Source organism: Cryptomeria japonica, chromosome 4 (genome assembly GCF_030272615.1).
Source record: "Cryptomeria japonica chromosome 4, Sugi_1.0, whole genome shotgun sequence".
Classification (NCBI taxonomy): Eukaryota; Viridiplantae; Streptophyta; class Pinopsida; order Cupressales; family Cupressaceae; genus Cryptomeria; species Cryptomeria japonica.
This window is the reverse complement of record NC_081408.1, coordinates 678,112,223-678,353,171: the sequence shown is the minus strand read 5'-3', so window position 1 is coordinate 678,353,171 and position 240,949 is coordinate 678,112,223. Positions and strand designations below refer to the sequence as shown.

At 37.4% G+C, this 240,949-nt stretch overlaps 3 protein-coding genes across 9 annotated transcripts; 2 read left to right on the top strand and 1 right to left on the bottom strand.

The window, feature by feature from the left end:
• Positions 1 to 20,151: 20,151 nt before the first annotated feature.
• LOC131046872 (agamous-like MADS-box protein AGL29) lies at positions 20,152 to 21,106 on the bottom strand. The gene has a single exon (XM_057980683.2). The coding sequence runs from the start codon at positions 20,940 to 20,942 to the stop codon at positions 20,214 to 20,216; it is 729 nt and encodes a 242-aa protein (XP_057836666.2). The 5' UTR covers positions 20,943 to 21,106; the 3' UTR covers positions 20,152 to 20,213.
• A 23,830-nt stretch (positions 21,107 to 44,936) lies between these two features.
• On the top strand, positions 44,937 to 211,631 carry LOC131046840 (CBL-interacting protein kinase 23). 7 transcript variants are annotated; one of them, XR_009106075.2, is made up of 14 exons: positions 44,939 to 45,488; positions 108,693 to 108,755; positions 109,154 to 109,225; positions 109,439 to 109,546; positions 109,729 to 109,809; positions 156,581 to 156,634; positions 156,773 to 156,898; positions 157,127 to 157,216; positions 157,362 to 157,484; positions 157,613 to 157,723; positions 210,236 to 210,352; positions 210,698 to 210,818; positions 210,922 to 210,996; positions 211,141 to 211,214. XR_009106075.2 is itself a non-coding variant. In XM_057980625.2 (14 exons), exons 1-14 carry the CDS (start codon positions 45,324 to 45,326, stop codon positions 211,213 to 211,215), a joined length of 1,311 nt encoding a protein of 436 aa, XP_057836608.2. In that variant the 5' UTR covers positions 44,939 to 45,323; the 3' UTR covers positions 211,216 to 211,631. The 7 variants fall into 7 exon arrangements, 6 of the variants coding, with proteins under 6 accessions (XP_057836612.2, XP_057836608.2, XP_057836609.2 ...); XM_057980625.2 differs by having other exon boundaries at positions 109,729 to 109,803; positions 210,698 to 210,754; positions 211,141 to 211,631; XM_057980626.2 differs by having other exon boundaries at positions 157,362 to 157,442; positions 210,698 to 210,754; positions 211,141 to 211,631.
• LOC131046842 (uncharacterized) lies at positions 132,963 to 134,547 on the top strand. The gene is made up of 4 exons (XM_057980630.2): positions 132,963 to 133,293; positions 133,393 to 133,545; positions 133,638 to 134,037; positions 134,147 to 134,547. Exons 1-3 carry the CDS (start codon positions 133,059 to 133,061, stop codon positions 133,826 to 133,828), a joined length of 579 nt encoding a protein of 192 aa, XP_057836613.2. The 5' UTR covers positions 132,963 to 133,058; the 3' UTR covers positions 133,829 to 134,037; positions 134,147 to 134,547.
• Positions 211,632 to 240,949: the final 29,318 nt, after the last annotated feature.

The window sequence follows — 240,949 nt, the reverse complement described above, 5'->3', positions numbered from 1 at the left end:
ACAAAATTTGAAGTGTTAAATCCACTTGTACTTGTTCTAAATTTATTTCTCTTTTACATTTTCTTGAGTAACCATAGTCTTTTCCATTTGTTAGAATCATTTCTTGCTTTAGAATATGCTGCTTGGTATGTCTTTCTAACATTGAAATAGGCTTAAAATAACTATTTTGGGATATAAATGGATCATTTTCTTTTAATCCCAAAGGTCTACTCGTGTATGCTCTCCTCTCACATTTAAAGATGATCTCGAGGATAAAAAATAAGTAATCTTAATTTTCTTGTTTTAGAGGTCTATTTGGAGAAGTAATCACTCCAGGGGATGACCTCAACTCCCATGTTCCAAAAAAGTATAAAGAGTGGGGGGTGGGGGGAATCAAAATATATGCCTATTGAAAGAAGAATGTTATCAATCTAGGTTAAGATTGTGAAATTTATACCTTAAAAAAGTGAAGATGGAAGGCGGGTTACCCTTTCCTCCCAAATTTTTTTCAATGTTCCCTTTCATCTACAAAATATAGCCTCAATGTAGCCTTTTGGTATATTGAGGATGACCCTAGTTGAGTTTGTGACATGCCTAGTTGAATTTTTTTTGGCTATCTTTTCTTGTGGTACCTTATGCCTATAAGGATTTATACACCCACTTAAGTAGGCTTATCCACATATTTTGTATGTTTGAGTGTTTAAATAACCCTCTCCACTCAAAACCAAAAGAGGACATTTATCCAAGTTGCACCATAGGGAAATTATGTTGTTTGTGTTTATTTATTTGGCATGCTTGCATATTTAATCTAAAATTCATAAATTCATAAACAAACCAAAAATAAATAAAAATTTCTTTGCTTAATTCAATCTAAAATTATGCATACATTCAACATTTTATGTTCATGTGTTGAAACATAGTCATTTCTAGATTGCCTCTCTTTCCACATAAAAAACTCATGTTAAAAATTGAAAACATTGAGTAAAACTGCATTTCCATTATTTGTAACTTCTTGTTGTGATTTTATCAAATCATTTTGTGCATCTATAGCTTTCTCCAACACTTTTGTCAAATCCTATTGCACATATATAACCTAAAATACACTTTTATAAAATTATGTTTAACATCTATAGCTTGGAGTTATGCTTTTGCAATTTATTTATGCATTTCAATATAATCATGCTATGATTTTTGTTTATTATCATTATAAACATCCAAATCAAACATATGATCAAATATTCAAACAACCAAAACAATATACTTTTAGATAATCAAACTTGAAATAAAATTTTGAAACATACTTTTAAAGTTGAAAACTTTAAAATTTGTGAACTTGAAACTTGAGGCTAATATATACATAAGATTTGGAGTACAAAATAAGTATATAAAAATCTTTCCATACCATTGCTTAAATTCATTAATGTATAAGTTGGATCTCCTTTCTTTTTCATTTTTAATTTTCTTTCTTCTTGGTCTCACAAGACTATTCCAAGTTGAAAAATTGAGCTATCTTTTAGCATTGGTGAGTATATTGGGTTGGTGTATTTCATTTCCTGGCACTCATGATTCTAGTTCAAGTAAAATTTTATCTTTGTCATTTTGGATATCTGATTAAACTTTCATCAATATTAGCTTTGAAGTAACAAGTATCTTTTATCTAAATCAAAGTATCTCATCTTATTCAATATGTCACATTTATGCATGACAAACACAAGGTCAAAACATAAGAAAAAATTAGAAGCAAGTCAAGAGGAATTGGAGTATGGAATGCCTTCACATTCACCCTCTCTAGAGCAATGCCAACATATTTCATCTTCATCTTTAGAGGTGTTAATAAAAGATCTTTGTCAAGCTCCTACATTGGAAGAACTAAGAGAATTTGAATGAGATTCTAAAGCAATTAGAGTTGTAGGTCTCCTACATTGGAAGAACTAGGATAAGTTAAGTGATAAGCTAAGCAAAGATACTTCCACGAATAAATCATGATGGGAAGATCATAGCTAAAATAGATGAGGTTTTTAGAACCATGTAATGACAATTATCAGAGGATGTGATTTTTTTTAGTTTTAGAAGAGTAGAAAAAAGTAGAGATGAAGCTAAAATGAAGAATTAACAGGATGTAAATGATAAAAGAGGAAGAGGAAGACCTAGAAAATGATTTTTTAGAGGAACTTGTTTTTAGTGTGGAGAAAAGGGCATCAAGCATACAAGTATCCACATCACCAAGGAAGGATGAATAGAAAAATTGAATGATATGCACATGTTATACACATAGATAATGATGTTTAGTTTGATAATTCAAAAGGAGGAAAATAAGGAGAAAATATTACCTCTAAGAAAACTTTGGTGAATGAGAAGGATGAATTAGTTCAGAGGAAATTTTTATTTCGCACAAGGTTCAAAGTTGGAGGTCACTATTGTAATGTTATTATTGATAGTGGTAGCAATGATGACCTTGTTGTAGAGGAAATGGTTACCAAAACAAAATTTGAGAGGAGGAGACATCCAACTCGATATCAAATTGCATGGCTACAAAAGGATCATAAAACCTTGGTCATTGAATAAAGTTTGGTCCAATACAAGAATATAAATTACTATGATGAAGTTTTATGTGACATCATACCTATGGAAGCATGTAACAAGTTACAAGGGAAATCATGGAAACATGATAGGTGTGCTATCCACGATGACCATGAGAATAGCTATTCTATAAAAAAGATGGAGTTCGATACGCGTTGATTACCTTGGAGGAAATCCTCATAAATGTGGATAAAGAGAAAGATGAAGCATTTGATATGTTAGACATTGATGGTCCTATGCTAGAAGAGATAGCTGATGATATCCTATTGAGAAACGGGATGAGTATTTAAAATAAACTTAAGAAATTGATGGATGAGATGTAGATGGATTTTTCTAATGTTAGTGAATTTGCAAGACAAGTGAAAGAAAAGGGAAATATACTAGATGCTACAAAAGAACAAAGTGAAGATGAAAATGTTGTAGTTGAGAATAAAGAAGGAAAATTTATAGTAGTAGTGAAGAAACTAGAGAAAATATCTAGGTTAAAGTGGAAGAATACATGGATTAAAAGGTGGTAGTGAAGGCTGAAGAAAAGAATGCTAAGGAGAAGACATTTTTTTTTTCCAATATTGTTAGTATAGAATTATATAAAGGTGTCGCATTAGGTAGTGCAAGTATATTTTGGTGAAGGTGGTTGAATTATGATGGGATGAATCCATTTAATAAGAGGTAAAGATAAAATTTGAGTGGAGGTAGAGTTGAATAAGTTCAATGTGGGATGAGGAAGAAAAATTGAACGGACAAGGAAGACGAGTGGATTAAAAACGAGCATACAATCTTCAAAAATTCACGAGTTTTGACTTACATTTCATTCATCTTAGGTGCTTGATGCAAGATCATCTTGGGGTGCAAGGGAAATCCTGAATCACCCAAAAAGTATTTTAATATTTTTGTTAGCGTTGTTTAGTTTTGGTGTTTGCAAGTTTAGTTTTGGTGTTTGCAAATCTAGTGAATAAATTTTATAGTTATTGAGGAGTCAAGAGTCACTACTATAGTAAGTACTTGGAGGTGAGAATCATACAAAGATAATATTTCAATTAAAATTGGTTAAATTTTTTAATGCCCACATGGTGGTTATTGTTAGTATATTTGCAGTATATATAAAATTAATAAATGATGGGAGTTACAAAAGTGGGGACATGAGGTTATTATTGGAGAGCTATTTTTAGGAATTTTGATTCAAAATTGAGGAGGAAGTCCCAAAATCTTTTTGAATGAACAAGAGGGGGTTTATAAGTTTCGTGTTGAAGAGGACAAGTTTCTACATTTTAAAAAGAAGATCACCCAATTCGAATACTTTGGTTGGAGATTACAATGAAGTTGAATAGTTTGATGATATTTTGTTGTCCCAATTTGAATGTATCTTGTATAATATAGTCCAAGTTGTTGTAGATGAGATATTGAGACTCTTATTTGATTCTTATTCTAGATTTGGACTTGTTTGGTTAATATAAAATTGAAGAAAAGTTAAGTTTCCTAAAGTTTAGATGCATAATAGTTTTGCGATTTAAATGGTGAGTGGTTTGAGTATGTTGTTTTATATTATTTTCTGCTCCATGAGTGTCATTTGGATTCAAATATTCTCATAATAACAAACTTTTATGGGTTGGTTGAAATAAAATAAGAATAAGCTTATTTGAATCAAAGAACGTTTGGTTGCAAACTTGTGTAAAGTAGATGGAAAAGGTGAAAAATTGAAGTTGCAGAGAGATTTTTGAGCATTCATAATATCCAAGTTGAGGTTTTACAAGGTTTTAAGTATGAAAGAAATTAGGTGTTTTTTGGTTTTAAGAAATTTCTAAAGGTTTTTTCTTGTAGATGAATGGTAGATCTTTGATTTTGCAACTTTTTATAATAGGAGTCCTTCATTTGCAAGTTCAAATTTCTATGCAAAAAGTTTCCTATCAAAATTTTTGAGCATACTAAATAGGGGCTGCAAATATCAATACTCCTTTTTGGAGACTTGGTCCATGATTTGCATCACTTTCTCACCTAAAGCCTATTGTGTGTGTGTGTGTTTGCTTGTTTATGCAATTTATTATATGTATTGGTATAAAAGATTCATTTTCGTTCATTTTAGATAACACACACAAACACATTCAATTATCTCTCACTCTACGATGATTTAGAAGGTCAATGAATAGTAATGAGTCTGGATTTGGTGCTAAAAAAGGAGTGACACGTCTAATTTATAGGAAAATTATCTATTGTATGTCATTAAACTTATATCTTTACTTGGCTTGATATAAGAAAACATTATGAGATTCCATTGATTTGGAGATTTTTTTAAAGAGATAAATGGTTAAAAATGAAAATTAGAACTATATAGAAATGCATATGAAAAACAAACTTGTAAACAAATTTGTAAAAGATTTCTTAGATGTAAATTTTACATGATTTTTTATTAATGAATCTATTCTCTTGTATCAAATTAAAATTCAACAATTTTAAAATATGATTAAAAGGTATATTTTTCCTATGTATTTAGATGTCTATTAACATGTATACATTTCTATATCCTTTTTTATAAGTTCACATTTTTTATTTTTTACATATCTTCTTTATATAAACATAATTTGAGTGTGATCTCTAATTTTTTCTAATATATTTTTAATAAACTCAAAGTCATGTATATATACTTCTTTAGTTAACATTATTCATCAAGTTCACTATTCTTCAATGCTTTGCATGGTTAAATTATTAAAATAAATTAATCATATACATTACTAATATTCAATTTAAAAATCCCACAAATTCCACACATTAAAACTATAAGGTTATTTGTTAGTAAAGAGATAAAAGTGCATACTTTAGAATTTACATCTTTTTAATACCATTTTTCACAAACATCACAAGTATTTAGTCCTAAATGAAATTTAACCCATTTAGTGCACAACACACATTAGTAATATACCATTACAAACAACCTAGCGATTTTTCATTACAAAATCCAAGAAATTTAGCCACCTTGGACTAGATTGTTTTGAGACATTGTCTACCAAATTTAAATTCACCTTTTTTGTGCCCAAAACTCAAACTTTTTACAAAATATTCATTATCACATTGGATCTCATGCCATATATTTACGATTAATAACCATCGACATGCATTTATAGAAATTTCCTATGACATTTGAATCCATATACCAACCAATTGATCACAAAAGTTAAATTTAATTTGAATTTTTTCTTCAAAAGTCAATTATTTATGCTACATTAGTTCAATAGTCCACTAGCACATCATATTTGCATTTGTATACCTTGTTTGGCATGTTTGTGAGACATTATTATTATTTTCCTTGAATTTCATCAATGATGGCCAAGGAATAATCTTGAAATAATTCCTACCATAATTCTCAACATGACAAGAAATCAAAAAGCATAAAAGATAGAGGTTAGGTCAGAGAGAATGGAAACCTTTTATACAAAGTCTCCTCTTCTTGCTAATTATTTTTCTTCTGCATAATAATTGACAATATCTAGCAAATCTATGTTGAATCTGTTATTCGATAGAAAATGAAATCCCCTTTTATGATCTCTTCCTTTATTTTCATGTCTCATTATTTTATTATTTTATTTTTTGTCCATGTCTTAACATTGTCTCCCCTATCATCTAGCCTTCTCTTTTTTGTGATTATCACCTAGGTGCCTATATTACTTATTGAATTCCTAATCTCTCAACTATGTAACTACCTTTGTATTATCTCTTATTTAATGTGAACCCTCTCTTTCTTCTAGATTATTTTTCCTCTTAAATTGTTCCAAAAAATATTGCTCAAGATCTCTATGGACACCGATATTAGTATATTAATTGTTGGGAGTTATGAAGAACCAAGTTTTTTTTTTATCGGTATGAAGAACCAAGTTGAATTGTTATAAATCTATTCAATTCCTTTTCCCTATGTTGAATATCCATTAAATGTTCTTAGAGGTGAAGGTGAACAACTTTTAAAAGAAACTATCAACAAATTTTTCAAACTTGAAACTTTTACGATTACACAAAATATATGAAATTTTTATTTTTGACCATGAAACCCCAATACCTATTGTGTTTGGTTGGGTAAAAGTTAGGCTTCCATTTTATGTAACCTTAATTAATTATAGGGAACTCTCGTTTAAAATTAAGGGGACTATACATCAAGATGAAGTTGCTTGTAGCTTAAATATTTAAATTATGAAATCAATTGTATACTTAAGTACTTCTAAAATAAAAAAGCATTCCCTACTTTTAGTGCCTAATATATTTTATTGCAAAATTATATGATAATATAATTGAATAATTAGGGAATTTATTCTTCTCTTGAAAGGTTTTTGTTTTTAAATCTTGACATGGTTTTATAGTTTACAATTATTGGCTTTACAAGAATCACATAGCGTCGACATATGAGATGATATAAATAAGGGGATAGGCGATATTCCAAGTCTATCTAATTAAAATCATTTATGAAACTAACTCTTAGGGAGAAACAATATAATCCCACCTTATCCAACCTACAAAGAAAACCCAAAAGACTAATGAGAAAAGAGAAAATGTAGAGAGTAAAAAAGGAACAAGGAAAGTTTTTATCTACAAGAAAAAAATTTACTTTAAACTTTAAAATTTCCCTATGAACATAATATGACCAACTTATCCCATTGTGAGTTTTACCACAACATATGAGATAACTAGTTTGAGATTTTGAGGAAAATGATATATTTCATTATCATAATTACAATATGGACAATAAAAGGAATCATCATCAATCATATTCCATTTGTAGACAATAGACCATGGAATTTGTAAATACATTAACTAAGGTCAAATGTAATTTGTTAACAAAGAACATTAATACACAATATATTTTTCTACGCTAATAAAATTTAGGTATCTTAGATTCAACTACGAATTCTATCCTAGCATTTACTTATGTGGGGAAAGAAGTTTCCCTCCATTTCTCATTGATATTTTTACATTTATATTATCTCTTTTATTTTATGTACATTCTTCATTACATGCATATCTAATCCCTTGAATTTGACAAAGATTTATCTCTTGAAAAGAATCTCCAAAGCAATGGAATCTCACTATTTTTTTTTTATCAAGTCAAGTGTGTTAGTTAAATGACTTGTACAATAGATAATTTGCCTAGAAATTAGACTTGTCATTCTTTTTCTAGCACCAAATTCAAATATATTAGTATTCACTACCCTTCTAAATAATCCTAGAATGAGATATAATTGATTGTGCATGTTTTATCTAAAATGAATGGAAATGAATCTTTTATACCAATATATAGTAAATCACTCTCTCTCTCTCTCACACACACAGAGAAGGCTTTAGATGATAAAGGCACAAGGGGTTAACAAGTCAAATTTGAATTTAGATGAGTTGAGTTCATAGTCATGAGAATGAACCTACAATTATGGACTCAAAATAGATCATGATTAGCATAGAGTTTAATAATAAATGCATACATTATTATGGATAATCAAATAGATAGATCAAATATATGGGAACACATGTAAATAGTTCAGTGAGGTGTTAATAAGCATATGATCTTAAGAAGATAAAGGTGAGTTAAAATATATGTAGATGTGTTTGAATTTATACTAGAGTAACATTTATCATCGTGCACATGTATCAAGACATTGCCCAAAAATAAACAATTATTTTTTTAAAAATCATCATATTACATAATTTTCAAACGATGATAAATTCAACAAATATTTTACAACTCAATTTTCAACCTTATAAATTATATAGAAATTAAAATCAACCAATATGTCTATGCACTTACTCAAGTCAATTAAAATTTGAACTTTACAATTATATCTATTAAAAATGAAATTACTTCAAACATGTTACAAATCACTTAATTTAGACTTGGAGCTTATAATCATGTTTTCAATTTTTGCATATAAACAAAATTATTATTTTTAAATAGGTATATTTAAAATATTTTTTTGTTCTAAACTATCATAAGATTGTCAACTTTATTATGTTCGTATTGAAATGTTTCATATTAATTAAAATAAGAAATATCTTACTACTATATATCTATCTATATATTTTATATTTTAAAATTTACTAAACATATGAGATAAATTTATTTTCTTAAAGTATCAAGCATAAAATTGTCTAATTTAATTTATCAATGTTAATATACTTTATAATAATTTAAATTATAAAATTGCTAACCACTATTTAATATATATCTATATAAATGAGATAACTATAGCATAATAAATAATGTGAATAAAATAGAATAATTCTTAAAGTAAAAAACATTTTTAAATTAAAAAACTCCTGAAATATAATTAAGCATAAAATTAAAAGATTTTTATTTAAAATATTATTTCTACCCTTGTAATTATATAAATAGAACTTATCAATAGTTTTCAAATTAATTTTTATCCTTATAATTATATAAAATAAAAAAAATTCAAATTTATTAAATCTCACACACACACATATTGATAACCATTATATTATAGTAAGATATTAAAAAATTTAAAGGAAATACATATTGTCAATACAAAATAAGGGATTAACCCCTATTCAAGTTTCAGTGAGCAAAGAAGAGCAATCACCTAACAGAGATATACTACCAACAACATATTTACCACCAATCCTGAGAATTCCCATTACCGGCTACACCGCCACCCATCAAAAAACAAAATGTGGTGTGAAATCACAATTACAAGGCATCCAAATACAAAGCACAACAAAAAACGAATACTACCCACCCCCAAACACAAAAAGGCAATGCACATTAAACTTTTTTCTTCTTCTTGCCTGGTCTATTCACCCAGAAATCCTCACGGCAAAATGCCTGCTTCTGCTTTGAGCTCCTTTTTCTGGCCTCTCTAGAAATTTGCAGCTCCACTTCACACTCTAAGATGAAGTCTTTGAGTGCTTCCCACTTGAAGTGAGCTTCCTCTGTACACGCTTCTCTATCGGCCCCATCATTCCATAAAACGAATGGCGCCGAAATGAAACACCAGCTTCTCCTCCCTCTAGCATAATGCCCTCTCCAAAGGGTCGACGTAGGCCATTCCCCACCATAGCCCTTGCCATGAGAGACATCAGACCACACAAAGAATGGTCAGGAACGCATGCCTTCACCATCCACACCACCTCCTCCCTCGACCCAAAAACCAAACCCCACACCACCATTAGAGAGATGGTGTCCACATTTGTTCTATAGTGGAACTCTAATTGCAAGCAATCCTCCTCGAGCAAGAGCTCCATTATCTACAAAAAAGAGGGGTCATTGAATTTGAAAATCCCCTCGATTCGCTTCTCCAAAATCTTATCAAAAAGGGAAGTTGTTGTTTGAATCGCTTACATCTTGCTTGTCTATTAAACTCTCAAGCTGCCTCATGTTTTAGACCTTCACTCTTCCACCACACGCCAACACCTGGAGAGTGTTAAAACCTACCACCCACCATCACATTTAAACCAGCTCACACTCTTGCAAGGACATCATTAAATGATAATGAAGTTTGCACAAAATACACCATACACATCAGTCCTCAGCATAAAAGCCTTCCCACACTTCAACCCCTCCAACTTCACATAATGATGTGGCTTTCTTCAAAAGTACACCCGCCACATCATTACCCTCCCTCAAAACATGTGGTATTTTAAAGGATTCAAAACCTTCTAAATCCTCTCGAATAATTTGAATAAATTTATTAATTTTCTATGCATTCGCCTTCCCTTTCAAAAGGGCATTTAGCACAATATGGGAATCACCTTCAAGATGCAGACGAGAAACTAACAACCATTGAGCCATCCTTACACCCCATATGGCCGCCTTCACCTCTGTCTCATTATTCATCCCATCAATTAAACACGTAGCTCCGATAGTCAAAATGTTACCAAGCCAGTCTTGGGCAACAAATCTTGCCTCAGATGGACTCAGATTACCCTTTGATGCACCATCAAAATTCACCTTAATCCAGTCAACTTTTGGCTTATGCCAAACCATAGTAGACTTGAACCCTTCACTGCCCCTCACATAAAGTGAATCCACCCAGGAAGACCCATTTATGGGTTGATAATAGTATATATATTAAAGATAAATGAATATAATAATTCATTACTTCAAATTTTATATTTGATAATTACATTATTCACAATTACATAATCCATTAATTCAAGTTTTATAGTTCACAATTACATAGTTCGCTATTAATGTAATTGATAATTGATAATTTTATATTTTACAATTTCATAATATATTAATTTAAATTTTATAGTCTAAATCACATATATATTCTTATATAATGTTACAACATGCATGTCTTAAGCATATACTTATAATCCTCTCTCCCTTGGTTTTAGTCACCTAGCACATGGGATAAAGAACAACGAAAACAAAAAAATAAAAATGGTTTGAAATAGTGGATGCAAAAAAGAACATTAATGACAAAGACAAATGAATAAAAGGAAAGGAAAAGGTATAGTTTAAGGGGTTGTGGGCCTGATCACCTAAGCAGTCAATTCTTAGAGTGTGCCAGTTAAGCTTGACTCTATTTTACCAACTTAGATCGCTATAAGAAATCTTTCAAGGAAGAAAATGAAAAATCTTTTTGGTATCTAAGACTCTTTAAATTACTAGGTTCAACATTTGAAACCATCAATGAAAAAAATGGAAAAGGTCTACAAGTAAACAAATATAGAATTTTTGGAAAATAAATGAAAAATCAGTTTCGTTCAAGTTTTAGGGGAGTGAGAAAATGGTGAGACCTTAATTTTTCTAGCCAAGCTTTTTTTTTCCATTAAGTCAAAAATAAGGTTTGATAGTTATTTTGCTACGGTTTTGAAAACCTTGTAAACCAATCACACATGCAAATAGAGAGATTCTATCCAAATTAGATTAGATTGCAAGAGTCACTAGAAGAGAACAAAATCAAATGAAGTGATTTTGTAGGTTGCCAAGGTTGGAGAATGAAATCAAATTAAGTGATTTTGCTAACTTTTTTATTGCATGGATTTCTTTAGTGTGCATGGTCATGTGTGGAAAGTCCACTGTTCTTTTAAAAATGGAGATCTTTTGATATATTTTACATAATTTTTTTAGAATATATATACACTAGTTTCATTTTTATCATGTAATTTACAATTTATAAGTCATGTTCAAGAAGACGCAACAAATTTTTCCAATGATAGGTTATGGTCATTGAGTTTGCATGTGTAGTTTGTTGGGTGCTATGCATGGGGTAGTTATGATAGACAAATATAGTAGGAAAACCATCAAAGAGAACAATGACTAGTAGAATGTGGAGAGCCAATAATGGGGCAATGCAAGGATTATTGTTGCCACCAGTGCTATTGGAAGGGAGGTTGTCAGGAGTGAATCAACTGGTAGAGGTTATCACCTATTATATTGGTACAAAGTCCACCACCACCATTTGGAGTGTGGTAAGAGTCATCAATCCACCAAAATTTTAAACTTTCCAAATGAACCTTAGCTCACACACAACACTTCAATGCACATACCTTAAATTTTTCAGGATTAAAACCACAAACCAACAAATTTTTGCAAAGGAGAATACACCATATTTTTTCACATACCATGCATAAATTATATGATAAATTTTAACCCACCTTCCAGACAACTTGCTTCAAAATATTCAAGATTATAACCTGTATTAGGGTTTTCTATACTATTGAGCATAATGGCACAATAAGATTTATGCAAGGACTCCTCAAAATTTGGGTAATCTACAAAAATTAATTAAATAAATGAAGCAGCCACCGGTGAGGAGGGACCTCAAGGAGATCAGTCTGGACTGGTCAACAAGAGTAAACATAACAGAAACATAGAGATATGATGGAGGCAATGCATAACAGATAGTTTTATTGCATGAAATTTGATTATGTATCCAACCAGTAACAACCGAGCTACAACATACTGGCACACAGGCCTGGTAGAATAGGTCACAACCGAGACCTTGAATTGAAAGATCTATCTTCTAGGCATAGTCTATCTATCTAATACTTTGATTGATTCTAATTGATTACATTCTAAAGCATGATTACAAATATATATATCAATCCAAAGGATCCAGTCAGCCCAAAAGGGATCAAAACCCGAAGAACAAGACCTAACGTGCAAAATGAACAAGGTCGGCCTCCGCCAAGAGATTCCTCCAAAAAATCCAAAGGATGAAATGTAGAAGGTCGACCACACACAAAGAAACATCAAGATCAACGCTCAAGGCTCCACAAGCTTCAAAATGGGTTCCTGTAGATCACCAGAATAGGTCTTAGGCAATCGGTAACAAAGCAACTAGTAACAAGAAATGGTCATGGAAACCGATAGCGATATCTTGCCGGGAAGTGATCCAAATGAGATGCGGTCTGAAAGAAAGAAAGATAATCAAGTCTTCAAGTAGAATCCAACTCCACAGGATCCGGTGAGCCAAAACCGGGACACACAGAAAGAAAACTGAAACTACAAACAAAACATAAAGGAAAATGTTTTTGGTTGATGCAAGATTGTTGTGAACCGGGGATGCTCCTGCATCAATAAACATAAACAGATCTAGATGGAGATTGCTTTTTTGAATCTGTTATTGATGAAATGAAAGTTTGTCAGTTTCCAAAGCCTCTTCAATACAATGGTGTAGCCAACGAACAAAATAAAATATAAAATATCAAAATCTCTTAGAATTTATTCTTTTTTAAAAAAAAAGTTTACCAAGAGAAATCAATAGCCTAGTGACCTAGAGCATAGCTCTTTATAGGATGAGATCAATTTATAACCTATTGAGCGATGTACAATGCACCCTCATCCACACTATGAGAAAATTAGGAGTTTAATCCATGACCTAGAACTACCTAAAGCAACAACAAGATTGAGTGAGCTAACCCTAGGGGCCTCTCTTAAAAATTAAAAACAAAAGTTTACTATCCTAAATACCATGGTTCTAATAACATGCTATCAATTCTTTAAAAATTAAGAAACTATCAAGACCTACAATGAGAATAATCACATAAACACTAGTTGATGGAAGATCTAAAGATATAAATAATAGAAAATATTATTTAAAAAATGAAAGAACACACAAATACTCATGAGAGAAAAATGACTCAAAGCAAGAATATTCATAGTCCAAAGTCTCACAATACATGATAATGCGTGCAAAATAAGTGAATACATATATAAAAGAGATGGGATAAATACAACTAATAACATTCAAGTAACTCCAAATACCAAATCATAGATAATTTCATTTGCCCTCATAATGACCCACTTATAATAGCTTAAGTAAGTGAAACAAACATTTAGGAAAATAATACTAATGAAATAAAAAAAATACGTTAATAATTATACAAAGTATTTGGTGACAAATCTTTGAGGTATCTCCATGTACAAAGTACAAGTAAGCCATGCGATTGATATTTTTATTTCTTTGATTATCACATAAAATCTTTGCACGAACAACCTCTTTGGTCTTGTAGAGATAGAAGTGTAGAAAAATTGGTCACTCTTGTCAACTAGCTCAATTACTCATGGTTTAATTATTTAGTCCAATATATATATCTTTAGGTTAAGCTAATTGAACAAAGATAATCATTAATAGTTAAATAAAAGAAAATTTTAAAATTGTTCAAATGCAAAGATGTGGAAACATCTTACATAGAAAGAATGATACTAAAGAAAATAATGATCAATTTAACAAAATATTGTGTATTACATAGATGCAAGATTTTTTAATCATAGAATCAAATCTAAAATATACAAGTGTGAAAGATAATCATACATTTTATCTTTGCTTCAAAGACCTTCTCTTGGTATATTTTAAAGTGAAAAATGTTTAAAGTAAATTTTCCTTCATTTTATTCATATTATCTACCAAACATAACAAACTTAGAAATTGCAATTTGGTTAAATACAAGGAAGTAAAATGGTTGAGATGGCATTTTACAATCTACATAAGCCCTAGGCCTATTATAATAGAGGGATTAGTGAGCAAGAAGAACTCGCCACAAAAATGCAACATAATGTTTCTGACTTGCATAATGTTCTTCACTAGAAAAGACATAGATGAATTATGCTTTCCATTGACATGATTTTATTTTAAAATAAAATAACATGAATTTCTCTTGACTATAACTCAAATCTAGTAAAAGGATGAAGTTTGTTCAAAGAATTAGAAACACCTATAGAGAATAAAAGATACAAAAGGATTTGTAGATAAAGAAAATGAACAATGAACAATGAACAATGAACAATGAACAATGAACAATGAACAATGAATAATGAAAAATGAAAAATGAAAAATGAACAATAAATGATTTTAGGCATTTGAGGAAAACATTAACAATATTTTTTCATTTTTAAAAAAATCTCATTTTTTTTCCTTTCTTTCTTAAAGCTGATTAGGATTGTTGATAATACTATTTAGAGTCGCAACTCAATATAGTTTATATATAATAATGCATTAGAATAGTCTATGTAAATTAGACATTCAATTTAGCTTTTAGCTATGGAATATGTTATGAATAATATTAGAAAATTGAGGAGCATTTATGTTTGTACAATAATAATATTAATTTATATGGATTTTATAATGAAATTGTGTAAAAGTTTATAAAAATAGGTGATTATGTGCAACAAATTCTTTTGAAAAATCTCTAGTTGTTTGCCATTGTTGCTTTAAATTAGGTCATACTAATGCTATTTACCAAAGCTACAAGAAATACTTTTCAATTTGATGAAAAAAGAAACATGTGGATACCATTGTGACACCAATATTGTGGTTGTATAGGAGGGAAGTAGGGGGATGCTCTTGAAGATAGAGTAGTGATGGAGATCCCTTAAATGCGGTTCAAATAGGGCTTTGGATTCAAGAGTTGGGATGACTTGTAGCCCTCTAGATCTTCTTGGTTCTTTTTAAAAAATGAGACTCATTCAGAAGGCTCCTAGCATTAAAAGTAAGGTGGTTTCCTTAATCAAAGTTCTTTGAAAGAATTTGACTTGAAACCACCTTGACTTTGGCTTGGTCGTTTATTGAGTATTGTTTTACTTTTTGTTAGCTGATTTTTGTTGTTTTGAATTTTTATTGGCTGCTTGCATGTGGTGGTTGTCATTTGTTATTTTAATGAGCTTTATTGCTTTATCTTTCTTCTTGTACAAAAGGTTTGGAAACCTTTCAAAATCCTACATCACTTTCATAAAAAACATACAAATAACTTATATTAACCTAACAATAAGCATGGGGAGCTCATGAGTTAAAAACAGCTAGAGGATTAACTATAATATTTTCTTAATAAATAGGAGCCCCTACTTTTTTAGTTTGTAATTTTGAGGGGTGCATTTAGGGTGATGCTAGAAATATCCCCCACCAAGCTAGAAAAAGCTTTCCACCACTCATCACTCATTTGGAGTTTTTATAGTCCCTCCAATTAATTAGAAAAAAAATAATCTTATTTTTTAATCTCTTTGTTTGCATTTTAATGAGACAACGTAGAGGAAATAATAACAATAACATAGATACTTTAAATCATCATCTAAATATTTCAATGATAAAATTTATTTTATTGATTTATAATTTTTTGACATATATTTTGGAAGAAACATAATAAATCTTAAATATCAAAGTTTAGGGCCATTCAGTTGATGTTATTTGCACTTTGAATAGTGGTTATCTAGGCATGAGTTGAACTCTCCCTTACACAAATTTAAACTTACTGTATATCAGTTTTTTTATCATTTTATATTTATATATTATGTTGATTGAACATGTAAAGTAATAAAATTCATGAGATTATGAACATTGGTAAATTTCAAAGCTTAAAAACTCACGAGTCTGTTTAATTTAAAAAATATCAACATCCACTAAAACAAATTTAAGCTTGCAATACAAAATTCATAAGACCGTCAAATTTAAAAAATTCTTAAAAAATCTCAACAACATCCATTGAAACCTTCCTCATAAAACCCTTACGAAACATAGTTTTAGCATAACATATGATTGTTCCATGGTAAGTTGGGGACAATATGCATATACTAAATTCTTCCCAGGTCCATTACCCATAACTCCTATTGTATTTAAACCTTTGAATATTTTCTTTGACTGCACATGCATAGGCCACATAGGATGCAATGTAGAAATTTGTAGCTGGCTTTGCTACAATTCTGTGAATTGAATCACTGATGAATTGTGCCTAGTCCAAAAGACCTTTATTTCCTCTAATAACTTGGATGAATCAAAACATCCAACCTTCAAATTGTCCACTCACTTTCAATCCAGTCACTCGACTCAAAAAAGTTATTGCTCCATATATATTTGGGTGAAAATCCATTCTAAGTAGAAGCTTGGGCAATTTAGATATCAACTTGCCCTTCTTTCTCTTAGCTCAATCTTCTTTGATGATTCTTTCACATCCGCCTTTGGACTTCAAGAAGCCTTCAGCAGATTTGTCTTTAGTCATGACAGTGACCATCCTGGGTCTGTCGACCCCAAACACTTCTACAATATTTATTGGGGGTGAGGTCAACCATCTTTAATCACAACTTGCTGCTCTGGGTCATAATTCCACAGATATTACTGCACTGGTTCTTGCATTTCAACTACTATAGGAAACCCTATTGCTCTCAATAACCCACTCTTTCCAAGATTTTTCATATATTCAGTGGCAATCGACTCATTAATTCTATCTATAAGATCTTCTAGCTTGTAGTCTCTGAGATATTGGTCATCTAATATGAAATATCCTCTGGGGTCTAATTGCAGCAATTTACACTCAAACTCCCTCTTGAAATCTGCTTTCCTCAAACCCATGTGTTCTTTCGCTATCGTTTTTTTAATAAGAGTAATCAATCACCATTTCATTAAAACTATTGAATTTACCATACCCATTACATTCGTACAGTATATTACGTAAGATTATTACCTGTAAAAATGCTTAAATTGAAATTGGGGATTCTGGGTACATACTTGTGTAGAGTGAAGAATCACCTTCAGGTTGGGATAAAAAGGCGGTCGATGGGTGTGAAGATTCATCTTCCTTCATATATTTGAAATTTTAGCTCCAACGTTTTAAAATCTTCACTTCTTTGGTTTTTTGTCGTTGCAATTTTTCTATTTACAGTGCATGAAGAATGCATAATTTGTGACTTAAGACTGAGAAAATCATGGAGTATGACTTGCAATATCATTAATGACAGGTGAGAAACTCAGGACGCGTCTATTCTGGTTTCAAAACAGCAGTATGGATTGAATAACACGCGTGTTAGTTGCGCGTTTTACACCGTCGATTTTGCAATAAACGGCTGCGATTGACTAACCTGTCGCTAACACGCTGTACGAAAGGTCTGTTTTGGAGCCAGAATAGCTTCAGCCAGAAACTCAAACACATCTTTAATCCAGTTTGTACTCTATGTCAGATTGTATCTTTTCTTGAGACGCGACTATTCTGGTTCCAAAAAGTGGTACGGCACGATTAACACGCGATGTTAGTCGTAAATGTCAATCAGAGATTTTAGAGTTTTTTTTGGAGCCAGAATAGACACAACCCTTTTCTTGCGTGGTTGATGCTTGTACATTCACAATCTTTAGCTTCACGTCTTAATCGTTTTAAATTATTGCTTCATTTGATCAAGTTTTGCAAGAAAATATTGCCTTTATTTCCCAAGATGGGCTCAGAGATGCTTACACTTTGCAAGACCGCTTCGATTCATTGATTTTTCAAGGTTCAGGTTAATATGTGCTTTTGTTGTTATTTAATTCATAATACAATCAATTTTTATTGTTCCAAGCTTAAGTTATAACCAAATCTTGTTTCATTCTCAAGCTCGCAAATGTCTGTTACACGAAAAATCGTTTCTACAATGTTAAGTGAGCCATTTTACAAAAACTTTCTGCTATCTGCGATACTTAACCTTAATTAGATTGATATCTCGGTGCATTTTGCATAGTTTTTTCAAAATATGAGTATACTAGTTTAAATGGATTTTATAATGAATGTATGTAAATGTTTATAAAAATTGGTGATTAGGTGCAACAAATTCTTTTCAAAACTCTCTAGTTCTTTGCAATTGCTGCTTTAAAATAGGCCATATTGATGCTAGTTACCAAAGCAACAAGAAATACTTTTCAATTTGATAAAAAAGGGAACATGTAGATACAATTGTGACACCAATATTGTGGTTCTATAAGACGGAAGTAGGGGGATGCTCTTGAAGATAGAGTAGTGATGGAGATCCCTTCAATGCGGTTCAAAGAGGGGCTTTTGTGTCAAGAGTTGGGATGACTTGTAGCCCTCTAGATCTTCTTGGTTCTTTAAAAAAAAAGAGACTTGTTTAGAAGGCTCCTACCATTAAAAGAAAGATGGTTTTCTTAATCAAAGTTCTTTGTAAAAATTTGGCTTGAAACAACGTTGACTCTGGGCTGGTTGTTTATTGAGTATTGTTTTACCTTTTGTTAGCTGATTTTTGTTGTTTTGAATTTTTATTGGCTGCTTGCATGTGGTTGTTGTCATTTGTTGTTTTATTGAGCTTTTTTACCTTATCTTTCTTCTTGTACAAAGATTTGGAAATCTTTCAAAATCCTACATTACTTCCATAAAAAACATACAAAGAACTTATATTAATTGAAATCTAAGTAATAACTTACCTAACAATAAGCATGGGGAGCTCACTAGTTTAAAAAAAGCTAGAGGATTGATTAGAATAATTTCTTAATAGACAAGAGCCCCTACTTTTTTAGTTTGTAATTTTGAGGGGTGCATTTAAGGTGATGCTAGAAATTCCCCCTCCAAGCTCGAAAATGCTTTTGCCACTAATCAATCATTTGAAGTTTTCAAAGTCCCTTCAAAGAAGAAAAATAATCTTACTTTTTAATCTCTTTGTTTGCATATTAATGAGACAACATAAAGGAAATAACAACATAGATACTTTAGATCATCATCTAAATATTTCAATGATAAAATTTATTTTATTGATTTATATTTTCTGACATATATATTGGAAAAAACATAATAAATCTTAAATATCAAAGTTTAAAGCCATTCAGTTGATGCACTTTGAATAGTGGGTATTTGGCATTGAGTTGAACTCTCACCTACAAAATATTTATTTATACTTTCTATATATCAATTTTTTTATCAATTAATATTTGTATATTTTGTTAAATTGAACATTTAAAATAATAACATTCATAAGATTATGAATTTTGGTAAATTTCAAAGCTTAAAAAATTCATAACTTTGTCTAATTTAAAAAATTCTTAAAAAAATCTCCACATCTACTAAAACAAAATAATACCTGATCCTTCTGTTCATTTAAAAATAATACCTGAAACCGCTCCAAAATACTGCAGCCTGATAATTTAAATGCTTCCTTCTGTTCATTTATTCAATCAGTCCTTAAAACTATGAAAATGAATTACTTGATTCCATGCGGTTCCTCTGATATTAGGATTCAGTCACTAAATTTAAAGCTAAATGCATTTTGGCCGCCATAAATACAAAGCAATTTGATTATATATAATAAAAAATATATTTTATACAGCCAAAAGACTGCCATAACTCTTTCATCAGGAATTGTTTTAACCCAACAAATTAAAATTAAAGTCTTACAAGAAATGAATTTTTTTTGAGTACATAAAAATCTAGAAATCTCCTTCATTGTCATCAGACTGTAAGTGTTGCAGAATCTAGAAATCTCCTTCATTGTGATCAGACTGTAAGTGTTGGTTGTCTGCAGGCATGACTACCCTTTGCAACTCAGACATCTCAAGACAACCCTCATGTGGAATAAGCAAATGAGAGGGCATGCCTTCATTATTGGAACAAGAGCCCATTATAGACTGAGTACTAAAATCTAGTTGCTCACCCCAAATAGCTGGTTGATAGGATTGTCTTTGAACCATTTGTTCAGCCTCTATTTCATCTAGGACCTTGTTACTAAGTTTCATTGGCTGCTTCTCTTGTAAAACCTGAATGATCCTTTCCTTGAATCTGTTTAGTGAGTCACTAAACTCTCTCACTTGGTGCAGTTGTAAACATTCAATATCTCTTCTGCACCATGAATCTGCCTTGTTATTTGTTTCTAGCCTTTTGAGATTCTCATTGCGTTTCTTTTCTGCATCTAGCTCCCTCAGTAGGAAGTTATATTCTTGTTCTAATCTCCAAGATTTTTGAAGTTTCTTATCATTTACATGAGCTGGAATGTTCTGATATTTATCAACCACAAAATCAGTGTCAGGATTCCCAAATGTGAAGGCCTTCCCTGCTGGAGAAAAGACTATGATTGCAATCTGTGCCCCACACAATACAGATACTTCACTGGCCTTTTTAAACACACCCATTCTCCTCTTGGAAAAGCATACCTGCCTGGAATTTGGGTTCTCTATTCTTTTCATTGGAATTTTTACCCTGCCCATCCCTGCACAACCCTAAACATAAAAACCAGCAATAGTATATATAATATCAAAAGAGCTATATATAATGCATGGATATAAGGATCTCTGGTTCACACTAATATATTATTTTAGTTACCAAGGAAACATTAGGACTGTAAATACATCCTTCAATAAAACTTAGTTATGCATTCAAATCTGATAAATGATTAAATATTCAAATTCTTTTTTATTGGATAAAGCAGGATACAAGTTTAATAAAATAATAATGAACAGTTCAAACTGAAATGAAAGAAAAGAATTCAGACTAGCATAACTACAGTATCCACACAAACATTTACAACAGTTGTTTAAAACCTACTCAAATAACCAGTCAAAAGAATTACAACACAGCATAAACAGTGAGCCAACTAAAACCTTTACCATATACATAATAAGTCAGCTACCCCAAAATGACATGAGAATAGACTAAACATAAGATGCTCATGATTCAAATCCTTACTTTTGATGTTGAAATATTTTGTGCCTGAGAGTTCAATTCTGTGCTCAGAAATAATTTCAGTTGAATCTAAATTTTCTCCAACTTTCAAAATACATTAAACATGCATGTCCTTTAAATAAAAATTTGAAAAAACAAAAAACAAAAATATGATAAACCGTAATAAAAAACAAAGCAAATTGAAACGGCAACATGCTATAACAACTAAAATCTTGCTAAATGGGAGTACCAAAAAGGCAGATCGAAGGTAAGTAAATTAAGAAGCCATTAAAATTAGGAGACAATAATAAGTCGCTGGGGTTTTTTAAATCTATTCATAATATTGTTTGGGGTAGATAAGATTACAGAGCCAGATAGAACTGCTATGGTTTTAAATAATCACATCCATCAATAAAACTTGTTTATACATGCAAACGCAATCTTTAACTTATGATGAATTATTCTTACCTTGGATGCTGAAATATTTTGAACTCTATGAGATAATGGTGAAAGTCATTAAGCATGCATGTTCATTATATAGGAATTTGATAAAAAAAAAACTAAAGACAGATTTTAGTGGTGGATCTTATCTCTGATACCTAAAATCTTTGTGACTGAGAATTAAAAAATAATATTAGAAGGCATTTTAAGATTTTAAACAATCACGTCTTTCAATAAAAATATTTGTGTATCTTAAACAATCACTGTAGCAGAACTGTTATAGTCTCAATGCTTTGATGAATGATTAGAATTTCGAATCCTTACCTTCCAAATATATTGTGCCTGAGAGATCAAATTTGTTCTGAGAAATAAGTTCAATAAATTCTATGAAATAACAAGAAAGTCAGTAAGCATTCATGATCTTTAATAAGAATTTGATTTAAAAAAAAATAAAAAAATATAACATCATTGGAAACAAAGCAAATTGAAATAGCAACAATCATGCTGGATCTTATTTTTTATTTACCTCTGATTTTTACACCTAAAATCTTGGTAAATGAGAATAGCAAAAACGCAGATTAGAAGACAAGTAACTTTATGTTCCCATGCGATTTAAAATCGTGAAAAAATAGAATAATTTAGAATCTTTTCTATTTTGGAAATAAGCAAACTGTTTATTAATAAAAATGTCACGTGACTCCACAATTTGCTCTTCCTCTTTTTTTAAGTTTTTTTTTGTTTTTTGTTTTTCCAAATTTTAAGTGCACAAATAAGATATTAATACTATTAATACAAAATTAAAATATTTTGTTTGAAAATAAGCACAAAGATAAATATTCATGGGCGAGTTGCTCCACAAATAATTCCCCAAAATATTAAGCAGCGTCTACTAGCCAAAATAAGCTAAACAACCACATGAGAACATGCCCTAAGTTAAGGGAAACTACTATCTAACCCTAGAACGCACCAAGACATCATTATCCTTTGTACATTATAATAGATGTTTGTTGCATTCTAAAAGTTGGATTAAGGTGGAGGATGATAATAGTTGTTGGGAATGTGAAGCCCAATGGTCATATGACCATTTGCCTTCTTCAACTCTTGGTTTCTTCAACTCTTGGTTTCATGGCTGAATATGATTATATAAATGACTGTGTGTAGTCCATGTATGTATTAGATTGGATATGGATAGTGGATGTAGCCAATTGGTCAACCACTATAAATTATTTGTTATTGTTATTCTTTTTATGTTATTTTGTGTTTTCTTTAGTTTAAATTAACAATAGCTACTTAATTTTATTAATATATTTTGACAAATATAAAATTTAAAAAAAAATTGTCCAAGGGGTGGAGCTTAATTGGTTAAAACACTGGGTTCTCATTGTGGAGACCCAAGTTCAACTCCCAATAGGGACATTAAAGAGGAATTATAAGTTGTGACTCTTGGCCTTCCATAGGATGGGGAAGGTCTTGGGGTCAATCTAATCAAACATAATAATAATATAATAATAATAATAATAATTCAAAGAAAATGTAATGGGGATGGGGCCCCCTACTGTCCCCACTGGTTCATAAATGACAATAAAGCTACTTTATTTTATTTTAGAACTAACTTATGATGGGAGAAATAGAAAAAATGATATATTTTTATAATTTATGTTCTTCTTTTACTATTGAAAGTAAACATATAAAAGTTTTAGTGGCAATAAAGAAAATAAACATGCTAAAATTGCAAAATGATTATTTGACTTTCATTTTAATATTCATTTTGTTGATTTGGGTTTTTAGCTTAAATCAACCATCTAGTATAGAGGTAAGTTAGTTTTCTTCATTTTTTTTAGTTTTATCGAAATTTATTCAAAGTTCTTTAGTTTGTTTGTATATGAAATTATGTGAACAACAACATGTAGGTGATCTAGACCCATCATCAAGATGAAAGAAATGTTGATGTTTAAATATTTTTGTACACAATGAAATCGAGAAGCATAGAATAGATATTTGCATTGACTGTGGAAATCTATTAGCACTTAAAGATTTAGGTTTTCATTTTTAAATTTTAAGAATTAGTTAAAAATGTTTAATTTTTAAGTTTTAAATTTCAAATAGGTTTAAATGGTAGAGGAGGGTCAAACCTAAGCCCTCCCCCATCAAACCCTCCAATTCAGAGCAAAATTTCAATCTAGAATTATTATTGAATTAAATAAAATTATAGAAGTATATCCTTGGTACCCTCAATTGTCTACAATGAAACCCACCTTTTGATGCAATCCATGAGCTAGGGTCCCTTACTAGGTAGCCCGACCACATAGCCAAAAAACATAATGAAAAACAAAAATTAGAGACAACTTATGTTTATTTAAATATATTCAATTCTTAAATGAAAAAGATTCATAGTCACATCTTCTCCATCTCATTCTTCCACATCTTCTCCTTTAGGAAATCTGTAGGTGATTCTACCTTACCTAGGAACCAATCTGCACACTACTAACCTTCACACACAAGAGGGAAGCAACCTTATATGTTTTTCCACCAAAAAGGAAAAAGTGTTGATGTGAGAAATAACGTATATGAGCCTTGCTTATAAAGGAAAAGGTGAGAGGAGAGCACTAATGAGGTGCGAGAGTAGGTAGAGGATAGGTGCAACAACCCAGCTACAATTGCCAATGCACTTAGGAAATATATAAATGCTACCTAAGTGGAACTTAAGGAAGAGTAAATAACAATTTACTCCAACACCCCCCCTTAAGTGCAACTTAGGGAGTAAAACTATGTAATATTAGATGTAGTATGGGTCCTGGCCACATCGCCATATTTGGTACACCCATGTACAAGTACAATGCAATGCAATCAAATCTCTAAAAAATACAAATAATTGATAAGTAGCAGTAACTTTTTTAAGCTCTTCGGAGAACTTTTTAGCCCCATGCTAATTCTCCTACTTAAATCACAAACCAAAATGTTGTAACAATTGTCCCTTGATTGCAACTATTTTTTTATTCAATTTGCACCGACTCCCAACTTGACCAACCACTCTCATGGTGATGACTCCATGCCACCACTGAAGAGATTACACTTGAAAGTGGAAAGATCTTGATGTTAGGGTCATCCCTTGACCTAGACCTAAGCCTCAAGGGTTCATTCATGGTGACCCTACCCATTTTTGTAAATATTTGTAAATCCCTTAATGTATGGCGTTAGTAAACCTTGGATGCATGTACCTATTTTTGCATAAAAAATTGGTTGTGGTTGGGAGTTTGTTAATAGCATCTACTTGTCTATTTTTATTAACTCTTTCATAACCATATTATACCAGTTTTGGACTCAAACTGAAGCCCGTGTAAGAGGGAATTCCAAACCAATTAGGAAAAATCCCCAAACTTAGTAGTTATCCTTCCTTATACCCTCCCCCTATAGACTTGAGGCCATAGGGGCATCCTTCACCCAAGGAATTCCTACATACTCACTTCCAAATGGGATCAAATTTGCATGCTCTCCTCACACAATCTCTCTCAAGGAACTATGCACTTAGGTTTCTATAACCAAGATTTCATTAATTATTCTCATTAATTAATGAAGTCAAACTATAGGTAGGAGAATATTTAACTAAGCTACTTATATAGTAAACCTATACTAGGAAACTTCCAACAAGGACATCCAGATCTCAACTTTGAGCTCCCATTAATACTAATCCTAAATCAACCGTCAAGGATATCATGCAACATTTGGTACCCTAATGATAATTTCATATAGTTTGAAACATAAGATTCTCTACGTATTAAAATTCTCTTATTTGGGGGAATACAAGTTAACTTGGTTTTGTTAGTAATAATGTTATCCAAGATATAACTCTCCATACATGGAGATTCAAGCATACCTAAGTACAAGGTTTCTTGACAATCTTAAATCCATCTAAGAATAAGAAATTAATAAATTATATACATTCCTATAAAGTAGTAGTCAAATGTTGTTATGCTGCAACAACAATATAAAAGTCTTGATAAATCTCCCAAGGAGGTACCACTGCAACATGTCTAAATGATACCAAAAATCACAATACTGTTTGACATCCTCCTAGATGTAACACAACATGCATCAACGAGACCACCTATGGGACCTAGAAACTTTAAAGAACCTACAATAGAATATAGATGAATGATCCTCATGATTTAGTACCCAATTTCAATATTAATCTTAGTGTAAGCATTTCAAATGGATATATATTAGAAGGGAGTTAGGACTCAAATTCCCCAATAATTCATGATAATTTGTATCTATTACCTACCACCTAGATTAAGAAGGAATCTCCTTGGAGTTAATCTTGACATACATATTCATTTGCACATAACAAATTGTATATCATGTGTTCTACAACTTAACCATATAATAATAATATGTTTAGAGAGATGGTTATTAACCAATTTTTTGTAGAAAATAGGATAATTTTATATCCCTAAATGGCTTAATGGAAATAAGTACCATAAGCATGTTGTATTATGCCATCTTTTATCATTCAACCATTATACCCAACCAAGTTAATGATTATAGTGCAAGCACAAAGGATAATGTATTCATACTTACCATTTATAATAAATATGATCTTAATGGTCAACAATAGGGTATCAAGAGAAGAGCTAAAACATATGATTACATAAGATTTATCTCTTAAATCAATCTTAACAACATTGAATTCATGAAGTTTCCAGAGTCCATAGCGATTGGTTTGTTATTCTTCTGGATTCGACCGTGTAGATTTTTATGTTGCCAAATCTACACAGTTGAATCTAGAAGAATAACAAACTTAACAACATTATCAAATTAAATAGTAGTCATTTTTAATTATGGTTCATTACTGCTATTTGCATGATAATCCCAATATCCCAATATCAAGGTTCTCACATATAAGAGGTCAATAGACATCATGTAGTCATATTAAGCCTTTACCCCTAAATCTAAAAGAAATTATAAAAAGTATCAACTAACAACATTAAAATATTGATGTGCTTCTAATGTCATTAGAAGAATTTATTATAATTTACATTATCATACCATCAAATGTCAAACCCATACTAAGTATATCTTATTCCTAGTTTATAGTAAGGGGGATATGTTTACAAGTAGAGGTTCAATCTATCCCTCCATGCCATCCTTTTCCATATAGCAACTCAAGAATATATATAACCTCCCCCTCTAGTCTACGAGGAAGTCCAAATTTTCAAAAGCAGAAATAATTTAACCTTGAAAGGGTTAATCCATAATCATGGAAAGATGACATAGTTTTAACAGCTAGTTAGCCAAAATTCTTAGTTCTATCTATTCTTTCTTTCCATCATTTGTAGAATTATTATTTTATTAAAATCCTATATGCTTTGCAACAACTTTTAGCTAACGAGATTAACGGTTTCCAACAACAGATGGTAGCCTCAAAACCAATCTTGAATCATACAAAAAACCAATCTTGAATCATACAATTATAAATAGGAGTATAGCTAAAATATAGATCCAACATGTGTTAAGGTTATTGATACATGCTTTCCTTATTTTGAACTAAATTTTTATGTCAAATATTATTGTGAGAAACCAATAAATGCAAAGCATTATAACCTTTACCACACACCAACCATTAGTCATAACATAGAGCAGTTCCATGTTCTTGATATATTACCAACATGTTTGATAGATTTATTATCACACAACAATATTTATAAAAATAAACTTGATACAATAGACAATTTAAGACACCACATAACATAATACTTTCATTTGACACATATCTATGCATAGATCTAGAGCTTCCATCATTAGAAGAGTTCATGTTTGACTAAATTTTACATTGGGATCGAGTATTCCCAGAAATAGGTAGCAGCCTTAATGTTGCTCCTATCCATGATCATAATTGGCTAAAGTTGCACTAGTAGGATTGCAAGCAGACATTTTGTCCCTTTGAGAAATACATTTATGGAGTCTAGTTCTTATAAATGAGATTAAAATTGTGACTGGGGTCTATTGTTTGTTTCAAATTCATTAGAGGTGTTAAAGTTTTATCTTCTGTGAAAACTGAAGATGAGTAAGAATAAAATAAATGTGCAAATTATATTCCAGATACGTGTAAAAGATGGAACAAGCCCATTCATTGTTATCATAATGCAAAGCTCTGCATCTTCTCTTTGCTGATAAGTTTTTAGCAATTCCAAAAATGTAAATGTTACATCAAAAGATGTTTTGATGGTCCTCAGATTCTAATACTTGAATTATAATGTATGGTGTATTCAGTTGGTTGGTAGACAAATTAGAATCAGACTGCTCTGCTAAGTATATAATGTAGGCACTTTGTAAATTTTTTTAATCTTTTCTCTGCTATGCAGACCTAGATACATATATTTGTAATTTCCAAGTAGGATAAAAAAATAAAATCATGGCAAATACTTCATCTACTCTCTTTCCAAGTTTCATTTCACTCCATTAATATACCAAAAAAATGATTTTACATATGATCTAGGAGGGGCAGAATAAAAATATATTACATTACATATAAAAAAATACCTACAGAGAGACCCATTAGGTTTTTTATTTAACAAAAACTTTATTTGAGTACATACAGATCAACAATCCTTTCCTTGAATTTGTTAAGTAAGATAAGATGGAGGATAACAAGCCATTAGATTATACGTATAATAAGCCACTACACTTTGTTAAATCTAGTCATATTCATTTTCTTTGGTGTCGATAAGATTACAGAGCCAGCTGATCTAAAATAATTCTTATCATCTTTGTGAAGGATGCCAAATTGTCCGTCTCCATATGAATTGTGAGGTAATATGGAAAGCTGAGCAAGAAGAACTATAAGGTTTCCTTATAGATGGGTAGTGTATTTATATTTAAAAATCTTTTGTATATATAATTTTAAAAACCTTTTAATATTTTTAATCTTAAAGGTATATTTTAAATATATTTATTAATGTCAAATGGGTTGTAATTAAGATTAATACAATATCTAGATAACTTTGGATGATAAAAGATGGCATAATACAATATGCTTATGGTCAATAACTACTTTGCATAATACAATTTCATGCACTTTTTTCTAGTTTCAGTCTCAAGTACATTTTATTTCAATTTTTTCCCCATGGGTATCTTGAAGTATTACTTGGACATTCTGCCACTTGGGAATGTGTCTTTTTGGTCTTTGCACTTCATTTCAGATCTAAATCATTTGTCAATTAACTATTGCTTCATTAGATTCTAGGGTTATGCTAGTTTGAGAGTTTTTAGACTTCGTTCCTTCGTAGAAAGACTTATTCCATTTGCTTATTATGGTTCTTGTGAAACTTCCTAATCAATAGTTTCCAATGTTTTTGCACAAATGTATGTAGTCAGTTTTGATTTCTTAGATTGAGTGTTCCCAAGTTTAATCCATAGAGAGCTTTCAACGCTTGTTTGTGTAGCAAGTTAGCTCTCATTATGGGACAATGTATGGTCTATTTTTTCATTCTTCATATGGATGGAGATTGATTGGATTTGTGAGGATCTTTTTACATGTTGGATGTAGTTATGTTGGTTATCATTGAATCCTCCATGTCATCCTTGATTGTATATTTTTCTCTCTTTTGATGAGGAGTTTCATCTCATTGTTTTTTCTCCTTTCTCTATTTATGAGAGATTATTTGTGCACAGGTAACTAACATGGCCTAGTAACCGAGACTCATCTTGCATCTCACATCATTTACATAATAATTTCTTCTCACTAAGTTGCACTTAATGGGGGGTGTTAGTGTGAATGAGGTTATCACCTAACTAGACATTAGTGGGAACCTATAATTCACATGTTAAGTTTACTTATGTCATAGGTGCTATTCTAGAAGTTAATTACAATGAGGTTGAATGTTCACCTCATTTACTTCTAATTATCTAGGCATTTAATATTTGCATCATAAATTTAATGTTTGTATCAAGGATAGTTATCATCTTGCATAGGATCAAGACACATGCCAACATCTTGTGTGATCCTACCTCTCACCTTGTCTTTATAAGAAAGTCATCTCAATGTCCATTATTATATTCAATCAATCCTGCATTGTTGAAGCAAGGTATTATTTTCATTTTCATAAATTCTCTCTTTATGTGACTCATGTGTATCAATTTAAAAAGAAAAAAAATAGTTTCTAAGAATTAAAAAATAATTCAATCAAAATTATTTCCTTAGACTATAAGTTTTCAAGTTATCACCTTGAAATATAATGTAACACATTCTCAATGTTAACCTATAAAATGAAAACTTAATTTGATGCTTGGGGTCATCAAATCTTAATTATAGTACAAAGACATACTCCATGTTAGAATTTTATGGATGACACCTACTTCTAAGTCTAGATGAAACATTCATAGGACCCAAAAACTTTGATAATCACCCCATCATAGATTATGTAATATTTTAAATAGGAGTCTTGGCCTAGGAATACAAGCTAAGATCTTATTCATTCACTATTTCCACCCTTTATTGATCCTTCATTGGGAAACAATAAACAAGGCTCAACTTTAGTCCAAAGGAGAGTTTAATGCTTTGATTAATTGTTCCCTTTTTAAGGTTTGTATGTTTTGATATGGTTTGATATGACAACGTGAGATCTAGGTAAAATAATAGGAAGTTGACAGTATTGTGGCTAAAAGTGTCAATCTGTGGAGATAGACATTGTAGACCTGAGTGTATGTTCATTAGCTAAGGCTTCTAGTTTTGGATCAAGATGCTTTGTAGATTTCTCCCTTCAAAATTTATAGTAAAATTGTCGGTCAAGTGAGCTAATCAACATAGTCCAGGGGTTTTCACCTATTCAAAGTTTGGGACTGTGCATCTCAGTCTACTTTGCATAATTCTACAACTTGTTGGATTTATACCTGCACATGTAAGAAGAGTGAAAATAGTTGTGTTGTATAGAGGCTTTCCTAAGTTTGGGATTGTGTGTCTCAATCTTCTCTACACAATTATACCACTTTCAATTGTCAGAACTATACTTGCACACACAAGAAGAGGGAAAACGGTTTTTTTTTTTGTATAGGGGCTTGCCTAAGTCAAACCACATGTTAATGTTCCCACCTCCACAATAATAATGATGATGAAAAGAGAGCTTAACCTTGGTAGGGAAAATGCTAAATAATAAATGAAATTTTGAATTGACAAGATTATACCTTAGAATTGATAATGGTGGTGATGTATGCTCTTTAGAAAAGTCCTCCAAGTGTTGATGCAATAACATGACAAATCATAACAAAATCCATCATGAAAACATACTTGAAGATAAGTTGTTGTATCATGATCTGCTCCTTGTACTCTTGGTGAAGGAATTGAGAATGTTTTAATTGTAACTTGTAACTTGTGAATTAAAATTTATGAATGATAAATGATAGTTTAATATAAGGCTCTCAAGGTATTTCTCAATTTAGGAAAAATTTCAATGGTCAAATGAAAATATCAAAGATCGGATCACAAATGGTAGGAACCAACACTTGAACACATTCAAATTTAGATTCCTTTTGGAGGGAATATGGCTCTAGGCACCATAGGCCACTCAAAAAAGGGACTAAAAAAGGCAATGACAAAGTACCAGAGTCTAGGACATAGGATCATGTCTCAATCTTGACATATGAAAGCAATGGGATGTAATAAGGTCAAAAGAGGCTTGAAATAACCCAAGACAAGGCACACTAAAGAAAGGGCCCAAAATAGAGTATGAAATTTTAGGGGAATACAATTTAAAACACTAAATTTAGCCTCCACTTAAGTGGGAGTATGAACATACAGTCATACTCACGGTAAAGTAGAGATGAAGAGATATGGCAACCAATAGCAAGACAAACTAGGGATAGGATTATGCTCAAATGAGGGATGATCAAGCCCCTAAGCTTTAGATCCTATCAATCTACACAAAATATCCAAATATACACATAGCAAAAAATGTTAGTACTAAAGAAAACAAAAAGGCTCCGCTTCACTAGTTGAAGGTACCTCGATGTTAGAAATATCTCAACTACTAGTACCATTCTTAGAATGTTATTGCAAGAGCATAGGCGGACTTATAGAAATAACTAGAACATACACCAACTGATGAGATAAGAATCCATGGTCCAATAAGTAGCAAGATATATTATGCTAGGGGTCCATGAGAAAAACCATGAAACATACTAGCCAATAAGGTGTGTTATGTTGGGTGATTCATATTAAAGGCATGGATTCTATTGGCTAGGAATTTGTGTTATGCTAGGTGATCCACGGAAAGAGGCACAAATTCCTCTAGGAAACGAGGTGTGTTATGTTGTGTTTTCGTGTAGTATCACAAACGATTACACTAGAAAGATTTGTTATGTTAGGTAACCAACAACAATGATCATACTAAAAAGTTGTGTTATGTTAGATGACCAATTCTTAGGGAGCACAAAAGATAACAACTATCAAACTAGTAAGCATCATTAAACTAGTTGACCAATGCTTGAGAAAGAATAAAATATTCATGTCAAGGGGGTCAAACTAGTAATTCATGCTATGCTAGATGATCAAAACAAAAGTTTGTGTTATGCAAGTTGTTGGACATATCTATTGATAACCACACCTTGGCGGGTTATGTAACACAACACCACCACTTTGGGGGTACATCAATGAATGAATACAAATAAAAAGGAGTCCTTATATGCCCCCCTTAAGATGTCAACCTTTTGTCATGTTAATATCCTAAGGAAAATAGATATCCACATCAAGGATAAACACCAAGGAGATATCCTCAAAAAACATGCATGCACCCCAAGCTAGGAAGAAGATTGTTATATGTAATGTCCCCACTTTGAAATAGAATTTAATAATAAATGATAATAATAAAATTAAAACATTAAAAATTAAATTAAAATATAAAATAATATAATTAAATATGATTAATTAAAAATTAATTAAGTTAATGAAAAGTCAAAAGTCATGAAAGGAAAAGTTGTGACTCCCTCAACATTGAGATATAAAAGGGAGAAGAGAACCTCATTTGAGGGGGGATAATTTGGAAATGAGAAGTGCAGATCTGATTTAAATAATAAGTGCACATCTGATTATGAAAGGCTGTGTCCCTTTCAAAGGGTAGAAATAATGAAGAGTTGCACTCTTTCCAAAGGGCATACATGATGAAGAGGTGTGACCTCTCCCTCAAATTGAGAGATATAAAGGGGAGGAAATCGCTGAGGAAAAATCACGTCTGGACTTCAGTCTGAATATACGGTGCTCTAATCACTAGCCATTGGTTGACATCCACTGCATACGAACAACCATAGCCACGTTGGAAGCAAAATCGTGGAAGGAGGGAAGCGTACCCAGCATATCCAGGATACACCACTAGCAAGTAATCGGTTCACCCTAAACCATAGTAAATACTTCATGAATAATGTCGTAGAATTCGAATCATACCGCAAGATAAATTTAAATATAATAGCCAGTAAATAACAGAGATACATTCTAAATTAACAGAGATGCATTTATAATCAAAGTTGCAGAGATACATTCAGAATTAGCATAATAGAGATGCACCCAGAATTGTAATGATACTTCTAGAGACAGAGATACATTCAGGATTATATTATAATAGCGATATATTAGTGATGTTAAATAACAAATTACCATAAGATTGTAGAGATACACTTAGAATTAAAACAGAGGAAATAGAGATTGCTTTAGAGGAAATTTACAGAGCTAGGGATCATTGAGGCATTTCAGAGCAGAGTTGAATGCCAAGATTCCAAGAGGAATCCAGAGAGAGATTCACAGGGAATCTCTTAGAGACAATATATATATTGTAGAGATTAACCATATGCATATGTTAGAGCTAGAGAGGCTTGAGCAGGGGTGGGATCTCTGCCAAGCTTTGAGAGCATTAATGATTTCACTCATTAATAGAGATCCCAAATAGAGACCTTAGGAGGACGACATCTTGGATTGCTCCTAACTGAGAAGTGTTTCTCAATAGAGGGTTGGGTCAATCCAGGTAAGGTCCAACTAAGTATTGTATCCTTTTATAGATAACAATAAATTAGTTCAACATTATTTGTTAAGTATGTAGAATAACGTATCGTATTCTTTCTTGTATAATTGCACAAATAAATATATATGTTTAATTACCTTTCATATTGTTTGTATACTAACGTTTGTTTGCGGGACTTGGACGCCAAATAATCCAATCCCCAACTGGGAACATTATATTATAAAGGATGTAAATCTTCAAGCAAGAAAGAGATAATTGTAAAATAAATATCTTGCAACAAGTGTAAAGGGATCCTTATGAAGGATATATGGATATCAAAGGGATATAAAGATATCTTTGTGTATAGATATCTAGCTCCATAAACAAAGGATGTCTCCAAACAAATATAAAATCTTCAACACTAAAAGGGGAAGGAGATCAACAATACATACCTTCCCAATTTCTAGGAGAGGGTATTCTTGATAATGATCACACACTTCAACAATAAGGAGAGATCATTTTTAAAAGATATATGTTTTCAAGCAAGGAAGAGGTCCTATTCAAGGATACACACCTCCAGTGAGGATAAGATCCTCATTAAGGATGAATAGTTCTATGTGAGAAAGGAGAATAGTTATAAAAGATACAACTCAATAAAGGGAAAGTGGATCCTAATGAAGGTTGAATGTTTGAAAATTATTCTTGCCCCCAGTATAGAGACACAAATAATTAGGCTATTATGTTTCTACTCAAGTATGATTGAACATGAAATTGTACCACCATGAATGAAAATGAGCCCCCAAAGGGTAAGCTACAAGTGTCACATAGGGAGGAGAAACATAATGTGAACAAGTGTTATTTACAAGGGATAAGACAAAGGTGCACCTCATTGTCACTAGTCATTTGAATGCTACTAGACATGATAAGTTGTTGAATTTTACACTCAACAACTTATCATATTGAGCTTCCAAAGGTGGTAACTCATGTTGTGAGAATACATTATCTATCTTTTCCATGTGTCTAAACACCTAATATTATCCTAGCCTAATTAAATAAATATTTCATTTATTTATTTTATCTTAAGCCTGAGCTATTAATTAAAAAGATTTTATTTTTCTAATTAATTCACTAAGCCTTTTCTAGCCTTTCCTTATTTAAATAAGTATTTTTATTTATTTAAAATATCCTTTCCCTAATTTATTTTTTTTACCTAGCAAAAAAAAAATCCTTTCCCTAAATTAAATAAATACTTTATTTATTTAATTGGTCCCACATCCTCTATTAATTAAATAATTATTTATTGATTTAATTAATTCATTAGCTTTTTCCCTCCATAACTTGTCATTTATCTCTTGATTTTCCTCTAGCTACCCTCTCATTATTTTATCATTTTCCCTACCTACCCTTTAATCCTAGCCGACCATTTATCCTTTCACCTCTTAATCCCATCCCTTCATTTTCTAAGGTGTTCTCTATATAAGAGGATCCTTTCATCCTTATCAACCCTAATGACGTATGCAATCAGTCTCCAAGCGATCAAGCGACTTCACAACCACAATATGTTCTTTATTGAGCTCTTGTGCACACATAAAATCTGAGAGCAATCATATCAAACAAGATCAACGGAGATAGGAAACGATGTAGATCAAACCCTACTAAGCATGTGAATGGTATAATCTTTCTATTTTATTGTGATTTGCATGTTTTAGGTTCTTCATTGTGTATGGTGGATTCTTGATTGTAGAACTAGGGTTTACGTGGTTGGATATTTGTTGGTTTTAGAATAGTTTAATATTCAAAATTTCACCGTATATTGTGTTCATACAATCAGACAAGATTGCTACATAATTTGGTCTAGCATAAGGTGAGATAAATACCTTGTATAAGGCTTCTTGGAGCATCCCATGGTATGTAGGTAAAGTTTGAATCTTGAATCCCAAAGGGATATCTTAGATGGAGGAGCATGAAGTTTCTCATGCCATGAAAGATGAGGGGGTGCAGGAAGAAATGACTGGGCAGTAGGAAGAAACGACTGGGCATGATAATAAGGTCGGTGTGACACTGGTTTCATCTTATTGCTTTGAGTGAGTTATTTTGTAAAGCTCAAATAGTAATTGGAAGGTCTAGTTGGATTCTTATGATCTTTAACAATAATCACTAGTTTATTTTGAGGTTGAGGGGCATATCGATGAATATGGACAACAATTTGAGGTTTCAAATGATTGGAAAAATAGATTGCATTGTTTTGAATTTAATTGGGCTCTTTATTTAGTAAAACTTCATCTTTATGAGAGAGAGCATTGGAAACATTGCTAGTAATATCCTCCTCTTGCACCAAATATCCTCATTATTAATTAATCATTTATCCCTAGAAGGTAGAGCTTTTAAAATGGTGATAGTGTTGTCATCCTCTTGCCTTAAAATGTGCTTATGGATAGGAGGATCAGACTACAGTTATAAACATATAAAAATGACTTCATCACTACTCAACTGCACTTGCAAACCTTCGTACAACTTCTCATTCAACACACACCATCTCATATTATCCTCCAAGATATCTCTTCCTTTGTATATCATCCACACACATAAAATACACCAATTAGGTCAGCCTAATTAGATGTAACATGTAAAGTCTAAACAGTCAGCCCAAAAATATTTTCTAAAGCAACGTGGAAGGGAAAATGAAATGTGTGAGGGATCACACCATGTTGACACATCATCCTATAAGTCCCAAATCAATGCCTTCAACTCGACACACTACCACATTAATCAAAAACTGCTCATGTCAGCTTCAAATGATAGAACTATTATTGCACACTAACCGAACATACTCAAAACATGACGCAAACCACTAAAACTCTTACGGATGCACAAAATAGCATCACCTAAAACCAAAATAGCTAATTCATTGAGCCACACCACCAAAGCAATGAAATTTGGAGGAATGCAATGCATTCTCGCAAACTATCACATCGTCCTTGTATAAGCCAACACTCAAACCATCACAGCTTCAACTATAGATCAAATGAGAACATACAAATTGGGATATATCAAGAATTTTCATCCACCAAAATCATAATACAACCACAAGAAATGATGAAAAAATGTGCCATAATGCAGACCATAAAACTATACCTAGTCTGAGAAACTATTCATTAGGATAATTACATTTAGCCAACTTCAATTGCGGACCACAAAATACACCTCCAAAGTTATGGAAAAGTCATAATACAGCTATATATACCATATAAAGAAAACACAATCAATCTCCACACATCCACATGAACTAACAACCAATCCTCTGAAAATGCATTACCCTGAAACATAACTAATCAACCTTCTGGACCAAATTTATCATCAATGACAACAAGTTTTACATCAATGACAACGCAAACTCATATTTGTAACAATTGGAATGGTTTTTTCTACCCCATGAGGCATGCATATAATTTGAAAAATATGATTCTTATCACCTTTACATTACTCCCAAATTATGCATTTTGCAAAAATACATTTGATCTTTCCATGGTCGAGTAGTGTCTAGTTAATAAAAAATGAGAGATTATTATGGAGGGACCTAATATTTACTTGTGATCTAGATAGAAAATTCATAGGCCCCACAAACTCTCAAAATTTATCTATTGCAGATTAGAAGTTTTATGCTCTCATGGCTCTTAAGAGGCTTTGGCAGAACCTTGTAGCCTAAAGGGATTGACACAAACAATGAATGATAAAAGCCTTTGCTATAATTTTCTTACCCTCCCTAATGTGTTGGTACATTTAGTTTGGAATCATGAGGTGTACAATGAAGAATATGGCTCTTGGCCTCTTTACTTGTTATTAAATGACACTTTAATAAGAATGCATTCAATCTTGTCATAGTAAAACAATGCCAAGTTGAGAAAAAAAATGAAAGGCTATTTTGGAGGGACCCTAAATCCACATGTAGGCTAGATAGAAAGATTATAATCCTCGTAAACTTTGAGAACTACTCTATTATATATTGATATTTTTTTGGTCTTATGGATTTTAAGACATCTTGAGGGAACCTTTTAGCCCAAAGGGATTGAAACATTTGAGAGAAAAAATAGGGCCTCCCATATTATTTAGCCACCCACCTCAATACTTTAGCATAGTTTGTTTGGTTCCATGATATGTAGAATAAATAATATGGCTATTGGCATTTGAACTACTCTCATATGATACACATTTTACATGAATGTGTTTGATCTTTAAATGATCAAACAATATTGCTTTGATGATTTTTGAGAGAATCTATTGTGGAGAGATCCCATATCCACTTTTATGTCTAGAAATAGCATTCATGGGCTACATAAAGTTCAATAATTTCTCTATCATATATTGGTAGTTTTTTTCTCTTCATGCTCTTAAGAGACATATTAGAACCTTGTATCCTCGAGAGATTGACACACACACATAAAATGAATTGAGACCTCCCTTAGAATTTTCCATCTACCTTAATATGTTGGTACATTCATTTTGGCCCCACAAGGTGTAGAATGTAAATACGACTCTGACACCTTTACATTTATTTAAAACGATTCCTTTTGCAAGAATGGATTGATCATGCCATGGCCAAATAGTGTTGAGTTGAGAAAAAAATGAGAAGGGTTATTTTGGATGGAGCCCACATTCGTTTGTAGGCTTAGAAAGATTTTTTTTAGCCCTCATGAACTTAGAGAGATGCTCTATCATATATTGGCAATTTTTTGCTCTTAGGACTCCTAAAGGACATTGTATCTAACTTTGTATCTTTGAGGTGTCAAAATAGCTAGGAAATAAAATGGAGTCTCCCCTAGAATTCAACGACTAATTATAACTTGTTGCCATAATTGGTTATGCCTCACTCTAGGGGCACCTAGAACAAAAAATATGGCTCTTGACACCTTTACACCCTTCTAAATGACACATTTTACAATAATGCATTCAATCTTTAGCACAATAAGTTTTTTTTAATTAATCAAAACTAAGCTATATTATTGTGGAGGGATCTTTAATCCTCTTGTAGGTCTAGATATAATGTTCTTAAGTGCCACAAATCGCTCCATTAAATAGATTGACAACCTTTTGCTTCTAGGGATCTTAAGAGACCCTTCTATAAACTTGTAGTCAAGAAGAATCAATACAGAAATGGAATGAAATGGGGTCTCCCCTAGCATTCACTATCCCACCCTAGCATGTTTATGAAATCAATTAGGTCCCATGAGGTGTAGAGTTGGAAATATTGCTCTTGGCAATTTTACACTACTCTTAAATGATGTATTTAAAAAGAATGTATTTGTTCTTGCTAGAATCAAATGGTGTTAAGTTAATGAAAATTGATAAAGGCTATTTTGGAGGGACACCACATATACCTATGGTTATAAAAGGACTATTCAAAAAACCCATAACTTTTGAGAATTGGTCCATCATATATTGATTATTTTTTATTCTTAGGGTTCTTAAGAGACCTTGTTGATACCTTGTATCCTGGTAGGATTTGCAAATCTAGGGAATAAAATAGGGCCTACCCTAGCATTTACTCACCCACCCTAACAAGTTAACTCCATCAATCTGGGCCCATATTATGTAGAATAGAAAATACACCTATTAGCACCTTCAAACTACTATCAAATGACACATTTTATAATAGTGCATTCAATATTTTCCATGGTAAAATGGTGTTGAGTTTAAAGATATTGAAAATAAATTATTATGTGGATTTTGATAGTGAAAACCCCCCTTTTGGAAAAGATCTTTGGTTTTAATGCCTTGCTTATCTCTCCAAACTCCCTGAAACAACTTCCAATCTCTCTATTCATCAAGATTTCATGACCTATGCTCTCTCAAATGCCCTAACAATAGTCCAAGATTGTTGTCACATTCATGGACTTCTTTAAACCTTTTTTTGAGCTTTTCTCTACATTCTTGTATGGCTTTGAATCCCTATGGTATTCAATAGGATTATATTTGGGACAAATGTATGTCTTGTAAGAATTAACTTTCATAATGCATTGAAACTTTAACAATGACATACCTAGTGGGATAGATGGATAAAGCATATATACAAGATATAAAATACAAGAGTATTGTATGACAAATTAAGATCATTTGCAAGTAATTAAGGTCAAAAGATGAACTATAAGCTATAATGTCCCTTTTGGTCCATTCCAACATCCTTGTAAAGCTCCATCTTTCTTGGAGAGCACCGACATTATGGGGAAGGTTTTTTAATAGTGAAAAAAGAGTTCCTAGAGTCCAAATGAGTATAATGATATTGTCTATGTGCAATTCCAATATTCTAGGAGCACTCTACACTTCTTGGGGAGGTCTGTCATTTTGAGAAAGTGCCAACGTGTACATGAATCAATCTCATATTCTTAGGTTATTGATGGCAGGTTAGAATTCCTATTTAAGGCTATTTATTATTTTCATAACTTTGATGATTGTGAAAAAAAATTTAATTAAGTTGTTTAAGTTCAACTAACTTTATTTAATTAATTATTTTATAATTTAATAAATTTTGAGGTTTTAAATATAAAGTTAAATTAATAAATTCATCTAAGAAAAAAAGTAAAAAAATGTGTTTTTGAAAAAGCAACAAAAAAGTAGAAAGATCCTTTTCAAAAAAGCAATGACAAAGAAAAAGTGTTATCTTTTTTTAAAGTAACAAAAATAATATAAAAAGACATGAATGAGGAGGAATTTAGGCATTCTTAGATCTTTTATTTACAAAATCCCAAATTGAAGAGGTTGAACTTGGTTCACTCCTCAATCAAGGGATGAAAACTCTTTGAGTAATTAATTTCATAGATGAAAATGTACTTAGATGATCGAGTGATTTCATCCAAAGATCATCATTGAGATGAACCATTTATGCCCTATATTGTTTGTGTGAAGTTTCATTTAATGTTAAAAGCTATATTATCATGCTTATACATCTTCAAGGCGTTGGAGGTAATATATTTATTGAAGTTTATAGGAAAATAATGAATTTGTAAGATAAATAATCTTTGTGTCGAAAAAATTCAAAATTAAAGATTTTAGTTTTTAGAATATATTTTATAAATATATTTGTGACATTTTGAAGTGATAAAAATAATTTAAAATGCAATTGCTAAGAGGCCAAAGCCTAGTTGTACCAATTGGAAGAGCCTTATAGGTGATCATGTCATGCAAGAAAGATATCATAGACAAGTTAGAGGAGGTGGTTCTTGACATACATACTTATTAGCCTTCCTCATACTCAACTACATCCCTTGTAATAACTAGGAGTTAGGCACAATGTTTGGTGAAACACTTTGGATTGTTGTACACTTGTTTGGGAATGAATTCCCTCTTCATTATTGACGACAACCTTTAATTGGCTTCTTGGTGTGCCATACATGTCTTGAGGGTTGCCATGAATATCAAGAGTTGTCATTAATATTGAATCAATAATTATTTCTAATTTTTGAGAATTTTCTAGTATCTTAGTCTGAGGTTAGGATTTTATTTTTAGTCTATATATACATTTTTAATATTCACCCTAACATTTTATGTTGCACTAACAATGAGAATTTAATATATATATATATATATATATATATATATATATATATATATATATATATATATATATATATATATATATATATATATATATATATATATATATATAAACTTGGTGATATATTTTTAAGTTTATTATTTGAGAATTAAGTAACCAATTTTAGTGTAAGGAATAGATGACCATTGCTTGTCAAAATTTCTATGATTAAAATAAGTAGATGTGACTGTTATTACTTAGAATTTTTATTTTTCTTAATATACACCAATTGTTTGATGAAAAATTCGTGTGAAAAAATTGAAAACAATTACAAGAGTGTTGAAATATTTGGGGTAAGGCCATTGCATAAGCATCAATTAAATTATGACCATTCAAGCTTCCTTATGGAGATTTGTAGTTTTAAGAGGTGGGTACTTAACGACCAGTTGATATATTGAAATTTGTGTCAATTGGACATAGGTGAAGGAGATAATTTTTTATTGATGTTTTTTGAATAGGAGGCCAAAATTGTCTTCAAACTTATCCCATGCTTCTTTTCACATATAGATGAGATAGGAGAAGATCAAAATAAACTCAGTATACCAATTAGAAAACCCAAGATATCTAGTGGTCCACTCAATCAATCAAATTAAAAGCTTCTATTTGGTTCAAGAATATAATTTTTTTACTAATAATACCAACCATGAGAAGGTGAAAGCTTATTTAGAACCATGAACCTTCATTTAAATAAGTTAATAACATGCTCAAATGGAAGTTCTAGATTAAGAAGTATATAACATACTTAAAGAAATTAAGAAGTGCCCACCATAGTCACATCAAAGAACTAGATTAAAAAGTTCTAGATTAAGAAGTATATAACATACTTAAAGAAATTAAGAAGTGCCCACCATAGTCACATCAAAGAACTAGATTAAAAAGTATATAACATATTGAAATCAATTGAATTAAAATGTACAAAACATACTTACGAAGTAAATACAACCCTTTTTTCATTCCATCAATTCATTTTAGTGAGCCATGAGATTTTTTCTCTACTCTTTATGGTGTCAAGAATTGAGTTTTTGTTAGGGTCACAATTTTTTGACAAGTTTTTACTCAATACTATATCCCCATATTTGATTATTAAACATTTGTGCCACAACAAGGTTATATTAATGATTAATTTTTTTATGTGTTAAAGTCATCAAACAACCACACATAAAACTTCTTTCTTGAATACCTTCTAAGCTATGTTTTAGTAATAACCATTGATCATATAAGATACTTAATGTCTTCTGCATCTATGATAGGGGCTCCCAATTTCTTTGTTTCCTCAATAAAATGACACATAATATGATCTATTCTTTCTTCATTATCCTCATCTGCAACAATTACATAAACATGTTTTTGATTGAATTACGTATTTAATAATATATTAATTCAATAAATGATATAAATAAACTATAAAATAAGATAACATATTGATTTTTAAATAATATATCTATAATACCTAGTTGAACTAGATTTGAAACATGGTCGAAGTCAAGTGATGATTTCGTCTCCATAAGTTGTAATATCCTTGGAAATTAACATGTCGTAAGTGGATTTAAAATTTTAGTACACCATTCATCAATGATTTCATCTCCATAAGTTGTAATATCCTTGGAAATTAACATGTCGTAAGTGGATTTAAAATTTTAGTACACCATTCATCAACCAAATCTTTTGAATCACTCTTTCCAAATAAAACATATACAAAGAATAAAAGCATGCCATCTTCCTCATATGAATATTTCGTAAACCTAGAATGCACATTATCTTTATATTGTGCAATATTAGCTTCATCTACCAACTGGAATTGCTTAATGAGATTCGTTATACATGGTTGATTGAAATCTCTGCAACATGTACCAAATTGAAGACAATTCATTGATTTGCACAAGATAATGTGCCAATTTTTTATATTTTTGGCAAGAAAGATGGCCAGTTAGGATTTAAACTGATGAAATCTATAGTAGAAATTGAACGAGATTACTTTCTAAAGATGAAGGAGAAAATGAAGGGTTTGGATTTAATTTGTTTAAGACGAATGACTAAGACTATATTTATGAAAAATAGTAATTTGTGACAACAAAAATAGTAGATCTCACTTGATCATATTAATGTACACCAACCTTCATATGGTGCAATGTTAGCTTCATCTATCTAGTGGATTTTCTTAACGAGATTCATTATGTGGTTGATTGAAATCTTTGCAACATTTACCAAGTTGAAGATACCTTATTGATTTACATAAGTTAATGTACCAAATAGATTTTTGGCAAGGAAGATGAACAAGATTGAAAATGAAATCTATGATGAATATTAAAAGAAATTACCTTTTTAGGATAAAAGTGAAAATGAAGGGTTTGGATTTAATTTGTTTAAGATGAATGACTAAGATTGCATTTATTAAAAATAGTAATTTGTGGTAACAAAAAATGGGAGGGAAAGGAAATTTGTTGGTCATTTATTTTTAGAAATGGTGGACATCAAAATAAGATGTGAGATAGAAACTGATGTAACTATTATTTAACTAGATGTTACATTGGATTCGACTTATTATAGAACATTAATATAATTAATTGGTGATGAAACAAATTAATTATTTAATTAATTAATAGTGATAAAATGTTAATATGACGCTAGGATGATTTCACATGTCTACAAATAAAATAATTACATATGTCCCCACCCACATGTACGTCATATTCTTTCACACCTAATCCTAACAATGACTTGATTTATCTTGAAAAAATAAATTAAAATAAATTCATATCTTCTCTCTTACGTCGAATCATCTTAAATAAATCTATATCTTATATCAAATCATCTCAATACACTTGTATTTCATGCCATTATTTATTTTTAATATAACTTATTATTAATAATTAATAATTTAATTTAACATCCCTTTTTAAAATCATATCTAATTATTTCCTTTTCAATTGCAATCACGTAATATCAACTCTTTTCCTTACATCACATCTCATCTCTCTAATCCATCGATACCTACTTTCTCTACTACAAGAATCTTCAAATTATATTTATTTAACTTCAATGATAAATAGTACTATCCTTCTAAATTAATTAAATAGAAATTAATGCTTAACAAACATATAAAGCCAACAAAACAACATTCCTTTTCAATTACAATCATGATGTAATTTCAACTCTTTTCCTTACATCACATCTCATCTCTTGATCCATCACTATCTACTTTTTCTACTACAAGAAACTTCAAATTATATTTATTTAACTTTAATAATAAATAAAACTATCCTTCTAAATTAATAAAATAGAAATTAATACTTAAAACACATATAAAGCCAGCAGAATAACATCATACCTCAAAAATCCATGCTAAAATCAGAAAACGTTAAAAAGAGAAGAAAAAGTAGCGACACTGAAGTAAACTGCAATACTTGACTAGGGTTAACTATATTTGACTGGGGTTAACTATATTAATATTGACATAGGAAAAGGGTGAAAAGGAATGTACTTGTGTCAATTATATATTCCACAATAATTGAAGACAAACTATATATAGGCCTCAGTACAATTCTGGCCGGCCTACACAGTGTTATGTAAGCAGCCTACAAACACCAATCAATGTGTTTTTTCTTGACGTTAGTAACCAGGCCAGACTCTGGATTCTTATAATACAGACCGTAAATGTGAAGGATTAGTAAGAAATTGAATAAAACAAAAAATGGCAGGCTTCGGAGTGTTGAGAGTAATATGCGATGGAAGTATTCCGTTCATTGGAGTTGGAAGGTTGAGCAACTGAGAGACAAGGCACAATTTACAGGGGCGGATCTAAATTTCAACCAGCAGTAAAGATGAATGTTGTTAAGTCTCAGGTATGGCAGCCTTGTAACCGTAAGCGCGGTATATAACAGACTGTAATAAAGCGCAAATATATATATTGGAGAAAAATGAGCAGGCAAAGAATTCGTGTGGGGAAGTATGAGTTGGGACGCCTGGTGGGAGAGGGCAAATTTTCCAAGGTGAAATTTGCCAGGAATATGGAGACCGGAGAGGGTGTCGCCATCAAGATCATGGAGAGGGACACATTGCTGAAACAAAAGATGGTCAAACAGGTATTACAACTCATAATTTGATTTAATTTTCATTTTTTCTTTACACAACTTTATCACTAGATTCCTGTTCTGTGGACTCAACCTGCAACATAAAGCATTCCATACATTGGAAAAGAAAACATAAATCTTGATATAGGAAAGTTGCACGGGTAAAAACAACATAGGTTGTGTTGATGAGTAGTACGTTTCTGGAAATATCTATGTAATTTATTTTGCAATGTTTCAGGTCACACTGATCCATTATCAGGATACGCAGTGCAAATAAAAGTACGCAGTTATTTCCAGAAACATGCTACTCATTTACATGTAACTGCTGAAAAAATCATGTCTACAAGAGATTCTGTTGATTTACTATTTAGTTAAAATCATACCAGAAGTTAACCGTGTTTTCATGAAATCGTAATTGCAATGTAGAGATTTTATCAAATCATTATATAGTAATATCCTATTAAAAAAATACTCTTTATGTTCCTCACCATTGTAATATACTGTCCAAAATTTTTAAACCAAAATGATGCAATTTTCTACAGTTTTAGCATACAGACATTTCATCAAACACTTTGCATTTAACAGGAAGGAAGTAATACTGAGGGCAAACACTGGGAGTTGCTGCTACTAGAATTTTAAACTATAAATTTAATATTAAACCATGACATTGCTGGTAGATTTTATATATAGACAATTCATCAAAAAGTTTATGTTCCAGTGATATAGACATTTTCATTTTTTTTAACTAAAATTTCAAGACAATATGAGAGATTGTCGAGCATGACAATATGTGTATTTGACTGTATGCTTTGTATCTGCATATATTAACGTGTATGCTTCGTGTTTTTATGTATATGTTTTGTGTTTGGATTCATACCTGATGTATTTCCAGCATGTCTACTCCATGTATGCCTGTGATTAGTTTATACTTAACAATGATGAAGATGCTCAGAATAAGATTTCTGGATGATTATATTGTCAAACAGAAAAAGTAGCAAGGCACTGGTTGTAAAACAATAGTCTTGAATTCATGTAAAGAGTAGCCTGTGATAACTTCCTGTAAGGCACACTGGTGACAAGACATGTTTCATAGTATCATAAGGAAAGAAAAATAAATTGTGAAGCCATGATGAAACATTACAAGTGCATTCGTGATGATTTCTAATACCCATAGTCAACTTTCGATTTGGGATGTCTTGTCAAATATTACATCAATAAAACACAACAGCAAGAGTAAACACAAAGGTCCACTACCTCAGATACCCACATCTTCACATCTGTGATTCATCTAAGTTAAACCACAGTGAGCGGATATAATTTATAATTTCCATTACATACTCAATTAACTAAGTTAATGGATGACTTACTTTGGGTAAAGTCTGCCCAGATAAAGACACTGATAATCAGACATTAAGTTCATTAGGAATACATGCAAGTTTCAAGAGGCACACACAACAAGTTTACATTGCCTAGTAGTCCATTCAGCTTAAATGCCAAAGCATGCAGCATATTCAGATTGAACCTATCACCTTCGCAGAACATATTGTTTTGAGAAGGAACTGCATGCTATGTTCCACGGAGTTTTGGGGATGGGGATGGCAAGGGACGCTAGGACGTGTTTCCGGTACAGGGGTACTTTTGGGTCATTTTCGGGGGGATGGCAGGGGATGACTGTTAATTTTACTTTCAGATTAACAATAAACTCAGAAAATAGATTTTTGTTGTTAGGGTTTTCAACTTAGTAAGTGGTAGAGAGCAAACAACCAACCATATGGAATGAGACAAGACAACATTACCCTGAAAAAACCTCCTAGGAGGAAAAACCCAGCAAGAAGAGATCCTCAGATCTGATTATGAATTATACAATATTCTGATTACAACACTTATCTCTGATTGCTGTCCAAACGGCAAGTTGTCAAGGTGATGAAGGATGATGCCCTAGCTGTAGATGACCAAGAAACAAATCAGCAGAAGATGCCTTCAACAGGCTGAAGCAGAATTATCACCAAATGTCCTTGGAGTTCGCCAAAGAGCAGATTCGCCAAGTGTAGGAGAGCAGATCACTAAAGTAGAAGAGCATATCCCATTTGCTGGTAAAGTGTAAAATGAATGTCTTACTTCATCTTGGAGTTGTCATATATATATCTTCCTCTTTTGGCGGTAGACATCTAGGTCGGCTTGCAAGAAAATAATTTAATATTATTTTCTTAATTACTTTTCCCACGTTTGGTATATGGGTCCAGCCCTATGCCTTAGAACGTTTCATTTGGGTGTTGAGACACACAATGTGGCGTGAGAGAGGACCCAACCCTAAAGGGTACACGTTACCCTTTGAAGAGATAAAAGGGCCCAGCCCTTAAGGGTGGATTCCAATGTTGCCTTAGGCAATTGGAATCCGCTCTTCACCCTAATTAAAAATAACACTCCCTCTTAATTAGGGAGAAGAGAATATAATCAGAATATCACTATCTTCCATCTTGCACACAAGCAAAGAATGGATTACATAATCAGAACATAGTAGACTTCCATCTTGCACACAAGCATAGAATGAAATTACATAACAAAAATTTTCCATCTTGCACACAAGCATAGAATGGAATTACATGACAAAAATCTTCCATCTTGCACACAAGCATAGATTGGAGCCACCTTACATTTCTCGTAGAGGGTGGTGAGGATATTTTCTACCATCTTACATTGCCCGTAGAGGGTGGTGAGAATCTTTTCTACCATCTTACGTTGCTCGCAGAGGATGGTAACAATTACTCTTTTCCCTGAGAAGACTACCACCTTACATTGCCCGCAGAGGGTGGTTGATGCAACACAATGCATCACTGAGGTTGAGACTCCCTCTCAACCAAGGTTTCATTTTCCGAAATGCCAAGCCTGTCTCTGAAGTACACAAACTTCACCTTGGATAGAGGCTTGGTAAGGATATCTGCAATCTGATCATCAGTATTGACATACTTCTGCTGAATAGCGCCTCTTTGCACCATATCCCAAATGAAGTGATAATGAGTTTCCACATGTTTTGACTTTTCATGGAACACTGGATTGACAAACATCTTTATGCAACTCTGATTATCACAATGAATGACTGTGGGTTTCCAAGGTTGTCCAAACAACCTAGCGAGAAGCTTACGAAGCCATATTGCTTCCCTAGAAGCAACACTTGCTGCAATGTACTCAGCTTCAGCTGTACTTAGTGCCACAGAGGACTGTTTTCTGCAAGCCCAAGAAATCACTGCAGATCCTAAGTTGAAGCAGATGCCTGAAGTACTTTTCCTATCTTTTACACTTCATACCCAATCTGCATCTGAGTTACCTTCCAGGGTTATTGGAGTTTTCATTGGATACTTCAGCCCAAAGCCAACTGTGCCTCGCAAGTATCTCAGGATGTGTTTGGCTGCAACAAGGTGAACATGTTTAGGCATGCTCATGAACTGGCTAAGAGCATTCACTGCATAGCATATGTCTAATCTAGTGTTAACTAGATACATCAATGATCCAATCAACTGCCTGTACTCAGATGGATCTGCAAAATCAAAGTTAGCTGCAGAAACACTCAACTTCTTTAAGTTAGATTCCATAGGAGTAGACATAGGTTTACAATCCATCATTCTAAACCTTTTCAAAATATCAATAGTATACTTTCCTTGACTCAAGAAAATTTCGTTAGGTCTTTGCCATACTTCTAGACCTAGAAAATAATGCATTAGACCTAAATCCTTCATTTCAAATTTTGAAGCTAATTCTTTCTTACATCTAATAATGAGTTTATCTTTACTAGTAAGAAATAAATCATCCACATATAGAACCAAAATTAGCATTTCATCATTAGATACTTTAAGGTAAATGTTAGAATCAACATCATTCTTACAAAACCCTAAGCTTACCAAGTACTTATCAATTATTTCATACCAAGCTCGAGGGGCCTGTTTGAGGCCATATAGAGCTTTCTTTAATCCGCAAACATGAGTTTCTCTTTCATGAATCTCATAACCCTCAGGTTGTTCAATATAGACTTCTTCCTCAATGACACTATTAAGGAAGACAGTCTTAACATCCATTCGATGTAGCTTCCAATCTTCTATTATAGTTCTAATAGAAGTATATCTAGCAACAGGAGCAAATGTTTCTTCATAATCTATGCCTTCCTTTTGAGAAAAATCATGAGCTACAAATCTAGCTTTATATTTCTCAATACTACCATCAACATTATGTTTAATTTTAAATAACCATTTAGAGGAAACAACAGACTTACCTTTAGGTCTAGGCACAATATCCCAGACATCATTCTTGATGATTGACTGATATTCTTCATCCATGGCTAACTTCCAGGCATGTTGGTTCAAGGCTTCTTCAACATTGCATGGCTCAGACTCAATGAGATTGCTCATCAATGCAACGTAGTTGGAGAATACTTGAGGTCTCTTGCTTTCTTTGAAGGTACCACTGGGGGCTGCAAATCTTTCAGCTTCTTGAATGGTGTTTCTCACCCAAAGTGGCCTCTTTTTGCTAACAACAATGTCACCAGGTACATCTGTGGGATTCATAGGCTCAGGTGGATCATCATGCACTTCTTGAGTTGGAGACACAACAGACTCCCTTTGAATCTCAAGGTTAGTATCAACATTCACATCTTGATTATCATTAGCCTCATCAATAACAGGAGAACCTTTTGATTTCTTAAATGTAATATCTTCTTCAAAAGTAACATCCCTACTTACCTCAACATACCTTTGACCTGGAATGTAGATCTTGAAGGCTTTGGAGGATTCACTGTATCCAACTAGCATTCCTTTCTTTTCGAAAGGCTCCAACTTAGTTCGTTTTTCTTGAGGCACATGAACATATACAAGACTTCCAAAAATTCTCAAGTGGCTGATGTCAGGTTTGGATCCTGAGAAGGCTTCTTCAGGAGTCATATTCTTTAGAACACAGTGGGGACATTTATTCTAAATATAGACTATTGTTCTAGAAGCCTCAGCCCAAAGAAAAGTCTGCAAGTCTTGATCATGGATCATGGCCTTTGTAGCCTCAACAATAGTCCTATTCTTTCTTTCAGCAACTCCATTTTGCTGAGGATTGTAGGGAACACAAAACTCCCTCTTAATTCCTGACTCAATACAGAAGTCATAAAAACTGCCAGAGGTATACTCACCTCCATTGTCAGACCTTAAGCATTTAATTCTTTTACCAGAGATGTTTTCAACCAATGCCTTAAATTCTTTAAATCTACTTAAGACTTCATCAGATTCTTTAGTTTTTAAGAAATAGATCCAAGTTTTCCTAGAGAAATCATCTATGAATATTACATAATAAAGAAATCCACTAGGGGATGCTATAGACATAGGGCCACATATATCAAAATGAACAAGTTCTACTTTTTCTTTAGCTCTACTTTCACTTTTATGAAAATGATTTTAACATTTTTACCCATAGCACAACCTTTACATGAATCATCATGAAATTTCCTGAGTTAAGGCATACCTTTAACTATTTTTCGAAGAGAGGGAAGAGCTTGAAAGTGTAAGTGTCCAAGCCTTCTATGCCATAGCTCACAAGATTCAGGGGTCTCATTAATGAGGGCTTGAACAGGGTTAGAGGAAAGCTTATACAAACTATCATATCTGTTTCCAATAACACGAGCAGATTTAAAACTAGATTTCTTAGGCCAAGCACTTTACCCTTAGAAAATGCCACTTGATAACCTTTATCTTCTAGAGCAGAAATAGAAATTAAGTTTCTTTTAATTCCAGGAACAAATAAGATATCACTAAGGTGAAGTGAAATACCAGAGTATAAATTTAAAGTAGTGCCAAAACCTTTTACCGAATATCGAGCATCATCACCAATTACCACATGTAGACTGGTATCCTTTTCTACTAAGTCTGAGAGATGTTCACGATGGCCTGTGATGTGTCTGGAAGCACCACTATCAATCAGCCATGTGTTACTATCTGAAGATATGTTGCTTGATAAGGCAGAGATGAATAAGAAGTTTTCATTTTGTTCTGAGACTTCATTTAGGTTGACTTCTTTTTGCATGGGTTCATTCTGACATTCTTTAGCATAGTGACCATATTTGTCACATCTGAAACATCGAACACGAGAGAGATTTCTTGGCTTCTTCCAAGAATACTGAGAGCTAGGTTGTCTGAAATCTCTATTCCTCTTGGGATTATTCTTTTTCCGATTACCACCTTTCTTGCATTGGGCTGCAAGCATATGTTGATCATCCACTTGAGGACTTTTGAGTTTTCCTCTTGTGGCAAGGCAAGATTCCTCATGGAGGCAATCGTTTTGAAGACGATCAAAAGTTGAGAATTCAGATCTCCCACTTATGGATTGAATGAAGGAATCCCATGAGTCTGGAAGACCGTTTAATGATATCATGACAATCTTTGTCTTCTATGTCATGACCAATTGTGCCTAGTTGATCCTTTAGTTCTGAGATCTTCATGAAGTAAGACATAACTGAATCTTCCTTTGCCATTTTAATATGAAATTTTGTTGCCTTAATGTAATTGCTCTACTGAGGTTATTGATCTCATAAATACCTTCTAGATGTTTGAATATCTCTCTAGCTGTAGTGAACTTGGAGATGGAGGTGACAAGGTGATCTCTAATTGAGTCAATGATGAGCTTTCTGGCTTTGAGGGCATTCCTTTTGAATTGCTTTAATTCTTCTTGATTTGTGGGTGCAATCAACTCTTTGTCTTGCACAAACTGAAGGAGATCATCTTCCTCAAGAGCAAGTAGGATGCGAACCTTCCAGGCAGCAAAGTTAAGTGCCCCTTCGAGCCTATCTTCAACTTTCAGTCCTGTCATTGTCCTGACTGAAAATGAAACAACAAACTGGAAATAGAAGACTACTGAAATCTGAAAGTTAATATATATATGTATGTAACCTAGAGCTCTGATACCATGTTAATTTTACTTTCAGATTAACAATAAACTCAGAAAATAGATGTTTGTTGTTAGGGTTTTCAACTTAGTAAGTGGTAGATAGCAAACAACCAACCATATGGAATGAGACAAGACAACATTACCTTGGGAAAACCTCCTAGGAGGAAAAACCCAGCAAGAAGAGATCCTCAGATCTGATTATGAATTATACAATATTTTGATTACAACACTTATCTCTGATTGCTGTCCAAACAACAAGTTGTCAAGGTGATGAAGGATGATGCCCTAGTTGTAGATGACCAAGAAACAAATCAGCAGAAGATGCCTTCAATAGGCTGAAGCAGAATTATCACCAAATGTCCTAGGAGTTCGCCAAAGAGCAGATTCGTCAAGCATAGATGGCACACTCGCCGAAAACTCGGCGAGTGACAAAAACTCGCCGAGTTTTTGGACCTGGCGAGTAGTAATGACTTCTACTCGCCAGGAAAACTCGCCGAGTTTTTGCCAAAAACTCGCCGAGTTTTTGGCGAGTTTTTGTCAAAAACTCGGCGAGTTTTAAAGAAAAACTCGCCTGGGTTAGCATAACAACAAAAAACGGCCAAAAATACATGCATTTTTTGTTTTTCTATATGGTTTTGGGCTGAGAAGGGGGAAACTCACTTGGAAGGGCCACCCTGAGATGCCACTATGCCCTCAAGTAATCGCCGAGTTTTTTGGTCTGTCCGTCAGGATTCATATATGGAATATAACATTTAAGTATAAGAAATGTCACTTATACTTTAAGTTATATTCCATATATACTGTCAGGATGTTTGAGAGTGGTTTCGGACCTCCAGGAGTTATAATGCAAAATCTAGTTTTTGGAGGATTCTTCAATTTTCCAGACTTAGTCAAATTTCAGTCAAATTTCAAGATCCTTCGGCGATGCCCCTTGACCCCAACTTTGAGTTGAAAGTTTGAAACTATGAGTATGAATGATGAAATTTCAAATATGATGAAAGTTTGAAAGTAGTTTTAGCTAGAGCTGGGGAGAGGAAGTTGTATTTACTTTTGGTTTTACAAAAACTATTTACTATTTTGCTTCCAGCCATCAGCATTTCTCATGAGGATGTGATTTTGTAGACACTTTGCAATCAAATATATCTAGAATCAGCTTGTTTCTTTTGTGTTATCATTTATTGACTCATTGGATGCATCTTCTCATTAAATTTTGCAAAAAAAATGCATTTTTTATTAAAATTAAGCGTGTTTTTACGTTGCCGAGTTTTTCGCCGAGTTTTTCCGAGTTTTTCCCGAGTTTTCGCCGAGTTTTTTTCTCAGGGGCTTGGCGAGTCGAGCCGAGTCGCGAGTAGTTCAACTATGTCGTCAAGTGTAGGAGAGCAGATCACTAAAGTAGAAGAGCATATTGCATTTGCTGGTAAAGTGTAAAATGGATGTCTTACTTTATCTTGGAGTTGTCATATATATATCTTCCTCTTTTGGCGGTAGACATCTAGGTCGGCTTGCAAGAAAATAATTTAATATTATTTTCTTAATTACTTTTCCCACGTTTGGTATATGGGTCCAGCCCTATGCCTTAGAACGTTTCATTTGGGTGTTGAGACACACAATGTGGTGTGAGAGAGGACCCAACCCTAAAGGGTACACGTTACCCTTTGAAGAGATAAAAGGGCCCAGCCCTTAAGGGCAGATTCCAATGTTGCCTTAGGCAATTGGAATCCGCTTTTCACCCTAATTAAAACTAACAACGACTGTTACAAAAATAGGGTTTTTTTTACAAATATAGAGAAATTTAAAATATGCATATCATAACAATGGTAAAGCATTCATCATAGATATTAATACATTGCATTAGACTTGAATTGAGATTTCACAAGAGAATTGACAAACATTTTACCAAAATTCAAATGCTTTTATCAATTACTGCCAACAAACATATGTCATAAACATCCATAATAGACATAAAATGATAAATATTAAATATTAAACATCCATAATTATGAGATGACATAAACTGTAAATAGAAAAGAAAAAAACCATAGAAGTCCATAATCAGTTGTCTATCATAATGTCAAGATAAACTAAGAAAATATATGGCTGTCCATAATCAGCACATGGTAGGTCTAAGACTAAGAGTCTAAATCAAGATCAAAGCTAGAGTCTCTGTCTGATTCACTATCAATATGAGGGGTTGCCTCCTCAACCAATGGAACCCCAAGCAGTCTTGGAGGTGTCTCGTCCTCTTCAACCTCTAGCGGAGTAGATTTGATGGCCTAAGCTTCTCTTTCACCTACTGTTCACTCCTTAACCAGCTGCTTTGTCTCTTCTTGCTGCTCTTTTCCTATTTTGCAAATGTCAAAATGAGTGTCTTTTTCTTCCCTTTGTTCGTTTCATGCATTAGATTAAGGTTTGTTATATTTTAATGTTTATTTGGGGTCTTGGTGGGGCCAGCCGAACGTCTATTGTAAATTAAAAATGCGTTTTTTATTTTATTTTGGACCTAAAAAATTCTGGGCCATAGGGGACAGCCAGCTGTCCCAGGGATGGTCAGGGGACACCTTGGCTGTCCCGGGGATAGCTGGCTGTCCCCGGTCGTTCCCTATTGCCCAACACCCGTCCTCGAAACATCCTCTGTGTTTTTGCCAAAAAAGGGACGCTTAGGAAGCGGCAAATTCGTGTCCCCGCGTCCCCATTTCGTCCCCGGTATGGGTACGAGGGAAAAAAGGCAAGGGATGCGTCCCCGTGGAACATAGACTGTGTGTGTATCTTAAGAAAAAATAATATAAACTTACTAAAATATTTATGCTAAATAATTATGAAAATTCCAAATTGTTCAAGACTCCATAAGAGCTTTCAATGCTGCCCTAAAACCTGACTTTATCAAGAAAGTAAATAGATGTCCTTGGACTGATATTTCGTGGTTTTGGGGAAAAGAGAGAAGCATTAAACAAAAACATTACCAATTAAGGTCATAGATGTGTGTCATGTTTCTAATCCTCATCTTAATATATGGAAAGCTCACCCTTGCTTCAAATCAAAGAGATAATCATACGTTGGACCAAGAGAAAAGTCAGTTTTCAGTTTATAATCTTTTGTTTTTCGTTCTAAGATGAGAGAAAACTGGTCTTAATCTATTAAGATACTTCTTTTATTTGGGTTTTGTTGAAGTGTTTTTTACGCACATGCGAACATAGAATAAAATACCATAAGTATCTTATCCTCTCTTGAACAAAATCTTTTGGATGCTGAAGATTTGCTTAAGGTTCACCCAAAAAAGACTCCAAGGTTCAGTATGTAGGGTCTCTACGTGTGGATAAGCTCATTGGTTTGATTTGATTATGCTGGAATCACAAGGGGACTTACATTCAAATGCCTGAATGCATGATTTGTTGGAACTTAGGTCCTATCTACTCAATTGGAAGATTAAAAAAAAGAGCAAAAGAGGTAGGGTTTGAGAAAGTCTATTCTAGGCCTTAGAATGTAAGAAGATAGATAAATGAATAGGTGGAATCCTACCATGCTAGGTCTCACCATCAACTTGAACAATTCGACACAAGCTCAGTGCAATTTTCTAAGGATATTTCAAAGATATTCGAATGCCATCAAACATCGACCACCATTCAAGTTAATGCATAAACAATGAATGTAGGATGATTCAAAGTTAAGTTCATGTTATTCCAGTTGACCACACAAGGTGCACTTACAAGTAGCAAGAGGCTAGTGGTATGGATTAGGTAGATCCCACATAAATGCATTCAATAACTTCCTCCATTCAATCTAATCAACATGAAAATAAATTGAGAAGTAGAACCATGAGGCTTGTTGAAATAACAAATTTCACCATAACTTCAATGAAAAGAGTATCTCATTTACAAGTCATACCAACAATTCTTCCTTCTACTAATCTACTTCTATTCTAATTGCTATTCTTCTATTCTTCTATTCTACTCACTATTAGCTATTAACCAGCTATTAACTATTAGCCTTTACAAATGAAGAGCCTGAGCTTTATATAGAGAGCTCATTTACAATGAATGGCCAGGATTGGATTTCCATCAACGACCAAGATTTTACAATAAAAACCCTAATTAGGGTTTGTTACAACAAACTTATCCATAACCAATGAGAAAATTACATTCCATGAGTGCGGACCAATAGAAATCAGGGGTAGGTGCCTTGGAGTTTGTGTCGTAATTGGTGAGTCAGGTACATTGAATCAAGACATGCAGATGTGGAACCCCTCTAATTGGTAGAGATAGTGATTAGGATGATGACTGGGACGCGACCTCCAACTTGCCCTTTGTAGGTTTGATCTTCTAACTTTGATTAACTCTTCTGAAACTATCTACTTCTTCAATCGTGCTCAATGTAGGCTTAGTTTTGAAGTATTAATGTACTTCTGATGTCACCGCTGTCTTTCTCCTTTGAAACTCCAATTCCTTTCTCTTGTGACTCTCTTCATGTCCTGCAAAAGAAACAAGCAAGTATTACACACACTTAATATAGGCTGATTAAATCATATAGGGAGGATTTGTCATCATGAAGTAACGCTTGAAGTTGCTTTTTTGCTCGTGAAGAGGATTTCTTGAAGTGTATTCCATTATTGATGTTCATTAAGTTCTCCTTGTTTTGAAGTTACTCACTTCACTTAGATGATGAAGTTGTTAATGTAGATCAAATCATGAAGTTCGCTCATCTTTCTCAACTCATGAAGTTCACTTGCATGAAATTCGCTCCATTTCCTCAACTCACGAAGTTCGCTTCAATTATGCAAGTTACGAAGTTCGTTCTTGATCTCTAATTTGTGAAGTGCTCTTCTGTTTCAGTTTGTGAAGTCACTTATATCCATCAAAACTTGAAGCTCGCTGATATCATTGCATTCATGAAATTCGCCCTTAAATGCTTGAAGGTGAAGTTTGAAGTTCGCTGTTATATCATGAATCTTGAAGTCGGCTGCCTTAGGTGAAGTCATGAAGTTTGATACTATATCCTTGAAGTCGAAGTTGTGAAATTGCTCTATTTCGCTCCTCTAAATGAGATCATGAAGTTCATTTGATATTGTATCTTTTTAAGGCAATTATCCTTTTCTTATTCAATTTTGCTCATGTTTATGAAATTCGCTCTCCTTGATGAAAACATGAAGTTCGCTCTTCTCACTCAATGCACAAAGTTGATATATTTCACTTCTAGGATTGCTTCATTTTGCTATGTTATGAACTTCGCTTCAAAGTGTTTGAACATGAAGTTGTGAAATTTCGTTTTGAAATGCAAACTTGTGAAGGAAGGAACTTTGTTTTATAATGGTGAAACATGAACATCGCTCTCCTCCTCTCGAACATGAAGTAAGTCATATCGCTCTTCTTCTCTAAAACATGAAGCAAGTGCATCACTCACTTACCTCAATTCATGAAGTAAATACATCGCTCTTCTTCCTTAATGCATGAAGTAATTTTATCGCTCATATCCTTTGGAGCATGAAGTTAATAAATCGCTGATCTCTCTTGAAACATGAAGCAAGTTTATCGCTGATATCACTTCCAACATAAAGTAGACCATTCTTTGCCTGATACATGAAGTTGGGCATCGTGCCCAACTTTCCCCGAACATGAAGTTGGGCATCGCTCATCTATCCCCGAACATGAAGTATAATTCACCACTCAGCTTCCTCAATGCATGAAGTATATATTTCGCTCACCTGCCTTGATACCCGAAGTTGAATTATATCACTCATATGCCTTGATATATGAAATGAATCTCATCGCGGCATGTGCTGGGATATTAGGATCCAAATAGAATGATGAGGTGGCTCTTTTATAGCATGTGATAAGGCAAGGATGGATGTAGAAATGTGAGGCGTTGAGGAAAGGCCACGGGTGAAAGGGAAGAAGAGGATGTTGGGGGAAAGGGAGACATAAGGGGTATGGATGCGGGAGATAGGGGATACATGGGGGAAGGTAGATTTAGGATGTGGGAGGTATAAGGGATAATGGAAGGAGTTAGGATATGCGGGGAGTAAAGTGGAGTGGGAGGTATAAGGGGGTAATGAAAGGGTAGAGGGGTGTAGGTTATAATGGGATGGGGTTTAGGCTAGGGGAAGGAAGGTGGGATAGGATAGGATAGGATAGGGTTAGGGGTAAGGTGGTAGGTAAGGGAAAGGGTAGGCTAAGGGAAGTAAGGTGTAGGTAAAGGGATGTGTAGGTAAAAAATATGAAGGTATATGTAGGTGAAGGGTAGTGGATGAGTATACTAGGAGGGGAAGAGGGTTAGGTAGGTGAGGGTATAGGTGAAGGTAGGGAGGTGAATGAGATGGAAGGGGTAATAGAGGTAAAAGGTAGAGGTAGGGGTAGGTTAAGGATGTGGGATGGGAGTTAGGAAATATATGGTAGGTTATGTAGGTGAAGTAGGTTAGGATATGGGGATGGGTAGAAGGAAGGGTAGATGGGTAAGACGGTTAGGATGAGGTATATGGGGATAGTGAATGAAGTTTTAGGATATGATAGGAAAAATTGGAAAGTAGGGGAGGTAACGATAAATATATTAGTGGGTTTATTATAATTTTTTAAAGTATCTGATGGGTTTTTCTAATTTTTTGTTCTCAAACAAAATTATTTTTAAGGGTTTATAATTTTTTCCTCAAAAATTATGATGGGTGTTCCTGTTTTAGGATTTTTACTGTTTTATCCGAAAAAACGATGATTCGTAAAATCTAGTTTTCAGGGTTTGACTATTTTTTCCACAAAAATCATGGTTTGTTGCAGTCTGTTTTGGAGTTGCTAGGGCAAACAGTGCTCATTTCCAAAAGTTTTTGCGTTTTTTGCTAAAATCATGTCTGTTGCTCTTTGGAGGGTTTCCGATTTTTCCTAAAAATCGTGGTTTCAGTTTGACTAGCCATTCTCGGTATCTCTGGCTACAGGGAGGGACAGTTTTGTTTCTCAACATCAGGTTGGAGGGATTTTGGTTATCTTGGTCGTTTCTAGAAGTTTTGCAGCATAAGGGAGGGTCTCAACAGTAGACTAATGTTGCAGCGCGTTCTGAAGAGAAGGGGGCAGCCTTCTATGAATTCGCGACCAGAAGGGGGCAACCTTCTATGCATTTGTGATCAAATGACCTGTAGATTGTCTTCTGTAGGGTAGTTAGATCGATGACCATTAAGGGAGGGTATTAAAATAATGCAATGTTTCATTAATGGTAATCTTAGTTAGTTTCTAATCCTGTGTTCAGTTCACAATTGTTTCATATAGAAACATCTTCTTGTAATTTGTTATAAATAGAGCCTTTAATCTCTATTGTAATTATCAGTTTATGCAATTACCATTGTGTTGTGCGTATTGCACACCCATCCCCGTCTTGGACAGGGACCCCCCAGTTTGTGCTTGTCTGTCCTAGTGACAGAAGGAGGAGATTTGAAAGTCCAACTCAAAGGCTCTAAAATTGGCCCGAAAGGCCGAAATATGAGATGGTTCAAAGACTCTCAAAATGGTTCATTTGGCCAAAAACATCAAGGAATCCCCAAAGCTCGCGAAATAGGCTTTCTCAGCCAAAATTCCCAAACTCACAAAGTCAACTAGATACCCGAAACCCTAGTCACGCAACCATATACTGAGTTCCTCAAATTCGCCGAAGTTTGCAAAGCCCTCCTTCAGCCCGAAAATGACATAAATCACCGAGGTTTGCAAAGTGGCCTATTTGGCCGAAAATGTCTAAATCGCAATCGGGCTGAAGGTGGGCGAAAATCTCAAATGTTTCAACTTGCCCGAAAATGCCAAGTTCACAAAGTCGGCCAGTGAGCCAAAAATGAAATTGCGTGAGAGAAAAAACGTGTAACTTACGAACTTTTCAAAATGGCCCTCCAGGCCGAAATTTGCAAAACGACTCAAGGGGCCGAATAGGCTTCAAAATCTTGCAAAATAACCTTTCATACCGAAAATCGTATAGTCTTGCAACCGGGTCTAAATGGCCGAAGTTCGGCATCTGGAGGCAAAATTAGGCGACAGAGATAAAATCGCGAATTTCACAAAAGCATTAAGTAGGCCGAAATTCGGAAATATAAGTAAAGGTTTCAAATCAGCTAAGTAGGCCGAAAAGTAAACTCTCAAAACCTCCTCATAGCCCGAAAATCTTCCAAGTCTAAATCTGCAAATTGGTTTAGAAAGCTGAAACTCCCCAATTCTCGCAAAATCGTCCTCGGGGCCGAATTCGCAAAACGGCCATTCAACCTGAAGTCAGGTCACCAAATCACGAAAGTTACTTTAGGCCGAAAATCCTAAGTTGCATAGAATCGGTTTCATGCCATATCGTCTCCAAAGTTCGAAAATGTCCAAAGTTCCCTAAATCGCCTCCATAGGCTAGAAAAGAAAAGAAAGGCGTTTTAAACTTCCAAACTTTTCAAAGTGCCTCTTTATGCCGAAAATCGCAAAGTGTGAAGGAAAGGCGTTATAAAAATTTGCAAAAAGTCTTCATGGCCCAAAATTCGCCAAACACAAGAACAAAGCACAAAACATAAAAGCTTGCAAAAGGGCCATCTAGGCCGAATTTTGGGACCTAGAACAAAGACGTTAAAACTCAAGAAAGTTTGCAAAATACTCTTTGGGTCTGAAATTCCGCGAATAAGTTAAAAGGCGTCTGAACTTGAAAACTTTTCAAAATGCCTTCCAACCCGAAATTGCTAGAGGGGAGGTTAAAACTTAAAAGGTAAATCTTGTAAAACCTCCAGTGTTCCCGAAATTTCAGGACTTAGGTGATTAAAGGTGAAATCACACGAAATTTCATGAGGATGGCGTTAAAATGGAAAGCCAAAATCTCACATTTTAGGTGAGGTGTTTGAGACAACATTCAAAAGATACATCTCATAAAGAGCTTCCCGAGCTAGACATTGTTAAAATTTAATGTTTGTTAAATTAAATTATTTAATTTTTCAAATTGATTTATTAAAGTGAGATTGATTGTTCGCATGTCGTGGATGTCCTCTCGAAGAACCAGGAGAAGGCCTGAAACGTCAAGGAGCCAGGCATTGAAAGCTGAAAAGAAAAGGATGCAAGAACACGTTGCAGGAGCGCGAGAGCAACCGAGCATTGGGAAGCATGCCGTTGAACAAAGTTGAAGTCCACCGGGACCAAAGACCGAAGAACACTCCGAATGCAGCAATCATGAGTTCTCAGAAAAGTACACAGCTGGATTTAATTCCAGGAATTCAGTTTTAAGAACTGAAATTGTTTTAAATGTAAAACTGCTTGTGGGCCCCACTTAAGATATTTTGAAGAAAGGGGAAACAAGTCAGTTATGGATAGTTATGTCCAACTACCGGATAGACTCAAATTAATGCCTAAACAGTTGTAGGTGGTTGAAATTATGGTTGGTTGGATAACTGAGAATTGATTGGGCATGGGTTAAGGCTGCCAGTTTCTGGAAGGTAGATCAGGACCCCTGGATGCAGTCCATCCTAGCTTTCAATTTAGTATTGTAAAATCTATAAAAGGCAGAAGCCTTTCTTTTGTAAAGGGTTAGACAGTTGGTTAGAATTTTGTAGTTAGATTTTAGAGTTAGAATAGGTTAGACCTTAGCAGTAGCATAGAGATGCTGCAGAAATTGTTGTAATAGGTAGCTGAAATCAATATATAAACATTGATTTGGTGTTTATTGTCTTGTTTTTCATCCTGTTTGCATGGTTTCTTTTAGCATTTTAGATAGATCTTTCTGTTTTGGGTGTGTAGGTATTTGATAGATTCAGGCTCATACCATTGAGGATATACTAATTGTGTATCCTTTTGTATGGTTAACCTGAGCCTTTAATTGTGCTTAGTTCAATTGCAGGTGTCTGTCTAGGCTGCACCAGAAATGGGTGCTTAGCCGTGCGTTCGTAGTTTGAAAATCTTCCAAGTCCCTTGAAGATTGCATCGTTCCTGCAAGGTTGCGAGCTATTCTGGCCAAGCAGGAATTGGTTATGTTGAATCCGTCCACCCGCATACCAATCTTGTTAGTTTTAGATCTCCTATCCCTTCCCTTTTAATTTTATTTCGTAATTCGAGAATCACAACAGACCACCTTGTTGCAAATCGTAGGTCCCCTTGTGCTCCCAGCAAATCACATCAAACCATTGAGTTATCCCGTAGTCAAGACCTGACAATCGAAACATTGAGGATGTCCCCTTTGATCAACTAAACCAGCATTAGGGATTTCCTTATCTCAAGAGAGGATAGGATACTCAGCATGTACATTCTATTCTGCATTGGTTGGATGGAGTCATAGCAATGCGATTTTAGCCACGTCAACACATTGTAACACCTCTGAGCTCATTGGCGACATCAAAAAACCCCTTTGAACTGGCGGACACAGACCCTGAAAGATAGTATCTGCCACTCTGCAAGAGGACCTGAAATTAGGGACATTACAAGTCCTCTGGGTGTCTTTCCCTCGCTGCCCAGTCTAGTTGCAGTCTATTAACATTGCATTATCAGTTCTGATTGCCAGTATATCAGCAAGGAAAGCTAGTATTGTAGACTTGCAATAGCTTCATTACATTCCATTCAAGGTACTTACTCTAATGGGTATTGATCATATTGGTTATCTCAGTTGTTTTGCATCATTACTTTGAGGGATCACAAGAGTAATTTCGTATCAGCATTTCATTACAGTAGTTATTTAGTGTTTATGATGCTTATAGACTAATTTTGCAACCCTTCAAAATGCTATATTGCTGAAGGTTTATCTTTCAAGAATTTACATTGTAACACTGGATGGTAGTACTGTCAGTGAGTTGATTTGGTTTATTTCGTTGATACTTACTGTTGTAACCTTTTCACACATCGCACATGCAGAAAGGACTAAGATTGGATGTGCAGAACATTGTCGTAAGACGTCATAATAATCTAATATTCAAACCAGCAACCATTCAAAAGGACTACTAACTCATTCTCCTAGTTGGCAAACTATAAGTCTTCACGAAATCAGTAAATGAAACCATTTCTAAAGCCACAATGGATATGTACTAATCCCTCAGAATTCACACAACAAGAGTATCCTCGATTATTGCTAAGGAACCAAGTGAATGGCAGTGGTATAATGTCAAAAAGTATTGATTATTATCTTAAACACAAATTAATAAATCATAAACAATAGTGATTTGTTAATGGAAAGGCAACGGATGGTTTACAAGAGATGCCTCCTTTTGGAAGGGGTATCCTTAGCAAAGGTCATGACTATCCGCCCCTTCTTGAGGGTATATATATGGCAGATCCCCAATTGCATTTGGGATATGGAGAATAAGTATTAGATCTTATGTAAGTAAATCGGGACAGAAATAAGTGTTTAATCAGCATCAAAGGAGAAGGAGGAAAAAGGACGATCAGACAAAACACTTTCAGAAACCACGAATTATCTTATTGATGTTCTTCATTGAATCGATCCAAAAAGCCAGTCCCTTGGCAAAATACGAACACATGGGGGAAAATAAGAAAAAGAAAAGTTTGACTTTGATTATCAACCATCACACTAAGCACGGGTAAGTTCAAGTCTGAGATTATACGTAAGAAACTGTTATATATTTATTTACTGTTTAAGATACACCATTCATTAATGTTATAATAGGGACTATTCTCAGTCTAATACAAATGTTAATGTTATAATATAAAGAAACTAATACAACATTCATTAACAATCATTTTTTAAGTTCATATAAGACATAAGAATGTAAATGTAATCTGGATGTACCACTGATAACTTCATGATGAAATAATATAATAAGAAAACATAGAGGTTAAATGACAATATAACATAATGCTGTTAAGGGATATAATAATGTTAAAACATTACCTAATGCAGTTAACAATAATTCATTAATATTATAGTGAACATAAATATTTATTACAACATTTCTAAACATGGTGAAGGGAAGTGTGAGAGTATTGTGAGAGGGGTACAGTGTATGGATACTCTTCTAGATATGACACCTCAAAGTGTTAATGCATAATAGCTTCGGTAAGATAAATGATTGAATGAGAGATAAATGAAGTCTCTCATTCAATCATTTATCATATCGATAACTATGATAAAACCATCAAGCAATTGAATCATCCTTGATAGTCATTATATATTTGTATATGATCAAACTATTGATTAAACCATACTTTGCATCTTCCTCATGTTCATCTATTTAATGAATCTTATATCTAGATGAATATCGATCTAATATAATGATGACTCCGATTAATATATTATTATCGGATTGCATTAGACCGGGTTGCATATTATATTGGGGTGCATATAGTATATGTATCGAATGCATTTTTATCGGTTAGTATTAGTCACCGATAGTTATTGGTGTGTTAGTCTACACCGATAGTTATCGGTTGTCAAGGCTAACACACCGATAACTATCGGCTGTTAGCATTGACAGCCACCGATATACTATCGGGTGGTAGCACTTGGTAAATACCGATAATCATCGGTTATACTCCACACCGATTAACATCTATGTAACATGCAGTTTATTAGTATTAACAATAAGACACGATCAAGTAATGTCTTGATCGGTCATTGCTTGACCGTGCCTTGTTTGTCATATACTTATAGCAAGTGGCATTCGTGAGATAGGACATAAAAAATATAAAATGCTCCTCTCACCTGCCACAAATAAGAAGATATTCAGATATATACATTAAGGTAATCATAGAATTAGATAATAGAATATAACTTGCATATTGAATGTAAATTGGACATCTTTTACACAAAGTGGGATAGGATGAGCCCATAGAGGCCAAATGAGTACAAAGGGTACGGTCTTTGGGTCTAGGAAGAGATGGTTTCTAGGGCACTCTCCGCAATCTCTCCCCTCTTCTCCACCATGGCTCACAAATGCAAGAAGGCCAATCATAAAGGAGCTAGGATGATGACTTGATGAGGGGATAAGGTCGGGAGGCATATCACTAGGTAGGCCACCCCATATGGATGGCACGGGCCACATGGGGCCAAAAGGGATGGTACATCCACTTTTGGGCCTAGGATAGGGTCTTCAAGGACACCCCATCGAGGTCACTCACTCCAATGATTTCCTTTATGGTTGGATCTTCCTAGTTAGATAATATATTGTTAATTAGGTAATTCAATTATTTTAGAGTTCCTAATGTTGATTGTTTACTTAATATAATATGATTATGATTATCTTCTAACTTGTGTAGGGATTTGATCTAGACAAGGTATTCTTTTAGCCTATTTTACTATTTGGAATTAAGATTTTGATAGCTTTAGGGCATTTCTAATTTAGGCACATTACACCCTTCAGAATGTTATATTGCTGAAGGTATATCTTTCAAGAATTTTCATTGTAACACTAGATGCTAGTACTGTTAGTGAGTTGATGTGGTTTGTTTCGTTGATACTCACTGTTGTGACCTTTTCACACATCGTCCCCATTGCAAATGGGGACTCCCCTTTTTTTGGCCTAGGTGTCTAGTTGTTTTCTACGGTTTTGTTAGTTTGGCAGTAGTTCTTGATCTCCGGAGGCAATTCACTTTCAAAAGTTTGGTTAAGTTTACACTTTGAGTTGGCCTAGGTGAAATGTTGTCAATACTTGTTGATATGTTGTCAAAATTGTTTACTTGTTGTTAAAAGGTAAAGAGTGCAAAATATTGTCGAATGCAACAATCGAGTTGTCAAGATACATAGTGTTGGTGAAATGCCAAAATTCTCATTGCATTTCCTTCTAAGAGTTGAGTTAGTTAGAATTTTGCACTAAGTATGATGCAAGTTTCTGCCAATGATTGATCAATTTTTTTGCCAAGTAAAAACAATGCCGGACTTGGGTCAAAGTCCGCCACTACACAAAGCCTTTCACTTTGTCATGCGTTGTAGAAGCACATAAATTGTTGTTGAGGTTGTCTTTAGGCTTGCTTAGCTCCTTTCTTTAGATTTCACGCTAAGTGAAGGCAATGTTGAACTTCACTCAAAGTTCACCACACTAGGTTAAGTTGAATGCAAGAACCTCATCAACTTCGCCACTATGCTTTGATGGAATTACACTAAGCTGAGACGACTGTTGGACCTTTGTCTAAGTCTGCCACACAAAGGAAATTAATGCAAGACCATCATCAAAGTCCACCATGTGCTTTGATTCAAAAAACTTCTAAGTTAGAATGAATTTTGACTTCATGCTAAGTCCGCCATTCAATGTGGATGGTGAGTATGAATCGTCGATCAGATGTGAAGTTCACTCAAGTTGTAAAAGTAAAAAGCAAAACTTGCTCCTAAGTTCGCCATGCAGGACTGTCTTAAGATCAGCATTGTGAAGTGACAATGCAAGAGTCTATATCAAGTCCGCTGTTAAGTTGGTGAGGAAGAATGTCGTACTTGTCTCAAAGTCCGCCAATCATCCAAATAAGTGCAAAACCTTCATCCATGTCCACCAAAGATCGTTTCACTTCACTTAAACCCCGCCACTAAAGAATGAAAAAAATACAAGACTTGACATGAACCCCGCCATTGTTGGAGATAAATTGCAAAAGTCTTTATGAACTTCGCCATCAATCTGGTGAAAACAATGTTGGGCTTGATATGAAGTCTGCCACAAGGATGTTTCATCTCATCCAAACTCCGCCAACATTAGAAAGAAGCTGACTTGCCATGTAATATAAACGATTTAAATTCAAAAAGGTGAAACGTTTTATATTGAAAAAGTGTTGCAAGGTCAGCCTAAGGGCGTGAAAGGGTGTGTCCTTTAGGACCAGCACCTATATAAGAAGTGAAATGCAATTCATTTTAATCATTCAAAACAATTCAAAACCTTCCAAATCCAGTTCAAGATAATGTAGATTCTTTTGAACAACCATAGAGGAAGTATGTCACCCAAAAAAAATCAAGATACAAAGGATCAAGAAATGAAGAAGGACGAGTACTAGAGCAAGGGGGAGCATGAAAGAATCCTTGATAGGGAGAGCACTAGAGAATCTTCAACAGGGGGAGAGTATACTCTTATGCATTTGATGTAAGTTTGCAATCAGAGGTTATTAATGATCCCATTCATAGACAGAAATTTGGTGGACATCCCTTTGCCATTGATGTCAAAGGGGGTTGAGAAATAGAATGGGGGAGAGTTAGAAAAAGTTGTTGCCATCAATGACAAAGGGGGAGATTGTTAGAATTGTTTGTCATTGATGTCAAGATGAGTTATCATTGATGTCAAAGTATTGTGGCCATTTATGCAATAATGATTTAATATATGAAGTTAATATATGCAGAGAGAAAATGGATGGCAATGGTTGTAATTGTTGGCAAATAACAAGCAGAGACAATCATTGCTTTACAAAGCAGTAATAGAAGACTTGAAAGACACAACGATCTCCTTGTCAAAATAAGACAACTACTTTAGAGCATAAAGATAACAGTGTGTGGATATTAAAATGATAATAAGCTCATAACAAGTTAAGAGATTTTACAGTGGATGTGTATAGATAATTAATTAATCTTGGCTAATGAAGGTCTCCAGAACTTTGCATTTTTCTCTTTGGTTTCTGTTCTATAACTCCTAGGCAGAGTATGGAGATAATTAATGAATGTTGGTAAAAGATTCAATGTGAAGAATTAAATGCTTATAATAATAATATCGATCAATGTTAGAGGATGAAAAACAGTGATAATAATTTTAATAGAAGAGATTTTTAATGAGACTGCAATCCAGTAAGAAAGAAGCTACTACATTCAACCACTCGGTAATCAGCGATTACAAGTCTTTATATTGCCAACTTCATATAGTGGCAATCCAATATGAATAGCGATTTAATAAGGCAATTATTGTAATTGATATTGCAGTCATCATAAGACATCGATATAAGTAAAGGAGTAACAATGATGGATATGATACACAGAAAATTATCAAATTTAGATACGTATCATAGCAGAATAAGACAAATCAGAAGAGACAAAAAGACAGCTAAGACAAAAATTCCTAATGTAGCGATTAAAAGAAGGCAAAATTGAGGCAACGATTAAGATCAGGCATATCAGACAAAAGTCAAATAAAACAGGAAAATAAAATAAGACAAAATACCAAATAAGACGAATTTGTCTTATTTACCTTGTCTTTTTCAAGAAAGGAAGATAGCGATTCTATAATGAAAATACATACGATTTGGTTAGTAACTAGCGCTTGCACCAAATCAAAGGTGCAATGATTAGCCGATTGTAAAATATACTTTAATCATTATGTTGGAGAGTATAAAATTAAGGTGTGAAAACTGTATTTATTAGTCATTTCAGATGCAATTGACATAAAGTAATCTACCAGTTTTTAAACAACTCTTTCTAGTACTAAATAAATTTGTAAAGATTTAAATGTCTCAAATTTTGAACAAATATCATTATAGAGATACGTAACCATACATCCAATAGCCAATAGTTTTGACATATAACTATTATATAGTGATCGTTGTTGTAGTCTTGCTTCTTCTTGCTTCCTAATGATTGTATATGGGTTGTTCTGCATTTTAGAGTATCTTTCGAAGGAGAATATAGGTTCTATACGAAGACCATCTAATGTTTTAACTTTGGATAAATTGCATTTATTAGTGATAATTATCTATAATATAAACAAAGTGATTAAAATATGAAATCTAAATACCAATATTAATATTATAATATAATTTTAAGTAAAAAATATGCGTTTCAATACTTCAAACTCTAATTCTAATCTAAAAATACTGAAAAAGTTTAACATTATTTTTCATTACTCATAAATTTCAATGTAATATTTTTTTTTAATATAATCACTATAATTTATAATCCAAATGATTCCCAAAGTTCATGGTGATGCAACCTAAGTCTCTAATACCTAATTTTATGCCAATATTTTTTAAACTAATTATATCGTAAAAGATTCTTTCTTGTCGTAGTATATAAAGTGATTCTTCCTCCATTCCTAAGATGTTGAATGACATCACTACCTATTCACAAGTTAAAAAATAAATTTCAGATTCAATTGACATGATGAAATTTACATCAAGTACTATTGATGTTAATCATAATCTTAGTGAAATAGTTTTTATTTAACCAAGCTATTAATCAGTGACTTAAAAAATTGATGTTAGGATCATCAATCTAGTAATATTTCTTCCTTTGTATATAAATTAACATAACTTGTTATTAGAATAGCACAAGAATTTAATAGTCTCAAAGAAAGTATGAGGGAAAATGTAGTCAATTCTAATATTTTACCTGATATCAATTAGGTTTTCTATCAAAGGAATATCATTATTTATTGGAAAAATAGATAAATCTTGAAACCTTAATGATAATCTTATTATTATACTTGATGGTGGCGAATCTATTAAGTTTGAGTGATTTTCTACCATTATTTAATGTATATGTGCCTTTCTTACACACAATACATTTATTTATATATATACTAATCTCTTTATTAATGATAACATCTTTTTTTCATTAATTTTATTATTACAAATATATTTGATCATATTTTAAAAGCATAAAACCGTGATATTAAAACAAATTTAAAAAAAAAAATAGATAATTATTATACAAATTGAAAAAAATTGAATAAAAATAAATAAATTTATTTTTGAATTCTACAATGCTCTAAATTAGTCTTAGATAGAAAGATATAAATGAGAACCTAGATATTTTTTCTATATTTTTCATTCATTTATTACCACAAGTCTGAAGAGATTTGTTGAAGGTTTTTTTTTTATGGACAAGGGACCTTCGATTGTAAGAACAACTATTGGAGAACAGGCTATATGCATTCTTGGTAGAGTTGTCTCTTGTAAGTATTCACAGGGGGGAAATTTTATAGAGGTTGATGTGGATATTGGTGCCTCTATCATTGCCAATGCAATTGTGCATCTTGCGTTTGGGTATATTACAAGTTTGACTGTTGATTTGGCATTTTTAATAGAAAGTCAGACTGAAGACGAACTTCCTGAGATGATATTAGGAGCAGTTAGGTTTTCAGAGCTTGATCCAGCTTCCGCCAAGTCTATTGAACACGTTCCATACTTTGATGGTTGTTGGAACAGATAATGCTTCACCAGATGTTAAGGTGGCTGAATCCTCACATATAAATGGGGTTTGATTTTAATCCTGTTCTGCACCGTCTGCCTTCAAAAACTGGTGACATTTCCTCCTTGTTTCTGCTTACAAGTGGTGCTAGAGAAGGGATTAGAGGATGGGGGAGACACTTCGTGTATTCACTGATTTGCCAGATGGTGATGAAGGGAGACATGGCACAACTATTTACATTTCAATCTGTATTGTTCTTTATTTAGAAAGGATACTCATCCGCTTATTATTTATAAGTTTCATTTGTTTTTTCTTAGCAAGCCAGTGGCTTTGTTACACTGTGTACAGGCTAATTTATTTGCAGTACCACATTTTAAAGCCAGGAGTTCCAAATTTATCTGCAAGAGATGTACAGGAAATTGAGCATATCAAACCAGGCCGGGCCTGTAATTACACTTTGGAAAACCCCAACCATCTCGAAATAGCAATAGGAGTACCAAACAATAGAAGTTGTTAACAAAGATTTGTTTATTTACAAGTTACAAATGTAAAGGAGTTTAAAGGAAGTGGAAAAGAGAATTCAAAGACACGAAGCTGCCTAGATATCAAAATGCCGCGCTAAGAAGTGGCTGTTGGCGTTGGCGTTGCCATTGTTAATTCTGAAGGCATCGCAGGGAATTGTAATGGAGGTTTTGTCACCGGCGTAAGTCCCCTGAATTTTGACGGTGGATGAAAAGTGGGCTAATTGCAGGTTGAAACACGGCACGTCAAAATCTTTCCCGGCTCTCTTTCAGAAAAAACCTACAATACAAAACAAAATCCATATAGAAGCTATACACGAACATAGCAAGCGAATGTAATTGTTATATTTTTTGGAAAAATGATGGATGCTTTGACAGAGCTTTGCGATATAATAGCGTAGGATGGCCAAATTGCTAGCTCTAAGATTGGCCAGATTTACAAAAACATTGATCAATTTATTGCTAGAACTCCTGTCCAATGTGAATTTTTTTGGCTTTGAGAGTGTTTACAAAACAATTGATATCAGTTTTTTCTTCACAGAGTTAGATTATTTTTAACAAGTTAAGTAAACTATCTCTTCTCTCAAACCTATAAGAGGTTTGGAAAAACGAATCTTTCAGATTGCTCGTAAATATTCAAAAATGCCAGGTGTAAGAGATTTACCAGCAACGATTAAGGAGGTGCAGACAAGCCTTCAAATTGCACGGTTCAAATAATACATTGAACAAAACCAGCAGATGATTGACAACAGATAAACATAGAACAAACAAAATAATAGATAGTTTTCAATTTTAAGAATTAATTTTTTCACACGAGCTCCGTCAAGTAAACCCAAGTCTCTTCTATTCAGCTGTTGAAGGTTTGGAAGATTTGTTTCAGATAATTACATAAATAAGAAGGAAAAAAAAAATATTTTATATTTTTCTAAAACTTCACTATTTTATAATTTCTAAATTTTATTTCCATAGGGTACATCAGATAAAGATGTGATGTATCTTTATCCCATTGACTATAGAATGCTGCACTTCAGAATGTTAAATATATGGAGTAGCGCCTATGGTACTGGCAATTACATATTGTTGTTTACAGATCCTTGGCCAACAATTTTTGTTTTATGCTTTGCCCAATTGTATTTTCTTGAGGTAATATTGTTGTCAAACCCCCTTTTTTTTGTTTATACAATGAATCTTTCCCTCGTAGAAGTTTTTGTCTAGAAGACCTTCAGAAAATGTCTGTATTTGAACAATGTTTTTATTTCAATGTATGATGTTGGGTTCTATTGTTTCTAAAGTTTATATTATTTATATTTAGTACTTTTGTATCTGGTTACACTGTAAGCTACAACGTGCCCAACATCTTTCACTTTATAAGAGCTTCCTTCCAGCCATCTTTTTTATCTCTTATTTGATAACAACATTTTCTTTGCACACTTGTTAACAACTGGTAAAACATGTTTTGTAATTGCAAGCTTATTAAAGAAACAAATCACCATCTCTGCGCAGCAATGACATTTGAAAGAAAAGACCTTAAAATTTGTGATTACAAATGTTTTGTCCTAACCATTTTTTTCAATGAAACTATTATCACAAAAGCTCGCACCCTTGCTAAGCTATCAACTCGGCAACCTTGTGAAACATGGAAACAACCCCGAAGTATGGGACCTTGCGCGAGGGGGTTGAATCTCCGGAGAAGGCCGGCTTCCTTCTCACTCCAGGTGCAAGTGTTGAACCAACTCAACACTTCAAAACTAACTCCTAAGCCTATCCTAACAATTTGCAGAGGTAAAGGGAAGAGAGAATCACTTGAAATAAAAGGAGGTGATGCACCAAGAAGAGATTGTTCCTCTCCCCACCCGAAATGGCACAGGGAATCAACTGAAAAGCCCAAGAGATGCACAAACTTCAATTGCATGAGTGACCCAAACACATGTGTGGAGGTTAGAATTTTCCAAGTGTCAAGAGGGGAGAAGGATTCCCACAAAGTGACACTCAGAAAACAAGTTAACACAGCATGCATGTGAAAGGAAACCACAAACATACACTTATAATGGAGGTAAGAACACATACAAATCATACATAAGTTGAAGGAAGGCAAGAATGGAGCTTTTCAATTAATCATAAGGTCAATAGCCAATCTTATAGTTGCAGAAATGCAAAAATAATTACAAGTCTTCAAGAGAAGAGAAAGAGCATAGGAAAGCTCAAGGCAACAGGGAGAGAACCCTTTACAATGAGGCTTAACAACCTTATATAGAAAAAATGGTTACAAGGGTGATCATGACCCCTGCATGTCAGTCTGGAAGTGCATGCACTTGACCTGTACATGCAAACAACCTAGCCATACCACCAAAAGGCAATCTTGAGAAGATGGATTGACTAACCTTCCAAAGTTGGACATGACATAAGTCACCAAGCATGGTCTCGTAGCTCCCTTGATGGAAATCCTACCAAAACATTTAATGCACCCTTGTGGCTCCACAAAAGAAAGTGCACAAGTCACCAAAACTGTCAGAGCATTAAAGGCCTTGAGTGCTGATCACGCCATCCGGAAGTGTCACTAGTCGGAAGGAAGCCCAAAGACTTATGAAGCTCAGACTGACAGGGGAAGGAGCAAGGAACTTCGGAACCCCAAGGTTTCGGAGTTCCGAGATAGATAGAGGAAGAGAAGAAAAGGAACTTCAGAACCTCGGGGTTCCGGAGTTCCGGGGGAACTGCTCAAAGGAACTTCGGAACCTTGGGGTTCCGGAGTTCCGAGATAGAGAGGGAAAGGGCTAAAGAGAGAAGCAGAACTTCGGAACCTCGGGGTTCTGGAGTTTTGGGCAAGGAGAAGCTTAAGAGAAGAGGCGAAGGAAAGGAAGGCTAGGAACTTCGAAACCTTAGGGTTCCGGAGTTCCGAAGTGGGAAGGAGAAAAGGTACAAGGAACTTTAGAACCTCAGGGTTCCGGAGTTCCGGGGGAAAAGAGAGAAAGGCTAAAGAGAGGAGGGGCTAAGCTATGGAAAGAACTTTGGAACCTCGGGGTTTCGGAGTTTCAGAGAAGAAAAAAGATAGGGCAAAGAGAAAAGAACTTCGGAACCTCGGGGTTCCGGGGAAGAAGAAAAGGCCAAGGGAGGAACTTCCTCTGGACAAAGCAACAGTTCACACTTCATGATTCTTCTTCTTGATCAACTAGGGCAGCGCTGGTCCATGGAACATATCTCTGATCAGTTCGTACTGATGGACCAAGGGTGTCATAAAATGACAACATTTTTTGCGATTTCTGCGGGATGCTTGCGTGCTAAGCGTATAGTCCAGAAGCCTTGAGCAATCCATTGGGTACTGAGTCATTGAAAAGACCCAAAACATGTGCGTGTCCTCACTTGGAGGAAAACTAGGAACTAGAGCGCACACCCTCTTAAGGAGAACATGGCATGTGCATAAGCACTTATGAAAGCAAAACAACTTCTAGTCTAATACTTACATAGTCATCTACACCCTCTTCAGAAGCAGGGCTTGAGATGAATCCCATTCACTGGGATTGGAAGAACTTCGCCATCAAGCCTGGAGAGATGAAATGCATTGGCCTCCTTGCAACTAGTGATGACATATGGGCCACTCCAGATAGCATCAAATTTGGAGTGGTGACCAGCTTTGGCTCTGTCTGCATCTCACTTGAGAACTAGATCTCCTTCTTTGAAGACCCTATTACTCGCCTTTTTGTCAAAAAATTTCTTGACCTGCTCTTGATGAGTCTCAAGTGTATGCATAGCTTGACTTCTAACCTCCTCTAGCTCCATCAATTCTGCTAGCCTTACTGTCATGGCATCATTTTCTATCAATTTCAGCTGATGTGCTAGTTCAAGAGAAGGTAGCTCCAGGGAAGTTGGGAGTCTTGCTTCCTTCCCATATACTAGCATGAAAGGGGAGTTACCAATTGCCCTCTTGGGTGTGATCATGTCAGCGCATAAGGCTGTTCTCAATTTAGTATGCCATGCCCTCTGATTGTCTTCGATCGTCCTTTTAATTATCCTGATGATGTTCTTGTTGGAAGATTCAGCTAAGCCATTACCTTGAGGGTAATAGTTGGATGATGTCTTCAAGTATACACCATGCTTAACTGCCCAAGAACTGATTTGGGTTCCAACAAATGCCCTGGCATTATCTGATATGATGGTGGAGGGGGATACCGAATCTTGTCACAATTCCCTCAAGGAAATCCAACACTGAGGCCTCAATGGCATCCCTCAATGCAACTGCCTCTATGCACCTAGTAAAGTAATTTGTTGCGGCCAAGATCCACTTATGGCTAGCACTGGAAGGTGGATTGATCACGCCAATGAAGTCTAAACCCCATTGGGCGAACGATTGATCTGCTTGGATGGGGTGAAGAGGTAGGGCAGCTAGTCTTTGCTTCCCAGAGAAGAGAGCACATTGCTTGCAATTCTTCACCCATCTATGTGAGTCACTGAATAAGGATGGCTAGTAATAATCGACCCTCATTATTTTGATAGCCGTAGTCCTTGCAGAGAAGTGGCCCCCTGAAGAGCCATCATGAAATTCCTCTAACAGTCTACTGACTTGGTTTTGCTCGATGCATCTTAGTAAGATTTCAATGGAGTCTTTTCGGAAAAGAATGCCATTCACTAAGACATAGGGAATGGATTGCAACCTGAAATGTCTTCTTTTGGTCTTGCCCAGACCTTGGGGGTATCTACCTTCCATTAAGAAGGTCGTCATGTCACCTACCCAACTGAATTGAGTGTTGTTGCCAGTAGATTGATCCTCTTGTAATACAAGGGCAACCTCTGAAGTAGTCTCAGAAGATGAGACGAGCTGTTCGCATAGGCCCCTGCCTCTTACAAGCTTGGTGATCTTGATGTTGATGTCATATTCCATGACCTTGGTTATCCACCTAGCCCTCTTCTCACTGATATCCTTGTTTAGAAGGAAATCTTTAACACTTGCATGCAGAACTAAGAGTTGGATCCTGTTGTTGGACAACATATGTTTGAACTTTTTTAATGCCCTTACAACAGTTAGGGCCTGCTTTTCTACATAGCTATACCTAAGCTCATAGTCCTTTAGCCCTTCACTAAAGAAAGCAATAGGTTGCTCCAATTTGTCATTGTTCAACTGTGTTAGGACAACTGAGATACTGGATTCTCCTCCGAAGGTATAGAGGATAAAATCCCTTTCATAATTAGGATTGACAAGGGTACAGGGCTGAGCAATTGCTTGTTTGATCTCTTCGAAACTGACCCTTCCCTCCTTGGTCCAACTGAAAGCCAAGTTTTTCTTCAACATGGAAGTGAGGGGTTTTACCATGGTGGCAAGGTTGGGAATGAACCTCCTCACAAATTTGATTCTACCAAGGAAACTTTGCAATCCTTTCTTGTGACTGGGGAGTGGAAGAGAAAGAATAGCCTCCACTCGCTCTGGATCAATGGTCAAACCCTCCTTGGATACGATGTGTCCTAGCAATCTTCCTTGATCAGTAGCAAATACACACTTGCTAGGGTTCAAGGACACACCATACTCCTTGCATTTCATGAACACCTACTCAAGGTGACCAAGATGGTCAGCTGCATGCTTCGAATAAACAGTTATGTCATCAAGGTATACAAGCACAAACTTTGCTAATACACCCTTGGAAGCCATGTCCATCGCTCTTTGGAATGTGGCACCTGCATTGGTTAGCCCAAAGGGCATTTTACAATAAGCATAGGTACCCCACTTAGTAGTAAATGCAGTCTTGTATTGGTCTGATTCTTGGACCAAGATTTGATTGTAGCCTAAATACCCATCCAAGAATGAAAATCTTTCTGAGCCACTGACCTTTTGGAGAATCTACTCCATAGAGGGAAGGGGATAATGATCCTTGAGGGAGGCTCTATTGAGATCCCTAAATTCTACACATAGCCTGATTTCCCCATTCTTCTTCCTTACAGGGACAAGGTTGGCCACCCAGGAGGAGTGCTTGATAGAGAAGATGATATTGGCTTCTATGAGCTTGGTCAACTCCTTCCTCATTAGTGGCTCAATCTTGGGGTTTATTGGCCTTTGCTTTTGTCTAACTAGCTTTGCATCCGGGTTTAGCTCTATGGTATGCTGGGCTAAGCTAGGGTCAAAACCCTTCAAGTCTTCATAGGTCCAAGCAACTATGTAATCATATTGTTGGCAAAGCTCAACAAAGGCCTCTGGAACACACCTTGCCCAAGTTTAAGGACCGGCTTGCAATCACCCCTCTTTGCAACCAAGTTCATTTTCTTCTTCAACTGATCATTCGAGTTGAAAATGCCCCTCCAAGGTAACTAGACCTTTAGGCAGCTTGTTGGAGTTGAGCTGCATGATTTGATCTCCATACCGGTCTTGTAGCTTAGATTGATTTTTAGCAGAAAATTCTGCTTCATTTTGCAAGAAGTTGATGATGTACTGATCGCTTTCAAACACTTGCCAATTTGCTTGATTGTCTAGGACAACAGGCCTCACAACAAGCCTGATGTGTTGCTCCTTCTCACTTGCAACATGCGCTGGTATGTTGAACTAAGCACCAACCGTTGCAAGCCTACCAGCATGCTTGTTCTGACCCCTAGGAATGCTCTGGATATTGAAGGCCTCAAATCCTTCAATCAAATCCCAAACCCTATGTTTGTATGATTTGAGTAGGTTGTTCTTTGCTACACTTTGGGCTTGGATGTGTTTAACAACCAACTCACTATCTCCAAATACTTGCAGAGATCTGATCTTTCTGCTTTGTGCAAGTTGGAGACCTTGGATCAAGGCTTCATACTCAACGACATTGTTGGTGCAACCAAATTGAAGCCTGAAGGAGAAGAAATATTTCTCTTGTTCAGGAGAAACAAGTATTACCCTGACACCCGCACCATTCTTGTTTCTTGAACCATCAAAAACCATGTTCCATAACCCCTCTGAATCTCCTTGTGTCTTGATGAGGTTAGGGATAGGAGTATCCTCTTCATGGATACAATAGGTGCCAAGCCCAGTCTCTTCAGTCTCAGCTAATGGATCAAACTGAAAAGCATTGGCCCATTTGTCCAACAAGCAATCAGGGACCTTGCAAAAGAGTAGCAGGCTCACGAACATCACACTCCTCCCCATCTTCATGCAAAGTGCAATTCAATATTTATAGAAATGGGGGTGTAGGGCTCAATGTGGTTTTGGGCAATGGGTTTTGCCCTTATGGTGACCTTGGTACCATACCTTGTTCAAAATAGCATATGGGACCAGTCAGAAGATAGGTACCCACCTATCTTGGCTATGAAGTCTCTAGACAGGCAGATGGCAAAGAAGGCAGGGAGGTCGATAATTGATATGTCTTGCAAGACAATGCAACCAGGGCATGCATGCAAGGTTAACTTCAAATTTTTTACCACCCCTACTGTCTTAATAGAAGTGCCATCTAACTGGACCACCTCTTTGGTCATAGGTTCATATTCTATGCCAAGAAGGTTAGCTACTTTCTTAGGCATGACTGAGCTACTAGCTCCTGAATCTATCATGTAGTTGTGAACCAAGTTATCTCCTATGATCAAGGAGAGATAGAAAGGGGGAGGTTTGCTGATCTTGCTTGAATCTTCCTCCTCCTTGGGTCGCCCCAAACTGGTTGAGACTACCTTTCTGCTGACTATTGTCTCATCACCTGATTGATTGACATCCTTCAGTGCCTCCTTAAGCAAATCCCTTTGAGATGGGATTGAAAGGGCCTCCCACATAGTGACGTTGAGGTTGGCCTTCTTCATCTGATCAACTATGTTGAAAGGAACACCAACTGACTTTAGAGGCCCTTTGAGGCTACAAGGTCTGCTTTTGCTCTTTGGGCGACTTGGGCCTCCTCCTGCCTCTTGTTCCCTTACATGGTACTTTGGCTCGTATCATGGACGACTACCTTGGGTGTTGGAGTTTGGGCTGATGTTGAAGGTGAGGCAGCCTCCATGGCTGTCTTCTTTGACCTCATATACTGCAGGATAGACTCGTCAGTTGTTTGGTTCAAACCACAAAATTCTGCCCCCTGCCAATTGACGAAGATAGAGTCGCCTTGTAAGTTAGCTTGAGTGCCAACACTAGGCTGAGATGGGTCATATTGTTGGCCAAAAGTGGTCGGCTCATCTTGCGCTACTAAAGTTTGGACAAACCCTCCATTTTGGCATACACCCTGGTTGTGTGGCTGACTACACGGTTGACAGCAATCTTGCTCTTGGGCGAGTTTATTTTGCATTGGAACTATCGCCTTTGAGTTGCTTGCGATTGTGGGGTTCACACTATTCAAAGGCCTGACATTGCTCCATTGGTTTTGCCCTTGAAAGGGTGGCCTATTTTGCTGATAATTCTGATTTTGTGCCTGATAAGCTCTGCTATACTGAGTTTGCTGTCTTTGTAGTGCCACCAATTCATTGCCAAAGTTTTGCAATAGAGCCTTGACCTCATGGAGCTCATTGGAGGATGTAGAGGGTGTGGATGATTGTCCTCCGGGAGCCATGGGAATAGGAGCCAAGGTGGGTTGTTGAGTAGGAGCCTCTATGAAGAGAGGCATTGGAGGCCTTGGAGCTATCTTTCCAGCCTGAATCAAACAATTTTCTGCTCTTATGGCTATGTCATATGCACGCGGTAGAGAGGCTCCACCCATTGATTGGATCATGACAGCTATATCGCTGTTGAGAGCTCTAAGATAATACAAGAAGGCATGATTTGGAGACGGCTTCACTAGAGCAGGAATCCTATTCCATGTCTAATGGAATCTGAAGTTGAAGTCTCCCATGAACTCATGGGGTGCCCTCTTGATCGTAGTTAACTGCTCTACAAGTGATAGGTGATCACTTTTATCTTCGAAATGGTTGCACAACCTCTCCCCCAATTCGTCCCAATTATGAATGGAGCTAGACGACAACCCTCTATACCATTGCAAAGCTTTGCCTTTCAAAGATGTGGCTAAGAGTCTAACAACAACATTATCTTGAGTGATATTATGGACAGAGCAGATGTTTGCAATGTCTTGAATGTGCTCAATGGGGGTAGTAGCTGTTTCACCAGTGAAGTATGGTATACTCTTCAAGGTAGCCACTGGTATGTCACTCCATTGAGTCAAAATAAATGGACTCCCTCCATTGAAGGTAACAAAAACCCGATTTCTTGCCATGTGGATAATGGTCTATTGATATGAGTAGTGGGAGCCCTTGATAATAATGGTCTTGCAAATGGAGGGGTAGAACGAGACCTGGGAGATGGAGTGTTTACAAACTTGACACCCCTGACTAGTGACAATGAAGGTCTACCTCTTCGCCTTCTAGAATCTGCAGATGGGAGTTCTATGAATTGGAAACTGCCTCTAGAAGACGCCCTTGTATGAATTTTGGGCATAAAATCTGCAACCGACCTCGGAAGTTCGGAGGTCCGGAGTTGCAGAGTATGACCACTTCGGCACCTCGGAGGCTCGGAGGTCTGGAGTGAGGAAGTTCGGGAGTTTAGAACCTAGGGGTTTCGAGTTTCTGGGCCTAAGAACCTCGGAACCTGGGGGTTTTGGGGTAAGGTGGCTTCACTAACTACGAAACCTGGGGGTTCCGAAGTGAGGAACAAATCGCGTGCAAGAGACCAGTCTTGTGAGCAGAGTCGCCAAGTGCTTGAAGATGACTGCCTCTAAAGGCGGAGATGCTGTCATGTCCCCTCCTTGATCGTTACATATATCCTAAATGAGGCAAGTATTACTATTGATTAATATAATGATTAACAAATGATTATTTGAAATTTATTTATTTATTAAATAAATTATTTAATTAATATATATTAATTCTTGACACGTGATAAAGTCAATTATTAAATGATGTTAATATATTAAAAGAAGAAATAAATTATTAAATAATATTAATATATTAAATGAAGCTAATGCAAGGAATAAATTATTAGAAAATGATTAATATATTAAATGGGAAAATGAATTAAACAATTATCACATGAAAGGAAGTTAATAAACTAAGTGCCTTTTACGGGAGGGATCTGAACATCACGTGGACACCCCCCCCCCCACACAGGAAGTGGTGGGACGGGAAGCCGTAGCCTAGGCTGTGACTACCGTCACACCCCTTCCCTCGGAAGGGACCCCTTGGAGGGACACGACCATTCCCCTCCACGGGTACATAACCAAGATAAACCGTAGGACCAGGGGAAACACAGAGGATAGGAAGGAGATAGAAAGGATAGCTGTGTAGGCAGAGGGAAGAGAAAGGGGGAAGATAGCAGAGATGTGGAAGGTACGTATATGTGTGTGGATGTGTGTGCCACACACACATATAAATATACTTGTAGTTTTGATAATTATGTCATTATTATTATAATGTGCAGGTTATAGAATTATGTCATGTTTATCATAATGTGTAGGTTTCAGAATTATGTCATGATTATTATAAAGTGTAGATTTCAGAATTATGTCTTCATTATTACAATGTTGTAGGTTACAGAATTATATCACAACGTGTATGTCACAAGATTATAATTTAAATAATAATGATAATATGAATTATAAATTAGATGATATTGATAACATGAATGGTTATGAAATGTTGGATATCAATGATGTTAGAGTATTCGGGTATTTACTTGATTAATTAAACAATATTTATTTAATTATTTAAGTTCCCTTTATCTCTTTTACACTTAAGCTAACTTTAGGTGCATAATAATTAATTCTTTTATTAATAATTATGTGCAAACCTAGGTTTTCCCTTTTAGGGTTTCTTGACCTATTAAAGGTTGAGTTCACTCTTTTCATTGTATAAAGAAGAAAGTTTTTTACATTACACATTTTGTGAATATTGAGCTCTCTTTTTGAGCATATTTTTTGTGTATTTCTTTCTTCTGTGATTTGCTTCCTTGCTTCTCCTTGTAACAGGTTTTTCAGCTTGCAGAGATCATTTGGGCTCCTGTGGTGTTGTATTTTCTCAACTCCAATATGGTGTCAGACTTAGGAGCAGGCTTGGAGGAATTCTCACTACCTGCAGAAGGCTTCTTCGGCTTCGGTTTCTACTTTTGTTTCTCCTTCTCCTTAGAAGACTGAGCAACCAATGCTTTGTTCTTGGAGCCTGAGAGCTGATCCAGCTGAGAAAGATGAGACTGCTCACGAGACAATCGCTCACAAAAGACATCAAATGTAGGCATGTTGAAACGAGCACCCAAGCCATCCATGGTGGAGTAGAAAGTAGAGGCAAAAAACTGAAAGTGACCCCGAAGCTTCGAAAGAATCAAATGATTGCACTCTGTGTCTATCTTGATCTTGCCACAACCCTGAAGAATAGATCGGGTAGTCTTGAACTTGTTCAAGAAATCCTCAATGGTGGGAAAGGAATCAGGGGACAAAGAAACCAACTCGGCCTCAACCTGCAATGCCTGAATCTCATTGACCCTCCCAAAGAGAGAATCAAACTTCAACCACATAGCCCGAGGATTGAGCAACTCATCAAGGTGAAACAGAAGACTATCGGAGACATGCAAGGAGAGCAAACCTATGGCCTCATCCATCTTGTTCCTGTGCATAAGAAGCTCTCAGTATGCTCTATTCAAATTTATGATCTTTTTTCTTTGAATTTTCACCAGGTACATGAGATATCAGTTTGAAGTTTTTTTACGACATGCAGGCCGAAATTTTGATTTAAAAAAAAAAAAAAAACAACAACAAAAAGGGCAAAATTTTTTTTGTTGGGGCGTGTGATTTCCGCAGGGTACTGGACGTGATAGTTCGGCTGCCGTACAGCCTGCCAGACTTGTCAGTCCGGCCCCCTGCTGGCACCGGCCACGGCCCCTGTCGGCAACTCCCTGTCGTCGCTGTCAGAGTCCTCCCTGTCGTCGCTGTCGGAGTCCTCCCTGTCATCGTCGCTGCCAGAGTCCTCCCTGCCGTTGCCGCTGCCGGAGTCCTCCTTGGCCCCCGCTCCCGCGCCGCCTAGATCCTCCACCACCGCTTGGTGATCTCCGCCGTCGCCTGGCCCGCCACCGGAGCACCTCTGGTGCGCCACCAGAGCACCACTGGAGCCTGGCTCCTCCACCGAAGCACCACCCTTTAGTTTTTTTGAGGGGGTTTGGTTTTTTGGTCATATCTTGGGCATACGGAGTCGTTTTTTCGAAAACGAATAGGCCTTGGAAAGCTGGTTCCGAGCTAGACCTCGTCATCTTGGTAATTTTTTCCAATTTTGCTGTTTGACTGTGTTTTTTTTCAGTCAAAGTGAGGTCTCTTTCTTGCACTCTAGGGGACGTAGAATGAGCATCCGAACTCCATTTTTCGAAAAGTTTATATTTTTGGAAAGCGTGTGCTGTGTACTTTCCAACCATATGAGTTTTACTTCCAGATTCTGCTCCATGCATATTTTATTCAGTTTTTTGCTTTTCAGCACTCTGGTGGATATCTTGGTTGTTTCAGGTCCTGGGATCTCTTCTCTGGGTAGGATGTCTCTATTTTGGTTCTCCTTTCTATTTCTAGTCTTCTTATCATTGTAGCATTGTATTTATGCAAACGCACTGAGATAAAGTGCCACCATGCATTGTTCACTTGGGATCTTGCACATCTTGTGCATTGTTGTACATGCACTACTTATAAAGTGCCATGAGGGGGTTGATGTTTGCCTTGTTTGCCATCCACCTTTGTCAAGTGAGTGTTCCTTCCACGACATTCGCCTCATGCTGTGTCAAGTGAGTGTTCCTTCTATGACACCATGTACTGTCTCTGCACCTTTGATGTTCCTGGTTCTTCGTCATGCAGTTCTTGTTGGCCGTTATTTTTAGTGTACCTGTCCCTCTCCCTCTTCAACATTATGGGGAGGTTTGTCCTGTTGGTTCTAATGCTTCCGTGGTTCGATTGATCAGCTCTTCAGGCTTTGGTTTCTCATGCCATCTGTATCTTCGAGTTTAGTGTTTGCCTTGTTTGCCATCTGATTCGAGTAGTGTCATTTGAGGGCACTCATACAGATTACAGTCTTCTCTACTTGGTCATGTTCTATTTCAGTGGAGGTTCTTCAGATCAGTAGTTATTCTTTGACAGAGTTTGCAGGTTCTTCATGCTTCAATGGTGTTCTTTTCCATCTCTTTTTGGAGTAAAGTTTTTTTCCCACGTGGTTTTCTCTATTTCTCCAGTTCATAGAGATTTCATTGTATTTGGGTACCTGATCAGGCCTTGTTGCCGAGACCCATCTTTATTGCTTTCAGTAGCTGTTCTAGCTTTTAGCTTCTCCCTAAGTCTAGCTTAAGGGGGGGGTGTTAGAGTATTCGGGTATTTACTTGATTAATTAAACAATATTTGTTTAATTATTTAAGTTCCCTTTATCTCTTTTACACTTAAGCTAACTTTAGGTGCATAATAATTAATTCTTTAATTAATTATTATGTGCAAACCTAAGTTTTCCCTTTTAGGGTTTCCTGACCTATTAAAGGTTGAGTTCATTCTTTTCATTGTATAAAGAAGAAGGTTTTTTACATTACACATTTTGTGAATATTGAGCTCTCTTTTTGAGCATATTTTCTGTGTATTTCTTTCTTCTGTGATTTGCTTCCTTGCTTCTCCTTGTAATAGGTTTTTCAGCTTGCAGAGATCATTTGGGCTCCTGTGGTGTTGTATTTTCTCAACTCCAATAAATGAATGACAATAATGTGATTATATGATGGAGGCTATTGGGAGGAAATCTCGGTAGTCTAATTCAGGGATTATGATAATCCCTGGTAGGCAGTATATACTGAGTATCAATATGCATATATATATATGGCTTGGGTGACAAAGGATCATCCAAGAAGAGACGGATCTGGCCGGTCCTCTCTGGTAGACTTGGATGATGAGATGCATCATCCAAGGCAAGGAATTGATCATATATGATGGTCTTCCTTGGTATGGCTTGGGTGTAAGAAATTACATCCAAGAATGGAATCAAATTAACCTTCGATTTCTCGGTATGGCTTGGGTGTAAGAAATTACATCCAAGACAGGAATCGAATTAACCTTCGATTTCCTGGTATGGCTTGGAACCAAGATGGGTTCCAAGAAGACGAGCTTCACAGCCGCCTAAGGACATTTCCCAGTACTGCATTCATATCCTTTTTATTAAATAAGAATTGAGATTAGTGTTAATTAAGTAATTGAAGTTTAATTGCAAATTAGATTATTTATATATATATAAACATTTGTTGTATTCTAACAGTCTGTTTTGCAAGTCAGTGATCTCTAACTAGTAGGGACATTACAGATGCCAAGAACAACACTGAATCCTTAGCATGTGAATTGAATGAAGTCCCACCGGACGTGCCAAAAACTGTTATCACAAAAGCTCGCACCCTTGTTAAGCTATCAACTCGGCAACCTTGTGAAACATGGAAACAACCCCGAAGTGTGGGACCTTGCGCGAGGGGGTTGAACCTTCGGAGAAGGCCGACTTCCTTCTCACTCCAGATGCAGGTGTTGAACCAACTCAACACTTCAAAACTAACTCCTAAGCCTATCCTAACAATTTGCAGAGGTAAAGGGAAGAGAGAATCGCTTGAAATAAAAGGAGGTGATGTACCAAGAAGAGATTGTTCCTATCCCCACCCGAAATGGCACAAGGAATCAACTGAAAAGCCCAAGAGATGCACAAACTTCAATTGCATGAGTGACCCAAACGCATGTGTGGAGATTAGAATTTTCTAAGTGTCAAGAGGGGAGAAGGATTCCCACAAAGTCACACTCAAAAAACAAGTTAACACAGCATGCATGTGAAAGGAAACCACAAACATACACTTATAATGGAGGTAAGAACACATACACAGCATACATAAGTTGAAGGAAGGCAAGAATGGAGCTTTTCAATTAATCATAAGGCCAAAAGACAATCTTACAATTGTAGAAATGCAAAAATAATTACAAGTCTTCAAGAGAAGAGAAAGAGCATAGGAAAGCTCAAGGCAACAGGGAGAGAATCCTTTACAATGAGGCTTAACAACCTTATATAGAAAAACTGGTTACAAGGGTGATCATGACCCTTGCATGTCAGTCTGGAAATGCAGGGAAGTGCATGCACTTGACTTGTACATGCAAGCAACCTAGCCATACCACCAAAAGGCAATCCTAAGAAGATGGATTGATTAACCTTCCAAAGTCAGACATGACATAAGTCACCAAGCATGGTCCCGTACCTCCCTTGATGGAAATCCTACCAAAACATTTAATGCACCCTTGTGGCTCCACAAAAGAAAGTGCACAAGTCACCAAAACTGTTGGAGCATTAAAGGCCTTGAGTGTTGATCATGCCATCTGGAAGTGTCGCCAGTCGGAAGGAAGCCCGGAGACTTCGGAAGCTCAGATTCCTGAAGTGAGGAAGACAGGGGAAGGAGCAAGGAACTTCGGAACCCCGAGGTTTCGGACTTCCGGGATAGAGAGAGGAAGAGAAGAAAAGGAACTTCGGAACCTCGGGGTTTCGGAGTTCTGGGATAGAGAGGGAAAGGGCTAAAGAGAGAAGGGGAACTTCGGAACCTCAAGGTTCCGGAGTTCCGGGCAAGGAGAAGCTTAAGAGAAGAGGCGAAGGAAACGAAGGCTAGGAACTTCGAAACCTCGGGGTTCCGGAGTTCCGAAGAGGGAAGGAGAAAAGGGACAAGGAACTGGGTTCTGAAGTTCCGGGGGAAAAGAGAGAAAGGCTAAAGAGAGGAGGGGCTAAGCTAGGCAAAGAATTTCGGAACCTCAGGGTTCCAGAGTTCCGGAGAAGAAAAAAGAGAGGGCAAAGAGAAAGGAACTTCGGAACCTCAGGGTTCTGGAGTTCCGGGGAAGAAGAAAAGGCCAAGGGAGGAATTTCCTCTGGACAAAGCAACAGTTCACACTTCATGATTCTTTTTCTTGATCAACTGGGGCAGCGCTTGTCCATGGAACATATCTCTGATCAGTTCTTACTAATGGACCAAAGGTGTCATAAAATGACAACAGAAACCAAAATAATGGAAGGTTGATTGTATTGCTTTTTCACAAATAATATAACAAAAACAAAGAGGTAGTGATAAATGATATTATAAATACCTGATTCCTGCCTAAATTCTTTATTTCTCTGTCAGCAACTACTGTAAACAATTCCAAGCCTTGGATTCATCATTCAAACGTGGGTCTGACTCTCTATTTTTTACATCTTTAAACAATCAATCTGAAATTTAACAAAATAAAAACTCACCTTAGCTAATTTTTTATGGCAGCCTGTTTGTTGATCTCCACATCTGAGTCTGTTCTCCTTCAGGCGGACGTATTTAAGCAACAAGAGAGAGGTGCGCACGTAAATAGGTGCGTGGCGGTATTAGAGATCAATGTTTGGGTAAATATGATGTCGCGTCCAGCGCTCATTGTCCATCAACCATCAAATTTCTATATGCTAGATGCGAAAAATCCCGATGAGTGTAAATTATCTTTTATGTTATTTTTGATTAATTATATTTACCTAATTACAATCAATCATGATTTGATTTCATATGATAAATTTGAATAACATAAAAATAAATTAAATTATTTTTCCTTGAATGTGCACGATAAAAATATTATGGAATCCCAATAAAAAATTCCCTCCATTTTACAGTCGCTGACAAGTTTCCTCGAAAGTACAAATGCAGGAGTGTAAAAGATTATTTTACCACTCACAGGAATTTGCTCTCGTCGAGACCTTGGCGTGAGCTTTTTATGGGATGCGTGAGACAATCCCGGTGGGCTATGCCCACGTTAAATAGCCTATCGGCTAATTATTTGTTTCGAAGGAATGTGACTGGTTGGGATGCAACCATGTGTTGTGAAAGAGCATGACTTTTAGAAAGGAAATACATATCTTGATAGATATTTATATAGAATTTGGAAATAGGTGTGTAGTGAGTGTAATAAGAAAAAGATATATCTGATCCTAACAGCAGCCAATAAAGAATAAATATCAAGAAGACTGTCTGCAGTTTATATAAGGAAATTGTAAGTTGTTTAAAGGTAGATTTCTGAGCATGAGAGTAGAGTGAAGCAGATTGGTGAAGAGGGTTTATGCATGGTTAAAGAGTAGATGCAGATTTGAAGAAGAATAAGAAGGGAAGGAAGTGTACTGTAAATAAATGAAAAGATTAAGTACATACACCAGTCTTAAAGGGAGCATTTCATGAATATCATTGCAGACTTGTGGAGAAGTAAATAAGGATTTTATTGCAGATTTGATAGAGAGGAGATATGCAAAGTTTATAGCAGACCCTAATAGAGAAAGTGAGACCATATTGTGGCAGAATTGTGATCAGATTTATAGCAGATTTCAAGGTCATATAAAGAGGTTCATTGTAGCAAAATAGTGAAAAGAGTTTTTTGGTCATTTCATAGCAGATAAAAAGAAGAAGTTGAGAAGATTGGGATCATCCATCATCCTTGCAAAGGTGGAATATTGAATAAGGGGTTGGTGCCTCTAGTGGGCAAGTGCTCACAATTCAGAAACGGGAGTTGGTTCTTCTAGTGGGTTGGTGCTCACAAACCAAGTTAGGGGTTGGTGCCTACAAACATTGTAAAAGAAGAGTTATATAAAAGCAATAAGTTGCCATGGTTTTCTCCCATTTGGGTTCCACGTAAAACATTGTCTTATTCTGTTTTTAACTATGTGCATGATTGTTGAAGGATAGTGAATAATGTGCTATTATGATTAAAGTTTAAATTGGTAAAATTCATTGTTATACTGATAACCATGTGCTCTTCACGAACTTTGTTCATCATTTTGTTTGCAATCAGGAAATACAATTTGAAGTCATTAAGGCAAGCTTGTGAGGGTACGAAAAGTGATTTTCAAAGGGAATGCATTTGAATTCCAAGCATTTTGATTCTTATTTTCTGATTCTCTAATTGAAGTGTTCATCATCTTTGATATTGTTAGCAAAGCTTGTAAACTTCTAATCAAAAGAATTCATCAAATTCCTTCTCGTGATTTCAAGGCTTTCATCTTGCATTGATGAGTTTTTAAGTCTTCTTTGTATTGTACCATCCTTGTAATAGAAGGTGTTTTGATAGTCAGGGGCAGATGTCAGCTCCAGGAGGTATCTCTCGAAAGGCTCAAATGAATTACGACTGTGAGTATTGCCAGAGTCCAAGTTCACTTCGAAATGGAAAAAATTTGCTTGGACATGTAGACATTGGTGACTTCAAAAAGCGAATGTATGTACTTGATGGATGCTTACCCTCAAACATAGCAAGGAGGATGATGCACAATGGAATTATATAAGCAGCTGGTTTTCCCCCTGCGATACAATGCAACGAGCTGATGGTGGAATGTGCAAGGCTTTATGATCCTCAAGAGAGATGAATACGAGCTCCCGATGGTAGAGTGTTGGCATATCTTGGAGAAGTTGCAACCAAGGAAGCATTTGGAATCCCTGATCATAATTCCATAGTTTACAAGTCAAGGGAGGATGCAATGAAAATTTATGAGGCAAAGGCTGAAGCTTGTGCGGAGATAATCAATAGCTAGTGGCTGGAGAAACCAAGAGGTCATTACTCAAGGATGCCAAAGAAGCTCTTGCACATTGATTTCAAAGAAGATTATGGAGACCTTGTCCTTTTGTTAAACCAAGTCATGGGAACACTTCAAGCTGCTGTTTTTGAGCCATTGATGTTTTCCTTCATTGATGAAATCACATCTGGTGTGAAGATAATAAATTGGGCCAAAATAATTAGTGATAATGTGGATGAATAGTTGAAGAACTTGGAACGCACTCGGTCTTTCTATACGAGTTCATATGTTGTCTATTCATTGGCAAGAAGTTACAAGTATAAAGGATTGATATGCAAAGGTATAGTTGGAAATAAGAAGGATCAAGTCAAGATGTATGATTGCTATCCTCAGTTGCATCTACATGAAAATTCTCATTTCAATTAGAGAGCTAATGATGCCTTTTCAATGTATATTGTTAGAACTCTACTAGGGGTTACTTATCATAGGTTAATGCAAGAAGCTAAGGACTTGGTGAAGAAGTTCGGCTCATGATACATTCAATTTCCCAAGTTCACATATATTAGAGTTCAAGGGTTTACAGGATGTCCTTACAGGCTTTCAAGGTATCCAACTGATAAGTGTTTACCCTCTGGGTGAATAGTTTAGAACATACAGATAGAATGCTTAATGAAAGACAATAATGCCATAGATACCAGATAAGATCAAGCAAATATAAGAGATACTATTTTCATTCATAATCATGTGTGTTTACAAGTGACCTTCCATGGTATATAAAGGTACTGAGGGGTGCGAGGGGCAACTGTTGCATCCGTAACTATCATCCCTTGGTTACCATACTAACAAAGACAAGTTTTACTTAATTAACTACGGTTTTATTCTTGTACAATATTACCGCCAACATCATCCCCCCCAAAAAAGAAGGTCGTCTCTAGTCGACTTACAAACAAAATGGGGAATACATTGCGACAACAGAACCCAAAATCAAAAACCAAAAACTAAGGGGGTGCAAAGGGCGTCCCTGATGAAGAAGGCACCAGTGGTGGTGTATTGGTGGAAGCCAATCGCCCACGTAGCTCGTACACCTGCTCAGTCCTCCTCTTCAGATCTCGTTCCGCCACCATCTGCCTCTCCATTGCAGTCTTAACCATATAGGCTGCCTCCAACACCTCCTTCTCCTTCCTGTCGATACTCTCCAATGCACTAACCAATCGAGTCTCTAACAGAGCTCGGGATGCTCTCTCCTCCAACTGCCTCCCCATCCTCGCCCTGGTTGCCCTTTCCTCTTCCAGCTACATAACCAAGGCAAACTTATCTACTACCAGAATGTCCATTGCCCGAGTCTGTGCCAATCTAGCCTCAACCTCCTAAAACCTGGCAGTTAGCTCCTCCCGAGCCGTCACTACTACTACGTGCAAGGCCTTAGCGGTGGATGCCATATGCTATGTTCTCTAGAGCTCAAAGTAGCCTTCTCGGAAGGCCTGCTCCACCTGCCTCAATAAGGACTGCATTCGGGTCTCTCCAACCCTATCAGTGAGGTGCCAAGCCTCCAGCATCCCCAAGTTCTCCGTCTCAGGCCACTCGCCAGACTCAAAACACCTCGCAAACTCTTCTTTGCATCTAGTGCGGACAAAAGTCAACAACGTCTCCATTCGTTCGACCATGATAGCATCCTCCTGGAGTCTCATAGAGGTCACAAGCCGCTGAACCCCTAGAGTCATATCGGCAATGAACTGCTCAAACTCTCCCAAACTCTGCTGTACTCCAACCGTCACCCCCTCATCTCTGTAAGGACTCGTCACTACATCTGCGGGGGGTGAGGTAGTCCTCTGAAGCTCCCTACTACTGGGAGAACTCCGTTCCTTGAGATCAATAATATCTAGAGAATGCATCTCCCTGCGTGGAGATAGAGCAACCTCGCCTATAGGTGCCACGGATGTGAGCTGATAGCGGCTCAACCAGGCACTGAGGTCATCCTAGAATGCGCCTGTTTCCACCATTTCCTCTTGTATATGACTCGGCACATCCTGCTGAATAGAGGCCCCCGCACCCTCCAAGATACCCGACTGCTGTATGGAGTCCACCACAGGGACTGCAATAGTAATAGAATTGGTCCCTGATGTGATCTCGGCCCTTGGTGGTGTCATAGCGATCGTCACCCGAGATTGCCCAAACCCAGGTAGTGGCACGATGGTGACTGTACTGACTGTCCCCAATGAACGTGGCACCGGCAACTGGCAAGTCTCTGGTAGGTGTGCTGGTGTAAACTAGACCCTAGCCGAATTCGATGCTGGAGCAGTGCTCGCTGGTGAGGATCCTTCAACGCTCACCGATTCCATTACCTCCTCCCGCAACTGGTCACCCCCTCTACTTGCCAACCGAAAACTCCCTCCGCTCACCTGGGAGGTGTCTGCGGATTCCTCCCTGCCACTATCAGCATCCTCCTCATCTGCGTCAGACTCCTCTGTCTCTAACTCCGTTTCTGACATGGCGGGCTTCTTCCTTTTCTTGCCCAAATGTGCTTTAGCGCCATGTGTCAAGACATCCAAATGCGACCAGTAAAATATAGGCGGCTAGTCAGGTACAACACGACCCTGTGGCTCCAATGGCTGGGAGCTTGGGGTAATTTGCGTGCGGACTGCATCAAGAAATAGCCCAATGGAATGATGTGGCATGTAGAATTTCTTATACTGGAGGGTCATGAATTCCTCCATCCTATCTGCTAGCAATGATGCCCAATCATACACCACTCCATTGCGCATTCATTAAGACAATTTGTGCAATAGCTATATCAGACGCACGACTGGCACCTGTAAGGCGACTCTTCACCACGTACAACAAGCATCTCCATACTCCCTTTGCCAAAAAGGATTTCTTGACCCCCCTACCCTTACCCGCACTTTTGAGGCTATCCTTTTTTGCTTATGTGAGGTTATCCCGCAACATCAATTGTAGCAAGGTGGCACGGACGTCTGGAGTGATTTTCTGCAAAGTATCAATTTTTTTTCCCTTCACTCCAGGTATGCCAAAAACCCTTCTGAACTCACTTGCCGTGAAGGAAACAGTTATCCACTGGTGCTGGTAGTCAAATACGAACTGGTGGCGGTGTCTGTCATAGGTGCCAATCATGGCATGCAAAACTACCTCAAAATCTTTTACACAGAAAACTAGCATTTGTACAGCCCAATGTACTTGTGCCTGGCGGAGATTTTTCTTTATTGGGTCGTCATGAGGTGTCTTCGTCCACCAGTTCCCGCAATCTAGTCCATTAAGACCCTCAAACACGATGTTGTCCACTGTTACATCTTCCTTCTCCTTTGTCGACTGGGTCTTTAGACAATGCTTCTTGCCTTTTTGAGTGCTGCTCATCTCTAGGCTGCCTGCAACACGCACACCTGATGGCAAAACTCTCTTGCCTGTGTCCTTACTTGATTCAGAGGTTCTTCGCCCTCCCTATAACTTTTCTTCTAACGATTGCAACTGTTTTCTCCAATCCACCTTATTCCTATTTGTGTCCATTGAATGGATATTAATTTCTTTAATTTGGTTTATATTGTTCTTTAATCTCCTTGCACGTGCCACAAATGTCGTCCCTCCTCGGAAATGTTGCGTTTTTCTTTTCCGTTCCTTGCCGTACAGTGTACGGACAACAAAGGCGGTACGTGGTACGACGTACGTCCTGTGGGTGTGATTTCCTTCGGTTCTTCTTTTCTCTATGTTTTTCGTACGACCGATGCTTGCAACCTTGTCTGGCGTAGGGTGTTTTCTTCCTTTTTTTTCTCTTTATACAGTTCCCACCGTACGGTGTTTAAATTTTTTTTCCCTTTTTCCATACGGCCGTACGTTTGCTGTCGTACTTTTTTTTCTTCTGTACGGTCGTACTGTTGCCTCTTTTTAAAAAAAAAATCTCTTTGTACGGTGTCGTACGGCCGCCTACTGTACGTTTTTTTTTTAATAATTATTTCTTTGGGAGGATTCGGGGTCGGTTGATCGCCTCTGCTCGTGATACAATTTTAATTTCGACCCATTGGTGCTGCCTACAACCTCTTGTCCATCCAGTGTCCACAACTTCACTACCCCGTTCTTTGCCATCTCACGGACTTTATATGGTCCTAACCATCGTACCTTGAATTTGCCTGGTTTAATCTCATTATGCCCATTATATTTCAGTACCAGTTGTCTTGGAGCAAACCTCATTCGTTTCAAGTGCTTGTCGTGCCACAGCTTCCTCCTTTGTTGGGCTGCCTCCGTAGCCCACTGGGCCATCATTCTTTTCTCATCCGGCTTGTTCAAGACATACAATCTCTCCCTCAGGCTCTCCATGTCCCCCAGTCTGTTCTCAATTGTAAATGTTATTGCAATTTCAATTTAATGAACAAGTTATATGTTAGATAGTGTATTTTCTATTTTTGTATTATTACTATGACAATAATAATATTGTCTTTCTTTTCTGCAGGTCTGAAGGATGAACATGTATCGATTTCAATGTCATTCCTTTTCTTTTGAATGATGTATATATAGCAAGGCAGTCACGATCAAGTGGCACCTTGATCGGACATGCCTTGTAGACATGTTCGACCAAGATGTCACTTGGTCGTGACTGTCTATCGATATAAGTAATCAGTGCCATTTGTATATGTTAACAGATCGATAAACATACCCGATAATGAATCGGTGTTAAAGCAGATTATAATGGATCGATATAAACATACCCGATAATGAATCGGTGTTAAAGCAGATTATAATGGATCGATATAAACAATAACAATAACTAATAGCATTATATGCTATCGGATTAATACCCCGATAGTATATTAATGCCGATTCCTAAATGAATCGACATTAATATGCTATCAGGTTACTAGCCCGATAGCATTTAGATTGACGCTTAACTATGTTAAGCAGGTCGTCGATCTAATCATTCTTTATCCAATATCAATATCATAATCAAGATCAAAGTTACAGTCTGATAAACATATTCAGTTTGGAAAGCATAAATCAGATAATCTTATAGCATAGATTAGTAAACCAAAACAGAATAGAGGAGATTAGCGAGTTAGGGAAATCTTATCTTGCAGAAGCTACTAATGAATTAACATCGATTGCAATGCGAAGGCTTGGTACCATGAATTCCGCTGGCACAACAACTTCCTGCCCGTACATGAGTTGGAACGGAGTCTGGCCGGTGGTCACCTTGTAGGTTGTGTGGTAGGCCCACAAGAGCGAAGGTAATATTTCTTCCCAGTCTTCTCCCTCGACACCGCAAGACTTGTAAACTACCCCCACGAGAATCTTGTTGGTAGCCTCGGCCTGCCCATTAGCTCGCAGATAATAGGGGCTGGGCAATGAATGAAAAATTTTAAATTTAGTAACGAGGAGTTTAATAATGTGGTTCACAAAATGTCCACCTCTGTCACTGGTCAACTTCATAAGGATACCATACCGTGTAATGATTTGCTCATAAATGAATCTTGTTGTACTTACGACCGAGTTGTCAGGCAGGGCCCGTGCTTCAACCCACTTGGTTAGATATTCTGTGGCTACCACAATGTAACGACACCTCCTGGCGTGGCTGGCCCTGAGTGGCCCAATAAAATCCAACCCCCAACGCTCGAATAGTTCCTGAGCATGCGAAGGGTTGAGGGGCATGAAATCCCTCTTCAGCGGCTTCCCCGCTCTCTGACACGTATCAAAACCTACTACCCATTCTCTCGCATCATTATACAATGTGGGCCACCATAGGCCTGCTAGCAACACCTTTCTTCCCGTAGCGTCTGGTCCCATATGGCCTCCTGTGGGCCCCTCATGTGCCTCCCTCAGAACGCTTGGCACCTCTTCCTCCATCACACACCGACGTAACACCTGGTCGGGTCGCATTTTATACAACAATCCATTAATCAATTGAAATGTGCGGCTTCTCAATACGAGTTTTCTTCGTTCTCCCGGTGGCATATGTTGGGGGAATACGGAGGTGGAGAGATATTCCCCGATGGCAGTATACCATGGTGGCAGTACTGCGATCTTGAATAGGTGAGCATCTGGGAAGTCGTCATTCACCCCCTTCGGCGGCTCTCTGGACCTAATCCAAGACAACTGGTCAGCAATGACATGGTGAACTCCTGAAGGAGTAGTTGCCACCTGCTTATCCTGCCTTGGATGATGGGTTTGTTTACCAAGTACATCAAAGCCTGGTGGTCCACATAGAAAGAGAAGGGTGTCGCCAACAAGTAGTGTCAAAATTTCTGTACGGCATAGACCATTCCGAGGCCTTCCCTCTCGGTGGTACTGTAGTTCTTCTTGGCTTTCGACATCAACCGACTGGCAAAATAGATGGGATGATCCAACCCATGTCCCCCTTCTTGCGCCAGTGTAGCCCCAATGGCATAGTTCGAGGCATCCACATGTACGTGGAATTCTTGATCCCAATTTGGATAGGCCAGAATGGGTGCTGCCACCAGTCTCCTCTTGAGTTCCTCGAATGCTTCCCCTTGTGCCGATTCCCATATGTACGGTTTGCCCTTCTTGTTTGTCTAGTGGGAATGAAAGTTGGGCAAAGTTCTTGATGAACTTCCGATAGTATCCAATGTGTCCCAAGAAGGACTTGACTCCCGTCACATCAATGGGCGACTCCATTTCTACAATTACTCGTACCTTATCTGGGTCAATTTTCAGTCCAGCTTTACAAACAATATGGCCCAGCAACTTTCCTTGTGGTACCATAAATCTGCATTTCCGTGGGTTTAAGGCGAGCCTGGCCCTTCGACATCGCTCCATGCACTCTCTCAGCGCCACCAAGTGAGCGTCTTCGGTACTGAAAATCGACCATTCATCCAAAAAAGCTTTTAAATTTCCCACAGACATCTTATCAAAGATGTGAAGGACTATTCTCTGGAAGGTTGTGGGAGCATTGCACAACTCGAACGGCATCCGGTTTTTCGCATAGACTCCGTCCTCCACCACAAAGGTGGTCTTCAACTTGTCCTCCTCAGCTATCAAAATATGGTTGTATCCTGAAAAGCCGTCGAGAAATGAGTACATTTCATGGCCAGCCACCTCCTCCAGGATGCTGTCTATGAAGCGTATAGGAAACAGATCCTTGATGGTGATTGCTTTGAGGCATCGAAAATCCACGTAGATGCGGATCTGGTTGGCCTCCTTCAGTGAGATCACAATCGACGAGACCCACTCACTTGTCTCCACCCGAAATATGAGGTCGGCCTCCAGCATCCGTCCAATCTCTTCGTTCACTTTGGCAGCATAGTTCTTATTCATTCGGTATGCCCTCTTCCGTACCGGTTGGGCTCCTGGGACCAATGGTATTTGGTGGACGCACAATTTTGGCGAGACCCCCTTCAGATCCTTGTAGGACTAGGTGAATACGTCCTTATACTCCATGAAGATTTTGAATGCTGCGACCTTCAGCACCGGGCTCGAATCGTCGCCTACCTAGATATTTTGGGGGTTGGCAGTGTCTCCTAAGTTTGTCTCTTTCACGGTGGGGTCTTCGTACCGCATTGGTCTATCCTTTGAAAATTCTCATGCCGGAACATCATTCACTTTGGCATCTCTTTCCTTGTACTCCGTGTATTCTGGTGGAAACTCCTTCTTGCTTGGCTCATCCTCAATTTGCAACATGTGACAAGCAGGGTGAAACACTTTATAGTTTTCCATTTGCCAGTGGAAGAGTCCATTGAATGAGGAAGTGTCATCTTTTGAGCATCCACCGAGTTCAAGCACTCCTTCGTCGTTTGGTTCCCTCTCGTCTTTACCTTCATAGGAGTCCCACTCCCATCTGTTTGAATCCTCCGAATCCGAGTCAGATGACGCAAGTTCCTCGCCGACAACCTGCGTCCTCAGATCAATGGTGTACTTCCACCCCCCTTTCTCTATGGAAAGGGTGTTCTTCCAGTCTTGGTTCACCTTTGCTGTAACCGGCCACCCTCTCCCTAAGATGGCGTCATACCCCTTCTTCTTGAGTGGGATTACCACAAAATCTAGTAGGAAGGGTTGTGTGCTGATGGTCACCGATTGGGCCATCAGGGTGCCGAGTGGCTTGATGCCATGCTGGTTTGCACCTACCAAGTTGAATGTGGGTGGCCATAGTGTTGGGTTCCCGAGCTTCTTCCACGTATCCTTCGGTAGCACATTCACCCCCGAACCTCTGTCCACGATGGTGTCTTTGAGGATAGCCCTGAGAATTCCCATCTGTACGACCGCAGGATGCCGACCACTATTTAAGGCCAACAACATTGGGTCAGCCGAGGGGCTGACCGGAACTTCCGCCCGTGTCGCACCTGAAGGTGCCTGCGTAGTGGTTTGTATGGAACTAAAAATGGTGATTCTCAGCTGTGGGATTGTGTCTAGAAGGTCCTTCACCCTTATTGGCACCTCCATCTGCAGTACTTGCCCAATTATGTTATTTTCGGCTTTAGTACGGGATGATGTACTCACCACCTCTTTGTTTCGTCGTCCTGCCGTCATCTCATGCTCAATGTTGGCTTTTGCTTCTCGTAATCTCTCCTTCGTACGGGGGTCGGGATAAGTGGCCTTTTTGGTCTGAGCACAGGTGATTGCCAGTACTTCTTTATCACCAGTTGTCTCAATGTTGAGGAGGTTAACCCCTAGTTTGGGGCAATTTGTCTCATCGTGGTCTCCAGGACCACACCATCTGCACAAGTGTTGGGGTGCCTCCTCTTTCTGGCAATCCTGCGCAAAGTGTCCCCACTGGTTGCATGCCCGACATTGAATCATTGGCCGTCCCTTGGCATCATACTGCATTCGACTCCGATTGTTGTTGTTATTGTTGCCTCTTCCTCCCCTTCTGTTACCTCTGTAACCGCCAGATGATGCCGTGGTGTTGGCTTGAGGCTGCGATGTGCCTGCTGTCGCTGACGGCTACTCTTGGGTGAAGAGCACTTGGTTCTCGCATGTCTTCATGTTGTAGGGACATTCTTTGGTAGAGTGTCCCAACACTTTTTTACTCGATCCCTCGTCGCTGCTACTTCCATCAGAGTCCTCCTCTCCAGAGGATCTATCTTTCTTTTTCCTGGATGTCTTCCCTTCACTCTCCAGGTCCATTGCCCAGTCATAGGCATCGTTGTAGGATGTGGGGGGTACAATTTTCATTTTCCTTCTGAGTGACAATTTTAAGCCCTCCACAAACCACCTTTTCTTCAACCCATTGCCGGGCTGGTTATCCATTCTTCCCAACAATTCCTTGAGGTGTCAGCTATATGCTCGGATGGTCTCACTTTTCCCTTGCTTGGCGCTCAGGATTTCTGCTACGATTTCATTATCATCTCTAAGGAGTCAAAACTCCTTTTCAAAGGCTTTGTGCAATTCATCCCAAGTTGTCAGTTGGGTTTTGTCAGCATTCGAGTACCAATCGATGGCTACTCCTCGTAGGTTGGCGGGGAATTGCACCACCCATTCTGCCCTATTGGCCACGCCATTGGCCGACCAAATTGTTTCACATCTACGACAATGCGATACAGGGTCTTCTTTCCCATCTCCGGTGAACTTCGGCAATTTTTGTCAATTCGCCATTACGTTTCTTGGCGGCGGCCCGGTCTGCCTTCCGAAACTCGAATTTGACCCTCCAGGAACTCCTCCTCCAGACACTGGTCCTCCTGAAGGTACTCCGTCGAGATTTGGTCCATTGGGTCCCACCAAGTTGCTCTAACTACTAGGGTGTGATGAGCCTGCATCGAACAGATTGCTTCTACTACCGTGACCTTGTGTCCTCCCGACACCTTTGGTCGCATCGGTATCCTCCACCTCTCTATTCTCGGTCTCTGTCCTGTCTTCCCTTTTGGTCTTGGCACCTTTGTATGGCATGTATGGTTCTACCGTACTCCCATCACCGATCTCTTCCAATGTTAGGGAAAGGTCCCCCAATCGTTTCTTGATGGTTTCTATTAGTGTGGAAACTTGGCCCTTGCCAAAGCCATTGCTATCATTTCCGCCGCTTCCTTCCTCGGCAATCCTCTTGAATCTTCTTCTTCGTTCTACTTGTTGTTCGAGAATTAATGCTTGTTGGGTGGCTTTAGAGTCCCCTATGTATTCCTTCTTATTTTTGTCCTTATTTAGCAGATTGGGCATTAATACTAAATTCTCCTTATGCAATAGAACAAGGCATCATATTGAAAAAAGCACTTTTATTAATTCTTCCCGGGTATACAATGTATGTCACGACAGTGGGGGTGTTCTTGTTTTATTCTCCTTCGCCCGCACACATTCAGAGATTATTCACCCCTCAATCGGTTTCATTGCGCTCCTCTTCTTGGTCCTCGTGAAACTCCCGTAGGATTTGTTGGCGCCGGTTCTCTCGATAGGTGTCTGTTGACGTGGATGAAATCGCATTGCTGCAAACTCCATACGGCCAACGCAGAATAGAATAGCCGACTGATTATCCTACTCTCTCTTGAGATAAGGAAGTCTCTAATGCTGTTTTCTAAGTTTGATCAAAGGAGACTACCTCAAGGTTTCTTTTGTCAGGTCTTGACTGCGGGATCTCTCAGTGGCTTGATGTGTTTATGCTGGAAACACAAGGGGGACTTACGATTTGCAACAAGCTAGTCTGCTGTGATTCTCGAATTATGCAATAAAGAGCAAAAGGAAAGGGTTAGGAGATCTAAAACTAACAACACGGGTATGCGGGTAGACGGATTCCACATAACCAATTCCTGCTTGGCCAGAATGGCTCACAACCTTGCAGGAACGGTGCAATCTTCAAAGGAACTTGGAAGATTTTCAGATTGGAGACACACGGCTAAGCACCCAATTTTGGCGCAACTCAGACGGACACCTGCAATTGAACTAAGCACAATCAAAGGCTCAGGTTAACCACACAATAGGATACACAATCAGAATATCCTCAGTGGTATGAGCCCGAATCTATCAAATACCTGCACACCCAAAATAGAAAGATTTATCTAAAATGCTGAAGGAAACCATGCAAATAGGATGAAAACAAGACAATAAACACCAAATCAATGTTGATATATTGATCTCATCTGCCTATTACAACAATTTCTGCAGCATCTCTATGCTACTGCTAAGATCTAACCTATTCTAACTCTAAAATCTAACTATCTAGCAATTTCTAACCCTTTTCTAACAATCTCTCAATCTCTAACAATCTCTAACAATCTAACCCTTTACAGAAGAAAGGCCTCTGCCTTTTATAGATATTACAATTTTGAATCAGAGGCCAGGATGGACTGCATCCAAGGGTCCTGATCTGTCTTCCAGAAGCTGACAGCTTTGATCCATGCCAAATTAATTCTCAGTTATCCAACCAACAAATATCTCAACTACCAACCACTTTTGGCTTTAATTCAGGTTTATCCGGTCTTTTTGGTGGTTGGGAATAGTTATCCACAAAAATATCTTGCACGGGACCCATAGGCAGTTTACAATAAAGTAGTTTCAGCTTTAAGACTGAATTTTTGGATTTAAATCCAACTGTGTGCCTTCTGAGAATGCATAAACTTGCAGCATTCAGAGTGTTCTTTTGCCCTTTGCCTCCAATTTCGCCGGTGGACTTCATCTTTGTTCAACGGCACGGTTCCCAATGCTCGGTTGCTCTTGCGCTCCTGTATCTTTCTTTTCCAATCTTCAGCGCTTGGCCTTGAATTGCAATCCTTCCTTGATTTGCGTTTGAGGTCTTTCTCCTGGTTCTTCGATGACGTCCTGCGATCAACCAATTTCATTTCATTAAATCAATTTGAAAAATTAAATAATTTAATTTTAACAAACATTAAATTTAATTACGACGTCTGGCTTGAGAAGCTCTTTGCGGGATGTATCTTGAAAATGCTTCTCTTTTCTCTTCGATTGTGAAATCTGATCCTTGGTCTGTTACTTCTGCGTGATTTTACCTTTGGAGTTTTGGACGTTTTAAATGGGTTTATGGCGCGATTCTGGAGGTTTGAAGAGCTTCTGCAGATTCTAAAACTCTAACTCCCATGCTTTCTAGTAAATTTCGGAGAACGGAGGACACCTTGAAATTTGCAAAAACTTCGGACCTTTTGGCGTTCTTTGCAAATTCGGAGCATTTGAACTTTTGAATTTTCAAAACCTTTCACTTTTGGCTCATGGGTCCGAAGTTTGAGGACTTAAGGCGAATTTCGGACCTTTGCCATCCTTTTGCAAATTCCGGAGCTTACATATATTTCGCAAAAATTGCGATTTTAAAACATTTCGTCCCTAGGGTCCGAAAATGAGACTTCACGTTTCACCTTTCCCAGGGGTCCGAAAATGGACTTAACGTTTTACCTTTCGGAGCTGGAGGCGCTTTTAAAAGATTTCGCACTTTAAACTTTTCTTCGGGGGTCCGAAAATAGACCTAAGTGCCTTTTCGGACTTTCGGACCTAGTGCGTCCTCTTTTTTTTTTTTTAAAAAACATTTCGCCCTTTTGAAAAACCTCGGACCTGGCGTCCGAAAATAAGGTTTTAAGCGATTTCGGGGGGCGGAGGCGTTTTGCGTTTTAAACTTCGGACCTGGGGCGTGTTTTAAACATTTCGCGATTTCCTTTTACCTTTCATTTTGGAGCTAGGGTCCGAAAATGGGTCTAAGGCGAATTTCGGAACTTGGAACACTTTTGCAAAATCGCGTTTTTAACATTTCGCCCCTAGGGTCCGAAAATGGACAGTTAAAAGTGTTTTTCGGACCTTGAAACACTTTTTGCGATTTCGTCATATTTAGAAATTTCGGCCCCAGGCTCCGAAAATGATGTTTAAAGGTGAATTTCGGACCTTGAAACACTTTTAACCTTTTCAACTTTTGGCTTCTGGGTCCGAAATTGAGCATATGGAATATAACATTTAAGTATAAGACTTATACTTTAAGTTATATTCCATATATACTTTCAGGATGTTTGAGAGTGGTTTCAGACCTCCAGGAGTTATATTGCAAATTCTAGTTTTTGGAGGTTTCCTTAGTTTTCAGAGTTAGCCAAATTTCAGGATCAGGGAATTCCAGACTTAGCCAAATTTCAGGATCAGGACAGAAAGGCACAAACTGGGGGTCCCTGTCCAAGACGGGGATGGGTGTGCGATTCGCACAACAGTGTCTTCCCTGTGGTTTTGGAGAGCCAAAAATGCCTGTGCTAGAAGGTTGGGCAAATTGCTCATCAACCGATTTACCGCTGGGCTTACACCAAGCACACTCCACACAGTGTCCTCTGGAACATCTTCGGTGGTGGCTTCCCTTTGTACGTGTGTTTCAATCGCCACCTGGAGGACACAGGAGAAATCTTTTGTGAGTGCTAGTTCTCCCTCAAATAGTTCTTCAGGTTCTTCATCCGGGTTACCGCTTGTCCCTTTGGCCAATGGTTGTCCCATTATTCGTGTGCCATGTAGTATATTCTCGTGCTCCGGATAAATTTCGGCAATGGTGCCAGATGTTTACCCTTTGGATGAACAGTTTAGATCGTATAGATAGAATGCTTAACAAAAGACAATAATGCCATAGATACCAGATAAGATCAAGCAAATATAAGAGATACTATTTCCATTCATAATCATGTGTGTTTACAAGTGACCTTCCATGGTATATAAAGGTACCAAGGGGTGCGAGGGGCAACCATTGCACCCATAACTACCATCCCTCAGTTACCATACTAACAAAGACAAGTATTACTTAATTAACTGCGGTTTTATTCTTGTACAATATTACCGCCAACAATAAGATGATATTGCTTGAGGTCACAAGGTAGTTGTCTACATACGAAAAAATTCAAAGGAGCAAGTATAGAGCTGGAGTAACTTTTCCTCTCACTATTGGAAAGATGATTGAGTCATGTCCTACAATGCAGGCAGCTGAAAAATCAGATGAAGAAATACAACTTTACCGTCTTTCTCTCTATAGGTCAAGATCCAATTTTGATCCTTATCATTGCATCAAAACAATACATGGAAGAAAGTATAAGCATAGAGTTGATCTTGAGGATTATTGGGCCAATGCAGCGGATGAGTTCAAGGTCAGGAAAAGGATGTGGTCAAGGTTGACAATGAGTTTGATTAGACTATGTAAACTTTTTCTTGTGCTTGATCAACTCAAAGATGATGGAAATTATGTTCAAGCTTACTATGAAAAAGAAAAGAATAAGCCGCTTCCTCCACTTAATTGGTCCGATCTTGAAATATCAGATTTATTGACATTGATGAGATCAAGTACGAACTACACAAGGTGGTGGGTTGATCAACAAGTTGAAAGAAATGAATACCTCCTTGACATATGAGTTGATGGGTGATTTGGAGTCACATTCATCCAATGATGAGGAAATGATTGAAAGCACGAAGAGAGATTACAGTAGGCAAGAAGATGAAAATTCAAGGAAAAGGAAAGATACAACGAAAAATTCGCAAGTTAGAAAAGAAAAAGTAAGGAAGAATGTAAGTGAAGAGCAGAGACAAAAAAGACAAAGGACAAGTATGACTCGTTCTTCTACTAGTACCTCACTGGTAAGAGAAGTTGATTCGTCAAGATAGGAATGGAACATCAGTGGCTGAAAATGAATCACAGAAGGAACTTGAGTTAAGATCTCTAATCCATGAAGATCAAAATGTGAATGCATTTGTAGAATCAGTTCAGCAGAAAATCAGGATCATGAGTCTTCACAAGACATTGACATTCCTATTGTAGATTGCCTCATCGAACCAAGAACAATAATAGTTGAAGATTCAGGAAACCCATAAATTCCCATTCCAAATACAGATTTTGATGAAGGAATGATTTCAGCACTAAAGGGACTTCAGGAGATTGAACAACTAGATGAAGGCATAGAAAAGTGCACCATACCTAAATGGTTGAAAGATAGAATGAAGAAGAAGATAGTAATAGAGGTACAACCAGTGGATGATGTAGATGTAGAAATTCTCTAAGATCATAAGAGATGGTTTAGGGGCTCACACATTGTAGGTCAGGGTTCCTAAAGTGGATAAGGCAAAAGAAGACATCCTTCCCGAAGAATATGAGGTGAGAACGATTGATTTAGGACCTACAATGCAAGAGCTAGAGGTTAAAGATTTGGAGATTCTATCAATATCATCAAGGAAAGATTGAGGAAAGAGCAAGAAAAGAAGAATCAGTTAAGGGAAGACAATCAGCAATTGAAAGAATACCTAATACACTTGATGAAGCCCATTCAGTGAGGGGATGAAACATTTGTTCCACCGGCATCTCTTCCAAGGGAATCAGTTGAAAGTTTTGAAGAAATGAGAATAACAACAAAGGAAGCAAAGGAATAGATCGAAGACATTTCTGACAAGGCCAACAAGTTTGTGGAAGAATTGGTGCAAGTAAATGGAAAAGTTGCTACATTCATGTATAGAATTCAGAGTGTAGTAGAATTGTGGGAGGATTTTCTAGTTGTGCAAGAGAAGACAATTCCATGCTTGCGTGTGTTGAAAGAGACTTCCAAACAAACTTTGATTGATGGAAGTGTAATAGAAGAGAAGGACATATACGACTTTGGTCATTGGTATTGTGCATTGATAGCAAAGAAGGAAATATTTGAGAAGATAGTTGATGATTGTGTGCGGTTGGAAGGGGTGATCAAGGCAATTCAAAATAAGATATTTTGTGCAATTGCAAAGGTACTTGGACAAGAGGTGATCGGTGAAGATGATATGAATGTGGAAAGTTTGAAAGACAAAGTGTAAAATAACCTCCTCAAGGTTATTGTGAAAGATCACTTGAACAAAGCTCATTCATTCATGTTCTTTGTGGATAGCTTTTGAAAGCAAGAATTGGAATGGGAGAAGACATTTGCCCCATGTGTTGATGACTTGGACGTCATAGAATACAAGTTGGATATTGTGCCAAGTGTTCCAATGGCAGAAATTGATCTTGTTGTGTCTAGATTCATTGAATTTGCAAGCAGAGAAAGAGATAAGGGCCACATCCTTCTAGAAGAAAGAAAGTTGAAAGATTGGGTGGCTTGGAATTTTGCCATTCATCCTCTTTCCTCGCATTTTGTGCCAAGGAAGGTGTTCATTTTCTATTGGTTGTTCTCTAGTTGGTTGTAACTAATCCTCATTAGGGTTTTGTTGTCTTAATCTTGGCCATTGATTCTAGGTCAATCTTGGCCCTTCATTTGTAATAAGAGCTCTATATAAGTTAGCTCATTTCATTTGTGTCATAAGAGACTTATGTGAAATTGTTGCATAAATACTGCCAAAGTTAATACAAACTCTTTGAAGCTTGGTGAGCCTATGCGTGATTTTGGATGTTAGCATGGTTTCATATCTCTCAAATGTTGAGACATGGACCAGCTAGGACTCGAACCTAGGACCTTCCATACGCTGCTGGAGTGCTCTACCATTGGGCTATTGGCCCCTCTTGGACCAGTCCATCGTCGGTCCGAGTGTGGCTTATTTCCACCACCAACACCCCCTCTTAAGCCACACCTCTCGTGTGCTTGGGGCTTCTAGCCTAGACCTGGTTCTGATACCATGTTGAGACATGGACCAGCTAGGACTCGAACCTAGGACCTTCCATACGCTACTGGAGTGCTCTACCACTAAGCTACTGGCCCATCTTGGACCAGTCCATCGTCGGTCCAGGTGTGGCTTATTTCCACCACCAACATCAAATTTAGATTAAGAGTTATTTTGCATCAAGCTACTTAGTTGAATGGAATGCATTATTGATGATTTATGGTGAAACCTACATGTTCGTACCATTTGTGGTTTGTTGATTGTAAGTCGCAGTGCATGGTTAGACTGAACACTATTTATGCTTAAGTTCAATTGCTTTACTATCATTGATTCACATTTCCTTTGGTATTAATGTGTGTAAGCAATTTGAAAATCTTTTATATCTCCTTAGAAGATTGCATCACCTTTGTGTAGTTGTTCCTAATGGCGAAGCAAAGTTTGATTGGGTTTCATTAAGTCATTGATAATTTCTTGCATAGGTAGAATTAGATTAGACTCCTAAACCTTACTCCTTTTTGCATTTTATTTCCAAGAACATTAGTAGAGGTAGTCAAAAGAGCTTAATTGTAAATCTTAAGTCATTTAGAGGGGAAATAATTGATTGAAATCCTAGAACAATTGTGTAAGTTCCTTTGTGCGAAGCAGCATTATCACATTTATATCTTGAGTCTATCCCAAGCATTTAAGTCGCTTAGTTCACATTGTAAACCTTGAGTTGCTTTGATTGATCACTTTGTTTGGCATTCAAAGTTTCTTTTGTTCAAGAGAGGATAGAATACCTTGGTATTTTATTCTGTATTTGAGGTGCATAAAAAACACATCAACGCTTACCCCACTAAAAAGGTGGTTGTTGTAATCACCTACCATTGGATAAGTGGAAGGAGTTTGCTTATTTCTCAGTATTTGTATAAGCATTCCTATTGCTAGTGGATGCGCTCAAAGATGTTATTTACATTGAGTTTGTATAAACTTTTCCACTAAATAAGTGGAGTACCCCCTCACTTACCACTAAAAATGTAGAAGATGCAATTTTATTTCCAGTAATGTATATGCATCTCACTGAATAAGTGATATGAGCTGGTTTGTCGCTTGATGCTTTCTTTACTGCAATTTTGCTTTTAGCTTTTTGTGATCTTGAACAATTTATGCTCTCACCTTGCCCTTCCAAGGATCTGGGTGATCAGAAAGTGGAAAGGAAGTTGTTATACATTTCATTTCAGTTGAAAGCTAGCATATTTAAAAAAAATTGAGGGTGGTTATTACGAGGATCCTGTTCTTTTGCTTGAACTTATACTATCCTAAACAAACTGAAAGCCCCACACAAGCATTAGACTCATTTGATTGCACATACTGCTACTCAAAAGCCACTGCCATCTGAGAAAATTCAAGCAGTTGCACTTCAATTCAAGAGATGGAAGAGAAATTGATTGAACTCCCTTTCAGACAAATGGTTCTTCCCTTTTCTGTTCAATAGAGTGATTTTGGCTGCCATCAAATCAATCTGGTGATCTTAAACCATGGTGTACACAGTAGTATGAAGGAAAACTTGTGATTCAGGTTGATATGATGTCCCCTATAGAAACACCTTTTCTTGGTTGACTGAAGAAAGACAACTTAAAGACAATAGTTCCAGTATAAGCCGATTTAGAGACTGATATAATCTAATTATATGAAGTCTGAAGATAAATATTTCTTATATGCAAGAATAAGTACATATGTATATATGTTGATCACCCACAACATCACTGTCTGAATTTTACTGTTTACTGTGGACAATATACCTGAATTGAATGGGCTATGATCACAATATGATATCACTCAGTCCTTGTGTTATCACTATTCCTGCAGGGGCTGCTAATCTTCTATGTTCCTGATATACGGGCTGAATTCTGAATTTTGAATTATTGACAGCAAATTCTGATTCCCTTCTTTCAGTATTAGGACCGATAGCATTTCCAGATTTTTTTCTTACCTCCCTTTGAAATGATCTTACTCTCCCTAAGTACCTTGGGAGTTTGAAAAGATGCATCCTTCTATTGTAACCTTGGACCACACCCTTTGACTTAAGGAATAGTTAACATCTGTTTAATTCATACCTTTTCATTAATACGTGCTCTTTAGACAAGTCATATCTCTTCTTCCTTAATCGTGTTTGTTTATTCATGTTTGTTAATCCGCCCCCTTGATCTAATCGCTTATGGTGACAATAAGTCACGCCTTAATCAACCTTGCTAACTCATCTTCTTTAAACATTACATTTTAATCCATATCGGTCTTCCACAGTGATAATGTTTAGACAGCAAGACTGCAAAATTTTGTCTCAGAGAGAATTCACAAAATTGGTTTGTGGATTGCCAGTATGGGGATATCACAGTTGATCTGAATTTATCACTTATTATTGTTTTTTAATATAGTGTGGGCCCAAGGATGCCTGAATCATCCCCAAGCCTCTCTGCACATTTTCCCCAGTTCTTGCATCTGCACTCTGCATCTCTGCCTTATTCAATTCCATACTCCATAGTTAGAAGTAAATTTTGGGTCCTTCAATTGTCACATGAACTAAGAAGATATTGTAAACATTCTGATTTTTACTGTTTTGAGAGTTTACGTTCTTGAAATTTCTTGTTTTTATGAATTTACATCCTTTGACTATGGTAAGATGTTTGGTTGTGGCAACTTCCTGTATATTTCTTTGCCTTTGCGACAGCTATAGGCAATCTTAAAGACCATTATTATAATAAAAAGTTACTTATTTCTCTGTGAGTTCTTTTGTGTATTTACACGTAATATTAGTTATTACCATTGATGTTTAGTACATAGGAAGCATATTCTGATTGACATGTATTTGACCAAGATTATGTTATATGTTGTCTTGAGAGGCTTTGTTGTAATATATGTTCCACTTGTACAGATAAAGAGAGAAATTTCTGCCATGAATTTGATCAAGCATCCAAATATTGTACGGTTGCATGAGGTGGGTTTTTCAATTCTGGATTTAGGAATTTTGTTAGTAATCAATGAGAAGTGCCGATATTGGTTAAAATTACTAATTTAATGGTCAGTGGTGCTCTTTTATCCTTGTACTAAAAATATCCTTCTTTCATATCAATACGTTGCTGGATGATAAATTTTTGCTAGTTGGGAATTTGGAAAAGACTAAACTTGATCTTTTGAAATTGAACAGTTTTCTGTCGTCATTTGCATTTCATGAGATCATAATTTATTAAGGTTAAATATGCATAGAAGCATATTATTTTATGGCATACATATGAGGTTTTCTTAAGTTGGCAATGTAGTAGCACAGATTTGCTAGGGCTACTTATTGCAGCAAAGTAGTATGACTTGTAACAATGTTGATCTTCTGATTTTCAGGTCATGGCTAGTAAAAAAAGGATCTATATTGTTCTTGAATTTGTAATGGGGGGTGACCTTCATGATAAAATTGTAAGAAGCAAAACAGATCAATTGTGAAATAATGATATATTTCTATTTCATCTTTTAATCAACAATAGATAATTTTTCAGTGCTTTTGGTGCGGGCCAGCCAGCTTTTAAGTTATATATAGGATTTTACGATTTAGCAATTTTCTTTAAATGGTAAGGCACCAACTGCTTTATTGAATTCGGCTGTTTCAAAATGTACTTACTTTAAAATCAGACTCACGATGGAAGATTAAGAGAAGATGAAGCAAGAAAGTACTTCCAACAACTTATCACTGCTGTGGATTACTGCCATAGCAGGGGTGTGTCACATAGAGACTTGAAGGTATGGTACAAGTGGAGAACGAATTAATCTTCTGCTACTCTCATTTTATCCTTTCCTATTGGATCCATTCTTTAGGCATTTTACCTGAACCTCCATGCCAATGATCCATAACTATACTTTGGAAACACACTATGTTTTATGAACTTTTCTAATTGGACATATGCTCACTTTGGGTTTTGTAGCCAGAAAATGTGCTTCTTGATTCATATGGAAATCTCAAAGTTTCTGACTTTGGTTTGAGTGCACTGCCTCAACAAGTAAGGGTAAGCATATTGTGAGAACTTAATTATATCTTCATGAATTTTTATTTCATCATATTGGTCTGAAGTTTCAAGGTTTATAAGATGACAAACAATTTGAATAATCAATATGAATTACCAATTAGTGATGTCTAGGACTTTACTATTCTTTAATTGTTTGCATTTGATACAATAACAACTGTTTAGGGTGCTGGTTCAGTCAATGAATCAGCACTGGCATCAATATTTCCTATAGTAAGATTTGTTTTTTAACAAAAACTATTGATTTTACTGTTGAATTATTTTGGCAAAGGGGCAAATTTACTGTTTAGGCTGGGTTACTAAATAGTTACAAAAGTTTAAAGTTATCATATTACATAATGTCAACTTATAAAGAGTAGCCTACCTATTTATAATACCCCCCAAAAAATGCATTATAACTCGTCAAAAGAATACAAGTTAATAACTTGTGAGATATAGTGCATAGACCAAAATTCAAGTCATCATTGGGACAAGTGTAGGTTATTTCTTTGAAGATCATGATATCTTTTCTATCTAAATTTGGCCACTCAAATCTATCTTTTGTGGTCAAATCTATAAGTGGAGTAGTTAGGTAAGAAAACCCCTTGCCAAATAGTCAATAATAAGCTTATAATATTAGGATTGCTCTAAGCTGAGTAAGTGTCTTTGGTTCTGGCCATTCCTCAATTGCCTAAAGCTTGGATTGATCCTTTTTGAGTCAATCATAAGAGCTAATCTGTCACAAATATAGCAGATTGTGTGCAGTGAAATCCCATGTTTTCCTTCCAAAGAAACTATAAATTATTATGCCATTTGGAACAATATCAAGGTGGGCTAAGTTTTCTTGCAAAACCCTTTTATAAACCAAGAAGTCAGTAAAAGACATAAAACTAGCTTCCTGAGATAAGGATGAAATGCCTTGTTCATGTTAGCATTGAGAGTTGCTTGTGCATTTGTGAGATGAAAATGCATAATAAAATATTCACAGCGTCCATGCTACATTGGAAATGCCATTTTAGAAAGGAAACCGTATACAACTAAATAAATTTCTACTTAATCTTGAGAGGAAACACTAAATAATCTTAGTTTTGACAATATCATAAAGCTTTACACAAACATACAACATGAGTAAATACACTACACAATAATTACCTTGAGAGAATCCTTTCCAAAAAAAACCAACAAAGGAACATTCAATATTATTACAATTTGGATCACAATACACTATTAGAGCACCCACTTCTTAAACCATAATCACCAACTATATCTAGAGGAAATTCAATAACAGAAGTCCCCACAAATACACATAATACAACTCCATCCCAAGCATCCATTAAATAGACAAAGCTGGGTAAACTCACAATAGTGAGTCCCAAACATGGGACACTTGTTTTTTCAATTCAGAGGAGGGAAAAAAGTTGAAAACACTTTTTTTCGAAGGTATTTCTTCAAACCAAGTTGAGTAAAAAATTGCCTTTGTTCAAAGGTGGACCTTCATTCGAAGGTGAAAAATGTAAAAAGGCCTTTGAACGAAAATAATTTCAAAAAATGGAAAAATAAGACCTTTGCTGAAAGGTCCCTTTCTATTCCTTTTATGGAAATTATCACAAAAGGAATAGAAAGGGGTTCGAAGGTCCCTTGTTTTCCAATGTTGAAAATTACCTTCGTTTGAAGTTTTTTTCTTTTTTTGTGGAAATGACATACCTTCAAACGGAAGCCCTAAAAGTAACCTTTCCATCTTAGGCCTTGTTGTGACCTAATCACACATCACCCCATCTCGGATGGAGACCCCCTACTTTTTAGGCCCTCTTGGTCGTTTTGATTTTGTTTTTTGGGGTCTTTTGGTGGCAGTCTTGTCAGTCTCTCTGCTTTGCAAGTGTTCGGGGGTCAAATTGATTAAGTCTACTTTTCATTTGGGTGAATTTGATGAAGTCTAGGGCCTGTTTTGTCGATTTTAGGGTTTCCGCCTTTAGTCCTAGATTTTAGGGGTTTCTGTTAGGGTTTTGGAAAAATTGAGCATGTAACTGGAGTCAGGACCCTTCAAGGAACCTCCCAGTAAAATTTGAGCCAAAACGGAGCATACTTTTAGAAAGTTCCTATTTTTTAGGGATTTTACTGAGTCCCAAAATGTCTTCATTTTTCAAAAAAATCAAACTTACTATTTATAGTAAGTTTCTATTTATAGTAAGCCATTCCTATGTCCTGTTTTGGGGTCTAACGTTGATGCTCCGAAAGTTTCTATTTTTAGAAAGTTTATTTATGACAAGACCATTCAAGCAGGCAATGAAGATCAAGCATTCACGACTACTTCTAAATCTGGAAGGTTTGAAAAGCAGATAGAATCAGTCAAAAGCGGCTAAGTGTTGGAAGCCCTTTCCTAAAGTGGAAAGCTCGAGAAATTTATCTATCTCGGAAATCACCTCAAGTCCATATATGGTAGCCTGATCCGGAAGAAGCTCAGAAACTCACCTAAGTCTAGAAGAAGCAAGGAAACAATGAATTCCTCCATTGCAAAAATCCGCCCAAAAGTGAAGGAGGGCGCCAAAATGGCATGCCCATGGAGAATGGATAAAAATCAAGAATTCCTCCTTCATGGTCAAAATCCGCCCAAAGCCAGGTGAGGGCGCCAAAATGGAGTCTCCATGGATAGCATGAAAATTGCAAATTTCCCTCCTCAAGCCAAAATGTCGCCCTAGGGTGATGAAGGGCGCTAAAACTCAAGTGTCATGGAAGGAGAAAAAAATAATGAATTCCTTCCCTTAGGTGGATTTGCGCCCTAGCACTATGGAGGGCCCCAAATTGGGGGGTCCTTGGAATAGACTAAGAAGGGCATGAATCCTTCACTAATGCAAAACTCCGCCCAACACCAAGGTAGGGCGCTAAAACAAGGAACTCTTGGAAAAGGTGGAAAATGTGAGAATCCTTGCCTTGGTGGTTTCAGCGCCCATGCTTCTCCTAGGGCGCTAAATTGAATGGACCTTGGAGAACTGCCAAAACAATGAATTCCTTCCCTTAGGTGGATTTGCGCCCTAGCACTGTGGAGGGTGCCAAACAAGGGGGGTAAAGGAAAAGATTGCAAAATGAGTGAATTCCTTCCTAGTGACAAATGCTGCCTAAGAATGATGGAGGGCACCAAAATGGAGTAGTCAGGGAAGAGTTAAAAAAAAGTGTGAATTCCAAGACTAAGGCAAAAATCCGCCCAAGAAGGTCAAAGGGCACCAGGATGAGGTCAACTTGGAAAGTGTGGAAAAGGTGTGAATTCCTTGGCCATAGTAAAAATCTGCCCTACTCCCTAGGAGAGCGCCCAAAATGGAAGGGTCAAGGAAGGATAGGCAAGATCATGAATTCCTCCTCCATGAAGAATTTCCCCCCTAAGACAAGGAAGGGCGCTATAATGGAGTGTGTATGGAGGAATTGGAAATTTGCAAGAATCCATGTCTAGGTGAAAATTCGGCCCAACACTCAGGTAAGGCGCCAAAATGAAATATGCAAGGAGAATTGAAGAAGTTGTGAACTCCTTGCCTTAGGAGAATTGCACCTTGGCTAAGAAAAGCACGATTGAAATAGCTAAGTCAAGGAGAATCAAGGAAATGATGAAATTCCAAGACATAGGGAATTCCATGCCTAAGGTGGAAAATTGAAAATTTGTCTAAGGCATGAAAATCCAAGGGTCAAAGAGGAATGAAAGGTAGAAATCCCCTCGGGAAATTCATTTTTAGACACCGAATCTTATCAGAATCTGGAAATTTTTATAGATTCAAAATCGTGAGAGATTTCTCTCTCTAATGGACCTGACTCCTAAATTTTAGGAGGATCCCTAAAAAATAGGGGATGTTGAAGAAGCATGGAAAATTCCCTTCGAAGCAAGAAAAGTCAAGCTAAGATGGAGAATTAAGCGAATCTTGAAGAATCTTCCAATTTCCCTCTGAAATTTGAAAGAATGGAAAGTTAATGAGTTGGCAAAGGGAATATTCTAAGTATGACGCATGACTTAGTGCATTAAGTGAAACTTCCAAATTCGAACTCAACTACAAGGAAAGTTTCATTTGCATGGCGCAATGATTGGGAAAGTATGACGCATAATAAATTCAGTTGCCAAATTAATGCCTCCTAACTTAGCAGTACGATTTGAAGAATTCTATATAAGCATGGAGAAGCATTTCATTTCTTATGTGCAGGATTTAAGAAAGAAGAATTGGAGAAGTGAAGAAAGGTCATACTTAGTCGATTTTTCATCATTTTCAAGGTGCTTTTCAGGATGGTAGAATCAAGCAAGACAACAACCATCACTAGGCAAACATTGATCAAGGCAGAGATGAAAGACTTCCTTCCTAGTTTCCAGATGGAAGGAAATCAGCGATACAAATTTGGCCACATTCAACCTGGCTGCCTTCAAAATCAGAATGTTTGGGACAGCAGGACATAATCCATCACCAATGGCTATTAAGTTTGTCAAGAGCGGAATTGTTGCGGCAGCCGGTTTTCCTCCTGCTATTCAGTGTCCAAATTTGATTCTAGAATGTGCAAAGCATTATAATCCAGAGCGGAAGACAATTTCAACGTCAGATGACAGGCTGCTAGCAACATTGACTCCGGAATCAATTGGTGAAGCTTTCATAACTCCTTCACACCATTCCATGACGTACAGGACTATCAATGGAGCTCAAGTAGTGTATGACGCAGGTCCTGCCAGGTGTGCTGACATGATCAACAAACAGTGGTTGCTGAAGCCTAGGCCACATGTCTCCAAAATGCCAAAGACTCACTATCTTTGATTTCAAACAGGAATAAGTGGACTTGATAAAGATGCTGAGCAGGGTAATGGGATGTTCACATACTGTGAATTTTGAAACATGGATGTTCTTCTACATTGGCGAGATCATGAATGCAAATGGGCTAGTTGATTGGGTCAAATTGATTAGTCATTACTTGCACGAACAACTGAAGAACTTGAAAGAAAGAAAGTCTCAATCCTTCTTCATGAGCTCCTATGTAATTTATATGCTTGCACGAAGGGGAGGATTTGATTGTCTGCCAGCAAGTGGAATCATGGGTTGTGGACCAGCACAGTTGAAAGTGCATGAATGTTATCCCCAACTGCATCTTCACAATGTTAGTTCTTGCAAGCTAGCGAACGACACCTTCACTTTGTACTTGACGTGGCTTACGCAGAAACAGTTGCACGTAAGGGTGTCCCCACAAGCAAGGGCCCTAATTTAGAAATATGGAGCCACGTTCTTACAGTTTCCAAAATTCACCTACATTAGGATGCAGGGATTCTCATTCCAATCATACAAGTTGCCAAGGTATCCATCAGACAAATGCATATTGTTGGAACTCATGAGGTAGTTAACAGTCTATGATCAATTACAGAAGAAGAAGAAGAAGAAGAAGAAGAAGCAATCTATTGAATTCCCAGTTGTCCTAGGTGATTTCATGGAAATGTGCCCAGGTTTGGAAGCGGCTGAGAGTGCAATGGAGGAGTTAGCATTCTATCGCCTGCCATTTTATACATCCAGAGCTCAGTATGAACCTTACTGCCAAATCACGAAGGTTGCTGATGTGAAATTCATACACAAATTTCACCTAGAAGATTATTGGGCAAGTGTTGAGGATGACCTTGAAGTCCGGAGGAAAATGCATTCTAGACTGCCCCTTGACACTATCAGGATAAGTGAAGTTTACCAATTGCCGGATCAGGTGAAAGAGGATTCAGATTTAACGCAACTTGAATTGAGAAAGTGAAAGATCAGCCCATTCAGTTGCCAGACTGGTCGGAGCCCAAAATTGATGATTTGAATGTCTTGGCTAGACCCGTGTTGAAAATTACCAGACACTGGGTTGATCGGGAGATAAGGAAGTTGATGGAAGGAAATGTTCATTTGACATATCAACTGAGGGTTCTTCACAGGCCCAGGCGAAAGGAGAAGTCTGGATTGATAAAGGGAAAAATGCTCCGAAGAGGCCAAGGACAACAAGGAAGAAAGATATCCAGCAGGAAGTTCATCATGAGGCCCAGCATGAAATTCAACAAGAAGTGCAACAGGATGAACCTCTGCAAAAGAGAGCAAGGATAGAAAGGGTGCAATCACCAGTGTTTACCTTACTGGGTAAACAGGAAGAATACAGAAATCGAACAGCAATGTACAATGCAATTATAAAAGAAGTACCAGAATAAGCTTTCCATTAATGTCAAAGGATGTTCATATTATATCCGTAGTCACAATACATGTCCTCCAACACCCGGAGGTGGTACAATATATGACAGCCGAAGGGGTGCGACACAACCGTCGCGACTCCAACTACCTACCCGTCGGCTAACTAACTGACCGCCGTAACTCATTATTACCGACGACAACATAAACATAATATACCAACATAACATAATGATTATTCCCGTCAACATCATCCCCCCCAAGAAAAGAAGTCGACTCCGACGACTTAATACAAAATAGAGATGAACGGCAGGAACTACTAACGCTAGTCGGGCCCGGATCTTATACACTTGCTGCGTCTTCGCCTGAAAACCCTTTTCTGCTACCATCTGATGCTCAAGTGCAGATTTCACCAATATTGCTTCCTTTGCCATCACAGTTCTCCTGGGCCTAACCCAAACTTGTCTGCAAAACACGTTTTTCAGTCTCAGCTTCCACCAACTGCTACTCAATTGATATTGTCTCCCTAGCCAATTTGTCCTCGATAGCCACCCGTGCTGCTCTCTCGGCATCCAACTCCTGGGTACGCTGAACTAAGTCTCACGCGACTATTGCCTCCAACCTGGTGGTCAGCTGCGCATCCACCAAGGCAACCTCACGTCCAGCCAAGACATACTCCGAGTTCCTCAAAGCGTACCAGTCATGCCTGGAGGTGGCCACAATCCGTTGGCACAAATGCTAGGAGCCAACTCAAATCCTCCATCACACTCCCCAAAGGCTAAAAACTGAACTGAATAACTCCCTTGTGTCATACAACTGCACAGACTTGCAATGCCTTCCATCAAACTCTGTTTGTTCCCAACCTCCAAATCCGTCTCCCTCTACGGCTTATGGCTTCCCTGCCAATGCTTAGCTGTAGGCACAACACTTCCCGTGGTCTTCTGTAGCTCAAAATAAACTGGGGGTCTGGGGGCAACGCCCCCAGCGGGGTCGAGGGGTAGCACCCCTCGCGGGGTCTGGGGCAGCGCCCCCGCGGGGTCGAGGGGCAGCGCCCCTCGCAGGGTCCTGGGGCAGCGCCAATTTACAACCTTCAGAACCCCACGAAAGTCCATGGCGCACTGCATTTCTGTGATATTTCAAGATGCCAAAAACCTTTCTTTTCTACTCTGAATTTCCAGTGTCCTGGCTTCAAACTCCAGCAAATCATTTGAAATCTGGCCGTCGTCGTTTTTTTTTTTTTTTTAAGGCTGCTGCGCGTTGGTGTGCATAACCCTTGCTGTGCATGTTGATCAGGCCGTGCGGTGCGTGGTCGGTGTGCGGTGTCTTCTTTCTATCCTCCGTGTGCGGCGTGTTGTTCCTTTTTTTCCTTTGCTCGACGTGGCGGCTTCTCCTCTCCTCGGCGTTCGTTTTTTTTCTTCCTTTGCGCGGCGTGGCGTGGTGTTTTGTTCATCGGCTGCTCCCTTGACGCTCGGCGCTTGTGGCGTGTGCTGCAACTGCCCTCGAAACCTTGCAAGGATATAAGTTTGATCAATATTTACAGAAGAGAGCAAAAAGCTACCGTGCGGTGTTCACAAGCACAGGCGGAGAGATATAGTGCGGGAGGTGGACAAGAGGATTTTTTCTTTGAGCTTTTTACTAGCTGGAGGTAGTTGGGGATTACAGCCGTACGACCTACCTCCCAGGAGGTAGTTAGGGAAAATCAAGAAGTGGTTAGCAGGTCAATGGAGTCTGCGGGAAAAAGAAATTGGAAAAAACAATTGCAGGATAGCAGCCATAGGAAGCCGGATGCCCGTATTCTTCCTTCAGGTGTTCGAATAGCAGGTGGCACAATGGAAGCCAGGCAGAAGAAAAAGACACCACAGCAACCCACGGCACAAGGGAAGAACACCTCCACTTCACAGAATATCACCTTTGAGGGATTGAATGGGGTGGAATGTCGGAAATGGTGGCAAAACACGCCGGATGATAATTTGGTGAAGACAAGTCTTCACAAAGCAGGGGTAGAATGGGCTATCCAGATGCCTGTGTTCGCCATTCGTGAGTACGAGGGAGCATTGCGATATATGGTTGATACCTTTGATAGCCACTCACGGACGAGCACATTTGAGTATCTCGGGAAGGATATCACCATATCCTTCAAACCTGCAGATTTCACCAGAGTATTTGGCATCCTAGGCATACATGGCAAGAAAGTGGACTTGAAGCCGAAGAAGATGACACGGGAAGAAAAGGAACATTGGATTAGGCGAGTGTCCCGAGACTTGACCCCAGCAGAGTTGGCGAGCATCGTAGACGCCACGAAGGGTCGTGGGATGCGTAGGTCCTTTGTCGCAGAGGGTCATTGGCGATGCATTATGGACGTCATCAAAAGCAGGTTGACAGGGTCGGGAAGGGCATCAGACATCGCTCTACCACAGATAGTGTTGATGAACGGGTTGATGAACGGAGTCGTGTATGATTGGGCTACCTTGTTATCAGAGCAGATGTGTGCATTCTTGATGATGGAGCAGCGCACCTTTTACATGCCCCACTATGCCATTGGACTATTCTTGGAGGCTACGCGGGAAGCAGTGCCAGAGGTTGAGTTGGAGGTACGGCCACAAGGACCTTTGGCGGAGGGTGAGCCTCCTATCATGCATTGGCGACACCTGGATATTGGACACTCTTCCGCGAAGCGGAAACGAGTATTAGAGACCACTGCAGCAGAACCGGATAGTGGGCGAGAAACTTCCAGCAGTGCAGAGGATTCCGAGGATTCGGAGGATGAGGATGACAGTAGCAGTTGGGCCACAGACGAGGGGAGGATGGAGCCCGCCGGAGAGCGAGTGTTGTTTGCACCACCCACACTCCCACTTGGCACACTTGTGGGGTCGTCGGCGGGCAGTACTTCGATTTCGGCATTTGGGCAGAGCCGCACGCCCGTTACACTCGGGCCCATGCAGCCGGCCGCTGCACCTTCCGCCATACCAGCCACAGGACCGACTCCCGCGGAGGCATGTACTGACAGCACAGCAGAGTTGTGTGGTCCACCGCAGGGAGGCGTGGCAGAGGAGATGGTTGAGACGGAGCCTCAGGTGCGACTAGACGTCGTGGGATCCGACGCAGTGGTGACGGTTGCTGCCTCCTTGTTGGAGGAGCCCATCGCAGGACATGTTTCCGAAGGGGAGAGAGGGTCGGAGGTGTTGAGTGCAGCTCCATCGGTGGCGGCTATGGGGAGTTGGCTGACCCGGAGATTCCAAATGACAGTGATGCCACCCGTAGGAGCAGCTGTACTCTCACCTGGGCGAGAGCCTACCACTGAGGTGGTGGATCTGGAGGATTCCTCGGCGGAGACGCAGGCACCAGCAGAGGGACAGATCACTGGAGAGGGTGTTCCTACCGGCCTAGAGCAGGCGATTGCTACACTTGAGGGGGCGGGGGAGACACCATTGTGCCAGCAGGATGGAGCAGGTGTGGTTGAGGCGACTTTTGAGTTACCACGGGGGCTTCCTGTACCTACATCGGGGCTAGAGGGAGAGGATATTGAGGTTTATCTGGCAGATATGGTGACGAGGGGTCGGCGAGTGGTGGCCGCGGCTCAGACACGAGCTCTACAGCAGGTTGTGGAGGAATTAGAGCAGGTCCTCCAGTTTATGCGAGACGGCTGTCCTGCAGTTTTCGCTTCATGTTTTGAGGCACGAGGGTGGCCAGTTACCCAGACGGATGCGATGTTGGAGGCTTGGCGTGTGCCTCAGCCCGTCGTGGAGAGTAGGGTGACGACTCTCGTCCGGGAGATTGAGCAGGTTTACAGGGAGGCCTACTATGCCCTACGCCAGACACAGCATGAGTCTGCGGTTCGCGAGGCTGCTCGAGTTGAGTTAGAGCAGGACATGGCCAGACAACAAGCCTCGTGGGCAGCCGAGAGATCAGAGTTGGTCGCACAGCTTGAGACAGCCCACGCAGAGAAGGTTGCAGTGGACACCCGTCTTTCGGAGGAGCAGAGTGCGCGGAGTCTCGTCCAGCAGGAGTTAGATGTTGTTCAGGCCCAGTTGGTTCCCATGATAGAGTCAGCCGATACCAAGGAGAAGGAGCTACTGGAGGCTGCGCTTATGGTGAAGACTGCCTTAGAGAAGGTGTTGGTAGCAGAGCGGGATGTGGCAGCACGCACCCAGCAGGTCTATGAGCTCCGCGCCCGCCTGGCGGCCCACACACCCGCATCTCACCCTTCCACTTCAGGGACGCTTCCTCAGCCCCCTCCTTGACTTTATCTTGGTTGTATATTTATATTACATTGTCTCCATTTTGTTGTTAGTCGTCGGAGACGACTTCTTTTCTTGGGGGGGATGATGTTGACGGGAATAATCATTATGTTATGTTGGTATATTATGTTTATTTCTCCTTCAGAGCGAGAAGTACCCGCAAGCCCCTGTGCATCCTTGCTCATTGACATCTCCTTCTCCAGTTCCGCTCGTGCCTCCAGTGCGTTTCGTTTTTCCGTACGGGGGTCTGGATAAGTGGCTGCTTTCGTCTTGGACCTTGTTATGGCGAGTGCATCCTCCGTTTCTACGTTCAATAGGTTCACGCCAGATTTGGGACAATTGCCATCATCATGGTCCCCCGGCCCACACCACTTGCACAGTTTTTGTGGTGCTTCCTCCACTGTACAGTCTCTGGCGAAATGCCCCCAGTGATTGCAAGCTCGGCATTGTATCATCGGCCGTCCTTTAGCGTCGTATTGGATTTGGCTTCTATTATTCGTATTGTTATTATTGCCTCTTTCTCGCCTGTTGTTTCGGTAGCCGCCAGACGAGGCGTTGTTGCTCGCAGGCTGGGACGTGCCGGCTGATGCAGATGGTTCTGTAAAGAGAACCTGTTGGCTACGGGTCCTCATATTGTACGGACACTCCTTGGTAAGGTGTCCAGCAATCTGGCAAATATCACAAAATGCTTTTTTCGGACAAGACCCCTTGGTGTGTTCGTCGGTACGGCAGTCCGTGCACCATAACTCCCCTTCGTCGCCCTTGCTTGTGCTTCCTTTGGTTGCCTTTATCTCTCTCATAATTCGTTCCATATCCTTCTGGAGAGCCCGTACCTTCCGATTAGAGTTGTCATCACTGCTATCACTTTTGTCAGAAGAAGAATCATCCTCCGACGAGGATTTATTTTTCTTCTTTTTGGATGTCTTCTGTTCACTTTCTAAATCCATTGCCCTGTTATAGGCGTCGGAATATGAAGGAGGAGGTACTATCTTCATTTTTCGTCTGAGGGATTTCTTTAGACCTTCCACGAACCACCGTTTTTTCAGTCCGTTTGCCGGCTGGTTCTCCATCTTTCCTAGCAGCTCTTTGAGCCGCCGGCTGTAGGTTCAGACAGTCTCGTCCTTCCTCTGTTTCATGCCGTAGATTTCGGCTACGATCTCATTATCGTCTCTTAGGAGACGAAACTCTGCTTGAAATTCCTTCTTCAAGTCTGCCCATGTGCTAATCTTAGCCTTATCCGTATCCGAAAACCAGTCGATGGCTACGCCCCTCAGGGTTGTGGGAAACTGTGTTACCCACTCGTCCTCATCGGTAACACCATTCGCTCCCCAAATTGTTTCACAAGTGCGACAGTGGCGGACAGGGTCTTCTTTCCCATCCCCATGGAACTTTGGAAGTTTTTGTTTTTGTGCCATACCTTGCCTTTTTACTACTGGTGGCTGTTGCCCTACTCCGGATGGGTCAGATCCTATAAGGGGTGCTTGACCGCCGTGCCCCGGTGTCCCTCCGACACTCCTGGCAGCCCCGATGTCTTCTCCCTCTTCTGCCTCCTCCCCACTCCTTGGAGTTTTCCTAGCCTCTGGTGTGTGTGGCAAGTCCCTCAAATCCTTCAACTGAGTTTTGGTACACTCTATCCTACGGCGAGTTTTCGCAAGTAACTCCTCCCGACTCCGTGGGTGGCCGCTGGCCTCACCGTCCCCTTCGGAGCGTTCCTCCTCTCTTCGCTTATACCTCTGTCACCTTTCCGCTTGCTGTTCAAGGATCAAGGCACGTTGGGCTACTGCACGTTCATCTATATATTGTTGCTTATTTTTGTCTTTATTCAGTGTATTGGGCATTAATTCCCAGACCGCTTTCTATATACTTAATGACATAAAAAGTAGAACACTTTTATTCATTCATAATGTGGAAGACAAGTTTATGCCAACAATATGACATAATTATTACAATAAGTGTTCTTTTATTCCGTCTCGTATGGCTCACGGTTCAAATGCCCCTGACCTGGCGCCATCTCGTTCTGCTTCCCGTTCCTCGTACTGTTGCAAAATTTCTTGGCGTCGCTCCTCCCGGGCAATCTCCTCCAGGCGATCTTGTTGTGCCAACGATGCTTGTGCTAGCAGTCGGGGGAGATGGTTCATCAACCGATTTACCTCCGGACTCACTTCCAACGCTGTCCACACGGCACTTGGTGGGACTTCCGCCTCCGCCGCCTCTCGTCGCACGTAGGTCTGAATGGCTACTTGGAGTAGAATCGAAAATTCTCTTGTCGCAGTGTCTTCTCCTATGTAGAGTTCTGTTTGGGCATCGTCGACCTCCGGGTTCACCTCACCAACGGGTAGGCCCATTGTGTCTGTGCGCCATCCGTGTCTCCGTGTCTCCTGTTCCGAGTTCGTGTCGGCAACGGCGCCAAATGTTTACCTTACTGGGTAAACAGGAAGAATACAGAAATCGAACAGCAATGTACAATGCAATTATAAAAGAAGTACCAGAATAAGCTTTCCATTAATGTCAAAGGATGTTCATATTATATCCGTAGTCACAATACATGTCCTCCAACACCTGGAGGTGGTACAATATATGACAGCCGAAGGGGTGCGACACAACCATCGCGACTCCAACTACCTACCCGTCGGCTAACTAACTGACCGCCGTAACTCATTATTACCGACGACAACATAAACATAATATACCAACATAACATAATGATTATTCCCGTCAACAACCAGCAAGTTCTTCCAGTGTACGTGAGGTAGAGATGTTTGCACATCCAACAGGTCCACCTCCAGGTAATACTCCAACACCAGATATTAGTGCTTCACACAGACCCCATCAGCCAAGAGGTCAAAGACAAGAAAGTCCTCCACACCATGAAGAGACTCGTCAGGATAGTTTCGTAGAGGCCATCCTTGGCAAAATGGAGGAAGAATCACAGGGCAAGAGCACATGGAAATCCATAGTCACTCCATTCCTGCTCTTGGTTGGCTAATAGAGAGGCTGAGGAAGGAACTAGAAAAGGAAATTGATCCAACTCGGGAATTAGAAGAGTTGTTGAAGAGGATGGATCGGCTAGCAGAAAAGAAGGCTCCCCAAAAATTTTCTAAGGTCGTGAGGGATGAATCTAGATCTTGGACCTTGGACATTGCTGAGCCTGCAGTGGATAAGGACGGGAGGGAAATCAGGCAGGAAGATTATGTTATCAGACAGGTTGATCTTGATCTTGCTTCCACGGGACAAGTAATTGGAGACTTTGAAGGATCTTCCTTAGCCAAAGGCAAAATGTAAGAGGTTGAGGGAAGAAAATAGAGCTTTATGCGATTACATCAAAAGTTTTAAACGGACACTCAAGGAAGCAAGTCCTTCATTCATTCCTCCTTCCCTTCCTAAGGAAGTTGTTGATGATGCAGAAGTAATTAGAGCAATGGCACAAAATTCCAAGGAGTGGATAGAGGATGTTTACACTTAAGCAGGAAAATTTATCAAGGACTTGGCTCAGCTTCATTCAAAGTTCATGGCCCTTCTGAACAGATTGGAGGTAGCGGAAGGATCATGGGAAGATGTTCACATATATCAAGACTTAACCATTCTGCGGCTCAGGACTCTAACAAAGATTCTGATGCGAACATTAATTGATGGGAAAGTAATTCAGGAGAACGAGGCTTATGACTTTCCCCAGTGGTTCTACGCTGTTTGCTCAGGAAAGAACAAATTTGACAAATTTAGTGTGGAGTCTTTAACCTTGAAAGACTCAATCAGAAGGGTGCAGGAAGAAGTCATCAATGCAATTGAAGCATTGTTCGCAAAGAAGCTCAATGAGGATGGAGTAACAGTGAACTCCTTGAAGTCTCAGTTGCACGAGTTCTTCGTAGGTTCATTTCCAAGGAACATTTTGCAAATGTTTCTTCATTTTCCAGTACAATGAAGAGGACACTGGAAATCAGGATGGAATGGGAAAGCTTCTTTTCCAAGAGCGAGGAAGAAATTACCTTGATGGAATTTCATATTAAAAATGTACCAAGTATCTCCATCGGAGAGATGGAAGCTGTCATTAGTAAATTCATTACATATGCAATAAATGAATGGGATAATGGTCGTCCATTCTTGGACGAGAATCTTTTGGCTGAATAGTGGTGACACATTTACTGCTGGAATATTTTTGACTTAGTGGTGGCCCGGTCAATGCATGTTGAATGCATGAGGAATCTTCTTTCGTGCAGCCGTCTTATTAATGATTTTATGGCAGATTCTCTATGCATGTAGCCATTGCATGGGGAATGATGGGCATTTATTTCTTGCATAGGAATGTTTGTTGTATTTTGGGCATGTTTTATGTAATGGGGTGCCTTTAATGCACTAATGGACGCCATTTTTGGGCTTTTGAAATAATTGTATATGGGCATGATGGGTATTAATTGCTGATTCCCACCTTGTTGCATCTTGAGTGGAGAATCTTTTAGGGATAAACCCTAATTAGGGTTTGCATGAGCTCAAGGCCAGAAGCCTATATAAAGGGGTGACCCCCCCTCATTTGAAGAGGAGGAGAGATTATTGTCTGAGATTGTTGCTAAGAGTTTTTTGAAGCAAACACTTAATACATTGTTCTATTGTTGGTGTGTTCTTGTGTTGTTTTGGAGTCGCATGGTCTCACTCTCTTCATAGATTAGATTTGCTTTCATGTTATTAGATGGACTAGATTTGGTAGGATGCTTGTTGCAAGATTCGTGCTCATACTTTTGGTGTGCAGCTGATTGTTGCATAGTGTGCAAAGTTAGCCTAAGCCTCCGTTATTTGTGTATGTTTAAGTTTGATTATCAGTAGAGATTGTTTGATTTGATGGTTTCTATTGATGATTTGAAAATCTTTAACATACCCTTTGAAGATTGCATCGCCTTCGTGTAGTTGTGCATTGTTGGTGAAGAGAAGCGTGGTTGGATTTTGCATAAGCCCGTCTCCGTGTTCATAGGATTAGATTAGCCTTAGTCTAGTTCTCTAAACCTCTCCTCATTTACTTTTCCGCATATCTTAAATCCAAAAATCCAAAAAATAGAGCTTTCATTGCAAATCATTCGTATAGAAATCCTTGAACTTACCATCCTCTTCAAGCGAATGCGTAAGGCCCCTTGGGTTAACAACAAACCCATCAATTGACTAAGTCACGTCCATGCATTGAAGGAACCTTGGAGTTAGCCATTTGAACTTTTCGTGCAATCTTAGCATACAGACTGATTTTGATCAAGAGAGAGTAAGGTGACCGTTGGTTTTTTATTCTATGTTTGGCATAGTCCTAAAAAACGCGTCAACAGGCCTCAAATTTTCTTCAAAATTTTTTGTTTCCAACCATGGGTTGGACTGGCAAATGGAATGGCCATGCAAGATAATTTGCAGGATTGAACGTCGTTTGAACAAAGGCCCTAAGAGCAATTATTCTATCTTAGGCCTCATTTTCTTCATATTTTTTTGTTTCCAACCTTGCGTAGGACCAGCAAATGGAATGGAAATGACAAGATAATTTGTAGGATTGTAGCACTCAAAATAAGCTTTCCAACAAGTATAATTTTGAAAATATTTAGTTAGTTTATATTTTTTAGTGAAAATAGGTTTTCCAGCAATTGTCAAGGTCTCTATTTCACACACAGGGGAAAACAATTAAAGAGATTAATTTTTTTTTGAAAAATATCTATACACTATGTACTGTACTAGCCAATTTTCTAAACCAAGTTTTTTGTAATTTCACAAAAGGATGCTACATAGACATTTTATCAAACTGTTTGCATGAAGTGGTTTGAGGGTTTTCTGATTTGTAATCACTAGAGATCACTTTAATGTGTATTTGGAAACATGTCTCACTATGGTATTTCACATTGCTACATATATTGAAAATCATAGCAAACAAGATTCTCATTCATTTCATAACTGTAATTGAAAGAAACAAATGATATCAATTGCTGCAGATTGTTTGTTACAGAAGTATGGAGTCTACAAAGATATATCTAACCTCAATTAGCAGCAAATATAATGCTTATGTAAACAGAAACTACAGGTCACATAAGACATGCAAGTGCTGGAGCTTCAGTCAACCCCCACATCCCATCAATTTTTTTCCTGAGTTCCTCTGAGGTCTACGTCAACTCCTAAGTGCCCAGTTGGTCCTCACCCCTCCTCATAACTTGTCACCGATACTCCAAATTTCTCACGCCACCACAAGGGAGAGTTTTGGGCCTTCCAAATCTCCACACAATCTTCAACAAGGTTGCGCCTAGCTGCTAAAAAGGGCTGCAACCAGTCACGAATTCCCACGACCCCTCTAAGATTGTGTTCTTGTGCCTATCTCATACAACCAACAATATTCATTCAAATGTGGCATCTATATTCAGATTCTTGGGTTTTCCAATGGAAGGAGCTGAGAAATAAAATCCCTCAACTCTTTAATATGTCAATTAGAGAAATAATAATAATTTATCATTGCTTGCAAACCTTCGATAAATTATTTTATCTTCAATCTTTCAGCACCTGCATGAAACCTGTGTTATTCCAACAGCAAATTGTCTAGGGTAGATGTCTCACCACTGAAACCAATTACCTTAGGGTTTTTATCTCATTGAAAACTTTAAGTATCCACAAGAAAATGGAATCAAGCATGTGCAAATAAGCTTCCATGTAATGCCCCCTTTTCCGCTCTAGTTTGTTTTGGGGACTTGTTGATGTGTTTTTATGCACATGCGAACACAGAATAAAATACCAAGGTATCTTATCCTCTCTTAAACAAAGTCACTCAAATGCTGAAGATTCGCCTAAGGATCAATTGAGACAACTCCAAGGTTCTCAATGTCGGGTCACGACGTGTGGATAAGCTCAATGATTTGATGTGTTTATGCTGGAATCACAAAAGGACTTACATTGAATTGTTGAATGCTTGAATCGATGGAACGTAGATCCTAACTACTTGCCTAGCGAATAAAGAAAGAGCAAAAGGCATAGGGTTTAGGAAGACTAAGATACTCCTAAGAATGCAAGAGAAGAGTGAATGATTCAATGGAATCCTGCTGGGCAAGGTCTCACCATCAAACTGAACAATTTGACACAAGCTCAGTGCAATCTTCTAAGGTGCAATTCAAAGATGTTCAAATCATTATCATCAAACATTGATTACCATTCAAGTTAATGCATAAACAATGGATATATAACAATTTGAAGTTAAGCTCATATCATTCTAGTTGACCACGCAAGGCACACTTACAATCAGCATGAGGCTAGTGATATGGACACAAATGCATTCAACAAATTCCTCCATTCAATCTAATCAACATGAAAGCAAATGAATTGAGAAGTAGAGACCATGCAACTTGTTGAAATGACACATTAATTCACCATAGCTTCAATGAAATCAAATGCTCTTTACAACAAGATTTTGGCAACAATCTTTGCCTTCTAATCTAACTTCTATTTTAATTGCTAACTAGCTATTATCTATTGATCAATTACTAACTATTCTATTATTAACCTTCTTATTATTAACCCTTTCAAATGAGAGACTTGAGCCTTTTATAATACTCTCAATACAATTCAATGGCTTAGATCAATTTGGGATCAATGGCCGAGATTTTACAATAAAACCCTAACTTGGGTTTGTTACAACAAACTTCCTTTCGGCCAATAGGATCATTACAATGAATTGGACACATGTCCATCTTGATTTCTAACCAATGAGAGAATAGGTTAGGTACACAAAATAGTATTTGATGAGGCGCCATGTGTCACTTGCTCCACCATGAGATGAATAAGGTTCATTGAACTTGGACTTGCTGATGTGGAAATAACTTGATTGGCTTGAATGCGAATAGGATGCCACCTCAGCTTCTTCTGAAACTATCTTCATTCCTTGATCATGTTCACTCTAATTTACTCTAACTTGGAAATTTTCCTCCTTGTGATGCATTGCCAACTTCAACCTTTGAATCTTGAAGTACTTCCTTCCTTAACCTTCTTTGATCTTGAACTTCTTTTCCTTGGACTTGGAAATTGAACTCCTTGATCCTGAAATGTATAGCTTGATGTAGTTCTTGATTTTGTTATCATCCTCATGTCACAAATTTACCTTATCCTTGATGTACTTGAATAGTGGAACAAGTTGCAAAGGTGTAACTTGATATCTCTTTCATTGATTTCTTTGATCTTCTTTATTGCGATTGACTCCTCATGTTCTTGATAGATTTCATCTTGAAGTACTTAGACTTGTCAATTCTTTGTATTGCAATGTTAAAAATGTGGGGTGTAGGTGTCGCTTTCCTCCTAGTCTTGAAGTCTTGATGTTGCCTTGGAATGAACCCTTGATGTCACAACTGCTTCTCTCCTTTGGAATTCCTTCTTTGTGACTCACTTCATGTTGTAGTTTCTTTCAATGCATTAAACCTGAAAGACAAATGATTTGCATCAAAATGTTAGACAATTAATGAGAATGATACTAATACTTCAGCAAATTACTCTTCCTCAGAGATTAGAGAATCGCCCGAAACTCGCCAAACTCGGCGAGTCCGAGCCCGAGACATGCTCGCCGAGTCTCTGGAGCTCGGACTTGGGCTCGGCCGAGTTTGGTGAGCAAACTCTCTAGACTCGCCGAGCTGGTGAGTTTGGCAAAAGCTCGCCAAACTCAGCGAGTCTCGTGCCTGGGACTTGTTGATGTGTCTGAAATCGTATTGCTATGATTCCATCCAACCAATGCAAAATAGAATGTACTTGCTGAGTATCCTATCCTCTCTTGAGATAAGGAAATCCCTAGTGCTATTTTTTGTTTGATCAAAGGGGATGACCTCAAGGTTTTGATTGTCAGGTCTTGACTACGGGATTACTCAGTGATTGATGTGATTTGCTGGGAGCACAAGGCCGAGTCTCTGGAGCTCGGACTAGGGTCGGCCGAGTTTGGTGAGCAAACTCTCTAGACTCGCCGAGCTAGTGAGTTTGGCAAAAGCTCACCAAACTCAGCGAGTCTCGTGCCTGGGACTTGTTGATGTGTCTGAAATCGTATTGCTATGATTCCATCCAACCAACGCAGAATAGAATGTACTCGCTGAGTATCCTATCCTCTCTTGAGATAAGGAAATCCCTAGTGCTATTTTTTGTTTGATCAAAGGGGATGACCTCAAGGTTTTGATTGTCAGGTCTTGACTACGGGATTACTCAGTGATTGATGTGATTTGCTGGGAGCACAAGGGGTCTTACGTTTTGCAACAAGGTGGTCTGTTGTGATTCTCAAACTACGAAATAAAATCAAAAAGGGAAGGGTTCAAGAAGCCTAAGGACAAGGATGATAGTAGCTGATGCAGCGAGTAGACAAATTTCGATAAACCAATTCTTGTTTCGCTAGAGATACCCTCACAACTAGACAAAAACGGTGCAAGCTCCAAGGGATGAAGGATTTTCAGACCGAAGACACTCGTTTTAGGCACCCAATTCTGGCGTAGCCTAAGACGAACACCTGCAGTTGAACTAAGCACAGTTTGGGTTCAGACTAACCATGCACGGTGACCTACAATCAGCAGACCCCGAATGGTATGAACCAGAAATGCATCAAATACCCCTCCACACTTCACCATTAAAATCCTTGCATTCTAAAATTAACCAGCTGAAAGAAACCATGCAAACAGACTAAAACAAAGATAACAAACACCATATTTCAATGTTCAAATATTTGCTTCAGCTGCCATTACAACAATTTCTGCAGCATCTCTATGCTATGCCTAAAATCTAACCTATTCTAACTCTAAAATCCAATGACAAAATTCTAACTACAAAATTCTCTAATTGTCTAACTATCTAACCCTTTACAAAAGAAAGGCCTCTGCCTTTTATAGTTTTTACAATATTGAATTAGAGGCTAGGATTGACTGCATCCAAGGGTTGCAACCTGCCATCCAAAAGCTGGCAGCCTTAACCCATGCCCATTAAACTCTTAGTCATCTATCCAACTACTATCCCAACTACCTGCCACTATTTGGATTCAATTTGAGTCTATCCGGTAGTTGGACATAACTGTCCACAAAAATATCTTGTGCGGGACCCACGAGCAGTTTTGCAATAGAACAGTTTCAGTTTACAGAAACTGAACTTCTGGAGTTAAATCCAGCTGTGTACTTTTCTTGAGAATGCATAATTGTTGCATTCAGAGTGTTCTTCGGTCTTTGGTGGTGAACTTTAACTTGTTGCCTGGGTGGCACACTTCCCAATGCTTCATCGCTTTGATCCTGCACTGTATCTTTTCTCCTGCAGCTTCCAGTGCTTGGCCTTGGTTGCGATCCTTCTTCGATTTGCATTTTCAGGCCTTCGCTTGGTTCTTTGTGATGGCGTCCTGTGACTTGCAAACCATTAATCCCATTTTAATAAATTAATTTGAAAAATTATAATTAATTTAACAAACATTAAATTTAACGCTTGGAGGGTGATTTGAAAATTTCCCAAGTTTAACGCCTTTACTCCTTCCTCGAATTTAGTTGTTCCTGGCAATTTCGGGCAAGAGAGGCATTTGGAAAGTTTTAAAAAAGTTCATACTTAGAAGTTTTTGAAATTCGGCCTAAATGGCACTTCTGCAAACTTTAACTTAACGCCTTATTATTTTATTTTCACATTTTCGGGGGGGTTTGAGAGCAATTGCAAGGTTTTAAAACTTTAACATCGCGACTTCCACGCTATACGTGAACTTCGGCGAAATAGGATAGTTTGCAAACTTTAAACTTCAAAACTTTACGCCTTAATGGCGAATTTTGGGACTTTGGGCACTTTTGAAAGGTTTAAAAACTTTGACATTTTCGCCCCTTTATGGCGAATTTCGGGATTTTGGGCACTTTTGAAAGGTTTAAAAACTTTGACATTTTCACCCCTTTATGGCGAATTTCGGGATTTTGGGCACTTTTGAAAGGTTTAAAAACTTTGACATTTTCACCCCTTTATGGCGAATTTCGGGATTTTGGGCACTTTTGCAAGGTTTAAAAACTTTGACATTTTCACCCCTTTATGGCGAATTTCGGGATTTTGGGCACTTTTGCAAACTTTGGGGATTTTCGCCACTTTGCAAACTTCGGGGATTTTCGCCACTTTGCAAACTTTTTTTTTATAACTCTTGTAATTTTCCCCCTTAGTGCGAATTTCAGGATTTTGGGAGATTTTGTCAACTTTTGACACTTTAACAATTTTTTCTCCCTTCTATATCCTTTTGGCGAAAATCGACATTTTGGGTCCTTTTGCGACCTTTAGACGCTTCATCATATTTGAGGGATTTTGCAAGCTTTTGTCATTTCTTACCTAACTTAGGCGATTTTTTGAAATTTTAACGCTCGAACGTTAAACTCACCCTGCGGATTCCTAGGCTTACGCTCAAAGAAGACGTGAGACACCCCGTGCAGAAATCAATAGGGCGAAGGCGAAAAGACCAAAAAGAGGGGGACCTTGTCGGCGATAGGGAGCATGTGCAACGCACAACAGGACTCGGCCGACGTTTAGCTTAAAAAAATACCAAAAAAAAAACATTTTTAATAGATTTTCAAGCTTTTTTTTTGTTTAATTATCTCCTACCCCTAAAAGTAAACTTCATTTCATTCACTTGCAAAAATAGGAGTAAAGTGAGTTGGAAAGAAAAACAAGGGTGCATAGAAGAAAAACCAGCAAGGAGGAAGCTCAAGTTTTCTTCAATTTATCACATTGGGGCTGCATTGTGTTTGGATTTGGTGCATCAAGAGTTGGATAGGAAGAGTTTGCAACTCATTTCAAGCTTGTTGTAAGAGGTAAGATTGTTTTTTGAAGATTTTTTTGTTTCTTGTATGCAAAAATTCCATTTTTTATTCATTTATTTTGGAAGTTTTACATTTTCTTCCAAAATCTTTTGTATGTTTGTATGTAGTATGTAGTTGTACTATGTAGGGTTTGTAAATTTTTTTCTTTTAAAAGTAGGGTTTGACAAACCCTACAATTTTTAAAAAAAAATTAAATTTTTTTTTTACAAACCCTACCTTAGTTTTTTTGAATGTATGTATTAATTTCATTTTGTATTTGTAATATTTTATTGCAGCAAACTTCACTTTCTTATTTGCCTCAACATCAAGTTTCATAAAACTATCCTACAATGTCTACTTCGGCTTCTAGCTCCCCCATTAGAAAGGACCTTGCTTGGAAATATCATGAGGATTTTCCAGGGCAAGGAAAGGGGCAAACAAAATGTACATTTTGCAAAACAATATTCCATGGAGGTATATATAGACTGAAATACCATTTTTCTGGTGTGCGTGGACATGATGCACAACCATGCCTAAAAGCACTCTCTAAGGCCGTACGTGATTGTTATGTAATGGTCGAGGAAATTGAAAGGAAAAAGAAGCAAAAGGAGGATCGAGCGGCCATTGGGAGAGAGGCAACTTTAGGAAGAGGGACACAATTAGGTTGTGTTGGAAACCCTTCTTCCTTACCTCCATATCATCCCACTCAGTTTGTTACTGCTGGTGTTGGTGCTTCCGCTTCTACTTATGTAAGTGGCAGTGCCACTGCCACTTCTCATGTTCCTAGCACTAGTAGTTGTAGTGGGAGTGTTAGCATTGGACCTAGGATTCGTATATCTAGGTTGGATACCTTCTTTGTGCCTCACACTACTCCTAGGTCCCAATAGTCGCTTGAGAGCATGGGTTAGAACAAGGAGGTCCATGATGCCGCTAAAATGGCAGTTGGCAGGTTTTGGGTCTACGACAGTGTTCCATTCTTTACAGCCTGGTGAATGTTTTATGTTTGATTGTTTTAATTTTTATACTTTGATTCTTCGTTTTATTTTTTCTCGTACATACTACATAGTACATACTTAACTTATCTCATTTAATTTATTTGTGACATGTCTCCTTATTGGCAAGAAATGGTTGATGCCCTTACCATATGCGGGGCGGGGTTCAAAGCCCCTTCTAAGTCTGATTTGAGGGGACCCATTTTGACTCAATTGGTGAATGATGTGAAGAAGGAATTAGGTGAACGATACCAGATATGGAGCACTAAAGGTTGCACCATCATGACTGATGGTTGGACGGATAGGAGAAATAGAACTCTCCTTAATTTTCTTGTTTCTTCCGCAGGTGATTGATTAAATTTAGTTTCATTTAGTCACTAATTTTTATTTTTTATTTAATGATTTATTGAATGATCATTGATCTTGCTTTATTTTTTTATTTCAGGGGGCACCGTTTTCATCAAGTCCATTGATGCCTCCGCCCATTGCAAGAATGCCACCTACCTATGTGAGCAGATAGAGGAGGTAATTGATGAGGTGGGTGAGGAGAACGTGGTACAGGTGGTGACCGACAATGCAACAAATTATGTTGTTGCAGGTAAACTTTTGATTACAAACTAATTTTGTTTGCAAATTAATCACTATTTTGTAACTTCATTAATTACAATGCAACAAATTATGTTGCTGTAGGTAGACTATTGATGGAGAGGCACCCATCTATATTTTGGACTCCCTGTGCTGCCCATTGCATTGACCTCATGTTGGAGGATATTGGAAAACTCCCATGGGTCAAGAGATGTGTAGAAAGGGCAAGAAATGTGTGCAAATTTGTACATAATCATTCATGGGTCTTGGCTCTCATGAGACAATACACAAAGTAGAAGGAGTTAGCTCGTCCAGGAATCACAAGATTTGCCACAAACTTCATCACATTGCAGTCCATGCTTCGCTGTAAGTCGGCCTTGAGACGTATGATTGTGGTGAGGAGTGATCTTCCTCATCCTATGCTGCCACCCCTGCAAGGAAAGATATGGCAAACTACATTTTTGATGAGCAAGACTTTTGGATCCCTTGTGATGAGATAGTGAAGGTAATTTTTTAATAAATTCTACTATTTAACTTTTTTGTTTTATTACTTATTCATCATATTCTCTTATTTGCTCATTTTTCTAAATTACACAATATTTTCAATTCTGTAGTTTGTTAAGCCTTTGGTGGTTCTGTTGCGAGTTGCGGATGGACAAAAGCCTGCAATGGGTTACATATATGAGGGCATGGATAGGGCGAAGGAGGGCATCAAATCCGTCTATGAAGGAGATGAGAGCAAGTATTGCCCCATTTGGGAGATCGTTGATAGGAGATGGCATCACCAGCTTCATAGGCCCATCCATGCAGCAGCCTATTATCTGAATCCGGCATTCCATTTTATCCCTACTTTCAAGGCTGATGTGGAGATCCTTAATGGGCTATTCTTGATCATGGAGAAGATGACACCTGCTGGTACTACTCAGACAGAGCTTATTCGAGAGCTACAGTTGTTCTCAAATGCACAAGGGGAGACCTCTTGTCCTATCGCCAAAGAAAGTAGGACAACTATGATGCCAGGTAAAAATAAATTGTAAGGCTTGATTTTAGTTTTATTGTATATTGTTAAATGAGTTTATGAGTGAGACTGATTTTATTTATTTATCTCATTTCAAACTTAGATAATTGGTGGAGCTTTTTTGGCCCAATGACACCAAATATTCAGAAGTTGGCCATTCGCATCTTGAGCCAACCATGCAACACATCTAGTTGTGAGCGCAATTGGAGTATGTTTGAGCACATACACTCCAAGAGGCGCAATAGATTATCTATGGAGAAGATGAATGATCTCGTCTTTGTTCACTACAACCTCCGCCTAAGAATGAGAAAGAATGCATTAGCTGACATCTCTCCTATCATTCTAGATGAGGTTGATCCTGATGCTGAGTGGGCCACCAAGACAGATCCTGCGGCTGTCTTTAGTGATGATGACACTGATTGGATCGACCAGGTAGATATAGAGGCTGAGGCTATAGCCATGGCAGAGGAGGAGCGGAGAGCACGAGCAGAGACAGGAGATTCAGAGGCTAATACTGATAGTGACACAGATGTTCCTGATGTTGGTGAGCATGGAATGGTGTCACGAGGAGTGGCTATGGCTGCCGAATCATCCAGGACCTACCTTAGACACCTTCGCAGGGGGTCGAGGCCAGAGGGTGCACGCTCCTCTGAGCCATAGGCTTGTAGTTGTATTTACCTTTGGTATTTGTGTGGAACATTTGATGATGATCATATGATGACATGGATTTTTTATTCCATGAGTTTTGTAATATTGTATACATTTGACAATATTTATATATCTATGTTTGTTATTTCCTTCAGCTACAATTTGTGTTTATGCTTATGTGATTGATGTATACTTGTGTATGTAATCAAATGAGCCGAGTTTGATGATGTTATTGTGTCTTTAAGGTGTATTCAATAAAGGGTGCACGAAACAAGTTTTAAACCTTTAAAAATCTCTAAATTTCTTGAGTTTTTCACTTTCCCAAGTCCAACTGAGTCTGACACCGAGTCCTGAGTCCAAGTCCGAGTCTGCCTTGCCGAGTCCGAGTCCCGTTTCTTTGCGAGTCTTCCTAAAACCCTTCTCAATCTGGAAATCACATAGAAAATGCAAATCTGGAAATACTCCTTGATGTGTCATCTCGAAATCCGATTGAACTTTTGATAATATTCGCTGGAAATTTGACTGAATTCCAATTTCTACCCCCTGCCGGCTGCGAATTTGCAATCTGCACTTGCATATATGTCATTGAAGGGTATTCTTTTTTTTACTTATACAACTTGGGGTTAAAAGTCACACCCTTTCAAGTTCCATGCCAGCCGACTTGAGATTTTAAGGGGTTTAATTAATAAAATTGTTTCTTTTTATTCTCCATGTTGGCTGACTCAGCAAATAAGAGAATGAGCGTTGTCTCTTTTGTTTGAAATTTAAATCGCCTTTCTTTATGTGATTTTGTTCAACCTCTATCCGGCCAAGTTGAAATTCATTTGTCATTTGCTTTAACCTTCTTGCTTAGAGGTTCTTAATGACTTCTAACCCTCATCCTTGGAGGTTCGAACTTCCATCCTTAGAGGTTCGATTTTTATCTTAGTGATTTTCAACTCCTATCCTTAGAGGTTCGAACTCCCATCCTTAGAGGTTCGATTTAACACTTAATGGTTTTAACTTCCATTGCTCTAGGTTGAATTTTATCCTTTGTTTTAATCCTCATGTCTAGAGGTTCGAGTTTTGATTAAGTCTTAGATTTTAACCTGCATCTTTATGACTTGAAAGTCTCATCCTTTTCACCAATTTTAAATTGATAAGCAAGTTTATAATTTCACCATCTCGCATCTCTAGAGGTTCGTTTTTTATCTTAATTATTTCCAACCTCTATCTTTGTGACTTAGAAGAGCAAAGTTCATTTCCTTACGCTTTTCAACCTCTAGCTGTGTAACTTGAATTTGCCTTGTTATTTTCTTTAACTCCCATGTCTAGAAGTTCGAATTTTGATTGAGCAACTTCAAACTTTGAGATTTAGAAGTATCATGTGTGTGAGGTGTTGATTTTATCTTCTCCTTTATTCATCGAATTCATCCTTCATCTTCGTCAAGCAACCTTCATCTTTCTCCATTCACATTTCACCAACCTCTATCCACCCAAGTTGGAATTCATCTCATTTAACCTTCAAGTATGTGCGTCCTCCTTTAATCTCACTAGCTTAGTAATTCGATATCCTTCATCTTTGGGAATTTGACCTTGATGCTTGAGCATTTTAACTTACATCTTTTGGAGGTTCGATTTTGATCTGACTTTTTTAACCTTCAGTTGTGCGAGTTGGAAGTCTCACCTTTCATCTTTTCAATCCTTATCCATGTGACTCAAGATTTTAACCTCAAGTTAGTTTGCTCTGTCATCTCTTGGAAAATTTGCCTTACTTGTTTAGGAGGTTCAAATGTTGCAATGAATGATTTCAACCTCCAGCCGTATAAGTTGGAATTTGGCTTCAACTCTCATGCTTGGGAGTTCGAATTTTGATTAATTTCAAAATTTCATCATTGGGACTTAGAAGTCTCATGTTTACATCTTCCTTCTAGCGAACTTAAGTTCATTTTTCATGATTTTTAGGAAGATTAACTCCCATCGATAGAGGTTGAACTGCATCTCCTACTTAATAATTCACCAACCCTCAGCTTTAGAAGTTCGACTTTGATACTCAATGATTTCCAACCTCCATCCTCGCGACTTAAAACTCTCGCCCTTCTTACCAACTTAAGTAGATCCGCGGGTAGCATTGTGGTACTTGTTTACTTCTCTTCAACTTAAGTCGGTGCGTTGGAGGTTAAAATGTTCTTCATCAATCTTCCTTACCAACCTGGATCAATTCGCAACTCCTTTCCTATCATTGAAGGTTGACATTTTGAACTTAAGCATTTTTAGCTTCCTATTAACCTAAGTTGATCCGCAGAGTTTATACTTAGACAATTTTGACTTCCTATCAACCTAAGTTGATCCTTGCAACATATCGACATCAGTGACAACCTCTAACCTCAAACAATTTTGCAACATGGCCTCAACTTGACTCCCCTTACTCATTAGCTAAGGTTAACGACTAAAGAAACTAAGACAACCAACACACCTAATCTTAGCAAAAAGTGGGGGTCCCCATTTGCAATGGGGCGATGTGTGAAAACGTCACAATAGGACTGTTGGCCAATTCCGAGACCCGTTGGTCAGTCAGAGGCAGAATTAGGGTTTCCTATTTTCTAGGAGGATGTTTTGACATTTTTTGGTGGCTTGCATGTTGGAGTTTTATAGTTTTGATTATGCATTCCTTCTAGGTTTTCAGATTGCTTTGCAATGATGGTACATGCATAGCAATCAGTGGAGTTTGGTAAACTTACTATTTTTAGTAAGTGGGGGCGAGGACAACTCATTTTTCTTGGTTTTTTTTGGGTTTTTAGAGAGCTTCGCGATTGTGTGACATGCAAATGAATCTGAAGACTTTTTTGGACTTACTATTTTTAGTAAGTTGCGACGGCTGCTCAAAATGTGGTTAAAGTGCATTTGGACACTTACCATTTTTAGCAGTATGCTATTTTTAGTAAGTGCTATTTTTAGCAATGCTATTTTTAGCAGGGTTTCAGAAGGTCTATTCAGATGGCTATTTCTGGCAGGTCAGTTTGAACAGTGGTCTTCTAGCATTTTTGGATCTATTTTGGCAAGCCTGAGCTTATGTTGGGCGAATTCATGGTTTAGGAAAAATATTTTATAAGTGAATTATTAATAAGGCAAGATGGACACCTTAAGAAGAAGAAAGTTAATTTTATGAAAATTTGAAATAATTCACTTTATTGAAATAATTTGGACGCCATAATGCACTTTATTGATATTTTTTTTAAAGTATCATTTTCAGGACTTAAGGTGGGCATCCATTCTGGAGATATTTCATTTAAAGATTATAACCTTTAAAGTGTCCAAGCAATAGTTGATTTTGGCATCCCTTTTGGAGGAATATATGATTTAAAATAAAGACAAATATTATATTGCTTTGGGCATCTTAGTTGGCATTTGACTTCATTTCATTTCATGTCAATTTGGAGGGAGTTGAATTTGAATTTGAATTTGAATTTGGAGCTTCAAAGGCTATAAATAAGAGTGTTGGGCTCTTGTTTTTGGTATCCATTGTTATTATAACGAAGTGTTGTCGAAATAATTCCAGACTCTTGCTTCGAGGGATGCATACCTCCTAGTACCTTCAATTTCGAGCTTGAAAGATAGCCCCTAGCTGAATATTGTGATTGTTTCTCATTCAGAGGAGCAGATTGAGCTCAACAAAGATGAAGATATTTGTTGTTTTTTGATTTTTGAGTGTTGTTTTCAGTTTTGGAGTTGTTGGTTTGTATGGTGTTGAACGTGAAATTCATTCACAAGTCTCCAAGAGTTCAGTCGCTGTTTCTGGGTATTCTTCCTTTGTTTTCCTCTTGGTTAGGCGATCCATTTTGCTAAATTCCGTGGATTTTGGTGTTGATTCAGATTTTCTAGACAAAATCGCCCTTCTTGCCTGGCCATACCATGCTGGAGGTTGCCTTGGGAAGTGTGCATTGGTTTTTGTTCAGATTTGCAGCGAGTTGTTGGCTTTGGCTTGAGCGCCTTCTCTTCAGGGATCATTTGCACTTGATTTCAAGTCATTCGGATCTGTGTGGGCAAAGTTATGCACATTTAGGTGATTTCTTTCCTTGCTGGTCTGTTATTTCAGTTAGCTGTTCTTCATATGAGACCTGAATTATTCACCTGTTTGGTTACTTTCCATATGCTGGATAGCTCATATTTGTTGAAGGATCTATTCCTTACATTTTGTTGTGATTAGATATCAGTTTTCTATTATATTCTGCAAGCTAATGCTCTCATTGTAACGCTGAAATCAGTAGTACTGATCAGCCTTTGCTTATGGCATTTTACATTTTGTATTTCCCACTGTAGAAGTGGAAGAGGATGGCTTAGCCGCCTATTTATTACTTCAATTGGTTTTCAAAGTCCTCCCGTTGAATAAGTGGTTGAGTGATTTTACTTTCAGTATTGTAATATTGTCCTCTTGCTCTCAATAATACATGCTTTGACTAAGTTTAGACAATATTTGGTTTGTAACAAGTTTTTGGTTAAGATTGATCTTAATAGTTTGAAGTAGTTTCTTAACCAAAGGGATTTAAATGATAGGCAGCAAAAATGGGGCAGCAAAATTCAGGCCTATGACTTTGATATTGAGTATGTAAAAGGAATAACAATGTAGTGGTTGATGCATTGTCTTGGAAACCTCATTTGCATTCCATTTCTGATTGGAGATCATTAATCACAGTTGAGTATGCCAAAAATTCATTTGCTAATGATATTTTGGAGGGCAAGGTGCAAGATGACAAGTTTAAAACAGTAAATTAGCTGATTCTTTAAAAGGGACGGGCTTACATCACACCTAAATCGAAAATGAAAGGGAAGATTTTAAAAGCTTGTCATGACACCCCGCTTGCCAGACGTCTAGGTTTCTATAAAACATATAAACAAGTGAGGGAATGTCAACAAAATAAGGCATCTAGCATGTATTACCAGCAGGTTATTACAGCCTTTGCCCATTCCAAATTAGAAATGCGAGAGTATATCTATGGATTTCATCACAAGATTACCAAAGGTCCAAGGTAAAGATTGTTTGTATGTAGTGGTTGACAGACTCAGTATGCTCACTTTCATGCTATATCATCAGACTTTAAAGCACCTCAAGTGGCAGATATACTAGTACTAGGTTTTAATTTTGTCACTATCTTAGTTTATCATACTCAAACGGATGGGCAAACGGAGATATTGAACTAGTGGATTGAACGCTATTTAAGAAACTACGTAATATGCCAACAAACAACTGGATAAAATGGCTGCATTTGGGTGAGTATTGCTACAACACAACCCATCACATGTCAATTGGGATGTCTCCTTTCAAAGCACTCTATGGCTATGATGCTCTTTTATTCCTAGACCTGACCTTGACTTGTAGTAGAGTTCTTAGTGCTAAAGATATGGTGCAGCAAAGCAAAGACATTATGGAAGCCCTGAAGGAGAACTTGTAACAAGCCCAAAATCAACAAAAAATGTATGTTGATATGCATCGCATCGAACAGACATTCGAGGTAGGTGACTTGGTGTTTCTACGATTGCAGCCTTATCGACAGTCTTCAATCAAAAGCAATGGGGTAGAGACATTAAAGCCACGTTTTTATGGACCTTATCTAGTGATAAGGAATGTGGGACGGGTAGCTTATGAGATGGAATTGCCTCCTAACAGAAGAATTTGTAATGTCCCCACTTTTGAAATATAATTTATTAATAAATGAGAATAATAAAATTAAAATACAAAAGAATAAAAATAAAAAATAAAATAAAAATATAAAAGAATATAATTAAAAATTGATTAAAGTTAATGAATGGTCAAAAGGCATGAAATGATAAGTTGTGACTCTCCCAAAATATAAGGTATAAAAGGGAGGAGAGAACTCATTTGAAGAGGGGATAGTTTGGGAATCAGACATGCAGATCTGATTGTGAAAGGTTGTGTCCCTTTCAAAGGGCAGAAATAATGAAGAGTTGCAATCTTTCAAAGTGTGCTAATGGTGAAAGGGTGTGTCCCTTGCCAAAGGACATACATGATGAAGAGGTGTGACCTCTCCCTCACATTGAGAGATATATAGGAAAGGAATCAAAAGCATCCAGGGATATCACCATGGATCAGATCAGATCAAAACTGTTATTAAGTTACAGGCAGTAACACCCTTGTTTTTGGTGGTATGCATGGGGATGTGTTTAATATGTATGCTTAATATATAAAACCTGATAATGTTCTTACGCAGAATTTAATAGTACTATTAATATGGACTGCAATATGTATGACAGTCATACTTAATTTCATATATATATTCATAATACATAAGAAATTAGTATACTTAATAGTCTAATTGTTATTACTGTCAGTATTTAAGAAGATGGTAATGAGATGTTCCAAAGAGGGGCAGTCTAAATCCAAGCAATAGGTTAAGTCCCAAGATAGGGTGGGGATCAACGACCCATAAGCCTCGAGGGTATAGACCCAAGATAGGTAAGGGCTTGGATCTGTAAACTTTGAGGGAACCTATGTAGTTGGTCTCTAAGCGCTTTGGTAACATACGTAAACCCTTCTCCCTTAAAACTGAAGTAGTAGCAGGGTCTGATATCTATATTAAGAACCATGAATACTGAAATTAATCATCTAATGAGGAAAATAGATAAGCACTTGTTAATAAATAATTGAAGAATATCAATCAATTTTAATATATTGAAATAGATCATTGTAGGGGACATTACAGAATTTGTAACACCTTTCATGTTTCATGTCTCAATAAAGCTCTCGGCCAACAGATTACACCCTCAGTGGAGCTACCTCCTATTGATTACGAGGGCAAGCTCATTCTTGAACCAAAAATAGTGTTGAATGTGAGAAAAAAAAGTTAAGGAACAAAGTAATTCTCAAATATTTGGTAAAGTGGATGGTGCTGCCATCGGAGGATGCGACATGGGAAGGAATAGATGTTTTTGAGCATCCCAACTTGCAATTGCTTAAGGTCAAGCAATTAGAGGACGAGAGGACTGCCATGTTTCTGAAATGAAGAGGGGCCTTGGGCCTAAGCAGTGTTTCCTAGCACCCCTTACGTGTGCAATTCGATATTTTTAATAAATTAGAATTTTAGAACAAATGAAATTATGCTAAAATTCTTATATCGGTTAGTCAACTAGTTTGTTTAGTTAGATTAAACAATTTCTATTTGTATTTTTTGGGCTGACCTGGCAGCAGTGGTATGTAGCATGACACAACCTCCTATTTAGGGGAGTGCTTAGCCTCATTATGTCGTGTTTGGATTTGGAAAAGAAGTGTAGTGCACATCTGTGTCTGCTGGAATGAACCCCTCTAACAATGGTGAGGTGGAACGATGTAATGTCCCCTTCTCAATGATGTTCATTCAGTGGTCCATTGGCCTATTTTGGAGACCCGTAGGCTATTTGGAAAGGAGAATTAGGGTTTACAACTTTTGTGGAGTTCTGCATGAGCTTTTTAGGGTTTGTCAGGAGGGAATTCGTCAGTTCTGCTTATGGTTTCCTTCTGGGTTTTCCATGAACTCCAGGGTGGAATAACATGCAATTGATTTTACGATGAAATGTGAACTTACTATTTTTAGTAAGTTAGGGTTCAGCTGTCTGGATGGCACAGTTTTACTGAGCTTTCCAAGCTCTTTCTCTGGGTGCGAAGATCATACTTTTCGGAGTAGTATTTCATGACTTACTATTTTTAGTAAGTGGTAGTATTGTGCATTTCTATTTTTAGCAGCCTTGGACAGGGTCCTGATCCCGTGCAGTTCAATGGTCTTCATTGCTCAGCTTCATCCTGGATTTTGTTGATAATTACTATTGGAGTTATAAGTTATATAATTAAATATTATTTCCTTATCCTAAGGTTTAATATTTAATTATTTTATTACTGATTAATGATATTGGGAATTGTGCATAATATGATTTTTCCTAAGTCTGCTAGGCGAATTATTTGTGTCATGAAGGGGGACGCCAAAATGAATAAGGAGACTTTATTTTATTTGACAAAGTATATTTTATGCCAAATATCGTGGTCCCTTTTGCTAGGCGTGATTTTGACTTAAAGGGGGATGCCATACTTGGGTCCACTTTGTAAATGAAATGCAAATTGGAGAGGTGAATTTGGAGGCAATTGAATTTGAATTCCAGACTTGGAAATCTATATATACAGGTGCTTGGCTCTTCATTTGATCATCCGGAGAAAATATAATGTTTTGCTGTCGGAATGACTCCAGACTTCTTTGAGGTTGAAAACCTTCGAGATTTTCCTTTGCAGTTTCGAGTGTGAGACATCACTCCTAGCTGTGGTTTGATTTTGTGGATTGCTTGGTGTTCCTGTGGATTGCGTTTTGTGTGAATTTGAAGAGTTGTTTGCTGCTGTGTTTTGTTGGTGTTGTTGGATGTGGTGGCTGAAGCATCATTTCATTCATATCTCCCTGCCTGTCGAGCGTTGCATTCTAGGTATTGGCTCTATCTCACCATTCTCCCTGGGTGATACACTTCACCAAGTTGCAGATTGAGATGTGGTGTTAGTGATTTTTGGTTGCAAATCGAATTCTACAACAAGCCGTACCATTTGGGAGGTGCCTCAGGTTGTGTGCATCATTGTTGAAGCTTCCATTATGCTGTTTTGAGGTTTGAGGTTGATCGCCTTAGTTGTTAATTTCATTTGCTTCAGTTTTGGTGTGTTTTAGAGTGGATTGGAGTGAGTAGTGAGCATTTACAGTGTTGCTGGTCCAGTTCTGGAATTGCTGTTATTTTATATCAGACTTGTTATTTTGTGTTAGTGGCTTGAAATCAGCTGGAGTTCATTATGTTAATGTTGTAGTACTTCATTGTAATCATCCTTGTATCATTGGTTAGTAGTACTAACCTCTATATGTGAACGTGCTCATTGTAATCCCCACTGCATAAATGGAAGAGGCTGGCTTGGTCGCCTGAGTGATTCTAATTTCGGTTTGTAACTATTGTCCTCCCACTGAGTAAGTGGTTGAGTGATATTGTCCTCCCGCTGAAATATGCAGTAGAGTGATAGTTTGTATGTATTATCCTCCCGCTGAAATATGCGGTAGAGTGATTGTGTTTGAATTTCTTGTTGTTTTCCTTGGTTGGTTTACCGCCAAGTAGTTGAGTTTTTATCTTGCTGGATAAGAAGAAGGGGCTGGCTTGCTGCCTGTGCATTGTAATTTCAGTTCGGTTTATAGTGCTAACGATCCCTAGAACACCGTATGCTCTCACCCTCCCAAACTAGGCTCTCAGTGAACAAAAGGTGGAAGGGTTCTGTTATCACAAAAGCTCGCACCCTTGTTGAGATATCAACTCAACAACCTTGTGAAACATGGAAACAACCTCAAAGTGTGGGACCTTATGCAAGGGGTTTGAATCTCCGGAGAAGGCTGACTTCCTTCTCAATCCAGGTGCAGGTGTGAAACCAACTCAACATTTCAAAACTAACTCCTAGGCCTATCCTAACAAATTGTAGAGGTAAAAGGAAGAGAGAAATGCTTGAAATAAAAGGAGGTGATGCACCAAGAAGAGATTGTTCCTCTCCCCACTTGAAATGGCACGAGGAATCAACTGAAATACCCAAGAGATGCACAAACTTCAGTTGCATGAGTGACCCAAATACATGTATGGAGGTTAGAATTTGCTGAGTGTCAAGAGGGGAGAAGGATTCCCACAAGTCACACTCATAAAAACAAGTTAACATAGCATATATGGAGAGAAGAGCCACAAAACATACACTTAAGATGAAGTTAAGGAAACATACACAGCATGCATAAGTTGAAGGAAGGCAAGAATGTAATTTCAATTCATTTAAAGGCCAAAGGCCAAACTTATAGTTGCAAAAATGCAAAAATAATTACAATTCTTCAAGAGAAGAGAAAGAGCATAGGAAAGCTCAAGGCAGGAGAGAGAGAACCCCTTACAATGAGGCTTAACAGCCTTATATAGAAAAATGCTTACAAGAGTGATCATGACCCCTGCATGTCAGTCTGGGAGTGTAGGGAAGTGCATGCACTTGAATTGTACATGCAAGCAACTTAGCCATACCCACAAAAGGCAGCCCTCATAAGGTGGATTGACTGACCTTCCAAAGTCACAGTATGCAGACATGACATAAGTCACCACAACAAGCATGGGCCTGTACCTCCCTTGATGGAAATCCTACCAAAAACATTAAATGCACCCCTGTGGCTCCACAAAAGAAAATGCATGTCACCAAAACTGTAGGAGCATTTAAAGCCTTGAGTGTCGATCACGCCATCCAGAAGTGTCACCAGTCGGAAAGAAGTCCGGGGACTTCGGAAGCTCGAGCTCCCGAAGTGGGAAAGACAACTTCGGAACTTCGGAACCCCGAGGTTCCGAAGTGCCGAGGAACTGAAAAAGGGCTAAGGAAGGAACTTTTGAACCTGGAGGTTCTGGAGTTCCGGGGGAACTAGAGAGAAAAGGCAAGGAGGGAAGGAACTTCGGAACCTCAGGGTTTCGGAGTTCCGGAGAAAAGAAAGGGGAGCAAAGGAAGAGAACTTCAGAACCTCAGGGTTCCGGAGAAAGGAAAGAAGAAAGGCTAGGAGGGAACTTCGGAACTTCGGGGGTTCTGGAGGACTTCAGGTAAAGGAACTTCGGAACCTCGAGGTTCCGGAGTTCCAGGGAACTGAAAAGGAGGCAAGGAAAAGGCGGAACTGTGCAAAGGAACTTTGGAACCTCGGGGTTCCGGAGTTCTAGGGAACGGAAGAGAAAGGGAAAGAGAGGAACTTTGGAACCTCGGGGTTCCGGAGTTCCGATGAACGAAGAGCGAGAGAAGGCAAAGAGAAGGAACTTTGGAACCTCAGGGTTCCGGAGTTCCGGGGAAGGAGAACAAGAGAAGGCAAAGGGAAAGACCCTCGGAACCTCGAGGTTCCGGGGTTCCGGAGAAGGAAGAAAAGGCCAAGGGAGGAACTTCCTCCGGACAAGGCAACACTTCACACTTCATGATTCTTCTGCTTTCTCTTGATCAACTAGGGCAGCGTTGGTCCATGGATCGTATCTCTGATCGGTTCTTACTGATGGACCAAGGATGTCTTAAAATGACAACAGGTTCCCTTTCAGTGGTTTTGGATTATTTCTCTAACCTTAACGGGTTATTGTGTTTGCTTGGTAATCTCACATTGAAAAAATAAATAAATTTAAGGGGAATATTACAAATGATACCCCCACTCTCCAATTCTTTCATTTTGAGCAGTGCATCAAACCTTTCCATATTGATTACTTATCATATACACATTACTGTCAAATAACAAGGAGTGCAAAATCACACGACTTTGAAGGAGGAAAATAATCACATCTGGACTTAGCAAAGGTATCAAAAAGCAGTAGCTATGGAACTGGAATACTTCGCATGCCTTTGCTTTTGTCTACGACAGGGCTTGGGCATCAAAACCAGCAAATTGATATTAGATCAAGGGAGGTGCATAGATCATTGGAATATTTCATGGAAGCTTTGGTTGGAGATCGTGAGGATAAGGACCTCGTGGGGAAAAGTGCTGTTACATCTAATAGCACTTGCACCTTCCAATGCAAGTGTAATCGATTGGTCCAATCAAGTGAAAGGCCACTGGCAATTTGAAGGCTTAGGCAGAGGTCTGATTAAGTTACAAAAATTATCCTCTAGCTCTAAGGAATGTATGGTGATAACCCAAATTCATCATTGTAAGTCATTCTGAAGCAATCACTTGAAGATGTGATTTTCTTAGAATCTCGCAAGAAGCATGTGTATGAACAAGATTATTATTTGATGTTTTTCTGAATCATATATATAAGCTGGTGAATTTTGGTATTTCCGTATAATCTAATCTTGGATTTTAGAACTATAAAGCGTTTGGTTTTTAGGTTAAGTAGCTTAGGCCTGATAGTAATAATGTCAAATTAGTAAACTTTTCTATCTATACAAGTGGGAATCTTTCAATGAGCTCACTTGACAAGTGTGTGAGCAAATGTCAAACATGAATGCACTAGGTGTCTCAAGTGATGAGGAAACATGTCTCAATGTTATGAAGTGAGACAAAAGTATGAAAAGTCAAAGTAAATTTAAGCCAGATGTGGATAGGTCAATATTAGAAAGGTTAACTAGTTAGATATTGACACTGTTTACACAAACACCCCCCTTCAGTGCAACTAAGGGAGTAATGTATACAATGATGATGATGATGATGAGTCCTGATTACTAGCCATGTTAGGTACCCATGTACAATGAAAGTCTCCCATAAAGTGGAGAAAGGTAGAAAAACCTTGTGGGAAAAAACTACTTTTCAAAAGAGAGATGATACATAATATGCAAGAAATGTTCCCTCGCATAGGAGTAAAAAGAGACTATGTAGCCCCTCCCATAAGATGATTGCTCAAATGCTCCATATGTTATCGTGGTGGAAACAACCTTTGGATGCTCTTGGTGAAGTGCCTCTGAATTCTGATGCAACAGTTGATGGTGGAGACAAACAATCCATAGTAAAAGTTGTTAGTGCATGACCCTTAGATTTATCCTTAATGAAGACTCTATGCTGGATACAAAAATTACGTGCTCCTCAAGAAGATGCATTAGGTTATGAATCCTTTTATGCACATGTATGTTCTCATTATGTCCTGATTTCTTGTAAAAGACACATTTCACTTTTTCTGTCTTGGTTTTCCTTTGATTTGAAAAAGTGTCAATTTGAATTGGTACATTTCTTGTCATCCTTAGTTTCCTTATCCTATTGATATTTATGTTTCTCCTCTTTGTTTGAATTGCATAGTAGCAAAAATCATCTGGCAAAAAAATTGGTAAACGAAAAGTACAAGATTTTTTGAAAAAATCTGGAAAAAATCAGATTAAAAAAAACATAAAAAATGTAGAGAAAAGACAACTTAAAAAAAATAAAAAATAAGGGCATTTCTGTAGCATAAAGATATTGCGAGCGAATAAATTAGAGTTAAACCCATGAATTGTAGAAAATAGGATTTGGTGTTTATATTCATATCACTGATTACATTGCATTACACAGAGCATACTTCATAGTGCATAAATAATAACTAGATGGTTATTGTTACTGAAATTTTCATAATATTTACAATTTAATGGAAAATTCAAGTACCAAAGTAAAGATTACAGTTACATGAGAGAATTTTAGAAAAATCTTTCAATTGTTTTCAAATTCATTGTATTTTATACAATTGAAGGGATTTAGAGAAAAGTAATCTATAGAATAAATTTTCTCTCACAAAGACCGTGAGAGTGATCTTTATTTTCCTATGCAAAGGAGAAAAGCTGAATTAAACAAAACAAATGCATAGAGGAGATAAGAAGGGAACCAGCCATTGCCTTGGGGTATATGGCTGGCATAAGTCTGCTCTTGAAGTTGTATGTCTGCATTCCTGACATCTTTTCTCTTCCAGTCTCCTCCTTGTCTTGAAAAAGTCAAAAAGTGAAGTGGGTTAGATCTAAGAGATCCAAGCAATGACTAAATTCCTACTGATCTTGCCTATACGTTTGCATTATTTAATCAAGATCCCTTTTTGACAGAAAAATAAACATCTTGGAAGACAAATAAGAAAAGGTCATTCTCATTGCTTGGAGAATTAGTGTTTTTTCTAACTGTTTGTTTAATGTGCAGAGACAGCTAAAAGAATTGCAGATTTCAGAGGTTTTATTATGAGTGGGATTAAATGAGGCTCCCACAAGGGTTGAGCCCAGCTCATAGAAACCATATGATTGTTCAAAGTGTACTTGCAGTTATATACAGGAAGCATAAGATGGTGTAAAGGCAGCCATGGAGATGTAGGCAGAGGTAGAATGTAAAAAGAGAGCCCAAGTTCTGGAGTTTGAAGGAATATGCCAAGCAAATGTCAATATTGCAAATGGAAAGAAAACCACAGCTATACTGGAAGCACAAGCTAAAGCTGAAGCTATAGTAGCTAATTCTAATGCAACAATAAAGGGAATTAGAATGCTTTCAGAATCTTTTCAATTAAATGGTGGAGTGGAGGCTGCGAGTCTGAGGATTGCTGAACAATATTATTAGGCATTCAGTAAGATTGCAGAGGTAAATCTCCTAATGGACATGATGCTACAGTGCCAAAAGTGCAAGAGAGAATGTCATAAGAAATAGAAATTTGCAGAAATTTTGTGCGTAGAGTGTTGAGGAGAGGGCTTCTTTTCCAAAAAAGAAAAAGAAATTGCAGAGATCCCACGACAAGAACACATAAAAGTACAAAGTTTCCTTCTTTAAAATTTCACTAAAAATGAAAAAACCAGAGAATCGACAGGGTTAAGTGGAAATTTTTTTGCAGAAATTTTGTATAGTGAAATCAAGTATTATTGCATTGATTTCTATCAAATGCCAAAAAACCCCAAATTTCCTTTCAAAAGAAGAGATACATGAAAATTACAGAGTTTCTCTTTAGAAAAGTGCAGAAATAACAAAAACCAAAAAACCATCAATGTAGAGGCAAAAATCAATGTAGAAAATTACTACTGCAAATAATTTCATTTAAAAAAATAAATTTTTATAGAAAAGTAAAGGCCTCAGGTGGAAATCATTAATGAGTTTAAAGGGTAGACACTACTTTAGTTTGTTATTGCCATTAAGTTAAATTGATCTAATAGCCCTCTTTCTATTTTGTTAGATAAAATGTACTTAAAATTTGTAATACTCATGGGGCTCAAAATTGTTTTTATACCATTGATTTCCATTGAGGTCAACTATTGAAAATCAACTCAACCCCCATGCACATTACAACTTGTAGGTACAATTTACCTCATGGAATGCAATTTACCTCAAGGAAACCCCATTTCAATTCCAAGCATGGAGCAGACCAGTTTAAGTCCTAGAAAACTGCCAAAAAGAAGGAGTCATCACGCAACTCTCTGAATTTTTTTTCTTCAGTCCAAACCCTAGCATCTCGGCATTTTCCTCTTCACCGAAACTTACAATGCAAAATGAATAATGATTTTTAGGTTTTCATCGCTATATTCCCCCTTATCTTGCTTTTTCCCATTTTAGTGGGATCGCATTTTTTATAATACAAGGTAATTAATAGATGGTGGTCAAGTTCCAAACTCCCACTTATATGTTATATGATATCTTAGCCTAGCCGTGGGGAGGCTTTAAAACCCCAAGTCTTTTAAAGACTTTTTAAAATTAAAAAAAAAGATGTGAATTAATTCTAATATTTATTTATTAGATTAATGTTGTAAAATTTTTACATCTTCTAGCAACATTAATTTAATAAATAAATATTCAAATTAATTATTTTGCATACAATAAAATTTCCTAGTAACATTCTTATAAGGAAATTGAATTTTTTGCATCTTTTAAAATTTTAGAATTCAATATCTTTCATCCATAGACACATGAAAACTGTAAAATGAATATTTTAATTGGATAATTTATAAATCCAATTAGTATTTGTTATTTGTGTCCTTAATGTTTGTTCCCAATATGCATATGGAGGGAAAATATTGAATCCTAAAGAGGTGAAGTTATCTCAAGAATTTGGGGTCGAATTTGAATGCAGTTATCCATGAGTTTGAGCTAGTTCTCCAGCAGTTAAAGCCTGATTTTGAGTATTTCATGGGTCAACCTTCAGTTGACCAAGAGTTTACACCTGATTTCACACATTTATGCAGAGTTTGAAGCCTTTTGTGGGGGTTTCTTTCTCTACTCGGATTTGGAGATATTTTTGACTTGGAGATCACTCAAGGAGGCTTTCAGTTGACTTGCAGTCATCTTATCCTTGCCTTTGGAAGGCCTTTTGCATAAAGGAAGCAAGGATTTCAGTTTGAAGGGGTTATGGATTTTTTCTCAAGTTTGGCAGAGATTTCGTGTTACCCATTCATAGTTTTGACAGTGAGTTCAATAAAAATATCAGTTTATGCCTTCATATTTCTGAGCTTATTTTTCATTGTGTGATTGAGAGTAATTATCATTTTTGTGTTATTTATTAAATAACCTTTCTTGAAATTTCTGTCTCATGCATGCATCACAGGTTATGCATTGCGATTTATCAATTTAATTGTTTGTGAAAGCCTTTTCCTTTTCAATTTTTCTGAGTAATGATCCTATGCATGAAACATTTTTTGTGATTTAGATTCAAAGATGTTATATGTGTAAAACTGGTGGATTTAGAAGAATTCCCCTGTCAATTTTTCAGATCGTATGGTGTATCACCCTATTTAGGTTGTTAGTTTCCTTTTCATCTTTATTTATTCTCTCTCCCTTTTCCCCAAAAGCGTTTTTTCAAGGTCTTGTTAGAATAGGTGATCCATCAGTATCAGGAACTGGCCTATCTTGAGGTCCAATAATAATAATAGTTTACCCACAGACTCATGATTGTTCCCATGTTATCCCAAAGTGCTAGGTTTTAATAGCTTAGTTTTTGGGTGCACTTTTTGGCTTTAACAGTTATAATTGACAAAATTTCAATCACAATATAGTTTGTACAAAGTCAACCCATAAACTAAGTACAAAGTTCTAACAAATCAAACTTAGCCAATGACTCTTCCTACTACAAATAGAGCTATGCTAGAGGGCTGCAGGTCTTAATGATGAAGCTCCTAGTTCAAGGCCTCTCCTAAGTCGTTCAACCTCATGACTATCCAAGTTTGCCTCTAGGATCTCAAAATTTCAAGCTCAAACAAGTCGTTAAAAAACAATTTTCCTTTGTTGAGCAGACATCATAAATTACAAAATGGGAATTAACTTATTCATATTTGCGATTTAATAGTACTGGTAATAATTAGAACAATGTGGAAGAGAAATATGTTAAGAGTGTGAAAGGGAAATTATATGACAAAGGAACCAATTGCAAAGTCCAACTTAATAGGTTTTGAATCAAATAGCTCAAGATAGAGTAATAGAAAATACTTTTGAAGTAAAATATTTCATCCTAGAAGACCATAAATGATATTGAAATGTTCTCAATGACAACTATTTTAGCAGATTTGTAAAACAGTAGGGATTGTTAAATATTTTTCCATTAGATAATAAAGACCTGCTAGTACAAAAGAAGAGAGCAACTATTTAAGCTACACTTTAGCTATTATTATTCAAGTAAATTTTCCTTGTTTGCATATAAGTGGAGGAATTAAAAACATTGATGGACTTTGAGTTGATAGTTTGAGAGATTATAGGTACAAGTTTCAATGAAAAATCAAAGCATGAGGAACATTCCATTTTAATGGGATAATTGTTGCTGAAAATTATTTGGATTGTTAAAGAGAAAATATATGAGGCCTGCTTCAGGAGGGATTAACATAAGCCCACAAGACTAGGGCATGACTTCTCTCAAGGCATGTATTAGTTTGCTTGATACCTATTTAACATGCATGGAATGCTATGCTATATGTCTAAAGCATTCATGTACTGCTATTGTACTCCTTGCAGGCCTTTTGAACCTCCATGTATATGACGAGCCTGAATGGAATGTAGTTCCCTAACAATTGTAGGGCATGCATTGAAGCAGTGAATTTCACCATTTAACAGAGCATTAAGCTTGTAGAATATATAGGAAATTTAAATATAAAAAACAATCCTTCATTTTGATATAAAATATTGCAATAGCTCATTTTTTCAGCACTGCAAGCTGATTGGTATCTTTCTGAAAGGAACCATTCTACTTCTGGTTCCACAATGTCTATGTACTGTTATGTATATACTTCTAGTTCCCACTTGATTAAACAATTTTCACTGCCCTACATGCTTGTCCTTAATACTTGATGGCCAATGTCAAATTGAAGCTCCAAATTATCACACTTTGTTAGCATTTGAAAAGGAAATTTGTCCCAACCTATCCTTGATAATATAAACAACCACCTTGGTGCTATTGTTGACAATTGAAATGTTAAAATTCTTTGAATGGTTAGGATCACAAGAGTTCCAAGAAAACAAACTTCTTTAGGTTGATATCAGGCCAATAGACTTTCATTCCAGTTTGGTCTGGCTTTCTATATTTACTTTTGGCAAGTACTCTTATAAGGTTCAAATATGTTAAAAAAATCAGACAGAAGCCTTATTATTTATGATATTGTCTACTATTTCCCACTAAATTGTGTCTTTGGATTTATATACATGGAAAGAATTACTATGAGCCTAACGAAAATGATAGCAGTGTGGAATATTGAGAAGAAAACAACACCTCTTAACCATTCCATGTTAATGTCCTTAACATCAAATGTAGAAGCATACATTTGAACGTGTCTCTATTTTAATGTCCTTCACATCTATTACAAAAATACGTCCATTCAAGGTTTCCTACCTATGATTTGCTTTAGCAACCTAATGAAATATAGCAAATCTTTGATGGTGAACTATGTCCCAGCGGCTACTGCTCAATTCTGTGCTAAAAATCAACAAAAGCCCAATTAAATAGTGATTTTGGATGGCTAGGGTATCATGACAGGTTGGTGGATAGTAAGTGCTTTTCCTGGGCGATATGTTTGCAATATTTTTTGTATTTTAAACCTTCTAAAAATTGTTGAACATCTTTGAAAATTGCAGCTGATTAAATCGGGCTTTTGTGGGGAAAAAATTGTTTTGGCGGGAGATTTTTTAAAAATCGCGAAAATTGGGACTTTTTGAGGATTTATGCTTCTCTTGTTTAAAGCCTTTTGTTTCCCTTTTCTTGCAATGGGGATTTTGTGGTCTTCAAATGCTCATCTAGATTAACTTATCTTGTTCCCTTTTTAAGTCTACAATGAAATTATCCAAAGATGGCATTTTTCATGTTGCTCCAAGAGCTCTCTTAGTGGAATAAAAGGTAGATACAAAAACAAAATATTCAAGACTTAGTCTTGAAAGAATGGAAAGGATGAGATGATCCTCTTTCTTGTCTATGCCACATTCTTTGAGTTGCAAACTTAGTTATTTGAATTTTGTGAAATAGTCCTCCAAGGTGTTAAAGTCTCTTGGACTTAAGCTTAAGAGTTCATTTTCTAGCCCACGACTTCTTAATTCATCAACCTTCCCAAAGAGTTGTTCAAGGGCTAGCCAAACTTCATTGGGTGTTTTCAAGGCCTCTACATGGAATAGAAGTTCTGAAGATAGTTTTAGACACAATAAGCCGATGGCTTAATCATACTTATTAAACCACTTTTCCTTATCTTTCGTTGCCTTGAGTTCTTTTTTTGTACCCATAGTTACCCTATATAACCCTTGATTCTTTAGCATAAGGGAAATGGCCAATTTCCATTCATGATAATTGAAGGGTGTTAAATGCTTAATGGATTTGGTAAACTGCATGCCTAGTAGATTTCCTCGCAAAACTTGATGTATTGAAACAAATGGTGAAGGGGAAATGTAGAAGTGTTATGTAATGACCCTCCCGATTAACCGAGAAACATGGAACGATAGCTATTCATCTCTCAAAGGGATAATAAACCACTAATGTCCTAGTTGAGGGAAATTAGTAATAAGGTGCGGATTCATTTAAGATTCCATTCAACGAAGAAGTCAGTAAGGAATATGATAAAATAAATTAATAAACAATATCATTTCATTAGTTAAGTTGTTCCACATTGAAGACTTAAGCGACCCTTTCCGAGAGGGAGTGCAATTAAGGAATGAAGGTGATTAATGAATGGGACCAATTCATATGGAGGGGTGTGACTGATAAAGGATGCCATTCAATAAAGTATTAAAGGAGAAAGTTGGGGAAGCATTCGAAGGGAAGGGAATAAATTTAATACATTCAGATCAGTTGAAAAGAACGCTCAGTGGAGCCATCATCCAGCCAAATAAGGGGGTCTATTACCTACTAATTGCATGGCAATAAACGCATAATCCTATTATACATGAGTCAGGAACTGTGTCAAAGATACAGCATGCATATAAGGAATGTAGTCAGGAAAAGCTACCAATTATAATATATTATTCCTCAAATTTATCTCCCCTTTTTTTATCTTCTCAAATGAAAATTTCTCCCCTTTATATCCTCCGATGTGAGGGAGAGTCACACCTCTTCATAATGGTCACAACCTTTCCCAATTACCACCCTTCGAAAGCGTCACAACCCTTCATCATTGCTGCCCCTTTGAAAGAGTCACTTCCTTATCTTCTTCCCATTAATGCTTTCTTAATTCCTTTGCTCCCTTCTTAATTTAGACTTCATACCAATCACTTGTATAATGCACAAAGGCTGTATGCCCAAATCTGATTCACTTATATCAGATCTATCCTTGATCGATTGATAAATGTATGATTGATTGATTCAATGAATTGCTTTGATTGGATGATTTGAGGTATTGGTGAGTGATGACTAAGTGATTGTTGATTAGATGATTGATGAGTGAAGATGTAACGAATGCTGGTTTGATATATGATTGAATGAATGCTGATTTTGATAGAATGATTTGCTTGATGATTGCTTTTGTGGATTCATGAGTGATGATTGATGATTGAGTGAGCGATCCTTCAATGCTTGGAATGAATTCTCCATTATACTTTATTGGTGGAAGGGTCACCACCTTTCATAAGAATTGAGTCACCACTTTTCATCGTTGCCCTTGAGAATAATATATTATTCCTCAAATTGATCTCCCCTTTTTTATCTCCTTATATGAAAACTCCTCCCCTTTATATCCTCCAATGTGAGGGAGAGTCACACCTCTTCATAATGGTCACAACCTTCCACAATTACCACCCTTTGAAAGGGTCACAACCCTTCATCATTGCTGCCCCTTTGAAAGAGTCACTTCCTTATCTTCTTCCCGTTAATGCTTCCTTAATTCCTTTGCTCCCTTCTTTCTTCCTTCATCTCTTTCCTCCCCAAATGAAGTTCTCTTCTCTTCCTTTTATATCTCATGTTTGAGGGAGTCACAACTTTTCATATCATGCCTTTTGACCATTCATTAAACTTAACTAAATTTTATTTTTTTTCTTTTATACTTTTATTTATTATTATTTATTAATAAATTCTATTTCAACAAGGGGACATTACATTAAGATAAGAGTATTCTACATTATCAGTTCTCTGATTCTAGGAGGAGCCATTCTGTTTACAAAGCTTAAGAGTGCAAAACTGTTTCTTTCCCTTTAATATAAGTGCTGTTTTAATTAAAATTAAATACCTAGATTGATTTAGGTCTAGGCTTGTACAACTTAAGGTAGGAGTATTCTACATTATTAATTCTTTGATTCTAGGAGCCGTCTTTTGTTTGCACAGCTTAAGAGTACAAAACCGTCTCTTTTCCTTTAATATAAGTGATGTTTTAATAAAAATCAAATACCTGGATTGATTTAGGTCTAAGCTTGTACAGCTTGAGATAGATTCCTTCGACTTGGTAATATGGGGCAAGTAAATTGTGCATCTACTGCTCTTATAGAACTAGTTAATGTGTAAGATCTTCCAACATCCATTAATCAGTTATTGATCCCATCCAAGTGATTGAATGCAGGAGGATGGACTGCTTCACACTCAATGTGGAACACCAAATTATGTTGCACCTGAGGTACCACCTATTTTCACACTGTGCGTTCAGTATCAATTAGTCCTGTAAATTTCTGTATGTTTTCCAGTATGGTATTTATTATAATGCCAAATTAGAAAAATGTTCATCTTAGTCTACATTTTATCTTGCTATATACAGGTCATCAATGATAAAGGTTATGATGGTGCAACTGCAGATTTGTGGTCGTGTGGTGTTATACTTTTTTACTTGATGGCCGGTTACCTTCCTTTTGATGATCAAAATCTTATGAGACTATATAAAAAAGTTAGAACACCAGACCAACTTGAGATTACATTGTTTTGCAGTTATTTTATCTTTCTTTATATTACTTACCCTGTGCAAATAAGACTCAAATGACATGATGCAAATAAATTGTAGATTTGTGAAGCAGATTTTAAATATCCCCTTGTTTTGCAGTTATTTTATCGTTCTTTATATTACTTACCCTGTGCAAGTAAGGCTCAAATGACATATGATGCAAATAAATTGTAGAGCTGTAAAGCAGATTTTAAATATCCCCTATGGTTTTCGTCAAGTGCAAAGAAATTAATCTCAAGAATTTTGGATCCAAATCCTAAGACGGTAAGTGAAAAACAGTTTATGTTTACTCCTACATACCAACATATATTCAACTTTTAGTATCTGTAATCATGGTGTTTGGTCTTCCCTGAAGATTGAAACCTGATATGAATTTACTGATCAACATATTTGTTCTTTCCTCTTGCAGCGCATTACAGCACCAGAGATCCTACAGAATGAATGGTTCCAGAAAGATTACATTCCACCCAAGTTCCAAGAAGATGAGGATGTAAGCTTAAATGATATAGATGTTGTTTTTAGTGATTCAGAGGTAAGATGTTGTTGCTAGTTATACATCATGGGTAAATTTTTCTTTTTCTTTTTAACAATATTAAAATTTAAGAAACATCCTTTTGTCTATTGTTTTATAATTCATTATTTCATATTGGTTGTATCCAGGAGCAACTTGTCACGGAGATAAAAGAGATACAGCCTGTGTTTATGAATGCATTTGAACTTATTTCCATGTTACAGGTTCTAAATTTTGGTAATATGTTTGAACAGCACATGGTAAGTGTCAAGAAACTTGTTTATAGCTATGTACTACAATTTTTTTTAATTATAAAGCATCTTTTGTGGCAGAATCAGCAAAAGCATCTTATTCTGTATTTTATCTCTTAAAGAACTCTTGTTTCCGGAGAAGGCATACTTTGATTCATAAGTAGTATGTGTGAATTATTATATTTCCTTATATAATAACTAATGCAAAAGGCTGACTTGGAGTTTATTCATAATATTTTTAAAAGTCTTTGAAATAAATGGCATAGAGGACCATTTGTTGAAAATTTGGAACATGCTATAGTTAGCAAGTAATTCTACTATCTTAATTGTAGTTAGTTTAGTCAATTGTTGAATGTAAATGGTTGCAAGTTGCCAACCATCATGAATAGTCAGTTCTCACCAATCATCAGTCACTTATAAGTTATATAATCCTATTGTAAACAAGAATAGGGGACTGCATGTATATAAATTCCCCAAATCAATTCTTTAAAATTTCATGAATGAACGTATCCATACAAAGCCTCCTTCAATCTATATAAAAAATTTAAAAATCCAGTTTGTCTAAGCACTAAAACCCTTTCGGTCGTTCAATATAAACCTCTAACTCTAATTCTCTATCCAGAAATGCAAATTCAACATCCATCTGATAAACTTTGAAGTTCTTAAATGTTGATAGTGTTAAAAACATTTTGATAGCCTCTAGTATAGCTACCAGAGCAAATGTCTCCTCAAACTCTTCGCCTTCAACTTGAGCATAACCTTTGCATACTAATTTGGCCTTATTCTGGATCACCTTTGTATACTAATTTGACCTTATTCTGGATCACCTTTCCTTCTTCATTCAACTTATTTATGAAGACCCACTTGGTGCCAATAACATTTTTATCATTAGGTCTTGGAACTAACTCTCATGTCTCATTTTTCTTAATCTAAGACAACTCTTCTTCCATAGCCTCTTGCCAATTTTTCTCTTTGCTAGCCTCTACATAATTGCTTGGTTTAATCTTTGACGACAAGTCAAAATGCACTTGTTCAGTTGCTCTCTTTGTTCTTCTCTGGGTATGAACACCATTGTCTTTATCTCCAGAATGGTTTGTTTGCACATACCTTGTTGGAGTCTTAGTGCTTGTAATCTTTGATTCACTTCTGGAGTCTTCTTCACTTATGTGGACTGGTTCAACCTTGTCATCTTTTTCCGAAACTTCAAGTGAATGAATTCTCTCATCAATACTTACATTTACACTTTCCACTTCTCTCTTCAATCTCTTGTTATAACATTTGTATGCTTCGCTTGTCATGGAATAACCAAGAAAATACCTTCATAGGATCTAGAATCAAACTTACATAAATTCTCTTCATCTCTTTTGATGTAGCACTTGCTTCCAAAGATTTTGAAATTCTTGACAAATGTCGGTCTACCATTCTACAGTTCATATGGTATCTTTGTAGTCATATCTGGTAACTACCTCTGCTTCAACGTAGTTCTAGCCATCTCTCGAATAGTCTAGTTCTTCCTTTTTGCCACTCCATTATGTAGAGGAGTTCAAGGAGCTAAACAGTGTCCCCAAATCCCATACTTTGCACAATATTCTTCATATTTGTCAGAAGTAAATTATTTGCCTCTATTTGATCTCAAACACTTGATTGTTCTGCCAGTTTCATTTTGTACCAAAGCCTTAAAGGCCTTAAACTTCTCAAAAGCATCTGATATCTCTCTTTGAAAACCAATCCAAGACATTCCAAAATAATCATCAGTAAGCATAGTAAAATAACTATCACCTTATAAGCCTTTGTCCTCATAGGTCCAACTAGATCAGCATGAATCAAATCAAATGGCTTTGCGGTAGAATACTCCATAGTAGGAAATCTGGTCTTCGGCAACTTTCCCTCATTGCATGGTTTGCAACTAGTGGATGGAGGCTTCTTGATCTTAGGCATGTCTCTTACCATTCATGCCTCAGCTCGCCCCAAAATGGGTGTTGGGTTGGGTCACAAGGATACCTTGGGTGAACAAAAAAAATAAATTGATATGTTTCAATCTTTTGTGCCAAATCCAACTCTCTTCTCTTTGTATAACAAAGCAATTGTGTCCATTTACCTCACTCAGATGATATACATCACTATTAGTCCTGCTTCCTTCCACAGCCAACTCTCTGATATCCTTCTTCCCGATTTCACAACCTTTTGCATTGAACGAAAGACTCTATCCATTGTCACACATTTGACTCACACTCAAAAGATTATGTTTCAAACCTTCTACATATAGGACATCGTAGGTTCTTGTCTTACCATCATCAAGACTTAAAGGACCTTTACCAACAAAATTGTTACCATGTGTAACATCTCCATTGAACTTCTTTGAAATTTATGAACATACTCTTATCTCCAATCATGTGACTTGAACATCCACTTTCTATAGTCCACAAGGTTTTCTCCTTTTGGGCATGAAGTTTAGTCTAAGCCACCAGAGACTTTTCTGTTTTCTATTCTTCCAGTTTCTTCTTCCAAACCTTTTTGGAACTACTACCTTGACTCGCTGTGTTATTTCCTTTAATCTCTAGCTTAGGAGAATTCACAAAATTGTTTTTGCAATTTCTTGCAATGTGTCCATAGTTGTTGCACTTATGACAAATGATATTGAAATCAAATAATGGAGCAAACACATTTCTGCTAACAAAATTATTCCTCCTTACCAAACCTTTCCTATAGTCCACAACCTTGTGACCAAAACAATTGCAATTAAAACAATAACTAGAAAAAGAATGATTGAACTTAGTATTGAATCCTTGTCCCTTTGGTGCTTGCCTTCTGGATCTTGTATTCTACGTCCGGACTTGAGTGAAACCATCATCCATCTTTCTGCTCTCTTTAGTTGTCACAACTTGTTCAAACTTTGAACTTCCAAAAATCCCTTTTCTTCCGAATTCTCTAATACTGCCTTCATAGACTGTTTTGCAATATTTCCCTTCTATTCTTTAGTAAAGCCAATGCTGGTTTTGCTATGCGGTGACCTGTAACTTCCAATAATTTGGTCCAACATCTTTGTACTCTTTGCAAACTTCAGTTTCAACTGATTATTTGCTTTATCAAGATCATTTCTCAATGCAGCAATTTCTACCTCTAGTTTTTCACAGTATTTATCTTTGTTTAGTATTCTCTCTATCAACACTTCTTCAATCCTTTTTGCTTCTTCTTTTTCAACCTTCAATTCAATGACTATCCTTTTTGCGTTTTCAAAAATTTGAACCAATTTATCTTTAGCCTTGATTTCTTCAATGATCCTTTTCTTATACTTCATCTCTTTTCTAGCGCACAACAATTTTCCCACAAGATCAACCTCATCATCATCTCCAAATTTCATTCTAGTATTGCCATCAGGAGTCTCCATCGCCATGAATAGAGCCTTTTCACCATCATTCCTAGAAATGCCTTGATCTTCTTCCTCGTCAGATGAACCATTGTCCTCATTTACAAAGAAACTCTTCTAATTCTTGTTAATTTTCTTCTTTTTCTAAGACTTGTTCCCATTCTTTTGGCCTTCATTGTTAGAATTTTTATATGGACACTTAGCCATAAAATGTCCCTATTGGTGTAAATAAATATTCATTATGGATATTATTACACTTTACTTAAGTTAACTTGGGATAATGCATCTCTTCGTAGTTTGGATTTGAGACACTTAGGGAAGTGTGCACATAGGGATAGAGCTTGTAGGAGAAATTCCACCTTTTGTGGTCTTGTTTTATTGTTACATTCCACATTCGGTGGGTCATCCACCTCTTGTGGAATATTATATTATTTCTCCTACCTACCCCTAGTATTTCTTACTTACCCTTGTTTCTCATTGAACCACATGTCATGATTGTGTGCTCGTACATCCATATGGCCTTGCCTATATAAGCAGGCCTATATTCATTGTATTGGTGAATCCAGTTGATCATTTGCATATTGATGAGAATACAGTCTGCTCTTGTCATTCTTTTGTCTCTATTTTTATACTTTTCATTGTGCCCTTGATCTTGGCAAAATCTCACATGGTATCAGAGCCATTGGGGTTTCATTGATTGGTTTTTGGAGACATTTTGGAAGGCTTCTATTTTCGGATCTGAGGAAAAAGCGTTTTTTGGAGGCATCTTGGAGCGTTTTCGACCTCACCATTGCATTTGGGAGGCCTTTTCCATAAAAATCGAGTATAAACTCGACCATTTTTGGCGAAAATCGATTTTTGGGTGTGGAGGAAATTTTCTGCCCAATTCAAGGGGTACGGTACGGAAATTTCGGATTTCTAAAAAAAAAATTGAAAATTTGAAAATTGTTTTTGGGATCCGTACCTTCTGCCCAGTCAGCATTTTCTTTGGAAATTTTTAGACCCCTCTCCGTTGAGCAGTTTGGATTTTTGGGTCAACTTTGGAGGCCCATAACTTGCTCAATTTTGCTCCTTTTTGGGTGCCATTTTTTTTTATTTGGGCTAATTTTTCGTGCTCTTCGCAGTGGTGTGGTTATTTTCTGATTTTTATGCACAGGTTTTTCGGAATTTTTGAATTCTCTCAACTGTACTTGTCCAATCCTCAATTCTGCAACTTCAAAGGCCTCGTTTGAGCTCATACGACCTCCTTTTCAAGTGCTATTTTTTTTTAAAGTGCATTTTTTTTGTCTACTTTCATAATCTATGATCAGATTTCATAGATTTTAAGTAGAAATTGTACTTTCAGATATTGGTCTTATTTGGCCTATTTGGTACTTGTAAATTGCTTGGATCTTAGTTTAGATCTCTTGCACCATTAGTTTGAGTCTCTTTTGGCCTTATTGAGGCAATTGTAAAATTGAAATCAGAAGTCCACTTCGCCATTTTTTGCAAGTGGCCCATTGTACACACACTAAGTATAAAGTGCCAAATCATCACTTTTGGGGGGGTGTCTTGTGTGATTGTGCCTCTCTTCCTTGTTCTCTTTCATTTTTGTTGCAATGAGTCCTCATAAATTTCCACCTTTAACTCCACATAATTATGCATCATGGAAAATTAAAGTGTGGAGCAAATTAATGGAAAAAGGTCTCATTCATTACATAGATGGAACAATAGCAGCACCACCTGATCCTAAGGCTGATCCTAATGCTCAGTAAGAATGGCTCACTAAGAATTGTATGGCTCTTGGAACTTTGCGCAAGTATGTATCAGATGACCTCATCTTTCATATTGAGAAGTGTACTACAATCAAAGATGCTTGGGATATGTTTCAGAAATTGTATGGTCAAGTTGATGAAATCAAAGGTTATAAGATTGACAATGAGCTCACCAACTTGGATCCCAAGAGTTTTGATACAATCCAAGATTATGTCACCAAAGCAAATGAGCTAAGAGAAAAGTTTAAGGATTGTGGAATTGACAAAAAGGATGCTTAGTTGATATTCAACTTGTTGGACAAGCTTGCGCCAGAATATGCAGCATTTGTGTCTAGCTTCCAAACTCATCGTTTGACAGTGGAGAGTTCCTATGTTATGCCTTCTTTTGATGCTTTCAAAGAAATGTTGATATTGGAACAATCTAAGTTGTTGAACATGGGGCTTCTCAAGTCTTCAAAGTCCCAGGCTTTGGTGGCTAATCAAGGGAATCAAGGAAGTCAAGGCAAAGATTCCAACAAGAAGAAGAAGCAATCTAAGTCAAAGCCACAGCAAGAAAAAGGACAATCATCCTCTCCATCACAAGGCGATTTTTCACCCTCTTCCAAGAAGGGGACACCACCTAAGAAGGATAAACCAACTTGTGCATATTGCAAGAAGTATGGTCATGATGAGCATCGATGCCACACAAAGCAAGTTGATGAGTTGACAAATCTTCTCAAGAAAAACAACATCAACTTACCATCCGCCTACACAAAGAAGGATTCAACTCCTTCCTCTTCTTCACAGTTTAAGGGAAAAGGGCAAGCATTTGTGGCTACAACAGGTTCTTCACATGTCATGTCCCCTAATAAGTGATTATGAATGTGTAGAATATTAATTATCTTATATAAAGTCCCCATTCACTTATATAAATAATTAATATTTATAAGACATATGTTGCTATGTATTTTTGGTTTAGCCGTAATTAGTCTTAACTATTACGGGAATTCAACCAACTCTTGTCAATAAAGGATGGTCTCACGATAGGAAAAGCATTGGATTATAAAACAAAGTAAGGATTGAAGAAAAGGTTGATAATCTGTAAGATATCAAGCCAACGATTGATTCCTTTCGCCAGCCAACTGGCCTATTGGAACCGAGAAACAAGACGAAGTCTCCAGCGTGAAGAATCGAGAAGCAAGAAGAAGTCTCCTGCGTGAAGTATCGTGCAGAGGCGTTCGGACGTATAGACTGAAGAAAGACTTTCGGGGTTGGATGAAGCGCTATCCTCATATTCTCATGGAGACTACCAAATCCTAGCCGAAGGCATGCAACTTAATTCTACTTCTCATATGAGGGCAACCCGATATCGGGAGCAGTGCAAACAACTACTTTGAAACGTTGTCGTGCGAAGTAGACATCGGCACGTGAAGTAAACAACACATTCTGGGCATGAATCCACTTTGATCACGCAGCCACAAAGACCCAAGTGAATATCCGAGGAACGCAAATGAAGGAATTTCCACAGGAGTATCACAGCCGAGGTATAGCAGAGCGGGACTAGTTGAAGGTTTAACAACCATTAGACCCGATATCGGGTTACACTTCGCTCATTCCTGTAACCACTTAAATCACAGTTGCTGAATATGCCGTGAAGAGATATATTCCCAACGAGTGGCGCGAGGCATATCGGGCAGAGGTGCGCTCTAGGATCATCGCATAAGTGCAGAATACACCCAGATTTTCCACATGGGTTGCACAAACAGCAACGAAATTTCACAGGTGCATTATGATTTCTTTTGAATGCTATTTAGAAATTGTCTTGATTCTCACGACATGGAATACTGTCCAGAAATTGATTGTATTAACAAACATGAAATATAATTAGAGATTGCACAGAGTCATTCACAGACCTTCAATGATCAGATGGTTAATTAGAATATTATACAAACTTGAGATGAATAATTAAGATGAATAATTATTTGCAATCATACTTAGTCGGGTATTTTACAGAATAGTTAATTGCAGTCACACTTAGACAAGGATTTTATAGAATATAATCATTTGCAGTCATACTTAGTCAGGTATTTTACATCACAGCAGTGGATACTTGACTCGGGTGCCTCTTATCACATGGGTTCTACAAAAGAGCAGTTTTCTTCATTGGAGCCATCTAAGGTACCTCACATTTACATAGGTGATGATACACAAGTAGAGGTTGAAGGGAAAGGTTCAGTTGACATGGATGATGGAACATTTGAGAATGTTCTCTATGTTCCTAACTTGTCTACCAACCTTCTCTCTATCTACCAAATCACTCACTATGGGAATGGGAAAAAGGTTGAGTTTACACCTGCTTCAGTTGTGGTAAAGGAACTTGATGATGATGCCTTGGTAGCAGTGGGACAAGTCAATGACAACTCAAGGCTTTATTCATTCTCCCACTTTGTGCCAAGTTCTCCTTCTAGGGCCTTGCTTACTCATTCAAATTCAGAAAGTAAGCTATGGCATGAGCGGTTTGGTCACCTCAACTACCGCTATCTTCAGCAGCTAAGCACTAAAGACATGGTCACAGGTCTACCTCGAATCAGTTTTTCAGAGGGTGTATGTTCAGGCTGTTCCATGGGCAAGCATCCCGAGGAGAAGTTTGATAAGGGGAAAGCTTGGAGAGATTTGGAAGTTCTTCAACTTGTTCACAGCGATGTAGCAGGTCCATTTCCAGCACCTTCATTTAGCAAGGCCCGCTATGTCCTCACCTTCATTGGTGACTACTCCCGCTTCACTTGTGTCTACTTTCTCATTCATAAGAGTGAAGTATTTGACAGATTTTTGTACATTTGAGGGGATTGATCTTCAGCATTCTGTTGCATACACTCCACAACAAAACAGAGTTGCAGAACGCAAGAATAAAACTCTCAAAGAAATGGCTAGCTGTATGATACATGCATGTTCTCTCGATCCCGCCTTTTGGGCAGAGGCTATCAGTTGTGCCACACACATCCAGAATGGGGTTCCTCACAAAGCTTTGCAAGGTATTACTCCTTTTCAGGCTTGGGCTGGTAGGAAACCGATTGTGAGACATTTCAGAGTCTTTGGGTGTCCAGCATGGGCTCGCATACCTCTGTAGAAATGCAAGGCATTGGAACCTCAGAGTCGGCCTTGCATATTTGTTGGATATCCTGAGGGTGTTAAGGCATATAGATTGATGGATCCTGAGACACATGAGGTGTTCATTGAGAGGAGTGTTCACTTTGAGGAAAGCTCACCTAGCTTAGCCTCTACCTCCTCCACCTTCCTCCATTGTGGATAGTGATGTTAGTGATTCAGATGATGAGACTCCTTCAACTTCGACTCGCAGGGTTACACCTCCGCAGGGTCCACTTGCAGTTGAAGAGCCTCGTTCTCCACTTCCCCCTAGACCTCGTTGGGCTCAACAGACACTCGAGTCCACAGGTTCTCTTGTTGGGGATCCTTCAGTGACACGGAGGATTCGATCACAGCATCAGGATCTTCCACATGTATTCATTGCTACCGCTTCCGATCCACAGACATTTCGGGAAGCATCAGGGGTTCCTGAGTGGGACCAAGCTATGGAGGAAGAGTATAGTTCCTTGATGAGGAACAACACATGGGATTTAGTCCATCTCCCTAAGGGGAGAAAGATGGTTCGATGTAAGTGGATCTATCGGACCAAGTTTGCAGCGGATGGCACTGTGGATAAGTATAAGGATCGGCTTGTTGCGAAAGGTTTCTCTCAGGTTGCAGGTGTTGACTATACTGAGACCTTTGCGCCCATAGCCAAGATGAACTCCATTCGCTTGACACTTGCTATTGCTGCAGCTCATGGTTGGGTTGTACATCAGATGGATGTGAAGAGTTCTTTTCTTCATGGTGATCTTGATGAGGAGATTTATATGGAGCAGCCACAGGGTTTCATCCAGGATACTCCCTTGGTTTGCAGACTAAGGAAATCTCTCTATGGCCTTAAGCAGGCCCCTAGGGCTTGGTACGCCAAGATGGATTCCTTTCTTCTCTCAGCAGGGTTCACCAGGTGTCATTCTGACCCGAATGTCTACATTTCGCGACAGGATGACTCTCACTTGATACTTGTGCTCTATGTTGATGATTTGATCATTACAGGGAGTACCGCATCCATCATTAGCAGGGTCAAATCTGCTTTGCATGACAGATTTGCTATGACTGACTTGGGTCTTTTGCACTACTTTCTCGGGATAGAGATTTCACAGTCACCTTTCGGGATTACACTATCTTAGCCCAAGTATGCTCTTGATGTACTTGCATGCTTTCATATGGTTGATTGTAAGCCTGCCCTGACTCCCTTTCTTTCAGGAGTCAATCTTGAGGCTCAGTGTTCTTCTCCACTAGTTGATGCCACATTGTATCATCAGCTTGTGGGTAGTCTCATTTACTTGACTTATACACGCCTTGATATTTCATTTGCGGTTGGCATGGTTTCCCGCTTCATGCAGGAACCACATGAGCTTCATTGGAAAGCCGCCAAACGCATCCTGCATTACATCTAGGGTACACATCACTATGGGATTCACTATGCAGCAGGCACAGGACTTCGCTTGGTTGGTTACACAGACTCCGATTGGGCTGGCAATCTTGATGATTGTAAGTCTACTTCAGGTTACAGTTTTCACCTTGGTTTAGGCCCCATTTGTTGGCAGAGCAAGAAGCAGCATGCTATTGCTCTCTCTTCGACTAAGGCTGAGTATCGAGGAGCTCTTAACGCAACAACTGAGACCATTTGGCTTCAGTAGATTCTCACAGAGTTTGGGTTCACCACTCCACGGCCGACAGTTCTACGTTGTGACAATCAAAGTGCTATTGCAATATCGAAGAACCCGGTCCAGCACCAGCGGACCAAACACATCGAGATCCATATGCACTATATCCGAGAGCTGATTCAGGAGCAGATCATTGATTTGTAGTATTGTCCTACAGCAGAGCAGGTTGCAGACATATTCACTAAACCTTTCACCCAGAGTAAGTTCCAGCAATTGCGAGCTCTCTTGGGGGTGCGGTATGTGTCATTAGGGGGGGTCTGCTGACTTCTCCTTCCTCTCTTATGGGGGGGACTTTTTCCTCTTTGAGGTTTGTCCTTCTTCTTTGAGAGTCTTTTGTACACTCATCACTCTTTTGGGGGGGAGTTTTTTCCCACTGGGTTTTCTCCCTTTCTCTGTTTGTGAGAGATTGCATTGCATTGTTTTGCTTGCATTTGCATATTGTACACGGGTACCTATCATGGCCTAGTAGTCGGAACCCATCTTGCATTGTTGACTTGAGTCTTCATTCCCCTAAGTTGCACTTAAGGGGGGGTGTTGGTGTAAATAAATATTCATTATGGATATTATTACACTTTACTTAAGTTAACTTAGGATAATGCATCTCTTCGTAGTTTGGATTTGAGACACTTAGGGAAGTGTGCACATAGGGATAGAGCTTGTAGGAGAAATTCCACCTTTTGTGGTCTTGTTTTGTTGTTACACTCCACATTCGGTGGGTCATCCACCTCTTGTGGAATATTATATTATTTCTCCTACCTACCCCTAGTATTTCTTACCTACCCTTGTTTCTCATTGAGCCACATGTCATGATTGTGTGCTTGTACATCCATATGGCCTTGCCTATATAAGCAGGCCTATATTCATTGTATAGGTGAATCCAGTTGATCATTTGCATATTGTTGTGCGTTGCACACGCTCCCTGTCGCCGACAGGGTCCCCCTTTCCTGTTTTGAGTTTTTTGATCGTTGTCCCGAGGATCCAAGCGGAGTTTCTCGTGTCTCTTCGAGCGAGTTCGTGACCAGTCCGTAAGCTGATTGATGTTGGAGTAATGAACCAATGAGTCCTCCTACCCGATCTGGCTTTCGGGCGTGAATGCCGAAAGCTTTGTTCCAAAATTTTAAAAGATTGCCTTGGATAGGCGTAAGATGGTAAGAACCAACGGACCCCGCCAACCCAGAGCTATAAGGCCAATTGCATAAAGTTTGCTACCCGACCCTTGCGAGGAACGGGCAAAAGATGATTTTCGCCTCCTAAAGGATCAAATTGCTCGGCCCAGCGCCTGGGTATTTTGATGCCTCCCAAGTCCAAATTTGTGGAGTCTGGCGAAGTTGCTGGGAGGTCCGACATTCTGTGTAAGTTTCCAGATTTTCTCCAAAGAGCAGATTTCCCCCCCCCCCCCCGAGATCACCAATATAGGAGAACGATTTTTGGACCTCAGGTCCGAAATTTTTAAAATGAAGGCGGAATGTTCTGAAAAGGATGCATAGGGTCCGAAAGCCCGAAAAGGCGCTTAGGTCTGAGGTTGCGGTGTCTTTTTAACGCGTTAAGCTCCGAACTTTAAAAAAAAAACGAAGATAAAAGATATATCGCGAGGCATCTTTCGGACCCCAGAGCGAAGTTTTAAAAAAAAAAAGCGAAGATCAAAGATATATCGCGAGGCATCTTTCGGACCCCAGAGCAAAGTTTTAAAAAAAAGCGAAGTTAAAACATAAGGGAATCCTTTTCGGACTTTAGGTCCGAACTTTCGCGAAGGCAAAGTTTAAAAACATAATGCGATCCTTTTCGGACTTTAGGTCCGAACTTTTGCGAGTTCAAAGTTTAAAACATTATGCAATTCCTTTTCGGACCCCAGGTCCGAACTTTTGCGAAGTTCAAGCTTAAAAACATAAAAGAGATCATTTCCTTTTCGGACCCCAGGTCCGAACTTTTGCGAAGTTCAAGCTTAAAAACATAAAAGAGATCATTTCCTTTTCGGACCCCAGGTCTGAACTTTTGCGAAGTTCAAGCTTAAAAACATAAAAGAGATCATCTCCTTTTCGGACTTTAGGTCCGAACTTTCGCGAAGTTCAAGTTTAAAAACATGAAAGAGATCATCCCCTTTTCGGACTTTAGGTCCGAACTTTTACGAAGGCAAAGTCTGAAACCTAATGCGCTCACTACTTCCAACTTAAGCTCCAAACTTTTAACGCGAGAGCAAAGGAAAAACGCGAGAGCAAAGGAAAAAACGCGAAGACAAGGAAACACGCGTAGGCGAAGGTCCGAAAGTTCGAGTTTCGGACCCTTTTAACGCGAAGAGCAAAGATAAACGCGGAGGCGAAAGTCCGAAAGTCCGAGTTTCGGACCCTTTAATGGAGAGTGAAGTTATACCGCGGAGCTTGTTTCCAGCTTGAGGTCCGAGGTTAAATCCGAAGCCGGTAGGTTTTAACGCAAAACCCAAAACTTCAACGAAAGCACAGTTTTTAAACCACGGAGAGCCAAAACCTTTAGCGCAAAGCACAGTTTTAAACCACGGAGCCGAAGGTCGTATCGCGAAGCCAGGTTAAATCCGAAGCCTCCAAATTTGTCAAAATCCAAAGTTAGAAAGAATGCAATTCAAAATTTGAAAGAGCTCTCAAATCCGAAAAACAAGGAGGTAAGACGCCGCATTACCCTCCCGTCAACCATTTAAAATTCAGATTGCTAGGGATAGAACCGTGTGAAATTGATAAATCCTCTTTCATCCGCCAAACCGCGAAAATTTAAATAGAAAGGATAACCATTGGGATTCAAATTTTGCAGGATCGTCCGTTCGCTCCGCGCGACGAGGTCCGGCAATCTCTCGTCATTCGCTCCCATCAGGTAAGTACGCTTTAACGCGTATGGTCATTTAAAATGTGTAAATCAAATAGGCAAATGCGCAAAATTTGAAATGCTTGGAGTCTGCATCTCCTTTTTATAAAACGTTATTCGAACATCCGAAATTTAGGATTCATTCTCGAGGTTTAGCCAGAAACTGCATCTCTTTTCAAATTCAAACTTCTCATGTTTTGCCTCTGTTGAAAATTAATCCAAAAATCTGAAAGTGATAATGCATAGTCATAAATCTTCAGGAATATGATGCTGTTAAAGTTAATCAAGTTGTTAGCCAAAATGATATTTAAACTAATCTCGGTCTGTTGAAGCACTTCTGTTATTATCTAACCCGCATTATCGTTCTTGTATCACCTTGTAATCCGTGTCTGGCTGTGCAGGATAAATGCCTAAATCGGCGGCAGAATCATCAAAAACACCCGCTGCAGCCGAAACCTCACGAGCATCCAAATCAGACATCCCGCGGAAAGTTGAAAGAATGAAGTATCAATATCAGAGGGGAGGATTAAGAGAGTCGAAGGTCCAGAGCGTCTGGGACAACATTGGTGACACCGATCTTGGCCACATTGATATTCAGGACTTCAGGGATCAGGTCTTCTCGCCCAACGCATATGGCAGGCCTAGGCAAATGGTGGAAAGTGGCATCGCCCAAGCAGCAGGTTTTCCTCCAGCAATCCAGAACTATGAATTAGTAGTGGAGGCTGCTCGGCATTACGAACCAAAGTCCAGATTAGTGCTTCTGGAAGATATGACTATCGCCGACTTCTCCCCTGAGGCTATCGGTGATGCATTTGATATCCCCTTTCCAAATAATCCCATAGCTACAACAATGGATGAGGCGCAAGGGGCATATGATATGAACCCGGCCCGATGCAGGGCATTGATTAACGAAGAATGGTTCAAAGAGAAAAGGCCTCCGAACACCAGGATTGTGAAAAAGACCCCCAGGAGTGACTTTCATAATGAACATGGGGACATGGTCACCTTACTTAGTCGAGTCATGGGACTTCCTAAGTCCAGCTACTTTGAAGAGTGGATGTTCTATTTTACAGAGCAGGTCTTTGCCGGAAAGTCTAAGTTTGACTGGGCCCAGATCATAAGTGATAACATCCACGCGCAGCTGATTGAACTCGAGACAAAGAAGTATTTCACCATGACCTCCTATTTGGTCTATATGTTCGCAAAGAACCAGCCACTGCTAGGGTTAATAATGAAAGGTGAGATCGGGAATGGGCCTGGTCAGGTGAAGGTTTATGATTGCTACCCGCAGTTGCGTTACCAGGATATAGCTCAAAGGGAAAAGAGCAGCCCGGCTTACGCGGTTGGTCAGTACGAACGCGTCAACGACGCCTTCACAATGCGCCTAGTCAGGCTAATGCAGTGAGGGTTACACATAAGGCTCTCGGAGCAAGCTACCACTTTAGTGCAGAGGTATGGGGCCTGGTTCATTCAGTTCCCAAGGTTCTCCTACATCCGAATAGCTGGCTTCGATGGTGCTCCCCTTCGACTTCCGCGGTACCCAACCGATAAAGTAGTCCTCATGGAGGTGGCAAGACAATCACGCCCTGCCGGCATATTACTACTAGAGAGCAAGCAGGCTGGATTCGCATTTCCAATGATCATAGGCAGCCATGATGTCCAATTGAGAACCCCCACCCTAGCAGAGGAGTCCCTTGCAGAGCTAGCCTCTTATGGCCTACAAGAACATTTCCCAAGGAAATGTTTTGATCATGACAATTTGGCGAAGAGAGCTTACGGTAGGCGCTACAGAGCAAAGGAGTCAATTGAAGATTATTGGAAAAATTGCTCTGATGACTACGAAGTCAGGCGACGGGAATATTCTAGATTGAGTGTGCAGCAAATGCGACTCTTTGAGTACCGTCAGGTCCCGGATCAGCTCACAGACTCGGGGAACTGCCTCCAAGTCCGAGAATTCGAGGTAGTAAGGCACCTCTTGCCAGGCGTTGATTGGTCTCAAGACCCAATCACGGATTTCGAAGCAGTTATGGCAGCCCCGGCAAGATACACAGATCAATGGTTACATCACCAGATCGAGAGGCTAGTCCATGAGGGGGTCCAGTTTACTTACCATCTGATGGGCAGTTTCGACTCTCAATCTTCCGAAGACAAAAGGACATCAGCTGAGAAACCAGAGAAAAGAAAGAAAGCTAAGGCTTGCAGAGGGACTCGGACGTCCAAAAGAACAAGAAGGGAGAAGATTCCCATAAGGAGGCCAGAGACCACTTCATCTTCAAAGGACCCCAGTTCGTCCGACGACGCCATAGAATTGGATTGCATACCTGCTCCGCCTTCCCAGAGCGACATAGATGCATTCGAAGCCAATGATCCTCCTGCTCCAGATATGCCAGACACCGAGCAAAAGGGCCCCAATTCGACCAAGCCGGGTGACCAAATAAAGGAAGGAGAAATCCCATCCACCCAGGGGATTGAAGTGCATGAACCTACCCAGCAGAGCCGTCACGAACTGCTACTCCTCCATGCAGCCAAGGACGACTCGACTGTCGAAGGGGAACAAAGAACAGATGAGATTCATGAGCTCGAGAGAACCAAGGAGCAACCGTCGCAGGAGGATGTCAGACAATTGTTCAGTGAAATAGGGGAGAACTCAGATGCAAACAAGGAGCTTCCTCCTTCTTTCACCCCTGCGATGGCGGGACAGCTGCTAATTTGTGATCAGCCGGTTGAGAGCATGGGAGAACAAGGTGCTAACTTAACCCTATCCTCAACCCAGACGGTGCCTCAAGAGTGGCTGATCGCCAGAGCTCAGCGCAGGGCCGCCACCACGGCACCCATCGATCTGGAGGACATCTTCTCACGAATGGATCAAGCAAAAGCTAAAGGGAAGAAGAAACCAAGAACATACTCTAAGATAACCAGGGATGAGCAAAGGAACCGCACTCTTCATATTGCCACCCCGCCCGTGGACAAGCCAGCAGATCAAATAACACTGGCAGATTATAGCATTACGACTGTCCCCATCGGACGAGCTACAAAAGAGCAAGAAAAGGAGGAATTTAAGGACTCAGTGCAGAACATACTCAGACAGCTCGAGGAAATCACTGCCGAAAAGGATATGTATCGGGCCCATGCTGAACAAGCCGAGGGATACATCGATAAGCTCCTACGGCCATTACACAACCCCTCTGAATCCCATATTCCCCCAATAGCATTGGCGCAAAGGACCATAACTGAATTTGAAGGAATTCGGGATACCGCAAAGGCCGTCAAGGAATGGGTGCAGGACATCAAGAAAAAGGGAGAACAGATCCTCAGAGAAGTAAAGGAAATGGCTCTCCATCGAGAGCTCACTCTAGTCAGGCTGTTGGAGGTAAAGAGAGAATCCCTTCACATGCATGAAGTAGCGGCCTCTACCCTTCCCCTCATAAGAGCTCTTTTCTGGACACATACACAGATTCCCACACTGCCTAACATCCTAGATCCCCATGGCATTAGTGTTCTCAAGGAATGGTACTGGACCGTCACCATGAAGAACGACGCCCAGGAAATTATTGACAAAGAAAATGACGCATGTGAGGCAATTCTGGGGAACATGCAAGAACTAGGCAAGACCATCCTCCGATCAATGGTTTCGGGGTGGATAAATGACCTATCCGACAGTGTAATCCGGCCGGATTGGGAGGAAAGGTTGGGAGCAGATAAGGTTTCTTATTCCATTGAAGACTTGAGTTTTGCTGGTCAGTTCCATTCAGACATATTGTGCTTCGAGCGTAATCGCTCCAGCTGGAAGGACGGTTTAAGGCACGTGGACCAGTATCTTGAAGGCATGCAGTACAAAATTCGCCACCCTCCCATGCCACCTTTTAGTCTCCTCTTCCAATTATGCATCAAGTTTCAGGAATATGTTCGCAAGGAACGAGCAGCAGGTCGTGATTTATGGCGAGAATACCTGCATGGCGAAGACCAGTTTCTACAGAAAGAATGTGAAACCAAAATAGAAAAAGTAGTTTCTCAAAAATGCCTTTTTCCCTCCAAGTCTTAAAAGGTGCACTTTTGTCCCAAAAGGGTGACAGTTGACTTCTGGTCAACATATTGTAAAGTTTTTTGTACACCTTTTTTTGGATTATTCCAATTGTTGTAATTATCCTTTTTTGGGTAGTTATTGCTCCCTTTGGGGTGGTTGTTGATATTTACCCCCCATTTATGGGTGTGGGTCCCTCTTTTTGTAAGGATGAATCTGGGCCACTTGTCTAGATTAGATCTTGGCCATTCATCCATTTTTGGAAACCTATTTAAAGGGACTGGTTTTCCCTCATTTGAGAGGAAGTTCTTGGATTGTTGCGAAAGCTCTGAAGGAATTTGCAGGAATTAATACAATGGATTAAAATTACTTTCAAGTTTCCTTGTGAGTGCATGGTCTCCTTCTTCATTTAATTTAGAAAGCTTTTAATTATGTCTGTTCATTTTGCACAGCAGTTTTTACCAAGCATCTGATATAACCTCCACAGTCCATACCATTAGAGGATAGCTGATTGCTTTTTCCCTTTCCGCATGGTTAATCTGGGCTATTTTATGATTCAGTTCGATTATCAAATATATACATATCATGAATGTAGAAGTTCTAATATCGTATTTGGTAATATGAAAATCTGGTTTCTCCTTTGAAGATTGCACTAAGTTTATGCAAACATTGTGTCTGAATGACTGATGATGCTTAATTTAGTTTCCTGGAGGTGTCTGTCTGCTTGATTGAATCTGCTGTCCTAGTTAGAATTTACAGTTCTCTCTCTCCCTATCCTTCCTTTCTTTCCTCCCAATTTTATCCCTTTTTTTTAGAAATCTGCAGTCCTGCTAAATCAGCTTCAAATTAACCAACGTCACCTGAAAGAAAACCGTAAAAGGTCCCCGGGAATTTATACATGGAATTGCCAATCAAACGTAAGTCCCCTTGTGTTTCCAGCATAAACACATCAAGCCACTGAGAGATCCCGCAGTCAAGACCTGACAAAAGAAACCTTGAGGTAGTCTCCTTTGATCAAACTTAGAAAACAGCATTAGAGACTTCCTTATCTCAAGAGAGAGTAGGATAATCAGTCGGCTATTCTATTCTGCGTTGGCCGTATGGAGTTTGCAGCAATGCGATTTCATCCACGTCAACACATATTGATGAGAATACAGTTTGTTCTTGTCATTCTTTTGTCTCTATTTTTATACTTTTTATTGTGCCCTTGATCTTGGCAAAATCTCACAGTCCCATCTCACCACAATTGAAACATTTGAAAGTCAACTTACCCTTATACTTATCGGAACTTCTTTGCAATTTTTTGACAAAATTTGCCTCCTCCAGATCTGACTCATCATTAGAATTTGAATCTTCTTGCTTCTTAGACACCTTAAAAGCATCTTCCTTCCTTGAGCATTTGTCATTGTCAAATCTCATCTCGTAGGCAATCAAGGACCCATGTAACTCATCCATAGTCAACTTGGTCAGATCTCTAGCTTCTTCAATTGCAGCCACCTTGGGATCAAATCTTGGTGGTAAGGATCTAACTATCTTCTTTACAATTACTAGTTCCTTTAATTCTTCACCAAGTCCTCTAATAGAATAGAGTCAATAGACCATCTCATCAACCCAAAGCAAAAATGCAACAATGTTCTCATCCTCCTTCATCTTTCAACCTTCAAACTAAACTTTGCAAGTCTGATGCTTTGATTCCTTGAATTTAGCATCTCCCTCACATATGGTATGCAATTTGACCCACACATCCTTTGCTATCTTGCAGTGCATAACCTTCACAAACTCTGAGTTAGTTAAACAACATGGAATAGCATTCTTTGCTTTAGCATTGTTTTCATAAGCCTTCATTCCAGCTTGATCTCTTGGGGGACTTGTAGGGATTTCATATCCATCCGCAACAAATTGTCAAACCTCAAACCCTAGAGCCATCGAATAGGATTCCATCCCAGCAATTCAAAAAGCATAATTAGATCCATCAAAAAGTGGAGCACAGTTTGAGGCTAAACCTTCCTAAGTTACTGAGTGTTCCATCTCAAATATACCTCAAGCTTTTAAGCTTTATCCAAGGAACTTGGCTTTGATACCAATTGAAGGGCACACAATATACTGAGAGGGGGGGTGTAATAGCCCGATACTATCGTCCAGGAGCCCAATTTTGTGAAGTCTCTAAAGAGACAAAATTGGATTGTTTACTCGATTTGTATATGATTGATATTCAACAATCAACAAGGTATAGATAGAGCTAAGACCATCGATAACAAGTGATGTGGATGAGTTGTATGAAAGGATAGCATATCAGCAATATAATACAATAAGTATTAATTCAAACCTTACAGAAGGGAGGTCGATACAACTCGATACTATGCCAATATGATGAATGAAGACCTTGACCTCATTACAAGAGGTAGTAGTCTAAACAAAGGTGACTCATGTCGATATCCAGGAGGCATCTAAGCAGAGTATTCTCCTCTCCAATCATATGTATCACCATTTTAGGGATGGATAAACAACATAAGCATACATATATTAATCAAAAAAGACAATTGAAGCATTGACGACCATTATGATTAATTGGATGGAATCTACGAACCACCATTACCTTTGTAAGGAAGCAATCAGAATGAGGAATCGATAAGGAAATTGAGAATATTAATAGCTAACCATGCAATAATAAATATAAGATAATATTAGTGAACCGATCAATAACAAAGCCATATGATGATCTCATTACAATCGACTAATTAGTGCCAAATTAGCAACTATTGATATTAATCATTCTAAGGATTAGTCAAACAGCAACTTAATATCAATTACAATAACTATTAAGACCAGCACGCCAATTTCATGAAGAGGCACGATATTAATAATCATTGACAGCGATTACAAGTTAGAGGAAGGTGCGATTAACAAAGATATGGATAGAAGACCAATAACATTATAAATTAAGAACAAATGCACATTGGTTATGAGGAGATATGATCTCTTGTGAGGAGATGAAAATCAAAGAACATAACCATTCTGTGAGATTTTACCAAGATCAAGAGGCAATGGAAAGCACAAATAAGAGAGAACAAAATAGATGAAAGAAATAAACTGTATTCTATCAAGATGAAAATACTAATCAACTGGATCATCAAGCGTTACATACAATGAAAATGAGCCTGCTTATATAGGCAAGGCTATATGGATATGTGAGCACACAAACATGACATGTGGCTCAATAAGAAACAAGGGTAGGTAGGAAATAGGTGTGGGTAGGTAGGAGAAACAATACAATATTCCACATGAGGTGGATCACCCACCGAAGGTGGAATTATCACTCCACAATAAGTGGATATGATAAAGTAGTAACAAGATCAACACCATAAAAGGTGGAATTTCTCCTACACACACTATCCCAATGTGACACAAACACCCAAGTGTCTCATACCCAAACTACTATGAAATGCATTTCCTAATTAAACTTAAGTATAGTGTAATAATATCCAAGATGAATAAGTATTTACACAAACACCCCCCCTTAAGTGCAACTTAGGGGAATGCACTTAAGTCTACAATGCAACTAAGCAATGCAAGATGGGTCCCGGCTACTAGGCCATGTTAGGTACCCATGTACAAATGCAAATGCATGCAAACCAATGCAATGAAATCTCTCACAAAGCGAGGAAAGAGAGAAAAACCCAATGGGAAAAAACCCTCCCCCAAAAGAGAGATGAAAACTAGATACAAAGAACTCTCATAGAAGTATGTGAAGGACAAAACCCCATGTAAAGAAAAATTCCCCCCCATATGAGAGAAGAAGAAGAAGAAGAAGAAGAGAGACTAGGAAGCCCCCCCTCAATGTGGAATTTGCACCAATGATAGAAGCTCGATGTATGAAGAAACTGCTCCACGAACGTCGAACAACATTCCTCCCCTTAGGAAGAAACAAAACCAAATGTGTATCCATGAAGTCTCCCCAATCATGAAGGGAAGATGTATGAAAAATATGCCAATGCAAAAAAAATAACTGTGGAAACAACTAATGAGCAGGCAATGCTTTCCCTCCACCACTAACAAAACCAGATGTGTCACACCTATCCATTGTTGTAAAGACTGATAAATACCAAATAATCTTAATCTGTCATAAGCGCTCAGAACATTTCATAGATAATCTCCTCGTGCAAACAAACATGATCTACACCAAGCATGCATCCTCAAGCCTTTCCAAATCCTGTGAAAGTTCAAATTCCAGGTTGGAATCCCCTCGAGATCAGCTCCCTTCTGTTTGACCTCAATGGACAGAACTCCTAACCGATTTTCCTCCTTTCTTATATTTATTGTTCTTCTGACTATAAAAATCAACACTGGCTATAAACAGTGTGTATACACTCCCCGCATACAATCAACATAAACTCGATGCCAAGGACGATCAAAGTAATAATAATAGAAAACACTCAGAGTTGATTGAGCAGCCGTTCAATGCGCAAAATAATGACAACCACACAACATATACACACAAAATATCCTCTGCAACACAAAAGAGGTTGGAAAATCTGCTGCATGGTGCAAGGCTCAAATGTAGAGAACATAGACTACGAAAATGCCATATGATGAGAAGCCCCTAAATCTAGAAGCCATCTCTCTGAATCATGACTTGTTGTAGCACAAAGAGCTTTACCTTTTCTTGTCCCAAAAGAGTGAGTCTTCCCACTTGTAGAAGCCATGAATGCTTGCCCTTTTCCTTTTGAATGTGAGGAAGTGGAAGTTGATGAATCATCCTTCTTGTAGACATTAGGCAAATCAATGTTATGCTTTTTGAGGATATGTGTGAGTTCATCAATCTTCTTAAAATGGCAACGACGCTCCTTATGACCAAACTTATTACAATATGCACAAGTGGGTCTCTTCCTCTTTGGTGAGTTATCCCTCTTGGAAGAGGATGAATCTCCTTGTTGTGGAGATGATGATGCTTTGTCCTTAGGCTTTGATTGCCATTTCTTCTTGTTTGAGTTGTCCTTTCCTTGATTTCCTTTGTTCCCTTGATTTGCCACTAATGCTTGAGACTTAGAAGCCTTAAGAATGCCCATGCTTATCAACTTAGTTTGTTCCATCATCAACATTTCAGTGAAAGCATCAAATGTAGGCATTGTGTAGCTTGAACCCATTGTCATCCTATGGGGTTGGAAACTAGAAACAAATGCTGCATATTCTTGTGGAAGCTTGCCCATCAAGTTGAAGATCAATTGAGTATCCTTCTTATCAATGCCACAATCCTTGAGTTGTGCCCTCAACTCATTTGCCTTAGTGACATAATCTTGTATAGTATCAAAGTTCTTGGGATCTAACATGGTGAGATAACTATCAATCTGATATCCCCTAATCTCATCAACTTGACTATACAAGTCTTGAAACTTTTGCCAAGCATCCTTGATTAGAGTACATTTCTCAATATGAAAAATGAGAGCCTTTGATACATACTTTCTCAAGGTACCAATTGCCATGATATTTTTAGTGAGCCAATCCAAGTGACCAACTAGATCAACCTTAGGATTAGCAGGAGCAACAATAGTTCCATCAATATAATGAGTTAGTCATTTTTCCATAAGTTTACTCCATGCATCAATTTTCCAAGTAGCATAATTATGAGGAGTTAATAGAGGAAACTTAGAAGAACCCATAGCAGCAAAAAGGAAGGAACACAAGAGCACAAAAGCACAAGAGACACCCCCCAAATTCACTCAATCAAAGTACCCCCCCAAAAATGATGATTTTGGCACTTTATATGTAGTGCGTGTACAAAAGGCCACTTGCAAAAAATGGCAAGGTGGACTTCTGATTTTGTTTTACAACTGCCCCAATAGGCTAAGAACTACAAAGCAAAAGATCAGAAAGATAGATCTATGCAATACAAATGCCAAATTGGCCAAATAAGACCATATGATAAAAGTACAATTTCTACCCAAAATTGCTGAAAACTAATAGCAGATTATGAAAGTAGATGAAAAATTATGCACTTTAAAAAAAACGACACCTGAAAAGGAGTCTATATGAGCCCAAATGAAGCCTCCAAAGTTGTAAAAATCGGGATTTCATGATTTCCGAAAAACTTGTATCCGAAAATCCGAAAAATCCTGCACCATTGTACAGATCATGAAATTCTACCCCAAAATAAAAAAAATTGTTCGAAAAAAGGAGTCTGGATGAGTGAGATATCGCTATTTGAAAATTGTCTGCAAAATTATAATTTCTGAAAAATTTCCGCCGCGGATTCAAACTTCAAATTCCTCTAGATTTGGCCTCCAAAGTCCGATTTGGATGAAACAAAAGGCAAAACTGACTTTCTTGGACCTCTTCAATCCAATGGTGACCTTAGATTTGACCCATCAAGCTTCAATAATAACTTGCAATAGAAAGCTCCAAAATGCAAACTCCAAATAGCATCAAATTTCTCTCAATTGGCAAACCAATGACACTCTAATGGCTCTGATACCATGTGAGATTTTGCCAAGATCAAGAGGCAATGAAAAACACAAATAAGAGAGAACAAAATAGATGATAGAAATAAACTGTATTCTATCAAGATGAAAATACTAATCAACTGGATCATCAAGCGTTACATACAATGAAAATGAGCCTGCTTATATAGGCAAGGCTATATGGATATGTGAGCACACAAACATGACATGTGGCTCAATAAGAAACAAGGGTAGGTAGGAAATAGGTGTGGGTAGGTAGGAGAAACAATATAATATTCCACATGAAGTGGATCACCCACCGAAGGTGGAATTATCACTCCACAATATGTGGATATGATAAAGTAGTAACAAGATCAACACCATAAAAGGTGGAATTTCTCCTACACACACTATCCCTATGTGGCACAAACTCACCAAGTGTCTCATACCCAAACTACTATGAAATGCATTTCCTAAGTAAACTTAAATATAGTGTAATAATATCCAAGATGAATAATTATTTACACCAACACATTCGAATTAAGGGGGATATATAAGACCAATCAAATCAGTCATTTTCTATCATCAATGTATTTTTATCTCTTTTGTATATATCTTGTTGGATAGCTCGATCTGAGCAATTGACCTTGAGTCAAGAATCAGTTGCATAAGGAATACATTCAATAACAGAGAAAGCACCACTATTTATGCAAGCATTTCAAGATCCAATCAGAAACAACATCACCACATTATCTATATCTTCATAGTTATCATGAAGATAATAAGGCCACAGGCCCAATATCGTAGCATATAACAATCAGATCATTTATCAGACAAGGCTCATTTCATTGCATGATTTAAACTGTCATATTCTGGAACAGCATTACCGTCATTATTGCATATTCAGAAGTTGTATCAGACATTGCTTCAATCCTTATTTCTACAAAGGATTAAGCCATAATATTAATAGCATATTTAACTCAGTGTATATCAGACATTGCTACTCATTTAACATCAACATTGCATCCCTCATTCATATATATATCAGAACTGGCAACTGATTTCTTGTGTAACCTCTTTACTAGATTCTAATTGCAATTATTTGATAAAGTAAGAAGTCAGAATTAGATAATTGTCCTGGCTTTCTGAGATAGCCAAAAAGGGGACATTACAAGTGGTATCAGAGCTAACGATCCTGCCAGCCAGTGGGGGAACATATTTCAGAATTAATAAAGATGGAAACAATTGAGGAACTAGTATAAGAAGAAGCTTCAAATGTGGGAGAAGATGAAGAAATCAACAAGCGCATGCATCAATGCATGGTAGAGGAAAGGAACATGCAGAAGAAATTGGCTCAATTGTTGGGAATGCTAACACAATCCAGGGTAAACAATGGAGGCAATATCAATGAAGAACAATCCATCATCACTCAAACTCCAACTTAGCATGTGGCTACACCTAGTTCAAGACCATCATTCCCATCTAAAGTTGAAAGGCAAGAAAGCAGTGAGCCAACATCAGTAGATCTACATGAGCAAATTAGACAAGATTGGGTAAAAAGTGGATTGCATCATGACATATCTCTAGAGGATTACACAGAGCTAAGGGTAAAATACGCACCTAAGGAGACAAATTGAAAAGCGTGATTATAAATTGGCATCAAGTAGTTCACAACCAATGTCACTAGAAACTTTGAAGGTTGTGACATCAAAGGAAGAAGAAGTGAAGTATAAGGACTTAGAAAAGATTAATACAATTCATCAAGCACCACAAGGATATTTCAAGAAGCCACAAGTACAAGGAAAGGAAAGAAAGGTTATTAACTCATCATGTATCACAAATGAATTATGTACATGGACCCATAAGGATGACCTCACATCATCGCAAGGATCATGCACAAAGAATGACATAATTAAGGTTGAAGCAAGGGATCATAATTCAGGGTATGTGAAATTGTTCAAGGACGTCCACCACAACTCTCTTTCATCCATTGTTGTTAATAAGATGAATAATACAAAGGTCACTTCGTGTATCCGACTTCATCATCTTGAAGTTGATAAACAAGGAAGGTTGACATTAAAGGTATGGAGAGACGAAATACAAATGGTAAATAAAAGTAGAACACCTACAAGACATGGAACCCCAAATCATTTCAAAAGAGATGAAGATGACTTGAAAGGTTACCCAAAGAAATCAGATAGAGAAGAGTTGGGAGAAGCAAAATAAAATTCGACTTACTCATAATCCCTTGTTTGAAATGGAAGTGGACAAAGCTTATGAAAACCCACTCTATGAAGTGAATGGAGAGGCTAGTTTGAAGTCACACAAAGGTGAAGATGAAAACAAATTTTGGGATCCTGGTGCATCTTCAATCAAGGAAGTATTGAGAGCAGCTTGGAACAATATGGCAAGTCCTAACAATGCCATCACTAAATGTTCTCTATTCAAACTACAAAAGGATGAAGTTCAGAAACGGACTCCTTCTATAGAGAGAAGATCAAGAAGTGAATGTTTGAGTTAGATAGCAAGGAGAAGTTACACTCCCCACATGTATCTTATGCCAAACAAGAGTACAACAATGGAAGATCAATTGGACTTCATGACATCTTTAAATCCATGGAAGTCAATAGTTTTTACCTCCATCACAAAGGATAGTAATATCTACTAACTTTGTAAGTCATTCATGATTACAAGAAGTTGGAACAATGGTGATTATCCTCTTGAATTCTTGAGGAAAGGTGTTAAGAGTTCGGTTCTATGGTTGTGGACCATCTTCTTTTATCGTCAATGAAGATTGAGTCCGTGAGTTTAGGTATTAAACACTTCCCAAGATTTCTTAAGAATCATTTACAGCTTGGACATCAGACTGTTGAAATCAGAACAAGGAAGTATTTGTGTGATGGTACACTCATAAGGATAATTGGGAGTTTGGTAAAAGAGAGAAACATTTCCCATACTACTACCATGGTTTCCCAATAAAGGTGTCATTCATTGATGACCAAATAATATTAGGGAAATTGCTGATAATGGAGGAGCAAACATTGAAGAATCATACAAGTACCACTCCAAGAATTGAAATCAGAGTAGCACAACAAAAACGTGATGGTACACCAATGGGGATGGTTTTGATGAAGTTTGATCTTCCCAAGGGCACTCACGTGAAGCAAAGGATAAGAGTTGAATCATTCTACGTATTTACATGGGATCCGGGAATCATCATGACAATTTAAGAATGCTTGTGGGAAAGCATTTTTAAGGAGGGGAGACTGTAATATCCCCATACTATTGACTGGGAGCCCAATTTTGTGAAGTCTCTAAACAACAAAATTGCACAATTTATCTGATTTGTATATGATTGATATTCAACAATCAACAAGGTATCAGTAGAGATAAGACCATGGATAACAGGTGACGTGGTTGAGTTATATGAAAGGATGGCATATCAGCAATATAATATGATGAGTACTAATTCCAAACCTTACAGAAGGGAGGTCGATACAACTGGATACTATGCCAATATGATTAATGAAGACATCGACCTCATTACAAGAGGTAGTACTCTAAAATTCTAAATAGAGGTGACTTATGTCGATATCCACAAGGCATTTGAGCCAAGTATTCTCCTCTCCAAGCATACGTATCACCATTTTAGGGATGGATAAACAATATAAGCATACATATTTTAATCAGAAAAGACAATGGAAGCATCGACCACCATTATGATTAATCGGATGGAATCTACAAACCACCATTACCTTTGTAAGGAAGCAATCAGAATTAGGATTCGATAAGGAAATTGAGAATATTAATAACTAACCATGCGATGGTAAATATAAGATAATATTAGTGAACTGATCAATAACAAAGCCATACGATGATCTCATTACAATGGAGTAATTAGTGCCAAATTAGCAACTATTGATATTAGTTGTTCTTCTGATTATTCAAACAGCAACTTAATATCAATTACAATAACTATGAAGACCAGCACGGCAATTTCATGAAGAGGCACGATATTAATTACAATCAATTATTAATAATCATTGACAGCAATTACAAGTTAGGGGAAGGTGCGATTAACAAAGATATGATTAGAAGACCGATAACATTATAAATAAAAAACAAATGCACATTGGTAACGAAGAGATACGATCTCTTGTGAAGAGATGAAAATCAAAGAACATAACCATTCGAATTAAGGGGGATATATAAGAACAATCAAATCAGTCATTTTCTATCATCGATGTATTTTTATCTCTTTTGTATATATCCTGTTGGATAGCTCAATCTGAGCAATTGACCTCGAATCAAGAATTGGTTGCATAAGGAATACATTGAATAACAGATAAGGCACCACTATTTATGCAAGCATTTCAAGATCCAATCAGAAACAGCATCACCACATTATCTATATCTTCATAATTATCATGAAGATAATAACTCCACAGGGCCAATATTGTAGTATATAACAATCGGATCATTTATTAGACAAGGTTAATTTCATTGCATGATTTAAAGTATTTAAACTGCCATATTCTAGAACAGCATTACCGTCATTATTGCATATTCAGAAAGTTGTATCAGACATTGCTTCAATCCTTATTTCTACAAAGGATTAAGCCGTAATGTTCATAGCATATTTAATTCAGTGTATATCAGACATTGCTACTCATTTAACATCAATATTGCATCCTGTTGTGACCTTTTTACACATCGCCCCATTGCTAATGGGGACCCCCTCTTTGCCAGCTTCCTGCGTCGTTAGGTTAGGGTTTTGGCTGCTTAGTGGGCAATTTTGCGTTTTCCGTGCCCGAGTCTCAGAGTTTTGATCATGCCTAGTGCCGTCTAGGGTTTTTGAAGTGTTAGGATCAAGTTGCAAAAGATGATATTTTTAATGATCCTAAGTTTTGCTACGTGTTTTACATTTGAACGTTAACGTGTTTTTAAACATGCGCATCAATGATTTTAAAGTTCTAAGATATTCACAGACCTTTTGGAGTTGTTTTCTCGCTCCTAAGGTAATATTTAGGTTGGTTTCGCACTTTATTCCAACATTTTCCTGGTGTTTCACTCATATTTTTGGAAAATTAGTCTAAGTCCAGTTAAATTTAAAGTCGCTGAATGATTTTGAGTGGTTAAAATGTTAAAACCCTAAGGGAAATCCATATTCCAAGGGTTAAAGGGTCAAAATCCATGCTAGAGGTGATTTTCCCCTCACATTCCAGACTACCCAACCCATTCCCCCACTCAAAATCCATACTACACATGGGTTTCCCCTGGAATCCATACTGGCCACTAGTTTCCCCCACTGTTTATCCACACCTGGAGCGATTTTCCCCTGGAGATGCTAAAATTTGGCTAAGTGTCAAGATTTATCCAGACACCCATCGAATTTCCCCTGGGAGTGCGGACTGGAGTGCAAGGATAATTCCATGCCTGGGTCGATTTTCCACCAGGATTTTTGTGACAACTAAGTTAGGATTTTTGTCCGGATTTTTATCCAGACAGGGATCGATTTTCCCCTGAGCATTTTTGTAAGGATTTTTGTTCGGATTTTTATCTAGACAGGGATCGATTTTCCACCAGGGAGGTATTTTTTCAAGTTAAGTGATTTTTGAGTGTGGATTTGTAATGTCCCTACTTATGACTTAAACTAAAATGATTAGGGGACAAAACTATCCTAACATGAATCCGGTCAGTGACAACATAATCTTCTTTCTGATATTGAATTGATAATTCAATCTGATTTATAACCTCAGTTTTGCTTGTTCTTTCAAATCACTATTTCTATATATATGTATAGTACTATACTTTATATTTCACTGAAGAGTAGTTCTTATAAAATATTATAGTAATTATATTATATTATTTTCTATTATTATATTATTATTAAATTCTGCATAAGAACATTATCATGCTTCGTATATTAAACATAACAATTAAGTGCATCCCACATTTCTGATTCTGTCAGCACTTTATCCTTGCTGTCCTCCCTTGTCTTATTCCCCAAAGTCTGCTCCAAACTCAGAAAAAAATAACCCTTACCTTTCTGCCCGTCCTTCCCTTCAGTCAAAATAATCAAATCCCATTATGTATTTCTTGTCTCAAAGAGACGTAGCCTTTAGAATAGATATCTCTTTTAAGAGGGATATACCTTTTCAATTACTAATCTTTATTCAACCAACAAATATTTCTCAATATACCTATTCATTAGGAATAGCTGTTGCATATTCGTCGTGAATCGTGTTCTTTGGTTTGGAGGCATCGGTTCATGAAATGGTCATCGGTTATGAGTTTCACATCTTTTCACCATATCCCTTGGTGAACGGTCTCTTTCCAAAATAGAAATAATTAACGTGGCAGTAATACTAATCCCTAAACATATTATTTTATTTGATTCTTATTTTCTATTTAGTTTAATGTTTGATCCATATTTAATCGATGCACCTTTATAAATCAATCCTCCGTTAAATATATAAATTACTCTAAGTAACATCTGCTGCCTTTAGTTATGTATATGATCACTGACCTTGTTTATCTTAAAACACGGCTCTTCACTAATATGGTTTAGATACTATTCCTAAGGCTCTAAATATTGCCGCCTGGACAGAAATCATGTCCCTCCATTCATGTCACATATTATCTTATTTATTACTTGTTATCTCCCCTCATATTTAGCCAACCATTTGAATGATAAAAACACCTTTATGTAACCATCTTTAGAACAATATAAAATAATCGCCCAGCTTGGAATAATAGTTTGTTGATTTGTTAAGGGCCCGTCTTAATGCTCCTTTAATACAGTAACTCCAGCTATAATTATTGTTCAAACATAATCCTTGTAAAATGTATTAACCACTTCTTTATCGTTGTGTAATATATTAATCCTTTATTAGTATAATCACTGCTCAAACATGTCTTTCATATTAACATAATTTAATGTTTACAATATAATATTAATTTATTTTTATTTGAATATCTCAAGAATATTATTAGAAATAAATATTAATTAAATAATAATATCTAATAAATAAATTTCCAATAATCATTTGTAGGTAATTATTATATTAATTAATATTAATAATTACTTCATTTAGGATATATATTACGATCAAGGAGGGGACATGACAAATTGTGTTTGCAATAAATTAGTAGTGCTAATTCTAGCTGGTAGACCTTCCATCAAACACTTGGCATACACTTATCATTACGTTATTTTGGATGCAATGATTTAGAACAGCTACTCGCATAATTTAAATCATGAAATTTCCTCATAAATCATCTAAACAATCATTGACAACATAAGGGCAATTTATCAAACAATTGGCAAATACTCTAAAGAACTAGAAATAATGGGAAAGATATTGTATTTTAATATTGGTTCTATTTATGGTATTGTATTAATATGATATTATTTATAATGTATTTTGACAATTTATGTTATATTTTATATTTATTAAATAGCACGTTATATGATAAGTGTAATATATTCGATATATCCATTTTATGTTTTAATAGTATTTTATGGTAAAATTTCTTTAATAGTTAATATAATATTAATAATTGAAATATGAGCGTTACATTAAAATAAAATAATAATAATAAATAATAGTCATAACAAATAATAAATATTAATAATCATATATTAGAGGAAAATCGTGAAGTCTCATAAATGAGACGATTTTTTAATATTATTAAATGTTAATTAATAAATGTTTTAATTATCGTATTTATTTAATCCAATGTCCAAAGAGGGGTTATGACAGGATTTTTGTCCAGACACCCATCGAATTTCCCCTGGGGGGTGATTTTTGCAAAATGAGTGCAATTTTGTCTGGATTTTTGTCCAAACTCATATCGATTTTCCCCTGGGATGGCTTTTATGTGCATTTTGATGATTTTGAGCATGGATTTTTATCCAAGCATGGGTCGAATTTCCCCCATGGGGCAAATTTTGACACTTCAGTGATTTTTGAAGGGATTTTTTAATCCCAACCTATAGCGACTTTCCCCTGGAGGCTTTATTTTGGATTTAAATTGGAATATTTTAAATAAAAAGCCCCATTTTGATTGCTTTTAAATAATTATTAAATGATTATTTAAAATTTAAGAGCAAATTTAATAACTTGCAATAATTATTAAATGTTTGAATCTTCTAGAAGCAAGTTAGGGTTTCACCAAGCAAGTATTTATACAAGTGTTTTTTTTATCCCACATTGCTTGTGTGGTGAAAGTTGGAGGTGAAAGCAAGTATATGAGAGGAACTTCAGCATTATTTTATTATTATTTCTGCCAAGTGTCTCCATGAGAGCGATTTTCTCCAAGTTGGGCGATTTTTTTTTAGCAAGGCATTTTTGTGAAGCGTGGAATTGAGGATTTATTTTCCTCCATTTTTTCCAGCTTGCTGACTTATTCCTCCTTGGCTGCCATTAAAGACCAGTTTCAGATTTTCGATTTTTGCTAAGTTTGGCGATTTTTTCCAAATTTAGCATTTTTTGGTGAAAGTTGGCGAATTTGTGTTTGGAGACCTTGGGCGATTTTTTTCCTCCACCATTGTTGCTTGCTGTTCAGACCTTCATTGTTGCAGATTGCTGCCATTAACAACAATTTTCAGAATTTTGAAAATTTTGATTTTTTTGCTAAGGCAGGCAAATTTTTGTGTTTGGGGTTTTCAATCCCAACTCGGGCAATTTTTCCAGATTATTGCCATCCTCCATTATTGCAGATCCAAGCTATCAATTGACATCAAATTTTCAGATTTCCATTTTAGCGCTAGACTTGGGAAAATTTCGATTTTGCTTGGAGGCCACATTTTGGTGGATTTTTCATGCATGTTTGTTGGCTGTCATCATTTCCAGCCTGCTGATTCGCTTCAGATCTGAGGTTTGCTTCAGATTTTGACCTCCATTAATGGCTGCCATTAATTTTCAGACTTAAGTTTTTATTGCCCAGCCAATTCTAACTTAAATATTTAGCATTTGGAGACATTTTATGGAGTTTTCTGTGCACTTTTTAGACCTTTTTATCGCTGTTGCAAGTCTGAAACTCCATTGTTAGGCGCTTGTCCTCAGAAATTTTCATTTCCAGCGACCTAACCAATTTTGGCGAATTTGCTTGGGGCTGTTTCCTAAGCCATTTTTCATCATTTTCAGGGTTCTAAACCACTCTGCAAGGTGCTGGTTGTCTTCAGAATTTTGACCTCCATTGTTGACTGCGGAAGGTGTCTTCAGACATTCATTGTGTGAAAACACAACCTTTCACACCTTTCTTAAGTCATCATCAATCCGGTGCGATGTCAAAGTCAGGATACAAGGAAAGGAAAGAGCTGCTGAAGACGTTGGAAACTGGATTTTATCCAGAGTTCAAGATTTCATCCAATATTTGGAGGGAGATCACTGATACCAACATGCATTTCCTGGACTTCGACTAGATGCAGCGTCGGATGTTCGGATCCAGAGATCAGGTTCTTTCTCCAGCATATGCGAATATTATGAAGAGTGGTATTTTCCATGCCGCTGGGTTTCCACAATCCATACAGTGCAGTGAGTTGATCCTGGAGTGTGCACGATGTTACGATCCACTCACAAGAATGATCAAGAGTCTGAAGGGTGTTGTCATCGCCTACCTTGCTGAGGATGCCATTGCTAAGGTATTCGGAATTCCACGCAGTACAGACATGAAGGACGTGACCAAGGAAGATTATACAGACAGATACACAAAGAAGATGGGTGTATGCAAGAGTTTAATTAATAAAGAGTGGATGATTGAACCTAGGAATCATCATTCCAAGGCTCCCAAAACACTTATGTGCATAGATTTTAAGGAGGAATATAGTGATTTGATATTCCTACTCAATAGAGTGATGGGAATGCCGCAGGGAGCAATATTTCATGGATGGATGTTCTACTTCATCCAGGATTGTCTTAAAGGAACACTAGTGAATTGGTCTAAGATCATAAGTGACAATCTGGATTTTCAGTTGAGGAATGTAGAGCGGTCCAAGTCATTCGCCATGACTTCTTACCTGGTGTACCTGCTTGCACGATTTGTTTCATATAGAGGATTAATATGCAAAGGTGAAGTCGGGAATGGGCAAGGACAGTTTAAGAGTTATGAATGCTACCCCCAGTTGAGTATGCACAGAATTGAAGACTATAAAAGAGTGAATGATGCATTCACTATGTACATCACACGGATGCTGCAGGGCGGAATCCACAGAAGATTGTCCAAAGAGGCAACAGAGTTAATAGAGAAATATGGATCGTGGTATATACAGTTTCCCACTTTCACATACCTTAGGATTCATGGGTTTCAATCTGAACCCTACAGACTTCCTAGGTATCCTACTGACAGAATGATATTGTTGGAAGTGGTAAGACAACTTCTAGAGTTCGATGTTATCCAAAGAGAGAAGCACAGGACAAGAATGACATTCCCTATTTCAGTTGGGAAGACGTCAGAGGTCTACCAATCCACCATAGCTGCCAGCACTGCAGGTGAGGAGATTGCATTCTACAGATTTGCCACCTATAAGAAAAGAGAGAGATTCGATCCAGACAAGAAGGGCGAAAGGATCAGAGGAGAGAAGTTCACTCACAAGGTTGACATAGAGGATTATTGGGCTAACTTAATGGATGAACAAGCAGTAAAGAGAAGAATGTGGTCCAGAATGTCAGTGGATTTCATGAGGAAGTGTGGACTTTTCCTCATCCCTGATCAGGTATTAGATGATAGAGATCATACACACCCGCATTATGAGAATGAAATGAAGAAGGCAATCCTATTGCCAAATTGGTCAGAGTCAGAAGAGATTGACCTGAATATATTGATGAGAGAAGTCTTGAATTTCTCCCGCACATGGGTGGATATGCAGATGAACAGATTAGTTGACATGGGTGTTCCCTTCACTTATGAAAGGATGAAGACGAAAGAGTCTACTTCCGAGGATGATCAGAGGACTGTCAGTGATGTCAGGATTCATGCAGACGAAGAGAGTCAAGCTCCCAAGAGAAGGAAGAACATGCCTGGAGAAGTCAAGGCTAGAGGGAAGAAGATTGAGGATGTGAAGAAGAAATAGAAGACTATCATTCCTTCACCCCCTCCCAATGCCTCATCAATCGAAGTGATTGAAGTAACAGAATAGAATAAGGAGACTCAGCAGTGTTCCAACACAGTGATACTACCAAAGAATACTCAGGAATTTCATGCCACAGCAACATCTGCACCTCCTGATGAGAATGATGACCAGCCGGGATCCCCTACTGTCCTTTTGGAAGTTAGTTTGGGAAATGATGTATATGATTGGACCAGGAATAATCCTGATGATAATGATGAAGTTATCTCGGCACTGAAGGACCTTGATCGAGAAATATGTCTTGATGATGGTATGGAGATGACCGCTATTCTTGAATGGTTGAGGAAGAGTATGGAAAAAAGTAAACAAATGATAGAAGTACAGCCTATTGAGGATATTGATGACTACCTAGCTAGGAGTGCTAAGAAGAAGGAGCCCAAGAGAGCGGAGATTTTGTCGCACATAGCTAGAGATGAGACAGGAATGCAGATTGCTATTCCTAGAGCCGGCGTGACAGTGGACACTACTACTCCCATGGATTTCCAGATCACTTCAGTTGCCCTTGGTCGTCCATCCGCAGAGCAGGAATTTCAGGAGATTGGTGACAACCTCCAAGCAATCAATGCAAAGTTAGACACAGCGATTGCGGAGAATGAAAGGTACAAAGAAGAAAATATTAGACTCAGAGAGTATATTGCAGGGACAAGGCGTGGAGATCCCACCCTTATTTCCCCTATTGCAGTTGACCATGGAATACATTCACACTGCGAGGTAGCAAGAGGTACACACTCAGAGGTGGAAAAGTGGATTGAAAGCACAAGGAAGCAGGCAGATGATTTCCTTACTCAGTTTGTCCAAGCATATGATAAGACAACAACGCTTGTATTCAGAATCCAGTATTTGGAGGGAGTTTGGGAAGAATTCTGGCCTCTCCAAGAGATGACTATTCCACGCCTCCTGGCATTGAAGAAGGTTCCTAATTCCACCTTGGTCAGCGAGAACATTGTGCACAGTGGAGACATTTATAATTTCCATGGCTGGTATTGTGCACTAGCTTTGAAGAAATCAGCTTATGAGAACGCCCAATCGAGTTGTATGGAGATGGAAGGATTAATTCAGGACATTCAGATGAAGATCCTTGCCTCGATTGAGGAATTATTGGGTGTTGATGTTAGTGATGCTAGTGGTTTACACTTAGCCGAATTAAGAGACAAGATAAAATTTATGTATTTTTGCCAGTTGGACTCTTTGCAGAAGAGTCAGATAGATGACTTGGTCTCTTTGTTGATTCATGTTCATAATTCGCAGAAGCTCATGCCCGAATGGGAGAACACTTTGAATGCTTGCTCGGATTCATTGGATGTGATTGATTTACAACAGGATACCTTGCCTAGCATTTCCATGGAGGAGTTAGATTCAGTATTGGCTAGATTTGGAGTATGCTAGGAGAGAGAGAGATGCAGGGAGGAATCTTCTAGAAGATTCCCTATATGATGACTAGGTATCTTTTCATTGGGCCATATGTTGGTGGCACCATTTTTGATGTAACCCTAATTAGGGCAATTCTAGGGTTTTGTTGGCATGATCTCGACCGTTGATCTTGGATCAATCTGGGCCATCCATTTTGTAAGAGACTCTATATATGCCCCTTTGTCTCTCATTTGTAAGAGAGAGTTTTTGTAGAATTGTTGGTATATGCTACAGCTATTTGAATCCTAATCATTGTTCAATTGTTGGTGATTTTGCTCTTCAAATGTTGTATTTGCATTCATGGTTCTCAATTCCTCCAAGTTAGATTAGAATTTATTTTCATGTATGTTAGATTGAATGGAAGATTTGTTGAGTATATTTGTGTGGAATCCTTAATCCATACCACTAGCCTCTTTCTGCTGGTAAGTGCGCCTTGTGTGGTCAACTGGAGTTTGAGTGAGCATAACTTCAACTATTATGCGTCCGTTGACAAGCATCAACTTGGATGGTGTCTTTGTTTGATGGTAATAGTCTGAAAATCATTAAGTATACCTTAGATGATTGCACTAAGCTTGTGTCAATACCTGATTGTGAGACCTTGCCTAGTTTGATTCCACTAAATCCATTCACCATTTCCTACATTCCTAGGATTAGAATAGATTTCCTGAACCCTATTCTTTTTCCCCCTTTCTTAGTAAGAAGTAAATCCAGAGCCTTATTGATAAATCTTAAGTTGTCAGCACACCTATTCCGCATCATTCATGATAATCCAAGCATTTGCGTAAGTCCCCAAAGTGAAACACAGCAATTCACATCAACCACTGAACTTACCCACTTGTCAAGACCTGACATGTAGAAACCTTGGAATCACATTAGTTGATCTCATCCTTAGCATCTAAGGTGATTTTGTTCAAGAGAGGTTAAATTACTTTGGTAATTTATTCTGTATTGTTATGTGCATAAAAAACACATCAACACATCCCTCATTCATATATATATCAGAACTGGCAATTGATTTCTTGTGTAACCTTTGTACTGGATTCTAATTGCAATTATTTGATAAAGTAAGAAGTCAGAATAAAAAGGGGACATTACAGGGGGAGGAGGTGGCGTCAATCAATATATCCCAATTTTCAACTCAATTAAGTATTAATCACCAACCATTACTTCTCCAAGCATAGATCATCAAACTTAAAGTAACTTAATCCAATCTTCTTAATGATGCAGCAATCAAACAACATGAAAGAACACAGATCCACACAATAAACACCAAATATATGTGGAAACTCAAGATGGGAAAAACCATAGTGAGAATAGCTGCTTGGATCTATTGCCCAAACCCAGCCTCACAAGAAATAAATCACTTACAATATGAAGTAGGCACCAAACTACCGGAGACACTAATCCCCTATTGTGTTTGTAGGCACCAACCCACTGGAGACACCAATCCCCGACATAGAGATTTGAGCACCAACTCAATAGGTAAGACACCAATCTTACCGGAATACAAAGATCTGATTTGCGGACCTTGTAGACTGATAATTCAGCTTGCATTTGATTTGATCAACCTTCAAAGCCTCTCCTACACAACATATGATATTTTGATAATGGAGCACATGATCAAAATGCAAATCACATTACACTCATTTTGATTTTCGCATTGGAGCCCTAAATCATAGCATTCCAGTAACTCACACAACAACTACAACCCTAGGAAAGATCCTAGACATCTATATATATGAGTTACATTTACAATTACATTCATGTGCTGGCCCAAAACATAGAAATAATATCCCTGAGTCTGCCACACAAACACCTTGACCAAACATGTCCAAACGTGTAATTAACTAGGTCCAATAGCCCACACGCTACCCTAGAAGAAAGAACATGCCACACGATTCCCAATGTAGCCCCATCTAGTCCCAATGGTCATCCACAGGCACATACCACAACTCTTTGCTGCATCAAGCCGGAATAGCAACTTATTAAATTAACTGGCACAGTGACATTTATGTCATGTCACTTCAATCTTGCCGACCGCTACACATCAACTCCTGAAACTCTGGATTATGATGAATCATGCCTAGACATATTCTCCTTTCAAATCACATGATATAACTCTCAAACATGAAGGAATGCAGATCACAACAAGTTACCAAAACAATCTCATTGCCTGGGTAACCTACAACAAACATTTTGAATCACTTCCACTGACATGAATGGATGCAACATGATACTAAAGATATTCCTTAACTGAAACCATTTTCATAGCTAGCCACATGTACAACCGCAACCTAAAATGCACCATAAACAGGTCTGATATGATATGACCGTTTGCCCTCTTGGGTGAATAACTTAAAGTACACAGATAAAGCACATAATGCAGAATAATAATGCCATAGATATCAGATGCAATATAAGAGATGTTATTCCATTCATAATCGTTCCCACACAAGTTACATTCGGAAGTATATAAAGATGCCGAGGGGGTGTGAGCACCAACCGTTGCACCGCAACTGCCACCCCTCGGTTGCCAACTAACCAACACAATTACAACTTAATTAACTAGTTTTATTTCCATGTAGAATATTGCCACCAACATCATCCCCCCCAAAAGAAAAGAAGTTGTCTCCGGACGACTTAATACAAAATAGAGATGACATTAAACAGAACTGCTAACGCCAGTCGAGTCCGGAACTTATACCCCTACTATGTCCTCGCCTGAAAACCCTTTTCTGCTACCATCCAATGCTCAAGTGCGGATTTCACCATTAGTGCTTCCTTTGACATCACAATCCTCCTGTGCCTAAACCAAACTTGTCTGCAAAACATGCTTTTCGGTCTCAGCCTCCACGAACTGCTACTCAAATGACATTGTCTCCCTAGCCAATTTGTCCTTGATAGCCACCGACGTTGCCCTCTCGGCATCCAACTCCTGGGTACGCTGAGCTAAGTCTCACGCTAGTATTGCCTCCAACTTGGTGGTCAACTCCTCCCGAGCCTTCTGTGCATCCACCAAGGCAACCTAACGTCCAGCCGAGACATACTCCAAGTTCCTCAAAGCGTACCATTCCTGCCTGGAGGTGGCCACAACCCTCTGGCACAAAGGCTAGGAGACGCCTCAAATCCTCCATCACACTCCCCAAAGGCTGATAACTGAATTGAACAACTCTCTGGTGTCGTATGACTTCGCGATCTTGCAATGCCTTCCCTCAAATTCTGTTTGTGCGCAACCTCCAAATTCGTCTCCCTCTACGGCTTATGGCTTCCACGCCAATGCTTAGCTGCAGGCTTCTTTCTCACAGTACGAAACAACCCAACACTTACCGTGCCTTCTCTAATGCCCTTCGCCCAACTCAAAAAGTGTATTGTAGCTCAAAAATAAACTGGGGGTCTGGGGCAGCGCCCCAGCGAGGTCCGTACGATCGAATGATTTTAAATCTGGTCGTCGTTTTTTTTTTTTTCCTATAATGTCCCCGATGGAACCCTGGCCATACAACCTCCTCGTACGGTCAACAACAGCACTGGCACCTCCAATCGTACGGCCACCTTCCTGTGCGGTCAACACCCCTCCACCGTACGGTTGTGTTTGTTTGTGCGGGGGCTGCGTTTTTGTCTCCGCGCTCCGCGCCTTTATTCCTTGCGGCAACGGTGGTTTCCACCGCACGCTGGTTTCCACCGCACGGTGGTCCACCGTACGGTGGTCCCACCGTCGGTGTTGCCATCCCACGGTGGTTCTACCGTACGGTGGTCCCACCGTTGGTGTTGCCACCGCATGGTGGTTCCACCGTATGGTGGTCCCACCGTTGGTGTTGCCACCTCACGGTGGTCCCACCGCCGGTGTTGCCACCGCATAGTGGTGCTACCGTACAGTGGTTCCACCGTGGCTTTCTTCTTTTTTCTTTTTTTTTTCAAGCCATACGGTCAATTGCCATACGGCCGTAAAAAATTATTTTATTTTATTTTTTTTCTTTTCTTTCAATTTCCTAATTTAGTTGTCTAGAGAGTCTTCGGCTCGGGTCCCCTGTCTCTGGGATCGCCCTTCATCCTTTTCGGTTTTCCTCGCCCAAGAGTCTCCCGCATTGGTCCCGTGCCTCTCAAGTCCCTTGCCTGGCCTCTCAAGTCCCCTTCCATCCTCTCGGGTCCCCCTCCAGCCTCTCAGGTCCCCTTCGCGCTTCGCGTGGTAGGGTTTCAATTTGGATCCGTTGGTGGCAAGTTTATTTACAATGGCCATCCGAAGACCTGGAACCACAAATTCTACAGGGACCACGGTCTCCTTCCCATACATAAGAAGAAGAAGAATAATAAAGATTTTGAAAGCTGCGACCTTCCACACAGGGTTCCAATCGTTGCCGACACAATTGATCTTCGGATTATCTACGTCACCGAGGTTTGGGGGCGTCTCCCTTCCAATATTCTATGTATTTTGGCAGGTACACCTCCTCTGTTACTTGCTCTGGTTCCTCTACTTCGAGCCTGTAGCCCTGGAACATTTCATAATCCTCCATCTGCCAATGGAAGAGCCCGTTCAATGACCCTGTCTCATCCTCGGAGCACTCTCCTAGTTTGAGAATCCCTTCGTTGTTGGGCTCCCTGCAGCCTCGTCCTTCGTTCCTCAGGTTGCCTTCTCCTTCACCCTCCGATTCCAAAGATGATGCCAGTTCCTCACTAACTAACTGTGTCCCGAGGTCTATGATAAACTTCCTTCCTCCATTCTCCGTAGACAGAGTGTTCTTCTTCCAGTTGTGGGTGGCCTTGGCTGCCACCAGCCACCCTCTCCCTAAGATCGCATCATACCCTTTTTTCTTTAGTGGGATTACCACGAAGTCCAGTATGAAGGGTTGCGTCCCAATGGTAACTTGCTGGCCCATCAATGTCCCGATGGGTTTGATTCCATGCTGATCTACTCCCAGCAGATTGAATGTAGATGGCCACAGCGTCAGCTTCCCTAGCTTTCGCCAGGTTTCTTCTGGAAGAACATTCACTCCTGATCCACCATCGACAATGGTATCGGTTAGAATGGTGCCAAGGATACCCATCTCCACAATGGTCGGGTTCCTTCCAGTGTTAACTGCCAGCAGCATGGGGTCTATTGCAGACCCCCCAGGAACATCTGTACAGTGGTTGGTATTGGTGCGTGGTTGGGAGAGACTATTCAACAACGCCGTTCGTAATTGAGGCATCGTCTGGAGGAGATCGTGTACCTTCACAGGCACCTCTTGTTTTAATTTTAAAATTTGATTTAGTATAGCATCCTCCGCCTCCGGTCGGCTGGAAGTACTCACCATACCCTTCGCCTTCACCCTTTCTCGTATCTCTTTCTCGATTTCTTCCTGTGCTTCCCGTGCCCTTAGCTTCTCCATCTCCAGGTCTGGGCACATTGCGTGTTTGGCTTGGGCACGAGTTACGGCCAACACTTCCTCTTCTTTGGTTTCCTCGACATTGAGCAAGTTGACGTCTGACTTCGGGCAGGTGGCGTCTTCATGGTCTCCCAGTCCGCACCATTTGCACAAATATTGTGTGGCCTCTCCCTTCGGGTAGTCTCAGGCGAAGTGCCCCCACTGGCTGCACGCTCTGCATTGTACCATCGGTCGACCTTTGGAGTCGTATTGGATCCGGCTCCTTGTGTTGTTATTGTTGTTATTGTTGTTATTGTTGTTTCGTCCTCCCCATCGGTTATCTCGGTAGCCTCCCAAGGTTGCATTGTTGTTCGCTTGTTGGCCCGTACCCGCTGGTGCGGACGTTGTGGCCTGCTCTATGAACAGCACCTAGTTCATTTGCATATTCCGGGTTTTCATGTTGTATGGGCACTCCTTGGTGGTGTGTCCCATCACTTGGCAAATCTCGCAGAATGCCTTCTTCGGGCAAGTACCCTTTGTTTGCCCCTCATCTTTGCACTCAGTGCACCATATGTCCCCTTCGGTTCGACCGGTGCTTCTCATTGTTTTGAATTCCCTCCTCATTCGCTCCATGTCTTTCTGGAGCGCTTGCACCCGTTTGCCAGCCTCGCTGTCGCTGCTGCTTTCCTGTGACAAGTCATCCTCCTCGGACGAGCTATCCTTCTTCTTCTTTTTCTTCGATGACTTGGTCTCGCTCTCGAGATCCATCGCTCTATTCTATGCGTCTTCATACGATGTAGGTGGAATGATTTTCATCTTCTTTCGGAGGGAATGCTTTAGTCCCTCCACGAACTATCGCTTTTTCAACCCATCTGCTGGTTGACTCTCCATTTTTCCCAATAGTTCCTTCAGCCGTCGACTATAGGCTCGGACAGTCTCATTCTTGTTCTGCTTCGTTCCATAGATCTCGGCGACTATTTCGTTGTCATCTCTCAGGAGGCGGAACTCTATCCCAAACTCCTCCTTCAGGTCGGGCCATGTGCCGACTTTGGCCTTATCCATGTCTGAGTACCAGTCTATGGCCACTCCTCTTAAAGTTGTTGGGAACTGTGTTACCCATTCGTCTTGGTCGGTAACACCGTTCGCTGACCATATGGTTTCGCACGTTTGACAATGGCGGACGAGATCTTCCTTCCCATCGCCATTGAACTTCGGCAGTTTTTGTTTACTCGCCATCGCTGGGGGTCGTCTTCCTGGAGGTGGTTGTGGCTGTGTTTGTGCCCCTGCGCTGCTCCCTCCGGTCCCTCCGGCACCGGTGGTGTGTCTTGCGTGGGTGACTGGAGGTACGGTGTTTTGCCTGCCGAGTGTGGCACCTACCGTACGGTTATCCTCCCCTTCGTTGTGACCCGCACCCACTCCTGACTCCCTTCGATGATCCTCACTTTGTGGTGTAAGGGATAAGTTTCTGAACCGATCCCGGGTCTCTTCGACTAGATCTCTCCTTAACCTTGTTTCCTCCAGAAACTCTTCGTGGCTTCGCACCCTACGGTGTTCTGGCAACGCGTAGAAATTTCCGTCGGCTTCTGCACCCTCCGTGACACCTCCTTGGTTCCCCTCGGGCCACCCTTCGGCAGGTTGTCCTTCGGCAAGTTGCCTCAGCCTCCGTCTACGTTCTACTTGCTGCTCCAGAATCAAGGCCCTCTACGCGGCCTCCCACTCGTCCGTTTCTGCATTTTTTATTTCTATCTTTATTTAATACATTGGGCATAAATCACTTCCATACATAGCAAGCACACGCCATGTACACAAAAAAAACTTTTATTATTTTCCTTTCGGCCACAATTTATCTCAACATTGTGTCAGGATTATTACAGGGTTCAATTTCCCCTTCGCCTTTTGCCATCACGCTTTGCGTCCCACGACGATTGTTCCGTTTGCGCGTCGTCGGCCTCTGGGTTAATCTCACTGATGGGTAGGCACATCATGTCCATGCGCCATCCGCGTTTTCCGTTCCCGAGTACGTCTAGGCAACGGCACCAAATGTTTGCCCTCTCGGGTGAATAACTTAAAGTACACAGATAAAGCACGTAATGCAGAATAATAATGCCATAGATATCAGATGCAATATAAGAGATGTTATTCCATTCATAATCGTTCCCACACAAGTTACATTCGGAAGTATATAAAAATGCCGAGGGGGTGCGAGCGCCAACCGTCGCACCGCAACTGCCACCCCTCGGTTGCCAACTAACCAACACAATTACAACTTAATTAACTAGTTTTATTTCCATGTACAATATTGCCGCCAAAAATGACAAGTGATTGCATTCTTCCGGATACTTTGACATAAATGACCACAACTTGCTGACACTTCTTTGACACTCTTTTGTCATTACAACTTTGACATCAATGTCAACACGTGTCCAACAATATATGTGTGATAAGATAGGTTTCAAACTTACATTACATCCTTGGTGAATGCTGGTCGACATTTGTTTTATGAAAAGCAAAATAAATTTTTATATCCTATATCCTATGTTGGCTGATCACATTGTGAATATGATTTAAAACATATCATATTGCTGGCTGACCAACTTAAAGCTGTCCTGCTTCCTTTGGTGCTTATGATGACGACACATACATAAATAGAGGGGGAAACGCTTGATGTTAAAGATGCAGAAATTAGTATATTGGAAGGGAAACAATTAAATGTATTTTAAGGGGCAGGTTTCTAATATGAAGAAGACAGCGATGAATGGGCATAAGGAAGCATTTAAAGATTATTGTATTTGTCAAAAGGCAGCGATCCCTATTAGTAGGGACTAGGGAGTGATTAGAAGCAGCAATTAATACACCTCATAAGGCAGCACTTATGTTTATGGATTTGAGGATAACTAAAAAGTTTAAATGCAGCAATTAACTAAATACAAAGGCATCGATTCATAATTAAAATGGCAATGATAAATTTTAAAAGGCAGTGCTTGAGAATAAGAAGGTCGTGTCTTTTCATATAGATATCCAAAAGGTGATAGTGAAATGTGGAGAAGAAGACAAGTGGAGAAAAAGATATATCAAATACACATCAGCAGATTTATGCATGAAGAAGATATAGAAGATCATTCAATATGCAGATTTGAAAGAGGAGTTTGCATGATTTGAATGGAACAATGAAGTGATTAGAAAGAACACTCAAGAGGTCAAGTATGGAAAGAATATGCAAGCATGTGTTGAATCAGATTTGAGCAGATTTATAAGACACATATGAGAGATCTATAATGGATATATTTGTGAAAAGATAAGGAGAATATAAGGAAAGAATATGCGAGTGTGTGTGAGCATACAAGTATATTTATATTATTTTTAATGAGAAGAGATGAATCATAGAGTGAATATATGAAGGAAAGCATAATGTCCATTATCTATTGAAGAAGCAACATTCAAAAGGTGGAACTTTATTTTGGAAGTTAGTGCTTTCTAAAGGATAGATTGGTTTCTCTCACTAAGTTGGTGCTTATCAGTGGGAATTGGTGCCTTGAATAGGTTGGTGCGTATGAATTTTTGGGAGTTTTATATAAGCAATATTGTTGTGCTTTTCTCCTGTAAGGGTTTCCACATAAATCATGTGTTCTTATTGTGTTGTATAATTGTTAGATCTTATGTGAATAATATTGTGCAATTGATATTGTTGTGCTTTCAATTAATTCACGTTATGGCTTGGAGATGCTAAGCCACGATAATCATCAAAAAATAAAAATTATGACCAAATAATTAAGCCACGATAAGCAATACTTTCGAAGACATGAACTAAGCGTTCACTTCCAAAGCAATAAAAAATCACGAATAGAATCTTTAGTTCACAGAGAATATAATCCGGCTTCCATCACACAATGAGCACAAATACAATTGTCCATGATGCCAATAAATAATTTTGAAGGAATAACAACTTCTAACATATTTAAACCACCTTGGAAATAATCCACAACAAAACAAATAACAAACTGACCCAAATGGGTAAATAATCTGAATGGCCCCCACCAATAATAAATAAGATCTTGTTCCGAAGAACAATCCACCAACTCAAAGAAAGAAGACTATTTCCTTATGAAGAAATTATATTATTTATTTTCTTGCACCAATGCATTTATTTGAACTAATATTTATATTTCAACCCTCATATTTATTTGGAAATAGCCAGTGAGTGGAAAAATCATGAAATATCTTTGTAAATACCTTTATTTTGTAATTGGCTCCTTGTAAACTCACTATGAAGCACCTGGTTGGCGCCTCCAACTAGGAATGGTTTTTTCTCCGCTTCCCAAGACTCTCAAGGGTTTCCATCCTTGGAGTCTGAACCTATGTCCAAGTTCTCCAAACTTAATAAATAATTTCCCATCTCATTCTTCACTTCCACCACCTTTTTATAATAAATTATTTGGTAACTGCTCCAAAATATTAAATTATAATAATTTAATATTTGCAACATTATGTGACAATAATAAAAATATTAAATAATTAATTAATTATTAATTGCCTTAACATAATTTAAGACAAAAGTAACAATTAAGTTAATTAATTAATTATTTTGAAAACTAGCAAAAGTGGGACATTACAGCCCACTCAAGGTTAGCCAATTACATATGTGAAGATATGGGGCTATCGAGTACTTAACCAAATGGGCAAAAGCTAGAGCACTTACAGACAACGCAACTAAAACTACGGCGAAAATTATCTATGAACAAATTGTCACCAAGTATGATATTCCTATTCAAATCACTAGTTATAGAGGAGGTCACTTTGTGAACAATTTCATTCGCTTGGTGACAATAGAGTTTCGAATACTTCACATCCTCTCAAGCCCATACTATCCAAGAGCAAATGGGTAGGCAAAAGCAACAATATACCCATTTCTGTCATCCACAAATCTTGTGGTATTGAAGGAACAAATTGGGAGGAGAATGACATATAAAGTAACTACAGGGTACACGCCTTTTAAATTGATGTACGTCCAAGAAGCAGTTGTTCCTTCCGTGTATGTGGTGCCAAGTTTGAGAATTGTAGTGGAGAATCGCCTAGGGGATATTGAAAGTCTAAAACAAATACTTTTTCAATTAAACAAGCTTGATGAAAGAAGAGGGCTAGCACAATGGGCAATGAAAGCAATTGACAAAAGTATTGGCATGATAAGCACCTACGGAGAATGAATTTCCAACCCAGCCAATTAGTTTTAAAGAACAATGATCGTAACAAAATAAAACTGGGTAAGTTCAAGGTAAGGTGGTTGGGACCATTTAAAATAAGAGAACCATCAAAAAATGGAGCCATAAAACTAGAAAACTTGGTAGGTACCTTGATGAAGGATAGCATCAACCAATCTAAGTTGAAGTCGTATAGAGAAAGAAAAGAGGCCCCCTTTGCAATCAATATTTTGGTTTGGATGACTAGCAAGATCAAAACAATTAACAAGAATGAAGTAATATTGGAGGAAAAACTTGTCATCATGAAGCTTGATAGAGTTGCTATAGCTCGAACACAACCGCATTAAACAAACAACTTGTCTGGGCCACTAGCTAGATGGATAAGGCAATACATCAAATGCAGACTATATGCTCCATACTCTAGAGAAAGGATGAGAAACATCAATTATGAACTTGATACAGATAAGGCATGTCAAGACCATGATGATGACAAGAAAGAGACACAATCATCAACTAGTGGAAGAAAATTGGATTCGGAAGATGAATAATGCCTGAGTCTACGACTTCTAATGATAGTTGAACATTAAATGATTATGGAGCAATCAGGTTATGATGATGCTGTAAGAAAATATGCAAAGAAGCATCAATCAAGGCCTCTGCCAATAGTACAACCATGCCTAATGGGACTTTGGTGGACTATGCATGATCTTGTAGCTAGTGTAATCATACAAGGTGACAAAGTCACATGGTGCCAACAAAGAGGAGAAAGGGTGATTAATTTTTGCTAGAATATGAAAAAAGGTATGGTTAGCAGAGTTTTTGAATTGGAATACTTTGGAAGTTGTTGCATAAACGAATGCTATAAATGAATGTACGGTTCTTGTATGCTAAGACATGAAATGGAGATAAATCCAAAACTAGTTAAGTTAAAAGGCCAAAAAAGGACATTAGAAGGTAAAGATAAATTAGATTGGAAAAAGAAAAAATGTGATATAAAAAAATTACATTCAACAAGTGAAGGTTTCATTTTTAAAGTACAATGGCCTTCTTGTTATATTGTATGGTAGCCTCATCCCATTGTATGACATCGTCTTCCTACCGTACGACAACTTAAGGCAGTGTTTCTTCCTGCCATATAATGATTTAAGACGACAGTTCTTCATCATACAAAAAAAGTATCAAATAGTATGGTGGCATCATCATTTTTGTAGTGTAGGGCATCATTTTCTCACTTTACAATCCTTAATAAGACTTTTTGCTTGCATCGTACGATGGGTTCTCACAGGCAGCTCATTCCTTGGTTGCATCATTAGGTGACCACAATTCTCCTTTGCATTGCAGCAATCACACGTCGTACGACTTGTGAGAAGTTCTACTTACACAATACAACAATTCCTCTTAGGCATTCTACATCATATGACATTGTCCTCTTGTATTCACATTGTATAGTGGCCATCACACTTTTGCATTGCACAACATCCTTGAGAAAAACACTCAAGTACATTGTATGGCCCACAGGCTCTGCGCTCACCATAGGCCACCTGCGGTGGTCTCGCAGGGACTGTACCCTGCCACGCAGGGCCAAATTTTTTTTAAAAACATTTTTTAGTTAATTAAAATTTTAACAAAGTTTTTTTTATACTTCAAATTTTTAAATTTTTTTTAATAATAAAAATAAAACTTTTAATTAAGTTTTTTCTTTAATAAATTTTTATTAAAGTTTTTTAATATCAAAATTTCAAAACAAAATAAAAATGACATGCCTTTTTTAATTTTTTCTTTATTATTTTTTAATAAAGTTTTTTTTGGGGCATTTTAATAAATTGTTTTTATTAAACTTTTAATTTAGTTTTTAAAAACAAAAATATCATGGAATAAGTCAAATTGGGAACAAAATTTTTCTTGTCTACCATACCTGTCTTACAGCGCTTCCAACCGGTAGCCAGGGGGGGGCTATTGCTCCTATATTATGCTTGGCAACATCCCAATTGGAGGCATCTTCATTTGCAGTATTCTATAGGGCTTCTTTGGTGGCATCATCTTCATGTTTCCAGATTTTCACTATATCATGTTGTATGCTCTTGCATGAGCAATGTTGTACTCGCATTATCATAAAGTGCCACACCTCTTTGAATCTTGTCTTTGATGACATATTTGATGTAATCCTCTTGTACACGTAGATTAGGAATATCTTGTGAGACTTGGTGCATGGCTCCAGTTGAGACTTAGATTGTACACATTTGTGCATGGCTCCCGTGAGACTTTGATTGTACCGGTATTTATGCTATTTACGAGTATCCAGATGATGCTCAAAGCAGGTTGTCTCCATGCCTGATCTTCATTTTGTTGCAGCATGTGATTCATCGTCATCGACATTGGTACCTGGTTTTGTTACACTTTGATATTATTGGTGTAGCATTGACTCTCTTTCTTCGTAATGGGAAGGTATTTTGGTCATCATTATTGGACCATCTTTGCAGGAGATTTTACATTGAGGGGGGGTTTCATGGTCTCTCTTCTTCATCTCTCTTTTGGGGGGGGAGTTTTTTCCCATGTGGTTTTTCTCTCTTTCCCTGCTTTATGAGAGATTGCATTGGTTTGCGTGCATTTGCATTTGTACATGGGTACCTAACACGGCCTTGTAGTCGGGACCCATCTTGCATTGCTTAGTTGCATTCCCCTAAGTTGCACTTATGGGGGGGTGTCTGTGTAAATAATTATTCATGTTGGATATAATTACACTTTACTTGAGTTTACTTAGGTACATGCATATCATAGTAGTTTGGGTATGAGACACTTGGGTGTTTGTGCCACATTGGGATAGTGTGTGTAGGAGAATTTCCACCTTTTGTGGTCTTGTTGTTACATTCCACATTCGGTGGGTGATCCACCTAATGTGGAATATTATATTGTTTCTCCTACCTACCATACCTATTTCCTACCTACCTTTGTTTCTCATTGAGCCACATGTCATGTTTGTGTGCTCACATATCCATATAGCCTTGCCTATATAAGCAGGCTCATATTCACTGTATGTAATTGATTGATTGATGATCCAGTTGATCAGTATTTCATCTTGATAGAATACAGTTTATTCCTATCATCTATTTTGTTCTCTCTTATTTGTGTTTTCCATTGCCTCTAGATCTTGGCAAATTCTCGCAGATAGTAATGAGGATGAGTATGAGTTGATTGACTTGTCAACATCTACATTAGGCACCACACTCGTGGATATTCCCTTAGCCGAAGGCATTCTATTGTGGAGACCATTTCCATAGTCAATGACATTCCTATTGCATCACTTCCAATTGACTTGCTAGCTAATGCCTTTAGCAAATAGATGGATAACTAAAGTTATTAGGGGCTCCCATTGAGGCAAAGGAATATCCTCCATTCAGCCCTCTAGGGGAAACAAACGAAATTGCAGTGTTCCAACCTACTAGTGAGAGTATCTTGTTGTGCCCTACCCAAGAAACCGCATATAACATTGAGCCATTGTAGGAAAGGTAATCCTTCTTTGGTACAACAGTAGCCTTCAAAGATACAAGAGAAACCCATTGACTAACTTGCAAATTCATCAACTCAAGAAAACAATTCCAATAGTCTTCAAAAAATTACTATCCAGATTACAAAGCCCGATCTAGAGGGCCCTTTGGGTACCCTTGAACAATATGTACAAGGTCTGGCCCCAATGGCTATGGTTATACAAGATGTGGGCGGATATTGCCAAGCGATTGGATAACATTCATTCCCCTCTGGTCTTGCAAGAGGCTAGACGCATCTTGAAGTTCATGAAGGATGTCAAGAAGAGTTCAACAGAATCTTCTTTTCCAAAGGATGGCCAACAAACTAGACTCCTAAAATGAAAATAGAATGGCAACCTAACAAGATAGCACCTTCATTTGGGGGGAGAGATGGCAAGGTGTGAGCAACTCTCTATTGCAGAGAATCCATATTTTGGGAAGTATTCTTTCTACTAAAACACAATTTGGTTTCCTATAGTCAAGTTTGTTGCATGTAGAAGAATTTGTATGAACTTCACAGTAGCTATATGCTGAAGTAGATGAGCTCACCCAAAAATTTCAAGACCAATTAGCTCAACAATCACATCTCACCAACATTGAGAAGGCTAAAGTGGTAACAAAGGAAAAGGAATTGACCGAGAAGGATACCCAGCTTGTGGACAAGGATAAAGAGCTTCTCAAGTTAAAATTGGAAAATGAAAGGACCAAGCACCAGTTGCTGAGGCTGTTCACCTATTGAAGACTACACAGGAACGAGAATTCTTAGCAGCCCATATCATCTGAAGCTTTGAATAAAGGAATTCTATAGGCTGCACCAAAGCATCTTTCAGCAGTCCACTTTGTCCTCAATTTATACATCTCCAGGGATGCCCTCTCCACCACCTCCTAAATAAATGTTCAGTTCTTTCTGCTCAGCCTTTCATTTTTAGTCATGTAGACAACTTTCTTTTTGGGGGGGTGATGTAGTTAGCAAATAATTCTATTAGTTTAATTGTAGTCAGTTTAGTCAGTTCTCAGATGTAAACAGTTGGAAGTTGTTGATGGTTGGTAGTTCTCAGCAACCGCCGATCACTTTATATACTCCTATTGTAAATGAGAATGGAGGACTGCATGTATGTCAAATCCTCGAATCGATTCTGTAAAAGTTAATGAATGAATATATCGAGAAATCTTTGTGTAACTGTTGTTATGAGTTATTTGTAATTTTTGTATTCATTATACTGTTGATTCTGTGAAATTCAATCAAATAGAATTAGCCAGTAAACATATGTTTAAAAAGAAATCCATATTTCTAGGTCTTACAGTTCAATTTCTCAAATTTTAAAATCTTTGTAGTAAATGACACCGTACTATGACTGGCATCAACACAATTCAATGCCATGTCAGCCAATAGGCTGTATTTAAAAGACAAATCGGTATCATCTGCTACACAAAAAGACAAGTCAATCATGGGTTGTACTCGTACCTATAGGGTCTTTAAATACAACCTATTGCTTGAGCATGGATCCTACCAGTGCTATTGCTAGTACTGGGGTATAGGAAGCCCTCTTGGTCACTGTCATTATGATTCTTCTATGCTGATTCTTCACTTTTCCCTGTCTCCAATACACTCTTCTTTAGTCATACCATAGAGTGAATGTGCATGGTATGGTACACCCTTGTTGTCTCCTTAAAATGTTCTTATTGAGAGATTCAAGTTTAATTGTGCAGATCTAATGCAATATATATTTTACTGTTGCCCCTTGTTCAGTTCACATTTCTATTTTTAATTTTTTTGATGAATTAGATCTAAGTTTCTAATGTCTTTAATTCTTAACTTACAATAGAAACTTAATTCTATCAGTAGGTTAAAAGAAACTCCTAATTTCCTAAATAGTGCCTACCCTTGAAATGAAGCCCAATAGAGCAACTGCAAACTTATTCTTCTGGTTCAAGGTGGTCAAAGATGACCCATGTATATCATCTTCATAATTGTAGACATGCCATTTTAAAGGAAACCAACTTCATATGAACTTGTATGTGATATTATTTTGGTGACAGAAATGGGACATTCCAAACATCCAAAAATGTGCCATTCATATTCAAGTCAGCCTCTTATAATTGTGCTCTTTGCTTTTTTTTAAGAGGTCATTAACCTGGTTAAAACATGTAAAAATTTTGCAAAAAATTGTCTAGGAAAAAAAACCTAAAACTAGTAATGCGATAAGCCTATAGAGATTAGAAACATCCAGATAATCTTAACTGAATCCAAGGCAAACTTGTATGTTTTGTTTTTATTCTGTGTTAGAGGTCTTCCTTCATGTATATTCTTCAGCATTTGACCACATCATACATACATTATGATTTCTTTATCATTTATAATTATAATTAATGCTGTTACTCTCCAGACTTTAACATTATTGAGTGGAATGGCTGACATTAATTAGTATATCTGCACCAAATACAGGCTGAAGGTTCACTTTGAATAAAATATACTATGCAACTTAGAGTTTTCAGCAAGAAATATGATCTATGCCAAACATGGGAGGAAACTTCTATTTTAGTTCATACTAAGCTATAAATATTGTAAAACAAAGATGTTTTTTGGTGGAGACAGATGTTTCATTGACATAGTTCTAGGGTTTCAACATTGTGCATGCTTTAATTTGTTATAGCTTATTTCCCTTTTATTATTATTCATGATTTTAACAAATGTGGTTTTATACTATATGCTTTTATTAGGGTTTGGTTAATCAACAAACAAGATTCACATCCAAACACCCTGCCAAAGAGATAATAACAAAAATTGATGAAGCTGCTGGAACTCTTGGATTCAATGTTAAAAAAAGGAATTTTAAGGTAATGAGTATCTCCTGATTATATTACTTTATGCCTTAATAAGGATTTATTTTGTTACAAGTGTAATTACTTATATTGGTACCTGCTCTTCTTCTGAAATTGCTTTAAGGTGATTACCTATATGAGAATCTGGTGTGCCATCTTATTTTGATTTTCTTGTAGGTTAAACTTTTTTATGCAATTGGCATTTGTTGCATCATTATATACTACTATTTTGAGATTCAACTATGTAGTTTTGAGTCCATCTGCATTGATCCATGTTTCATAAGCAATTATTCACAAACTTCCATCTCACATTAGCATGAATTTCTCTTCCTTTCTGGATGACTTATAACTTGCTTTCAGGTGAAGCTGCAAGGTGCCAACATTGGAAGAAAGGGTAGATTGTCTGTAGTGATAGAGGTACTAATACAACTCATCTATATGATCAAGAATGTGCTTTGTAAGCATAAAACTAATGCACATTGTAAGCTCTTAGAGTTCTCTTTAATTGTCATTAACTATGCTATTATTGCATAGTGAAGCATTTTGTCTTCGTGCACTATAATATTTTTTTTGTTGTGTTTTAGTTATTTGAAGTTGCTCCATCACTTTGCATGGTTGAGGTCCATAAGGCTGGAGGTGATACCCTGGAATTTTCTGAGGTTGAGACATACTTGTGAAATATGTCTACCAAATGTTGCATTTCAGGATGTATTCTAGTCATTTTCTAGTAGTTATGTTTATCCAGTTCTATGGTTTTTCTTGTTTCCCAGAAGCTATGTAATGACTTCATTCTTTCCGTGCAGTTCTACGAGAAACTTTCATCTGCATTAAAAGACATCATTTGGAAGTCTAAGGTAAACATCGGGGAGATTGCATAGACTAACGATCAGTTACATTAAACAACCAGAGAAGCTTATGAAATATGTTCTCTCTGCTGCTAGACTGCCTTTAAAGAAACTGCTTGATTTGTTTTATTGAATGAAATGTATCCTGCATTCTCATTAGACATAATTATAATTTAGATTATTTTACAACATTCTCATTAAATATGATTATCGAGTAGATAGTTTAAGATTAAAATAGATAGAATTGATTCTCTGTGAACCATACAGTTGAGAGATAAATGAAATTGTGAAAAGCCAAAAAAAATGTATTACTATTTGTCTTCAGATCTTGCCCCTTTGATACAGAACCTTTACACCTATTTTATTTATTTTTAATCCCACTTTTCTTTTCAGCTGGGATATATTTTGTAAGATAGTCATGTCATTGCATACAATGGTATATTTCATTAGATCAATTTTGCCAAAAAGTCATGTCAATTGAGCTCAAAGGTCACTTAGGGGAGAGGGGCCAGTAGTTGGGTGGGCTAGTTTTGTGAACATGTTGCACTTGCATGTAATCTTATGGTACCTCAATTTTTCATAAGATATGATCGGAGTCTAATCTACCTATGACTAGGGCTTGGAGATAAGACTCATGATACAACTTGCGACATCAGTGAGTTTAGTAAGAGGGAAAATTTACTAGATTTAATTTACAAAGCTTTATCAAATTTCTGCACGGCTTTTTGTCATGTCAAAACCAAACCCAATATGGGCTTGCTAAGTCCAATCTAGATAACATAAACTACTAAAAAACATGTGAAGGAAACGGATTACCTTATAAAGTTGCTAAAATCTGTATATGAATTATATTTTTTGAAGCATTGGTTTTGTCTCTTTTAAATTATGTTAAAGGATTCAAACTATTTTTGTTCTGATTTTTTAATTCTTATGTTAATGATCCTTGCTAGTCTACTAATAAATGATGGTGATTACATTTGGATTGTTATGACCTTACGTGTGGTGCATGACTACTGAATCTTCAATTCTGAGAAGGTTTAATTTTGTGCTGGCCTTGCTTGTGACTGCAAGATAGAGTTACTCCTCTTACAAATGATCTCTCTATTCTATGTTTTTTTGAGTTTGGGCCAAGTACTTTCTGCTGGCATGTTGTCCATTTTGGGATGAATTCTCCATGCAAAAACTATTCTATTTTGATTTCTTATGTTTTATATTACAGGATAAGTTGTATGAGTGATTTTATAATTTTTAATATTTGTTTATGGCAATGGCCTATTATTTTTCAATCCAAGATAGTATAGTACTATAATAATATATGTGGTCTACATTACAAACATAGGGTGAAAGTGATTTCTTAGTGCATCAGATTTTTTCCTTTAGTTAATAGATGAGTGCACTCATGAAAGACTAAAAAGAATTAAGTTGTTTTGTAGACCTCTGCATTATATCATTCCAACCAAAATGATTAGATTTGAACATGTCCATGATTTCCAAGATCTGCTGTTTGATTTCCAAAAGTAGAGATTGGAACCTACAAGACTTTTCAACACAAATGCAGATTACATGAGTGCGGACTTTGAGTACAGCAGCCTATGCAAGAAAATTGTGTAATTCTTATTAGAATATTAGAGTAATGATTTAATATAGTGTATGTTATTACTTAGGTGGTTAGTTATAGGTCATTATAAAGGTTGTTAGGTGGTTTTAGCTCCTTAATGTGTTGGTTGTAATAAGACGTTTCTTAAATACATATAATGTGGCATTGTTTCAAAGAGATGCATGCCACTTTGTTTCGATCTCATTTCTTTGATTTTTATTATAGTTCACAAAATTGGCAAGTTGTTGAATACTTGAGCTGTCTTGCTTTACGAGTACTCACAAGATTTACTTGCTGAGTTTTTTTGTGCCAAGTATTTGGAAAAACTCCATGTTTCGGGTGAGTACTCATTGAGACTCAAAAAAAACTTGACAATTTTTTCATTTGACTTGTGTCAGCAACATGCCAAAATTATGGGAAAAAATTTAGGTTACATACTCCAAAAACCTTGTTCTTTTGGCTTTATAAGCATATTTTATGCCTTTAAAAAATTTATGAAAATGGTGTGGTGCATGAAGGTCTTTGGGCTTGGTGGTGGGGGCTCTAGCCTTCAACCTTGCTATGTATCATTACAAGGAATGCACTAGGGGCATTGTCCCTAAACCTTGCAAGGTGTGCTACCCCTCTACCCTACTAGGTGCTTGCCAACAAACCCCTACCAGACAAATTTGATAAATTTTGTGGTTGTATTTTGCATAAAATTTATGTTGGAATTATTTGTTCAACCCCACAAGCCCATGAACCACCTACAACCAAAAGATGTCACAAATGGAGATCAAGATAGATTTGCTCAAGAACTTGAGAATTATATTGATTCACAAAAGATTATGATATAATGGATACAATGAATTCTTGTAGAAAGGATAAAGAAACCCTAGAGCAAGATTAAAAGAGAGCTTGACAAGTGTCCACATCATAATCAATGAGACAACATGAGCTAAACATAGTTCAATATAATAAAAGATAAAAAACACTCTTAACTTTAGCTTAAGTGAATAAAGTATTAAGGACCTAATTAGATAATTAATTAGGTGATTATTTTAATTACTCTATATGCCCCTTAAGTACAACATTGGGAGTAGCTAAAAACTAATAATGCGAGCATGAATGGGTCTTGGAAACAAGGCCTAATTAGGTAGTCATGTACAAAGCAATGTAATCTCTCACAATAGAAGAAATGGAGAAAAACCCTATGGGATAATGCTCCTCTCCAATAGAGAGAATACAATAAATCCTAGTGAAAGAAGGAAAGGACATGATGTGACCCCCCCCCAAGGACTACCTCTCATACAAGTACAATGAACGTTCCTCCCATAAAAGAGAAAATGAGGATAGAAATCCCCCCCATAAATAAGTAGCTCTTGTGCCAATGATGAAAGTCTAAAGACATCAAAATCCATTGTCTGCAAACAATATTTCTTCCCCTAGAAAGAAAGAAATCCATTGGTGATTTGAGAAGCTACTCGTATAAATTGGAAGTAGGAATCCAAATCCAAATAGTGTGTGCTTTTGGAAACTACTAAAATGCTACTATGTCAATGAAGGATGATGATGCCACAAACCAATCAAGTACATGTCCAATCAATGTTGAAGGTGACAATCTAGGATTGCAATGATATAGAACAAGCTCCATGAGTGATGAACATCAACTGGCAACATTGATGTGGTTGTCAACAATAAGAAGATGAGTGTCTTCAAGATAATTCTTCAAATTTGCAATATGAGACTCCACAAATAAGGATGATATGTCTACAAGAGACGAGTCCCAAGTAGCTATGTTTGGAAGATGAATGTCTTGCTACACTGAATCTAATTAGGAACGACATAAGATGTAGATGCAGATGGTGTCTCATGTGAAGAGTGAGAACTGAGAAACAAGTCTCTAATCCATCGAAACATGCAAGACCTATAATTAACTCAAGCATCTCAAGAGTACCATGATCATAGCGTATACAAATCATATGTGCAAGGGGAATAAGACAATTTGTTGCAAGATCCTCTAGAAATGGAGAAATATGAGGGTCTCCATAGATCTCCCAAAGGCGAGTCCAAAGCATTTGGGGACAATCAATGTCAAATAAAGCATGTAATGTCAAGATCAACACTAGACAAAATAGCTCCTACAACATGGTCAATGATGATCCTCCAAGTATACTTACCCCTCTATGTCGCTAGTTGATGGATGAGTCCATTTAGATAATGCGAAAAATCAAGCCACTTGAGATGTGTCGGGATGCCCTTTCACCAAGACTCATAATTACCCTTTGCCAAGATGATAATAGAAGGATGAACTGAAATATCAATGATGCCTCCTAAAATGAAATAATCAGACTCCAAAAACCCCAAGGCATGTAAATTAGATCAAATAAATTCCTTTGCCACAAATAGCTCTTTTCTAGGTGCCAAAATGTCCAAATAATTGACTAAAAAGTGAAAATACAAAAAAATTGAATAAAATGCACCTAGGGAAGATTTTGGAAAAAATGCATGAATAGATCTAAAGAGCTTTGAATCACTTTTCAAATGTCGTAAAATTGTGAAAATTTGAGATAATAGTGAAAAGCTATGAGCTTAAAAGCAGAAATTGATGATTTTACATTGATTGAATAAAAAATCTAGAGTTGAATATGATGATGGAACCTCCACCACTGGAAAGTACTCGAAACAAGAATTTTGATGGTATCTTGTTTTCCCAATATCGACATCATATGCAAAAGTTATGGCCAAACAAAAAAATCCCCCGTTAGGCAAGAAGGGGACTAGGGGCCACTAGTAGACATGTTGATGTAATCACCGAGAATATTCCTCAAATATTTTGGGCCTCTGGAAAGTCATTAAGGCATTGGAATATGTTGTATCTTGCACAAAATATGCTTGTTGCACACTAGAATATTCCTCCCAAAAGTAAGTGCCTAAAATCAAGAAGCATATGCTACATGTAAAAGGGAATATTCTCCTATGCAGTGGGTGCTCAAAGAAGAGTGTGCATGTGAAGAGTGTATGTCTGCATGAAGGCACATAGAAGAGGGTATAGCCATACCAAGTGGGCAACACATGCCCTTTGCAAGGATCTTTTTATGATTTTTTTGAAAAAACCCTTCTAATTTTAAATGCTTTTTTTAAACCAAAAACACCACTTTGCAATTTTGACAATTTTTTTTTTTTTTAAACAAAGTGGATTTTTTTGGAAAAGCAAATTTTTTGGAAAAAATGAAGGAAAACTAGAGAAATATTTTTTTATTTTTAAGCTAAATTGTGCTCTTTTTTTGGATTTTTTGGAAAAAATAAGAGAAAAACCCACATTTTTTTATTTTGAGGAAATTTTGAAAAACCCAGAAACAAAAAATTGTTGTACCTATGCATGTGAACCAAGAATTTTGTAGCAAGATGACACAAATCCCTATGCAAGAGTACTACTAAAATCTTTTTGCCTTTTTTCAACTTCTCATAGTTTGACAAATTGACATCCAATCTTTATGGTTTTGACCATTCTAAACACAATGGTGAGGCCAAATTGAACCAAAAGTGCACCAAAAGATTTCTCAAATTTGGATTTCTTGAAATTTGAACAAAAACTTAACAAATCTGGAACTCTAATACCATGTTGGAGTTATTTGTTCAACCCCACAAGTCTGTGAATCACCTGCAAGCAAAATACTTGTCATAAATGGAGATGCAGCAAGATAGATTTGTTCAATAGCTTGAGAATTGCATTGATGCACAAAATATTATGATTATAATTTCTACAATGAATCCTTATAGAAAGAATAAAGAAACCCTAGAGGAAGATTAAAAGAGAGCTTGACGAGTGTCCACATCATAATCAATGAGACAACATGAGCTCAATCTAGCTCAATCTAATAAAAGATAAAAGCACTCTTAAGTTTAGCTTAAATGAATAAAGTAATAAGGAACTATTTAGATAAGTAATTAGGTGTTTATCCTAATTACTCTAATAATTTATTTTTATTTTTTCTTTTTCTTTTTTTTTTTTAAATTTAAGTGTTTTTAAAGTTGTCAAGTTTTGTGATTTTGTGTTGAGTACTCTTTGAGTCAATTGTTTTTGGCTTGTTGAGTATTCTCTAAGTCTGAGTTTTCAAACTATGATTTTTACCAACATTGACATCAAAGCTAGATCTTGTTGAGGAATCCCAGTCAGTTACAACATCAATTGTGATGAATTCCAAGGTTAGGAAGAGAGGGGGTCAAAAGGTGCAAGACATAAGACCAATTGAGTATTTGAAGTTGTGAAGGTTTATAGAGGTTATAGGCATTTTCATGGGTCTATGAGTTTGTAGTCAAACAAAAAATCATGGGCATTTTTAGTCACAAGTTTGCAATCACAGCTAAAATTAGAGTCAAAGTGAGGGAAAAACAAAGCTCGTCACCATTATCAATCTGCAAAAACTTAATTTGTTTACCTATTTGATTTTCAACAAAAGTTTTGAACTCATTAAACGAACTAATGACTTAATATTTGCTCTTGCCGAAATAAACCCATGTCCTACAATAGTCATCAATGAATGATTAAAAAGAAAAAAATTGGAAATCAATGGAACATTTATAGAACCAAAAACATCATAATGTATCAAGTCGAACACCCTAGAAGATTTGTAAGGATTAGAATAAAATTGAAAACGGTTTCGCTTTCCATAGATGCAATGTTCACAAAAATCAAACTCAATATTACAATCATCTAGCCCCTCAACAAGGTTTTTATTTTTTAGGTTTCTTAGACCCCTTTCACCAATATGACCAAGTATTTTGTGCCACAACATTATTTCCTCAACAAGAATTTTCATTGCCAAAGCATTGGCACCTTTAGGTACCTAGAAAGCACAACCAACAAAAGGCAATGCAACTAATGGTGAGGATGAAGACTTAGGAGTAAAAAAAGAACTATTGCACTAAATTGTTCCTGCATCCAACTTGAACAAAGTGCCAATTCCAACACCCTTTTCCAAAACCATGGCTCCTCTAATTATCTTGTATCCTCCATTTGAGAAAGCAAATTGCACACCCACATCATTCAACTTAAAGATAAGAGGTTGCATGCCAGACCATGATATGTTGAAACACCATTGATCCCCTCCATCCATCAGGGAATCAAATCAAGAATTTTCCACAACCAATGATCCTCTAATGAGAATCATCACCCAAGGACACCTTCCCATTGTCAACTTTTCATACTTTGTGAACCAACCCCTATGCGAGGTCACGTGAAAATATGCACCTGAATTTATCAGCCATATATCCTTGAAGAAGTTGAGAAATACAACTTTAGATATCCCAAGAACACCTGCAAGCAAAATACCTATCACAAGATAAGAATGGAGGCAAAAGGCAATAATGGCTCCAAAGAAAAACAGTATCATTCAGAGAGGGAATCAGTGATGAAAAAGTACAATACAAACCTCATAAAAGGAGAATAGCAACCCTAAAGGTGTACAAACTTAAAGAAGCCCTAAAGGGATAAAGTGTATTTAATAATTAGAATAATTATTAAATACCTACAATATTATTAAATGCCTAAGTTTAGCTTAAGCGTAGAGGATAATAGACTAATAATTAAATAAATAATTATTAGCTAATATATGATAACTCTAACACCCCCCCTTAAGATGAACTTAGGGAGTAGCTAAAAAACTAAATGCATGAAGCAAAAAAATGCAACTGCATGATGAAGGCAAATTTGGGTTCCAGCAATAAAGCCTAATGAGGTACCCAATTACAACCAAATCTCTATGAATCGGAGAAATAGAGAAAACCATGTGGGAAAAAATTCTACTCCCAAAAGAGATGGAATACAAACGAAGGACTAAAGAAGCCTCCAAACAAGAATGTTCCAAAAGATAGGAACAAAAGAAGAGCAGAAGAATCACTGAAGCATGAAGAACCTACAAACATTGTCGAAGAATAATTGTCAATCCAAAGAACCTCTACTAAAATAGAAGATGATCAGGTAGAGAAGATTGTAATTTGCATGAGTGCCCTCAAATAACACTACTCAAATCAGATGGCAAACAAAGGCAAATAACTGAACTCAAAGATACAAATGGCATAAACACCAAATCCTGAAGAGTTGATCCAACGAACCAAGGAACCATTAGAACAACAGGAGAAACCCCCCCATAATGCGGACAAGGGTAAGGGATAGGTACGCCGAAAATGACGGCCAACAAGAACTACATGACGAAGAACCAGGAACATCGAAGGTACGAAGAAAGTACATAGTGTCGTGGAAGGAACACTCACTTGACACACATCATGAGGCTAATGTCGTGGAAGGAACACTCATGTGACAAAGGTAGATGGAAAACAAAGGCAAACATCAATCCCCACATGGCACTTTATAATGTAGTGCATGTACAATAAGGCACAAGATTTGCAAGATCCCAAGTATACAATGCATAGTGGCACTTTATCTCAGTGTGTTTGTATAAAGAAAATACTTACAAAAAAAATGTCTACAATGATCAGAAAAGACATAAGGCTGGAAATACAAAAAGAATAGCCAAAGACGAGACATCTTACTCAAAGAAAGAGATCCCAGGACCTGAAACATCCATGATATTCATCAGAGTGCTCAAAAGAAGAAAAAAAATTGAATAGAATGTACTTGGAGCAAAATCTGGAAAGAAAACTCATATGACTAGAAGGTGCACAGAACAAGTTTTCCAACGATATGAAGTTTTCGAAAAACGGAGTTCGGATGCTCAAGTTATGTCTCCTGGAATGCAAAAATGAACCTTTGGCTTTGACAGCAAAAAACACCATCAAAAAAGAAAAATAAAAAATTCAAACCTCCAGATCTGGATAGAGCTCGAAAAGTGCTTTCCGATGATATAAGGTTTGTCGAAAAACACCTCTGTGTGCCCAAGATATGGCCAAAAGACTGAAGGTGCTCTGGATGGGCCCAGAAGGGACTGCCTACACAGTGTTGATGTCAGCCAAATATTCCCAGAATATTCTCTGTCTGTCGAAAAAAAAAATCCGGTGCCCGGAAAAATCCCCCTTGCCGGAAAAAGTTGTCTGAAAAATATAGTTGAGAAATACAACTTCAAAGATCCCAAGAACACCTACAAGCAAAATACTTGTCACGAGAGAAGAATGGAGGCAAAAAGTAATAATGACTCTAAAGAAAAAGATTTTCATTCATAGAGGGAATTAGTAATGAAAAAGTACAATACAATCCTTATAAAAGAAGAATAGCAACCCTAAAGGGATAAAGTGTAAATACCTACAATATTATTAAATGCCCAAGTTTAGTTTAAGCATAGAGGATAATAGACTAATAATTAAATAAATAATTATTAGCCAATACATGATAACTCTAACAATCCTCATATGCATGCATTGTCAAGGTTGTGAACAAATGCTTCATCATCATCTTGGGAGGATTTGTTTGAAAGATAATATCTATAATAAATTTCGGTAGGTGGGCACACCACAATCTTCATAGCAAACAGTTGAGAGAGCTATCACTATTATGACAAGTACATGAGGAGTAAAGCATAACACCACTTTGTTTGGTAAACTTATTTGAAATTGTCGTTGAATAAACATGTGCTTGTTCTTTTATTGTCAATAAAAAGACAATCTATCAAAACCCCATAAGCACCCACCCATGGTTGGGAAACCATGACCAACCTCCAATACACAAAACTTGGCCCCTCTCACACTTTTGCTATTGGCGAAACATAGAAACAATGATCTTTCATCGACAACCTCAAACCTCTACCAATTCAATCAACATAAGCCTTCACCTTAGTTTTCAACAAGTTTCAAAAAGCATATCAAGCTCTAACAAGGTTGTGAGATCCTTGTACACAAATTCTTGAATCTCCTTCATTTGCAAACAAGCCTTCCACCTTTTCCTTCTCAAAAGGTTGTTAAAACCCAGTCAAGCTCTTACAAGGTTGTGAGAACCTTGCTGGGAGCTTAAAAAGGTTTCAAACTTCAAAACTTTAATGACAAAAACATGAAAATTCAGTCGACCTTCACCTTCAAAAGGTTGTGAAACCCTAGTGGGTCAGCAGCTAACATAGGCTTTGAAACCTACTCTAAACATTGACAAACATTAAACTTGGCCAAAGTTAAAAAGTTACAAAAAGTTTATCAATCTCCAACAAGGTTGTGTAAACCTTGTCAAGAGTTTACATAGGTTTTAGAACCTTTCCAACTTGCCAATGCACAAAGTCTTAGAAGTTTCAAAGAAAAATAAGGTGAGAAAACCGACATTGGGTATTAACAAGGTTGTGAGAATCTTGTTAGCTTCCAATGAAGGTTTTAGAACCTCTACAAAAAAACTAGCATAAAAGAGAGTCGAATTCAAAGAAGTTATCAAATCGTGTTGAGTGTCGACAAGATTGTGCGAACCTTGTCAGCCCTCGGCTCAAGTTTTAGAAACCCTTCAAGATGTCAATTGAAAACAAAAATAGTTAATTTTGGATTTTTTTAATTGGGATGATTAACATAAGTAAAATAAAAAAAGGTAACATAGGAGAAAAGAGGACACTTAACAAAAGTCATCTAAAAGTATCTCAAATCCGTTATCGCTATGGGCTAATAAAGGCTTTGGTTGGGGACAAGTGCTTCTTGAAAGCACCATGAGAATGAAATATCTCTGGGTAGACCAAAACTTGGGAAACGAAGAGGGGACTAGGATCAACACATGAAGAAAAATAAAAATATTATAAAGTGGAACTTCATAGCAAATTTTCACAACGTGAGACAATGAAAGAATGGTTATGAAACAAAATTTTAACAAAAATGCAAGCCAACACTATAGAGGAAGGATGCAACTACTTGCCTCTATCAATCACATGAGTAGATAGTGGATTTTGAAGTAGTTTTGGCACCATAACAGTACTTGTGAATACAACATAATACAAATCCAAAATACAAGTGTCCAATATATGGGAGTTTACAATGCATACGTTATATATTTCCAAAATGTGGTACACCTAAAAATGGCACATGTCATCATCCTCTTCACTACAAGCATGCAAGACTGAAGATGAACATGCAAGGTGCCTATATCAATCTATACATGTAAACATACAACTTGCTAATTGTAAGACATGCAAGGCGTCCACTTAACGTGCAAGCCAGATGCATGCATGCAAACTCAAAAATTGGATGGAATGAACCTACATGCACATATCCACCTATCTCAGTAATTTCTAGAATTGAATCCTCTGAAATAAAATCTACCAATAGTAACTGACAATCTAACATGAATCAACTAACAAAAAGAAATTTAGTTAAATCATACAAAGTGGGAAATTTACCTCCAAAATAATAGGAATCATACTCATGTCACTTTATATGTAAGATGACAACTCAAAGTGCTACTTCTATAAATGGAATCATTAGGTGCACATATAATTTAATTATATAGGCAAGTTATCAATAAACTAATTAAATAATTAATGCTAGGAATTTAAAGGTTGAGACACCTTATTCTTAAAATTCTCTCACTTGTCCGAAGGACGCTATTGGTGCTCACTTGATTCTTTAGGCTTCTAATTCTTCTTCGGATGACTCATCCTAGGATGATGATGTCTCCTCCCAGGTTGTTGATTAGCTTCTTGCTGCTAGTCCAACCTCTTCATGCCCTTTGGTCCCTACTAGAGATCCTCCTAGTGTGTGCTTCCTACTCTGTCAGTTGGTCCTACTCAGCTACAGCCTTTAGTGGAGGATGCCCCTTCTCATCCACCATCTACTCCATGTGCTAACAAGTTGTCTATGGGGTTCTTCCTTAATGCTTCCCCTTGTATCGGTGCTCTTGATGATAGTATTGCTTGGATTGTTGTTAGTCGTCAAAGGAAAGGTCCTTCGTCCTCTTCCTAAACTCTTCCCCAAGTTGTGGGTTTGAATCCTAGCCTACCCATTCTTGATGTGGGTTGTTTGCAACCTATAAGAGGTTTGTTTGTGGCTTATCTGGTGTTGTAAGTGAATTATTAATGGCCTGTGTAAAACTATAAGTGGCCTATTTTTGGTATGTTTTTGTAAAGGGTTAGCACTCTAGTTTTCTACTTTTATTGATCCAAAACATTGTCTTAGTTGTTGAACACCTTTGAAGAGCTAATGGAAATAAACAGATTTCAACTATTAGGGGTCATGAGCCCTATAGACTCTTAACACTATTTGAACTTATATGTTCTCATTGTTGGGAAAATGGTGTCTCAACCTTGCATTTACATGAGGTTACTATTTATAGTAAGTTCTCGTTTGAGCATGAAATGGTGCGAAATTCTCCCCAAAGCTTCGAGTTGGCTAGATAGGCATGCGAGTAAATTTTCGTTGCAAAATTGTAGCTGGTTTTGAAGATATTAAAGTTTTCATTTTTGAAAGGTGAGATGAAAGGTTTAAATTTAATTTTGAGGACTTTAGAAGCTCTGAAATGCTTTGAAAAGTGGGCGTAAACATCATAGCTATTTATGAAGTGATAGAGCACTTCGCAAGCTTTCTGACGCTTCAAACGATTCGTCAATCGGACACAGGGTTCACAAGTTATGGTCGTCAGAAGTTTGGACTCCTGAAATAGGAAATATAAAATGTATTGGACACATAAATGAGTTGTAAAAGGGAGGAACATGTGTTGATGTGTGTTTTGACACATCATAGGGCATCTAGAATGGAGATAAGGTCGGATCTACTTTATTGGGTGGTTTTAGCCCATGGTTTTGTAATACCGTTTGATGGTTTCTTGTATTGTATTTCCTATAAATGAGGTGTGTGAGATAGAGGTTGTGTGTAAGAGTCTTATGGCTATTGAGTTACCTCTGAGTCTCTGATTAGTGGTACTCCTGTGAGGAGCTTTCTCTGCAAGTATATTGTAATATGTTATTGATTTTTGAATAATATATTGAATTGTTTTTGGAGTGTGGGATTTTTCTCCCAAAAGGATTTTCCCCACGTAAATCACTATGTTACTGTGTTGTGGTATGCATGATATTTTGTCTATTTTTGTTAATTTTATGTAACTATTGTAATGATCTATAAAAAAATTGCATTACCCTCTTCTCAAGATTAGTGGAGGAAGTTGTTTTGCTACTTAACTTCCTTACAAGTGGTATCAGAGCCTGATCACCTTTGGTTTCAGGTGTGGGTTGTTGGGTTTTTTGAATTAATCCATATTTGAGTGGGAGCTTTTGTAGAAGATACTTTTTGATTTTGTTGTAGGAATTTTCAAATGGCAAGTTCGTCAGGGAGAATAGAGGTGGAGAAATTTAATGTAAGTAATTTTGAGATGTGGAAGCTAAAGATGGAAAATTTGCTAATAGATCGATTTGTGGGATGTTGTTGATGCGAATGTCTCAAGACTTGTAGATCCTATTGCGGCTACTCAGTATGATGTTATGGACCAAAAAGCTAAGGGTCTAATTAGATTGTGCCTGGTAGACTTTGTTCTAATCAATGTCCACGAAGAGAACACTACAAAGAAGTTATGGACTAAGCTTGGTGAGATGTATCAAGCCAAATCTTTATTAAATCATATTTTCTTGAGGAAGAAATTGTATTCCTTGAAGATGGAAGAGGGTTGACGGATTGGAGACCACCTAGAAGAATTTAATATGTTGGTGGCTCAATTGGTATCTGTTGGTGTTAAGATGGATGAAGAAGAGAAATGCCAAATCTTGCTTTGTTCTTTGCCTGATTCGTGGGATTCTCTTGTTATGCCTACCAGTAGTACTTCTGTTGTTTTGAAGTTTGAAGATGTGGTGGGTTCCCTACTTGGTTAAGAGATGCAGACAAAGGTATCTATCAGCTCGAAGGAAGCCCTAACTGTTCGTGGAAGACCATAGGAAAAAGGCAAGAAGAATGAGAAGCACAACAAGTCCAAATCCAGAGGGAGATCAAAATCTCTTGGAAACTCCAAAGCCATTTATTGGAGTTGTGGTAATTTGGATTACATCCATAAGGACTACAAAGAAGAAAAGAAGAAGAAAAAGAAGAATTTTGATTCTGATTCTGAGTCTGAGAAGGAAGATGGTGATGCATTCATTGCAGCTTTGGCTACTCATGCAAGTAATGATGCATCGTTAATTGACTTAGGTGCATCTTTTCATATGACTTACAATAGAGATTGGTTTTCTAAATATGAAGAATTTAATGGAGGTAAAGTGTACTTGGGTGATCATTCACATTTAGACATTTTTGGTCGAGGTAAAGTTAGAATTAGGTTTCTTGATGGTAGAATAAAAAAGATTAGCGGTGTGTTACATATCCCTAGTTTAAAACAAAATTTATAATCTGTGAGCAAACTGATAGATACAGGTGTGCAAGTAGTCTTTTCTGATGCAAGATGTAAGATGATTAAGGGTGCTATGGTGATTGATAGAGGTGTCAAGTTCGACACTTTGTATAAGCTAGAGGCATACATTGTTGAGTGTAATAGCATTTATATAAAAAGTAAATCTATGAATACTCTATCGAAAGATTTGAGGGTTTCACCTTCAACAGATGGACATGAATTTTGGGTACCTAAGGGTGCTCTTTCTTCTGAAGCCAAGTTACCTACAGAGAAGACTATGTTATGGCACCATAGGCTTGGCCACATTGGAGAAAAGGGTCTAAGGACCTTGAAAAATAAAAACCTTGTTGAAGGTTTGAATGATTGTAATTTTGACTTTGATTTATGTGAGCATTGCATTTATGGAAAACAAAACCACATTCAGTTTTACTCGAGCTCTCATAAATCTTGTGGTGTTTTGGATCTTATTCATTCTAATGTGTTTGGTCCTGTAGATGTTCCTTCGATTGGAAAATCCACATTATGTTTTGTTTATTGATGATTTTAGTAGAAGGACATGGGTATACTTTCTAAAGAGTAAATCTGAAGTTTTCAATCGCTTTAAATAATTTAAAGCAATGGTTGAGTTGTAGGCTGGAAAGAAAATTAAATGTTTGAGGATTGATAATGGTGGTGAATTTTGCTCTAATGATTTTTATATATTTAGTAAAGATTATGGCATTAACAGACAAAAGACAACTTTGTATTCTCCACAACAGAATGGAGTTGCAGAAAGAATGAACATGACGCTAATAGAGAAGGCTAGGAGTATGCTGAGTGGTGTTGGTCTAGAACAAAAATTTTGGGTTGAAGTTGTTGTCACTGCTTGCTACCTGATTATCAAGTCTCCTACATCAGCTCTTATTGATAAAATGCCTATGGAAGCATGGTCATGTCACAATCCTTCATTGAGACATCTTAGAGTTTTGGGTTGCGAGGCATATGCACATGTTTTAAAGGATAAGCGAACAAAGTTGGAGAACAAGGTTGTGAAATGTATCTTCATCGATTACAATTATGGTGTGAAAGGATACAAGCTTTGGGACCCTATTGCACAAAAGGTAATTCATGGTAGAAGTGTTATTTTTAGAGAAACCAAGTCTCCTTCTGTTACATTGCAACTAGAACAAATTAAACAAGAAGATGTGATTCAATTCCCTTCTACACCTGAAAGAGTTGAACTGAGACCACTTGATAGGCAAGAAGTTGAGGAGAGCTCATCTAGCTCTGAATCATCAAAAGAGGAGGAAGAACCTCCAACTCAGCTTGTTCGAAGGTCTACAAGACATATACAACCATGTGAAAGGTATGCACTTGATGATTGGAGATGTATTTTTGTTTTGAATACTAATGTGGATGAACCTAAATCTTGTAGAAGAGGCATTAGGTATGAATGATGCAGAATCTTGGAAGATTGCTATGGAAGAAGAAATGGCAGTTTTAAAAAAGAATAATACATGGGATCTTATACCATTGCCTAAAGCATGTAAGTCTGTTGGTTGCAAATGGGTGTTCAAGAAAAATATTGGTTCCGATGGAAGCATTGAGAAGTATAAAGCAAGGTTGGTTGCAAAAGGCTACTCTTAGGTTGAGAGTGCTAATTATGGTGAGATATTTTCTCTTGTTGCAAAAATGACATCCATTAGATTTTTGCTTTCTATTGTTGTTGCTTATGATTTAGAGGTTGAGCAAATGGATGTGAAAACTGCTTTCATTCATGGTGATTTGGAGGAGGATATCTATATGACACAACCAGAGCACTACGTGATGAAAGGTAAAAATAATTTGGTCTATAAATTGAAGAAATCTTTGTATGGCCTCAAATAGTCTTAGGATGTGGTACCAGAAATTTGATACATATTTGTGATTTTGGGATTTGAGCGTTCTAAATCAGATCATTGTGTTTATTATAAATCTGATGGTGATCATTTCCTATACATTGCATTATATGTTGATGATATGTTATTCATTGGCAAAGAGAAAGGTATGATTTCAAAACTAAAGTCTCAGCTTGCTGCTAAATTTGAAATGAAAGATCTTGGTGCAGCGAAACACATTCTTGGGATGGAAATTGGAAGAGATAGAGTGAACAGAAAGTTATGGCTAGGCCAAAGTAAGTATGTGAATTTAGTTTTACGGAGGTTCAACATGCAGAACTGTAGACCATTATGTGTTCTCTTCAAAGTTAGAACGAAATTATTTGTTTCGGATTGTCCTACATCTCCATCAGAGATGAAAGACATGAGCAAAGTGCCTTACTAAAGTGCAGTTGGAAGTTTGATGTATGTTATGGTCTATACTAGACCAGATATTGCCCAGGCAGTGGGAGTTCTTTCCAGATATATGTCTAATCCTGGTAGAGTTCGTTGGGATGTAGTCAAAAGAGTCTTCAGATATTTGAAGGGTACCTCAGAGTATTCTTTGTGTTATCATGGTAATTTGGTTGGAGAGTAATTTCCCTTAATATTCATGGTTATGTGGATTCAAACTGGGAAGGTGATATTGAGAGCAGAAGATCCACCAGTGCTTATGTGTTTACTTTATTTGGTGGTGCAATTAGTTGGATGAGTAAGCGACAAGTTGTGATTGCTTTGGTCACTACAGAAGTAGAGTAGATGGCAACTACTCATGCTTGTAAAGAAACCATTTGGCTTAAGAGAATATGTTTAGATATTGGAAAAAAACAAGGTATAGTGACAATTAGAGTGTTATTTGCCTAGCTAAGAACTCGACATTTCATTCTTGGACCAAGCAAATTGATGTTTAGTATCATTTTGTTAGAGATATGGTCGAAGATGGCAAGCTGAAGCTAGTTAAGGTAGAGACTTTGATGAATGTTTCATATTCTTTAACTAAGGTTGTGAGAACAAAGAAGTTCAAATGGTGTTGGGAGTCTACGGGCCTCATGGCCCCTAGCAATTAAATTATTGTGTTGATACTCCCTTTGCTCTTGCAAGGTGTTCGACAAGTGGGAGATTGTTGGGAAAATGGTGTCTCAACCTTGCATTTACATGAGGTTACTATTTATAGTAAGTTTTTGTTTGAGCATGAAATGGTGCGAAATTATCCCCAAAGCTTCTGGTTGGCTAGATGAGCATGTCGATAAATTTTTGTTGCAAGATCGTAGCTAGTTTTGAAGATATTAAAGTTTCTATTTTTGAAAGGTGTGATGAAAAGTTTAAATTTAATATTGGAGACTTTAGAGGCTCTAAAACACCTTGAAAAGTGGGTGTAAACGACGTACCATTTTATGAGGTGATAGAGCACTTCGCAAGCTTTCCGGCACTTCAAACAGTTCGTCAATTGGACACATGATTCACAAGTTATAGCCTCCGGAAGTTTGGACTCCTGAAATAGGAAATGTAAAATGCATCGAACACATAAATGAGTTGTAAAAGGGTGGAACACATGTTAATGTGCGTTTTGACGCGTCACAGGGCATCTAGAATGGAGATAAGGTCGGCTCTACTTTATTGGGTGGTTTTAGCCCATGGTTTTGTAATACAGTTTGACGGTTTCTTGTATTATATTTCCTATATATGAGGTGTGTGAGATAGACGTTGTGTGTAAGAGTATTATGGCTATTGAATTACCTCTGAGTCTCTAATTAGTGGTACTCCTTTGAAGAGCTTTCTTTGCAAGTATATTGTAATTTGTTATTGATTGTTGAATAATATATTGAGATGCTTTTAGAGTGTGGAGTTTTTCTCCCGAAAGGGTTTTCCCCACGTAAATTATTGTGTTACTATGTTGTGGTATGCATGATATTTTGTCTATTTTTGTAAAGTTTTTGTAACTGTTCTAAAGATCTGTAAAAGTTTTGCTTTACCCTTCTCTCAAGATTAGTGTAGGAAGTTGTTTCGCTACTTAACTTTCTTACACTCACGAGCTTTGTTAATGCATCCGCAACATCCACCAAAGTTTCAACCTTCTTTAAATTAACCTTCCCATCTTCCACTTTATCATGAAGAAAATGAAATCATACATCAATGTGCTTTGTTCTGGCGTGGAGAGTAGGATTATTTGCTAACCGAATGGAACTCTAACTATCACAAGAAATAGTAATAAAACTCATGCATCAAACCCAATATCATAACATATTTTTCTAAGAAAATTTTCTTCCTTGCAAGCATGAATAACTACCATATATTGTTCTTGTGTCATGGACAAAGAGACTACAATCTGTCGCTTACTCGTCCAACTAATAACACCACCAAACATAGTGAACACATATCCACTATTGGGTCTTCTATTATCAATTTCACCTTCCCAATATGAATCCACGTATCCACAAATACAAATCGAATGCCAATGTCCAATATGATATCCGTGAAAACATGAGGAATACTCAAAAGAACTTATTAGAATTTGAACACTCTCTTCATTGCATCCCAATTTACTCATCTAAGAGTAGCCATAAATCAATTCATGACTCCCACTACTTAAGTAATGTCTAGCCTTGTATAAATCATGGCATACATCAAACTTCCAACAACACTCACATATGGTACTCTAGTCATGTCCTCCATCTCAATAGGAGATTATGGACAAGCCTCTATGAATACTTCTATTCCTTGCAAAACAAGAACTACCAATGATCTACAAGATGTCATGTTTAATCTCTCAACATTGAGTTGACATACTTTATTTGGCATAACCAAATATTTTTGCTAGATTTATCTCTTCTAATCTCCATTTCTTAAAAAAGCATAGTTACACCTAGATAATTCATCTCCAGTTGTGTTGATAACAAAGACTTCAAGTCAAAAAATCATAGATTTTTCATTCTCAAAAAATAGAATATCATCCACATACAATGCAATAATAAAAATGCAACCATTATCAATCTTAAAATATACATAATGATTAGATTTTGACCTTTGAAATCATAAGTTTAACACATAGGTATCAAAGTTTTGGTACCACATTCTAGGAGACTAATTTAGACCATACAAAGATTTCTTCAACTTACGTGCTAGATTTTCTTTACCTTTTACAACAATGCTCTGGATTGAAACAAAAACTTTGATCTAGTTTCTTTTATTTTTTCATAACTCCATCAGCATATCATCAATGACAACCCACAGACAAAGTGTTGACACTAATGGACAACACCATAACTGTACATCAATGCAATCTCTAATAGCTTCCACAATACTGAGGGTTGACATCAATGACAATACTTAGTCATCAATGACAACAATAACCAACAATCTCCCCCTTTGACATCAAAGACAAAGGTCAAAGGTCTCCACTACACTTTCTTTCAATTGGATAGAATAGTCATTTACATTCTCTTCTTTTTGCACATTTCTCTCCTCTATGTTTTTCTCTCCCCTTTTAACAAAACAACCAACTATACATTCTCTTCTCATTAGCAGTCTCTACTGTCAACAATGTCCAACAATTGTATGCTCCCCCAAAGATTAGCAACCAAACAACATCCTAGTTCCCCTAAGGAGTGGACCACATCAATCCAAAAAACAAAAGATATTCCTTGATTCTCCCCCTGAATAGATGCACCAACATATGCATCTAGTTTAAAGGAGAGACAATAACCCCTAACTTCTACCCAAGATATCAAAATGTATCCTTTGATAATGTCTTTGGTGAAGATATCTGCAATCTATTCGTTTGTAGGGACATACTTCAATCTAACTTCTTTCTCTACAACCTTTTCTCTTAGGAAATGATACTAGATAGATATATGTTTACCCCCTTGAATGCATCACTGGATTCTTTGAAATATTTATAGCACTTGTATTATCACACATTATAGGAATTGGCTCACCATTCACCACCTTGACATGTTTCAAAGTTTGTTTCATCCATAGCACTTGGGTGCAGCAATGTACTCAGCTTCTATTGTTGATAGAGATGTTGAATCTTGTTTCTTACTAAAGAAAGAGACCAATATGTCCCCCAAGAAAAATGCACTTCCACTTGTACTTTTTTTGTCATCCACACATCAAGCCCAATCAACATCAGTGTAAGCCTTCTAAGAGAAGTTATTATCCCTTTTATACCACAAACTGTAATCTGAAGTGCCCTTCAAATATCTGAATATCCTTTTAACAACCTTCTCATGGCATTCTTTAGGATTAGCTTGATATCATTCAACCAAACATACTACATGCATTAATATCAAGTCTAGAGGTAGTCAAATACAATTGTCCTCTAATCATATATCTATAAAGAGTCATTTAGCATAGTTAGCTTGAGAAATAAAAATACCATCATTTAGCTAAATAATTAACTTGAGAAATAAAAATACCATCATTTAGTTGAACAACTTGAATTCTATGAAAGAAATACAACTTACCAATCATAGACATCTCAAACTCTTTATGCGTCTCTTCTACAAATTTCTTACACACACCATCATCTCCACCAAAGAAAATGTCATCAACATATACAACAAATATCAAAATCTTGTCTTCTTCAATCTTAATGTAAAGATTCCTATCTCTGGTACCTTTCTTGAAACCCTGTTGCAGTAAGTACTTGTCCAACCCTGCATACCAAGCCCTATGGGCTTTCTTAAGACCATATAAAGCCTTTTTGAGTCTGTACGCCATATCTAGATCCTCTAACAGCTGAAAACCATTATTTTTCTCTATGTAGACTTCTTCTTCTAGATCACCATTCAAGAAAGCTAACTTGGCATCCATCTAGTATACCTTAAAGTTTTTGTGAGCTGCAAAATCAAGAAACATCCTAATAGACTCCAACCTTGCCATCAAATCAAATCTCTTCAAAATCTATACCTTCTACTTGTGAATATCCCTTGGATACTAGCCTTGCCTTGTTTCTTTTTACGTCTCCTTCCTCATTTAGCTTGTTCTGAAACACCCATGTTGTTCCTATTACATTCATGTATACAGGTGTAGAGACTAATTTCCATGTCTATTTTTTCTCAATCTAATTAAACTCTTCTTCCGTTGCTTTCATCCATCATTAATTCTTGCTAGCATCAAAAAAGTTCTCAGGCTCTACCTTTGAAAGAAGACAAAGTTTCACTTACACATTTTATTTTGCAAGTCTTCTCTTGGTTTGCACACCTTCATCTTTATTACCAATAATTTGATATTCTAACTAGTTCTTCTGAACATAATTTGTCAATTTTTTTAGAGGCCTTCTCTGATAATTGTTTTATCTCTTCATTCTCTTCTTCTTCTTCTTCTTCTTCTTCAATGCAATTTAAGCATATTTTGTATTGTACTCTTAAGGTTCTTGTGTAATCTGATCCCAGTCTTAATCTACCTTGGCATTTGTGCTTTCAACCATCTTCGAGTCTCTTGTTATAACATTTGTATGATTTGCTTCTTGTTGAATAACTGAGGAAGATCCCTTCATCACTTCTTGAACCAAACTTTCTAAGATATTGTTCATCTCTTATGATGTAACATTTGTTGCCAAATTTTTTGAAATACTTGATTGTTGTAGATCTTCCATGCCATAGCTTATAAGGCATCTTAGAATTGTTGAACTTCAACTGCACCATGTTAAGAATACAGACAAAAGTATGTACTACATCTTTCCAATACACATCAGGTAGGTTAGTATCTTTCAACATTGTCCTTGTCATTTCTTGGACTACTATGTTCTTTCTTTCTACTCCCCCATTTTGTTGAGGCGTCCTAGGAGTAGACAATGTCTCCTAATACCATGTTCTTCACAAAAAAATTAAAACTCATTTGAAATCAATTCACCACCTATATCAAATATTAGACATTTGATCTTAGCATCTATCTCATTCTCAAACATAGATTTAAAAATTTAAAAATTATCTAGGACTTCTGATTTTTCTCTAAAAAATGTAACCCATGCCATTCTAGAGTAATTGTCAACAAGCAAGATAAAGCACCTTTCACCATTGAGTCCTTTTGTCCTAGTAGTTTCGCATAGGTCAGTATGTATCAACTCCAAAAGTTTTGTAGTAGAATACTCGTTGTTCTTGAATTTTGTCTCTGTCTACTTTCCCATTTGGCATTCCTTACATAAGATGTTTGTAGGTTTTGTGATCTCTAACATATCTCTCACCACATGAATAGATTTTATCTGCACCATATTGTCAAAATTAATGTGATCCATCCTTTTGTGCCATAGCCAACATTCACTGGTCTGAGACGTCAAAAAACTTCTTTCTTTAGCCTCTTTCAGATAATAAACATTTCCATCAATTCTTGTCCCATTCTACAACTAGTCTTCTTGAGCTTCCTTTGTTGATTTCTCAACCTTTGTCATGAAATGTGAGTTTATATCCTTTTCTACACATCTAACTAACATTGAGAAGATTATGTTTCAATCCTTTTACATAGAGAACATATTTTGTCTTGTTCTTTCCATCAATTGTTATTATTCGTTTTCCATCGATTTGGACAAACTCTTCACCACCAAACTTGATTAATCCACCATTCCACATCTTAAGATTGATGGACTTACTTCTAACACTGGTCATTTGATTGGAACATTCACTATCAATCACCCAAGCATTTGGTTCTTCTTTAGCATGGAAGGAAATCCATACTATCATTAACTTTTTATTTTTATTAGTCTGCAAGGAACAAAACTATTGACATTGCTCAATATTTCTCCATTTTTCATCAACTTTCACAAGCATAAATAAAGTTTCATCATTTGAATCATTTCTATCTTCATCCTCAAATGAATAGTCATCCTCTTTGGAATAAAGACTTCTTTTGGGCAACTCTCTTTTACTTCTATCTTCTCCTCTATTATAGTCATCTTCTTAAAAGGTACATTTTGAAGGAAAATGGCCAATTTTTCCACAATTAAAACTTTTGAAAGGTAACATACCCTTGTATGTGTCAATGCATTTCTTCAATCTTCTCATAAAGTTTTGTTCAACTTCATCTAGGTCATCAAGCTGATTAGCAGCTCCATCTTCTTCCTTCCTATTAACTTTGAATGCAACTTCTCTTTTAGGAACATCTTCATCTAGCTCTCTCATCTCAAAAGAAGTCATAGAACCATATAGTTGATCCATTGGATACTTATCTAAATCCTTACTTTCCTCAATAACAGACACCTTATGACCATAAGATTTAGGAAGAGATCTAAGTACCTTTTTCACAACTTCATCTTCCTTCAATTCAACACCAAGACCCCTGATGCCAGTCACAACCTTATCAACCCAAAGCATATAGCTAGCAATTACTTCATCCTCAGACATCTTCAAATTATCAAACTTGCACTTGAGATTCTGCAACTTCATTTGTTTTACCTTATCATCTCCTTCATAAATCCTATTAATTTTTTTCCCACATCACTTCAGTTGTACCATAGTGCATCACCTTCACAAGTTCAAAATTTGCTAATACACTCATGATTGCATTTATTGCTTTAACATTGTTCTCATATAGCCTAATATCAACTGCAGAAATTGGAGGATTAGGGGGACAAGTATAACCATCTATGATTAAGTTCTAAACTCCAAACCTTAAAGAGGTAAAGTATCCTTCCATTCTAGCCTTCCAAAAAGTGAAGTTAGTTCCATCAAAATTAGGTGTCTTGTGTGATCCATCTTGTGCCATGTTAGACCTTTCCTCTAGTGGTTAACCTTCCTCAAAGGAACTTGGTTCCGATACCACTTGTTAAACACACACTAATACTAAGAGGGGGGACTAGGTCAATCGGTCTTGAAAAAAAAACTTGAAACTTTATAGCACAACTCAATTTCAATCTTAAACCCTAATCTAATCAACATCAAGGAAAGATAAAGAAATGAACACACATGCACAAGAGAACACTAGATCTACACGAAAAACCCAAGAAGGGAAAAACCACAATGAGAGTTAACTCACAGTATATGAAACATATATTACAATGTTTGTTTTAGGGCTCACTGCTCAAGAAAGATCAATGCTCTCGAAAGGACTTGCAGGCTAAGGTTCACTACCCAAAGGAAAGATACAAAGGATTTTATAGGGAGACACACTATCTCTGAGAAAGGTACATGAATATTTTGAGTTACAATGAATAGGCCTTCAACATTACAACATCCAACAATCTCCCTGAAATGTAGTTGCTCTCAAGTCACTGCCTCAAGCAACCATTTGACAATCAAGCTTGAATACTTTCACTACATTCTTCCTCTACCTTAAATTCACATCTAACTCAATCCACACACCACCATACAAATTGCAAAAGAATTGATCTTATATTTATACCATCGGCAAGACCCTAAACATCAATTAGGCCGACCAAAATAGGGGACAAAGAAAGATCCCACAAAGTCGGCCACAAAACATAATTTCGGTGAAAGAGGTCCTATCTAGGTGATAGAGAGGACCTAAAATATATTATTACATCTTCCAATGTAGTCCCAAGCATCACACACTAGTGCACATCCTTCCAAGTCAACAACAGGGTAACATGTAGATAAGACATGTAGCACATAACTAGTTGACCCAAAAATGCATCCTCCCTAACTCAATGTGGATCCCCAAAAGCCACAATACGACCCAAATACAATCCAACTCAATCTCCAATGCTATTTCAAACCCCTAGGAGCAAGGCACGAGCAAGAGAACAAGACATGTCAGCCAGATAACAACAAATTACCCTCAAAACTAACACCAGACACAATGTGGCTCCAAGGAGATCAAACAAAATCATGCAGACCACATGGAGACCCTTAGTCTTGCAACAATACTTCCAAGAACTCCTTTCATTATAACAAAGCAAAACATGTTGGTGCAACCAAAATAGATACAACATTCTTCATACCCGAAGGGCCGAGAAACACGATCATGAAACAAAACATCAAAAACATACTTCTGAAACACTTCATCTTCTGAAATCTGAATTGAGACACTGTACATGGATGTTATAAGCATCTCCTTAAAGTTGCAGCACCAAAAAAAACAATGTGAAACAATGTGGAGCATTCTTTGGACTAGTCATGTTCAGTCACCAAACTGCCAACATACTACCATTACCAAACACATCAATTGCAACAACAGGGACCTAAAAAGATAGGAGTGCATCACCCACAAAGTATACACATCATATCTAGAATCACAAAAGCATAGCATGAAATTCGAAGGAATGTTGAGCATTAGATCTCAAACTATCTTTAACATACTTTCTTGCATCTACACACTTCATCAATTTTCAAAGCCCAGAATACTTTGTATCACTATTTGCTCACTGAACAACAACAAGAAAACAATCACAATAGCTTGTAGCAAGTACAAGACCATCAGTATCGTCAGCAACATATCCACTTAATCGTCATTCTTCTAATCCTTATCTTAATATTTTTAATCCTCATCTCAATGTTTCTAATCCTCATATAAATATAATATCATCAAGATAACATCTTTGTAGCATCAACACAACATACTGAGTGTAGACATTAATACAAAGAAGGTGGGCATCCACAACAAAGAACATCTTCAATCACCAACTATCTACACAATACATTAATGACAACAAACTGCAACTATCTACAATCAGCATAAACCTCCATCAATGTGTCATCAATGAAAACCCACAAATAGAGGGTTGACACCAATGGAAAACACCATAACTACACATCAATGCAATCTTCAATATCTTCCATAACACTGAGGATTGACATCAATGACAACACTTAGTCATCAATTACAATAATAGCTAACAATAGATTGCCAATGTCTATTAGGAGTAGGAAGTGGCATATATAATCCCCTTTTGATATGTAAGCTTTGCAATGGCACATGATACACATGATCAAATATAAGAAATGACATCATGTTGCATCTTGGGCTAGTAAAAAAACCTCTGAAGCATGAGAAGAGTTTTTCCTATGCCAAAATGTCTTGCAAGGACTTGCTTACCTTATGTTAACTAAGTGTAGACTTCCTAAAAATCAACATTTATGTCATACATATCAGGCCAATTTGTTGTTTGATGCCCACAAGAGTCTAGTACCATAAGTGTTGCTACAATCAAAGGTCTACTCAAGCAATCTGCAACCTCGTTACCGCTACCCTTCTTGTGGCAAACATTAATGTGAAATTGTTGCAAGTATGCATACCACCTCTAATGCCAATCATTCTACAACTTTCCTTGTGTCTGGAAAAATTGTAAGGGCTTGTGATTTGTATGGATGATAGTTTCTTTGTCTATAATGTAGTGCTCCCATTTTTGCAAGCCTACACAATTGCATACATTTCTTTGTCATATGTGGGATACTAATGAACTATATCAGAAAATGTCTCACTATGATAACCTACTGGATGACCAACTTTGCATGAGAATTGCTCCCATGGCATACTCAGAGGCATTTGTTTCAATCTCAAAAGGTTGTTGCAGGTCTAAAAATGTCAAGACTGGTGATTAATATAACCTTCTCTTCAACCCCTCAAAAGTTCATTGTTGCACCTTTGTCAAAAGAAATTTTGTCTTGGATTCACCCTAGAGTACTTGATTCATAGGTCATGCCAAATGGGAGAATCCAAGTATAAACCTTTGATAAAATTTTGATAATCCCAAGAAGCTATGAAGTTTTGTGACATTCCTAGGAGATGGTTTGTCCTTGATAACCTAAATCTTGGTAGGATCAACATGAACACTCCCATTGTTCATAATGCCCAAATATTGAATGCTTTCCAACCCAAAAGAGCACTTTTTCTCTATTGGCATAGGGATTTGTTGTTGCAATGTTGAGAGTACATGTTCAACATGGTTTAGATGTTCATCCCATGTCTTACTAAGGATGAGTATGTCATCTAAATATACCGCAACAAAAGATTCAGTGAAAGGTCTGAGAATATCATTCATCATCCCCATGAAAGTTGCAAGGGCATTTGTTAGCCCAAAAAGAATCACCAATCACTCAAATAACCTTGCTTTGGAATTGAAGGCAGATTTCCAAACATCTGTAGGATCAATTGGCACTTAGTGGTATCTGAACTTCAAATCAATTTTAGTGAAAATCTTAACCCCACATAGCCAGTCCAAAATATTGCCAATTCGATGGATTAGATAAATGTTCTTCATAGTGATTTTGTTCAAGGCACACTAATCAATACATAGTTTCCATGTGCCATATTTCTTTCTAGCCAAACTAATTAGGTTGCCACAACGTGATGCACTTAGTCAGATATGGCCCTTCTAGACTAGCTCTTTAATCTTTTGTTTGATCTCGTCATTCTCCAAGACTAATCTTTAGTAAAATGGCCCATCTAATAATGCTTTCTATAGAAAAATATCAATTGAATGTTTCACCTAATAGTGAAGTGGAACTCCAACTGGTGAAGTGAAGATATTCTGATATCTTTTCTATATCGAGTCCATTTGTTTTTGTTGAGTAGTGGTGGTTGTCGTCGTAGTGTTAATGTTACCTATGGTTTTCTTTTCTTCTTTAAGTCTTATAATCAATAGAACAAATACTCCAATTTGGACAATCAAATGTCTACATTATTTTGCACTAATTCAAAAAACAAATTTTACAAGACTTACCTCAAGACTCATCCTTGCACAAAACAAGCATACATTTTCTAAAGAAAAATAACAAACCATCCTCTATTATCCTTAATCTTGAAACCTATCATATTTAAATCCCTGTTTAATTTCATATATTCTACAATCATAAGTCTAGATACTAAATTACTTTTATTTATATCTCCACATTATTATCAATCCCAACTAGCATGTTTTGATTAATCTAAATTAATTATACTCCTAAACTAAGCTACTTTGAAAAAGTTTTTCTTCCTTCACATCAATATTTTTTTATTAATTAATTTATATAAATGGCCATAAAACAATCCATTTTTTTTACTTTACAATTGCATCTAGAACCACAATTCCTTGACATATGGAGTGCCATATAAATCTTGTGGGGTCCCTCCAAGTAATGGTTGAAATGTCATTGGTGGAGCCTTCTTTGAGTCCAAATGCTTTACAATAAAACAATACCCTTAAAAATTCTCATTTTTCCTTTTTAAAGGTAATGTCTTGAGTGCTAATCGAATTAATAATAATAATGTGAATATAATACTTCCCATAAATAAAATCACTTCTAAAAGCCGGCTAAAGGCTGAAAATACAATTCAATAATGTTTCAATGAAATCCACAAGTAACTAATCCTATTGTCATGATGCCACGTCACTTTGTTGCCACGTTACTTTGTATTGACCAAACAAAAGTGTATATATATATATATATATGGATGGTAATGGTCTTGTTTGCGCTAGAAGATAATAAGATAATTTTATAAATTAAAAAAAAATGGAGGGCTATTAGAGCAAAATTCATTGCCTATGCCTAAATTTCATATTCTATAGTGCTATAGTTCGTTCTTTATGAAACCAGTAACAATTTTGGTAGAATAGATATTTAAAATGTACTGTTCATTGTTTTTTTAAAGAAGATTGTAAGTGTGTTTGTTTTGTGTTCTTTTTGTTTTAAAGGTTATAAGTTTGTTTGTTTGTGATTGTTTTTTTAAGATTACGAGTTGGTATTTGTTTTTATCGATATTTAAAATATATTGTTCATTGTTTTTTCTTCGAAGATTATAAGTTTGTTTGTTTTGTGTTTCTTTTGTTTTTAAGGTTATAAATAAGTTTGTTTGCAATTGTTTTTTTTTAAGATTATGAATTGGTTTTTGCTATTATCGATGTTTAAAATATATTGTTCATTGTTTTGTCTAAAATATTGTAAATTTGTTTGTTTTGTGTTTCTTTTGTTTTTAAGGTTATGAGTTTGTTTGTTTGTGATTTTTTTTTATTTTTTTGAGATTATAAGTTAGTTTTTGCTCCTAATTCAATTGGTTTGATAATAGAACATGATTTTCTATTACCTGTATTTTTGAAGATTTGATTATATATTTTAACTCTTATATTTGGTATATAACTTTTTCATAAAAAATATTAAAATCAAATAAACATAGAATACATTATTTCTAAGAATAATATTATAATACTCTTAATCACATTGAAAAACTCTGAATATCATTTACTTTTAGTTTTTTATTAGAAAAAAATGTCTTCTTAAGTAAATGTAATGTAAATGGGGGAAAATGTCTGAGATCTTATGGAATTAAGATCCAGATTTAACTCAACATTCTCAATAGAGTACCTACGAACACACACACATGCAAAGCCAAATAAACTAATCAAAAGACACATGCATGCTGTAAAAATTACTCCATTGCACTTCTATCAGCCAAGATCTTCTATTAACACAAAATAAGAATGCTAGAATGCAAAAGTACACTTCAATGCTAGATTGCCAGATTGCTAGATTGCTCATTAGGATTGATAAAGATGAAATAATTCTCTTATATAGAAGACCTTTAAAAAATGGAGGGATAAGATTAAGAGGTGAAAGAATAAATGGTTGGTTAGGATTAAAGGGTAGGTATAGAAAATGATAAAATGATAAGATGGTAGTTAAGAAAAATAATAAAATAATGAAGGGGTAGGTAGAGGAAAATTAAGAGATAAATGGTGTGTCATAGAGTGAAAAAGCTAATGAATTAATTAAATAAATAAAGATTTATTTAATTAATAGAGGAAGTGGGACCAATTAAATAAATAAAATATTTCTTTAATTTAGGGAAAAGATAATTTAAATAAATAAAAATATCTATTTAAATAGGGAAAGGGCTAGAAATGATAAATGAATTAATTAAATAAATAAATAATCTATTTAATTAATAGAAGGTTTAGGATAAAATAAATAAAATATTTATTTAATTAAGTTGGACAATTTTAGGTGTACATTTTGCCCCTCTTTGAGACAATGTCGTGTTGGCTCAAAGAAGATGATCAACTGATACATGCCCCAAATATATCCTGGTAAGGGTGATGATTGATTGATTATGCCCCCTCAAGAGATTAATCGAACAGAT

Excerpts from the sequence above, each read along its gene's own strand:
- LOC131046872 (XM_057980683.2), bottom strand. The coding sequence starts at position 20,942 with ATGGGCAGGGTAAAAATTCCAATGAAAAGAATAGAGAACCCAAATTCC.
- LOC131046840 (XM_057980624.2), top strand. The coding sequence starts at position 45,324 with ATGAGCAGGCAAAGAATTCGTGTGGGGAAGTATGAGTTGGGACGCCTG. Across the intron at positions 108,756-109,153 it reads ATATTGTACGGTTGCATGAG|GTCATGGCTAGTAAAAAAAG; the intron begins GTGGGTTTTTCA and ends TCTGATTTTCAG. Across the intron at positions 109,810-156,580 it reads CACTGCCTCAACAAGTAAGG|GAGGATGGACTGCTTCACAC; the intron begins GTAAGCATATTG and ends GATTGAATGCAG.
- LOC131046842 (XM_057980630.2), top strand. The coding sequence starts at position 133,059 with ATGTCTCCTTATTGGCAAGAAATGGTTGATGCCCTTACCATATGCGGG. Across the intron at positions 133,294-133,392 it reads TTTTCTTGTTTCTTCCGCAG|GGGGCACCGTTTTCATCAAG; the intron begins GTGATTGATTAA and ends TTTTTATTTCAG. Across the intron at positions 133,546-133,637 it reads AACAAATTATGTTGTTGCAG|GTAGACTATTGATGGAGAGG; the intron begins GTAAACTTTTGA and ends ATGTTGCTGTAG.